Source organism: Tinamus guttatus, unplaced genomic scaffold (assembly GCF_059628265.1).
Source record: "Tinamus guttatus ecotype Peru unplaced genomic scaffold, ASM5962826v1 Tinamus_guttatus_pri_ptg000459l, whole genome shotgun sequence".
Classification (NCBI taxonomy): Eukaryota; Metazoa; Chordata; class Aves; order Tinamiformes; family Tinamidae; genus Tinamus; species Tinamus guttatus.
The window spans coordinates 9969206-10230705 of record NW_028288993.1 but is presented as its reverse complement, the minus strand read 5'-3'; the positions used below and the strand labels follow the sequence as shown (position 1 = coordinate 10230705).

At 41.8% G+C, this 261500-nt stretch overlaps 16 protein-coding genes across 27 annotated transcripts; 9 read left to right on the top strand and 7 right to left on the bottom strand.

The window, feature by feature from the left end:
* Positions 1-15874: 15874 nt before the first annotated feature.
* On the bottom strand, positions 15875-39090 carry MPHOSPH9 (M-phase phosphoprotein 9). Of its 4 annotated transcripts, none has more exons than XM_088532530.1 (23): positions 38873-39090; positions 38132-38285; positions 37798-37887; positions 34170-34690; positions 32286-32409; positions 31148-31238; positions 30620-30726; positions 30073-30198; positions 28851-29278; positions 28048-28206; positions 27186-27273; positions 26296-26511; positions 25148-25195; positions 24543-24607; positions 23047-23148; positions 22092-22229; positions 21178-21380; positions 20288-20452; positions 19849-19969; positions 18925-19028; positions 17817-18022; positions 17186-17254; positions 15875-16587 (listed from the first exon to the last, which is right to left on the bottom strand). In XM_088532530.1, exons 1-23 carry the CDS (start codon positions 38977-38979, stop codon positions 16486-16488), a joined length of 3534 nt encoding a protein of 1177 aa, XP_088388656.1. In that variant the 5' UTR covers positions 38980-39090; the 3' UTR covers positions 15875-16485. The 4 variants fall into 4 exon arrangements, with proteins under 4 accessions (XP_088388656.1, XP_088388657.1, XP_010220457.2 ...); XM_088532531.1 differs by having other exon boundaries at positions 38132-38282; XM_010222155.2 differs by having other exon boundaries at positions 21205-21380; positions 38873-39089.
* Positions 39091-41854: 2764 nt separating this feature from the next.
* MTRFR (mitochondrial translation release factor in rescue) lies at positions 41855-44971 on the top strand. The gene is made up of 4 exons (XM_088532529.1): positions 41855-41917; positions 42687-42994; positions 43667-43909; positions 44800-44971. The coding sequence occupies exons 2-3, from the start codon at positions 42719-42721 to the stop codon at positions 43877-43879; spliced, it is 489 nt and encodes a 162-aa protein (XP_088388655.1). The 5' UTR covers positions 41855-41917; positions 42687-42718; the 3' UTR covers positions 43880-43909; positions 44800-44971.
* Positions 44972-45192: 221 nt separating this feature from the next.
* On the bottom strand, positions 45193-59492 carry CDK2AP1 (cyclin dependent kinase 2 associated protein 1). 3 transcript variants are annotated; one of them, XM_010222156.2, is made up of 4 exons: positions 59220-59492; positions 49989-50095; positions 48749-48875; positions 45193-45930 (listed from the first exon to the last, which is right to left on the bottom strand). In XM_010222156.2, the coding sequence occupies exons 1-4, from the start codon at positions 59284-59286 to the stop codon at positions 45863-45865; spliced, it is 369 nt and encodes a 122-aa protein (XP_010220458.1). In that variant the 5' UTR covers positions 59287-59492; the 3' UTR covers positions 45193-45862. The 3 variants fall into 3 exon arrangements, with proteins under 3 accessions (XP_010220458.1, XP_088388653.1, XP_088388654.1); XM_088532527.1 differs by lacking the exon at positions 59220-59492 and adding an exon at positions 56734-56935; XM_088532528.1 differs by lacking the exon at positions 59220-59492 and adding an exon at positions 55938-55960.
* Positions 59493-68143: 8651 nt separating this feature from the next.
* SBNO1 (strawberry notch homolog 1) lies at positions 68144-98199 on the bottom strand. 3 transcript variants are annotated; one of them, XM_088532538.1, is made up of 33 exons: positions 98074-98199; positions 92072-92205; positions 91342-91446; positions 90153-90462; positions 88393-88437; positions 87914-88014; positions 87339-87435; positions 86052-86212; positions 84866-84999; positions 84658-84748; positions 83762-83923; positions 83447-83582; positions 83262-83367; positions 82035-82188; positions 80718-80900; positions 80398-80495; positions 79518-79669; positions 78671-78868; positions 78225-78395; positions 77970-78139; positions 76942-77073; positions 75407-75542; positions 74911-75023; positions 74739-74810; positions 74204-74303; positions 73482-73556; positions 73045-73191; positions 72872-72966; positions 72587-72679; positions 71996-72133; positions 71390-71466; positions 70430-70623; positions 68144-69561 (listed from the first exon to the last, which is right to left on the bottom strand). In XM_088532538.1, the coding sequence occupies exons 2-33, from the start codon at positions 92201-92203 to the stop codon at positions 69419-69421; spliced, it is 4221 nt and encodes a 1406-aa protein (XP_088388664.1). In that variant the 5' UTR covers positions 92204-92205; positions 98074-98199; the 3' UTR covers positions 68144-69418. The 3 variants fall into 3 exon arrangements, with proteins under 3 accessions (XP_088388664.1, XP_088388662.1, XP_088388663.1); XM_088532536.1 differs by lacking the exon at positions 98074-98199 and adding an exon at positions 97343-97360; XM_088532537.1 differs by lacking the exons at positions 88393-88437; positions 98074-98199 and adding an exon at positions 97343-97360.
* Positions 98200-102617: 4418 nt separating this feature from the next.
* Positions 102618-111363, top strand: KMT5A (lysine methyltransferase 5A). Of its 2 annotated transcripts, XM_088532526.1 has the most exons (8): positions 102618-102642; positions 102947-103032; positions 104919-105075; positions 106131-106347; positions 107145-107229; positions 107580-107639; positions 108739-108929; positions 109672-111363. In XM_088532526.1, exons 1-8 carry the CDS (start codon positions 102633-102635, stop codon positions 109880-109882), a joined length of 1017 nt encoding a protein of 338 aa, XP_088388652.1. In that variant the 5' UTR covers positions 102618-102632; the 3' UTR covers positions 109883-111363. The 2 variants fall into 2 exon arrangements, with proteins under 2 accessions (XP_088388652.1, XP_088388651.1); XM_088532525.1 differs by lacking the exons at positions 102618-102642; positions 102947-103032 and adding an exon at positions 104592-104716.
* A 2432-nt stretch (positions 111364-113795) lies between these two features.
* On the bottom strand, positions 113796-118066 carry RILPL2 (Rab interacting lysosomal protein like 2). The gene is made up of 4 exons (XM_088532272.1): positions 117630-118066; positions 116958-117149; positions 114506-114616; positions 113796-113996 (listed from the first exon to the last, which is right to left on the bottom strand). The coding sequence occupies exons 1-4, from the start codon at positions 118010-118012 to the stop codon at positions 113972-113974; spliced, it is 711 nt and encodes a 236-aa protein (XP_088388398.1). The 5' UTR covers positions 118013-118066; the 3' UTR covers positions 113796-113971.
* A 427-nt stretch (positions 118067-118493) lies between these two features.
* SNRNP35 (small nuclear ribonucleoprotein U11/U12 subunit 35) lies at positions 118494-119314 on the top strand. The gene has a single exon (XM_010222150.2). The coding sequence runs from the start codon at positions 118522-118524 to the stop codon at positions 119311-119313; it is 792 nt and encodes a 263-aa protein (XP_010220452.2). The 5' UTR covers positions 118494-118521; the 3' UTR covers position 119314.
* A 3300-nt stretch (positions 119315-122614) lies between these two features.
* Positions 122615-141657, bottom strand: RILPL1 (Rab interacting lysosomal protein like 1). Of its 3 annotated transcripts, XM_010222152.2 has the most exons (8): positions 141324-141657; positions 138126-138276; positions 134377-134495; positions 133489-133707; positions 129241-129419; positions 128621-128713; positions 125589-125676; positions 122947-123163 (listed from the first exon to the last, which is right to left on the bottom strand). In XM_010222152.2, the coding sequence occupies exons 1-8, from the start codon at positions 141618-141620 to the stop codon at positions 123158-123160; spliced, it is 1152 nt and encodes a 383-aa protein (XP_010220454.1). In that variant the 5' UTR covers positions 141621-141657; the 3' UTR covers positions 122947-123157. The 3 variants fall into 3 exon arrangements, with proteins under 3 accessions (XP_010220453.2, XP_010220454.1, XP_088388649.1); XM_010222151.2 differs by lacking the exon at positions 125589-125676 and having other exon boundaries at positions 122615-123163; XM_088532523.1 differs by lacking the exon at positions 122947-123163 and having other exon boundaries at positions 125302-125676.
* Positions 141658-143803: 2146 nt separating this feature from the next.
* Positions 143804-149351, top strand: TMED2 (transmembrane p24 trafficking protein 2). Of its 2 annotated transcripts, XM_088532522.1 has the most exons (5): positions 143804-144029; positions 145313-145505; positions 145880-145900; positions 147708-147815; positions 148612-149351. In XM_088532522.1, the coding sequence occupies exons 1-5, from the start codon at positions 143850-143852 to the stop codon at positions 148734-148736; spliced, it is 627 nt and encodes a 208-aa protein (XP_088388648.1). In that variant the 5' UTR covers positions 143804-143849; the 3' UTR covers positions 148737-149351. The 2 variants fall into 2 exon arrangements, with proteins under 2 accessions (XP_088388648.1, XP_088388647.1); XM_088532521.1 differs by lacking the exon at positions 145880-145900 and having other exon boundaries at positions 143814-144029.
* A 1148-nt stretch (positions 149352-150499) lies between these two features.
* Positions 150500-157132, top strand: DDX55 (DEAD-box helicase 55). Its single transcript, XM_010222146.2, has 14 exons — positions 150500-150607; positions 150731-150781; positions 150869-150955; positions 151109-151200; positions 151305-151367; positions 151632-151781; positions 151953-152142; positions 152379-152461; positions 152885-153016; positions 153628-153720; positions 154400-154514; positions 154806-154974; positions 155584-155876; positions 156792-157132. The coding sequence occupies exons 1-14, from the start codon at positions 150500-150502 to the stop codon at positions 156957-156959; spliced, it is 1794 nt and encodes a 597-aa protein (XP_010220448.2). The 3' UTR covers positions 156960-157132.
* A 131-nt stretch (positions 157133-157263) lies between these two features.
* Positions 157264-161056, bottom strand: EIF2B1 (eukaryotic translation initiation factor 2B subunit alpha). Its single transcript, XM_088532520.1, has 9 exons — positions 161022-161056; positions 160840-160941; positions 160611-160747; positions 160410-160526; positions 159840-159952; positions 159440-159508; positions 158451-158526; positions 158135-158260; positions 157264-157708 (listed from the first exon to the last, which is right to left on the bottom strand). Exons 1-9 carry the CDS (start codon positions 161032-161034, stop codon positions 157553-157555), a joined length of 909 nt encoding a protein of 302 aa, XP_088388646.1. The 5' UTR covers positions 161035-161056; the 3' UTR covers positions 157264-157552.
* A 56-nt stretch (positions 161057-161112) lies between these two features.
* GTF2H3 (general transcription factor IIH subunit 3) lies at positions 161113-165252 on the top strand. Its single transcript, XM_088532519.1, has 13 exons — positions 161113-161141; positions 161246-161325; positions 161467-161573; positions 162140-162303; positions 162564-162626; positions 162935-162964; positions 163308-163336; positions 163425-163499; positions 163987-164040; positions 164202-164270; positions 164388-164523; positions 164607-164643; positions 164725-165252. The coding sequence occupies exons 1-13, from the start codon at positions 161132-161134 to the stop codon at positions 164792-164794; spliced, it is 924 nt and encodes a 307-aa protein (XP_088388645.1). The 5' UTR covers positions 161113-161131; the 3' UTR covers positions 164795-165252.
* Positions 165253-166184: 932 nt separating this feature from the next.
* On the top strand, positions 166185-174976 carry TCTN2 (tectonic family member 2). The gene is made up of 18 exons (XM_088532518.1): positions 166185-166313; positions 166553-166666; positions 166978-167051; positions 167623-167818; positions 168060-168160; positions 168419-168615; positions 168816-168939; positions 169566-169701; positions 170313-170378; positions 170809-170937; positions 171212-171289; positions 171571-171651; positions 172277-172388; positions 172744-172847; positions 173209-173365; positions 174022-174144; positions 174638-174726; positions 174842-174976. Exons 1-18 carry the CDS (start codon positions 166235-166237, stop codon positions 174955-174957), a joined length of 2076 nt encoding a protein of 691 aa, XP_088388644.1. The 5' UTR covers positions 166185-166234; the 3' UTR covers positions 174958-174976.
* A 284-nt stretch (positions 174977-175260) lies between these two features.
* ATP6V0A2 (ATPase H+ transporting V0 subunit a2) lies at positions 175261-189037 on the top strand. Its single transcript, XM_010222145.2, has 20 exons — positions 175261-175411; positions 176462-176540; positions 177324-177421; positions 178226-178363; positions 178879-178979; positions 179517-179643; positions 180076-180158; positions 180516-180609; positions 180931-181143; positions 181724-181874; positions 182544-182683; positions 183213-183370; positions 184815-184905; positions 185196-185314; positions 185748-185958; positions 186054-186173; positions 186734-186853; positions 187604-187721; positions 187835-188006; positions 188600-189037. The coding sequence occupies exons 1-20, from the start codon at positions 175295-175297 to the stop codon at positions 188700-188702; spliced, it is 2553 nt and encodes an 850-aa protein (XP_010220447.2). The 5' UTR covers positions 175261-175294; the 3' UTR covers positions 188703-189037.
* An 891-nt stretch (positions 189038-189928) lies between these two features.
* DNAH10 (dynein axonemal heavy chain 10) lies at positions 189929-243045 on the top strand. The gene is made up of 79 exons (XM_088532271.1): positions 189929-190169; positions 190501-190614; positions 191206-191351; positions 191823-191928; positions 192475-192590; positions 193076-193271; positions 193843-194000; positions 194427-194657; positions 195222-195412; positions 195888-196086; positions 196840-197034; positions 197669-197839; positions 198120-198296; positions 198646-198822; positions 199478-199647; positions 200367-200518; positions 200926-201090; positions 201719-201926; positions 202713-202869; positions 203839-204315; positions 204763-204921; positions 205236-205352; positions 205421-205523; positions 205745-205923; positions 206517-206728; positions 207036-207192; positions 207595-207828; positions 207929-208051; positions 208810-209043; positions 209548-209771; positions 210172-210441; positions 210531-210714; positions 211012-211146; positions 211377-211529; positions 212078-212266; positions 212376-212522; positions 213115-213306; positions 213486-213604; positions 213769-213927; positions 214252-214387; positions 214520-214642; positions 215174-215308; positions 215603-215819; positions 216271-216390; positions 217259-217404; positions 217833-217985; positions 218524-218784; positions 219443-219615; positions 219939-220032; positions 221103-221270; positions 221574-221762; positions 222390-222561; positions 223035-223238; positions 223984-224064; positions 224368-224565; positions 225223-225384; positions 225933-226107; positions 226820-227001; positions 227775-227911; positions 228800-229017; positions 229373-229594; positions 230231-230378; positions 230893-231172; positions 231519-231748; positions 232692-232965; positions 233271-233375; positions 233881-234035; positions 235075-235229; positions 235452-235635; positions 236429-236629; positions 237750-237959; positions 238302-238397; positions 239078-239249; positions 239760-239891; positions 240325-240536; positions 240637-240804; positions 241120-241300; positions 242316-242461; positions 242899-243045. Exons 1-79 carry the CDS (start codon positions 189929-189931, stop codon positions 243043-243045), a joined length of 13899 nt encoding a protein of 4632 aa, XP_088388397.1.
* A 1298-nt stretch (positions 243046-244343) lies between these two features.
* CCDC92 (coiled-coil domain containing 92) lies at positions 244344-260836 on the bottom strand. Its single transcript, XM_088532524.1, has 4 exons — positions 260703-260836; positions 248164-248310; positions 247460-247501; positions 244344-246075 (listed from the first exon to the last, which is right to left on the bottom strand). The coding sequence occupies exons 2-4, from the start codon at positions 248291-248293 to the stop codon at positions 245303-245305; spliced, it is 945 nt and encodes a 314-aa protein (XP_088388650.1). The 5' UTR covers positions 248294-248310; positions 260703-260836; the 3' UTR covers positions 244344-245302.
* Between the last annotated feature and the right edge of the window lie 664 nt (positions 260837-261500).

Sequence of the window (261500 nt, the reverse complement as noted above, 5' to 3'; positions counted from 1 at the left end):
CCACCTCTCAGCAAAAACAACTTTATCGTCCTACTCATTTGGTTCTTTCTCTCTTTGGTTTCAAGGCTCGTTCTTTTTGTTTGTTTTTTTCTCTCCTTTTTTTTGTAGGGTGGGAAAGGATGATGAGTCTTCCTGTTTTCAGCAAGGAGTCTGAAACAATTACTTCAGACAGAAAAAAATAAGTGTTCTCTATACACTTGCTAACCATACTGAAACCAAAAGTGATTAAAAGCAAAAGCATTTCTGAATAACAGAAACTAAAAGTATGACCTTTGGAAAAAATGTAAACATCAGCTTTTTTTCCACAGTAAACAGTGAAACTAAGATAATAATGTAGTGAAAAGCACACTAACATTGATAAAGCCTCAGCCCATCCAGCACAATTCACCTTGATTCTCTGCACAATTTAGTACAGCACTTAAGAACAAAACAAACCTCTCATTGCTATTTGTATAGGCCTCATTGATACTCTTCCTAAATTCAGTTTTGAATTTGTAATCTGTTCTGAGATCTAAAAATGAATAGCCAGTTTTAAACCCCTTTTAGATAAATACCAAGGAATTCACATTGTCTCCATTTTAGCTACATCTCTGGGTAAGTGGTACTAGCTCACACGGATAAAACCACTGCTGCCCCTTACAGCTATGTGGCTGGACCTAAGAGACTGCAGCATTGTTAAATACAGGGTGCATTTGTCCAAAGCAAACTTTATCAGGAGAAAAAAAAAAAGAGCAAAACAAAAACATTTAGAAATTCAAGCGCTCCCAAAAGGTTTCCAGACATTTTCATTCTCCGTACCACTTGCAAAAATCATCATCGCCAACTTTCTCCCTTCCTCCAAGGGCCCTCGGGCAGATTCCCGTGCTCGGGAGCGGAGCACGGCACGGGAGGCAGGTGCAAGCGGGCAGGACGGATCCATGGGCATGGATTCTGCAGGGAGGACGAGGTGCAGCCGAGCAGGCGGCGAGGGGCTCATTTTTAGCCCAACTGTTGCAGATGCCACGTTACACTAATAGAACTGGCATTTATCCTTCCACGGAGGCAGATTAATTATGAAATGTTGTCGGTTGGCTTCTGTCTGCCTAACCAAGGCGCTGCGCTTGGGTTATCGGTCCTTCCCCCAAGGAGGTGGCGTCCCTGTCACTACAAAGATGCTCTGCATGGGCCACAGGTCTCACCTGAACATATGATGCTCGGTGACGACTGCAGGCCAGAACACCACGTGGTGCCCCAAATTCCAGCCCTCAATGCTACAGATTCATGCGAGGAAACTCCTGCCCCGGCAAACGTCCTGGCCCAACATCCAAGGCAGAGGATGGGTGGAAGAGCAGGAAGAACTGCAGGGAGGGAAGCCTCTTCACCGAGCTTAAGCAGGATGAAGAGGACTTGTGCCCCTCTGCAGCCCCATCCGCAGCAGCTCCCAGCCTTCAAAGAGGCCTTCAGATGTGTAGCTGAGCTTGAACCTTAGCCTTCTCCCTCGTACAAACCTCTCTCTTGCAGAGATCTCCGAGCTCCCAACACAGTTATCAGCCCAGGCAGGGATGTCACCTTCCCCAAGGCATCAGACCTGCGGTGGCAGCGACCTCTGGGGTGTCCCCCGATGCCACCCCAGGGCAGGGCACAGCGGGGTCTGTCCTGTCCCGTGCCAAGCCCAGGCAAAGGCAGGAGGACACGATGTTCTCGTGCTGCTTCTGCAGAGTCACAGACACCGACAGCGCAATCTTGCAGGGATAAATGAAGCAGCGAAATTGTTCCTAGCAAACACCACAGTTGTTTCGGCTCTGTGTACTGATCTGGTGCAATCTGCACCAATAAATACTAAGCCCTAACAAATGTCAGCTGTGGTAGAACACGGCATGCCCAGGGTCTGCGTGCTTCAGTTTCAGACCACGGATATTCCCAGAAATCCTCCACCCTGAAGTGATGATATTCTCCATTCCCTCAACAGTTACCCTAAAGCAACAAGATGAGTGAACACCTGAAAACAGGAAAGAAAAATAAATCTAAAATCCCAAAGAACTCAGTAATCAGCAGAACAGGCACCAGTATGTGCCAGGAAGCAGAGGGAATTAATCAGCAAGCAAGATAAATGCAGCAGTTAACTAGGAAATACAAGCAGCGCTGAAGGGCACCTCGGCAGATTTTTCCCATCTGATGTTTGCAGCGTTTGGACCCTCCGTGGTTTTATTCCCCGAGGAGCACAGGCTCCTGGCCTTACCGTAACAGCCCGATCCAAAGGGACGGGGGAGAAAGCAAACAAGCAGCTTCCAGAAAGCTGCCACGGGGAAAGGATGCAAAACCTACACAAAATTTAGGGGAAAACAGAAGCTGCCAGGTTAGCACCAGTGAGACAGAGCAAGTCGAGGAGGGGAAGGGACTCACAGAACTCAGTGCTGGCCCTTCTCTCAGCCTGCTGAAATAAACCTCTGCACGCAGCAAGAGCTGAGTCTGAGGGAACTGCCTATTTCATCCATTTTACATAATTCGGAAAAAGAACGAGGCCCTGGACACCTGGTGTCCCCTCACTGGGTGACAGGCGTAAACAGAAGGACATCAACCACTGTCCTTACACAAACTTGTCACCTTATTTAAGTAAAGCAGCTGCTCTTCCACTTTCCACTTCCAGAACGGAGAGCCCTTCCAGGACCAGCCCTGGACTTGGCTACACCCAACAAGAGCTTTTCCTTTGCAAAACCAGCCCTCTTCTGCCCGAGGAGTCGCTGCTTCAGGAAATCAGAGAGAAGGGTTTGAAGCCTTGCAAGCTGCTGCTCTGACGAGCTGCAAGAAAACTCATCAAAAAGACGAAGCCCAAACCCCCCAAAAGATCAACCACCCCACAGGCACCCCGGCAAGGCTCTGCGAGTCCCACGTGGCCCTCACTGGACCCGTTCACACTCACCGTGCGGGACAGGGGCACCCGCTTGCGCCCGGCCGCGAGGCCACCCCCTCGTCCCGCAGCAGGGGACGAGCTCCCGCCTCGGCGGTGACATCCCCGGAGCTGCGGCCGAGAGCAGCTGCTCCCGCTGCCGTGGGAGGCTGCCCGTGGGCGGATGCGGATTCAGACCCGGGAAAGGAGCCTCTACAGGCGTCTATTTAAAGTCAGCTCCCAAGGTACCTCCTGCGCGAGGTGGAGCCCAGGAGGCCGTGCAGGAGGGAAAGCACCAGCGGGGAGGACGCAAGGGGGAGGCTGGGGTGGAAATGCCTCTCCATGGGCTCAGCTCTCCTGCTTGCTGGAGGAACTTCTTATTTTATGTATGAGAACAGTTCCCTGGGAGGACTTGTGAGAGAAGCAGAGAGGATCTCTGCAGCCTGCTTTATATTTTTTTCCATAAAAAAATCCATTGCAGTGCCACCGTTTGATTGGTATCGCTTCCCTGTCATTTCTGGCTAGGTGTATTTCAAGCAATGCTACATTAGCTTCCACCTTCCTTCCAGTATAAACGTGGCAATTAAAATAGAAAAATTAGTCAGCTGGGCCGTATTTCATCTTAAATAAAACAGCTTAAAAAAAGAAAAAAAAAAGAAAAAAGGAAAAAGAAGAAAAAAAGCAATACGCCATTTAATCTGCATTTGACAGCTAGGGAAGAAATACTGTTTGTGGCTGAGCCACATGCTTAAATACGGCTTGAAAGCCATTTCCAGAGCTCGATGGAAGGCCGTCCTTGGCAGCAAGCGCCACCACCCACCCTGGTGCTCAGCACTGCGCTTTTATCCCCGGGTTTATCAGGGCTCATCTGCTGATCAATGAGGAGCCCATTGGAAGAGCACTTTGGATTTCAGTGTCAACACAGCAGTACCCTGGTAATGACTGAAAATATTTACATATTGCCTCATTGATCGCGGGGTGTTCTTTTCCAACCATCTGGCTACTGGGCACTAACTTTTTTTCTCCTTTTTAAAGGGTTTTTAATAGTTGCAAAGCAGGTTATTGGAACATCTTTACAGCAACATCCAGCACTCCACCTGGATCAGACACTCCTGTTATTTTTAACCCAGAACATAAGGGGTAACATTAATCACTTTCATTCTATTTCAAGGTAGGAAAATAACAATAATAATCATTTTCTTAGCAAGGACAAAAGAAGCAGCAGCAACAGCTGCCCCGCACTCACCAGCCCCACGCGCCAATTCAGCTGCAAGGCCTCATTTTTAACGTGACTCAAGGATGTCACCGTTCCGACAGCAGATGAGTCAAATGGAAATATGTCACTCATGTCCCGCGCTCCTTGCCAGCCTCGAGATAAGGCAGCCCCGCGCGGCTGCCGCTGCCACCTCCAGATGGAAAAGCTTCTGATAAGGGCAGCGCGCGGCTGCGTTTGCGCTGCTTTGGCGACGGCTCCGGCCATCGCGGCCGGCGCGCGGGGACGGAGCTTCAGCGAGCGCCGGGCTCTGCTCCTGCATCCCCAGGCTCCAGCCTCCTCTCCCAGGGGACGGGACTGCCCAGCCTGCCGTGGCGGTCGCCTCCATAGAGCAATAATGCGAGAATAAACAAAGAAAATTGTAAAAGTCTGCAAAAAAACTGCGAAATCAGGGCGCAACACGAGTGAGCTCCACGTGCACAGAGAGCTGAGAGGTCACTTCCAACACAAGCAGCTTGTTGGGGCATCAGCTTCTTTCCCTGCCCCATATATGTTTAATGGGGTCTCTCCAACCTTTAATTGCACAGTGCAGAAACACAAGTTTCCTGCCTTTTCGAGCAAGATAAACCTGGGGATCAGATGCATTTCCCCTCTCTAAGACATGCCACATCTCACATTCATAATTTAGAAGCCTGTCCTGTTGATCCTTATTAGAGGAGTATCATGCCTCTAGGGAATCTGCTTTACAACGGTCCCTAATGGCAATCTCTAGAAGGATTTACCTTAGTTTTAATCACATAAGAAAGCAGTTTTCCTTGTTGACGCATCTGCTAGAAATACTTCATCTACTACCTTGCTCTGTCACTAGCTGCGAGAGAGCAATGTTCAAGCAACACCTTTGTGTTACATGTTGTAAGAGACAGCAACCAAATTTACACAAACAATATGAATTCTGAATCTCTTATCAAAGAATAATAGTAATAACGATTTTTGTTGTTTAAGCATCACTTCCACAAATAAGATATTACGGCATAAACCTGGGCTTGGATAGAAATAACACCGTGGCAGAAATATCTTCCCACTAAACACAGAAATGAAAAAAAGAAAGAAAAAGAAGAAAACCCAGCGAGTTGGCTGAACTGTGCAGGAAAGTCTGACATGCACAAATTCACTGCAAGGGACCTCTACAGAGCTCTTAGTATGAATAATAGAAGTGCAATTCTCAGGAATAGCTGTAAAAACAACACTGTGGGTCTCCAAGGCTATTTTGTGGTGGCTCCAAGCCTGTTTGCACCCAGAAGGTGGCTTTCCTCGTGGTGGGTGCTGCAGGCTCCGTTCAGGAAGGAGGGCAGGTCAAGCTATACTGAGCCTGTAAAGCACCAGGAATAAGAGCAGTCTCTCAGTGCAGTTTAGCTGATGATTTTTGGTGATGATACTTAAGATGCGAAAATTTTAATCCAACTTTTCAGTTCTACTTTGCTGGCAAGGAGTAAAAACACAACTTTCAGCAACAAAAAGGCATATAAGCTAAATTAAAAAAAAAGCTGGGAGGGCTTTAATATATCTACTTTTAACGACACAGATGCTCCAGTAGACAAGGAAACCTCTTTAGCTCTTTTCCTGCTTGGGACTGTCACTCAGGAGAGCAGCAGAAGGCTTCCCTCTACCCTTTCTCTTCTTACATGGCCCAGGAGATTTAACTAGGATGCACCAAGCCTGAGCCGTGTCCTGAGAAGCTCCACCACCGATCAGGCACACACAGAAAGCTCCCTACAAAATTCAGATTTCCTTAGAGGTTTTTCTTCTTTCATGCAAATCTTGATGGTAAAACTTTTCTTCTTTCATGCCAGTTTTATTCTCAGGATTTCTCTTGATGCTGAATTTCCAGTTCTGCCGTTTGCCAGAGCAGACTCAGCAGAGGCATCAGTGTGTGCATCCTCAGCGGGCAAGTCAGACCATCCCTCGCTCCTCTAAATAAAATGATAGATGGAAACTGCGAAGCTGCAGCAACACACGCCAGCTGTACTAAAAAGGTTACAGCCTCAAGCAGCCTTGCCCAAACATGCGCTTTCCTCTGACAGAAATGGTGCATTAGATAGATGTGACTTGCTTCAAAAAAAAAAAAAAAAAAAAAAAAAAAAAGCTATAGGAATTAAAAGTAAGCTATAGGCAGTATTAAAAACTATACTGTAGTCCCCAAATCTCCAGAGGACACATTGCATCCACACTAAATGCATTTTTGAGGAAGTTCATTGAAAGACATTTACCATCTGTAAAAGTTAAGTTTTCAACAGTGCTTCACCCTCACATACAAGTTTAGACAAATAACCGATCCCGAGAGCCTGCATGAACAACGTTTAGGACGAGGGAGAGAAGAAAAGCAAACAAGCTGTCTGCTATTGGCACGTTCACCTGCTAGACCTGCACACCAGGCAGGATCGGCCTGAAAGCACCATGCCCAGAAAGCAGCAACCCCCGTGGAGACACCATCTCCTACAAGGAGAGCACCCAGCAGAGCCCAGCAGGCCGGGTTTGGGCACCACGTCAGAAAAGCGGAGGCAGAAAGCTCTGGTTCTTCTCCTAATCTGCAACCTGCAACATTTCACCTGTTGCTACTGGTTTATCTTGCACAAAACAGAAGTGATCTTCACCTTTGGGGAGAGCACTGAGCATCAGCCAGGGAGAGCGCTAGAGAAGGGACGAGGATGCGGGGGAAATCAAAAGCAAACAAGGGCTTTTCCCCCTTCCCTTCAGCCCTTTCCCAAGCTCTCCCTGTGTTATTTACACCCTATGTGAACTCCCCCTCCACTCTCACAGCTGGCAGCCAACTCCGAGCCGTGCGGGAGGTAGCGCCGTGTTTAGGCTACAGCTCCCTCCCAACGCAAGGACGGGTCAAGCAGCCCCCGAGGGAAGCGCTCCCGGCTGCGGAGACTCGCGGGCGGGAAGGGACGGGAAACAGGAGGCTCCATCTCCCCACCACCACCCAAGGCAAAATCAACCTACTCGGCGAAGGAGACAGCTAAACAGCTTGGGAACGCCTACAACTGGTTCTCAACCTCAGCTCCAGCAAGAACATGTAAATATTTAGATTTCAATTTCATCTGATATGATAAATATAAAATGTCTATTTCCTTCTTCAAAAAAAAAAAAAAAGAAAAAAAAAGGAAAAAGAAAGAAAAGTAGCAGCATTAAAGTAGGTGAACCACCCACATAGAGAAAAGTGATTCTTTGGTGTTTCTGCCTCTAGAAGGTTACCTAAATTACGGTATTGATTTTAAAACAAATTATAATCACAAGTGCATCTGTATCCATTGTACTGCCTTCTGACGCACATAAAACACAACTACGCCACATGTCTATATATACGGATAGGTTTATAAAAATCGTTTCTTTGCTCATTCCAAACATCTAACAACTGAGGGCAGCACAGCATTATTATTATCTTTTTATTATTATTATTATTATTTTTAACCTCCTAGGAGATGTCCACAACTCTGCAGGGTTCCCCACAACAGCACAACTCTCCAACTTCAGCTCAAACCACCTAAAAACAGTCCCAGCATGATTCACTGTGTCCTGAATGAGATTCCTTGTGACTAACCCATACAAGACAGGCGGCAGCAGCTCAACTCGAGCCTACCACAACTGTACTATAAAAGTCTTGAATCCTCCCATCACCTTTCAAAGCACTTAATGGAATTAAGGCCTCACTACGTATCTGAAGTTAACAGTCATGCAAATATCCAACTTCCTTAGCAGCGGAGGCAACGCGGCCGCGCCGCGAGATAGGACGGAGCGCCGCGTGCTCACGGTATGACACATTCCCACCTCCCCAGTCGGTTATCGCCCTGTTGAAAGAGAAACGCCTCAGGAGGTCATCGCTCCACAGGTTAGGTCTGCTAATTTGCTTGAACTGGTGTCCCGGAGCTAAGTGATAGTTATGTAAGCACCGGCAAATCCAAACAAATCACAGGCGACTTCCCTATCCGGGACATGGATCACAGCCACGGCGTGAATTACGAAGCTGCTCGCTCCCTGTTACCTTCCCTACGTCCTCCTGCGGGTACTGCGGTGCTCGGAGGTCCCTTTCCAGCCAGGTACAACCTGTCACACTCCAGGGCTGTCTGCGCCACAGCAGACGAGATGAACTGATAAAGAGCAAAGAAAAACACAAGCAGAAGTGTCGCTCTGTGGTCCCCAACAGGAAACGGAGCCGTCTAAGCAAACAGAAAGGTTTGGGGGAGAGCTTGTTCCTCACCACATTGCAGGAGTCTCTCCAAGCCACCACAGCTCAATCCCTTTCCTGCGAGGCGGTTTGGAGCTTCCTGCTTGTAACATCAAGGTACTCACTGAGCGCAGCCGCCCAACGCGGACGAGCCCCGACTGCCCCTCCGGGCAGACCCAAAAACTCTCAGGGAGAACCTTGAGGCCCACAAGGACTCCATTTTCTGGAGGCTGTAGCTCTTCTGCTCTGCCCCAGCAAGGTTTTCTGGAGGCTCTCTAAAAGCCAGCAGAAAAAGCCAAACTGGAGACCACAAGCACCACGTAAGGAGAAGCTGAGGAAAGAGAAGTGTTTGCTGCTCCTTGTTGTGAGCAGCCCCCACGGCTGCTCTGGTTGCCTGTATTCCTCCTCAGGCAGCCATGTTCTGCCCAGCCTATTTCTTAGTCAGTGGAAGCCAGGCCCTCCTCCTCACAGGGGTCTCCTCGGACAATCCCAGGATCTCCACAGCACATTTGACCCTACAGTCACTGGATTTCTTCCTGCCCTTCCACGCTAAGCCCCACAGCTCCCTGCACCCCTTACGTTCAATAACCATTTATCTCCATTTCCACACGCAGCCTCCGATTTCCTCCCCTCGCTGAAGTCTGACCCATTTGTGAAGAACGAACCTGAGAGGGTCACAGGCTGCTGAGCAAAGCTCTGTCTCCAGACACTGCCACCTCTCAGGAAACCCCCCCGGACCCTCACAGCCATCTGTGCAAAAGGAAGAGACATTTCCCCCAGTCACAAGTCACCTTCCCTGCAGGAAACACAGAAGTAAAACTCTAGAGCCTTGGGCACTGACCAAGCACTCCAGTGATTTAAACTCCCCTGGAGGGGCAGAATCCCAGTTAGACCAATGCTAATTTGTTTTCTTAGTCTAACATTGTTAAGAACATCTAAATATCATTTGTTATACTCGTTGCTCACTTCAAGTTTCATAAGGCTCTTGGCTTTGGACACTTCAGAGGAGTTGGACTCCCTTTCAGCCCTTGGATAAGTTCACACTCATTTTTTTTCTACCCCAGCACAACGCTCTGGCGGCTGGATTTCCTCCAATACCCAGGAAACAAAGCTAAAAATAAAAATGTTTTATTTATTTCCCCCTCCTCTACATTAATTACTTCACTCTCATTCACTGTAGGAACTACTGAACATTTTTGTTTATAAGATGCTCTCAGGCTCAGAATTAAATTTCAACATAGCTTACTAACTTGGACATACATAAATATTAATTGCATCATACCCTATATGAGCAAGCTTTAAAATTGCACCAGAATAAATCTTCACAATTTGGAGAAATTCGCTATTAAGAGTGCGTTTTTTATCAGGTTGCTTTTCCTCACTAAGAAAATAAAGGAATAAATTGTTTGTTCCTTCCCCACCTCAGTCCAAATCACACATGTCCTTCATTTAAAGGGAAGCCTAAAAGGAAAATATCATGTCAAAAAAAAAAAAATAAAAAGTGTTTCTCAATGGTCCATGGTGGTCCTGGTCATTTCTGGGAATGTGGAGGAATGGCAGGAGATGAGCAGCGTTTGGGAACAAGTCCCTGCTTCCTTCAGCACCTCCAGGCGCTTCCCAGCCAGGCTGCCAACACAACCACTGGGCTGCGGGATTTGGGGAAAATTAATGCTGTTCTGGACTAATCAGAGGATCCTCCTTAAATCTAGTTTGCTCAGAGGCAGGAATGCTCCATTTTGCCAAATGGCAGAAGAAGCAATGGATTCTTTATAAAAAGAGACGACTTGATTCTCAAAAGTTGCAACTGGAAATGTTGGGGGGGCGAATTAAAAAAATAAAAAATAAAGACAAAATCAGGACACGGTCTTTCCAAACTGGTTGCTGTCAAGTAAAATGAGAAGTTAGATAAAACTCCCACGTGCCAGATGGCAAATCACACATATCACAATAAACGCTCTGGCTGTTAGATGCACAGCAAGCGACAAACGCACTGAAACACACCGTCAGCGGCGACGCCAAAATAGAAAGGACATCTTGGAAGAAATTATCATTTGGAAGAAAAGACCTTGTGAAATCCACCATAACCAGAAGTCAGGCCTCGAGGCCTCCTTGCTCTCCTCACCACCTCACGAACAACCGAAGAACAAGTGAGGATTTTAGCAGTTATGTCAGGCCACAGCAGCAGGAAGAGTCTCTGAGTGCACTGCTCAGACACCACTTAGGTCCCTTTTTGCCATGTTGCTTAAAAATTATTGTTAAAGGATACCAGGGAACTGTTTATCCGAACCATTGCCGTTTCCTGAACACAGAGGGGAAAAAAAAGTTGTAAGAAGATAAACAGCTGCTACTGTTTATGCTGTTTAAATGGTAACAAAAGCATCTAAGGGCCATAAAGGGAATAGTAAGGGAATTAAAAAGCATTTTTATGCATGAAGATGGCTTAACATCCGTACATTCATTAAAGTGGTATCAACCATGCTTTTAATTAAAAGTTAATGACAGAAACTTAAATATGATTAATGAAAACTAGCAGCCTACCAGAAGTCTCCTCTATCAAAAGCGAGCAGTGCCACGAGCTGCGCTCCCGGCCCCGACAACTCGGCTGCTCCGTCGCCTCTCCGGGATCCCGTCGCGCTCAGCGGGTGCTGCGGGCAGCAGAGCCGCCTCTGATGCTCCCTGCTTCATATACCCCGGGGAAGCTTCTCAGTTCCTGGGCAATGCGGGGCCAAGCCACCCCATGAACTGGTTCTTTGATGGAATAACCAGAGCAGCGCAGCCGCCGTCCGACACACGGCCGACACCAACCCCACGGTGGAAAAAGTCGCTCACGAGCCAGCGGCGAGGCTGGCGAGGCCGCCGGGCTGCTTGTGTTACTCAGAAGCACAACACAGTCACGGCAAAAATAAACTACGAGATAAAAATACAGCACGAGTGAGAAGCTGGGGCATGGAACGGGAGCCGGCGTGCAGGAGGGGAAGGAGAGCTACAAACCACAGCGATCTCAGCGTGAAGTCAAACCACCTCCTCCGTCCCGGAGGCCGGAGACCTGCGGAAGGTGTATCCGTCACCCTCTCCCGCGGAGCTGCTCGCTTGTACGGCACTGAGCACAGGCAGGGTGTATCTTTATAGACTGAGGATGTTTTTTAGCATCGTATTGTCCTTTTAGCTGCATCCAGCTGCCAAGAGCCAAGGACAGGAGCAAAAGCCTCAGAGCAAGAATTAACCAAGCAAGAGGCTTTTGTTTTTCCGAATGCATGACTTAAACTTTGTCTCGGTCACAACATCTGATATGAAACGCGGAGGAACGGAGCGGACTGCACAACCCCTGAGCAGGGGCCGCCGTCGGTCATTCCCAGCTCCGTTAACGATGCTGGAGCCTTGGAGGGATTGGGAAAGAGGGACCAGGGAGGCGGCAGGCGGTGCCGTTAGCCCTCCCGTGGCTCCAAGGCAGCTGGACCTGCTCTTCACACAGGTGCGGGGAGAGCACAGGAACCAAACAGCAGTTTTACTGTGGCACCGACGTTGAGCCCTTTCCCTCAAGAAAAGGGAGGCAAGAGGGATCCTGAGGCTGCCCAAGGAGCAGGGCAGAGCCTGGGGCATCCCCTGGCCGTGTCCCCGTCCTCCCTGAGCGCCAGGCCCCTCGATCCTCCCCATCGCGGGGAGCTGCGGATGCCCCAGCCGCGCTCAGCCCAGACCCCAGCGGGGTCTCCTTCCTCCCCACGGTTCCAGCTCGTCACGGCTGCAGCTCCCCGGGGCCTGGAGCGCGGGGAGCCTCGGGCTGCGCCGCCGCTGCCCGCGCCCAGACCGGCCCAAACCCTCGAGCGGTTACGAAACGGGCGAGGAAGCGCCGACCGCCGCGGCGGGTTCCAAGGCGGCGGAGGGGCCCCGGCGCTAGCGCGGGTTAAGGGCACAAACCGGGAGGAGGCTCCGCAGCGAGCCCCGCAGCGCGCGGGAGGCTGCTCGGAAGGCAGCGGCGCCGACACCTCCCTGCCGGGCAGCCCTCAACGCGGCGGCGGCGCCCGGAGCCTCCGCGTCGCAGCGCGGACCCTTCCCTCCCGCCGCGGCCAAACTCGGCCCGCGGGAGCCGAGCCCGCTGCCCCAGCGCGGCCCCGCGGGGCAGGTGCCCCCCGCCCGGCCCGGCCCGGCCCGCTCGCTCCACGCACCGGCTGCTCCCGCCGCCGCGGGCCCCTTCCTGCCGCCGCCGCCTGCGAGGCGCTGCCCGCCGCTCCGCGGGCATAATCCGCGCCCGGGCCGAGCGGCGGCTCCTCCTCGCTCGGCGCAAGGGCAGGCGCGGGGCCGGGGCCGCCGCTTTATCGCCCGCCCGCGCCGTGCCCAGCGCCGCCGCCGCCGCCGCTTCCTTCCCGCGCCGGCCGGCGCCTCGCGCGCCCCGGCGGCGCCGCCTGCCGGGCCGGGCCGGACCGGAGCGGAGCGGAGCGGAGCGGCCCGCGCCGCGGCCTCGCGGCGGCAGCAGCACCAGGGCAGCCCTGCGTTAAATATTTGTCACCCTCTTTTAACACCGTGTGTTTTTGCTTTTAAATACGTCGCTTCTGGAGGCGGGAGGGTGAAAAGGGCATCGGTGCCCAAGCTCCGGCCTCTGCAAGGGCCTCCTGCCTGGCAGCCGCAGCGGCGCCCGGCCGCGCAGAGCCCCTGTCCCCTCGCAGGGTGGTCGCGCTGTCCCCCCGAGCCCTGCACCACGTTTTGGGAGAAGCACCCGCACGGCAATGGGGATTTCAGCTGGTGCTGCAGCTCCCCTGGGGAACAGGCTGCCCCGAGGAGACAAGAACCCTTCAGCGGGACCCGTGAATAAAGTCTCTTTTTAATTTTTCAATAGAGATAAATAAAGACTTTGTATGCCCAGCGTTAAGCCCCAGAGATGAAGCAGCTGGGAGGTTTGGGGTTAAGAGAGAAACTGAGGGCAAGGGCTGGGGCCGGCAGCCAAGACCGGAGCAAATCCTGGGAGCTCGGCAAAGGTGACAGATGCCTACGCGGCCAAGGGACCGGGAACGGCACCGCCGTCCCTCTCCGAAGAGGCACGAGCAGCAGCTGATCAGGCAGCTCTTACTAGTCCCCAGATACCAGGCGAGTGGATAGGCCCGTGTTAAAGGAAATGATTGTAAAAGGGTGCACTAGAGAGGAAAAAAAAAAAAAAAAAAAACCACTGTCCCCAGGGCGCAGCAGCCGCCGTCACGTTTCCACAGTAAACAGTGCGAGTGGCCCAGTTTCGTGAGGCTGCCGCGCGGGTTTGCAGCAGCACCGGCCGCTCGGGCCTCCCACTGCTTTAATGTGGAAGTGCAGAGTCGAGTCCCGCGAGGAAGGAGGCCAGAGGCACCACAAAACACCCGGCCCCGAGCGCAGCCCTGGAGTGGGGCTGCTGGAGAAGTTCACCAAGAGCAACACTCACTGAGCACTGCCTTTATTTTTTTAACTTATTTTCTCCTCACTCTTACGATAGAGCAGAAATAGCCTGATAGGCTGAGGAGCTCCAGCAGATGGAAGAAGGCTTTTGATTAAAAAAGAAGTTCTGACTCACACATCATTTTTTTGTATGTAATAAAAAAAAGAAGTGCATGAAGAAGAATTGTCACAAAGAATAAAGGGAAGCAATAAGGAAAGGCAGTGAAATATCTGAACTGATTTACCTACCTTCTGCTGCTTATGCATGTCAGGAATTTTTCTGCTTTTGCTGTAAGGCTGATTAAAGAAATCACGGCCATTAACAGGTGAGAATATTAAGACATCTGGAGCCATGTTACGTTTTCTGATGCTGGATTCCTTGGAACAATCCTGCTGGCTGAATGGAAGTATTAAATTGTGCCTGGTGCTGGTGGGAAAGCCTCTTCACCCCATGAGAGCTGCACAGGGGAGCCAAGAGTGAGGAAAAAACAACTCATTGTGTATTAATACTACACCTACTAATATGAAGTGCAATTAAATTTGAATATGTAGTGGTGTAGCCTGCAAGTATATTTGAGTAATGCCTGGAAAAAGAGTAACCAGCAGCCCTGACAGCTCCCCAGCTCTCCCCAGCTTGGACTGGAAGAAGCTCTGGCACAGACAAGACGCTGGGTAGGGGCAGCACAGATCTTCACCAAATATCTTAAAACACAGGACTCTAATTTTAGAGCTCAACCTTCAGCAGCTTCCTTTGTGACAGCAATTCTGGCCTTTCCACTGCAAAATAATCACATCATTGGTGGCTAAACATCTTGAACAAGGACAGAATTTGAAACACAATATGATTAAAACCTACATTATCGCTGATGTAATATCCCAGAACCTATTATGGTTCTTGGGCAGCAGGAAAGAATCTAATTAAATGTTTATTTAATATTATAATACAAACTAAAATATCAGTGATGAACAGTAATTCAGCAGCGTGCCAACCAGCAAATATACATCATTCAGCAAGGAAAACACCTATGTGCACGAACACAGCTGGGTTTGAAGTGTGCACTCATAATTGCAATGGGAACACTGACAGGTCACTAAAATGAACAAGTAAAGTTACTCTCTTAAAGTTTAAGTAGTTACAGCCTTGGGGCATCAAGTGGAGTCAAAGAGCTCACCAGGAGATGGGGTGGCTGCAATCCATCTCAGGAATCCCGGTACTCCCTGTACCAAAACATCACTCCCTTCAGCTGTTGAGAGACACCAAATAATTTGGAGCACGATTTTACTAACAACCCAACAAGCATATGCCAACTTGCAGCCAGCCAGCCATTATGAAAGTATCACTCCTAGTTACTAAAAATGGTAAAGAGAAGCACTCCTTACAAATCAGAGTCCTCTGAATTTGCTGAAACAAAAGCACAAAGCATAAAAACTGCAAAAAGGCTTGGTAAATTCCCCAAAGCCTCGGAGAAGCGGCGCTCGGTCATCCCTCCCTTCCACCCCACCTGCAGCACCTCCAAGCCCAGGGTGCTGCCAGGTTATTATGTTCCTGGTCACTCACTGGGCTGCTTTTCCTGCATGCCCATCTCCTCCGTGTACTTGTGAAGGAGATAATTGAAGAAATTTATCAAAGTTAGAGCAGAAAAATTAAACTGCATTTATCACAGTGAAATGATTCCCCAAGGGAAAACAGGGCCAGGGGGGATTTATTTTCTGAAGAGTGATTATAAAGATAATTATTTTTTAATTACTCCAAATGGAATTTTAAAAGGCAAACAACAAATGAGAGGCAATGGAGAAGAGACCCAACAGAACCACAGGGGTGAAATAAAGAAACTTTAGAACTTAGGTAAAAGCTTAGTTAAGGCTGCAGGTTAGCCGTGGTGAAAACAAAAGGAAAACTTGCCTGTTGCAAGTCTGCCATTTTTCAGTATCATGCAGCAAAAAAAGCAACATCTCCCCCAAAACACTGAAGAGTTATTTTCAAGTCAGAGGTGCTGAATATGTTCCCCGTGGTTGATAAACTGAGACTACTTATTGAAACTGAGGTCCTGAAGGAAAATAAGACACAAAACAGAACAACATTTTAGTTAATTAATACATTGTAACTTTAAGAGATTGCCTTGGAATTAATTTGTCTCTGTTCTAATCTCACCTTACAGTACAGGGAAAAACACCATTTTGTAAAAAAGACAACATTTATTTTCTTCAGTCCAATGATACATTTATACAGAAAATTACTTAAATAGCATCCAGTTTGCAGATACAAATGTAAAGTGTCACAAGGAAAAATATTCATGGTACGTAGTTTAAATTAAAAGCATTTAGCACACACTGGTATGTTATCTTTAACACAGATGATTCATGTTGCCTTCTGCGTAATAGAAAAGTTCCAAATTTTCTATTAACTACTATTTACAGCATACCTTGATATCTATAAAATGGTGAGGAAACCAAGTGCAAAAGGGTAACATGATCATTTCATTTTCTGAAAACAAGCTGCCTTTAAGTTGCTTATTGTTATTATAAATTGAATATCACTATTTAAAAATAATATTTCTTTAAAAATATTAAAATACAGGATAAACAGATCCATTCCTCAAGTGTAACAAAAATATGCTTAAAATATAGGTGGCTGTTTGAAGTACAAAATATTGCTGCGTGTAAAGGGTAACATGGTTGTAAAACTACTATTCAGGGTTTATAAAAATACAAAACAATTTGCATTTACTGAGTGCATAAGTATACGTTAGTGCAAACAAAAGCATATTTAAGTTCAAGAGAGGATTCTCAAAGATTTGCAGAGGTATGTAAAACATGAAATCTTTTCAGAGTCATGCGTATTGATCCCAAATCTCTATTAATCCTTTCCAAGCGATCTTCCAGGGCTTCCTAAAGGAAATAATTGAAGAGGGGGAAGAAAAAAGAAAAAAAAGACAGACTTAATCACATACACAAAACCAGAATCATTTCTATTATTGCTATTTTTAACCAGCATCCTTTCAATATATTATCAGCATGCCACTGGCGCCCATAAAGCAGAGCCAGTCCTGCAGGTTTCTCATTATTTTTATGTATGTGTGTGTATATTCATGTTTTTTGATTCCCCCCCAAACCAAGAGTCAGCCCCGAAACAAAAAAACAAAAAAATCCCACCCTGATTTTCTGCCTGGGGGAGGGAGCACAAATGTTGGCAGGGCTACTTATTCCGTTCCTTTCTAAATTGCAATTATATAGAGTATCCCAAGTTACAAATCAGAATCCCGATGCATGATGGTATAAGTAATTTGCAGCAACTTCCCCACTGTCTTTTAACAAAGTCTGGAGATCACCTTACATATGGATCCAACATTCAGCATGTTTCAGGGACACTGCTCAATAGTGCAGGAAAAATCTCACAGTAATCGCACCTCATTTTATACTAAAACTGTCATCTAAACTATATATTCTCAAACAGCAACTGAAGAGTCAAATACATTAGTTTTTTCACCTGATTTAATCTTGCTTGCAATGTCATCCTTCCCCCAGAACAAGGAATTCGACTCAATGCAGCCTCAATCTAATAACAGAAAATACTTCAGCTGTAAATTATGGTTTCAAGAGCCAATGAAAGCCTTTCTGATCTTTAATCCTGCATGGGGAGAGGCACGTATATCACATATACATTACAGATACCCATCCAGCACTGTTCTCACACAAGAACTTTTCTTGCCATAACACTATATAATACAAAATTGATACAAAAATAGATATATAGAGGCTGCCCTGCCGAAGGATCATTTTGAAGAAGACAGCACTCATACTCAGTTGCCAGAATAGTTTAGTGCATGGACTTCTTGTTTGAAAGGTTGATTTAAAATACTGGTAAAGAAAGGAATTCCCCTCCTACCCTTCCATTCCCACTGTGATTATGTTAAGTGATTCTCCTTTAGCAAAGCTAGAGGAAAGAGAGCACTGGAGCATCAGAAGCAGAGCAGGGAAAGGGAGGGAGCTTTCCCAGGGCGGCACTGGAAACTACGCACGAGCCCCAGCTGCGCGTCGGGTACGTACGCCGCTGCGTCCCTGGCTTCTCATGCAAGCACTATACTTAGCCACAACTTTAAAATCAAAGCAATGGTTGCCTGTTGCTTTTCCTGAGTGAGCTCATCAAAAAGTTTCTCTGTTTCGGCCAGAGTCTTAATCCTCGCTGCGTATTGGAAGTCTCTCTCGCAAGGCGCCAGCGCTGGCTCGTGCGCTGCGCTCCTCTCATCCCAAGCTGTCGTCTTCTTCGTTCCGCTACTGAAGGATTCAGCACAAGAGTTCTGTCTGAAACCTGATTGATGCCTTCCTATCAACAAAATAGTCCTTTTTTATTTATTTTGTCATTCTCTATAAACTTGTTGCCTAGACAGAAAAAGAAACTATCAACAAGTGATGTGATCTTGGAGGTATGTAAATGTAAACTGCAGAGTGAGTAACAAAGCCTCATTAGCTTGCCTTAGGCACATTCCATGCAAGAATGGAAAACATTTGCATGGGTCATCTTTTGAGTGATCTTTATAAAACAACATATTTTTTGGTTAACAAACAGACTACTGTAATGTACAAATTAATAACTACTTTTACTCGTTCAAGATTTTGAAATATTCCCATGTACATCAGTTGTCATAAAAACACTGGTCTAAACAAATGCATTAATATAAAACAAAAACAGAATATTGTGACAAAAATTTAAAAAGTGATAAAAGATTTGGTTCAATCAATCATTAAAAATCTGAAACAACTAGCTTTATTCTATTTACTCCTTGTATTTGTAACACAATGCTTAGTAATAGAATTCTATTAGTATGGCTGAGCACGTACATCTTGATACAGATCCTAGTAAAATATGCATTATAACCGAGTTAAGCATCAGAAAACATATTGCCCTTCTGTCTCAATTGAATTACTTTTGTTGTTCGATTGTGTTTGCGCACACACACAGATACATAAAAATAAAATACTGTACAAGTGGGACTTCTCTATCTCCAGTATTATAAGAGATAAATAGTATAATAGAACAAAGCCTATACAATATTTAGGGGATTTTTTTAAAAAGTTCATAGAATAAAGTGTTAGCTTTTTATTTGAACAACTTATCAACTGGGAAGAAATTACGGTAAAAGAAAATGCTTCTGTTGGGGGATTAAAGTATGTTTTCTAAACTCCAAAAAGGACAGACAAGCAGTTTCCCCCACTTTGACAGATTACCTTCTGCATCATCTAATGACAGAAACTGCAGCCTTTTTCTTGGATTGCTGTGCTGTAAAGTAGATGTCGGAACAGCTTCCAGGTCATCCAAAAGGATATCAAATCTACAAAGAGGTAGGAAGAAAACAACAACAAAAAATATACCAATAAAAATACTATTCCGGGTGATAAATTAGCTTTTCATCTTTACGGTTAAATAAACAATTTTTTGTTTAACAATTTATATCCCACAGAGATCAAGTCTTCTATAGACCATTAAAAGTACCTTAACCTTATATCCTCTTATTTGAAAACACCAAATTCATGACACCTCCTTCTAGAAGGATGCCAAGCCCTCAGTCCCAAACACACTGCACTCCCACCTAGGCACCAACAAGAACTCTGAGACCAATGTGAAACATTTCTTCCTCCTCACGTGTGTCCCATACTTTAATCGAGGACAATCACTCAAACTCTACCAGCCTTGCCAAAGATACCAAATAGAAACTATAGTAACTAGTTCTGTTGGTGGAAAATTAAATTCAAGTTTCTTACACTTTTCTCTTGTTTAAAATATAAATGTTTACATATGCTTATAAATTACATGCTAGGTAGATCCTTCCTTCAATTTTTATTTCCAGGTTTATTTCCTGATTTTCCTGTATTTCCTGATAGGCTGCACATGGGTCTGCAGAAGAATTCTCTCTCAACTACTTCTTTGTCACTCATCAATATTGTTCGTGAACGCTAAAGAAGGAAAATTGTTCTAGATTTTTCTTGCCATATTTCAGAAAATAAACTCAGCTTTATATATAGAAATCATTGCATGACTCATTTTCTATAATTTTTTTAAATGAATAAGATCCAGCAGTAACACTATTAAGCCCGTATAAACACACTGTTGTTATAATTACCAGAACACAATTGTATTCACAAAATACATACCTTGTCACTGTGTTTTCATTTTTGCTAAGCAAATGACTAAACCCAGGAGAGAGGTTCTCTTTTGGAGATCGTTTGGGGCTGTATGTCACAGACACCGGGGCCAACATTATCTCTCTTGTGGCTGTGAAAGTCAAAGGACATTTGAATATCTAGGACTTCTCCAACTCAGGAGCTCAGGTGTTTAGGTCTTAAAATGATACTTTCAAAGCTGTCTATGGGTTTATTTAAATTATATGAAAAAGTGCATCACAACACATAAAAATGAAGACAAACACAGCTTTCACATCTTCTATGATGTATAGGTCTTTCTTTTTTCAGATTATCTACTAGAATAACGCAGAATCCTATTTTTACTTTTATTTCTCCTAGCACAGATTTTCACTAATTACCTTTGCTATTTTTTGAGTAACACATCAAAAACCATCAGAAAAGCACTTACTTGGAGTATTTGATTTCCTGTTTGCAGGAGGAAGCGAGGACGACCTCTGGCCGCAAGGGGAGCTGTATCGTTTCGGTCTTTGCTGTTCTTTAGATTTCTCTGGGGACCGATTGGCAACAAAAGAAGTTTCATCAAACCCAACAGTCTGACGTCGATTGGATGTTTCTAATTAAAAAAAAAAAAAAAAAAGTATATTTTGCTACAAAAACTCAAATATTCTTATCTACTTAGCTTTTACTGTACAGAGACTGCACTTAGTCTACCTCATGTCAATATATTTGTGCTATTTAGCTTAAAATCTAACTTCCTGTTCATTATATTCACAGTATTAACCACCCTGTGAAAAGGGAAGCTTTGTAGCATGTATGAGAAGTGATGTTAAATGAGACCAATTTGATAAACAGCGGAAACCAGAACTATTTTTTGGAAAAGATGGTTGGACCTGCCTGAACCAAAACCATAAGTGTTCAGGGAAGACTCCAGGTTTTCTGCTTAGAAGCCTTCCTAATCCCCTGCAGCAGAACAGCCCTGTGCAGTCCCACAGTATAGATGGTAGCTCCCATAATAAACATTCTGGTAGTACACTATGAGAACAAAACTGAAGTGGAATTACAGCCAGACAAAACTCTGTTAGTTATTCCATTAGTGTTTATAAATACTAAAATATTCTCAGAGAAACGACTGACTATCTTGAGATCTAACAGGAACCTTTGCATTCCTTCTACTTTAAACAAGTCACTGAGCTGTATCATCTCAAATTTGCTTAGGAAACCTCCAGAAATTTACATGCTAGAAGCTATTTTTATCTCATTGCTTGAGTTTAATCAACTTTTATCCTGGGGATAAAAAAAACCTAAAAGACATGCAAATGAAAAGCCACTAATGACAACCTTCAGAATACAAAAAATAAAATTTACTGGCTGATATGTCTTCTTTTTCTGTCTGTGTACCCCAATCTTTAAACGCTTTTCCTTCTTTAAGTTCTTTAAAGGCTTTAATTATTGGTGTTTCTCGCATCTCGTTTTCCTTTTTCTCTATCGTGTCTGTTGAAGAATCTTCTTGTGCAGAGTCCTTTTCAGGAGGAGAATGGTGCCTTAAATAACAAAGGAAAAGGAAAAAAAAAGATCAAGCTTTTTAATTCTATTTTAGCTATCCAAATGCAGGCTGAATGGACAAAACCCAGAGAAATTTACTCTGAGCTTAGAGTTTGTTGCCAAAGTAGGAACTTTACAGTAATTTTTAATTTAATCCAAGACCCACAAAGGACTGTGTTATAGGCAAATACATGAATCTAAAGTTGAACAGTGATAGTTAAAATTGGTGATTTGTCATTTAAGTATTTAACGTAACATCCTGACAGAGGCTCAAAAACTTCAGAAAGTCTGAGAAATGACACCTGAAAGAACTGAAGCTTCAGATCAGCCAAAAGCTGCAGCCAACCACAATAGTTCAATACAACAGAACATTTCCATGTCCAAACTGGGAGGAGAAATGAACACAAACAAGCCAGAGAATATGAAGACAATGGTGCAAGATGCAACTTGAGCTTTCCAATATTCCAGGAAAGGTACTGAAGGCTGCAGCACCTGCTGCTTGCTTTATATTTTGTTAAAGAAATAAAATTGTTTGGTTTTTAGAGAATTGTATAGGACCTACAAAAAAATGAGAAACTTTTCAGAATTCTGTTTAAAAAAATAAATAATAATAACACAAAAATATCTAAAAATATGAATCTAGTCAATTTTGGACATTTTTAAGCCCTATTTCCTTTAATCATAGCAGAAACTGATGGAAACCAGCTCACCGAGAAGGAACATAGGATTCTTCTAGTCTGTTGTCTTTGGGGCTTTCCTGCATTTCCAAAGGCTGCCCAGTGAAGATGGAATACTCTGCTCCTGGTATCAACCACTTCCGCCTGCTGACATCAGGAGTTGCCAGCTTGCTACAGGAATGAAAAATTCCAGAACTATAAAATGCTTTGTTTTTTTTTTTAATTACGAAAAAGCAGTCACTTATTTAAGTTAAGCAGAAACAGTAACAAATATATAAAACTGCAAAAATCTATTAAAAAATATCTGCTTTTAAAAACAAGTCTGTAAAGAAAAAAAAAAGAGTATTCAATGTTGGGGTTTCAGACTTAATTCAGCAGTACTGTCAGAAAGCAGAATGCCACACAAATCTTCTTATAAATTACAATTATTTACTTCGACCCAGACTTGTGTATCATCCCTTTCCCAACTAACAAAATAATGGTGTTGACACCACTAAAACATAAAGGAGCAAAATGGAATACAGGCCAACTTCTGATTAACATAAATTCACAAACCAAATGAGTATACATTTTAATGCAACTTCTACACTCCTCTCAAGATATCTGTACAAACTGTATTTAGAAACAACAACAAAAAAAAAACAATAATTAGCCTCTAAAAATCAAAGACATAAGGACATGAAGAAAACCTCTGAAGTCTAATTGGACTACCAGATTTTATTCCCAAGATCTTTGATCTGCGTGGAAATCCCTATACAGCCAATACTTAATAAATGCTCAAATTGAAAGCTGCATCATTTGCCAGATCACTCATACAGTATTTGATGTTTTAATAATTTATTGGCATGTCAAGTGTCCACATTATATTATGCATCTCTAACCCGGATTAGCCTATGGTTTCCTTTTTTTTTTTTTTTTTTTAATTGAAACACATAAGTGTCCTAAAAATCCACACAACTTGTTTCACACGGTTGGAATATTCACTTACTTGGCACAAGAGGTTCCTAAACGATTTTCAGCAATATGACGAAGCTTCAACGTGTTTTCATGTTCTACCTGCTTAAGCTGGGCTTCGAGTTTTGAAATTGTTCTAACATAAAAGTAATAATGAGACATTACAAGATGGTTTAAAAGACATTTAAGAAACATAAGATTATTCTTATTAAAATATGGTTTGCTCATATTTATTGCTCATATTTATTTGGATATCCTGGCAGGGAAAGAACAAGCGAAGAAGAACCATTACAGTTTGAGCTAACAGCATATAAATGCATGTATAAATAATTTGAGTTCCTGGTTTAGTTTAGGTAACCTAATGAGAAAGAAAGATCAGGAGTTACTGCTGCAGAATAAGGCAGTCAATGCAGAGGAACTGGAAAAGAAAGGAAAAAAAAAATCTGTTTTTTTCCTTGAAATGATGCATTTGTCTCCCATTCTGATTTTAATGGGTGACGTTCTCCTGTGTGTCACTTAGGTAACGCCACCGATCCGCTGCTCAGGCGCTTCACGTGATTCCTCCTTCTTCCATATACTGCAGTACACTCCTTCAGCCCTTGGGAAGGCAACACCATGTTAGGCATTTCCTGCTTGGAGGATCCCTGAGCAGAAATACAGATTTGGGAAGCAGGAATTACTGTCCCCCTAATCTGGAAAGGCCCTTACCTAGCAGAATCCACAAACAGGTGGGAACAGTAAAAGAAAAATTCGAGATTGATTGAACTGTTCTTCACAGTATCTTAATTTCCTCAACAGTACGAACAAGGGTTGTAGGCAGTGTTGGCTTTTGGCTTCCTTCTATGAATTCTTTGAATTATTTCTGTTCTTTTCCTTTAAAAATTAGATGGCCCAAGCAGCAAAGAAAAAATCTGTTACTCTTACAAATGTTACATCACATTTGTTTTCTTCTGGTTTTGGCTAAAGATTACCACCAAGCATTAGCTTGTGCATAATGACACTCAAATGGATTCTAATGTGAAACTAGTAAGCACATTTCTAGAAAAATCATGTAAAAATTTACATTAGGAAAAAATATCTCTTGGTCTTTCCCATTTTGGATATCTGGGCCCCAGTTGCACATATAAACACAGAAGAAATTATGTACATAACTACAAAAGAAACAAAAACTCCTGGCAGTTTCCTCACTCCTGAAAACTAGGAGAGAGACTAGTTAGCTGAAGATAGGGGCTCCTGAGGAGACAACTGTAGCATTGGACTGGTTGGACTAGCTGAGTGACAACACGCAGGAGGAAAGCAGTTAATTACAACCCATTGGAAGAGGCTGTAATCAAGGAAGTAAAAAACATACTTTCTGGGATTCTTACAATGTCTGCAAAGTAACACAAAGCAACATAAAATGCTTAAAAAAATTAATCAAAATTGCAAGATCTACTACCATTATGACCTAGGAGTACATTCCCTATGCCATAGCCTGTAATTCATAATTTAAAATCATTGAAATAACACTGAAGACCATTTTGGAATTACCTTTTCAAATCAGAGATCTGGGTGTTTGCATCAAGCAATTTGTTTTCAGTTGCATTTAATGTATCCTACAGAGTACAGGAAGAAGAAAGTAACAAGTTGAGAAACTACATAAACATATAAAAATCCATAACTCTACATCAGTTTTGTAAATAATGCATTAACTACACCCTCCTGTTTGAAAGGAAATTCCGTTACAGTTCTTTGACTTTGCAGTACTTTTGCTGTCCATGACTGGAATATCATTTAAAAAAAAAAAAAAAAAAAAACCTCTTCTGATGCACTAAACTTCCTCTTTTCACCATCTGAGGGCTCTGATGATACAGTAAGAAGTCATCAGTTAAAATAAATATGGATCTTTCCATCTGAGCTTTTCCCAAATACATAAGTTTATTCAGTTAAGTCTATGGCACATATTAGCTCAGAGATATTTGCATGAAACACGTTGGCCTTAAAAAAAAAAAAAAAAAAAAAAAAAAACCTATAAAGAACAGTTTGTTCTGTCTCCTCACTTATAGTTGGAGAGCTGTATATTCTTATATAAGTTATGTATAAGACTTTATTTTTTAAAAAAGTTTACATATAATATTAACTCTTTTATTACCTACCTTAACTCTTTCATGTTCCTTTCCAAGGGTGTCATATTCTCCTAAAAGCTAAAAAAAAAAAAAAAAAAAAAAAAAAAGTACAATTGAAGTTTTTGTTGACTTTTGTGAGTAAATCTATCTTAATTGCTTGTCTAATCTATGCATTAGCACTATGAGGATACAGAGGGTATTTGATTTTTCTAGAAAAAAAAAATCAACATTATTTCTTAAGCTCTAGTGGTTCTAGTAAGAAAAAATATTAGAGGGAGAAAAAATAGAATTATTTGCACATTATATTTCTAACTTCAAAAGATTTATCTCTAAAAGAACTAAAGGAGTTGAATGAACTAGTCTAATTCCTCACTGACTTTACAGATGACTTTTTCTATTTTAACTGTTATTTCAGTACTTTTGAAATTTTATTGTTAACATAAAACGAAAAAAAAAGTTAAAGTATCTAATAATTTTTCCAGCTAACATCTATTTCACCAAGACAAGTCCATTTCAATATATTGCAAAGCTATTACTGAAGAATCAGAAGGCACAATTCCTTTGATTCAGCCTTAAATAATACATATAATTTTCACAGTTATGCCAAATTGTAATGAGTTATAAAAGATAAATTCAGCCTATTCCCATTAAGCTCAAAAGAGGGCGGGCGGGGCGGGGGGGGAAGAAAAAACTTGTTTTAAGTTCCAGACTTCTATTAAGATACCACAAAGATGAAACTGTTGGAAACAGCAGAAACTAAGTGACATAGATTTGCCCCTTTGTGGTTGCAAACCACCTCCTAACCTGCCATCTGGACTTGAAAGCTATAAACAAATTATTCTCCATAATACCTATAAAAGGAAAATGAGCTAACAGCTTAAAGAGTAATAAAATACCTGAAATGAGCTACCACAAGCATTATCATATGTAGCTGTAACAAGACGAAATGAGTTCTCTAGTAGTGACCAAACGACATCCTTGCTGCTTTAAACAACTTTTAAAATATCCATTAGGTTTGTAGTACCACCTAATGCCTAAATTACTAAAGCCAAATGGAGGTTTCTATTCTCAGCTGTGCATTACTATTTTGCCATAGCAAACTAAGCAGTTCACGAAAACATTGAACACTTCATGTTCATAATGTGCAGCGATAAACAGCATGGCCCATTCTCACTTACATTCTGAAACATTTTATTTTCTTCCTTTAACCTTGAATCTTTATTATCAGACAATTTATAAGCTTTTTCAAGTGTTTCCTCTAGATCTTTAAGCCTTGATTTTAGTCGACTGATAGTGTTATCTTTCTCCTTGTTGCTCACGCGCATTTCTTCGGTTCGTTCTTGCAGAACTTTGGAAGTGTTGCTGACGGCGTAAAAGCGTTCTCGCCAGTCCGCCTGCACAAGAAAGGCAGCATTCAGTATATTTACCCAGCAGATCTTTTATTCTGGTACAAGGCATAATCTGAAACCCCCTAAGCAGAAAACAGGTGTACATCTGTATGTAAACCAGAAAAGAGGAAAGACAGGTTTGTTCATTTCTATAAAATAGAAAGTATTAAAATGAAGGCTAAAGACCCACAAGATGATACCCATAGCTCTGTATTCATGAAAGAACTGGCCAGCAAGACTATATAAATGCATGTAGAAAGATAATATTTTTGTGTGTGCATGAGATGTGCTATTATCACATAGATGCAATATGAACCCAAAAAAGAAGTAGCAAAGATTTTTTTTTTCCTTTACGTTCCTTTGCCCACTACATGGTTTACTCATTTAATTTTGTTTTAGACGAAGACACCAGAAACACATTACAAACATTCTGCCATTGAACTTTGGTCTCTGACAACCTGGAAAGGTGGAAAACTGATGATTCTCATCTGAAACTCAAGGAAGGAATCCAAGAAACACAGCTGGGAAAGTCACCTGTGTAACATCTTGGCTGATATCTTGCATTAAGAAGAGAAGTTGAAAATAAAATAATGGAAACAAAGAGCTAACAATTAACAGGTGCATTCTCCTAGCACTATAGCTAGCTTTGAACTAACGCGTCACCAACAACATATACTTACCATTTGCTTTTCTAGCATATTATTCTTATTTTCAAGGACTCTCATGCGAGCACTTGCTTCATTCAGAGCTGCATCCAACTGGTCACACCTATTTAAGAGACAAAAATTACAAAAATCTCGTGAAGTTTTCAAATAATAAATCTACATTTTCTCTATCTCACACACACACACAAGCAAGCAAACAGACAAATAATAGCAATGTGTGGAAGTCAATAGGCAGTTCCAATTATTCTGAAGGGCATGAATTCAGACAGATGAAGTACCCAACAAAATTTGTAACAGACGCTTTGCTTGGGGGGGGAAAAAAAAAAAAAGATTAAATATATATTGCTATGTATCACAATGAGCTTCTACACAATGTCAACCACTGACATTATGCCAAGCAGAACAGAGGTGAGGCACACAGCCTCCAGGGGCGATATCTGGACAAAGAGAATTGACTGGCAAAAGCACCAAAGAAGTCAGTTTGACAGAGCTACCAATAAATCCAACACGGTTCCTGCATTACCTGCAGTTTTGACAGGAACAATAAAGAAGGATGATGTTCACCACGACAGGCAAACACAGTCTTACAAGGTAGGCACTTCCATGACAAATTGCTTTGCTCTGCCTCAGCCTGCCAACTGAAGTTTCTTGAGCAAAACTTCTACTGTTCTCTGCAGTACTAAACTTATACAAGGTGCACATGCTTTGGTCTGAACATCACACCTGATACCTAAAAATAATCTTAAACTAATCCTCAACAGGTGCAAGAAATCTTCAGAATTATAGAGTAAAATAAACTAAAAGATAAACATATGCAGTTTTTAAAATGGGGAAAAAAATGCAACAGAGAGAGAGGACAAACAAGGACAAATAGTACCTGTCAACAAGATTTTGATTGATTTTCTTCAGCTCTTCAGAGGAGGCAGTTTTATGGCTTTCCTCTAGCTGTTGTTTTAAGCTGTGTATCTCAGCATCATAGTAAGCTCGCAGATCAGCTATGTGTCGAGCGTGTTTCTCCCTCAAGTTCTGCCTAATCCTGTTTTTGAAATGAAGAAGGAAGAAAACATCAGCTATCCACATGACCCTGCATTGCCAGCTGTAATCATTACACATATGAACTCAACATTTGTGTACATCTTAGCTGTGGTGCCATTCAAATTAAAGCAAGGAAAGCTCTGACATTTAAGGCAGCAGTGTCAGCCCTTTAAGGTTTGCGTATAGGTATTTACATTAAGAACACAAAGCTTTATTCTTTCCCCACTCTTTTCTCCCCTTGCAATGCATTGGAAAATACTCCTCTAAAACTAAAAGAGGAAAACTTACTGATAGAACTAGGTTGAAACCATGGCCCCTACATAAGTCACCCCATATGGATTACATACCATGTCTGCATGTTCCTGTGCAAGTCAGCAGAGCTATAGCAGACACTGAGAAATATATGCTTTTCCTAAGTAAAGTAATTCTTTGTTTCTTTTATCATGTGGCCCTAAGTAGGAAAATGTACATGCACTATAGTACTTTGAAATTCACTTTGTAGACCCTACAAAATAAGCATACAGTTTTATTGTAATGTATAAATGTAAATATCCAATTCATATGACTAGTATTTTTAAGTTCAATTCTTTCATGAACGGACCCATGTCACTGTTTAAAAAAAAAAAAAAAAAAAAAGCATCTTACTTGGAGAGCATCACAGGATCTTCAAAAGATGTTGCTGAAGGACTGTATCCCGGTAAACTGTTGTCAGCACAATGAGTAACAGAAGATGGAGCTAAGGTCAGTGTTTCTTCTTCCTCAGCGTTGACTAAAATATCATTATTAGCATCGGCATAAGCCATTGGAAAAGGACAACTGGTCTTGCCTTCATTTTGAAAAGACTGATTTTTCCACGAGTCCAAATACACAGGTCTATTGCTGCCAGGAGAACCACCTAGCTGAGACGAATTACTCGTCTGTGAGAAAGAGTCTGTGTCACAATGACTTGATAATCTGGGCTCTGCCATGGAGTCTGGAGAAAAAGGAACTGTCTCTTCAGGAATATTGAGAAAATAATGTCCTGGAGTTGGCTGACCTGGTTTCATATGCAGGGTTGGGTCCAACGTCAAGATCTAAGAAATAAGTTAGATTGCTATAAAAAGTGATTGAAACTTTTGATTTTGTAAATGGAGTTATATAATAAAAATATTGCAGGAATTAACACTGGATATTACTGGAGTTACTTAGTAGCAACCAAGAGCACAGCTGAAGGAGAACTGCAACAGCTCAAAGGATAATACAATGTCTGCAATAATCTCAACGTCTGCAACTTGGGTTTCATCAATAATAAAGACCTACCTAAAAACTGTAGCTGCCCAGAAAACCTTAGAAATTCCAGCCACAGCCTGAACGATGACGTTTGCAAGCAGCTTGAAACAATAACTTTGTACATTCATTGATCACCTCACAAGTAACACACATAAGTAATGATGGCTATTTGACTGCCTTATTTTTATACAGGAAAAAGTTGATGGATGTATTGCAAAAATGGTATAATGAAGAAACAGATACCACAACGAATATCTCCACTACTGCAGACTCTTCTGTTGCAAGGTGGAAGGAATCTGTCTTGTGGGAAGAAGTGAGAGAAAACCCCCTTATCTTGATTTGCAGTCCCACGCGCAGTTGATGAGCTGCAGCCTCAGCACGTTTGTCCCTGCATCATCCCCAAGGTTGTGCTGCAAAGGTGCTCGTTTTCCCAGGGCATCTTATGGCTTCTTTGCAGCTGGATCATTTCCCAGCCCAGTGCACCACACGGCTGCACTAAGTGTTGTTCCAGCCTAACACTCGAGGTGGCAGCAGGGGCTGATTAATGGGAAAATGGCCTGTGTCCCCTGACACCTTCAGCCCGAGATATTGATCTTACCTCTGGTGGGTGACTTGACTGGGAAGACGACATAAAATTCCAGTCTGGCAGTTGCTTGCTTTCCTTTTGCCTCTTATGATAAATATCCTTCAATGACGATGGCTTTAATTCATCAGCAGAAGACAACTTGAACAAATAAAAAGACTAAATTATTTTTTCTAAATACAATTCTCCTTACCCAAGACAGACAAACAACTTTTACCTAATAAAACAGTTAAGAACAGAAAAAAAGGTTTTATTCAATGCATACAATCTTAGAAGGGATCTTTAAGGAGGCATATATACCTTCAGCACATTAGTCTCCCTCCTTCTCTTACACATGCACACACATGTACTTTCTTTTAAAGGACAAAAGAAGGCCAATGAATTCCAAATAAATTTAGCTGAGGTAAAAGGCTAATGAAGGAACAGAATATGAGAGACTAAGCTAACAAAGGAAAACTTCCACAGGAAGTTCACTTCTAAATGACTGATTCTTCCCAAGGTAGAAAAGAGCAAAAATGACAGGGGATTGTAAGTCCATGTTAAAAACACACAGAAGGTTTACCTGATCTGGTGATACTTTTGTGGAGAAAATATCAGTGAACTCATTTCTGAAGTTCTCGGGTAAAGAGTGATACATCTCCTTTTCATCGAGTTTCCAGTATGAAAGTCCTAATAAGAAGAAACATTGAAAAAATATTACAAGTCTCAAGCTTACAGCTAATTACCCCAAATCAATTACTAAGATATTGTTCTGGCAGCCTCATACTGCATCATTAAAGAAGGTAGTATTCACTATTTGCATGTATTGCGAACAGATCTTACTAAAGTAAGTGCTAACAGAAGTTAAAAATCTTGATGAAAAGCAATAGGAATATAAATTAGCATTGTACCACACAGCATCAGTAAGCAAAGAGCAACATGACCAGAATTACACTGTGTAAAGTTTAACAACTTGCCAGTGCTCAAAACAAGCTCTCTAGAGCCCTTTCTAACCTCCTCAAAATTACTGCAGGTGTATTATAGTAGAGAGTTATTAAAACAGAATTCAAAAGAAAAGGTAATGTAAGTAAATGCAGGTAATCAAGTATACCTGAAGCTTCAGACACTACAGAATTCGGACTTTCGTTTGGTTGATTGAGGTAAAAGGTGTAAGATGGCAAAGCAGCAGCATTAAGATTTGTCTAAAATAACAAAGGAAAAAGGATTTTAAAGGCAAATTGCAATACAAGGGTACAATTAAAAAAAAATCACATGTAAATGTTATTAGCTTTCTTAAACAGAGATTAAATTTAATTATACAACATGATCCAGACATATACAACCCATATTCAGGGCAATTGCTGCCAAAAGCAGAACCCAGCTAACCCACATAATTAGAAAATAACAATATTTTCTAGTTTATGTGCCAGTTCTTAAGAAGCATTTTCAGATGAAATGTTACAAAAACCTACACTTTTCCTGGGACAGTCATCTAAAATTTCTCGCTCCTTAAAAGATATAAGCATATACAGAGATGACATAAGAATCAAGTGTTCCCCTACTTCCTCATCCTTATACGAATGATGATGAAGTTGTAACTTCAGCAGTTACAACTCCACCTACCACAGGTCAGGAGACAAACAACGGGCACCATCTCAACTTTGAAAGATGCTGCATGTCACCATTCTCACCACTCCAATAATCATTTTTGGATTTTAGCATTGGAGACTGCCAAAAAACACTAAAAAAGCCCAAACTAAACCAGAGCAACAAAAACTCTTCTACTTAAAGAAAAAAAGCAAGAATACAGTTTGTCTTGCACAAGTGGCTAGTGCTTCAATTCACAAAAAGTTTAGCACCTTCCATTAAACTTTGTGTAGCAAAAGAGAGATTACCAGCTGAAGAGGAAGACAAACATTTGGAAAACATAAGATCCTTCAAAAAATAATGTGGTACAATGAATTTTTGTGAGTTGAAGCTTCAGTTGAGGATGTGACTAGTACCTCTAAGGAAAGGATCTGAACCATTGATGAAAGTTCAGGCAAAAACTAGGCAAGGAATAAAACAAACCAAAATAGCTATGTGAACAAATACAGAATGATCCAAGAAGTAAATTCTGCCCATTTGAAAGTTTAACTTTAACCTGTACTAATTTGTATATTTAAAGTTAAGCATGAAAGCATATGCTAAATGAGAACATAAATATATCTCTGGAAAAATACCAATGGCAAGAATAGAAGATGACTTACATTCTCAAGCGTTAATTTCTTTGCTTGCTCATTTCCTTGCATAGAGTTCACATGTACTTCTTCTGTATTTATTCTTTTTGGATGGTTTTGTTTCAACTTCTGTGCCCATGATGTTAAAGATTTACTATATGGTAAGAAGCATAGACATGATCATTCTATATATACATGTACTCCCCTTTACAACAGAAAAATAATCGCTACTGAAATCACTTCAGTCTTCAACATTAAATATACACAGTGAAATTCACTGCCCTTGTGCTTTTTTTTTTGGAGAAACAGTGAGAAATGATAGATATCAAACTGATTTTAGGGGCTAGGATTTTCAACGACAACAAAAAACACTTAAAGGAAAGTTGCTGATCATTTGCACCCATAATCAAAATAGTTTTCCTATTGTAACAAATCACAACAAAAAAATCACATTTTTAGCCAGACACCTTCTTTTTCAGCAACTCAAGCAAACTGCGATCAGAAACAATATCAAGTGAGAAAGCTTTTCTTGGTTTTGTTTTGTTTTTGTTACTACTTTGTTATCAGTCTGGCCTTAAAGAAGATAATACAAGCTAGGGCACACTAAGCTAACCCTCCAGCCTCACAGACACTTCCTCTTTAAGGATAAGAAAGACAAAGGAAAAAAAAAAAAACAATTTTCCCACTTTGCTAAAGGGTCCGGGTCCTGGCTTGAGACAAAACATCGAAACAATGAAAAATGTTAAAACTAAAAATCGAAAAACACATCCCAATTTGGGTTAAATGAACCATTGCATCTTGATATGAACCCTCTCTTCCTTCCAACTGAGTTCATTTTTTGAAATAGAAGGCAATTTCAAATAAAGCAAACACTTGCATTTTTAAATAGAAAAAATAAAATGTCATGATTTCAAAGAGTTTTTAAAAAGCTGGGGGGTTTCTGTTTGTTTTAATGAAAAACACACCGGAATTGAGCTTCTACAGCTCTCAGTTTTCCCGGTAGTAACGCAGACCCCACCTAGCAAGTTCTCCATGAATTGCAGCTACCGAACTCCTGGAAGGGTGCAACATGAATCGAATACTGGAATAGATCCCAACGGAAAGGAGGGAGAGAACACGCATACCGATGGGGTCACGGGCTGCCCTGTGCTCTGAGATGACATTTCCAAATCCATTCCTCTAAAGGAGCTGCTTCTGTGTTTTACTACATACTAGCAAAACGCAAGTTCATTGTCAGAATCCTCTGTTTGTCCATGAAGAGGAGGTTCTTTTTCTCTGCAAACTGCTATCAGGATCTCACAGGCAACATGCTGCACACATGACCTCTGATATAGCTCATGGTCAAATGAAAACACTGCCTTTACTAGCCAGTCTGACAAGGAGAGCAAAACACAATTTTAAATTCTGTGCAACCAGAAAGTACTTGGTCCATGTTATTGCCCACAGGCCAGACAAATTAGCTGGCCAATCTCAAGTTCCAGTAGTTCCACCGGACAGGACAGGGGCCAGGAAAAGGGGAGCACTTTTTCTGTCTGTCTGTTGTTTGATACAATTTATTACCGTAATGCATGCATATAAGTTTGCAAAATATCAGTCATTTAAATATGATAATCAGCACCTCAAATTCTGTTGCTCAGATACAACACTATACAAACTGCATCTTAGCTCACATTTACAGTAAAAAGCCATTGTATTTTTTCAAATGTACCTACAAGACAAACACATGCCTGATGTAAAATATGCATCATGCAGAAATGACAAGCTTATCAAATACATGCATCTACCAAGCAGTTTAAGGTAATTTTTACATTTTAGAAGTTCCATTCAATTCTTATGCAAGAGTAATAATATGTAAATACAAATGCTTACTGAATGTGGACTGTCATATATTTATATATAAAGTTTACCACTTACCCATTTATTTTTCCACACTGAGCTTCATTAACCTTATGTTCAAATTCAGCAGGAAAAACTAAAACATCATTCCTCCCTGATGGACGATTTTCCTCTGTTTTTTTCAGTAAAAGTTCTCTCTTATTTTGAATACTGGCTATGACTGCATCTCTCTGCAATACTGCTGCATCACCCTGTCCTTGTGAAGTTTTCTCCATGTAGTCCGTGCACTTGCTAATGCTGGTAGCTTTGCTCGGGTTCAGCTCGGAAGCAGGCAGAGTACCATACCCACTACTCACTGAAACATCATTTGCAAAACATTCCTGATGCAAAGCAGATGCATTTGGCTGACTTTCTGCTTCATTAGATTTAAGCTGATTGACAATGCACTCATTTTCTTCAAAGATTTCAGCACGCAACCCCATTTGACTTTCTAATGAAGAAAAAGTGTCTGTAAGTTTGGCAGGCAAACTTCGGCTCTTGCCGGCACCCCAGTTGCTGGTCTGCAGTTTCACTAACTCCCTTATCTCATTCTGAATCAGCTGAAGAGAAGGAAAAAAAAATCGTATGAGATCATGCCACAAATCATATTTATTCTTTGATCCCTCTTCAATTTGTGTTATTAGTGACAGAAATAGAATACTTATTTCAAACAACACCTATGCAGTTCTTCATTACATAGACATCTCATGCATAAAGTAAATATATGCATACTGTGCTTAACAGTAAAATGTGCGTGGTAACAACTCTTAATTCCAAGCAGTGAATTACTGGTCTCAGTAGTCATTTATTAATGTAAAAACATGCATGTGTATATTAGCTACATGCCTTCAAAGCTATAGCATTTTACCAACCCACTGCTGAAATATAAATTATCTAAGCACACAGTTAAAAATGGGCAAAGGTCCTTTGCTAAATTTAGGTCCAAAAGAATTAAAACTATGGAGATGAATTTCCTAAGATTAGAAGGATGCTTTAATGGAAATATAACTATTACTCTATTACACAAATAGGAATAATGTACCTCTGTAAGATTATTTGCATATAATTTGCATTTAAAATATCTGATTTTGATAATTTATTAGGTAGTTCATATGATACAAAGGTTTACGTTTTGATTGTTTTGATATCTAATAGCGCAGAGCAAATCTGTAGCTAGATAACATGAAGAGATTTAACAGGTTATTTCAGTGCATTAGGTAAACAATATTTTTAAATGGTTTATAGTTGTATGGTTGTATGTAAATGGTTTATAGTTGTATACTGAAGCAGCTCCAAGAAACAACTGATGCCTCTGTCAAGGGCTATGACAAGATTTCACGTTAATGTCCATGGCCACATTCTTTGGCCACGGATCAGGCTTTGGTGACGTTGCAGGTTACTGAACTCTGCATTTGCACCCGCTTTGTGTTACACACTGCAAGACCAAAGCATCTAGCTATTTTCAAGAACACATTAAAAACTAATTCCTCCTCAAATCTCAAAGTTAGATAATGTTAAGAGCATTGGACTCTACTAATGTTTTTCCATAGAACTACAATACCTTACCTACATATGAATACCAAGTGGAAGAAAAAATTAAAAATAAATATATATATGTGTGTATGTACACACATGTATATATATATGTATATACACATATATCATTTTTTCCTCTGTAAATGTATATTTAAAAAAAAAGGCTTCCTTTCAGAAGAAACTAAACGCAACACTCAATCAAGTTTTCTATGTTTTACCATCTTACAATAAAAGTAAAAACTGACTTTCATCTCAGTTTTCTATGCACAAAGATTTAAGGATGAAGTTTCTGCCATAGTTTCAAGATCGCTAGTGTGCTAATGATTTCAAACACGGCTGCAATAATTACTGTGATTTAATTCTATGATTCAACTGAATCTGAACTGCCAAGGAAACCAGGGAACATAGAACAAAAGGAAAGAAACAGTACTGAGGGAAACACACCGATCAGATTCTCTGCTGACACTTAATCTTTGCCATTAATACTTTGTGTGAGAAAGGGGAAAGGTTAGCATTCCAGTTAAGGAGTATTTTTATGTCTCCTTGCATAGCCACCAACAACTTCCACAGAAGAAAAAAAAAGGAAAAACGACACCCAATATGAGGATTTGTATAAAGTTTGGGAGCTATCGGTGGCTATTTTTATTTTGTTCTTGTCTTAAATAAGATTTTGACTTGGGGAGAATCCATAGCTGGTTCATCATTAGCACTTCTATTTTCTTTTAGTGTATAGTTCACATAAGCTAAGGACTGTGATTCCAACACAAACTCAAAATCTTTTAATCCCTGATCCGATAAGAATGAACATGTGTTTTCTTAAGCACAGCTGGTCTTGAAACACAGCACAGAGCAAATCTTATCTCAGGGTCATGTCAATACTAAAAGAGCATCTGGCTTTTCTACCCCAAATAGTAGGTCCTTCATTTTGTCTTTTTAGTTTCGAAGCGTGTTGAGTTCCCTGTATGTCAACGTTCCCGCCAGTTCACTGACACACCAGTTTTAGATTAAACAGCTCCATCTATTTTATCTAATGCATTCATACAACCTGGAAGTAAGTTAAGGCCATTGATTTTATATTTAGCCTGGCAATTCATGCAGTTAGCAAATCCCTTCTTACACCACAAACTCAGCTCTTCCAGAGGTAGCCTTTCCTATCAATAAAGACAAAACTAGCAAAATCAACACAATGGATTAGTCAGGCTATCATTAGCAACAAGTAAATCAAACCACTACAGTATGAGACAGGAAATACGAGGGTAAGGAAATACTGGTGGGACAAAAATAACAAGACAGGAAGGGAAAAAAGGAGGAGGGGGAAGAGGAAGAGACAGGAGATAGGATAAAAGAAAAGGACAGTACCTCTTGTTAATTCAGTTCAGGAACTGTTGATTACTACTAGTGTGGAGGGCATCAGGACAGGGAAGGGAAAAACAGCAACCAAAATGATGAAGATATTAAGTATTATATATTTAGAGAATTACCATCTTGCATACACACATATACATTCCCTTTGTTCCATTGTTTGTATCCATTCTTTTAATGGATAAACATGGTTTTGACAGAAATGTGAATCTTCACATTTGAGTCTTATTTTTAGAAATTAAGATTATTCAACTAAAGGGTGAAATAGATGATCAACTACTAACATTAATGTTTTCCTACACTACATACTAGCTACATAAGGGGATTGTATGTTACATAATGTTTTCTGATGAAGAGAAGACTACAATGTTTGGAAGTTAGAACTGACACATTCTAGCAGTTAATACAAAACAGCCTGTACTTAAAATCCAAGTACTGTGTGGGCATTCTGAATGAAACATTTGTTAAAACAGAACTGAACTGAAATCAAATACTCCAAGAACCATCACTTCTGAAGTGCTTCCTATCAGTTACTTCATAAATTAACCAAGGCCACATGAAATACGCATCCCACGAGTCAGCGGTCCGATCATCCACTCCCTTAACTAGGTGCCCACTGGAAGAATTATCAGCCCCAATATACTCACAGAAAAATACAGCACTGTCAGGGACCAGACTTTATTTTTTAGTCAAGGTGAAGGGAAAAAAAGAGAAGAAAATAAAAAACACACTCAGTCAAACCTACTTACATGAACAAATAATTACTTACTTGAATTTGATGGTGGAACTGCTCTTGTTGGGCAGCTATTTGTTCTTGACATTGTTTTTCTACAAGTCTGAATAACTGTAACCACCTTGTCTATTAAAACATAAAATAAAATAATTAAGGCACAATCATACAGCATCTCTTAACTTTTCTCCAGCCATATCATTATTCAATCTTATCTTTAGATGCCAATGTAATATAAATCTTAATAATGGCACTCTAGTTATCCACCCTACAACACACGCAAAGCCCAACCATATCACTGAAAGGAAACTGAGAGAAAAATAGTAACAGAAGTATATTAAAAAACAAACAAAAAAGCCTTAACATGAATTACCTCAAAGTTCTTCACAGTTTCTGAGTCAACACTTCCTAAGTTCTGGATATCTTGCATGAAGGAGGCAAGTACTTCATCAGAACCAGGCATTAATGAGGACCTGGCATTCCCTGAGTAACCAGAAACTACACTGGGATTGGGTGAGGGACTTCTCCTGAAACATGAGGAAAAACATTTCAATTATTTATTGCGCCAGATGTCCAACATGGTAGCCAAAACAAGAAATATATGCTTAGCTTACACTGTGACGCTCATCATGCTGAAAAAACATAGCTAGTACATTGAAAATAATATTTTCCATCTGAGAAGTTACATGTATATAAGTGACGTATAATTATTATCTTAACAGATCAGTTGGAAACTTCTCCTGAGCTGCAGCTTAGGCCATTAGTGCACATTTTCCTTTCTTGCTCATTGAGAAAAACAATCCAGTTTTTGAGTTACCCTTTTCTACAAATTACGTAACAAAGTATATGAGCTTTCCAAAGAACAGCCCCTTATTATCTTTCCAAGTAAGTATTTCTTTTTCCATTTCAAGAGATAATGGATGCTTTTAAGGAAGATAAGACACTTATTTCAGTAAAACTTTTAACTTATTATTATGTTAAGTTGTACCTGCAACCATAAAGAAAACTAAAATATACTACTGATGATTTCATCTCAGTAATAATGTTACTGTAAAAGTGTGCTATATATGCAAAACAAAATGAATACAAATATTTTTAGGAATTCCTTCAGCACCTGGTGGAATTAAAGTTCAAGACAGAGTTGTGGGTGTTTCTGACATCAGCGTCTGCAGAAGCCGAAGGAATTTCTTGTACAGTATTCACCAAGTCACAGTTTTCCATATCTTATGTCCAAGTATGATGTTATCCTGCAAATATAAAGAAATATCACACTTCTAATTCAACAAGCGATTTGGATTTGCTGTTTGCAGAAACCAGACCTGATTAAAGAGATAGTTATTTCAGACAAGCCACCCTGAAAACACTAGCACTCCAAAACCAGCCTATTTTTCTTGTCTGTGCTATGCTTGCAAACACTTACTTAGGCAGCGTCGTACTTCCTGGGACGCCTACACATCAAAACGAGATTCCAGGCTGCCCATGACAGTTTGTCTGGCCTAAAATGTGTGTCTGAATCCAAAACATACCAGGCAGAGCAGTGGTTCTTTATCTGGGGCTCCACAGGCTGTTTTATATGACTTCCACGAAACACAACTAAAAAAAGGGGCATTGGTGATATATTCAAATTTGCTGGGTCTTTTTAATTGTGCTTTTGTTTTGGTTTGGTTTTTTTTTTTTGAGAAATACCAAGTTAGATTGCTGCCAACTAATTCTTCCAATATAGTTACTTGCTTGTATGATATTTCTTTTTTTTTTTTTTTTTCCCCACAGAATACTTATTATTGCTGTTTAGCATTAATTCAAAAAGCATTAAATTTGTTTCAGGACAGATTCCTCATTAAATAACATTAAAATTTAGTCAAACTAAAATCCCACCATAGTTAAAACACAGGAGCTGGTTAATTACAAAAAGCCTAAATATATATATATATATATATATATATATATATATACACAAGAACTGCAGTAAGTTCTTCAAGTCATCAAAACACCAGTTTATAAAAATAAATGCTGTAGGAGACTAAAATATGCTTGCAGTTTCCATACTTTCATTAAGGTAAACAGCAAAATATATCGATTAATCAAGTTTTCTGTACTGCTTATTTCAGCAAATCCCATGGCCTAGTTAATTTATCCTACCCTAATACTAAAGTAAAACCTTATGATCATTTAAAGGACAGAGAACAAAGAGACATCAGGTAGAGCTATCCTAGTGATCTGTGATGAGCATAAATCCCTGCTACCTTACAGCAAGCCAATAGCTTTGCTGCATGACCATCCCTCTTTACAGGGCATCCCTCTTTACAAGGACATGCCACTGATTCACACTTTCATTATTTGCAGTTAGACAGCTCTTCGATATATATTTTGTACAGACAGTCTTGGAAGAATGAAAACTGATTTCCACTGGAAGCGAACTAATAGAGAAAGGCTTATTTTACCATTGAACTCAAATAAGATCCTGTAAAAGGCAAAATGTTTTCCAGATAGTCACTCAGGCTGTCTCCTTTGAGTAGGACTAATAAGACAAGAACTGGAAGGCATTTAGTGTAGACAAACATCATTTTGACAGACTTTTTGGGGGTAAATTGAAAGAAGAAAGTGTTTCTTCCTTTTCTCATGGCCAGCGGTGTGGAAAATTTTAAGGTTATGATGCCCCTAACCTGGCGGATAAGCAGAAGCATCAAGTGCCTTGAAGGGGCTGGGGGGAACTGGTGGGGTGACATGAGTCCCCCCCAACACCCAGGATGAAATCACGGGCCTATCTCAGCAGCAGAGCAGCGGGTGGGACGTAGCTGTGACACGCACTCGTTTCGTAACCTCATTAGAAGCCTGCTTGCAGCAAAAGGATATATTAAGAGAGCTGCAGCAGCCCCGGGGAAGAGCTGCGCTGTCATGTGTTGTCTCCACGGCACAGCACAAGCTTTTATAACTCTGCATCCTTACAGAAAGAGGCGAGTTAAACCCCGAGCCGCGGGGAGCTGCACTCCTAAGCACCAGCGAGGCTTTCAAACACCAGCCCCGGGGCAGGGAAGACCTGGCCACTGCGGCGAGCTCCCCTGGGGGCCCCTCTTCACCCCTCGCACCCTGGCAGGGACGCAGGGCCCTGACACCAGGGGCCGTCCCCGCTCACCGGGGCCCTCCTCTCCCACTCAGGTCTCCCCCGCCACCTCCTCCCTGCAACCTCCTCCCTTCTCCCCATAACATTCCCCCCATACACAGCTCTGTCGCGCCCCTCCCCATAACTGGCCCCCTCCCCAGCTCTGTTCCCTTTGAGGGCCCCTCTCCCCATAACTACCCTCCTCCTCAGCTTCCTCCCCCACACCTGACCCCCTCCCCAGTTCTGCCCCCCATATTTTAACCCCTTCTCGGCTCTGCCCCCCATCCGGACCCCTCTCCCCACAACCAACCTCCCCCCGCCCCGTCTCCCCTCAGGGCCTCTCTCCCCCTGCCCCCCACCCATTGGCTCCTCCCACACCCGTGTCTCCGCCCCCTCACGCTCCGCCCCCGCACCCCATTGGCCAGCTCGCCCTCGCGCCGGGGCATGTTGACAGCTCCTCGGCGCCCGGTTGGCCGGCGGGCCCGCCACTCCGCGGGAGTCGGGCGGGATCAAGGGGGCGGCCCCGCGGCGCCGGGTCACGGCCACGCGCCCGCCCCGCCCCGCCGCGTCGCGGCCCTCGCGCGCTCCCTACCCGCATCTCCGGGCGCGCGCGCGGCGGGACGGGGCCGCGAGGCCGTAAACAAGCGCGGCGCCCGCCTCCCGCGCCGCGATTGGCAGCCGCGCTGCGAGCGTGCTGGGCGACAGGGCGCCCGAGCCCGGGCGCCGCTCGCTGATTGGCCCTCTTGGCCGCGCGCCTGGCCGCGCCTTTCGCTCTCATTGGCTGCGCGGAGAGGTACGCGCGTCGCCGCGACGGGATTGGCCGCTGCGGCTCCGCGCCGAACGGGCTTCCCCGGGCCTGATTGGGGGCGCCGGCGACGCGTGCGTAAACCCACCCTTGAGGCAGCGATTGGCTTCTCGGGGACCAATTAGCGGAACCCGCCGCATGGCGGCAGCCCCCTCATTGGCCGCGCATGCTCCGCAGCGCGGCTGGGTGGGGGCGGTCGCGCATGCGCAGGAGGGCGGTGATGCCTGCGCCGCGCCTGCCCGGAGCCGCCTGAGGTAAGAGGCGGCGCGGGGGGTGCGCGGGCCGCCCCGGTGCCCGCCCGGCCCGGCCCGGGCCGCTGCCCCGCCGCGTTATCACCGCGGGGCGAGCGGGGCCCGCGGCCGCCTCCACCCACGTCCTCCCACCTCTCCCGACGTTTATTTATTTTAAGCATTTTTGTTCTCTTCTATTGCCACCAAGCGGCTGTCGTGACTTTAAATAAAAGCTTTCTTAAAATCACGTTGATTTCATCACTTAGAATTAACCTGTATGGCAGTTTGTAGCTGTGTGCCACTTGCTCACACGCTTCAGTATTTTCTTCTGAAATAACACAAAATACTTCCCAGAAGCATCCATTGTGTTGTTTACCTAATTTACTTTACCTGACTTATTTAAAAAGTGCTATTCCACAGGACTAAAACCTGACATTGCTTTTAGCCATGAAGTGCTAAAGTGCAATGTGTGTTGCCTTGCTCAGGATACCATTAAAAACTTGACCTTAAAAAAAAGTCACCCTATGAAGCAGCAGTTGGAAACAACTTGGGCGCTGCTTTCTTACTGCAATAAAGTTACAGGAGTGGAGAAGCATGGTCAAAATTTCGGATAGGATCAAGATCAGAAATGAAACTCCATTTGGACTGGTAAATATTTCAAGGCAAAGGTCTATGAAACCAGTTCTCATACCTCTGAGAATAATCTGAATATTGAAGTATCATACAAGGCTGGGCTAAAATAGATCATCATAAAACAGGGATTTTGATGATATATTCTATTCCTCCATTTCAGCTTTCCAGAGGAAGCTGTATCCTCACTTCTGTATGAATGCTTCAAGTTTATTTCCTTTTACATTCTTACTGAAAGAAGCAAGTGCAGCATTTTGGAGACCATGGATGCTGAGGAAACAGCAATTTTCCCTGACCAGGCTGCCCCTGTTCCAGGCAGCAGGAAAGAAGAACTCTTCCAATCTCCTTGCACTAAATGAGGCAGAACTAAAAGAACAGTTTGTAAGAGGTGATGGCCCAGGAGGTCAGGCCACTAATAAGACAAGCAACTGTGTTGTCTTGAAGCATATTCCGACAGGGATTGTCATTAAGGTAATTCTATTTTATTTCATCAAGTTGTAAAGTACATTAAGTCTGCCAAACTACCTTTTAAAGTTAATATTCTCAGTGCAAGAGTCAGGGAGGACGAGTATATTGATATGCACTATAAAGAACCTCAGAAAGGAACAGGGTTGGTTAATATTACTTTAATAAATTTGGGGCTAAGCAGATCTTGGGGTTAGGCTTTGGCAAATGCTACTGTTCTGTAGTTTTCTTTGTATCCTCTTACCCTCTCAGTGATAAGAGGTCTTAAAAGGTCTTCACTTAACAAGGTGATCACAGTCATTTTTCATATTCTTCTTAAATATAACTCTTCCCTGTGTACCATGCACTAAAACTTACTTTTGAAATTAATCTTTACCTCCTTCCCTTCTTATTCCCTTCTTACAATAAGGGGAAGACACAGTTAAGCTCAGAAGCAACTTTCTGAGGTAACATAGAAACAATTGTGTTTGCTGACAGAATTAAAGATTCATGTGAAAGCCAGCTTGCCAAATTGCAGTAACAATTGATTATTAGGCAGCCTGTCCAGAATACATCATTTCTAATTAGCATCTGGTTTTACAATCCTTGTTCAGGTGAAATATACAGAGTAAAGGGGAAAACAGAAGAATAAATGGGTTCAAGTCACAATACAAATGTTCTACTGTGTTTTTTCCCCAGTGTCATCAAACAAGATCAGTGGAACAGAATCGAAAGATAGCCCGAGAAATCCTGCAGGAAAAGGTTGACCTCTTCTATAAAGGTGAAAATAGTGATGTTTTTAAAGAGAAGAAAGCAGCAGAGAGGAAGAAGCAAGAGAAGAAAAGAAGAGCAAGGGAAAACCTAGAAAGAAAAAGGCATTTTAAAGAGATGCAACAACTAGATGGGAAATAAACATTTTAAATACTGACCTGACATAAATGGGTAAGGAAAACAGTATATGACTACATCAAAATGTAGTTTCCTAACTGTCCAGATGTGGTAGGGCTTCATAAACACAACTAAAAGTATTGAGTAGTGACCTGCTATTACTGTAAAATGGAAATATTAAAAGCAGATATGTATTTCTTTTTCTGCCTGCCATCATCTCATTGCTCATGTTCAGCAATCAGTTTTTCTGCCAAGTTTATCATCCCTTTTCAAAATGATTGGATTTGAACTTTCCAATACTGTTAACGGAGACAAAAAGAAAACTCAACCCCTTGGGAGTTTCGATACACAAGAACACCACCAAAAAGTTAGAACTCCACCACTGCCTCTCTGATATCAGAATTCTGCATGAACAGTGATGTGGTTTAGATGAGACACAAAGAAGGCTGCTTTGTGATACTGGTAGAGGAGGTGTAACCAGTTCCAATCACTGGCTGCCCCCTTCAGATCTGGCAGCTGAATTGCCAGGATATTCTTGTTCCACTCCAGCTCTGAAAGCTATGGCTTAAACTTCAGTGAGAACTACCTAGAGCAGTTGAGAACATGGGGGAAGGGGGAGTGTTGTTCCTGCAAGTGACAGTTGCCAGGTATTTTCTTCCAGCTCAAATGTAGAGTTAGATCATTACAGATTAAAAAAAAAATCTAGAAAAACACGTTGAAAGATACCTGACAATGCAACAGAATCCTATTAATTCAAACTATGATGGAAATAAAATATCAAGAGGAAAAAATGTTATCTTCAAGTATCTGTACTTCCATATGTAACAGATATCCTAGGTTATCAGACACTTTTATTGCTGTTAGTAGTACTAAAAAGGAAAAGCATACTGACTCGAAACTAAGAAATCCAGTTGCCAAATGGGAAGTTTGTCTTTAATTTCTAGACAGGAACATCACAGGCTACCGTTGAATTCTGACCTTCAACAAGGAAGGGGAGATCTTTCACAACCAGAGCTGTAGTGTGTATTTTAAAAGCAATGGAGACTACCTAGCAGCTGTACCTCCTTCCTGCAGAGATGACTGCATCAGGACTGTGCCATGGATGGAAAGTCTCCAGCACTCTGCAGTCCCATCCTCTGGGCTCCTCTTGAACTTGAGCCTCCTGCGTGAAGGTTAAACCTTTATCTATTGAGAGTTCTCTTGCACACACAGTATGAATTTGATTAAAGTGACTGTACATAGTTTTAATACAAACTGTTAATGAAAATAAGCTTTATTACATCAAGTAATAAATACATACAAAGATGCAAATAACAGTTTTAGTAATTTATCCAGAATTTTCTTTCTTTTTGGCAAACTTAAAACTGAAATCTCCAGCCATAATGTAGAAATTAGCTTTCTGGGATCTTGTTATTATTCAATAGGTTTCCTTATTTTCCATGTAACTCATGCACTTTAAATGGACTTCAAAGCACTAACAGTCATGCAAATGTTTATGCAAAACAAAAAAAGGAGAAGAGGAAGGGAAGGTTATTGCTAAGCAGGGTCTATGCTGCATGATAAATTGTGACATAGCAGACTACTAGGTACCACATGCTATTCTGCATTTATTAAAAAAAAAATCCTTAGAGTTTATGTCAAAGATTGACAGTTGGGGTTAAGTGAAAAGTGAATATAGTCAAAAGAAAAACAGAATGAGATTGTGGCTGGATAGGAAGAGAACTGAAATAAAGCCTGGAAGAGAGAGAGAGCATTCCTCTGCATGCAATTCAGTTTTCATGTTTTAGAAATATTTTGGGGAGTTTTAATGTCTTTACAAAATGCAAACGCTCAGTAAGTTGAAAAATCCTTGTTTTTTCATTCTTAACTATACACATTTGTAAGGGCAAAAGAAAGGTAAAACATTCAAAATAAAGGAATTCATCTGAATGTTTCAAGAGTCAAAGGAATAAGTATTACTTTTTCTTCATTAAGAGATCTTGGAAATCTTGCAAGTGAATTAGTGGGCTAGGATCTTGCATTTCGTTCAGTCTCAGCCAAGCATTCCCGAACTAGTCCTCTAGCATGAATAATGCCTGCAAAAGAATAGACATTTTGTCAGTCATCTCTTTCAGGTGACTCTTGCAGTGACAATCCACAAAAAGGTTTGTTTATTTCTGTTCTGAGGTACCAAAGCTATCCCAGTATACCTCAGGAAAATGGAGACTTTTTCCCTCCTCTGTATCCCTTGCAAACATTAACCTAAGCTAGAAGTTTGCTTTTCCAGACTGTCATTATAAATTGAAAAGGGACTAAAGCAGGAATCAGAGCATTATAAAATTTGTATATCTGCAGCGACAGGTACACCTTAATTAGGAGTGCAGGTCTATTTAAAAGCAGGGGGTTTAACTAGAGAGGAAAAAAAATCATGTTGCCTGCCTGTCAGTTACTTTGCTACAGTGAGGTGAGAGAAGACGTGAAGTAATTTGGGGAGTCATTTTCACACGTTCTAAAAGCCTAAATTAATACCTTGGAGAAATTCTCCTCTGAGAGGATGCATCAAAATCTGAGTTTTTGTAATACTGCCTCAGCCCAGGTTCTGCCTTTTGTAAGAACAGGAGGAAGTTTTTAGCGGTGCGGGCAAAAAAGTTACCTCCCGACACTGGATCAGCTCCCAGTATCATTGATCACCACTTTACATGCTGCCATATCTGTTCTTATTTGATAGATATAAGCTGGAATTTTCCACTAAGAGTCCTGTTGCACAGAGGTCCAACAAACTGTACCTTGATTCTTAATCCTGGAATGGAAACTCTATTCATATGCTCAGAGCTACTAGAAGAAGAAGTGCTTAAGTAAAATCTTAAAATATGAGACATTCTGGGCTGATTTTCCAGTGACAAACAAGGCTATATTCTATTGACAGGACCAGATAGAGACTCAAATGATTTCTCTGGTCCATCATGCTCCTTAACAAGGTGGGGAAATCACAGTAAGGCAACGGAGCAACGTTAATCTCTATTTAGAGACAACAGACTCTGTCTCTCGAAGGCTGCCTGCCCAAATCTCAACAACAGCCTTTACACCCAAGGAACAGTGACCTGGGATCTGTGTCCAAGGCTTTGCAGAGGTTAAACTGACACGTAGCAGGCAAAGCCTGCAGCGACGGGATGCAGAGCTGCATACTCGAAGCAGCACCATTAGACCAGGATATGGTGGCAGGACGCCCAGTTTATGCAGCAGAGCTACTGTGAATTATGTAGAACACTGGGAATTTGGCCAGTTTTAGAGGTCAGTAGCCTCTGTCCTGAGGAGCAGGTGGAGCTGGGGACAAAGACCTTATTCAGGAAGAACCTCCACACGGCCACGGAGGCTGCAGACATGTGGGTACCCTCATTCAGTCCTTAGCTCGCACCTGCATAAGCTCTTTCAGCCATAAGGCTCCCAAAATGGATAGAAGGATATGTCTGTGACCAAAAGATGGCAGCAAAAGGTATTTATTTTTGATTTTCTTGCAACACTGGCATGCCAGTCACAGTATTGAATCTTAAACCTATGTTAGCAAACAACCTCAATACTGCAGGAAATAGCAAGACAACTTTCCCTCACCCAACTGACCTGTTCAGAGGGAACGTCTGCCTCTCTCCCAGTGTCTCTCAAGTTGTCCCCATTAGCCTATTGCCATTCATGATCTATTAATACTGACTCAGGCAATGCAATAAAGAGAGACTCCAGTAACATTGATTTTAGCTGGGCCAGATTCCACTTACCACTCATCAGCAGACTTTATTGCATCCTTTTCCCAGAACAGCTACTAGTCATTTTATTGCATGTCATGGCAGATATATTACTCTCCCATAATGGCTGAGCCTTAAACACAACTCTGAAGTCTTGGGTAAATGTAAAGGGGATTTGCCAGGCGGTGAAGTTAGTCTGTTACAGTAAGATTCCCATTCAAGACTGAATGCACGAGCCAAACGTGGGACAAGGACCAAGCAAAGGGAGGAAAAGGTAACTATGTCATGCTGGCTGAGGACAGGACAGCCAGCACAACTGTTGGCAGTGGCCTTTCACGGTCATTTCTGGAGCTAGAGCGGTGGAATGTCCCACTGCTCCTTCAGAAATAACCCTCACATGGCCCCTGCGGAGGACAATGTCAGACTGATGTCAGTGGTAGGGCATGCAGGGGTTTCTTTTACACTGCAAGGAAAGGGCAATTACGTGACCCTTCTTAGCCAACTAAGCAAAGCTGAAAATCCGCCTCAGCTCGACCTAGGAGACCGTTAGACCCCGACAAGGGGACTCCTAAGGATGTGCACTTGACAACAGGTAACAGAGCCTAAGGAGCCAGATGCTCCAGAGAGAGGAGGAATGTGTGTGCTTCAAGTCTCTGTCTCTGTGCAGCTTTCACTAACTACGTCTCTCCTTTTTATTCCAGCTCCTCTCACCACTGGCCTCTGTGATTTAGTACAACATAGAATTTCTTTAAGCAAAATACACTTCAGCAGAGACTCTTGGGTCAAGTAGAAAGGGGATGTTTATGAGGCGAGGTAAACAATGCTTGACTGGATATTTTAGAATCTAAGCAGAAAAGGGAATTGAAGGGGTGAGTCAGTCTCCAGGACTCTGACAGAATGTGTCCAACCAACACCTTAAGGGATCCAAATAAGGTTTGAATTATTAACGGAAACTCTCTTTGTTCACATGAAATACATTCATTCACTGGTTTATGTATCAACACTGCATGGATGCAGTACTCCCAAAGATTCAGTTGCTTGTTAATACACCTAGCTTAATAGGCAGCTCAAGACAGCGTTTGCCTTTCAAAGGTAGCAGTTGTCATGAAACAGTATTTAAGCAGTTTGTGCAAAAAAAAAGTACAGACACTTTTAAAAAAACTATTTTAAACATTACCTCGTTTTAGCCTCTCCATCGCACTTTTACTCCCAGCATACGTGGGTCTAATCTCTTTTCCTAATTCTTCTATGATAGCTAGAAGTTCTGCATATTTGCTCTGTGGTACTTGACTGCTGCTGGTGCCCTGTAGTAGGAAGTAGAATCATCTCGATTAAATACTGCTAAAAACAACAAAAAAAGAATTAAACAGTAATCTGAAATTCATGAAATACCAGAAACTGCCATGGAATACACTTTATTAAAAAAAAAAAAAAAAGATTTAATTTCTGTTATATAAACATAATATTCTTTTTGCATTTTCTCCTACCATTGGACATGATGCTATGCACCCTTGGAAAATAGGGATTAACTGGGAGGATGTGGCTGCAGGACTGGGACTTATGTGCAACAAAAGTTAAATCAGCCCTGCAAAAACAGCAATGTGAAAACAGCTTATTTATCTCTCCTCCTGCTTTTATCAATGTGCAGTGGGCACAAACTGAAACACGGGAAGTTCCATCTGAACATAAGGAAAAAGTTTTTCCTGTGTGGGTAACTGAGCACTGGAACATGTTGTCCAGAGAGGCTGTGGAATCTCCATCCTTGGAAAAACTCAAAAGCCGCCTGGACACAGTCCTGGGGGTGACCCTGCTTGAGCAGGGGGCGGGTTGGACAAGATGATTTCCAAAGGTCCCTTCCAACCTCAACTGTTCTGTGATTCTGTAATTTTTGGATGCATATTTTGTGGAGGAGTTAGGCGGAGAGAGTGAGAAGCAGATACAAGAAAGCTGCCCATATGACATGGGAATCCTGTTAAAATGTTCAAAAAGTTTCACAGAAAGTTTACCAGTTGGATTCCTGAAAGCAGTCCATAGGAATCTCTGTAACACGTTTCATGAGGCTGTACATTTAAAGAATACATTTACCCTAGGAAAACAGTTAAAGATGTAGGGATATTACTTTTAAATCAAATAATTTAAAACATGATACAACCCTTATTCACAAAACGTAAGTGAAGACATGGTTCACTATTAGTCAGAAGGGAAGGGACTAACAGTTAATTAGTAACTAATCTCACTCAGCACTCTGCTTAGCCTAATTCGATCCCAAGACATGTGCAATGAATCAGTCTGCCATTTGGGTTTGATTTCAAAGCTAGGTGGGAGGGGGGAACACCTCAGATTACAGGCCACAATTCACAGCACTATGCAAACCAGTGACCTGATTGAAGAAAAACAGCTAGCGAGCCCGACTGTACCTGCATCCCTTGCGTATAGCCTAGGGAAGGGGGTCCATAGTCATTTAGAAGCTGTCTGTACTGTGCAGATGTTGCCATACTTGTGGAGGGGGAATGGACACTCCCAGCTGTAGAAAGAAAAGGGAAAAAAAATCTGTTATTATCTACAGATGGGTCAGCTGTTACTCTGGGACACATGCTGGAGAGCTCTTCTCTTTTCTAAAGCCATAACCTCTCACCTCTTTCAGAGCACACTAGCACCATTTCAGAGTCACACTGCTTGCTAGGAAGAGAACAGTTAAATTAACACTTCTCTCACATTTGCTGTACATTTGAAAATAGCACAGCCTGCAACATTATCAGTGCAAATTGTTTGCCTGAAAGTGAAACAGAGTAACATGACAGGTTGTTCTGCCTAGACAAACTGTAAATATTAAGGAGCCCTATTTTTGCATATATACATTCCACATAGATGAGTCTAATGTGCTGTGCTATTTTTACCTTTTCAGTGCAAGTTATCTGAAAGCAATTTTGCAACTTAAAGTGTCATCACACGGTCAACGCAAGTTACCCTCACCACCATTTCCAGCTGATACCAAAACTATTCATAGGGGACAGTCAGATGAGGTATATCAGATCTGCTGCTCACTGTGGAACTTCAGAGTGGAAGAGTTGTTACCATTTATTCCTCTTTGTGTGATGTCAAACATGTTTAGCTAGACAGACTGCACTGCACTATTAAGCTAAAAGAAAAACAGCATGGTTTTTGGTTAAGGTTGCATGTTCTAACATTATAAAAGTTCATACCTGCATTACATTCAGATCAACGGGGTTTCAAGTCAACTAAAAGTTGTACAAACAGACTCTAATATGATCTCCTAAAAAACGGCTCAGAAATCGAGGATTCAAAAAAACTTCCCCCTCCCCACAAACACACAGTTTTTCAACATAGAAAATTGGGGCTGGGAAACTTCAAAACAGCCTTTTTTTTTTTCGGAGAGGGTCTGATTATGCTGCCCACTTTTCAACAGTGTTGCAAGACCTGCTGGTTATGGATTGCACACTCAGGGCTTAGGGATCATTACACCACTCAACTTAGCAGCTCTGTTCCCCTCTTGCAGTTGCAGTGCCCCTGCATCCACTGCTGCTGCTGCTGCCTTTGCCTGAAGGCAGCAGACACAGCCTGGCTGCTGTCTGAAAAACCCTTTCCCTTACAAACTCCTTTGCTGAAATTCCCCACTGTCTTCCCACACGCAAAACAGATTTTACCAGACTTCAAATTTAAATTAAACTGATGCTAAAAGTCACGGGCTCTCAAAACTCTGTAAATCATTGTTTTGTTTTAAAGTTGCATGTGATTTCATTCAGATTTTCCAACATGACAAAAAGAGAGAAACAAAAAGCCAGCAGTTACACCATAAAAGCACTGCTAAACACAGCGGGACAGCAACTCCCCAGGCTCCTCAGTTGGGAAATTTCTTTCCACTTTAGGATTAATCACAGGGTATATCATCATGGTGTCATCTTCACTGCAGAAGACAGCATGTTTTTAATTCTAACTATTTCACTGGTGAAAACTTAGTGGTGGTTACATGGGATGATCAGTAAGCCACCTAAAAAAGCAGAGTTTCTCCTTCATCTTTAATTAACCTGCTACATTTTACGCTACTACAAGATGCATTTCCATTACTCAGGTTTCACACGGAGTTAATTATCACACTTTGCTAAAGTATAGTAAAAACAAAAAACAAAACCAAACAAAAAAGCACAGAAAACACCCACAGAGCACAGTTTATATGCTGTAAAGGAACAACGGAGTTGTCAGCTATATTTTCAATTAGTTCATTACATTATGAACATTCAATTAGTTCATTATCAGCTCTAAATATGTGAACAACAGCAAGATTGCTGTATGTACAGCTCAATCAATATTTCCGGTCTAGACGACTGAATTTCAACAGTTATCAAACATGACACAACAGCGAACTGCATCTTCCTCCAAGGAATTCAAAATGCTTTAAAAACACTGAGTCCCTTGCACTGCAAGGTAGGAAGGTTTAATTACCTCAATTAAACAAAAGAAGACTTGAGCAACTTTTCCTCGTGTATATTAAAACAAAAGACCTGTCCTGTAAAGACTTGTTCCTAAACAGTTACTGCAGGCAGTACCCATACGTACATACAAGACCTGGGAGCTCCCAAGCGTTCCAGCATCAAGGCAAGGACTTGGACAAGATTCCTGCTCTACTCACTGACAAACCTGAGCTGCAGCCCATGCTAAACAGGAAAAAAAAAGATCAATCGCCACCACTTTATCATTTAATGATAATACAGAACAGATACTCTATTGATTGCTGCAGATTATGCAGATTGAAACAACGACACATTCTTGTAGGAAGATAAGCCAAGGAATGTCTAGATAAGAACAAAAACTTCCAGGCACGTGATGTGTGGCAAGACAAAGCAGCGAAGCTAGTGGCTGGCCAGGAAAGTTTCACAGACAGGAGAGCCAGTACCACTGCAGTGGACACGAGTCGGTCTCAGCATGGGCGCTGGATCCCAGCAGTGATCGAATTAACACCGAATTACACAAACAAACAAGAAGAACTTTCAGCAGACACCTATCCAGGAGGGCCTGCCGCTGCAGTTTTTGCTCTGATGCTGATTTAAATTAGCAATGAGATCAATAGCCTTGTCGCTTCAGCGGCCAGGGGTGCTGCATTGTCTACTTTACCCACAATATATGCAGAGCTGTGATGCAGACACTAGAGGCCATTGCTGAGTACGGAATGCCCTGCCAAATGACAGATCGTGGTAACCATGGTGAGTTTACCCGTTTCTTTGCAGTCTGCATCAAAAATGTAATAAGACATAATGCCATGCGCCGACCACTTTATCAGCAGCAGCAGGCCTGGAGAACAAAGAAAAGGATTTGACTTGGCCGTGGCACCAGCCTCCACACACCCGGGTCAGAAGTTGTGCCAGTCAAACTCAGCTGGAGGGAGGGAGAAAAAAAAAAAAAGAGAAATCCTTGATTTCACCTCAATTTAGGATGATGCAATCATGAAAATGAAATTAATCGCAGGGATATTAGTATCTCAGAGGGTAATGGACCTTGAGCTTTTTGACCTGTCACTTTGTGCATTTATCTCTGGGAGAGTCCACGGGTCTTGGATGACTATTACTCAATTAACCCAAAATTACATCTGCATGTCTGAGCATCCTGTGTATTTTGGATATAAGAGAAAGCAGAGAGAGGGGAGGTGGAGGAAGGAAAAAAAAAAAAAAAGAAAGAAAGAAAGAACACCAGCTGCTACTATTATAGTTTCTAAGAAAAATTAGGCCACCAAGTCTCACAGTCGAGACCCAGTCAGAAAATCAGTTTGATGACTAGGTATTCAGTAGAAAGAAAAAAAAAGGCAGGAGAGAGATCTGAGCGGAGACTTGCTTTCTCATGCTAAAATAACAATGGAGACAAGACAGTTAAGAATCAACAGAACCGAAAAAGGAGTGTGTTTGGTAGTTAACTTCAGTGAGACTCTGTATTACATCCTAAATTGTCTTAGTGCTTGCTGTTATTTAAAACCTGAATTAATACACACACTTTCCTCCCTCTACTTTCCCAATTAAATGTATACAAAGCCTTTTATTAACCATTTATTCCTGTGCCAACAATATCGTTATTTCTGTATTCAAGCAGACTCTCAAAAGCATTTTTCCCCACAGAAATGAAGTGATTTTTAAATAATATTATGCTTTATTAATCATGGGGATCTAGCAATGCAACAAAAAGAAATAAGATTTTTGCATCAAAACCTCCTCCTTCCAGTGGTCTCCCTGAGCCCCAATTAAGACCCTGGCAGACAAAGGAACTAAAAATCCAGCTTTATATCCCTAAACTCCCACTGACCACAAATCTCCCCATTAATTTCTGATAGGAGCTGAATGGATCAGTACAAACCTCCTCTACTGTCTCGAAGCCTGAGCAGCGATATCAATTTGCTGGTCTGAGTTTTAATTCCTAAATCTGTTGCCGTTGCCTGCTGGAAAAAAAAAATGAAAAGGCAGCTCACTAGAGTCCTGTGCACCCCACAAGGAAGTGGTGGGAGCAGGAACACTGCGGGATTCCTACTGGATTTGCTTTGGGTGGATGTCATAAGATCCATGCAGCTCAATTTTCACCCCATTTTACTCTCACGAGCAGCAAAATTATATCAGTAATGGTTACTAAGCTCACTGAGGTATATATGCAGAAGTGACTTAGGTGAGTAAAGAAACAACCCCACTGGATATGTGTTTCTCTACTATTCTGTACTTGGTAAGATGCTGTAAAACTTGGGTATGTAAATTCCTGCCATTTTACCAACCCTTTGTATACATGAACATGACCTTACATAAGGCAAGGTCCCTGCAGCCAGGATCTTCTCCAAGGTACACAGCATAGTCCACGGAATTTTGCACTCACTTCAAGCTGAAGCTGCTTGCAACGGGAAAGCTGTTCCCATTTTGCTGGGTAGCACTCATCAGCTCTTTATATAGAGGAGGTTGCTGCCTCTGCCATCCAACTTGAACACATTCCTCAGCTGCTTCAGACAATTGCCATTTGATTCCTGGGAGGATCCAGGAGTAGGAGACAACCAGGCTGGAATATTTTAAGTGGGAGAATGTAATTTCTTCTGTCCTAAACTGGGCAACTTTGTAATGAGACATATGAGAAACATTCATATAAGCTGCTCTGCCAGCTGTGTTATGGGGCAAATATCCCCCAGCAAAGAAGGAGGTAACAAACATCCCAGACTGGCACAGCCATTTGCGGTATTTGAACACAGCCTGAATCATAGGTGTACTACTCCGGCTCACTAAGAGAATACTTGATTCCTTAGTCCTCTACACACTTTGGCTTAATTTCAGCAAGAACTCCCCACAATCCATGGGACACTCCATGCATGTCTACACAAGCTGATCCACACCACCAAGCAACATGCTGAGCTGCTCAGGAGCTGCCAACCCAGAGCTCACACACCAGCAGCCCCAATTCTCCCCAACCCTCCCATAAACTTCCATTTAAAATAATACACCCAGCTCTCGTTTTGCACAAAACATTCCTTTTAGCACTGGCTGTGAAAGTCAAACTTTCACCCAACTTTATTTCCCCCCCCACCCCCAAACAGCCCTTACGGTAGAAACAGACCTTTCTTTGAATAAAACTATTTCCTCTCCAAAAGAAAAAAAAAAAAAAGGAAGAAGAAGAAAAAGAAAACCTAGTGCGTGCACACACAGATACTTTCTCAAGAACTAGGGCATTCTTTACCATAACAGCCAGGGGCCTTACTCTTTTGATCTGTAGTACTCTGGACCTTTCCTCTAGAAGTGTTCTTCCATTTAAACCATCCATGTGGATAACAGTCATGTTTTATGTCTCCTCTTCCCCCCTCCTCCACCTTTTTATTAATCAAAAAAAAAAAAAAAAAAGACGGTTGCTGGATTCCTCACCATTCTTCTCTTCCTGCTTATGACACAAGCTATTTCTATATTCTAACTTACTTGGCACAACTGAAATGGATCAGAAAACCACAGTATTTGGCATGAGAGGATAAGAAGAATCCATAAGGTAAAATCTCAGTTTACGCTGACTGGAAAAGGGGGGAAGCATGAGCTGTACTGCCTGGAAGTCATCCACCCTGCTAACGTACAGAAACACCTTGCTCTGTGTGTGGCATTGAAACAGTATTCTCAACACTGCTCCCACTCCAAAAAGAGAACCCCTCAGAAAGGACAATACCAAAAATGCTGTCTCGAGAGAGGGCAACAAGGAAGCCATTTGCACATGCAAGCCTGCACTACTGTGTTGGTAACATAATAAGGCCGGGAGCATCCTCATGTGCCGACTATCATCTCCCAGGACCAAAGGGAAACTGGTCTCTCCAGTTACAAGCTACAAACTCAGTTAGCAAAACTCTCTGAGTTTACCTCTCAGCAAGGACCTGCTCTTTTCACCATGAAAATCCTAGTCTCTGCAAAATGTGGCAGGTGCACCGACAGTCCTACTGGTCCCCAGCTGTTGTACAGATCACCACTTGCTAATGCGGAGCCAAGATGCAGCTCCCTCCTTGTCACGGTCTGCTGACATTTGTTTCTCCAGATCCTATATACAAAAGACTAAAAACTTTATTACAGGAACAGTGTTTTGTCTTTAAAGCTGACATTTCTGTGGGAATCAGAATGAAACCAAAGTAAAAACTCCCAAGCTGTTTCCACTGCTGTCCACACCTCACAACTATTACTCTCAGATCCTGGGTCTGCTCTGAACAAAATAGGAATAGTGAACACCCACAACGGAGCCAGAATGTGCCTAAAAAAGTGGGAAAAGACAAATTACAGTCTCCTTAGGGAGACCCTGGACAAAACACTGCAGGTCCCTGTGCTGAGAATCCCCACTGACCTGGGCACGGGCGAAGGGGCGCAGGCACCAGCCGCTGCTGCGACGAGTTCCCCTTCCTCCAGACTGGTGCGAGGCAGAGGAGCAGCACCAGGCGCCTCCAGCCTCCTGAGTCACTTGTGGAATAGCTGCATTTTCCTCACCCAGAGTCATCCTCAGATCTGCTGACAGCCCCACGGAGGCTATTACTTACTTCCTCCCCTCCAGGCATCCCCCCCTTTCCCAGGATTTTGGCCCAGGTCTTTTGAGTGCTGCTCTCGCATGGGAGCGTGTCCGGAGCGCTGTCGCCCACCAACCCCAACTGATTCACCCCTCCGAGCCACTCACTGAGGGCAGAGGAAACGTGACTTTGCAGAGTGGCCACTCTCAGCCTGAACTTGCAGGGAGTTTGCTCTGCAGCAAGGACAGGATTTCCTTCAGGAGGAGCTGGGCTGCCACTGCCTTCCCAAATTCTCCTGCACCAGAAGCCCTGCAGCGCAGGGAAGCTGCATAATCTCCCAGAGGAAAATCCCTGCGGGATCCACAGCTGGCCAGAGCCCTTCTGTCAGCTGAGCCCAAAATACTCTGCATTCACACGGAGAGGCTTCTGCAGGGCTGATCTCAGGCCAAAAGGGACAGATTTCCTGTTTTCCTCTCCTCTGCAGGACGGGGGAGTGGGGGTGGGGTTCCTTCACCCCAGGTTTGGAAGCAAACCTCGGATTTCTCCTTTTGGCCAGTGGCATTTAATTTAGACACAATAGAGAAGCGACCTCCTTCAACTCAGATTTAAGCTCCAGCGAGGAGGGGGCCATTTGCAGGCATATCGCTGCGAATGAGATATGTGCAACTGCAAGGACTGCTTTGTCTAACTCCCTTGGCCTTAGGCCACGGTGCTGGCAATACCACGAGCTAGAGGAAGAGCTGGTGCGTGAGGATAATGGCAGAAGACAGGGAGGGAAGAGAGAGCCCATTTTGGATTCTGAGGAGGACGGTCTTTCACTAAGAAGATCCCGGGGGTTTTTAGGGTGATCTGAACTCAGAAGACAGGACAAGTTAGGCAGTCCCAGCATGACGGCAAACTGCTGCTAACTTGCCAATAAGGGGGAGAGAAATAAAACATTAAAAAAAAAGGAAAAAAAAAAAAGGAAGGAAGGAAAGGTGAAACTGCATGAAAGAATCTAAAACCTCGATCGCAGCCGGAGCATTAGAGCCCGCAGACGCGGCAGCAGGAGCTGCGGAGAGGGAAGTTCAGCCCTCGCTGCTTTGTGACGGCGCCGGAGCGGGATCCCGCAGTCCTCCCTCGCGGCAGCCACACTCGGATCCCCCCGGCACCGCCGGATCCCCACCCCCACGCGGCACCACAAAATGCCACCTTTGTTTCCCCTGCAAATTTACGGCTGTTCCAGAGAGCGACACGCAGGTTCTCTTAGAAGAAACATTTCCCCTACCGGGCATTCTGTGATGGCTCTTTTTTTTTTTTTTGGTGACATTTCTGCTTTTTGTCACAATTCCTGGCGCATCCTCTGCTTCCCACTCCCCGGGAAGCAGCGCTGGGGCCCAGGGCTCTCCCTACACGTGCCGAGTTTCCCCCCGCGCGCAGTCCCAGTGGGCTCAGCTCCCCGCAGGATCAAAGCTCCCTGCATGTCCGAGTCGGAGGCACCTCCGCTCCGTCGCCGGCTGCTCCCAGCTCCGTACAGCAAAAGGCGATTGCAGCCCTCTGGGCAGCGAGAGCAGGGCTGCATCTCCTTAACCCCCTTCGTCCATCCGTTTCCCGGGATTACACCCCAAACGGTGCTGTAAAACCCCCGAGGCAGATTTAACCTCTCCCTCCTGAACCAAACAGCAAAACTTTCCCTTCTCCCACCATCAGTCCTGTTTCTGCCTGCAAACCTTCTAGTGCCAGCCCTGCAGGCTGGACATGAGGGAAAAGAATCCTATGATCTTTTTTTTTTTTTTTTTCTCTCCTTTTCCCCAGGTCAGAACCAACTTCTCCATTTTGGTTCTGTTTTAATACCAGCCAGGGCGCACCAGGTAGTGAGATCTGCCCCGAACATCCCACAGCGAATTCCCCGCCGCGGCTTTGTTCGGACTGCTCCGCTCCGAACCCCGAGACAGGGACCCACTTTCACAGCCAACACCTCCCCACAAGCCAGAACGCCCGCTGGCTGTTACCTCGGGAGAGGAAATAAATCAAGGAGAAGGAGGATTTCTTTTTGGAAATAAAACAAATAAAAAGTTAATCCCATCAAGGAAACTTTTTTAGAGAGAGAAGATGGCACTTCTGCACCGATCCGGTGAGGAAGAAAAAATAGTAAGAGGGGGGTTGCGGAGAAATAAAAGGAAATTCGTGCCCTCCTCGATCCAAAAAAAAAAAAAAGCGCCGGGGGAGCGGGTCGCCCCGAAGGGGACGCGGGCCGGGCCGGGCCGGGCGGCGCGGGGGCCCCGGGCGCCGCTGCCCCTGAGAGCGGCGGGCGGCGCGAGCGGCACTTGCGGCGTCCCGCCAGCAGCGGTCCTCGCTGAGGCGCCGGCGGAATATTCCTGATCCAGATCAATCAGGCGCCCCGGGGAGCCGAGCATGGAGGAAAGCCGGCGGCCGGAGCCCCGGAGCGGCGGCGGCGGCGGCAGCGCGGGGCCGGCGCGGCGGGCGCGGCGGCGGGGGCGGCGCGGAGGCGGCTCCGGGCTGGCGGCGGCGGCGGCGTGCGGGTAATGGCGGCGCGGAGCCGGCGCGGAGCCGCTGCCCCGCCATAGCGGGCTGGACAAAAACTCGCCGCGGCGGCTCGCCCCAGGTGCCGCCGCCTCCCAAACTTGCCGCGCCGCTGCCGCCGCGGACTTACCCGGGGTGAGGGGAGTCGCGGGGATGTGGGCGTTCAAGTTGGGCTTGTAAGACATTCCCAGCGACATGGCCAGCGCGGCGAGGAGGGCGGAGGAGAAGCGTCCTGAGATCCAGCGAAGCGTCTCCGCGTCTCCCAGACACTTTGGGTTGTTTACAGCAGGAGCAGCACCGGCAAATATGGCCGTCAGTTATATTGACACCCACAATGCAATATATCATCCATACATCATGAGGAGACGCGGATCCAAAAACTTTGGGGCAGGCGAGGCAGCCGGCGGCGCGGCGCCCCGCGCCCCTCGGCGCAGCAGCGGCGGCGGCGGCGGCAGCAGCGGGGGGTGCCGCGGCGGCGGGGGGTGCCGCGACCATCCCCTCACACACAATGGCGCGGGCTCCCCTCAGGGACGGCGCGGCGCGAGGGGCCGCCGAGGCGGGAAGGGAGGCGGCAGCGGCGCGGGGCGGGCGGCGCGCGCTCTCCGTGAGGGGAAAGCGGGGGAGGCCGCGCGGGGAGGGGGGCGGCTGATCCACTTGGCAAAGTTTTGGCTCAACTTCTCGGGGAAACGGGAGCGGCGGCGGCGCGAGAGGCGGGAGGCGCCGGGAAACGCTCCGCGCCCCTCGGGGCGCCCCTTTCCTCCCCCTCCCGCAGCCGCATTTGCCTCAGGTTTATTCCCCTCGCCGCCCAGCTGGGATGGGAAATACCTGTTGATCGCTCCCCCCTGCCGCCCACCTCAGATTTTTAATGAAATTTTCTCAAGACACGAAGGAAAAAAAAATCTACCTTATTTATTTATTTATTTATTTTAAGCCACTCATTCGGCTTGCTGGAAGGCTGAAGGTTGGTAGGAGATTGCAGCAATGGCGGGACTGGAAAAATAAATGGAAACCGAGCTGATGAGTGACTCGTTTTCTCTTTGTGGACAGCAGTGAAATGTACCCCCTCTCCTCACAGCCACCCCCAAAATAATTATTTCTAAATTTAACTCTCTCTCCAAAATTTATCCTTGTTGCTGTAAGACCCTCGAGTGTACTTGCTCCCTAAATATACCCGCGTTCATTTGCATGGTTTTTGCTCTCTTTCTCTGGATTTATGCCCACGTGTGGTCACCCCAACACACATTTTGCTGGGAAGTCCCACTGAGATCAGGGAAGCACTGGGATACGTTCCCATATGTTCCCACAAACCATCCTTGCAACAACTGGTTGCCGTCACCTCTGGCACAGGGTTGTCTCCTCAACACTGGTACACGAAGCTTTAACTGTATAATTCCCCTTAGCATCCTGAAAGATTGCGCTGCTAAAAAACAGCGCCCTGCAACCACCAAACTTTGCATCCAAAGACTTCCCAGTGGGATCTGTCGCTCTGCCGCACGGAGTTTCCCATTGCTCCAACGTTGTTCACAGTAACACAGAGCTGGGGCCATGGGAGTGCTCAGAGCTGGCCCCATTTCTCGTGGCTTTACACCAGCTCCACAAAACTGCTCTCGGGGCAGCGCTATAGGGAACAAGATCCCCGGTGTTTTGCTTCAGTTTTATAATGACGGCTTCAAAGAGGCGCTATGGAGTTTCTCTGTAGGAGTTTCTTGAGGTGGGGGATTAAGGGAATGGTCTGGCAAGGCTATCCCGGCCAGCAAACCATGGGAGCTTGGCAATACCCAGGTTTTTGTGTCTGCTCTGCTGGGTGACAATGCATAATCCCCCCTGCTGGTTTGGTTTTCTCACCTCTGGTGCCCTCAAAAGCTTGGAGACTGGCACCTGGAGAGTGCACACTTGTCATGTTCCTTCTCGTCTTGGGTTAAATTAATGAAAAGAAGGAAAGATGGGACATCAAGACCCCTGCTTTTCCTGGTACAGCTCTGACGTATGCAAGACATTAAGCTTGTGGATTAATTTCAGAGTCATTAATCATTGTCATGTTTAATAAATTGAGTTGTGGGTGTCCTAACTGTCCCCTGCCTGTCGCAGAGATGAAAGGGACGGGCAGTTCATCCCTCTCCCTCGAAACAGTTTATGTTTAAATAACCAGAAACACGCAGTCCTGAGCAGCAACCTCTTTGGGTGCAGCTTCTACCTGTTCCAGGCAGCCTCTCCCCTTCTCCCAGACAAACTTTTTCCCAGCCCAGCCCAGCTCCCCAGTTCCATCAGGTTCTTCCCAGGCCAGACGCCATGTTATTTTTGGGAGCGCCTTTCCCTGCCGGCCCTGCTTTCCTCCTCTTCCTCCTGCTGCTCCTCCTCCTCTTCCTCCTCCTCTGGAGCCCTTTATGCTGCTACCAGCGCTGGTGCTGCCCATGGACTGCCAGGATGTTTCCCAGCTTCTTCCACCTCAGAGGGGGATGTGCAGCTTTGGCCACGGCCTGTCCAAGAATGGGCTGGGAAAATCAGCACCTTTGAAGGTGCCGGAGGAGACGTGGGGTGTTTAGGGCAGGGAGCCACATGCCGTTCGCCTTTGCAGCCCCGACTGGGGGTCTTGTGCACCCCAGAGAAGGGGGGTTTCCAAGCTCCCAAGCTTCCAAGCAGAGCTTTTCCCTCTGGAGAGCTTTCCTCTTTGCATCTTGGCCCTGGCACCAGTGCCAAAACCAACCCGATTCCAATGGAGAGCGGCACGGGGAGGATGCAGTCCTGCTCTCTGTGTTATGAGGTGAATGAAGCTGCAGAACCCTCTGAGCATGGAGGGAGCCAGGAGGGAACTAGTGGGGCTGGATCCCAACCATACCCCCATCCTCCCTGCTCCTGGAGCCACACTTCCCAACAAGCACACACATCCAGTCCCATCCTGTCGGTTTTCCCGCAGGACTCTCCACTTGCGTGGGGCCCTCCCGTTGTCCTCCCACTGCCATGTCCTTGATGGTGGTGGAAGGTGCCCAGGAGGGCGCCCAGGGCCGGGGCAGGCGGTGCTCTGTGGGGCCTGGAGCTGCGTTTTCATCCCGGCCCCATTTGGGAAAGCTCCTGAACCTGTTCTATGGCCTGGAGCGGAGGACCAGGCCGCCGAGGCCGGCGCCATCCTACTGCTGTGCATCCCGGCGGGCGCTGCCGCCAGCCGCCCTCTGCCATCGCCGGCTCGGAGGAGGGTCCGGCGCTCGCCAGGATCGCCCACCCTGGGAGGGCTTCCCATATCCGCAGGCAGCTCCAGGCAGATGGTCTGGGCTGCAGCCTCCTCCGCGCCTTGGGCCTCATTGCAACACCCTGGAAAGCCGGTGGGAGCAAAGCCCTAATCCCGTTGGTGGTCATCGGGCCAAAGAAATGTGGAAGAGAAGCCCAGGGATGGAAAACGGGAGGGAAGGATTGAAGACCTTCCAAGGGAGCAGAGCCGAGAGAAAGGGGAAGGGAGAAATCCCAGGGAGGGCAAACACCCAGGTAGCTGAGCCAGGCACAGCCTTTCTCCAGGACAAGTTTCACCAATCCACCAAGTCCTGGTTCCGGCCCCATGGGATGCGGGGAGGCCCCGCAGCGACGGGCAACATCCTGCTGCAGCCTCCCGTCTTCTCCATTGCCTCGCGGCTTCACCTAGGCTCTTACTCCCTCCAAACACCTCGGGGCAGGTCTCACCTCGGAGTAACATGATCGGCTGCACCCTGGTGTGTGACCTGACGGAAGAAACAGCCGCTCTGCTCACCCAGTAAAGCTCTTTCTGTTTCGTGCCCTGAGATTCACTGTAAATGTAGCAGACGCAGTCAGTTCTGGCAGCTGTAAACATGTGACGGGACATGGAGGACGGAACCTGGAAACAAGGCCTGGATTTGCAAGGGTAGAGGCCGTCAGCTCGCTAGCTACCCCTCTGGCATCTTTAAGGTGTAGCAAATACATGTTTTAAAATAACCGCTCTGTTAAAATATTTCTCCCTTGCTTACAGAGCACAGTAAGAGATTTCTGTTCTAGGAAAACGAAAAATTAAAATTCTGAGGTTTGGGCGTCTTAATTTATTGCTGAGAACTTGGCATCCCCACTTCTCCAGATTTGGGGAAAATGGGAATAACAGTACCAAGTGAATCACAAGAATGGATTAGATTAGTCTGTTTGTTGCAGACTAGCTTTTTGGACAATTCTCTTTACAAATAAGATACTTTCCAATCTTTATACACCTTTATAAACTGTGCTTTCTTTTGGATTCCTACAGTTAGCATTCAAAGGATGCCATTAATCCGCCAGTAACTACCAATAAGGCCAGTTTAACTCACCAGCAAAATACCCTGCATCCCTTAAGAGGTTAAAACTCCAGATTTTGTAATTGATTTAAATCATAGTAATAATAAGAAAAAGATGCTTGCGTTATTGCAACATGACTTCTAATAGTCTAAAGGATCCTGGAGACGCAGTGACAATGAGGGAGCTCCGCATGGCCAGAAACGCCGCTGAAAGGCACTGCAGATACAAACAACATATGTGGCTAAATTCCACAATAGCAAATGAAAGGGGACGGGGGGAAGCCGTAGTAGTAGGCAGTTTAATTTATTTAACATTTTTACAACAAAAAAAAAAAGGAAAAAAAGAATAAAAAGAACTTGATACTGAATTCCTCGTGTTCCACAGCTTGTTGTTGCTGGAGCAGAAGTCCTTTCGAGCTCTGCAGCCCCTGTTGCTTTGCTGGGTGCCCAGAGCTCGGTGCTGCCGGCGTTTCCAAATCTCTAGACCCGGCAAACGCTTCCAGCCGGGATTAGCAACACGGGAGAACAGACACGATCCAACTGCTCCAGTGTTTCACATCTTTGGGTTTCTGTCCTGTTGGACTATTGGGTGGGGGGGTGTTGTTGTATGAATAACTTAGAGCAAATCAAATGACTTGGCAAATAAAAATGCCATCACGTGCCTGCAATGAATCTGGCATTTCACCAAAGTTACCCTCTTCACCTCAGAAAGAAGATGCATAAATATACATGTAATCAAAAGTGAGTAGAAACATCTCTTTATTCTTCCCAGTGCCAATCAGGAGTAGGCAAACTGCTGCTCTGCACGTAATGTGTCTCATTAAAGTCATGCCCCCAGCACAACCCTATTCAGAAACACTCATCAAAATACGTGACTACAAAATGAAGCTTAAAGCAAGTTGATTCAGGACTGCGGCTCTTTTTGAAGTAGAGGGCTGTGGTTACATCTCGATGTATTTCCAGATGTTTTGTTTCTCTCGTGGAGTGAAAGGGCAGCATCCTGCACACGCACGGCACTGGGAGGCCTTGCTGCTTCACTTCATGATGAAGATCAATAACTGATCATACTGACCTGGCCCCAGCTCAAACCTGGCCACTTCTTGCTCTGGAAGCTTATTGGAGCCTCCAAATTTGGAAAAGATTCTTCAGAAACAGCTAAGCCAATTAGACCAAAAAAGTTCTCACTAGGTTTTTATTCATCCACCTGTTTAGCACAGGCTTTGAGAAGGAACCTGCCCTCAGCTATTGCAATTGCAGTTGAAAAACACCAGGATTGCTGTTATTTTCTTCCCCGGCTCCTGTTTTTCTCTGCCGAGTTGTCCCTTTTGCTACTCAATACACAAACAAGCAGCAAATGAGGCCCGCGCTGCTCTCACCTCCAGCATGTCCTCCCCTGCTCTCCTCCTGCGCTGGTGCCTGCTGAACTTTACTATTTGCGCCAACTCGGAGCGTCTCCACGCTGGGATTTTGGGAGAGGCCGCGGGCTGCAGCGTGACCTGCGCTCCGGGACCTCCCCACCTGCCTTGTGCCGCTTCCACGGACCAGGGCGCGCGGCTGCCGCGTGTCCTGCTGCTCCGGCCAGAGGAATCGCAGAGCGCAAACGCCAGGAACAGCCGCAGGGAACGGCCAGACCCCCGGGACAGGCCCGCGGGTTATTTTCAAGTGCTAAATGGGAGACGGACAATTCAGGGCATTTCCCATCCAACCCTTTGATCGAAATATTGGTGTTTTCATCTGACACTTGAACAAAATGCCCCCTTTCCTCAAAGGTACGGAAATTCCAACCTCCCTTCTGCAGGTTTGCACGAGGAGGTCTCAGTTTTCCCAGGACACCTTCTGCACCAGCAGCAGCTTCTCTACCACCAAAGAGCAGCCTCTCCGCAGTACTTTTAAGACCGTTAATATTTAAGCTGGATAGAGCTGGACGTCTTTACCTCCCAGAATGGGCAAGTGCTGCTGTCAATGTATTCAGTTTTAGAACTCTTGCTCTCTATGCCAAAACCTTGCTGCAGGGCCTTATTAAACACACTGCTGGATATATTACTAAATTGGATTTTTTCGAGGGTTAATCTTAAGATCTAAAATGCATTGAAAAGACAAAAGAAAAACATTATGACCATTTAAATGTGTTTCTCTCCGATACAAGCACTAAGAAGTGAATAGTACCAGTCACTGAAATGCATCAGGAATCAATTTCTCTCTACAAAAAGCATTATACATTAAAAATGCAGAATGAAAACACAGGGCATCAAAATAACCATGGAAGATGGACAACGGATGATTTTGAAATAAAATGACAACAACGTATAGCATCTGCAAGGTATGCAGACATCCCTTGGAAGTTTTATATTTGCTATGTATATTTCAAAGTACACACAAACTGCCAGTTTAGAAACTTGAGAAAATAGGATTACATCTTGGGAAGGTCATGAACAAAAAAAAGAATAAAAGAAAAAAAAACAAACACACACACAAAAAACAAGTTATTTACATTCAATAATTCAGTAGCCTTTAACATCTCTATATACATACATATTCTTTCTATATATGTACAGATGATGATGGGATCTGAACAAAACTTATTCCAGATGCAAAAGAAAAATACAAAACTATTGATAATTGACAAACGTTTACAGGTTGCAGATTTTTTTTTCATTTACAAAGAAAATGTTTTCACACACTGACACAACAGGTATCTCTGGGGAATTATCAGTCCTTAGGAAAGGTGTGTTGCTAAGATCGCATTAAGAAAAAAAAAATCTGAAACTGCTGTGCAGAGTGGGTTTTTAGATGAGCTACAATTGCATTTGCTCATCTGGTGCACCTGAAGTACGGAATTGAAACTAGTCGACAGGTCGAACTGAATTCAGACTGTTGAACAGCTTAAGAAAGCCCTTTCTGCTCAATTCCCAAGTCAACTCAATATATATATATTTAGCATCTTTCCCTTCCATAGCAAGCTTTCACAGCTCCCTCAGCACAGAAATTACCACTATTTCACATTTAGCTCTGGCCATGATACGAGACCTCTCTGTTTAACTTTTGCATCTACTCCACGTGGCAATTTGTCTGAAGGAGCCCAGTGTCCCCCAAGTGACAAAAACAGGGACTGAACATTCCTGCTTAGGCTGATAAGTTAGGACTATTGGCCTTGCTTTTACCCTCAGTGCAAGCATATCTGAACTGGGCAAAGCCATCATGCCCCAAGAGCATCCCAAGGCAGGGTCCCTATCCCTACTTTTAGTTGTAGTCCTTAGTTCTGGTCTCCCCCAGCTTTTAATCGGTTGTCGCTTTCAGCAGCTAATGCAGAAACAAACTACTACCAAAACAAAATTGCATTTGCAATGCTTGCATGCAAAGCGCCCAGCACTAATGCCTTCCAGCAGCCAAAGGCTGTAACCTCAGGGTTTAAAGCAGAAATAATAATAGTAAAAAGCAACAAAACAGGAAGTTTTTTGTTTGTTTTTTCCAGATGAAGGCCTTTAAAAAATTAGAGACATGATACAGTTTTGTTAGTAAATGAATGACCAAGCCAAGACATTGACAACAGCAAGAGGCAGGAAACACGTAAAGGGAGCAAGTTGGGGGAGTCCTTCCCAGCACAGGAATCATTTCTACAGTTCTTTCCTCTAATGAGGATTCCCTCCTCCTCCCAGGAAAAACAACAGTCCGGGGCGGGGGATAAAAGGATTTGAATTAACCAGAAGCCCCAGGAAAGAGAGATTGGTTTGGTTACCATTGCAGAGAATATTCAATATTTGCTCAAAGCAAAGTCAGCACAACAGGCTGAGAAGAGCACCTTGGAACTGAACTGTATGGAAGTAGCCAGTAGCTACAGAATTACTCTTTGAGTCTACTACTTCTAGAACCAATTTACTGAAGATTAAGGTTCAGTATACTATGGTACAGTTTGAGGGATTAGGAAAAAAAATAATAAAAAAGCTCATACGTAGAGTTCACTGTTGTGAGAGACAGAGCCTGTTGCAACAGTAACCTGTCAAGGTATTTCTCAAGTTTTCCTTACTTTTCCTGGACTGGATGCCAAATAATCCCTGCTGGGGGCACAACACATGAGCATCCTCACCCAAGGGCTGCTTTGGGGCTACACTGCTGCATGGGTCACACAGCATCGAGGTGAGCTTCCCTTCACTGCCAGAGGATTATTAAAAGAAAAAGGAGAAAGCAGAGGAAGACGAAGAGCAGAGACACCTAGCACCTGCCTCACAAGTACCAGACAGGAATAGAGCAGCTGCTACAGCAAGAGCAAGCATGCCAACTTATTCTGGAACGCTGTTTCCCTGTAGTTGTAAGTGTGTGCGTGGAAATCGTCCCCTGGACCCTTTCACCGCTGCGCTGAGGAAAGGGCCACTTCCCCGCAGCCCCGAGCTCTGTCACTGCACTAGGGTGCTGGCACAGGCAGCGTTAACCAAACAACAGGCAGAGTCACCCATGCAGCGGGGTTTACTCCAGCCTGAAGTCATGGAACTTTTGGCCCCGGTTACTCATGGAAAAACTCTGTGACACTTGAATCTGGCTAACTAAAATGTTTACAGAAGCAACACGTGCTGCAATGGATTACTGCACTGAGGCTGCCAGGTGAACCTTACTTAACATATGCATCAAGGTTTAACACAGTTTATTCCTTGCCTCATTAATTGGTTGAAGCATTTGGCCTGCAAGACAGAAGCCTGGTTAACTCAGACTGGAACATGCCAAGTCCTGTTGAATTCCAATTGTACAAACGTGTTAGTGCTTTTGGAATACGGTGATTGCCTAAACAAGACTCCACTTCTTGTTAGTACAATAACTTTTATTTGACATCTACAAGATCATTATCTTGTAGTTTTTTGGACAGGTTTATACAATCTCAATTTTTCAATAGTGCAACCTGTGCAAGCAAGAAATGACAAACATTGTCCTTCACTTTCTTATAAACATCTACTATTATAGGCAAAACAAAACTTACCCATATTATAGATAAGTGACTATTCACATTTGTACATTACAATTTCTTTTAAACAGCTCCAGATAAACTCTACAATGTCTTACAACATATTAAACAGTATTCAAGTTACTGGGTAACAGAAACAGCACATACAGCGGAACCCTCAAGTGTTTCCCATTCTCTAATTTACAGCTCAAGTAAGGTTTCATCTTACAAGTGACAAATTAAATTACATTAATGAAGTAAAAAATATAAGATTGTATGCGAGATGGAAGTGAATTTGCACTTAAGTTTCCGTAACCACCTCGGATTAAGGAAATGCTTCAATTTAAGGAAAACAGGCATCCAGCCGTCTTTGCAGTACACATTAGGAATACCATTAATACATTAAAAATGAACTAATTTTAATTTAAGATGTTTATCACAAAAAGAACATGTTGTAGACTCAAATATATAACCCCCAGGAGAGAACCAGAAAAAAATGCAACACCTGGGTATAAACACTATAAAAATGCAATAACCAATGCTGTACAACTAAGATTGTGTTTCTCTCTGAATTCCTGGTGTGTGTTTATCCTGTCCATGCCCGTTTCCAAAGACATGCACTGTCAAACAGAAACTGGGAAGGAACCTGAATGCATGATGTGCAACCTCTAGGTTTCATGCTTTTATAAACTTATAAATCGAAGAGAAAAACCCAATATATATTTTTCTATATATATACTCAATACATGCATTCAAGGATATCTCCCACAGCAATGGCATTGATGCACTGCGTTAAACCCTGAGCACTGTATGACAAGATAAAAATAAAGCCTGCTTGGGGATTTTCAAGCATTTTCAAACAAATTGTGGTTTGTAGCTTAAAAGGCCAAAAGTAAAAGCAAACAGGAAGCACTACAGAGAGCATAAGGAAAGACAGATGCACCACCATAAACAACTGCTGGCTTTCAGTTCTACCAACCTTTTTAGATCTCTTTATTCCCATAGTATTTGAGAGCACACAACCGAACTGAAAAAGTTATATTTCTTTGGAATCTGTCCCTGATTTTTATGCAAGTGATATGCTTTTACAGCCTTTTCCTCAAACACCAAAGTCAACACCTGTGGTATGTCCTCTTATGCATTGTTGAAATTGGTGATACTTTGTGGGTGATGCTGCTGCCATATCTGCTGCTGCTGCACTGCAAGCTGTTGAGACTGGTCTGACGTGGACAGGAGGTTTACGAGGGGTGATACACAATTTGCAGGAATGATCAAACCTGAGAACAGCAACAAATCATTTATGTTTCATAAGCATGCAACAGTTTGTTCATTGAAATTTCACACTGACGACTCCACCATTTAATTTATGCAATAGCCAGTAATGACAACTTCCATGACAAGTCTAATCAGACAAAACTACAAATTCCACTTCTAAGAGATTTATCTCCACAAATCAGATTTTTTGTCATGAAGTAGCAGAAAGTAATAGTTATTTTTCCCTAAGACTGCCTTATTCTTGCATTTCCTGATGCAAGATTAAGACCAGATCATAGCTATTTTTTAATTTTCTAATCTGACAAGAATCTCATGAGAACACAGAAGTTTACAGACAGGGAACAAGAGACCCTGAAACACCTTGTTTCAGCACCTTGATGTCACTGGAATAGTCATGACCCTACATATGACAAGACTACCTGTTTTTTTTTTTTTTCCCTCTCCCAGAAGAAAAACAGCAAGGAAGGATGCAATTATCTAAATTATTCTGGCTAGTGGCTACATGTGACTTAAACATTACAGCAAGTGTTTCCAGGGCTTATTATTCTTTGCCAAAGTGAGAAACAGTGGAAGACCTTCCGGTTTCAAAGGTACATTGTATTTGAGTCATTTTTAGTCTATTCCAGACAAGTCAAACAAAAGCAGAGAGAACAGGCATTCTTCTGATTTAACCTGACTCTAAAGAAGTACCTTCACTAAAACTAGAGATCAACATTTGTATTCCTGCCCTCCCCCTGAAGCATACAGACACACACACACACCCCTTTTCTCTTGTAAGCAGTCTCCTACCCAAGACTCAACATGGAGTGACTTGCAAGTTGCAAAACCCTTCCACCCCTGCTGCAATTAAGGAGCAGACCAGCCACCTACCTACGATCCTCTGCCCATCTTCTGTTCTTAGACGAACTATCTGCATTTTCACATTTGTACCACTGACAGAGGCTAGAACGCCTTCTACTTTTGTCCAGACGCTCAATACTGAACCACACAAGACATAGTAAGTTCGACAGCGCAGTCCCACTTCACAAACCAACCCCAAGCCTGCCTTCTTACAGTTGCCTCTCCTGGAAGAGGAGAGAAAAGAAGAGTAAGAAGAATGCTACAGACAGAATATATTCATTTTAATATGAGACAAGGTTATTTTACATGTATTCAATGGAGTTCAGACTAAGTGCTCTGAGTACACAATAAGATGAAGGTAACTTTATCCACAGTAACAAAACACTTCTAAATTGAAAGCTTTAGGAAAGTGCTAGCCTATGTAGGATCACATCTCCAAAATGAGAGACAGCTCTGAGCCAAAGTTACCCCTGGTTCATATCATCTGAAAACCTCAGTCTGTTGCATAACAAACTGGTATCCGATCAGTAGATCTCACCCTGGCAACAATTTGACACTTCAACCAGTTGGGCTGAACCAGCTGCTGAGTTCTGAAAGACCCTTAGGAGAGGTGTAAGCACAGCTCTTTCTGAATATCTGATCTGCAGAAAGCTTAACTATTTCTTCCTCAAAAAACAAACAATCCCCCCTGAACACCCCCCAAAAAAAGCCCACATCAGATCAAGGCATGTACCAAAGAATGCAATACTTCCAGTCATTATATTTCTAATGGAGTGCAATTTAGCATCAGAACTCTTAATATATTGAGCTTTATGAGCAAGCACATAACGTAATGTTTCCACTCAAAGGATGGAGCTTACTCATTTATCATGGGACTTCATTTTCCTTAAGCAAGAAACAAGATTTCACAGGGCTTATAGAAAACAGAAGCAATAAAAACACCATTTACCTAAATGATTTTAAGGCATTTATGTGGATACAAATACTAACCAATAAGCATGGGTGCAGGTATCTGCAGAAGAATTGTACTGCTCTAACCAGTGTGGCAGAGCATCTTCAGAAGGTACCTAGAAATTTAGGGGGTTGAGGAAGAATAAGAGGTGAGGGGGGAAGAGGGGAAGAGAAATAGGAGGGAGATGACAAAAAGTGATCGTATTAAGATTTGCATAGTAAACAAAACATCCCTCCCACCTATGCAGTCATTATAGTAAGACACAGTTTTAGACTGTCCAAATGAAACAGAATCTCACATAAGGATGAACAGAATGCTGGAAGAGAGCAGAACCCCCTCACCAGCAGTATCGGAATCCCAGAACTTCTCCAGTAATCAACCTAATCTCAGAGTTATTTGTCAAATTCTTATAAAACATTTTAATGCTGTTGAATTTAACAGAAGTGTCAGGCCAGTTACCAGTCTCTAAACAAAATAATTCACTTCATTATTCCAGAAAACAGAAGCAGCAAGCAGCTAAGCCTTCAGAATAATTGACTGCTTTAAGAGCCTTTTGGCAGATATGCTCTTGCTAGATCCTTAAAGTTGATACATTTAACTTTACTTTCTTCTAAATTTAAAGGTAGTATAATTTTAAAGGTTACCTTCTTATATTTCTTTTTCAGGTCTGCACATGTTTCTAGTTTGAGCTGTTTCCCTGTATTTGGTCTGTACACTAAAAAAAGTTTCTTTTTAGGATTCACTTCTTTTACTAGAATAGCTGTTTTCTTGTTATTTCTTATCTGGAAAAGAAAAAATTCAAGAATTCTAAGTTTAAACATGCTAACAGTATCTCCCTTAACTGATTCTATACTGTTTTCTTTGTAGGTTAATGGTGCATATGTATTAAAAATAAAAATAATTATAATAAAGACAGCTTTAGAAGACAGTACCCACTAATCACCACCAGTATCTCAAGTTTCCCTTATAACAGGGGCATCTGCTTTCTTGATGCATGTTTAAGTAAAAGGTATTCATTTAGGCTCACAATCCCATCAGTTTAACTGTTCAAAACATAACTTCATAGAGTTGGAAACAAAATCAACATTAAACCTAAAATAAGATCGTTTGGCTTTGTAAAATGCTTTTTAATGTTTTAACTTCTATGTTACATTTTTTGTAAAAAAAAGATTCTTCTTATTTGGATAATCCTTAAACAAGGTAGCTGAACATACACCAAGACGCAAAAATGTTACCTGTAGGGATAGGTAAAAACCATCATCTGGTCCTGTCTGTTCTGCCCAGATCTTAGTTGCTTCCTCCCAGGACATTCCTCTCTCCACACTGATCTAGAGGAGAAGCACATGGGGATGTTCACATAAGAGCATGCTGTGGAACAGTTATTGAAATAGAAGCAGAACAGTATTGCCCAGTGAAAGGCATCCCTTGCTCAATAAAATATTTAAGCTCAGCTCACTGCAATACTCTGTACTAATAAACTTCGGGTTGCTGTTAAGTTCTTAAAGACAAAATTTACTTACTGTGTATAGCTCTACATGTCCAGAGGTAGAATATCCTGGAGTCAGAAACTTCTTAACATCTGCCTTCCTTACTTTCTCATCCCCAGAGCCCAAATCTTAAAAAGAAAGGATAGAGTTATTCTGCTCTTTTCTCTTACGCAAGTACAAGAACACTGGGAAACTGGTTCACTCACCTAAGATGCCCATATCATATCTTCCATTCTTTTTTGCATTTTGAATAACTGCATTTAGCGTATCAGAAAAATACTGGAATAAAGCATTCTGCTGATGTACTTCCATACCAAGAATTCTGTTCAGAAATTTTCCTATATTGTTATAATCTTAAAGAAAAAAAAAATATATATCAAGTTAAAGAGATCAAGTTTAATGAAAACAAGCTTTCAATCAGTTCTTAAAAAGTAATTCAAGTCCATTCTCTCAGAAGCAGGGAAAACATTCCAAGTTCTCAAAAGGTGTTTTTTTTTTTTTTTTTTTTTTAAAAGATAGTTAAAGCTTCAATTCTCAAAGCTTCATTCTCATGCTTAGGATCCACTACCATGATTTACAAGACAAGTGATTTTTCTTAATGACATTCTGAAGATCCAGAAAAACAAACAAAAAACCCAAATACCTTTATCAAGAGTTAGAATTCCAGATCTGTCTTCTACATTTATCAGGCCTACACCAATCAATCCCTGGCGAACATCTAAGAAAAGACAAAAAAAAACAAATAGTACAGCTGCTTCACCATTTAAAAACAAATAAATAAAACAGCAGCCAGTTCTTGAAACAGGATTTCTGAACAAACTGCAAAACTTCTGACCAACCCCCAAACACTTGTGATTCTTACCTAACACTGATAAGCAAAGTAGAACTTTGCCTTCTGTCCTTCTAAAAAACAAACACGCACAAAACCCCACACAACCACACCAAAGGTAAGAAAAGCTACTAATGGCACCATACATGAATACATAATGTGACCTTCCCCTGATAAGGATGGGAATTAAAAAAAATTTATATAATACTCTGACTAAAGACAGAAGAAATTCCGACAACTGTCTTCAGTGGAGTAGAATATAAAAGTGACTCATCTAGACTTACCACCGCTCCAAACCACTTAAAATAGTGAAACATGCAGGACTTGCCCTAAATGGAGAAATTTCATATAACTTGTGTCATACCTGAATTTCAACATCCAGTGCAGTGCACAGGAACTACACCTGGTGAATACTGACCTGAGCCAGCTAATCAGTTTAAAAAGGTAGCAATACTTTCCACCACCAGAGTTATTTGCATTTTGCAGGTGGAAGAATGATCACAAGATACTGATTGCATCCAGTGAATTACACTTACCTTTAAAAAAGTCTCCAGGAAAATCAGGAGGTGGATTCACCATCGGGGAGTCTAAGTTCACAATGGATTTCATAACAATCTCTAAAGCATTTCTTCCATACTGCACAAGACAGAGAAAGTTCCTCTAAAAGTGTGTTCTGTGTTTGTGCCTCAGCTCCCAGCTCGCGTGGGTCAACAAGCACTTTTAGTTCATAGTACTTTTTTCTACTATTTAACAGTAAAATGGTGGGGATTGCTTACTAGTTTTCAGTTATGAGTTACATCACAAATGAACAGCATAGCTTTAACTTCTAATTATAATCACCAAATTAGTTTTTTAGTTGCAACTGAAAAGACACATATCCTATGCTTAGGACTTAGATTTACATACTAAACTGCTTTCATTGGTTTGACAAACCAAAGTAGGATTGTTTTCTTGCTAACTCAAAAAAGTAAAACAGTTCACTGGAGACGGGGAAAACATGTCTTCCGTGGACCATTTGTGAAATTTAAACATTATATAGCATGAGCTTTCATTCAGAACTTCAGCCCTCACCTTGTTGTCAAAATTGAATCTGCTGAGGTCTCGAGTTTCCGTAGCCCGTCTGTCACCATGAGTGAGGGCTCCCTGTTAAGACACACCTTTGTAATTAAATCCAATTACAAGAGAAGATTTTTAAAATTGTATTTTCTCAAGTGAAGGATCAGATTTCTTGAAACTGTCTTACCAAACTCTCCAGTCTTTTTGCAACTATAGATGCAAATCTTTGCTCTCCTGCCAACTCAGAAATGAGGAACACATACTCTGGAGCAGTCACTTGGTTAGATCTATGAGTTCTTCCTGGATAATTAAGTAGAAGCACATTTATTAAATCCCATTTCACTGCACATTTCTAATAAAACGTAACATCGCCAAGCTGTTGCCAGTTAAAAAGTAACTAGAACTTAATCCTGCTGGATATGCCACAACAAAAATGTGTACACAGATACTAAGTATTTGTGGCAACTTCCTACAGTGGCTTCAAACATAGAACTATTCAGTTAAGCCACAGTATAAAGTCTTTTTCATTAGGTTTCTTTCGAAACTATAGAAACTTGGGTAAAGGAGATTGGAATAGACCTTAAGGAGTTATTCAATCTTATTTCCCACAAATCAGCAGCAAGTTCAGTCTCACGGAATTTGCTGAAGATGTTTACAATATACATAAATATATATGTATTTACCAAACTGCTGTATTGCTCTATCCGCGCTCCATGGCAACTCCAGAGTCATATGAACTCTTCTTCTCTGATTCTTGGCTCTCCGATCTGCTTGCAGTGAGATGCCAGAACTGGCAGCCTCCGAGATTATGGCTATGTTCTTTTATTAAGAAAGAAATTGTCAGTTAGCACTAAATCCTAGATCAAGCTTCAGTTTTCATCGGGGAAAAAAACAAACAAAAACACAAACACACACACTAACCACCACACACCACACACAAATTCACAATTACTACTGATAGTGATACTATTCCCAACCAATATTACATGCTTTTACTATCTCAAGAAGGGTGTTGGAGGAGGATGAAGCAGTCCATCTCAGAAACACTAAAAAACAGCAAAAGGGGGGGCCTTCACTTTTCAACAACACCCTTCTGTGCAAACGGAAAAGGGCACTTTGCTGCCGTTTTGCCATTCCAAAGGGCAAATTTCTCCGATGTTCATGTTCTCTGAAGTAAAAAGGGGAGGGATAGAAGAGACCTGCTATGATAGCAAGTGACAGAGTATGAAAGTTACTGCTAAAGCTGTATATGAAAGAATATACAGCCATTCTTGGTGTGTGAATGCAGTTGCTTTTAAACAAGTGTTTGGACTGTACACGTCACTTATAGAAACATAATATGTTGCTGTACTTTATGGGGATACTTAAGGAAGTTCCATGCAACAGCTACATTTACTCAATTTGCCCTCTTGTGGTAACATATCCCAAATAAGCCACAGAGAAAGACAGTAAACAAGACTAGAAGGAAAAAAACCAAACAAACAAAAAAACCCCTCAAAAAGCATCCCAGAAAAAAAGAAACAAAAAAACCCAAAAAACAGAAAATATGCAAACAGCAATCACACGTACACACCAGCTTTTACCAGTTTCAATTCTACCATTATTCTATTTCATATTTTCCTTTCAGAGTATATTTCAGAGGATAAAAGCTACCAGGCTCGGCAGCACTACTTCTCTCAAGCTCTGAGAAGGTAAACATCTCACATTCTTTCCCTTCAGCCTTTCCCTTCACTGAGCCTTTCTCCCACTCATACCAGGCAGTGTTTTCCCCTTTCTCTCAATTCTCTCGCTTCACCTTGGTGGCAGAGGTACACGGTAATTCAGAGAAAGAAATCAAAGACACAGAGGATTTACCTGCCTTGCAACAAAACAGTGTATATTTAAAAGGCTGTTTTGAAGAATTCTGTTTGGTACACATGCACACCCACTTTGATAAGAAATGGGTCAAAACCTTAAAGCTGACTTCCTCATCCCCATGAGCTACAACCTGGCTTTTTAAAGCATGCTGCAAACGCATGCTAGACTGGGTTACTGAAAATACAAGCTTGAAGAACAAAATACCCAACAGTGAACAGCAAGTCCTCCTTCCTAGCCCTTGCTTCTTGTACTTAAGCCATTGTGAGATAATGGTGGAGCCAAAAACTGAATAACTTTGACTGACAGTCAATGTTATTATGTCACCTGGCAAGTTTTTCTAAATTGTGCCACTCGGAATTACCTTATCTCCATCCATGAACCTCTGCTTTTCTGTGATGTTAAGAATTTCAACGGGCACATCAAGTTCAGATCTTGATTCATATGATATGCTGCCATCATCATTGCTTACAACTCTCCCTTTGCGGCCTGTCATCTTTAAAATAGGAGGAGATACAAGGTCATATGGCAATGCCAAAGTTATTACACCAGCAAGACTGTCAAGCAAGAATCATACACCAACTTCAGAATATAGGTCAGTCAGTAATTTACTCCAAGTACAAAACTACCTCGATTACTTTTTGATTTATGCTATAGTCTGCTCCATGGAGACTTATTTAGAAGTAACTCAGTTAATCAAAACTGCAAAAAAAAAAGCCTATCTATGTAGAAGTGTCCATTGCAGAGATACTAGTAATTAAAGTTCCATACTGTACCACAGTAATCATGTCAAACAAAATTCTACAAAAAGGCTGTCTAGTAGCGACGGCTCCCTATTCCTGAGAACAGGAACATTCAAAAAAAATGAAAGGACACTAAGAGCACTAAGGAAACAAGCTAATGGCAGCCGTTTAGCACCAATTTTAACAGGCTTTTTAAAACAGTGACATTTGATTTACACAGGTAGCATGTAAGAGGTGTGTTTTTGTAACCAAGGAAAAATATCACTCATCAGGCTTTTCACAGATACATTTTTATTATACAAGCTAATTTTTTGCCACCTAGGAAGATGAAGCAACACTACTTTGTATACACCAGCTTTAAAAACCTGACCTAAACTAGTTGGAACAATATGTAGCAGACAAGGAAAGCCAGAAACAATCACTATTTACATAATTGAACTATCACTGGAGATTCCTGAATGTTTACTCACTCAGAACTTTATCTGCATTTCAATACAACCTACACATTTCTCTTTAAATTCAGAGGATTCAGTATATGAGCCCTATATTCATACTTGCAAGACTACCATTCCAAGTTGATAAACAAGCTCTTTTTAATACGCAATTTGGTCATACATAATCTTGAAAAGAAATGACAACATTGATTTACCTCTGCAACATTTTCAGGACCGCCAAGTTCATCTATAAGCTCATCCAATGTATTAGGTGGAAGATCTTCAGCCAGCTTTTCCAGTTTATCAAGCAGTTCTTTTTTCATTTGTTGGGCCCTTTCAACAGCATCCTGACTTGTTACAAAGCTGCTGTTTGTATTACTGTTTGCTGAAATTTAAAAGAAACTTAAATTTCAGAGTTCATTGTCTAATTGCAAAGAAAGTGAATTAACTCTAGAGAAACTTTTTCTTACCTGATGTGTTGGTAGTAGAAGTGGTTGTACCAACAGTGGAAGTAAAACAGCTAGGTCGTTTTGATCCAAGACCAGAAGCTAATAAGGCACTTTGAATAGAATCTGGGTCTATACTTTTCTTCTTTTTCTTTTCTTTGTTTTTCTTATGGTCTTTTCTAATTAGCCAGGGATCTGAAGTTAAATATTTTCAAAACATGTCAAACATTAATTAAATGAGGCATCCTTCCTTAAAAACTATGCTCATTTCAAAAGCTGACTAGTCATGACTTTAATGCATAAAATCTACTCAAGAAAGCTGCAAATCAACATTCTAGAAATAATCCCATCCCATTAGAATTAAACATCCAACTATCCAATTCATGATATACAGTCTCCTATTTTGGGCTCACCAAAAAGTCTTGAGAAAACTTTATGCCTAGTATTTGGAAGTATAGTTACATACTTACCATCTTCATCATCTTCACTGGATTCATCTCTAAATGGGTTGAAGTCATCATCATCTCCAGAACTCAGAAATTTGGAGCTCTCATTATCACTTTCCTCATTGTCTGAAGCATCTGACTCACTTTCACTCTCGTCAGAGCTGCTCCCTGCAAGGCCACCTGTTTTACGAGCTTTTTTTGCTTCTCTGGTTATCTCTTCACCTAATTCCGCCACCCCAGGAGAAAAAGAAAGAAAACAAACAAACTTGCTTGGACCTTCTAGGCTACTTTGAGAGTTGTTTTACTGCCACTGCATACTAAGTGAAAAAGCATTCGGTTTCTGAAAATAGATTAGATGTAAAAATAATAAAACGTGATAAACAGTTCTAACAGTTCAGTAAGACCTCTCTCAATATACCTAGTTTTTCTCCACTGCTTTTATAATCACTTTTTTTTTTTTTTTTTTGGGGCGGGGGGGTTACAAACAAACAAAAAGACAACAAGTGTGTGTAGGGGAAGAGGACAGTATTTAGGATTTCCTTTAATCAGCCTCTTAAAGAGAGCAGTGGGCTCCACTGTTTCCAGAGAGCAGGCTTACATGTGCAAGTTGCCTTTTGGATAAAGTGCTAAACTACCGTCAGCCCAACTTTTGTTCAAAATGTAGTTAATAGAATTTGAAGGTCATATTACCTCAGCAGATGATTTTTAAAACTAACAAGAGCTTGAAATAAGTCTCACATATGCAATATATGCTCTTTCATGAATGCTGGTATTGATATTTACACCTCCATATTTTTCTAGAGTTCTCTTTCAGGCAGTTCTAAAGTGAATATTTTCTTTATGGCATTAACGTAAATAACTTAAACATTACCTTTTCGTTTCTTTATTTTGTTTTCCTTGCAGGGACTGTCTCTAGGTGAATTGTTATTACTTTGAGCAGTCAAGTCAATTCCCAACAAGCTAAACAGCTTCTTCCTGTCAGGAGCTGGAAAGTGCTTTTCAATAAGAGACTGGAATACTCCTCTGTTTGTTTGAGGGGGGAAAAAAAAAAAAAAAAAAAAAAAAAAAGCATTCTTTAAATAAATGCAAATTGGACTAAAGTAGAAACTTGTAACATTTTAACACCTTGCTTAACTTCTCTGAAGAATTATTTCTTCTGAATGCCATTATAGAAGCACCCTGGATAATTATCACCTACATTGTGTTTCTCACCTTCTTAGAAATAGTAGGAAGAGACATTTACTTTACATTGTTAAAGCTCCTATTTAACTATTTTAAATGTTAAGTTTAGTATATAGTGCTACTGTAACTGACACTTTCTCATTGCTCAAGGCTTAACATTATTTTAACTTCATCTGTCACTTAAATTTTCAGCAAGATATTCTCAGGGCCAGATCCAGCTCATTGATTAAAATAACCAAAGTCAGGCTTGCAAGTGGATTTTGGTGCAAATGCAGCACACAAGTCTCTCCCCTACCTTGAGTTCTGGTAAAATAGTGCAAGCTCTTCACACTTGAGCACAACACATAACACAGCACAAGCAGAAGTAGCAACTAGCCAATGGATCACACAAGCAGTACTATCAGACTTTATGAACAAGAAGCTTAAGCAAAGAACACGGGTACCAAAAGAAACCCAGCTTTCTTAGCCTTGGTGCATCTTTTGCATGTGAAAACACAAACTATTGCATGCACTATGCTGGATTCAGAAGGTTATTTCTGAAAGGACAGTTCTGAAACTTTAAAACTTACTTTGCAGTAGAAACAAAGTCGTTCAGTTCACCACCACCTTCCTCCAAAGCTTCTAATGTTCTTGCTTCTCCTGTTGACTGCAGTCCAATAACAACACACTGAGGGATAAAACAAGATACTGTCACTGAGACTAACTTGTAAACTCATTTTTTCCCTATACTTCTGCTCATTATCTAGCTTCGATGCCAGAAAATACAAAAGCATGTTACTACCATACCTTTGAAAATATGTTATAAGCTAAAAGCCTAACAGCTCTATGTTTAAAAAAAAAAAAAAAAAAAAAAAAAAAAAACTTATTTAAAAGATCTTCAACAACTTACTTTTCCATTCTTGATTTCTTCTCGGGCTAGCTGTACTACCCTCTTCACTTTAGATGCTATGCAAAGGTATTTGAAAAACCTCTGATGGGCTGACCAAAACTGACCCCACATGGACTTCTTCATTCGTTGTTCTGCATCAATAAGGTCGGCTGCTTGTTGAAACCTCTCTCTGGCGCTAACCCACTGAAAAAAAAAAAAAAGTAGTTAATTTTACCTGTTTTATTTGAAGGCTTAGCAGGTTTATTCTTTAATGTCCAAAGTCAGATAGAAGTAAAGTCTAAAAGAGTTCTGTGGGACTGAGAGTGAAGGAAGTTCTCATACATCAAACAAAGCTCATGATAAAGAAAACAGCAGCTATGTCTCATTAAGTTGAAAATATAATTACTCATAATGAAAAGCAGATACAATTACATTACTACCAATGCAAACATACACAATATTTTCTAATTATCCAGTTTCTCCTCTAATAAACTTGGGTTTAGAAAGAGAACTGCCTATAATTAAGTATAAGCAAATACCAAAAAGAAAAAAAATAGTGTCTTTAGAGACTCTTTTTTGAGAAGAGTATTCTGCTACAGCTTTTAAACTTCCTTAAGGAAAGAATCATAAAGCCTGACTTCTGTGTGAGATTAGGTAAAGTAAGTTTTGGACATAAGTCTGACTCTTTTAGTAACATTCATAAAATGAAGTGTTTTAAAGTTGATGTCATACCAACTTGGAAGATATGTTTTCATTATTGCAGCTATGCAACAAATGCTGACTCATGCTTAAGCACCTGTTAAGTGGGTAAAGTTCCTTCTCATTTTAGTCTATTTCTGAAGAAATAAAGCTTTTTTTTTTTAGTTTTTATTATTAAAGATACCGCACCTTGTACTGTTTAATCAACAAGCACATACTCTACCTACTATTCTAATTAGGAAGCGTGTGCTAGAAGTCTGTCTAGTGCCAAGTTAAGCGTTAGAGTTTTCAGCTTGGTTCTCCCTAAAGCAGAATCAAAAGACCTTGAGGGGTCAAACAAGACTAACAGGTAAACAGTTTTCTCTTCAGCTACCACAGCCTAGGTCCCTGAAGAGCTCCTAGTAGCCAGAGGGTGTGGCAGACATTGGAAGATCCTCAAAACTAAGCAATTTATAGCCCAGGACAAAAACAAAAAGCTCTTGTGCGACTCTTCAGAGACAACTTTACACCAAGAGAAGTGCCATTTCTGTCTTCCACAGATCACAGCACTACATAGAACTTCAAGAGTGCAAGTTTAAACCAATAAATACAGCTTCTTACAATTCAAGAGAGAAAGTGAATTTTAAAAGGCATTCTTACCAGTTTCACAGATTTATTGTACATTTTAACGTAGTCCTGTGAAAGCAGAACTTCATCAATTTTGAAGGTTACACCTGAAAAACTCAGCTGTCTTGCTATGTACATTCCTCGCAGTTTCATATCCATAGCAACTATTTCCATGGCACCAACACCCCTAAGATAAAGGAACAAATTAAGTCAATATTAGCATTTTCAAAACCAAGAACTTGTTAGAAAAAAACTCAAGTGCTTTAGAAGTAAATGGTATGCTTATGGATGTGAAATAAATAAAGAATAAAACCATTAATACTGTTTGCTTAAACACACTGAATCAGATGGTCTTGAAGATTAGATTCCACATAGAACCACACTCTATCTCATGAGTATTAAGCTATTCAGATTTACACCCAGTGAAAAATAATTAAATTAGTAGGTAACTAAGTTCTCTTCAACAGCAATGAACCTTCAGCAAAGCCTTGAGAAGTCAACTGCAAAGCTATCCTAACCTACACACAAGCTTGGGCCTGTAATTTCATTATTGCTCATTTGATACATACTCAGTAATGAAGCAGATGCTACACTTGTACAGTCTAGAAAAAACATGCATCATGGAGATGGTATGTGAGGAGATGCATACTAAGCTCTCCTGCAGCATTCTGAAGCATTCAAAATCCTTCAAGACCACAAAACAAGATATATTAAAACACTCACCTACCATGGAATGCAGCAAGAGCTGCATTAGGTTTAGTTTTCTTTACTAGTTCTAAGATGAAGTATCTTTCTAACTTACAAGTCTGCACAGCACAAGCAACATAATAACATAATTTCTCCGAACTGGATTCTTATGACAGAAAGTGTAAGGGCATGACTTCTTCCTACTAAACTGCATAAGCTAAATGCATAAATGCATTAACAAGGTTTCTGCTTAGAGTGAAATGATGACTGAACATATACAGTGTTTTCATGACGCCCAGCAAAACATTATTAATTTTAGAACATCCACACTGTAAAAGGGCTAATTTTGCAGTCAACTTCTAAAAGTCACAACATTTTCTGTGAATGAGGGCAGTGTCCCAGCTCTCAGCACATAAGACAGATGACATTTTTGCTAGATATAGAAGCTAGAGGCAAAAAGTTTTTTTGTATGACGAGTTTGCAGAGAACTACGAGTGAGTAAAGACAAAGGAACTAGAAAGCAGAGCCAATCGCAACCATATGTGCTATTGCTAGAGCTCTTTAAAATATTACCTTCTTTCAACAGCTTGGATAAAGTCGCTGAATTCCCTAAACGGAGTTCCTTCACCCCATATTCCAAGGCGGTTCATGTATGCCATATTTCTTGGCTCAGATGCACCTAAGAGAATAACACAGTCTATACCAAGGCCACTAAACAGTATAAAGACTGCACTTAATGCTAACCAAGTAATGCATACCTGTGGCACTAGCATAAACAACCCGAGCTTTGGGAAGCTTATTCTGAAGTTCCAGCACAGCCAGACCTGTTTTTGTTGGTTTTGATGAACCAACAGGACACAAATTCTTAGCTTTATGACACTCGTCAAATACAATCTGAACCTTAATTAAGGAAAACCACTTTTTAAAGCTAATTGCTAGTGTCAGAACATGTGCACAATCCATTACTGCCATAAATGATGCATAAAAATAACACAAAAAAAAAGACTATCTTTCAAGATGTAAACTTAAATAACAATTCAATTACAACTAGATGAACTCAAGATAAAGGATACAACTCCATCGAAGTCTTCACCACACCAGTGAAGAAGCTGCTTTAATCTGGTTTTGTATTTACCACCAGATTGACTTTCACCAATAAGAGAAGAATAGGTGGCAAAAATGACACCCTTCTTCACACTTCCATTATGCTTTGAAGAAATCTTTCCATACTTGAACTGCAATAAAATGACAAGAAAGTCACAGAAGTTATTCAAAACAGACCCCTTCTCAGATCTACCTACCATGGATTAAGACATGCTGGTGATACCAGCCTTGAGGTTTGTATTCTTTAAACTCCCTGGATCCCCAGGTCATGACTATGGCATAGGTGGCATTGGAAATTCGGTTAAGAGTTTGTTGCTATATTGGTTGTGCTTCTTAAAGAAGACAGATAAGGCCTCTAAAGACTAACAGCCAAGTTCCTCAACTACATAGCCTGCTTAAATGCAACATTTAAGTTTCAATGCATCACTTAGCTGTCAATGTAAACGACAATTTTAAGACTAGTGAAATTTTATTTCCAAGAGAAAAATGACTAACCTAATGAACTTTAAGTTTGGAGAGTGAATTAAATTAGTATTCACTCTGGAAGCATTTTATATTATTGGGTAAGTGCACATAAAATGAGCTCTGTGGATAGTGGGATTAAATCTTGTAGATTTTGGCTTTTTAAAGGTGTATTTCAACTTCTGGAAAGTATTCTACACAGTAGTGTCAGTATTGACTTGAAGACCAGCACTAAAAAAAAAAAAAAGTTCTTCACAAGACTAAGGCCTGTCAAACAAGATTTAGACAGCAAATTTATTAAAATTAGATCAGTCTTAGTCTTAAAACAGTTAACATGCACAACTTGTCACACAAGCGTACCTAAAGTTTTGCCTCAACTGTACATAGTAAAAAGTTTCCACACCTTGTTTAGTGAATGAACCAAAATGTTTTTTGCTCCAATATCTCTCAAGTCTCTTTCAGCATCATATTTCAGATCGTTTGACACGCTAAACCTGAAGATACAGAACAAAAGCATATACATTTAAAACATTTGCCTGAAGACAGATTACATTGAATTTAAATACTATAGTCACTATACCATTTGCCGTAACAAACCCTGACACACTTACCAGACTGCTCTTTTTCTGCCTAACAAGTAATTTTCATAGATTATTCCAGCTATGGTCCGTCCTTTTCCTACACCAGCACCATCACCTATCAAGAATCCAGCTCTGTCACCATTAGGCAGGAATGTTTCATGTTGCTATAGGAGAAAGAACAAAAGTTTGTGTTTGTTCAAGAGAACACACTGCTATGGATTATCAAAATGAGCAAACATATGACATCTTACTAGATGAGACCAGTTGTTCACTTAGCCAAGTACTGTCTTTAACAGCAGACAGAAGATATAATTTAGGGTGATCACATGAACCACGTGACCCACTCCTCTCTTCAGTACTCAGAATTGATGTAGAAAATATATCCCCGACGAGTTCTTTTAGTGCCCATGAACAGACCTGCTGTCCATGAGTTTTTCCAACTGCTCCTTTGAACTCACTCATACCTGTCTCAATAGCCTTTTGTGGCAACAAGCTCTGCACATTAGCTACCTTATGTACAAAGAATTAATTCTTTTATTAGTTTTGAACCAAACTGCTACCAGTTCCATCCAGCTCCCATTTGCCTCTTTTTTTTGAGGGGGGGCAATTTGATGAACATTTCCATCTTCTGCCACCTTCTTCCTGAAGGTGTAAGCCTTTGATGCTATCCTCCTCTATTTTTTCTCATCTCCAACTCGATAAGGCAGAGGCTTTTTAGTCTCTCTTGCTGAGACAACTTCCTTCTATGAGGATTTTAGTTGACCTAGTTCCACTACCTTCCTCCCTGAAATGTGGGACTAGAATCACACACAAAATACCAGATGTAGAGCCACCAAGCATCCTATATAGCAGCAAAATAATACTGAGTTTTGTTCTCAATTTCCTTTCCTAGTGACACCCAGCAGCCTCAGCTTTTTTGGTGCTGCTAAAACAGCATCCTAAGTTATTTCAGAGAAATCAAGACAAGGACTCAGATTGCTTTCCTGAGTCTTATGATAATCTGAATTCACTATCATGTAAGTCACTTATACTACCCCTTCCCAAGATACATTAGCTCACATTTACCTACACCAAAACTCACTCGCCACCTTTTTACAAGATTCAAATTTTCCTTCTTTTATTTTTGTTCTCCATAAAATAGGCACGCACCTTCAGATAGCATTTTTTCCTCCTAAATTTTGCATTGCTTTTTAAGGTATACTATTGCCTTGTGTACCTGAGCTGCGTAAGTGATTGCTTCAAGTTGCAAAGCTGATAGCCAGCCGCTATCAATTGTTTCTTCTGATATTGATGTCTGGTACCACACATCAGGAGGAGTTACACTGGATAACGAGCTGGTTTCCACTACTGGATCAGGATGCCGAAGACCAATTTTTACTGTTTGGGAAGTAGGATGGGGGAAAAAAAGAGAAGATGAGACTAAAATAAAGAGGAGTTCTTATTGTTGCAACGCAGGTTAATATATTTACCAAAGCAAATTACAGTTGTCCATCACCAAGACTGAACTCAAGAACCACCACATTTCACAGTAACTATAAATCTTCAGAAATGGAGTGTCAAAGAAACTGCATCACATACAAAGAAACTCAGTCTGAATTTATACAATTGCACAACTTTGCTTCTCCTATTCTCCCGGCCCTTCCCCAGTTTCCTTCCATTTCATCGAAGTGCATAAAGATACACGTTTCTTATGTTTGAAAGAAACTGTTCTGAACCTTGTCTCCCCAAAGCACCACAAGCCTCAAGATTCCAGAATCACAAAAGCAGCGTTTTTTCCTCACTATTTATATAGTGTTGGTTTTGAGCAATATGAGAGGGGAAAAGATTTAGAACAGACATGCTTTAATTGCTGACAGATCTCATCTACAACAATAAAAATTAACCATTTAGCTACAAACAACACACAAAATCAAGTTCTTGCTTTGTCTTTACAGCAGTATCAGATATGTAACTATGAAATAAGACCTCCTAGCTTTTCTCGTCATTACGATAAGGAGACAGGAGATAAAGGGCAGATGGCAATTAACAGTTGGAAGATTCACCCAGTCAGACTCATTTTGCAAATCTAAACTTAGGAACAGTGTAGAAAGAATGTGCTTGGGGTAATTTCACACCAAAAGACTAAAAATGGATTCTTAAGTGTGGTAGTGACCACTTAATCCCTTTACACAATAATATCCTACTTACAAAATGTTTTAGCTTAGGTTAAAAAAAAAGCTGAATTTCTGTTCATCCCTTTTAGAATGTTTGTCTCCTCTCCACAGGTCTGTGCATCACTGGGCAAGGATTATTTAGGTGTGGCTTTCAAAACTGATTAAATGCTGTTTAAAGCATTCAAACAAAAAAAAAAAAAAACAAGACCACAGATTCAGGTCCTTTTTTATTTCCTTCAGATATTAAAGTTATAGTATTTTTGGCATGTATGTTCTTTACTCTTCTGTTACTATTCAGCTATCAAAGTATTTCAGTTTTGTGATATTTAAAAAAAACACTTATGTCATACATTTTATTGGCATATACTCAGCATAAGTTTCTGCATGGCCCATTTCTTCTTCATCTTCTTCCTCAGGTTCCTCTTCCTCTTTTATTGCTGGCACTTTCTGAAACACAAATACTTGCATTACTCAAACAGCACCTTGCTAATTCCACGTCCTGGAAACTAATTAGAGAAATAAAAGGAGCACCAACTTGAATATTTTAGTGCACACACTGGTTGAGCCAGTGAGCAGCAGGGAAAGACTACAAGAGCAAGCATAATTTTCTAGGCTCTGAATAACTTTTCAAAGACAGAATTCCACTCAACCACATGAGAATGACAAAAAGTCAAACTTCATCTGTTTTACAAGAATCCAATGACAGACGGTTAACACCTATAAGCCACCTCTCAAGTACACCCATGAAATCTCCTGCAGTTTCACATTCCTTAATTAGTAACTTCACAGCTTAGCAAAGTAGTTGGAATAGTCACTATAGTTATATGCCATATTTTCTGAAACCCAATAGTTGTGTACTTTGCTGTTGTCTTGGTTAATAAGAATTTAAAGCAATTCTAGCAAATTAACCACTTGTACTTCTTACCATAGTAGGTGAAAAACTTCTCATTTTAATGTCGTTTATCCATATTCTTGCTACCTCTTTTGTGGAAGCCTCCTTCTTCACCGCACCATTGCTTAGATCAGCTATAAAAAGAAAAACTGCATTTTACAGAAATTCCCTTGGAAAAAAATACTCAAATTAACAACCTTCTCCATTAATGGACTGGAAGAGGGCTTTTAAGACATTGAGTAGCACACTTGATGCTTCAAGAACACTATCAATATATTTATCCAAAAATAAAAGAAATCTGAGCAAGCATGGAGTTAAACATTGATATCTCTTCAATAAAACTTACTATCTATCTCCACTGCGTCCAACACACATGTATTATTTTCAAACAATCCAAAAAAAGAAAAAAGACACCACCACCAAGTCTATACATCCTTCTTAGAAATACTCCATCTTGTGAGCTTTTTAACAAAAAAACAGAAACTTTGGTGTTTCAAAAGAAATCAACTTACCTGGTCCGGTGGCATTTACCACCTTTGGAGAAACTACAATTACTTCTGTAAAAAAAATAAAATCATAATTTTGAATTCATTTGTATTTAGAAACTACATGGGGATTCCATATGAAGTTTAAGTTTCCTGTCCTCACCCAGATCTGGGAGCAAGAGGCCATAGGACTTGGTACAAAACTAAGCTACATCTGCCCTTGCAGAAATGTAAGACATTGAAAAGAGCTCTCAGGCTTCCCTTAGGTTGATAGTGTATTAAACAACAAGATTGATCCTAAAAACGATTAAGACCTGCACATTTTTTGCAGGTGCAGTCTTATCTGCACAAGTAAGACTGCTTAAAAGAGGTCGCATAATTTAATATTTTTAAAATCGTAATTGCTACTGTACAAGTTCTTAAAATCAAGCCATGTTTCCTTCCATGAGGTTTGCTGCCCTGAAATTTCTGCAAGTATTTGTCAAGTCCTTTAAAGATGACAAGAGATCCAGAAATACAAGTATACAAGTAAGATCAGAAATGCAGTTCTAGAAGCTGCATTTCCCCACACACACACACTTAATACAAACTATCATTCAACTAATTTCTGCAGTTGTGCCACTACACCAGTTATTAGGTCTTGGTGATTATCTCTATACTCATGAGCTTCTGCCAGTCTTCATTTAACACAAAAGCACAAGCTGGAAGTTCTGTAAGCTCCTCTACCAGGTCTCCCTCATTACTTTACTCCTCAGCTTTACTTGACATTTCAACTTCCATATTTGTCAACCACTGTAGAACAAAAAGCAATGAAACAAGGAGACTTTTGTTTTGTTTCAGTTCTTATAGACAGCTTCATTTCATGTACTTTACCTGCATATGACACAAACAGCTTATCTCCTACCCTACCTATAAAACTAATAAGCTTTATTTCAGCAACAGTGAAAAAGTTATAAGCAGCCTGTATGTCTTTCAGAAAAAAAACAATATAGAAATGTTTTCAAACAAACTCAGATAGTCTTGATTTTACCTCCCTGCTATGCCAGCATAGCAAAGAAGTAGCATTTGTTTTTATAAAGCTTTCTGAACAAATGCTAATTTAAAAAAAAAAGATACACATGCAGATTCTCTGACATTAAGCAATTGATACGCACATACACACACAAGTAAGAAAAAAATGTGAAAAGCATCACAAAAGAAAGATTTGAAGTGTGGTAACAAAATACTTGTGGGATTTAAATTAATACCACCTTTAAGCAATAACACGGAAGAAGCAAAGTTTTAGATCGCTAAGTGTAACAAAGCAGTTATGATTGCTGTCCATGAAACATACAGGGATTTCTAGTTTCTTTCCAAAGCAGAAAAAGTAAAAATAAATAAATAAATTTGAAAAAAAAAAAAAAAACACAAAACCACCTCACCACGATAAAATACAAACATGCACTCCCAAAAAGGCCGTTTGGCAGATTCTATGGAAGGTGAGGGGGGATTCTATGCAGTAGAATAGAATATAATGCAGATTTAAGTAAGATAATTTACATTTTTCTTCATTAATTTCACTGATTCAATTTTAGTAATTTGCCAGTTGCACACTAGCCATTCTCATTCCTTAAAGAAAGATCTAACCAAAACTAAACAAAGCAGCTTCATAAACCTTTTAAAAAGATGTTACATTGCATCACTTCACCATGAATTCTAACATTCAAGATCTGCAAAGAACTTCAGATGAAAATATCTCAGCCTTTCCCTGAAATATTGTATATTGCAAGGAATGTAAGAAAGCTCACTTGCTGCTGTTGCTACTGGCTGGGCAATATTAGGAGGTGGCTTCAATTTCATTAGTTCATTAAGACTATTATTCTTCAGCAGATCTTTTAGCTGAATCTGGTCCTTTGAAGGTGCAGTGGTCAAGGCATTGCGTACTGCTGGTGCTGCAACAGAGGGTCGAGTTGTTGTGCTGGTCTGGATGATTTTTGCTACAGTGATAGTCTGCCTTGTAGTTGTAACAGGTGTGGTTTTTGTCATCACTATAGTAGTCCCCAAAGTTGGAAGCTGATTTATTTGATTCAGCACAAAGGTTGTGGTAGATGGTGGTTGCTAGAAAACAAAACAAAACTTCATAAGAATTGGGATTTTTAGATCATACTAAAAAAACAGCTTTTATTTGCCATTCAACTAGGAGCCACCAGTTTAAGAGACCTGTAATAAGAATTGTCTTCACGTGTGATTGAAGGTGCTAAAAATAATTAGCTTGTAGTCCAACTACTGGACAAGAAGTGTCTTTCAAAGCTTGTAATGACATACTGCTACATGTATTTTTGCATGATCTTCTTCTAAAGTAAGAAGAAGGAAAAAAATAGGATGGAGGATTCATCACCTAAGCACAAAACTACTATTGTAGAGCAATCCTAAGCTGTACAGAATTTCATACACACAAAACAGCTGCAGAACTGTCAGGGAAAATAACTTCCATTACTTAAAGCATATATGCACTGCACCTTCTCCCTTTTTCAGGCACTCTTCATTACAACCGCCTTACTGCAGATCTACTCCTCATATTCTCATTTTGATTGTAACCATCACAAAACAGTTGAGGCTGGAAGGACTTTGGTTATACTCCAGTCCAACATCCCTGCTCGAACAGAGCCAGCTAGAGCACCACTGCAGTACTTAGAACTCTCTGCAGCTACAAAAGGTGGTACAAAGTTTGCACATAGGAGAAGTTCACATAACTTTCACATTCCCAGAATATGCCTGCAGGGAAAACAGAAGGCATGCTGGACCCCTCTGAACACTTTCTATGTGCTCCTTGCCCTCTGCCACACAAATCACATCTACTCATGGGTATGCTAAGCTTTCAGGGATCTAAATGCAAGTAGAGAGATGGTGGCAACAATCATCATTTTACCATCCTTTCTCCTCTGCTACATTTTGTTAATATGTACCCATATAAAGTCCCGCAGTGCCAGTTCTTACCCGAACATTTAATAAGGCTGGAGTTGACACAGTCTCTGGTTCTTGTTTCACACCAGCTGTGGCCTCAGTTTCCAAGCCTAGTTCTAATGCACTAAGTGGCACTGACTGCAGAAAAAGGATAAGCATCATCAGGTACTCATTTTAGTAGGACAAAAAGCCTAAATATCCATCTACAAAATGAGCATTGTCAGTGAAGTTAACTGTGCTCATTAACTGGAGTTTCACTGAAAACACATCATCAATTGACTGATCTCACATTCAAGGAAGTTTCACATACACCTTTTATCTGCTGTGAAAGGGTAACTAACTTCTGATGTCACTGTTTGACATTCTGTTTTTCCTGTCTAAAGTAGAAACAGTTTTGCATTCTTGCAGATTGAATGCTGTCTTGGAGATTAAACACCAAATGAAATCACTTTGCTTATTTTATAGGAAAGAGCTAGACTCCTATTAGAGTCTGTATGGATACATGACAGCGCATGCTGATATTAAGTTGTACATTTTGGGCTGTTTTTGCATAAAATGTTTAGGTTTAGTTAGTTTATAAAAAAGGGTTTGTTTGTTTTTTTTTTTTTTTCAAAGCAAAAAACCTACCAAATCATCTTCTAATCTCAGTGCTAGTAAGAATAGAGAATAAAATGCAACATTTTTGATACATTTACTCAGGACTTCCCCTCACATAAAAAGTCCCTAAGTTTTTAAGTAATAATAGTTATATTTATGTTTTAACCTGCTGAACAGGTGGAGCTGGTGCTGGAGTTGCAAGAACCACGTCTGGAGAATCAATATCAAATAGATCATTTGGACTGATTCCACTCTCACTCAAAGCAGCAAGCAACAAATCTTGTCCTGGCTCCACCATCTCTAAAAAAAGAAAGAAAAAAAAAAAAAGACCATAAATACAAGTTACATTGAGTTTTGGCTTATTTGGCACACACGCACTGACATTTGTGGTCCCCTTTCCTGAGTTTAATAGCATTACAAAGCAATCATTTGTATAGAGAGTTTCACTTTCTAGTTTGCCCTGTATCTTTTGTTGATTTGCAGTTTTTCTTATTTTTATATATATTTTTAAAATCTTTTAGTTACGTCTAGATTTAGAAGGAGGCAGAAAAAAACAAAATAGCTTACTATACATAAAATACTACCATAATCTATTTACAAAGGTAATACTATGTTTTAGGATGGAATAGGAAATATTGATTTCCTTGCAGGGAGAATGGAGCATATTTAACATATTACTAATGAAAAAAAATGGTTAAATGAGTCCACATCGCTTCAGCTGTTGCCCTTAAGAGTCTAAAAGTCACCTCTGTGAGAAAGTTTGCCTTCTTTTCCTGTTTACCAATCCCTCTATACAACCTACTGCTAACAAGAAATCTAGACTTAAAAATGAACATCTATTTCAATGCTGATACCTATTTTTTCCCCACATTAGATATACACCTATTCATCAACTCCAAAACAATGCTCAACTGCTTCTTTCTCTACTTTTACAGCTAAATAACATTCAGCTGCGTAGTAAAACATAATTACTTGGTTTGCCAAATCTAACATTATAATAAAGCACCTGGGACTTGATTCTTATTCCTCCTAGTTTTACCTGTCCAATAATGGAGAATTACTTTATTTTAGAAGATTAATATTGACATGGTACCACCACAACTGAAATAGCTGCGATAAGGTTATGGGACAAATTACATCTAAGTGTGAACAAAGACTGCGCACACACACAGAACACTGATGCAACAAACAGTAATGAAGGGAACTGCTGTGTCAGAACTAGCCGTGCTTAAAAATAAGTAAGAAGACACCCAAGGCGATCAGATCAACTACAAACCATTAGGGCCTTCAACCATTTCACCAGTACAGGAGTAATTAAGAAACATAAAGATGCCAACAGAATTAACATAGCTGCTGCTTCAAAGGCTATCATTTCCTATCAGTCTGCCTATTAGAATCCTGAATGGATCCTCAAAAATGGACACGAGAAGAGACTATTAGCTTTATCTTTCAGTGGGGTTAAGCCTCCATTCTCAAAAAAAGGGTGGGGGAAAGTACATAAACAAAAATCACAGACAATAAATATATATGCAGTTAACATAAATAATACATGAAATAAATTCATAATTTTCATCAGGTCATAATATCGACAGTGACCATCATAGGTAGTTTAGAAACTTACGCCATTGTTTAATAATTAGAAAAGGGTGAGAAGAAAAATTAAGTCTGTAGATAAACTTCAGTTTATAATTTTATTGTTAGGAATCTCAGAGCAACCATTGCAAGTGAAACTCTGTACTGACATTAGTTATCCCCTCAAACTGGGGGATCAAACACCTCTGCAATGCTAACTGTACAGTATTGATCTGGAAAAAATATGTAGACACTGTACAGAGGCTCAAACACCTCTGCTCAACATAGTGAAATAAAAATGTTTAAGTGTACAGAAAGTGTACAGAGGAAAAGAGAATGCCAGCTATGCCATTATTCAGTCATGCAGTTTTGGTCAAACCATCTCTAATAAGAGGTATGACTAGAACTCGAAAGATAAGTGGCTTTACTCAGAGGCGAGGAAAGTCAGAAGCTTGGGGCTGTTTATTTAAAAGAGAATTAGGACAAAAAAAGACAGAGATAGACTAGAAATTACCTTGGCTACTTCAGTAATGCAAGAAAGACTTTCTATGAAATTGAGACTCAAAGCAAAAAAATCGAGATTAGAAAAAATCCTTATCTTCCCCAAACATCACAAAACCATGCCAAAACCTATGAAGTCTGTTTGAAGTCAAGTTTAACATGTACAGGACTACCTTAAACTCCCTCTCTTCAACCTTTAAAAAACATGATGGCTTAGATGTCTTAAGCACAGACTCACCAACTTGAAAGCATTTCTGCTAGGATTTTTTTTAACTGCTTGAAGTTAAGATTTGATTTAAAGATAGAAACTAATATAGGAATTCCTACTCTTCCAGAATAAGCATATTCAATTTTAAAACATCCCTCTCTTAGCAGAGCTTTCTTTACATAACACTAGGGGGATGTAACTGGAGGTTCTAATCCCAACTTTTAAGAGTCTTAAAAATTAATGGTTGCTAACATACACACACACACAAAAAAAAAGATAAAAACAACTGTTCACTTGCCTGTCAGTCAGTCTGGACAATGAAAGTTAGATTAGTTTCCCTCATTTTGCTTCTATACACTAGCAACAAAGCTGCATTGTTTGAAAGGAGAACAAGGGGAATTCTGAAATTCTAGAAGTTCTACATTAAAATTAATAAACACTTAGCATCAATTTTGGGTTTTCATGAAGCTTCGAAAATAAAAAAAGTGCTTTTCTTTCCCTCCCTCCACCTTACCTAGCTCACTTGAATAAGGAAATTAAATATGAAATATTAGAAGAGAAGCTGCATCTTGAAAATTATTTTGTTTGTTTTTGGTTTGTGACATATGCTAGTCAAGTCTAAAATGTTATCAACCCTAAACAGTTCCATAATCTTACAAGGTAGGAGGCTTCTTAGTTAACATAAGCAAAAGCAACTTTATCAGGCTCTGCAGTGCAGCTTTGGCGATACTATATAAGGGCCTGTTTGCCACATCTTTAAAAACTCCAAAAAGAAATTATATATATATGTTGTGAATATTACAAGCTGTTCTCTGAGCATTTCACCAGTGGAAGAACTGTTTCAAGCATGCAGAATCTTGCAGACAAGGTTGCCTACCTTTAGTCAGGCTGTCCAATGTCACCCAGCAAGAAGCAACTTGTTTTATAAATACATATTTTTAGCTTATTTTAAGCTTTTTAGAAAAAAAATAATTTCAGCAGTAACTGTGCACCAATTATTTGTTTTAATAAAGGAAAACGGCACAACCTGCTGCCATCTTTAAAAGTGGCTATCAATACTAAGCATTTTTGTAAGGCAGTATACCGCTAAAGAAAATTGAGTTTGATAAAAGAGACAATTTCACACTTCCATTCATTAGTTAAGCAATTGTCAATTTAAAGAAACAAGACCAGAATGCCATGCTTAATATTATGACATGTATCCATGCCAACCTGGCTCATTCTCTTTTCCCCCCAATCTCCATTTCAGTTTTAGTGAAAAGGAGGAGGGGGTAAGAGGAAAAAAAAAAAAAAAAAGAAAAGAAAAAAGAAAACCACATGTTAAAGCAGCCTGCTCTCCATCCCACTTTGTCCTAAGAAAACTAACGCTGGGATCCTAAAACATAGGCAGGCTTTCAATTTCAGCATCTCTCAGCATCACATATAGCACTGTACACCTGAAGTACTTATTTATAAACATTGCAGCAAACCGATAGCGCAGCTTAGCCCAAACCAAGCACCACACTAAGCCTGGTACAGATACTGCCAAGACCCAGACAAGCAGCGTGTTTAGTGGCATCAATCTGCCAGCTTCAGTTCTAATGCCTGTCCTGAGAGAATAACGTAGTTAGGCAAATTTTGTTCTTCTTTTAGTAGAAGGGCTTTACCCGTTGGTTTTTGGAGGAACATAGATCACTTGGTCGTGCACTATTATCAAAATTAATATTTCACGATCCAGCGCACGGCCCCTCACAACAGAAATAAAAGGGCAGCGAGCTCCCAATCCCACAAGACAGAGATCTCTGAATATCCGGGTGGGTTCTCCTCATTTAAAAGCATTTGGCTGTGAAACGTAACCCCAGTAACAGCAAACAAAAACAAAACAAAACCCCAAGCCCCTCTGGTGCTTTCCAAACAAGGAGTAAGAGGCTAATTATTGAACTTGTCCATTCTTACATGCCTTAAGAGCAGAAGTAGCAGAAGTTAATATTCCATTTAAATGCACAAAGTTGGGGAGTGGGGGGCGGGGATTGACTTTTGTGAATAAATACTCCAATCCTGTAAAAAACATAACAGTTTTTTGGGCACTAATTATCTCTCTAAAGAGAGCTAGTAAAATCACACAAAGTACTGCCTAGGACAGTATGGGTTTCAACTGCAGCTTAAAGCTGCAGTATGACTGTTCTATGAAAGTTACAGTAGTCAGGATGCATGGTCTAGAAATGTGGCATTCACCAGTTTTAAAATGCTAACAGACAAGATGACGTGATGACTTAGCTTGAAATTAGTTTTTAGACTGCAGGGCTGGTGTTGCTAACTTGTTAACAAGTGTTTGCTACTAGCTAATAAATAAAGACTCAGAAGAGAGAATAGCAAGCAGTATCTCCCTCAAAATACATATATATATATATATATAAAAAAATCTTATATATGTATACACATTCCTCAATACCGGTCTCGGACCTAGTTCTGGTTACACCTCAGCACCAAAGAAATGCATCAACCACATGTCCTATCTACTGCAATAGCCTTTGAGTAGCTGCCAACCAGTTTTGACACCAAAGGACTTGTCTGAACATGGTAAATCCCCCAAATGTTATTTTTAAAGATCAAGATAGTGCAAATGTAGCAAAACAGGCCAGTAAATAAGATATAGAAAAGCAACTTGAATGTCATGCCGCCACACAACTTTTACCATAGCACATTATTTGCTTTGTACTGTAACTCAAGGTTTTCATTTGGGGGAAGGCTTGCAAGACAAACATGTAAGTTCATTTAAATCATTTTTAATCCAGATACAACCTATGTACTTTAAAGCCAAACAATCTATCACTGGGTTAATTCTTAACTACAGAGCCAGTGAAACAAAAGTGAAGTTATTAGCATGAACAAACGACCTAACACTAAATTACCCAGTCAATGAAACTTAAGGGGGAAAAAAAAGTGTTTAAATTATTACTCTCGTACCAGAAATATTTAAACATGTACCAGAAAGGGTGTTGCTACAAGTACCTTGAAACTAGGCTGCAAATACCTTTAGAAACACCACAGGAGTTGCAATTTACACACCCTCAAAGGGAGCGTGGGATACGGTCAGCTCCAAACAACAAGGAGGCAACTAAAATAACGCAGAGCCACCTCCCCACCGCCCCAGTCTCTCCCCACTCGGCCACTCACCGGAGCGGCCTCGGGCCGGGCGCGGGGCCGGAGGTGCCGGGGGCTCCGCGCGGCCGCTCGGGCCTCGCCGCGGTGCCCCCCGCAGCACGTGCTGCGCACATAAACTTCCGGGTTGGGGCTGCATCGGCTGCGTAACCGTGTGTCCCATGCGCGACTTTTGTTTTCGGCCCCCCGCGGATTTAGGGGGCCCTTGAAGAGCATTCGGGGCCGCGGGAGGGCCAAGGGCCGCGGCTCCGGGCAAGGCGCCGAGCCGCCCGCGGCACAAAGGCGAGCGGCGGGGACGGCGCTACAGCCCCGGTGCCATTTTGCCGGGGAGGAGGACGGGTGGTCGCCGGGCCGCCCCCCCCCGCCGCGGCGCCGCCGGTTTCGTCAGCCGTTAGCGGCGCTTCCCCGCGGCGCGGGCGCGGGGGGAAGGGTTCGCCCGGCGGCCCCACCGCCCCCGCAGCGCCGCGGGCGCAAAGTTTGCGCGAGCGGCGGGGTAGCGGCGGCAGCACCGCCGAGACAGCGGCGCCCTCCCCCGCGCGCACCCCTGCCGGCCCAGCGGAGACCCGCGCCCGGTAGTCACGCTCTGCCGGAAGCCCCGCGCCGGCCGCCCCGCCGCTCCCACCCCCAGCGCGAGGCGGCCGCCGCCCGGTGCGCAGCACTGAAGGAAGGGACCCCCCGGGGGCGCCGCGGCCGCACAGCGCCCGCCCCGCGGCGGCGGCGAGGCCCGCAGGCGGAGCAGGACTCACTCTCTCTGGCGCTCGATCCCGCCGCGGCCGCTCCGGGAAGTCTCCGCCGCCAGCCCCGCCGCCCGCCGCTTTCTAACTCACCGCCGCCATCTTTGCCCTCCCTCCCCTCTCACAGGGGAGGGGGGAGGGGAGAACGGCGGGGGGGAGGGGGCCGGGCCCAGCCGCCGCGCTGCGCCACGTGACCGCGCGCGCCCCCACGTGACGCCAACCACCGCCCGCCGCTGGCGCGCGCCTCGCGGCACGTGACCGCGCGCGCCCACCCCCCCCCCCGCGCGCGCGCCCGCCGCGGGTCACGTGCCCCGCCGCTCTCGCGCCCCTCCCCCCCCCTCCGCCGCCGGTGCCCGTTACCGGGCGCTCCCCCCCACCCGCGCTCTTGCGCCACGTGACTTGCCACTCCGCTGCCCCCCTCCCGCCCCCGCGGCAGGGCAAAGGGAGGGAGCTCCGCAGGAACCCGCAGGGGACGGCTCCCAAGCGTCCTCGCGCCGCGCCGTGCCCGCGCGCCAGGGGCGCCCCGCGGCCACGGCCGCAGCCCAGCATGGCGGTCCGAGCCCGGTTCCCGGTGGGCGGGTGGGTGGGGGAGGGGAGCACGGAGGCGAACCGCTGCAAGCGGTCACGTGATCCCGGCTCCCCTAAGATGGCGGCTGCCGCGAGGGCGCGGCGCGGCACTCTCGCGAGACCTGTCTGCCGCGGGGCATTATGGGGGGGGGGGCGGGGGAGCTGATGCGGCGGTGAAGGGCCGTGCGGGTGCATGCGCGCTCCCGGGGCCGGGGGGACGCTGCGCATGCGCGCTCCCGGGGCGGGGGAGGGAGGGCTGCGCATGCGCGCTGCGGGCGCCCTGTCATCGCGGAGCGGCGCCGGCGGCCGTTGGGCGCGGGCGGCCTCCTGAGGCCTGAGGAGAAATGTCGCGAACTCTGCCTTGCGCTGCTTGTGCTGCTGTCGGGCAACGTGTTTCCCTTCAGGCGGCTGCGTGGGGCACATCCCGCCCGTGCCCGCCTGGGTCCTGGGCACAGCCCTATGGAAGAACGTTCAGTGGGGGCCTTGTGCTTCGCTCCTCCGTGAGCAGCAGGTGCCGAGCACCATCATGGGGCCGCTGTTGCCTCAGTGCCGCGGCTCTAGTCGGTGTTTCTCTCACGGGAGCTTCCCAGAGTCTCCGAGGAGAAGGAAGCACGACACAGGAGCTGTGCAGAGAGCCATCCCTGCTGCCTAGGCCGGCGCTGTCTCACCCTTGAGGATGCGCTGGCACATCGGTTTTCCCTTGAAATATTTTACAAGCTGCTTCTGTGAAATGTTTTGCTGCAGAGAACTAACTGAGCTTGAAAATCTGATGGCTGCTTATGCCAGTCTTACGTGTGCAGAGGGATCGTGATCGCTCAGGCCTTTAAACTGAAAATAGCCTTACACTAAAAGAGTTTCCTGATTGTGTAAGAATACATTTTTTAACGTCTTTAATAGATGTTTGAAGCAGCCAGAACAAATAATGCTATGTGGACAGTCATGTCAAATGCATTTAAAATGTTCAGAGACGCTATATTTCAAAATAAAAATTCAATGAGGATTAAAATAATCCGTAAAGAATCAGTCAAGCATAGACTAACCTATTTAAAGATGGAGCGATGTTGATTAGATCAATTTAGGTAATCTCAGATTCATCAGTGGTGCTTCAGACCTTAAACATATAGGAAAAAAATGATAACAGTTTAGTCACAAATGAGAGATGAGAACAGTTTCAATGGCATCTGCAATCTGACTATTGACTTCTAAGTACTTAAAAGCCTGGTGAAGTACAATTCCTGTGCAACATATCAGACATGAAATGCATCTATGTAGATACATACAGTCATTACAGGAAAATGACATTTCTAATGTCTGGAGTTGAAAAGGCAAGTTACCTGTCAGGCCTACAAACATAAGTCATGGTTGTCTTCGACTGGAGAGGTGAGTTTTCCCATTGATGGCAAAGATGCTCCCTACTCACATAAAATTAATAAATGCCAAATTATTTGCAGGACAGTCTTTTACAGGGATTTTGCATCTCTATCTCACTGAACACTGTGTTTGATTAGAGAGGCTGCTTTTGCCCTTTCTAGATATTCTGATTGTAATCATATCTGTATATTATAATCTAGTAAACCTAGGTATACATGCTATTTTATTTCTATATAATTTTGTAAGATAATGCTTAAGAAACATTTTAGATTTAGATTCAAAAGTTACCTGAGCGGTATTATTTTTACTTGCTGTCTAGCAGAGAGTTATAGTGGTGGAAACAAACTGATTATCAGCATTTATTTTTTAAGGAAATATTTTTATAGGATTTGTGATTTTTTCACTGAAAATATGGCAGGTGCTATAAATTGTGAAGAAATTGAACTTTTGAATCCAAATGCAACTAGTCTTTAAAAATCAGATTTGTTTTTTAGCTGGGCCAAGAGAGCAAAGATTTAGAACCAAAGACATTTACTCTGAAAATTGCCTTTCCTTTCCGTGCAAATCCGGTGCCTAGTTCTTTATTTTTCCCTCCCCTTCCCCCACAAGCCACTTTCCAGTTTCAGTGCTCGAGTGCTCGGAGGGACAGAGCTTTTGCAGCGCTCCGAGAGCTGATATTTAGGTCACTGGGTTTTGTGGCTGGCGCTGGCGGGAGTCACGTTGTTCCCTTGGAGCCCAGCAGCTTCCGCGGCCTGAGCCCGGCCTGAGTCACGGTGATGGGCGGCTGCTGCGGGCGCCTCCCCGTTTACTCTGGGCTCGTGTGTGGGAACGGTCCAACATCTCCCAGCTCTGGCTGTTTGGGCACAGCTCCCTCCAAGAGCTTGTGCTGGGAGACCCAGCACGTTTTGTTAATTCATGGTGTGACTGCAGCGTACTGGTAGCTGAGACTGGTTAAAGATGACACTGTTCTCTTTGTTGCTCTAGTGATGACAATTATTTAGTGAGCTTTGCCCTCTAGTGGCTCCCTGTTCATCTACATGGGCTTTGTGCTTTTGCTTGTTTGTTTGTTTGTTTTACACACGCTCATTCTGACTCCCTCCAAGCAAAAAAGCTGAGCAAAATCCCAGTAGAGGTGTTCCCAGAGCATTCCCAGTACATTGGAAGAGTCGCCCTCAATTGCTTCAGGGAGGAAATGATCATTCGTGAAGATTTTCTTTCCCAGTGTGCATCGTGTGGCATCCTAACCATGTTAAAAGAACAGTATGAATCTGGGTCAGATAGCAAGAGCAGCCCTGCCACGTGCCGTGGGCTCTGGCGCTGGTCTGGAGGGCTCGATTCACCCTCCCTAATAGAGGACTTCTCGGACTTAGTGCCGGCTGATGTCAGCTGGCTGCGTGCTCATGTTGTACTCTAAACCCCAGTGGACGCTAAATGCATTTGGGTTGTTTTTCTGTGAAAAGCACATGCCTTCCTAATGAAGACACAGACTTTAGAAATCATGGTGAGGACGTAGAGTTTGTTCATTTGTTTGTTTTTAATCTTTTCTCAGGGAACATGTTGGCACTACTGTGCTGCATTCCCGATCACACTGGGAACGCGCTGCCTGTGTCCTTGCTGCTGGAGGGGCAGTGAGTGGGAAATCAGGCTGTCCTTCGTGATATTTCTCTTAGTCCTGATGTTGACCGTGTTTTTGTTCTGCCCCGGTGTTCTAAAGGGGGTTGTTTGCAGTTGTGAGTTCCCTGAACTGGCTGATCATGCAGCTGTGTGAATGCACGGGAGACAACAGCAGCTTGTGCTTCCAGATGAGCCTCTCTGGAGAGGCCGTCCTTGCTCGGGATACCCGTTAGGGCACTTAACTTGCATGTGAAACCGTAGCCTTGGCTACAGTTAAGTGTTAGTTAAGACTTCAATGTGCTAACATAGATAATTGCAAAGAATGATTATATGTTGTGACCCAATATAAGTTTTACTTGATAGGAAGCACCAAAGAGGTGATCCAGGATAATTCCCTAATTCTCATAACAACCTCAGCTAACACGTGTATCCCATTGTTCCGTGTGCCATCCTAACTCCTTGCTTCCTGTGTCTTGGGAAGACTATTTCCTGAGTTTGAAGCATGTGTGCTGGCCCCATGGCGATGTGCAAGGAGGGCATTGATGCTGAGGCCGTTCCGAGCTTTCCTGGTGCCAGGGAGAGCTCTGTGTTTCATTACCGCGACCTGACGTGTCCTGGACGCGGCCGCAACTCCCGCCGCGCCCGCGGGCCGGGAGCGCGCGCCGACCCCTACCCACGTGGCGAGCCCTGCCGAGCCAGGGCGTGCCCTCCCGCCCCGCCAATCAGCGCGCCCGTTGCCCTTTGCACGGACCAATCAGCGGCCGGCGAACGCACATTTTAAACACCGTTCCCGGGAGCCGCGACGCCCTCTCCGTGTGTCAAGGAGAGGGCGGGAGTGTTTGCCCGCGCGCCAATCAGCGGCGCGGGAGGCGTTACAGGCACCGCGTTAAGCCAATGGGAGGCGGCGGCAGCGGCTAGCGCGCTGCCTCTCGGTGGAGCAGTTGGTTGCGGCGGGGGAGCGCGGCGGGGAGGCGACCGGGGGGGCTCCGGGCCTCAGGCGGCTCCTTCGCGCCGCCACCATGGCGAAAGGTGTGCGGGGAGGCGGCGCGGAGCGGGGGCAGCACGGCCCGGGGGAGGGGGCGCACGTGGGGGCGGGCGGCGCGGCGCTGCCCGCGGGCGCGGAGGCTCCTCCCGGGCGGCGCGGGGCGCCGGGGCCGGCGGGACTCCTCCCCCGCGCGGTGTGCGCAGCTCGCCGGGAAGGGGCTGGGCCGCGGCGGCTCGCCCTGCCGCATCGAGCCCTTTAAACATGGCGCAGGCCGCGGCGGGCGGGCCATGAGCGCGGCCACCCGCGCGGGACATGGCTCAGGAGCCGCCCTTCTCTCCTTGCTCCTAGGCAAGAACATGCCCAAGGCCGGCGCGGAGCACGCGAGCCCCGAGAGCGCCGACAGGAAGGGCCCAGGTCGCCCCCGGGCCGGCGGGGTAAGCGCCGCACCGGGCGGGCCAGAGCGGGGCGAGCGGGCGGCTCCCCGGGGCCCGCGCTTGCTCCTGCCGTTGGCGCGGGGCGCCCACCCGGGAGGCTCCAGAGGTCCCGGGTGCCCCGGGAAGGTCCCGCCCTCGCGCGGGATCCCGCTCGGGACCTGGCAGCGCCGCGCGGGGCGAACCCCGGGGGGAAGAGCTTGTCCCGGAGCCGGGCATAGACAAAGACGTGGCGGCCGCGGGGCGCCGGGCAGGAGGGAGCGGGAAGGACGCGCTGGGAGCGGCCGCGAGCTGCGGGGCGCGCGGTGCTCCCTGCCAGGGAGCTCGCTGGGAGCGTCCTGCTGCTCTTCCTGCTCCTGCACCCCTTGTCCCCTGGAAATGCCAGTGTTGAAACCGCTGACTCAGTCCCCAGCACTCTGCAGTGCACAGTTAACACAGAGTTAACTGCTTCCGCTTAAATAAAATTACTAAAATAGGGCATCCCCCTCCTCCTCCATCTACTTATTGTAATCAGGTATTGCCTGGCCTGTCAAATACTGCATGTACATGTGTCAAATTGACTAGCTTTTTCTGAGGGTGCTTTACTTTAATCTTTGCCGGAGTTTTCTCATACGCTAAAGCTTGAGCCTTTGCCTGCTATTATTTTGTGTGTTAATTACATAATGTTAAGTGTATTGCTCTCACGATTATGTTAATTATTAAAATTATGCTATGCATTCCATTGTTGCAGTTTGTTTGCTCTTTTAGTATCTGTGTGACTATATAGGCTCTTTGATTAGTGAAGTCCCTTTGCTGGGTCTGCTAGTTTTCTTAATCTCTAGGAACATTTGCATGCTCTTTTCTTTTTTCTTTTTTTTTCAAATCTTGCATGTTTTTGTTGTTTTAACTGGATTGTAATGTCTGAAGACTACATTTAGCTGACTCAAAACGTAGCCAAGAAAAACTCTTCCTGACGAAGTTGCATCTGTTTGTGCAGAGTCTGAGGCTGAACTGTTGAGAGCCCTGTGTGCCCTGCCAGGGTCTGAGAGGTGTCAGGGGACCGTGAAAGCAAAGGTGGCCCAATGCCCGATACTGCCCGCAAGCCCAGGGCTCTGCGGTTACTTGACCACGCCAGAGGGTTTTGCTGTTTTCCTGTCTGAGACTTTTTGCCTGGACTGTACTCTGTTTCTCTAGTCAAAAGCAACTTTTCCAGTTTTATTTGGGAGGTATAATGGGCAAAAATATAGCATTGTTTATCTCCTAGGCATCCCTCATTTGTGTTGCCAAAATGAAGTGCCACTCAAAGCAGGCCATGCACAGCTGATTTCTAGCCTGTGTGTTGCCCAATAAACCGTGTAATTATTTCATGGTAACATTTGACATCTTAAGAATGTATTTGGGTAAGCTCATGCCTTTTAGACTGAGAGGTATGGTTTCTGCTTGGGCAGTTTTGCTGCATTATTGGCTTTTTTTTTTGTATACATTCTTTATGACCTCCTTCTTCCTTAGGAACTTGGGTGTTTTTATTATTATTATTATTATTATTATTATTATTATTATTATTATTATTACTACTATTTTTTTCAGCACCAGAATTCATATTCTGAAGCACAAGATGAGCACAAGGCAAGAAAGCTGGAGTTAATTATCGTTATCCCATCCTGCCACATTTCACATGAAAATTCTTTTGGACTGAGAGCTTGCATTAGCAAGTTCTCTTTGAGCGGTTACCACAGTTATGTTTTCATTTAGCAGAAATAGCAACAGTAGCAAGGATGATGCATAAAAACACAATATTTTGTGTTGGAACAGTTAGCTCTAACCCCTGGCCTTTGAAGCATGCTGTGGATACCAGCCTGAAGTTCCTGGCATCTCTGCGAGGTTCTGATTCCTCTCTGTATCTGTTCTAGGAGAATGTGTTTATTGGTCAATCCAAAATCTACAACTACCTGAATTCTAACAAATCTTCTGGTGCTCGCCCCCCACTTCAAGAGGAGAACTCTGTCATGTATCACGAGGTGAAATGTCAGGGCAAAACACTAAACCAATCCTACAGGAAAGGAGATGGTAAGATTGATCTTTGCACTGTTTGCTTGTCTCATGAAATGTGCTTTGTTCCTCCAGTTTGCAAACTTGAGAAGGCAGCTAAAGAGGCCAGAGACCTCACCCCTGCCCACTTGCTTTCCACTCCCCCTGCTCTATTGGCAGACTGGGGCTCCAGAAAGACACAGGGTCTTCATCCTCTTCAAATTCATGTCACGGGTTTACCAGGCAATTTTCCTCCTTTTTATTTATTTATTTCTCATCTTGATGCAAATACTTCTAGTGTGCAGATATTTTAATTTCTCCTCAGCATTGCGAGTGCCAGATTTTGGGGTAATTTGGCAACTTTTACTCCTCCCATATTGACAGTAAAGTGAAGATGACTTTAGCCGGTTACACAGTGCAGCTGTGCTTTATCCCTTTAGCGATACTGAAGTATCTCTTTTGGGACATGGGACCGTTAAACCCAGTAACTTGCTCTAAATAGAAATTTTATTTAGCTTTAAGCCATGCTCATCTGCCTCTAAATCCCTCAGATGAGGAGGAGGATGTGGTGAGGTCAAGGTAGAATGTATCTATCTGAGCAAGTGTGGTGTGTAGGGTAGATGTCTTTTCTCTGTGTGATACTGGCTGCTCACAAAAAACATCTGCAGCTATTGACCATAGCAATGTAGGATCCAAACTGCCTTGCAGCCTCCTTCAGTGCTGCAGGTTGATTCATTTATGGCAACTGGATAATGTAATGTGCCAAGTGCACTTAGCAGCAGGATGTGGTCCGTGTTCAGATTCGGGACAAGTTAGTAGCAAGCCTAATTTAATAAAGGACTTGAGTTCTGTTGCAGTTTTTCCATTTCTTTGCTCACTCCTCTGTTAGCACTTTGTGTATTGTAGAAATAGCTAGTCAAAAGTCCAATAACAGCCTATTTGGGTTGTAGTAGAAAGAAACTGCATCATTCCCTTCCTCTTTCTCCTGTTTGACAGAACTAGAAACTTGGACTAGAAACCACTGGAATTCATTTAAAGCACTCTGATATAGATGATCGTAAGTTCAGAGCCTTACTTTATTTTCCTGTCACCAGAAAAAAAGAAAGGTGGCAATAAAATTGAAGGTGCTATGAAACCAGAAGACCAGAAAGATAAAGCAAGTGGGTGCAATTCTTCAGTGCCCTCTTCTCACCAAAAGCAAGAAACTGCAGAAACTCAAAACACGCCTCTGCCTTCAGAGTGTGCTGATGAGGCCAATGCAAAGCCGGCCCAGAAGAAGATGGTTAAAGCAAAACGTGGACCAAGGAGAAAGTAAGTGAATTCAGGAGCTATAAAAGTCTCTCTGCTTGTGCTCTCTTGTAGCAGGAGGCCTTGATCTGCAATTTGCCCTCATGGGCTATAGGAGTTAATGTAATTAATGTTAATCCTTGTTCTGTTGCCCTTTTTTAAACAAAGGGTGCTGATGGGAGCAATAGATTCTTGAAGACGTCTCTATTTTTTTTTTGCCAATACTAGTATGTATGAAAATACAAAATAATACCTGAAGTATGTACCTTGCAGAGGACTTTTTGTTTTTTTGTTGTTGTAAGCAAGATCAGCGTGTTTTTCCTCAAATAAAATACCTGCTGATTGCCTATGGAAAAGGAAATTAATGAGGTGCTAAAGTCTATTTTTATTTGGACAAATTGGAGTGTCTCCTCAGAAACAGGATATTAAATTAACTACAGCTGGTGGCTTCCTGGCTTTGAACTCATACTTTTTCTTATAAGATTAGAGTAACATAACATTAGAGAATTATTTGTTGAGCAGCTTTCATGATACAACTTTGAGAGCCTCCTGGCAAAGCACACAGGGCATCAGGCTCAGAATGCAGCCTTCAGTTATTGTTAAAGGATTAGTTGTGTAAGAATGGAAAGAGCACGTTGAGGAAAGGGGGTTATAGCTTTTGGCTTGGAATGTATCAGTATTCTTACTGATAAGATGCTGATTCATACTGGTCAACTTTAAACGTATTAAGCTGAAAGTTTCTTGCAGATATCTCAAGGATAGAGGTGTAATTTCAGAAATACCCTGAAATATGCATATTTCTTATTTTTCTTATCCCGTAGAACACAAGGAAGAACACAAAATCGAAAAGTGACAGATTATTACCCAGTTAGAAGAAGCTCCAGGAAGAGCAAATCTGAATTGCAGGTAGTGCTTCTTGTTAAAATTGCACAATGTACCATGTGGCCCATCAGTTGAACGCTTGAGGAAAGTGTGTTACTATCTATTAACCATTTGCACTGGCAAATAGCAAATAACAAATATGCACTAGAAGTATTGTTCAGATAATGTTCAAAACTAACATCCAGATCTGTCAGGTTGGAATCCAGCTATTTATACATCTCTAGGAAGAGATCTGTGTCTCTGCCATTCAGGTTTGCTAGAAATAAAGGGTGGTTTGGAAAAATGAGTGACAACAGATAATCAGCTAATAATCAGCTGTGAAATAACCCCCCCAGCGGTACTGTGGTTTTACTTTTGTCTTGTTTCCCCTGCAGACTGAGGAGAGGAGGAAAATAGATGAACTAATTACAAGTGGGAAAGAAGAAGGAATGAAGGTAACTGCAGTACTGACATAAGCAGCCTTATGATGTTTACACAATCTCTTGTTGTTAATCTGTTTAAACAGAAAGTAGAAGCATTCGGTCTTACAACTGCTTCAGTTCCTTGCTGCTAAGATGAAAGTGCAGCAAAATTGGAGCATGTTTTCTTTCCCTTTTGGATGGTGGATCTTCACTTTCTTTTTGCACTCTGACAAGCATGCATGCTCTAATAGATACTTCAGTCTTTATACCACAGAAAATGTGCTTGCTCCTTTTAGTATATATTGTCCTGGTTAGTCTCCAAAAATACTGATATGGAAGTCTTGTTTGACCTGTATATCTATGGCAACATGTATGGTACGTGTATATATATGGTGCATATGTACTATACCCAGTCACTCTGCATTGTAACTAATTCTACTAGCAGTGTTTACAGCCAGTCCCTATAGACTCCTTGTTAGTGTACTGCATAAATAGGGTGTGCTTATTCTCCCACTGTTAGTAAATGCTAGTTGTTGAGACCAACTACTTACTCTTTGGGAGCCTCTGACCACCCTGTTTAGAACTTAAACCAGAAATGGATCCTACAAAAGCCAAAGGCTGCAGTTTGTTAAAATGCGGCAACCTCTAGTTATAAAGTTACTCCTAGGACAGTGACAGGATCTCCAAGAGGAAGAGTGGCCCAGTTTACTGGGATGGGTCCAATACTGGAGCATGGTGGTGGGTGCCAAGTGTGGTTTATGAAATCAGTCCTTTGATTCCTCTGACTTTTTTCCTGAACATATTAATGGTGATGGTGCTGCTGAAATGAAAAAACTGACTTCCTCATCTAATGGCTGTCTGATAGCTTAAAAATATTTAATAACTCTTTTGCTTGTATGTTTTTGATCTAATTCTTTGATTAGAGAACTTTGTATCAAAAAACTTTGTATCAAGATACCTGATTTGCATTGTACTGCTACAGTTTCATCAGCAACACATTTAAATTACCATGCTGCAATGTGTTTTTGTTTAATGATGAATCCAACACATAGTAATTTCCCAGTAAAGGGCATATTTGCAATCATGTAAATACTTTTCGCTTTCCCAACTGATTTTCTTTTCACCTCAACAGATTGATTATATTGATGGCAAAGGGAGAGGGGTAATCGCTACTAAACATTTTAATCGAGGAGAATTTGTCGTTGAATATCATGGGGATCTCATAGAGATCACTGATGCTAAAAAGCGAGAAGCTGTGTATGCTCAAGACCCATCCACAGGCTGCTATATGTACTATTTTCAGTACCTCAGCAAAACATACTGGTAAGCCTTTCCAGCTTTAACTTTTAAAGCTTGTGATCCCTAAATGATTGAAGCTTTGAATGCTGCTGAGTCTTTGTTTTCTTGAAAAAAATTAACTTAATGGGGAATATACACTACAAATCTTAGTAGAGCACTCATTAATGCCCTGTATCTGTTTGAAAAGGGCATAAACAGGTACCCTGAAATGTAATAGTTACTCAACCTTACTTAGGCCATGTCTCCCTCCTCCAGTATCCATGTGCATGCTTTGACACTCTGCTTGTTGCTTAGTTTGCCAAAACTCTGGTTCTTTTTGGAGTTCTCCAGTTCTTTCTACTCAGCCTTGTGTGGGAGTAGAGGCTCTTCTGCTAGTTCTGTATCCTTTTGCTTACTTATGAACTGGATAGATGCAGTTTTTTGAGGGGAGGGTATTTAAGGTGTTGAGCCCTTCTGGTGTTATCCTGTATCTGGATTTGCTGATCCTCATGAAGAGTCAAGAGCTTCTTGGTTTCAAGTCCACAGTGCCAGGTTTCCTGTGTTTTGTGCTATAACCACTAAATCTCCAGAATTGTTTTAATTGTTACCATGATCGCCATCCTGCATGCTACCTATTTGGGCATATGAATAGTCTATAAAGTTCTCTTTCAAGCCTTGTATGAACTTTCATTTTTTTTTTTTTTACCCAATTCATGCTTTGTTTTTTGTCTGCAAATGACGTGTGTGTGGTATGTGGCAACCCTGCCTTCTGTTCCTGTTCTTTCAGTGTCGATGCTACAAAAGAAACTAATCGTCTGGGAAGACTGATTAATCACAGCAAATGTGGCAATTGTCAAACAAAGCTTCACGACATCGATGGTGTACCTCATCTCATACTGATAGCTTCTCGAGACATTAATGCAGGAGAAGAACTGTTGTACGATTATGGAGACAGGAGCAAAGCTTCCATTGAAGCTCATCCATGGCTGAAACACTAGTTCATCTTTTTTTGTTTTGACTTAATGCTCTACAGAGTCGATGGATTTATTTCTCCTGTCCTCACTTCCCTCAGCTTAGTGGACTGCTTATGGTGTTTTGAGCTCCTTAAAACTGTCTTTTTGCTTTGCAGTATTTAAGTACCTATTGCAGGTTTCCAGGCAGGCTTGCATAATTGATCTTAGATTGCCAAATTTTTTGTATTGTGAAAGGAAACTCTCCATAAAACCTGGACATTTTTTTTGCATAGAGTAACCAGTGCCACCTGGGCATGCAGCTGAAGACTTGCACAGATTGAAACTCAATCACTTGGATTGTACTTCTGCTTTTGCAGTGAAAACTCCTGCTCCACTTTGTGAGGAGATGAATTTGGCGTTAGCTTTATGACAGCAGATGTTCTTCTGTACTCATGTATCTTACATCCAATGGCTTGACTACTTGTCAGACTTATTTTTTGAAACCCAGTCTGACAGGCTTTTCCGAGATGGACGCTATTGTTTCTATCATTCTCAAATTTGCGGTTAGGGATCTAATTTTTCCAGAGTCATTATCTCATGTTGGCCACGGAGCTTCAAATGCACTGGCACTGGGGAAAATGGATGGTCAGACTGACTGCCTTCTTCAGAGAAATTGAATGTGGATGGATTTTGATAGACTGGGTTGATGCGGATTAGAAATGTGAAGATAAAATTTAGTCATTACAGCGAGAATCAATTTTTGACATTATTTTCTGAGGTTTGAGGATGGTACCATTTTATAGGTGATGGCTGATTCTTGGAGGTGCCTCCTAGAGGGTTTTAAAGAAGCAAAAGGAAAATCTCTCAAAAATTATTACCTCCCTGTGTTAATTAGCCACATCAGAAGCTATTTATTTACTGTGAATGCTTGAAGTAGAGCATAGTGGTTCCAAAACCAGGAGTCATCTTCATGTGCAGCTTCAACCTGTAATGATGGAGTTCATGCAATGAAGAAAGTCGATTCCTTATTGCCTGGTCCTGTAGGTCTGTCCAGCGTGATCTGGTCCCACTGTCTGAAATGGGAGCTGTGCTTAGCATCTGGCAGGAGATGTTTTTAACAGTGCTATGGGAGAACCAAGTCTGGGATATAGGCGGGCAATACAATGGAGGTCCTTTATGTTAAAGATGAATTCTTACCAGTTGGAATTTTTGCCAAGGCAGGCTTGGCACGCGTGTAGATGAAGATGGCTGTGAGCCATCAGCCACACTTGCTGCTGGAAAATGTCAGCACGGGTTCCGTGGCTCTGTAAATGTTTTCTGCTTCTCATGTGTTGAAGGCTGCTGTTGTCCCAGCAAATGCCCTGTAGGACAATCTTATAAGCTTGCCTATGTGATAGGCCAGATAGCAGCAACATCCTGGCTGTGTGCTCCAGCAGCAAGAGAGGCAGTTTAGTGATGTATTTTTAAAATGAAAAACTTGAAGACAATGTCTCTGTAAAATAAAGAATATATTTATTATCGATGAAGTGGCTGCTATAGTACGTGTTTCCATTGCAGATCATTAGCATTTTGAAAGCAAGCTGTGAAAATCATTAGGTTCTAAACACTTAGCATTATTTACCACTTAACCCAAGGCAGGCTTGGGGGAGAAACCCTGTGTATTTCCACTGTTTGAGGAGTAAACTTGGAGACCTTTTGTCTTACATGTACTGAGCTACAGGTAAGCTTTTTTTGGCTGACTTTTGAGCTGGCACTGATTTCCCTCTGGTCTCAGTAACAGACCCTGCAGCAGTATACAGTGTTCTGTTCTAGCAGAGTGCTTTCCTAAAGTCAAAATGGAACTCAAATGCTTCTTTCTTTGTTATTTATTTAAATATTTACTTGTTCCCTATCAGGTCAGATAGCTTAAAGTCTCTGTTCTTCATCATCCCTTTTGTAAACAAGAAACTGTGGGAGGTTTTCTCCTGATTTTTTTTTTTTTTTAAGCTTAACTGGTAATCAAGTGGCACTGCATCGGAAGGTGGCAATAAAGCTCATGTTTGCACTGAATTTGTATCTTTTACTTTTCTAGGAGTTTCTGTATATATAACAAATATCTTTCATATATACCTACAGTTTTGATTTTTATACCTGTCCTTTATAGGAAGGATTAATGTTCTAGCAAGGTGTAAAGCACCTAAGAGGGAAAGATGCCCTTAGATTGCAGGTCTCTGCCAGAGGCAGGAGGGTTGGCCTAAAAGGGCTGCAGTGTTGTTGTATTTGCTCTTTATTTATTTTTATATTTTTGAAGCTCAGTTAACACTAGAGTAGATGCAGCTTTGGTAGTTCTGTGCATGCTAATAATCCCAAAAGGTTGGGTGCTTTCCTACCCATTTTAAATCCTGAGAGTCAGGAGCCGATTTAAAAAAAAAAAAAAAAAAAAAAAAAAAAGTAATGGTAAACTTGAAAATAACTGCAGCATTCATCTCCCTCACTTATTTGCAAGGAGTGGCTTTGAGTTTTCTTTGTGCCTCTTGCCAAAATGGTTCTTTGACACAGCTCTGTTTTAGTTTTTGCAATTTGTTAGTTGAAGTTGTTCCATTAAGGTCTAATAGAGCAATTAGCATGTTTTGGGGGGGAAGTAGTTGTCATTTAAATTGTCATTTGGGGAAGCAATTGTCATTGTCTATTTAAAAGGGCTTGGAGAATATGTCTTTGCATAACTCCATCCTTTATTCTTCACCCTGCACTCCACACTACTTAGAGTGGTTTCAGAATGTGTGTGAAACTTCATTTTTCAGCTTGTAGATGTGTCCTGGCTGCTTCGTGATTGTTTTTGTATCTGAGATAATGTGTAAGCAAGTACCTTCCCGCTGCCCTTACTCAAAAATACACATGGCCAAGGCTTACTAATACTTTGAAGATGCTACACTTGTAGCAGTTCTGTGCATTGGCTGTGTCTGACTGTAAACTTACCTAGGTCAGATATATATTTTACATTATATATATAATCTTGCTCATGTGCAGCTGTTAGCAAATTCTGTCTGAAATGAGGCCACAGTTCTGCAAAGACACATTCACATTTTGCTGCTGAGCACAGATCTGTGTGAGGTGTCCTAGGTCCCTCATGCTGCTTGTATGAGGGAATTGGGAGGATTTCCAAGCTTGCTTTCATTTTTTGAGAATAAGATCATAGGGGTGATTCCTGACATTGCTTTTTATCTCTTCAAACTCTTGTGCTCTTGAAATGATTTTCTGCTTTTCTTCTGCTCCTGTCTGCACCATTTTCTTCCACTAGTGATAAAAATCTCATTGCCTAGGTTAGTACACAGCTTATATCACTTAAGAGACACAAATGGAATTTATGGAGAAGTGCTTATCCACCAAAGAGCTTTAGCTGTCAGAAAGGAAGGACCTGGTCCATGTGCTCCTGTTAGAGAGGGATTGAACAAGTGTGAGATGACCCTGGTCCTTGATGGGAGCCGCGTGCTGCTGCAGCTTCACCTTCCCCTGTGACCTCCTGCAAGGGGCCACCCTGTGTGTGCAAGTTCTGTTGTCATTCCCTTAACCCAAGCTGTGAGATGGTGACAAGTTCTGCTTCCTACTACCCAAGTGTTGCCCATCAAGAGTGAAGAAATGCATGGAAGAAAACCCATCCTGCAGCTTTCCTGACCTGCTGCTGTTAGTGTAAGGGAGACAATTACTTTCCCCATAAGATCACTGGGGTGTATGACTGCAATGGGCTCTTCTTTCTAGTGCCTCTCTTTATGGAGGGCATACATCCCTTAAAAATAAAACATCTTAATCTTGTGAAATCATTGGGGCTGAGTATTTTGACAGGTGGACAGGATTAAGGTAGTAGAAGATGCACTCTTTATACAACTTTTCTTTTTATTCTTATTTAAAAGATTTATTCTCTATGTGGGGAATGTCTGGCAGGAATCCAACAAATACAAAAAGTATGAATATCATAAAACAGTTTCTAAAAATGCAAAATAGAATCTATTCTGAAAGAATATTATACAAAAACGCTATTTAGGAGACTGCTTATTCTCTGCAGTGAGTGATGCCTCCAGTGCTTGACTTCTCTCAGTTCCTTTAATTGCTTTGAACAGTGCCATTTCTGAGCAGGAGTGGTTAAATTCTCGTTCATGTTCATTTTCCATGTTTAAAAGAGAACCTGGACGGGAAGAAAACAACAGAAAAAAAAACAGCGCTTACAAATGGTAGAGCAAGGATCATGCAGTGACATGGCCGCGTTGATGCGTTCTGCTATTCTGGGGAGCTCAGAGGACAGGGTCTGAGCTGGTGGCACTGCCTACTGCTGCTTGCACACAGTGTAAACAAACCTCCAGGGACAGCTGGCACGTTCCTGCACACAGAGCCCTAATGTGCTAACAGGAAAGGCAAGTCTCAAACGGGTTTGTTCCAAAATGCTGCTGCTTCCTGAGGGGAGGAAACGAAGCCCTGCTTGTCTGGGTAGGGGCTGCTCTCCTTAAGAGTGCCTTTTTTTTTTTTTTTTTCTCCTCTCCCTGGAATGGCGTTTTCCGCGAGTTTCTAATTGCACAGAGAAAAAAGGAGGGGAAAAAAGCATCTAGTCACCTAGGCCTGAGTTTAAATTTCATCCCTGCATTTGCTAACAGCAAAACGTCCCCTTTTCCCATATTCTGCTGAAACAGAGACACTTACAGTCGTTTGACGATGGTCTTGTCTTTGTGTTCCTTGCTGGTGCCAGGGCTGTTGCTGTTGGAGTCTGTTTCCAGTTGCTCAGTTTGGTCCCTTCTCTGTGAGATGATCCCACTAGTAAGAGGAGCAGAATGATTTATTTTTCATGGGTCTGGGCATAGCGTGGCATTGCTGTCTACATTAAACCCTTCATAAGGCAACTTGTCACACGGGTGAATTACAGAAGTCGGCTTTGCAGGTGTCCCCATCGGAAAGAAAGCCGGGCTACACAGGGACAGTTTAAAAAGGTTAGGAAGGAGGGCCCTTCAAAAGGAGAGCAATGCAGAGTGCAGTTAATGCTCTCTGAATTCCAGATGATCCCAAATGAAAGGATAATTATATGCTGGGTTTGTACAAGAGTCTAAAGAAATCTGCAAGGTGCAAATACAAATAGTGAAGTCCTGCTCTTGGGGATCCTCAGCACTGCCAGGAGGCTCACACGACACCGCTGGCAACAGATGGGACTTTGCAAGCCCCATGCAAAGTAGGTGGCTGTTCCTTTTTCCATCCTAAAGAAGAGAAAGAAAAAGCTTTGCCAGAGCTGTAGATTTTCTCGGGCTGCTTTGGTGCTGCTGTATTTTGTAGGGTTGCAACTGCTACTTTAGGCAAAGGTTTTGGTTTCACTGAGCGCTTCCTCTGCGTGGGATTGGGTTAGATTTCACCAGCTTGCATATTGCCCTGTGTTTTCACAGCATGCCAATTTACTGTCCTAAGCTGACCTCATTTATCTCAAGTGCTGAGCAGATCAAAGCTTGTAACTGCTGTAGCTGAGGGCTGGAAGTAGCTAAGCAACACTGTTCAGGACCTTGAAAGCAAAAATACGGGCAAATATCTGGAAATTGATGAGATATCTGGCATTATGAGATAATTTAGGGACAGATCCTCCAGATAAACAAAACTGAATCGTTTGGCTGACATTGCAGATTTCTAATATTTGCATCTTATTTTTACTCAAAAAATCATGAAAAATAAAAAGGTAAACCACAAGCACCATTTTCACTAATCTATTATGTGTGAGAATACCAGATATCTTATTGCTACTTATCTTTTATTTTGGATACACACAAGACATTTTCATGTACAGTGTTTGTATTCTTCTCTCACTGGCATGACTGCTCTTCCTGTCTGTACAGCATTGCTGGGGTTCTGTGCACGTTTAAAGGGAAGGGGGGTTGGTTTAACCCTCCAGATTATGTGTGACAAAACTACCACACAGCTCAAACAGAAAAACAGCCCTGACATGCTCTGTAGGCAAAGAGCACTGTGACTTAACTCATTCTCCCATAAATTGAAAAGTATTCATGTTAATTTTTAACTTGGTCTGTAATTAGCTGTGCACTGCTCCTGGAAAATCAAAGGCAAGAAGCCCTTCCAAGGACAGCGCAGCAAAAGCAGCGAACTGAGCTATGGAATTAGGTGCTTGCTCGGTTATGAGAAGTCCCGTTGAACAGGCGCTTTGTAAAGTGTCACCTTGGCTTCAACTTCAACTTTGTGGCTTAACCTGAATCTTACAGACAAGGCAAAAGGTCAGACTTGCTGCATGAAAGAGGCTGTTGCTGAGATATCTCTACTGAAATCTGATGTGCCTGGGAATGTTGTACCTAGGGTAAGTAGTAATTTCTTGCTGAAAGAGCTTATAGTATAACCAGATGGGGGGGGGGGGGGTGAGAACAGAATCTGGGAGATGAAGTAATTTGTAGCACCAGGAGTGTAAGACCCTGTGTGGATCCTGTCCATTGGATCAAACTGATTCTCCCAGGCTGCTCTCTTCTAGCAATGTCCTTTGCTGAAGGGTATTTTCTCCCTGTAATTCAAGCACCTTACCCAACCTTCAGCTTGCAGTCTTAAAAATAACTAAAACCACACAGCTCGTGCTGAATGATGGTGAAAGAGTTTAATATTCTCTTCACATCACTGCCATGTGCACTCTGGAGGCAAAAGACCAGTAGATTAAACTACTGTACACCCACCTATGCAGAGTGAGAGGGAGGAGGAAGTTCCTCGACTCTAAAGCTGAGCTGGAAACCCCCAGGCCCCTGGTTCACCCTGGGTTTCTCCCCAGAGCAGGAAATACGTGCGTGGCTCTGGTGAGTGCGCAGGGAAGAGCCGTGCATGAGAACCCGGCCTGCGCAGGTGCTGCGGTGAGCATAGGCTTCCCCTGGTACTGCTGTGGGAACAGGCTCTTTACTGTACAGAATGAGGTAGTTGTTTTAAAACTACTCTTTAAAACTGATCCTTCATCATCCCCCCCTTTTTCTTTGCTCCTTCGTATGCTTTTGGGAGCACAGATACGTTTCCTCCCAAGTCCAAAGCCCAGTCCAATCTAGGTGCTCAGTCATGCAGTAACCTCACCTGATACAGTGACCAGACAAGGAATAAACGCTATAAATAGTTCTTTGCTGACTTCATGCTCTACCTCTTGTAGCACTGCAGCTCCTCTTGCAGCACGAGCAGCTGCGCTTTCAGCTGGTTGCGCTCCTGCAGCACTTCTCGCAGCTCCTGTAAGGTGAACCGGGGGCGGTCTGGGTCTGTGAGGTCTATCACCATTTTATCAGGTCCAAGCTGTAAAATAAAACTGTGGTTGTGATCTTGTGACTTGAGGCCATTCCTAGAGTAAAAACCGTCAAGATTATAACAACATAACAACTGTTATGACTTTTTTTTCCCCCCCAGCAGTTAATTATAGGTTCCCTCTATTTTTCATCAGAGAAAGGGCTGGGGTTTGTGTTTATTGGGGGGTGTCTTATTTGCAGAGTCTCCTTCTCTGGAGATCTTCAAAGGCCTCCTGGATGCCACCCTGTGCTCCGGGTGTCCCTGCTGGAGCAGGAGTTGCCCTAGGTGCTCTCCGGAGGTCCCTTCCCGCCTCAGCCCCTTGGTGACTCTGTGCGGGCGCTTCCCAGCCCCTCTCCAATCCTCTCAAGAAGCAGTGTCTGCCCAAGCAGTGCAGCGCGGCTCTGCGAGGACACTGCTGCTCCCGGCCTTTCCGGGGGTGACAGCGGTGCCAAGTAACTTCCTTAACAACAGCGGGCTCCTGCAAGGGCGAAGGCGACGCGCTAACGGCAGAACGTGAGCGGCTGCTCCCGCGCGCCTCGCTCCACAACGCGCGGCACAACGGCCGCTCTGCAAACGGGCCGGGGCGCCGCTCTCCTCCCTGCCCGCGCTGAAAGCGGGACCCACCTGCTGCGCGCTGCCCCGCGCCTCCGGCCCCGGCCCCGGCCCGGTCCCACCGGGGCTGCCGCGGCTCACGAGCGCCTCGAGCATCTCGAGCACCCGCACGATGCGGAACTGCAGCCGCGGGAGCGCGGCGGGCGCGTCGGGGCCGCCGAGCTGCAGCAGGTCCCGGCCCACCACGTGCGAGATGTCGTAGACGTCGGCGGCCGTCAGCTGGAAGGGGCTCTTGGCCAGGGCGCGCTCCGGGCCGTCTTCCTCCTCCTCCTCCTCCTCCTCCTCCTCCTCCTCCCGGCGCTGCATGCCCGAGGCCCGGCGCCCGCTCCCTTCCTGCGGCGCCCCCGCCCTCTCCGTGGGGAAATGGCGGCATGTCCGGCCCTGCCCGCTGCCGGGAGGGGGGGGGGGGGAACGGCCCGTCCACGCGGGGGGAGGGGGCGCTGCCGGTAACGGCCGCTCCCGCCACCGGGCGGGGCGGGGCCGCGCCGCGAGGGGGTGAAGGGGAGGAAAACGCGACTGCGTTTGCGCAGCGGCACTTTCGGCCCCGCGCGGGAGGACTCGCGTGGCTGCGGCGCGTCGGTCTGCGCCGGAGCGAGGGGGAGACGAGAGGCGGCGAGGGGAGACGAGAGGCAGGTGGAGCGAGTGACTGGAGTTCCGCCGTCCCGCCGGGCCCTTGACGAATCGTCCGCCGCCAACGCGGAGCCAGGTGGTGGCGGCGCCGCGCGCGGCCCTGCGCGGGGAGGGGGCGCCCGGGGGCCGCCCTGAGGCGCCGGGGCGGGCGGCGGAGCGGCCCGTGCCCCCCCCCCCCCCAGAGCATGGCCGACTGGGCCCCCATAGCCAAGGAGTACGACCCCCTCAAAGCCGGGAGCATCGATGGCACCGACGAGGAGCCCCACGACCGAGCCATATGGAGGGCCATGCTGGCGCGGTACGTCCCCAACAAGGGGGTGACAGGGGACCCTCACCTCACCCTCTTCGTAGCCAGGCTCAATCTGCAGACCACGGAAGAGAAGCTGAAGGAGGTTTTTTCCCGGTACGGAGATATCAGAAAGATCCGGCTGGTGAGAGACTTGGTTACGGGCTTTTCCAAGGGTTACGCGTTTATTGAGTACAAGGAGGAGCGAGCGCTGCTGAAGGCCCACAGGGATGCCAACAGGCTGGTTATTGACCAGCATGAGATCTTCGTGGACTTCGAGTTGGAAAGAACCCTCAAAGGGTGGATCCCTCGGAGGCTTGGAGGGGGTTTTGGAGGCAAGAAAGAATCTGGGCAGCTACGATTTGGAGGACGGGACAGACCTTTCCGGAAGCCCATCAATTTGCCAGCCATGAAAAGTGATCTGTATGGAGAGGGATCAGCCGAGAAAAGAAACTGGTCTCGCGAAGGAGCAAGGGACTGGAGAACAAGAGATCGAGAGCATGAGAGGAGCAGAGACAAGAGATGGCCGGAACGGGAGCGTTCATGGGCGTGGGGGGAGAGTGAGAGGGACTCCAAAGAGGACAGGAGCAGAGGGAGAGACAGGAGGGACAGGGACAGGAAAGACAGGGATAGAGAACGGAGCAGGGAAAGAGACACTAAGAAACCGAGAGATGAGGATAAGCATCGATAGGTGAAGGGGTGTTTGGGTTTGGCGTCTGCTGTCGTCTGTCTTCCAGCAGGAACCAAGTCCTGCTGCCGCTGAAGGGACCTTTCCTCTGTGTAAGGACTGCTGTCCTGTTTGTTCAGGGGGTTGGTTGGTAGTTTTTTTTTCCTATGAAAAGATTATCTGGGCCTAGAGAGGAGATACAGGAATGTCCTGGTCATGCTGTTGCTCTTCCCTGATTAAGGATTTTTTGAGTAGTGAAAGCCTACAGGGAGATGAACATCTCTTCCATTGAAGGCACTGAACTGTGTAACTCAGGCTCTTTGTAAATGGTTAGATACAACAACAAAGTTGACTTGTGAATCTTCTTTTAGGCATCTTTGTGTGTGTATGTGTTTTACATGGAGTTTTTCCATCCTAAACGTTGCTCAGCATGAAGCCTTATCTCCATGCAGAGCTGTGTGAGCTGTTCTCAGCAGGGGAGAAGACAGTGCCTAAACCACATCCCCAAGAGCAGACAGCACTGGGAGACGCTGCAAAGGACACAAAGGACACAAGTCTTTCAGAAATACCTTCAGAAATATTTATTAAACCGTTAAAATGATTTACTGCCCGATCAAAAAAACAACAACAACAACAAAAAAACCTTAAGTGAACCTGCAGTCTACCTGCAGGAATGTTATGCCCTTTACCTGACAACATCCTGTCCCCATTAAAAAAAAAAAAAAAAAAAAAAAGGTTTTACTTGAATATTAAGAAACTATATATGGCAGATCTTCAATTCTTTATTCTTCCCTATGTGGCATCCTTTATAACAAAACAAAAAAGAGTGAAGTGGTTATGTTAGCAGGTCAGGGGTAATTAATTAGGTTTTTGAGGTAATGGGGTACATGTTGGGGGGGGAAGGCTGTACTGCTTAGTGCCATTGTCTGTACTTGGCTGTAAATTTGACCTAGCAACTGTGCATTGGATTCTAGCCCATGGGACTAGCTTTTCATGTACTAACTAGGTCTGGAGACTTCCTTTTTAATACATGAGCTTAGGGAAAAGGGGGAAAAATGTTCAGTCTGTGTATTTCTATTATCCCAGTCCATGGCTCCTAGCTGATGAGCCTGTGTTCAGGCTGTCAATGTGCTCATTCCTGCATTGTTTCCTGTCGCTGTGTCCCTGTGAATGTGCCCAACGGCTGTAAATGATGCTAGGGAGAGACTCAGCAGGCACCGTTCCATCAACTCCAGTGTAAGATCATGATTTTTAAACAGCAACAATGATCCATTTCTGCTTTCTAGCCCCTACTCCAACGTTATGTCCATACAAGAACACTTCAAGATATCTCCTTGTTACACCTTTCTCATCGTTAAGGAACAAAAGTGTTTAAGACTAGTACATGCTCCAGAACCATGCAACTTTAACTTAGATTCTGTCTGCCTGATACAAATGTAGTGGACTTTCTTTTTTTTTTTTTCTCCCAATCTGTAAAAGAAAGTGGGATCTCAGCAACTTGGGTATCATTAAATTAAGACTCTCTAAGAATTGCCTTTCACATAAAAGGAAGAATGCTGTGGTTCTGTGAATACAGCTTGCTGTAAGCATAAAACAACACATGTTAACAGAACTTAACCAGGCAAAAGCATCTTTACTAGTGTCATACAGTAGTGTCAGATGTTTTTGTCAGTATCTCAAATATAGATGCCTTTCATATAAGGCTACCTTCCTCCCTCCCTTCCCCTCTTCCTTGAACTGCAGGGACAACCTGGAGGGCCTGCAATTTCTTTCTCTTAACAGTGGAGTTGCAGGTTAGTTCAGCAGCATGGGTCCCTCGGGGAAGGTATAGTGCTAAGGTGTATGTGCTAAGATATATTCCCAACACTGCTGGGAATGGGCTGCTGACCGGAGCCTGTACGGAAACCGGTACTTAAAAAATTGTAATTTGTTGGAGAGGGAGAGAAGATACTCAAAGTACCCAGAGCACACTGAAGTTCAAGGTTCAAAATCTAGCACAATTACAGTCAGGAACAGACCAGCCTTTGCCCCACTACTGCAAAAATGCTTTGTTTCCTAGCAGTGTGCCGTGACCATTCCCTGCCCACACGTTAGGTAACCCATGCTGGGACATAAAAACCGTAATCTTTACCAAGCAAAACTAAAAACAGAAAATAAACATCGTGTACGAAAGCCTTTGGCTTGCTCTCCTCTAGGAGCCCTTGCAATGAGCCTCAGGCAATTAGCACCTGGAGTAGCAGAGCTTTTGCCTGAGCACTGGCTCCTGTTTCGTGCTGCTCCTGAGAGCCGGCTCCTTTCAGAGCCCCTCTGGCTGCCGGGGTTGGAGCCATCAGCAGCCCGCGGCTGTGGCACTGGGTTCCATGAGCAGAAGTTATCTAGGACCCCGTTGCAACTAGAGTTGCTGCTCCCCAGCAACGCTGGGCTCCAGTGCAGAACCCGCATGCAGGACCACGTTCCTTAGTGAGGGACCCCATGCCCTGTCCTGCCCAAGCAGTGCTTGCCGAGCCCGCTTTCGTGGAGGGGATGGGGCAGGGTGCATCTGTGTTGCACAGGGCTTTGGTGAGGGGTTTTTCATAAGCATGACCTGAACCCAGCCCAGGGGCTTCACATGCTTAATGTGAAGTGGGTCTGAACCCACCTTCTGACAGCTCAGCTGTGTTCATGCACTGGCACTGCTGGCACATCAGGTTACCCAAACCCCAGCTGACAGCAGTAGAGCAGCTTGTGCTTGTAGAATCCATCCCTTCTACAACCCCAGGTAGTGTTTAGACTAGTCAGCAAGAAAGTGTGGGTTGGGGTCATCTCTAAGTCAGTTAAAGCAGTTCATGTCAGCTAGCTGAGGAGGACTCCTATTGCTGAAGTTAGGCAGTCTTCATCGAGAAAGAAAAATGGAGTGTGACTCTACCCAAAACGTGTCTGTGGGAAGGGAAGCTAACTCCCTTAGAGTGGCTGTCTGCTGCTCTAGGGGGAAGACCTTGGTAAGAAGGAAAAAAGAAATCAAGTGTTAGAATTCCTCTTTGCGAGCAGTTCATTTTCCATTAATACTGCAGAACTCTTGGCAAAATGCAAGGCACGCTCACCTCGTACTTTGACTTCCTCATGCGTTAGGCACTATGCACAACGAGGGAAATGTACCCTTCCTGTCCCGCTCAAGGCTATTCCAGCTTCTCAGCTTGCATCAGGTTGTTTCCAAGTGGTCAGCTTGGTGCAGATGCCACCTAACTTGACAAAATACAGCAGTGCTAAGACCTGCCATGGAGCTGTGGTATCCCTCTCAGAAAAAAATAAAAATAAAAATCTTACAGAATTAAGAAAAAGCAAACAACCAAAAAGTCTAACAAAACAGAATAAAAGAGTCTTTGCCAGTAGATATTGTACACTGCAAACAATCTTCTAATAATGGCACAGCTCTCTTTTTTGGTTTAAAGAAGCTTGTGTTACTGTAGTTAATGCATGAGCAAGACCACAGACTTGTTATTCAGCACAAAACAAGTCATCTAGAAGCTTCGATGTCCCAATATCAGTGACTTATTGCACAGCTTGGATCCTGTTTCTGGCAAACAGTCACCAAGTAAGCAGTGAGGGATCCCTTTTGAAGAGTGCATCTGAGATGCAGCCACTGAGGTGTGCAAGGCAAACAGCAGTGAGGAGCTGATGGATTTGTTCACAGAAGCTTCTTGTTACTAGACTGTGAGACCTACTGTGGCAAGCTGAACCTCAAGGTTTTAGTCACAGATGCTGCAGGGCTTCTTGTCCTTGTTCCATGTAGGAGTCATCTTTATTTGAGTTTGCCCATTCGCCAAAAGTATCCTGGAAGTGGACGCTTCTCTGTGATGCCTGCATACGTCTCTTATCACGAGAGAAGAAACTAAACCTTCCAAGGAGGGAGGAGGAGTAAGGAAGGAGAAGGAAAAAAAAAAAAAAGAGAGAGAGAGAGATTGTTTACTGGCTTGAAAACACTTCAAACACCCGACACGATACACAGCACAACAAAACAGAGCAAAAAAAAAAAAAACTGTTTGCATCTGCAAAAAATCAAGGCAGTGAAGCCTGATGGGAGTGCATGTCAAAATGTTATTAGAGATGAAGTCATTGCAATCTCAAGCAGTTCTGCTCTGGAAGCTTCCAATAAGCTCTAAGTGCTGCTGACTCTACAAGGTGCAGACATCATTTTAGATGCTGCATATTCCCCCTCCCTCAACCCCGAGATAAAGAAGCAACAAAATACGGGTTAGTTTCTTGGCATAAGTAAAGTGGTATCTTTAGCAATAAATCTGTATAATTTGCCCTACAGCAGGAAGAGAGAATATTCTTAAGGGTGCCAGCAGGGAAATTCATAAGAAAGTAGGTCTTCAGTTTTTTTCCAAGGGTACAAATTTTGATACATAGGCCCTATTCCTGCAAAAATAAATGAATAAATGCACACAAGTGCTCAAGAGTTTGCAGGATGAAGGCTCTAAACGAATGCACACAAATGTGCACGTCATTTCCCGTCGCACAGCTTGGGTGTGCTAAGTTAATGACGTACATGAACCAACAGCCATTTAAAACAACAACAAATTGCCAGCTGACAACACAGCTAAAATACACAGTTGGAAGAAATCCTTACTATCATTTTTGTGTACTGTGAAGTTACTTGATTAAGCAAAATCATCTTTTCGATGTTTGTAATGAGTTCAGTACAAAAGGTTTTAGTACAGTTTGAGTGTGCTGAGAAATGCAAAAGTTTTAGTTCCAGCTACCCAAATTGGCTGCTTCTCCTTCTGGTTTTAACGATGTATTTTAGGAGGTAAACACCGATTTGCTTGCACAGTACTGAGCATAACGCAGTCCTGATCTAGGACTGGAATTGCTAAATGTTTCTCAGGAAAAGATTGTCCGCCCATGAACCCAGCCCCACCAGGAGCTGGAATATTTGTCCTGGCATAAACATGGCCCTGTGCCCACTGCCCCTCACTCAGCATCCTGCCTCCACTCGCACTCCCTTCCTTTCCCCTCAGTACCAGGATCCCAACCGTTCAAGCCGCCTTGTGCAGACCAGGGAGTTCTGCCTTCCACATCTCTAGTCACACAGGCTGTATTTGAATGTCAGATGAGGGTTAAGGCAGCTTTCCTGAAAAAACATCCTATCATATGTGCAGGTAAGCATGAAGATTATTAATAATAAGCTTGACTAGAAAGTGATACAAAAAGCTACACAAGTGCAATGCAAGACAGCTAACGTTGCTAGCAGGACCTGAACTTTTGCATTTCCTGGCTTGAAATGTGCAGTCTTAATAGTGAAATAAGTCTTTTGCACTTAATTAGTCTGGTAGCTTTCTACTGCCTTCATCATGGAAGTTTATAAATTCACACACATATGATCAGTCTTTGCAGGGACAGATCCAATTCCAAATTGAATGGGAAGCATCTAGTCACTGAGGTTTTCCCCTGGAGATGTTTGGTCTTGCATGTTTGTATGCTGAAGTCCACAGAGGACTCCTGTATTTATGCAGTAAGTTTCAAATATCAAAGTTCTTTTTTTTTTCCTCCCTCTCTTTCAGTAACAGAAGTTTTAACAAAATATTTTTCCATACCAAGTGGACGGGGTTGGCTTTTTTATTCTTTCTTATTAGATTGCTATTAGGCCTAGAAAAGTTTTATGGGCAATGTTTGAAAAAAAATACATCTGTTTGAAGAAGAGCAATTTAAACACTGTTTTGCTGCTGCAGATACAGTCATCAGTAAAGTCAGAGTTATAATGCAAAACCAGCCTGCATTAACAGTTACAATTTCCAGGGGTAACCAAGCATAGGGTGATAGAATTTATTCTTGAGAGTGTATACTCTGTTCATAAACAGAGACAAGATCTACAGTGCATAGCTTCTAAGACATGGAAACATCAGCCTAAAGTAAACACTGGAAATTAATGCAGATATCAGCCATTACATTCTGTAAATCTAAGTGGTTTGTAACTGATTTATTTTAAAAAAGCACTGGTGTGAATTGTGGATAGGCAGGCTTAATAGGCAAATTTAACAGATGCTGGTTAAAATTGCATATAGAAACACTTTTCTAAGGAGTAATGGTTGGTTTAGCATGGTAACATTAAGACAAAAGGCATTAAGATAAAATGTCAATAGTTGAGGATGAGCATGGAGGGCTACAATGAGTTGTGAACTGCCTGGTCATTCTGATTGGCACTTGGCACTTCTGTGATCCCACAAGTGGCCATGAGAATGCAACCAGCAGCACATGTTAACACGGGGTCATGCAGAAGGAAACCACAGTACCAAACATAAAAAAAAAAAAAATCCTACAAGGGACACAAGTCTTCGTATTGGCTGCAATGTGGGATCGTCTGGAATCATTCCAGCTGCTACCATGGGCATTATGGCTGTAAAGATCCTGGTCAGGAAAGTACAGACACAGAAGAGGTAAGACTGGAGCAAGGAAAAGAAACGGCATTCCATTAAAAGAAGAGAGGCAAACAAGATACACGAGGTTACTTTGAATTACCACACAGGACATGTTACAGAGTGAGGTGGTTCTGCATCACCCAAGACAGCTCCTCAGTGAAAAAAGTCTTCTTTAGCAAAAAATAGTCATTGAAACAGTTTGAATTGTTTTAGAATTTCTAAAAGATACCACTTTTGTGTTGTGAGGCAGCCTGCAATCTGGGTTGAATTTCATCAAGGTATTACCACCTCTAGCAATGCAGAGCAGGGTGCACATTCTTCTTCCCAAGAAACAGACACATACATAATGAAATGAAGGATGAAGGTGCATGTTAAGAAATACGAAACAGGGCTCTGCTGTAGCTGCTGGATTTTTGCACAGGAAATAGGGTTAGACATGACCAGCATTACAGTTAAAGATTGTCATCTGTGACACTTGCAAAATTTTAAGTTAAAAACCAATACCACAGTTGAAATAACCCACTCTGCAAGCTACTTAGTTAAAGGGCCTGGGTATCTCTTTCAAACAAACCTGCATTTCTTCACATGCAGAAATACGACAGCTGCAGGCAGCTAAATACTTGCTTGAAATCTTGCAACTGCTCTAGCAGCAACACTCTTTCTAGCTGGCTAGCAGCAAGGCTGTTTCTTCCTAAGAGTTCAGCACTTTTAACTGCACGCTGTACAACTCATGCAACTTAGGGGCTGAGAGAGCACGCTGGCTGGGTGCTGCCTGCACAGCCAGCCCCACACAAGCCTCCCAACGCACCTTCATCCGTACCTGGAACACCCTCTGTTTTCCTAAGGGTTCTCCTCAGAGGTTCTCCCTTGTGCCAAATATTTTTTTGAACTGTGGACTAATGTCAATCAAAGATTAAGTGGAAATCGTAACAGACATTTCACTCGTGACCAAATGCAGTTCTCCCCAGCATAGCTGCTCTTACTGATATTCTTAGATTCAAAGAAAAATAAACAAGCAAATACTGTTGTATCATTAGCAGTAGCGAAAATCTCTATTTTTATGCCTTGTGGCACATTCAGTTAGCTGCAGAAATCACACACATCAGCTTTTGTGGACTGCAAGAATAGGAGGAAAACTTATGGCCATTTCAGGCATTACATCAGTGACAAACAAGTATGTATCCTTAAAGAGAAAACCAAAGGATGTTTTCTGCTCAAAACAGAGGGAGCATTTTTAGTCCTGGTGCTTTTCCTCCTCAGTAAAGCTTCCTGGTTACATAATTCCATCGAAACTCTGGCATGTGATATAAATAAATCAGTACGTGATCAGAATCTGGAGAATTTGCCCCAGCCACAAACCTGCTTCATAAATTGAGCATGAAAGCTGCAATCACCACACTATGTAGACTGAAATTGGCCGCACAGAGGGATAAGCTTTAAGAAGCTCTAAAATAAATTCAGAAGAAAAGAGAAGAGAAGCTTCATAGTGGAGACCTTGTGAGACCAAGTATTATTAATACCATAGAATGAAAACCTAAAGACAAACTCAAGGAGTATTTTCTAGTCACTTGGGGGGAAATAGTCTTTCAGAAAAGGCAGCAGCACTAGCAAAAGACAGAGTTTACTGAACATAATTAAAAGTGTCCTCTCGACTTTACGGTGTTTTGGGTCAGCCCTGATGCTCCAACGGAACTTCCTCTCATGGGGCTGTTGCTATTAAAAACAAAGTCTGGAGGTTATGGTCATGGGGACAGGATGGGAGGGCTTTTTAGGCAAAAACAAGTAAGTGTGCCAAAGTCATTCATTCAGTTAAGAAGATAAGCTTTCAGTATCACAAAAATCCAAAGGCCGGCTATAACGTTAAGATATTTAATCTGCAATAAATAAATACAAAAGAGGGGAGTTTCAACAGACAAATAGATGCTGTGTTTTTATAACCAGCTCCCATAGGAGCAAATACACCTCTGATGACATGCTTGGGGTTTGCACAGCACCACTGAATAACCTCATCAGAGGAGGGTGGGGATTTTTATAGCCAGAAAAGCTGGCATCCTCTCTGGCATGGCAGTTGTTCAGCAAGCCAGAGGTCATTGTGCTGCACATATACACTGCAAGGCCAGTGAATTGAAAGCCAGGATACAGCCAGAGAGAGGTAAAAGGGAAAGCTTGTTCTCCACACCCAACTTGTAAAGATCTCCAGTTTGCTTTACTTGTGAAGGATACTCTTTGCAAAGTCCAAGCATGACTGTTGCCTGGCTGGGGACTGTGACATTCCACTGCTGCTCCAGTCCACCACCTGATGGCATTAAGGAACTGGAGCTCTGCAGAGGCAGGAGCATCTCTCCCCACAATCCTTGCACTGACCTCAGTTTTGGACATCTAGGACAGCTAGAGCAGTGCTCTAGATAAAACCACATTTGCTAGTTCCTCCCTTTGGAGCGTGACCGGATGGCCTGGACCAGAGCATCCTCTGGCTAAATCAGATGTCTGTGTTTAAGAGCTCGCCTGCTCGTAACAGCAGTACCGGACCATGTCAACACATTCTTTTGGTCAGCTTTAATATCATGCTTAGGAATGAAGAATTAGAATTAAGTGGACTTCTTGGGCTGATCACTGTGGTCCCATCAACAAAAACATGTGGACTGCTGTTTTTCTCCCTACTGCTGCCTGCACGCAGAGAATGGAAGGTATCATAGGAGATAAACCTAGACTGAAAAATGGCCAAAGTTTTGGCCAAAGCCAACTGCTGTTTCATAAAACCTAGCAAGTGCTCCTTTTCTAAAGAAAATATTTACAGACATTTAATATCTCTCCCATATACATAAAGGATGTAATCATCTTAACTTTTAAGTTCTTTAAAAAATGTCCCATCCATAAGAAATGTTTAGCATTTGCAGAATTTATCTAGCATCCTTACAGAATACACTACTTACAGCCGTTTGATTCCAGACTCTGGCTGAGTTGAGGTTTTTGCCTGAATTATGGGTGTAGGTTGAGGCGATCTAGTTTCTTCTTCTGTTTCCTCACTGGAGAGAAAGAAAGGATAGTTAATGTTGTCCTCTCAGGCCATGGAAGCACTTTCAATTCTAAACTCCAAGCTGAGGTAGTATTGCAGATGAAAAAAGGAAAAATATCTGCTCTGAGGTCACTGAAACCAGTGAGAAATCTTTCCATCAACTTTAGTCTCCTTTTAGTATTTCCCTCCCATTGTTACAAGGTGAGGAATGGATGAAGAAGATGAATGCAATGAATACAATGACTACAGTTTCAAATGTTGACCCATTTTAGTCCTTATTTTTTTAAGTCCGGGTGTATTAAATGCTTGTAATCTTTCTAAGATTCAGCGGGACATCAGGCAAGGACATCATCTTCCTTAGATTTTTAGGAACTAGATACAAACTGAAGCCTTTATGCTTACAAACTTTAAGCCTTTGCAGCAATATAACCTTGCCAGAGACTATCTAGTAACACATTCATTGTCTCTAGACCTGCCCTACAGCTGCTACGTGTATAGTATGCAACAGGAGAGGAGCATGTAGGAGATCTAACCTACCTTTTGTAATATAAAAGCTCCTCTTGAAGTAAAAACACTTTAGATTTCAATTCATTCCTCTCATGAAGGACATCCCGCAGCTCCTGCAAGGTGAATCTTGGACGATTTGGATCTTTTAAGTCCACTGCCATCTTTTCTGACTCTGATAAGTCAGAAAAGTCATCGTTGTTTGGTTCTGTCTAGGAAGTGAAATACCAGATTTAAATTCATCACATGAATGCAAGTCTGATGCATTTAAAGTTTAGGCATTTATCAGTTTAGTTCTCGACCCCTTTGGTACTAATAAACCCTCTCAAGAGAAACAAAGCATTTTTAGGAGGAAAAAAATGTAGGAGGAATTTGTTTCTCATGTTTAAGATTCTCAGTCTAACTTTTGATAAGACAGTTTACAGAATGTATACTTTTAACAAATGAGGTAAATTATACATCAGCCTTTTATATGTCAAAAAAAGAAGAGAGAGAGAGAACAATTGGATAGCAAATATCCTGATAGTTTCTCCCACAGAGAGGAAGCTCCTTTGGACATAACTATATTAAGTGGAGATTTGAGTTCATATCTCTATAATGCTTGTATTGAAAAATGCGTGATTCATGTCAGTACCAGGGATGTAAGTACAAAGTAGAAGTCATCTGCAGATGAGCACTCGATGACACGCTTATACAGCTTGCCCTCTAGGGACATGGTTGCATTCCCAGCCTCCGGGGCTGCTTCCTGTTGTCCAGGTAGACTCCAGCACTTGTGAAGAACTATCTGAGCTAAACTGCTCGTGGAAATATGGCTGGGGTGAGCACAGTGCTAAGGAAAGGGGCATCATTCAGGTCCTCCAGCCTTGTCCCACTGCACAGAGCTGAGGACCAGTTAGTGGGAAATCACAAGCTCCTGGAAAGGCTGCTCACAATCAAGGTGCTGCAAGCCAGCTACAAGCCTGAGGAGGTCTGCAAGGTTTCTAGCTGTAAAAATAAGCACAGGGCACCCTCTTCCAGCAAAGAACATTTGAAATGTGATGCTTTTCAGAGGCTGACTGGAGGCCAGCACTTGAAATGAGAGATGCTGTCAGTCATGCCAGCCCCTACCCACCTGCAGGAGGCAGAGTGGAGAGTCCTGCGGCGTTCCTGCGTGGCAGTGACACAGCAGGATGGGGATAATCCCACTGCCTTAAAGACTCTTAACTCTGCTTTTTCTAGCTAACTGGCAACCACCCAAATACATAGAACTCATTTGGTTTTCCAAGTGGAAAATGCACCAGTGGATGTAGATATCCTCTCCTAGACCAGCTTTTGAGAAACAGCTCCAGACATCTTTACATTAATATAAACATTTCTACACTTTTCAACACTTGAAGGTTCAGCTCCTATTGTCAAAATTAAACAAAAAACAGTCCCTCAAATAGCACAGAGATTGGTAGAGATACAGAGACAAGTGGCACAGAAAAGGAAGCAAAGAGCCTGACACTGGAGCTCAGTGGAAGAGGGAAGGCTTCAATTCAGTCTCAGAGCTGGGAAAAGGTTTTCGAATAAACAGTCCCAAAATCACCATGCAGTTTTAGGTGCCTCAAAACAGCTGGGAATTGTGATTTTTTCTGAACTGAGAGAAAAAAGCAAACCTCAAAGCACAAGGCTTCAAAACTACAAATGTGATGAGACTTCATTTGATTGGAAATGATTTTTTGCTAGTGGTAACAGAAAACAACAATCCAAGAGTTGTGGCCCTTTCTCATCTTCACTGCTGAGTGAGAACGATTAGGCAAAGGGAGAGGCCAGGAGCTGGTGTGTTCTGCTGCAGGCAGAGATTCTTCATGGGAGATGCACAGGTGAAATACAATAATTCTGACTTGCTCTGAGACCTCGAAGAAGTGCAGTGCTTTGAAGTAACAGTTTCTGGCTTTGCATCCCTGAGGAGCAGGATGAGATACCCTGCTCAGCTTCTTCAAAAGAGATCAAAACGGAACTCCATCAACTAGATGTGAAGAGCTAAGTACAGAGACTCATAGAGTCCATTTTTTGCAAGCTTGATTCTACCCTCTGCCAAGCTCACGCTTGTGAAACAGTTTTGATCTCCATTGATCTATTGTGGTTTCAGGTTAAACTTTGCTGGGCCGGAATTGCAGTCCTCTTCTTACAAAGACAAAACAGCACAGTAATGCTCACTTGTCCATTTCTGTCCAGTTCACCCCTGATGTCTGATTCATTAATCCATATGCATTTTTTTTTAAATACAGTTTAGCATTTTTTATGAAGTTAACAACAAATAAAGGCAGGTGCACCCTTACAAAACATTCAGAGGAATTGTACATCTTTCCTCCCCTCCATCCCACTGGGTTAGGTTCAGCATTGATGCCTTGCCTTTCGGTTTTACATCCACCCCACACCTTTCCCCAAAGAAGTCACCCTTTTGCCAGATTTTGCCCAAGCCAGAAAAGCCCAAGAAGCCAATTCAAATGTCCTCGGCCGAAACCAACAAGCAGTGTTTACTCCAGAGTGTGCAGCTATTCCAGTTTTCTGCTTGTCACTACAATTCCTGCCTAACCGTCATCCTGGCAGAGAGAATGGGGAACAACTCTAATTAGAAGAGGTGCCATTGCCATGAAACTGGTGAGCCTGGGGACAGATGGGGGAAGAAAGCAGCCTTTCTCTCCAGGCACTGAAGACACTTTCACTCTTGCTGGCTCCAGGCCTAGGCTCCAGAGCCCCGTTTACAAAGCAGGAGCTCCTGGCTGAATTAGCAGGAATGAAGTCATCCCTTTCATTATTAATACAGTGCGTGCCCAACTCTGCAGGGACACGTTTGCACTGACTGTCACATGCCCTGGGGGACAAGAATACCCCATCCGCCTTTGCCTCTGCTTTCTGATATATATTCCTGCCTCTTACAAACAAATTGGGTGTTTCACTCTCTGCTGTTACCAGCAGCTAGTAACACTACTTGCTTCTTAACTGGCTCATACTGGCGCTGTTGCTAGTACATCCAAACAGAACTGCATAACAGTGCTCCCTGGAGCTCCTTCACACCATGATGCTCCTTCTCCTATTTGTGCTGTTCTAAGAGCAGTATCAGGAGAGGAAATACAGCACGTTTGCTTGAATAAGGCAGAAGTACACACAAAGGAAAGAAATAAACACAAAGGAAAATAACAGCAGGAACCATAAAGAGAGAGATAAAGCTCTATCTTTTTTTCCTTGTGAAGCTCCCCTTGAATTTCCATCCTTACTGCTCTTGTCTCAGCACCAAGCCGTTTTGCAAATTGTCACTTTGCTGGTTGTCACTTTGCCTGTTCTTTCAGGTACCCAAGCCTGTGTACCTTTGCTTTCCATGCACATTTGTGCTAGTAACATTTAACTGCCAAAATTCTCTCAGGAAGTGAAAAGCAAAAAGAGGGTCTAGTCAGTCTCCTGTAAAACAGGCCTACAAATATTTCTATTTTGATTCGGTACCAACAGGCCAGCTTAGTCTGGGCAGTCAGATCACAAGTGCCATAACCATTGTGAGGGCCAAGAGCTCTCATTTTTGTAGCCTACAATCCCAGCCTCCCTGTCACTTGTGACTGTCATGTGACTGTTACCTGGATTAAGAAATTCCAGTTGTTCAGTTCTGAACAACTGCAGTGAGGCAATGGATGGAAACACCGTCAGAGAAAACAATGACGTGAGGGCAGAGAAGCACACAGAGACCTGTTAGCTCCGCAACTTCCGCAGCTGTTACCTTTTCACAAGGAACTAAGCCTCCTCCAGAAGATTAAAGACTCTTGCGTCGCTTACTTTCGCCAAAGGTAAGTTCCTGCACCAAATGCAGTGGTTTTAAAAAAGTTTCTAAAAATGCACTCTCCTCCGCAGAAACTATTTGTTCTGGTGTCTGGTGAATTCTGCAGTCTAGCACTTGATTCAAAGGTCAGGCTCCTCAGGACATGTGCTAAATAGCGAAGTGTGAGAGGAGAACAGACCAGGGTCTGCTGCTCTCTGACCCAGACATGACACTGCTGAGCTGCCCTGCACTTCCCTCTCCATGTGGCTGATTCTCCCCTCCAGGAAGGAGGGCTCTGTTCCCTGGGTCACCGTCCCCCTGGCAAGGGCTTTCCTGTTACAAAGTGCTGAAAGATGTTTATGTTTCCCTGTACACTACACAAGGACGTCCTTGCGTACCACGGTTGGCTCTAACATATACCAACCACTTTTATTTGAAGAAGGGATGCTTGATGTGACCTCTGAGGATCTTAGAAAGCCTGTTTAAAAGAGAATTACAGTGCCTCTTACCTTTATTTCTTCCCCATCTTGGCTGTCCTCGCCCTGCAGTTTTTCTCTGAGTTTCCCTAGCTCTGCTCGCAGGGTGCCCATCTCCTGCTCCTTGGTTTGCAAGTATGCTTCCAACTCCACCTTCTGCTCAATCAGCGCCTTCCCCTGCGCCTCCACAACGGTGATCCGGTGCCGCAGGTCATGGTTAATTTTCATGAGCCTGTTCTGTTGTTGTTGAAGCTACAGAACATTGACATAACAGGTAAACATCCACTCAGCCACCAGCCATGGAGGTTAAATTCCAAACATTATGTTAAAGAATGAGTAATGGGTTCCTGTTGAATTTAATAGGAAAAATCCTCATCTTTCTAATTACTTTTGTTATATCTAATTATCTGTTACAGTTGAAATCAAAACCTCTTCAGTTGTTTTCAGAGTAAAAAGAGGCACTTTTTCCCCAGCCTTGGAAATTCTCCAGCTAAAAGCAAACCTATCACTTCCATTACCATGTTCAAAAATCAGTGTTCAAGGGCAGGGGAGCTTAAGGAATTCAGAATCGAAACTTAACCCAGAGTGGAGGTGATAAGGACAACACAGATATAGACAGGACAGACAAATCTGAGAGTATCAGCCCCTTAAGAACCACCAACCAACCCATTTCTCACCCATCTTTCTTCCTTGTTACTCTGGTTTCCAGGCAGCCTCCAAGTGCCCCGAGTCCTTCCAGACACAGCAGAAGGTATGTGCCTGTACTAGCAACTGGTGATTATTTCACACACTCCACAGCTTTGCAGAACACTTCAGATGCTGGGCTGCTAATCTGGCATTGCTTACCAATTCTAAATTAACTTGAAAGAATGATGGAAGCATGGGTAAGAAAGAAGGAGAAGGAAGTACAGAAGCACTTACTGCCTCTACGTCCTCATTTTTAAGTCCAAGTTCCCGGTCTTTTGCCCTGATTTCATCCCTCTGTTTATCTACCACTTCCTTTAGCTTCTTCATGACTTGCCGCTCTCTTTCTGACATTCCTGGTTTAAAAAAAAAAAAAAAAAAAACTGAGGACAAGCAGGAGTTATTGAAAACAATAACAATGAAAAATATTTGGGTAAAGGCTCTGAAAGTTGCCTGCTGTGGAAATCAAAGAGATGGTTGACGGCTGATGTTTTGGACGAAAAGAAGGTTACTTTAGGGGTAACAGGGGACGTAGGTGATACAATCCACCCTGTAAAGCCAATGCAGTCCTTGAAAAATCTAACAGTCCTCAGAGGCATCTATAACAGTGGAGTGATATTGCTACGTCTTGCTACCTCAATGTTTTTACCTCTGCTGCGATGTTCACATTATGTGCCAGGGAGTTTGGTTATCTGTGTGATAACCTGTAGAATCGGGTAACTGTGAAAAATGTAGGAAATAGAGGCACATCTGACATCAGCAAGGTCTAAATATTTCACTATGGTGGACTGCCTTTAGGTCTAGACCAGCTGAGATGCCCTGATTTAGATTGATCTCATGCTGGGATGGGAATGGGCTCATAGCCCTTAGGCAGGACAGCTGCACCCTGACACACATTTCTTGTTCTTTTAAGAGATTCTTACTTTCCTACCACAGCATGGGTGTGGAGTGCTGGAATCTTACACCCAGCTCTGACCTCTCCCTGATCTTGGACATTTTTCCAACCTACAGGGACACAGGAAATACCAGCTGGATGGAGCCAAAACAACACAAGCAGACAGGGACCCTCACAATAACACAATAGAGCCCTGGTATCTTCCCATAGCTTTCCTATCACTAGGGTTGTTTATTTGTAGTTCCTCACAGACCACTGCTGTATCCACACACCGCTCTGCAGGCTCCTGGATCCACCGTTCTGCAGTCAGTCACAAGGCTGGGGCCTAAAACGTCAGCTATATTTAAAAAAAAAAAAATGCTTTGAGGTAAAGAGGGACTGCAGTGAGATTTTAGAGCAGCAGTTTCATCCCAGGAAGAGCCCAGAATGGTGAGTACAGCTATATTCATTAGTACTTGTGAGATGTTTTGAGATCTCTAGATAGCAGGTGCTATTTAAAGAATAAAGTACCATTTCAGTGCTGACTGCTTTTCCTCCCACTGTGCTCATTTCTCTGCCTAACATTTGGTGAGCACTTCAATTGTGTGCTCAGATAATTACATTATCCTTCTTATTTTACAAGGAGGGGAAAGGAAAGGTGGGAAGTGTTTGTGAAACAGTCACATCATCTCCTTCCATTTTTCCCAGGCATTGAGGAAGAGGGGAGGGAAGTCACTAAGTGCCCTAAATGTAAAGTAATTATCTTCAAAATGACTCAAAGTCTAATTATCTGCAAGATCTTAAATGGCACACCCAGCTGGCTTCCCCATGCACATCCTATCAGCAGTTTCCTGGGAATTGCTAGAGTAGGAAAGCAGTTAAAAAAAAAAAAGGAATAAGAAACATTAAAAATGAGCATCCTTCATGTTTACGCTTAGAGATCTGTTTACCACTGCACTTATACAGAACGTAACGCAACAAGCCAGGCTCTAGCACTGCCACTATGTAAATACTCAGAAGAAAAGCCTATCTAGACTTTTGCAGGGGAACAGACTGTGGATTCCTCAGCAACCAAGCACAAGAGGTTCACACAACTGTCTGCTGCCATCCTATTTCTTGTCCCTCCTACCACAGCTGCTGTGCCCGAGACAGCAGCTCTTCTTGCAGCCACCTGCTTGTCCCGTTTGCCTCACGTTGGCTCAAGTTTGCTCATGGCATTTTACCAGGATATTCTGGTCAGTCAGCACCATCAAACAAGCACTCAGTTTGAGCTAGGGAGGAGTAGCATTAATGAACATTGCAGATTCATCTCTAAACCCTCCTGTGTATTTTGTACTCTGCCATATGCCTCTTTCACATGAGCTTTGCTCTGCTCAGACTCTCAGAGAATGATGCTCTCTCTCCTGTTTAGATGGTGTTGCAGCTACTTCTCTCATAAACGCTTTCATTACAGCAAAGTGAGGCTCTCTGGACTCTGATGTGACTGTTAATTGGCAAGGATTGAATCTCTGTCCTTGCACACCCAAATCACTGGCCTCTGCTGGCTGTGCTAAAAATAACTCCCTCCAGTGTCTGGCGAGTAAGCAGCAAACTGTTAATCCCCGGGGTTAGCCGCTAAGGGGAGACATGATCACAATACTAAATCATGCTGAGATATCAAAACTGGAGTCTGGTCAAAGTGAGTCCAGCTAAAAAGGCATTTGGCTTGAAAAGTTGCATCTGTAAATGCATGTAAACTCTATATGCATCAGATTAAATGATGGAGTGAAAAGCAGTTTATATGCTTTTAGACATTTCTTATCCACAGAAACCGAGACAAACTTGCCTCCATTCATTAATAGAAAGTTATTCCAAAAGAAAAACAGTTGCAAGTTTAACATAGCAGGCCCCAAGCTGAGGTTGCTACAAATTAACGTGATACAAGTTAAACCAATGATTTTGGCTAATGAGTATTAATGGTCCCAGAATCTGATCTTTGGAACATGCATCTCCCCAGGGCAAGTGAGCAGTACTCCACTTCTGGGTTCAATTCAGCATGGAGCACGGAACCACAGTCCTGCCCATGTCCTAATAGTTCAGAAAGTCACCCATTTCCACATTGACTCACAATCACAGGCAGGTTTTGCTGCTGCAGTGAAGCTGTTACCATTCTCAGCCATCTGCCCCACCTCTCAGCTCAGGGTTGCTTCATCCCCAAAGCCGCACAGTGATTCCTTCAACTCCTCAGTTTATAACCCAGTACAGTATCATGAAATGAAACCAGTAGCCAGCAAATTCAAATAACACACTACAAACTGTAGAACGAATCTACATCTGCTCATCTGCCTCTGAGAAAGCTGCTTGCTGAGGTGTGGGTAAGAGATGAGGATAGTAACTGTTCCAGTTGCTGCAGTTAAATCTACTTGCAGTTACAAATCGGAATCATTTGTCCTGAACTTCATTCTGTCTCAAGAAAGAAGCTGCCCATTAATTAATCAGTGGTTTCAGTTCTTTAGGAATCACTTACTCCCTGGAGTATGAGTCCCCTCGCCTATTCTAAACTGTCTGGAAGTGTCTTAGTATGTGTGTAGAAACCCAAAAGCAGGTAAAACCGCTATAATCAGTCTCAAGATGTTCTCCCACAATATCACCATATGGCGGATTAATTAGTATGGTGGATTAATTAGTATAAAGCAGCCAAAAGAATCCCAAGTTGCTGCTTTACAAACAATTATCCTGAAAACAGCAACACCTGTACTTGTTTTTGTGCACATCACTGTGAAATAAACAATGCTGAATGGATTATTCTGTTTGCATTAGAAAACACAAGGAGAGTGTAAAAAATGTTTTTTTGCAAGATGCTAACTACAAAAACAAAACAATAGACCAAAAATGAAGCTAGACTTTACTTTTAAAGATGCTTCCTGAACAAAGAAAGAACTGCTCAGGCTTTTAATTCCCTCATGCCCCCACTTTTTACAACATCTCAGTTCAGAGCTTTTCTATTCAGGTAAACAGAAAAGTCCTGCATTAATCTCAAGCAAAAAAAGCTGGAATATCCAGTCAAAATATTTTTATAGAGTATTGCTTTTTGTGACAAAAGCAAGTACTGAATTTGAAACATCAAACTTGCCTTCATGTTTCTGAAACTCCTCTTCAGTGAAATTAATGTCTTTGTGAGACAAGTTTGTCATCAGTTGTTTATTCTCCTCCTGCAGCTGTGCAATTTGAGTAAGAAGATCCTGTGCTTCCCCTCTCCAGACATCCTCCACCAGTTCTAATTCCTAAAGGGTAGACCAGGACAACACATTTATATTTTTAAACATGTTAAGAGCCTTTGACCAGACTATTTACATATCAAATTAGTAACAATCCTAGGATTCCTACAGAAAATAATTAAATGATATATTCTAAGAAGTTCCAGTTACCCTCAATTTTTGTCATGCCAGCACCAAGAAAACCATTGAATATCAAAGTCTCCTTATGTTATTTGCTGAATGCAATTATGCAAGTTATCCTGAGAATGGCTTCTCATTCCCTTCTTTAACGTGGTGACCAGATTAAGGGGACTGCTGTTATAGAGAAGACAACCAAACATGATCAGGAGTTACCTCCCGCATCCTGGGCAGCAGCTGTTATAAATATCCCAGAAGTATCACAGCATGGGCTAGGAGGGTCAGGATTAGGCATGCTCATTTTGACAGAGTAGCTTGTCTAGTCTGGATTTGTGTTATGAAACACAAATGTAAAATAATGATGAGCACATGATACTGTGCAACAAACCCAGAACTCCTAGTCCAAATAGTGAATGCAAGACAAAATTGTGCTGCTTCTTACATAAATTGTTCTATAGGGAATGTTCCAAGTGACATCTCTGTTAGCGACAGTGAAACTGTTCAAAACAACAAGGCCCATTCGTCAGGACACTGTGTGTCAAGAGCAGCTGTCACCAATCCTCGTAAAGGTCAAATTAGGACAGAGAATATAAAGACCTCTCCTCAAGAAAAGCCAGTCATATTTAGAGCTTTACTTCTTCCTGGAGTCTTTGCTATCAATCATATTTCTGCAGTGCGTGTGGGGGGGCATTCTGCACCCCTTTTGCACTTAAAACAACAACAACAAAAAAGCTGCATGCAGATCACTGAAGCCAGGCTGAGTCATTCACCAACTTTTACCATTCATCCACCATGCCCCCTTCCTAACAACAAAACACATCCAGAAAACAACAGCCAAGCACAGCTCTAGGCTAAAATAAGCTCCACTGAGAGATAACAGGATAGTTTTCTGCTTTGAATGTATGCTCTGTTAATGGGAAGCTATATTCTTATTAATGCTTAAGTCTAAATGAAATACCATTTTATTCCAGCAATTCTTTTTGCATTGCTGTCCTTTTATAATGTTTCTAAGTGTGCTAAGAGATTTGCAGAAAAGACTATATAGATTTGCAATAATTTTATGTCATTTATAAGTATGCAAGCTTATTAAGAAGCATAGAAAGTTTCATGAATCACCATTATCTTCACTTGAAACACTTTAGAGAAATGTACGTGTCATGAAACTTTATTTCACCAGATATCTAGACTGTTTACAGTGATGTTGCAGCCTATACCTTGGTAGCTAGAATAACATGCTGACCTAGTTCAGAAAATAAAACCAGCACATTTGCTGCAGTTATAAACATATTGATTAGAAAAATAGGATACACATGCACAAACTTGAACTATCAAGCCTTGTATTTTTTAGGTATGGCTACACTGTAAATGCACAGTTACACTCAAGCTTGCCTTGGAAAATTTTCCTATTTACTGCTATTGAAGAACCAAGGAACTGGAGCACAAAATTCTGAACCTCCACTAGTGACAGTATCAGGCACAGAAGGCAGGGAATCTGGGGGCCAGTAGGTGCAAACAGCTCAGGAAATCCCAGCCAGAGCTAAACCAGGTGTATGTATAGAGCAGTCTTATGTTAGCAGGCTGAGAATTAAAGGGGAAGACTTAAAAAAGTGTTATATTTGTGCATACACATTAGTTGCCTTGTTAAAATATTTTTCCAGCATTCGTGTGGATTGTCTGAACAGTCCCTGACTCATTTTGTGACTATTAGGAAAGTTGGCAGAGTAAGTGGTTATTGGTGAAGTATGGATGAGTAACCGGCAAGGAATAAGCTGATACCTAACAAGTATGTTATGCAGTTGACATGTTTAGGAAGCCTTTTAATGCATGCATGGACTTCAGGAGTACAAACACAGAATATTGGCTTGTGCCAACATACTAGATATTGCTGCCATGGCCAGCAACTGTATCTGGTTCACCATGCAGCGCTTCTGAGCTCAGGAAGATCAAATTTGATGCTAGCAGGGGGTCCAGGCACAGTTCAAGAGCAGTACAACAGAACACCTGCTATCTAACCACTAAAATAGTTAGATATGAGGTTTACCAGAGGGATAAACACATGGATTTGGTACATGTTGTACTCTCCTTTGGGCCAGTAAAAGACTTCATCCTTTGGAGACTTACCAGGACTTTCTAGAGACTAAGTGTACTTCTGCAATATGTTGCAAGAATTGCTCTGTATTTTTCATATGCTACACAGAAGACGCTTAGCTGACTCAAAAAACAAATATATGAGACTTTCCTAAATAAACCCAAACTAACTCTTGAAGTTTAAGGCCTCTCTTCCACAAGTTCCCTGTCTCTTCTCCATCTGTGCGTGCAAGCACAGAAGGAAGGAGGCAGCAGCAATGACTTAGCACAGTCACATGCCAGGAGGACCATTTCTTTAAACTTCAGATCAGCTGCCTGGGCAAGTCTGAAGAGCCAGGTCTGCCACTCACACTGCAGTAAGTGGAAAGGCTCTTGCTATCCCGTCATGCTGAAGTAACAGGACACAGGAAACGATCTCCAGCTTAGGGATTTAGGGAAGCAGCCACCACGACTGCCCCAGGGACGAGGTCTTACCGCCAGAGGATGCAGCAGGAACACAGGGACACGCTCTTGCCTGCTCTTCAGTTCTAACACTGACCTGAACTCACTCGGTCCTCCCACGACTTGCCTACGCGACAGAAGCCCAGGCTGACTGCTAAGTCACACGCGGCTCTGGAGGGAAAAGCGCGTTACCAGCAGTGGTGTTTTCTGGCCTAGCGGGAAGCAACGTTACCCCCCCAGGAGAGGAGAGGCCGGAGCCGGTACGTGGGCGGGGGGAGAAGGAAACGCGGAGGCCGGGGAAGGGGTGGAGAAAGGGAAGGAGAAAGGAAACTTCCAGGAGGAAAGAAGCCAACGGAGCAAAGGAGCCAGCACCAAGCCCGGGGCAGGCCGAGGCGGCCCCCGCGCACCTTCTGGTGCTTGCGCTCCTTCTCGATGCGGTCCATCCTCTCGAGGCGGAGGCGGTCGAGCTCCAGGCGCAGCTCCTCCATCTCGGGGTTGATGTGGTTGCGGCTCACGAGCACCTCGAGGATCTCCAGGACCCGCACCACCTTGGGCATGAGCCGGGCGATGGCCTCGCAGCCGTGCTGGTCGATGACGCGCTCGAACTCCTGCCCCACGGCCGAGGCGATGTCGTAGACGTCCATGACGGTCAGCTCCGCCGCGTTCTTCTCCAGCGCGGGCGGCGCCCCCCCGCCGCCCTCCATGGCTCCCTCATAGGCGGCGGCAACGGGGCGACGCGGCCGCCCGCGGGGCGCTGCCCTCCCGCGGCGGCGGGGGCGCGCGGCACCGCCCTGGCCGCGACTCCCGCACCAACTCCGGGCACCTCGGCCCGGCCTCGCGGCGCCGCCTCAGCTCGGCGCGACCGGGCGGCGGGAGCGCAGGGAGGGGAGCGGGTGTGGCCGCCCCGCCCCATCCCCGCCCCGCCTCGCCATTGGCCCGCCCCCCGCCCGCCCCGCCTCGCCATTGGCCCGCCCCCCGCCCGCCCCGCCTCGCCATTGGCCCGCCCTCAGCCCGCCATGGGCAGGCGCCGCGCACGCGCGTTATTATAGTCGCCGCCGCCGCCAGGCCTGAAGGCGCTTGTGGGGGCTCCGCAGCGGGAGCCGGTGCCGGGCGCGGCGCTTCGCGCTCGGTTCCTTCTCCTTCCCCTTTCCCTTCCCCCGGTGCCTCTGCGGGTTCCCCGGGAATCGCAGCCGAGCTCGGTTGGCTCTCAGCACCTCTAGGTGCTTCCAGGGCTCGTGTGCTCCTGGCCTGCGGCAATGCATCTGTAGTAGCTTAATCTGAAGGGAAATCAGCCTTCTCCTCAGCTTCCAGGTTGTTGCACATGCAGAAGGCACAGAGCGTATTTCAGCCCTTAGGGTTGAAATAAAGGCGCCATGAAGTCATTCTAGGTCCCAGTCCTGTCACAGGCTCTATGTGGTGTGTTCATACAAGATACTGCAAAGTCAGGGGAAAACAAGCTGCAGCCATGGAAGAAGTTTGGAGTGACTGATCCATGCAGTGTGTTCAAGCAAATGGGAAGTTTGAACATCATGAAATACGATGACACTACGATGAACTCAGTGATGCTGGCAGTGTTGGTGTGACTTTGTAATGAGGGGCAAAACTGAACTTCCCCCAGTGCTGGCAGCAGGCATTCATCAGCCAGGGTGGCTGAGAAGGCAGCACGTCCCCCCAAATCTGGGTTTGACATTTAATTCCCTTCCTTAATAAAAATATTCAACATTTTCCTGTAAAAATGCATCTGTTTGTTACTCTTACTAAATAAATAAAGCACCACAGTATAATACCTGAATTTCCAGAGAGACGCAGATGAGAAGTGAGTATACACGGCCAGAGTCAGTATTAAGTCATTTCCTGGTGTTATGCACAAAGGCATGCAGAGGAAAAGAAAAAAGTAGTAATTAAGAGAATGTGCTATTAGCCATACTAACTAAAACCACCTTGAGACAGATAAAGAAAAAAACAACAAGTAGTACTATATTGGTTTATACTCATGGTGTACTCAAGCTAGGGCCTGATCCAACTTGCTGCAGACAAGGCAAGTTTCTAGCGACTCAGTAGGGTAGGTCTTTACTCAGAATTACACAAGGGACCTACTGCGCTCCTCAGTTTCAGCACCTGGGTATTACCAGAAGTAGAACAAGAGGCGCTTACTTGGCAAACTGGGTTGTATAAATATTTCATTGGAAATCCAGATTGTGTTTCAGTCTTTAAGCCCTCTGACGACCATCAAAGTAACTAGTCATGAAAACAGACCTCCCTAAACTCAGGTATAGCCTTCAGCATTTCTGTTCTTGATAATTAGCACTAAAGTACGACCATTAACGGCTTTTTAAGGGCAATTTTCTTATGTACAGCTTAAAAAACTCTGTTTAAGCGCTATCGCTCTTGGGTGATCCACAAGCCTATCGTGACGGTCTGGCGGTGCTGGGGGCAGCTGCGGCCCGCCCGCGCGGCCTGACCGTTCCTGTCGCCGCTGCTGCCGCTTCTCGTCCCGCGGGCGGCAGCGACCGCCATCCCCATCGCCTCAGGAGGCGCGCGCCCCTGCGCGGTTGCCAGGCAACGTCCCCATCCACTCCGCGCGAATCGCCGCGCGCGCCCCTTCTCCCTTCCCATTGGGCCGCTCTTTCTACCCCTGCTCTGATTGGTCCCTTGCCACGGCGGCTCGGCCCTCCCTCCTTTCCCATTGGCCTGTCTCTCTGCAAAACCCCGCCTCCCGCAGCGCGGGAGCGCGCCCTTCTCCGCCTTACAAACCGGGTACCTCCCTCTCCGAGCGGATCCTTCGTGGCCACCGTAGTTCAGCGGGACGTGGCAGCGGGGGTAGCGGCGGCCTATGAGCGGCGGCCCCGTGCCCCGGAAGGGGCGCGGCGCGAGGCGGAAGCGCCCCCTCCCGCCCCCCGCCGCTCGGCGCCGCCGTCCCGCTGGGCTCCGCCATGTCGCCGCTGCGGGCGGTGCTGGCGCTGCTGGCCGCGCTGGCCGCCCCGGCCGCCGCCTATTTCGTGAGCATCGACGCGCACGCCGAGGAGTGCTTCCTGGAGCGCGTGCCGTCCGGCACCAAGATGGGGCTCATCTTCGAGGTGGCCGAGGGGGGCTTCCTCGACATCGATGTGGAGGTGAGGCGGGGCGGCCGCCATCACCTTGCGCCCGGCCCGTCCGGGAGGCGCGAGGCTGCCCCGGGCCCTGCGCGGTCCCTGCCCCCCGGGAGGCCCCGGTAGTTTGGACAGGGGCGGTGGGGGCGGCACGCTGCCCTACTGGGATGCGGGGCAAGGAGCCACTCGAGCGCGGCCCCAGCGGTCACTGGATTTCGGGGGCTCCTGCCTTGGGCCTTCTCGAAGCGCTCAGGCTGCGTCCGGGAGAGTGCCCGTCACTGCCGCTATTCCTACCAGAGGTGCCGGCGCAGGGAAGTGCCTTCCTGCTTCTCTTGTCCTCAGAGCCCTTCTCAGGGTGTTTTGCTCCTTGTTCCGTTAAACGGTCCCATTAAACCCATCATTGACAGGGGGAACCAGTAGGTTGATGCTTAGTGAGTGGTGGTGCTTGTTCTGGAGTGAGGCTCTTTCTTTTGAGTCAAAAAGCATTATCTTGTTCAGTTAGCTTGATGGTTGTCCTACAGTTCATAGATAAGCCTTTTCCTTAAAAAGCACCAAATCAGTAAGAGAATGATAAAAATTTCCTTTGTCTTGATGCAGACCAGGTAGTTGCTTGACTAATATAGCTTAGCCATCTGTCAATTGCCTCTGAGATTAGATTCAAATGTTTAAAACTCTGCACTGTTTTGGAAGTGGACATACAGGAATCTGTGAAACCCCATTTCAGTGTCAGCCCCTGGATTTGGTAGCTCTTAGGGAGGAAACCCCAAGATATAATGACCCTGAGCACTTAGTACTGCAGCCCCAACTCCGCCTGAGGTGGTAGCTGCAGCAGTGTGCCTGAAGCAGCACTGAGATGCTGGAGAAACTTTTTTTTTAATCTCTCTTTTTTTTTTTTTTGGCTTTCCTTCAGACATCAGAGATAAGCTTCCCCTGCAGTTATTAATTTGGCTAATGGCCAGGGCTGTAGGTAGATTGCGGTTCCCTTGTTCTTGAATGCTTCTTATCTTGACTATGGAAGCAATGTAGACCTTGGCTGGTAAGAGAGGCTTTCATATAACTTTCTTTACCAGGAGATAGATAGAGATTTATATACGTATACATCTATATATATATAGAGAGAGAGATTACTGGGCAGAAATCTAGGATTTCTTTTGGGCTACGGGAGAGAGGAAAGGAAGGTGATCAGATTACAAGTGCTATTGATAAGTCTGACTGGAGGACCTCAGCGTATGCATGCAGTGCTGTAATGATGCATTGAAAAACATTGCTTTAAATAAAATATATGATATTTTATTCTCCTCATCCAGATTACAGGGCCTGATAATAAGGGGATTTATAAAGGCGACCGAGAGTCCAGTGGAAAATACACATTTGCTGCCCACATGGATGGAACTTACAAGTTTTGCTTTAGCAACAGGATGTCCACCATGACTCCCAAGATAGTGATGTTCACTATTGATATTGGGGAAGCTCCAAAGGGGCAAGACATGGAGACAGAAGGTGAGGAAAACCCCTGGGAAGAACTTAACTCTGCCTTGGGAGCTTTTCCCTACATGCATGACTTTGGAACTTGACTAGAATTCTCAAAATTCCTGTTTTTACAGTCTGTCTAGCTAGCTGTTTTCTTGCACAGCAAAAATTAATGTGGATGTTTTTAGACCTCATTACACAACTTAATGCAAAAGCACCAGGGGATCACTCGTCTATCGGCAGAAACTAATGCTCTCATCTTAGTTTTTTTCTCTTGTAGTAGATTACTGCGTACACTAGTTGAGCTCTTTGATAATATATAAATTTTCTTAGCCATGTAAATTACTGTTTTATCTGCAGCCTTTTGTCCTGTACTTGTGTTCATCTCTTACACTTTTCTCTAGGTGGTGGAGATACCTGGGATGGTATGTGTACTGCTTTTTGAAAGCTCCTTAGCATCTTGTCTTGTGCATATGTTTATTCACTAACACCTAACGTCTGCTTTTTCTCTTTAACATCTGTTTGTAGCATGAGAATGTCTTTTTAATAAACTACATGTAAGGTCTGATTCTGAGTGATGCTGAGCACCTGCAAGCTTCCACTGAGAGGTTTGGATACTTGGCAGCTCTTGGGATCAGGTCCTTCATCTGTTCATGACAGTTTGCCTTCAGGCGATTGTGTATGGCTAACAGAAGACATGATCAGGAGGCTTAGGTGGAATTGAACTAAAGCACTGAACATCCAGAAATGTTAGATATTCTAGGTGGTGGTTGCTTTCTATTGCTAAAATAGGTGTTGTGTAATAAAGGACTTTTGGAGGCAACAACTGCTGCTTTTAGGTTCTGAATTCACAGTAGTGTTACAAGGGAAAATGTTGAAACATGTCATTTGCTGTAAAATAAATGATTATATTGGTTAACAAGCTGTAAAGTTTTATTTAGAAATCATAACTGTAGCTAGAAAGATAAGTTCTTATTTCCTATTTTAGCAAGTTTGTAACTGCGTGTGAAGTGAGTGCTTGATATCTCTTGAAATATTTAACAAATATCTAACTTTTAAGTTTTTTAAAGACTTGGCTAAGTCTTTTAGTAAGTCTGAACATGATATTTGAATAAGAATATTATTGTGGTTTCAGATTATTAAGACAAATGCTTAACATTTATTAAAGGTTTTTTCCAGCGGTCTCAATTCATACAACTGTAATCTTCTGTCTTATTAATAAACTGCACATACTGCAGTAGCCATGAAATTTATATTAGCAAAGTGAGTAAACTATTAATAACTATTAGTTAATCTATTCACATTATAGTAGCTTTTATCAGCTTTATTCTTTGGTCCTCTTTCTGACCATTCCACAAAAGGTAGATGTTTTGAATAGTTTTATTTTCAGCTTGTGATACCAGGTAGCTTTAGAGTCAAGTATGTCCTTTCAACATATGTGTTGTTTTTTACATCTTCATGCTAGAAAACTTCAAAAATACTTGAATATTTTATAATTTTTGTATGTGGACTTTTTTTGAACATGAAGGTGTTAAAAAGATCCTGTGACTGACAGATCTTTGGTCCTTCCATTTGCGGAGGTATCTCAAGCTTTCTGCTGTCACTGGTTTGTTATTTTCCTCCTCCTCTGTTTTTGTGACAATACCAGCACCTGAGGCCAGTTCTTGCCTTCCTCCAGGCCCCTTTGGCAATGTTTCTGCTGAGTGCTATCCTTGACTAAACAGAACATCTCAGCATGTTGTATATTGCTTCAGAAAGTCACCTTGGTTTGCCAACATCATGGTCATAAGCTAAATTCTCAGTCTTTCTATTTTGGCAAGCTTAACAACTAGTAAAAGCTGTAATGTTAAATTGTTAAAACATACTGGAGATATTAGCTAAGCAGGTACTAGTGAGGTACTGATGTGTGTTTTTTATATTCCGTTTTATTGAGGCATATGCCCATATTGGAAGTAGTCAGCACAGACCACTTAACTTGGGCATTCACTGTTTTGTAGCTGATGTGGAAAAAGATGTTTGCCTGATCATTATATACCACAGAGACCTGTATAGAAAAATACTACTATGACAACAAAACTTAATTTTGCTGCAGGGCTAGTTTTCAGCTGTACAGACTGCGTCTTTCAGAACTTCCTATGTGACAGGAAATTTAGTGTAACTGATTGTCCATTCTGTGAAACTGTCTTTTTGAGTCAATAACAGACTTCTTATGCTTCTGAAATTATTCTGCAGCTCATCAGAACAAGCTAGAAGAAATGATTAATGAGTTAGCAGTGGCCATGACAGCTGTAAAGCATGAACAAGAATACATGGAAGTTCGTGAGAGAATACATAGAGCAAGTATGTGTCTTTATTTAAGGGACTTTTTCCATCTCCCAGATGTGCTTTAAATGTTAATTTTCAAGTTCAAGGTTAGCATTTGCAATCTTTAAACTGGTTTACCTCTTGCATTATGAAGATTGCTACCCAAAATAATCTTTGCTTTATTGCTGTAAATTTCTATAATTATTTATAAATGGCATATTTGTGAGGATAACCAGTAGTAATATGATTTTCAGTGGTAGACTTCAGCAGAACTGTTGTTTCATTCTTGACCTGGCTTAACTGAGACAAAGTCTTTTGTAGATGGTTTGTTGCAATAGACTAAAACTACTGTAACTTCTGAGTAGAGAGTAGAGATTACCTCACATTCCTTCAATCTTTACTTTTTAAAATTCAGCCTTTTTTGTTTTTAATGCAATTGTGACAGCTAGGGTAAGGAGGGTATTTGTGGAGGCCCAGCAGGAATAAAGGCCAAATATCTTTTTAAAATAAGAAAATGCCCTCTGAATTGATGAATCTGCAACTAATGACTGGGGTTTTTTCTTGCTAGCTGTCTAATTTAAACTGCTGAATCTTTAAAACCAAAGATGAACCTTTAGAAAGTTGAATTTTCCCAGTTGCCTTTGAGGCCTGAAAAGATGGTCGTTACTTTGAAGAGGAAGTGGCTTCTAAAACATCTGTGCTGAGGTGGTATAGAAATTATCAGTGATCTAACTGTGAGGCTGAGGTGCAGTACTTCCAATGACACATGCTTCTAAACGTTTTAGATTTTTTAAATACTCTTCACTTACTTGGATTTTTTTTTCCTCTACAGTTAATGACAACACAAACAGCAGAGTGGTCCTTTGGTCATTCTTTGAAGCTCTTGTACTAGTTGCCATGACACTGGGACAAATCTACTATCTGAAGAGGTTTTTTGAAGTCCGAAGAGTTGTTTAAGAATGCTTTCCCTGATCCTGGATTTCAGTTCACTGTCTACCAAACAACTTGGTCACAAAAGAAGTCATTTAGTTTCTAAACCCTCTTTACTGAACTTTAAAACTTATTTGCTTATGTTTCTTCCTAGTTAAAATGAAATGTTTTTATATATCTTCTGTAGCAAAAGCTGTGCTAAAATCTCATCACTTAATTGGCCTAATTTTTTCACGGAAATCTGCCTAGTCTGTATGCTAAGCGAGGTCCAAGCAGGCTGCAAATGCTGTAATTCAACTGTAGTAGTAAGCAATGTTGGTGTCTTTTCTCTCTTTTTTTTTTCTGTTTCCATCAGTTCTTGCAGTTCTATCTAGGGAAACGGTACATGGCCCTAATGTGACTGTTGGCGTTTTTGACATCTTTAACCCTGCAGTAGATGTTATGAAATCTAAAGAATCTTTTTTTGCCTATACAAACTGCCAAGGAGAAACAATTGGGACTCTGTTCTGAAAGTGAATAGAAGACAGCTGACTACTTCCAATCTAGTATGTGTACCTAGTTACTGATTAAAACTTCTTCAGTAACTATCTTAATTATATCAACTTGTTTCCTAAGTTCTTTTTAAATTAAATACTTGATATCACAATGCATTCTCTCCTCTCATTACCAAATGTTCATCATGTGGTTTTCAGTTTTTCACGGGTTTATATCGAAGCCAATTGTGTGCAGTGTTCTGGCAAACAGTAGTGAACCCCTTGGTTTCTGCAGGTCCAAAGCTCAGAGTGTTGGCACTATCACACAGTGCTTTAGTGTTCGGAAAAACTGGATTCCTGATGCCAAAGGGTTAATGGTTCTGGGGGTTTATTACAATGCTATGCAGCCCTTGTATTTAAGTGGCAGTCTCTGCCATTTTCTGGTCATAATTAGCATAAAGCTGAATACTGGTGTGTTTTCTTTTTCAGGCACATGTAGATTTTTGTTTTTGTATAAAGTTACTTTTCTTGGTATCTGATGATGGGTTTAAAAATTAAAGAAGTGTCTGGTGTGGGTGCTGAGCCAGGATTATGTTGTGACTGATGTATATTAGTTGTAATCATTTTTGGGGCGGGGTGGGGTTTTTTTCCAGGGGTAGCCTCTACAAGTAACACACAACAGTTTTGTACAATTAATTTAAAATTTGTTACAGGTTTTCATGTTCCAGGTAAAGTTTTTTCAACCTTGGGCAAACACTTGCAGCAGTTCATCAGAAAGGTGGCAATCACACCTTATTGTGACTGTTGTGTGCCAATATTTTTGTGTAAAAAGAAGAACCACTCAAATTGAATTCAAGGATGTACATTTAAAATTGCTTGTGAATCTAAATATGACCCAGGTTCGATAAATAAACAAAATTCTTTAAGAAAAGTAAATTTGTGGTTTCTTTTTCCTTGATGCTTTTAAGAACCTACTGTTTAACGCTCGCAGTTGTTGGTTGAGTATCTTAGAGTGGCCATGAGAAGTTTGTTCACATACGGTCCTGCCTGGAGATGCAGGAGGAAACTGGAGGTAATTCTGAATCTAGAGCTCGGCTGTTGTTTCCGTCCCTGCTCTCTGGCGTCTGGTCCTATACAGGGTCTGTATAGGAGCTGCTGCAGGTCCTATGTTTTCTTACGTATTTTTTTTTTGGTCACCAAAGGTGGCGGCGGGGCGGAACGCGCGAGCGGCGGCGCCTGTTTCCGCGCGGAGCTGCCGCGGCCGCGCCGGGGTGGAGCCGGGCGGGAAGGCGGGCGCGGCTGAGGCGGCCGCGCAAGATGGAGGCGGTGGGGGAGGACGCCTGGGCCTCGCTGCCCGTGGCCCTGAGCGCGGGCGTCCTGCGCGCGCTGCGCGGCCTCGGCTTCGCCGCCATGACCCCCGTGCAGGTGAGCGAGCGGCTCCCCGGGCAGCGCCGGTAGCTCGGGGCCGGCACTTGCCCTCCGTGAGATTTAGCCAACGCATCGGGTCAAATTCAGCTCTTCACATGGTATTTCTGTGCTTCTTTGTAGTCTGCCACCATTCCCCTCTTCATGAGTAATAAAGATGTTGCGGCAGAAGCGGTGAGTGTGCTTTTGCTCTACTTGGTTTCCTCCTTTTTCTCGTTTCTGGAACTGGGGAAGGGCTGACTCTTGTTTTGCTTCTCACAGGTCACAGGCAGTGGCAAGACCTTGGCGTTTGTAATTCCCATCCTAGAAATTCTTCTTAGGCGGGAGGAAAAATTAAAGAAAATGCAGGTAATATTAAGCTCTTCGTTTCTAAATATCCATATATGTTTTTAGAATATGTAGATGAGATTAAGGATTTAAGTAAAAGTATGTATAAGGACTGTTTTACCTAAACCTTTATAATTTTCTATAATTTCTTTTTTATTTTTTTTTGTTTTGCAGGTTGGTGCTCTGATTATCACCCCAACAAGAGAACTAGCTATTCAGATTGATGAGGTGCTGTCGCATTTCACAAAACACTTCCCGCAGTTTAGGTGGGTGGACTTTAGACTTGTGACAACCAACTCTCTTCTATGATTCATAACCTCACAAAAAACAAAAATAACCCAAATGATTCTGTATTTTTTCTTTATTTTAGCCAGATTCTTTTAATTGGTGGTAGGAATCCCATGGAAGATGTAGAAAAGTTTAAAGAACATGGGTAAGTTGACTTTGAATATTTTCAACTGATGTCTGTCAGTCGTGGTTTTCTCCTAGTCCTTAGAGTTTTAGTTAGAATTAGGGCATTCTAAAATTTGATGGTGCTACTTAAGTACTTGAGTTAGTAGCAAACTGAAATTTTTGTGTTATTTGCTAAAATCCAGTCAATTTGAGCACAATATATAGTGTAATAATTGTTAGCCACCTTCTTCTAATCCTTAGCTTACACAATTGCAAAATTTCTGTATGTTCTTATCACAAACAGCGGGAACATCATTGTAGCTACCCCGGGCCGCTTGGAAGATCTCTTCAGAAGAAAAGCGGATGGGCTGGATCTAGCGAGCTGTGTGAAGTCCCTTGATGTATTAGTATTAGACGAAGCAGACAGACTGCTAGATATGGGCTTTGAAGCAAGGTAATTAACAAATTCTGGAAATGGTTCTGAAGTTTTTAATTAGCTTGTGGAAGATTCATGTGAATGAGCCCGGCCTACAACTGGCTTGTAAAATTAGTTTCGTTCCCAAGGTTAAACTTCTTCCTGAGGAAAGTGTCAGGGCATTTATGTGTTATGTGTGTTTACTTGCAGTTTAAATACCATTCTGGACTTTTTGCCCAAGCAGAGACGGACAGGGCTGTTCTCAGCGACTCAGACTCAAGAAGTGGAGAACTTGGTGAGAGCAGGTCTCCGGAATCCTGTCCGCATCTCAGTGAAGGAGAAGGGGGTAGCAGCAAGCAACACCCAGAAAACTCCAACACGCCTGGAGAACTATTACATGGTGCGAGCTTCTGTACTTCATGGTAGTCTGTCATTCCCCATCAATAACATGTTTAAATTTTGGCTAATTTTGGTGTCACTAACAGAGGACAGAGAAATCTGAAAGATACAAAGCTCTCTCAGGTTCTGTTAAAATTGGTAATAAATGGGTCCCAGTGAATGAAGGGAATGGGAAAATTATTTGTATCACATCAATTTTTTCTTTAAGAAAACCTTTTTCTCTTTTTAATCGTGTAGATATGCAAAGCAGATGAAAAATTTAATCAGCTGGTGCATTTTCTTCGGCAACACAAACAGGAAAAACATCTGGTCTTTTTCAGGTAATTCTCCTTGAATTTTGTTGTAGAAACAGTGTTGCATTTTATTGCTTAAATTCCAACAATGTGTTCAATGTTGAAAATGACATAGCTAGTTCTTGGCTCAGAGTGCTTGTATTTTATAAGGTGGTTGATTTTAACAGCTGTGTTGTAGAATATGGTGTTTAAGAAGCGAGGGAAGATTGCTTTGAGTGAGGTTTACAGTATACTTTAAAGAGCAGGCTATATGAATTTTATATGCATTTTTAAAATTGGGTATTGTTGACAATTACATATTATTTTTAAAATTATGTATTTTGGATAAAAATAGGCCATAAAGTTTATTTTGGAAAGAACCCAGACTGCTTTAGTATAATTCAGATTAATCAGATTTAACAATATCGCATAAGCTTTTGCTTTTATGCCTCTTTTTTTTAATTACAACAGTACGTGTGCCTGTGTGGAATACTATGGGAAGGCTTTGGAATCCTTAATTAAACAAGTGAAAATAATGTGCATTCATGGGAAGATGAAACACAAACGTAACAAGATTTTTACTGAATTTCGGAAGCTCCCAGGGTAAGAATATATGAATAGACTTCAGTTAGCTAAAAGTAGAAATAGTAAGGAGTGTATAATTGTACCTGACAATATACTTGTGCTAAAATAGTATTTTATTAGCATGTGACCAAGAATGTGGCAAGGCAATGCTCTATTTTACCTGCATAAAAGTATTCCTCGTAGTTTTGCAGGATGCTCAGCTACAAGAGGCTTGTCCTGTTTTATTGCATAGGAACTGAGTTTAAGCTTTTTATATTTAAAAAGAAAGAATTACCAAGAGAGTGGAAGAGTAGCTATTTAAATAATGTGCCCAAACTTTTAACTTTCTAGGTCTTTTAATACAACATAGCATTTGTATCAGCCGTGGCGAATGCAAACGGTGAATTAAAAATAGAACTTGTAATAGGGAAGTCATTTTTCTTAATGATATGTTGGCACTTTCATAAACCAGATTACTGTTTGTAACGTTGCATAGAATTTTTCTCATGAAAGCTGTAACTAGCTTATACCACGTGTTTCTTTTCAGAACATATTTTGTTCCTCCTTGTTCAGTGTAGCTGCAGGATACACAATTGTGGGGAGTTCACTAATCTCCAGTTTAATACGAGCCTGCTTTTTCTTCTTCCTAGTGGCATTTTAGTATGTACTGATGTGATGGCCCGTGGCATAGACATTCCAGAAGTACATTGGGTTTTACAGTATGATCCACCTAGCAGTGCAAGGTACAATTCCACATGTTAAGAACCTATATTCTGCTCTGCTCATGTTACTGTACTGTTGAAATACAAATTGGGAAGTTACTGCTGTGGGAAACACATTTAGTCTATGCCTGAAAGTTGGTCTGAATAAACACACGGTGCTCGTTCAAGGGAGGCTGGAACATGACAGTTTTCTTGCAAATGTCATGACTTTACAAGACACATAAGTGACATTATGTATGTAAGTCGTGGGTGTATAGTATAATTCCATTAAAATGCCTGTTGCCACTTAGAGACTCTCTGGTGTAAGGGATAGTACATAAGAGTTAATGGGAGGTGAGATGTTAGGGTGAATGAGAGCAGAGAAGACCAGAGAAGCAAGCACAGAGTTGTTCAAGGATGATGCATTAAAAGCTCAAATGAAATGAGCCTTTCCTTGCATTTTAACTTGCTAGAACTCACTTAACTTCCCCCTCTCAAAGAGATGCACCTTTGCACATTCCTGAGAATTGAGAGTGAGACTGTATGTCTGTTGTATCATACTTCAGTGGTTCCTATGGGTTGTTAAAATTACTAGTTTAAGTCAAAAGTACGCAGCACTCTAGATTTGTCGTTCCATAGGACATTCCCTTTCACTTTCTTTCTAATACTTTCCATAGCAAACTGAGCGTCTCCCGATAACCAGCTCTATGTCATGTTTCAGTGCCTTTGTGCATCGCTGTGGGCGAACGGCACGGATTGGCAATGTAGGCAGCGCACTGGTATTTTTGCTTCCCATGGAAGAATCGTATGTTAACTTTCTCTCAATCAACCAAAAGGTTAGTAGACTTTTCTTTCTCCCCTGCAAATGAGCATGTAGCTTGATGGAGCATTAGATTAAGGCCTTGCCTTTTAGGGACTGTGCTGTGGGAGCCCTTCTGGGTGAGAACAACTGTTTGTGAGGCTTAATGGGCAGGTTCAACCAAATAAAAAATGGTGTAAGGGGAAAGGAAGGTAGCTATACTCTGCTGTCAAAGCTCACTTAAGATTAATTAGAGAAGAATTCTTAGTTTGAAGCTTTTTAATTCAGTTTTAATCATTCGCTGAACTTTTATACTTTTGGTTTTCAGTGTCCCATGCAGGAAATGAAACCACAGAGAAATGTGTTAGATCTTCTTCCAAAACTGAAGTCTATGGCCCTGGCTGACAGAGCTGTCTTTGAGAAAGGAATGAAAGCCTTTGTGTCCTATATCCAGGCTTATGCCAAACATGAATGTAATCTGATCTTCCGAATAAAAGGTAATTCTCAGCAGGGGTTGTTAACTCTTTACTATTCTGCAGAATTTGGTTTAGCAAAAAAAAAAAAAAAAACTGTGTTATTGTCCAGAAGATAAAACTTTTGATTCCTGTTCTAAGAGCTACTTTCTGCAGTGTCATATGCTGACAGTATTTGACATCATCGGTTTGATGTTATCTGATTGTGACCGATTTGTGTAGCTTCTCTTTAAATAAGGTGAATATCCCATTTTACAACAAAAGGGGATGCTAAAACTTCATGTTTCTTTGTCCTGGCTGTTTCTTCTTTATTTTTGAAACACGCTGTTGGAAATCAAATTCAGAGAGAGCAATTAATTGCGAATTAAACGAGATGAACTCATCTCAAGTCATTCTAAAAGCCTGAAAAAGCCCCTGAGAAATACAGAATTCTGAAAGTCATGGATCACAGTTTGCTACAGAAGGTGCTGCTGAAACCAAAACTGGCAGTAGAAATAAATAGAAGTGACTTTGTTTTGTTACTGGTATTAAGCTTAGAAGCAAGCAATATAGTAAGACTTCTTTCTGTGATTTGCTAAATCAGGTTAACTTTTCATCTTGCAAGAAACTGACTTTATAATCTTATTTTAACAGATCTGGATTTTGCTAGTCTTGCCAAAGGTTTTGCCTTGCTGAAGATGCCAAAGATGCCTGAACTAAGAGGAAAATGTTTTTCAGACTTTATTCCAGTCACTATAAATACAGACTCCATTCCATTTAAGGATAAAAATAGGGAAAAGCAGAGACAAAAACAATTAGAACAACAAAGAAAGGAAAGACAGGAAAATGGAGGGAAGAAGAAATTCATAAAGAACAAAGCCTGGTCAAAGCAGAAAGCCAAAAGGGAAAAGAAAAAGAAAGTATCAGCTAAAAGAAAGCGTGAAGAGGTAAACTGTGTCCATTCTATTAAACTGCATACCGTTAAAACTGCATGTGTTCAGATGGGAAAAAGAAATGGGATTTTATTTTGACAGGAGTTTTTGACTATTGACTTTCTAGGAACTCTATAGGCAAAACCTAAAAAGTTTTAAAGATGTGTTTTTTTTTTTTTTAAAAGCTAAATCCTAAAGGGGAGTACTTGGCATTTTGATGGTAGTGAATGCTGTGAGCACAGGCATATGTTTCACTTCTCAGAGGTCCAGGAGCCTGGGATGATGGTGGAGAGGAAGGATGGTACTTGAGTTTTCAAATTTTCTTAATTTACAGCAAGTATAGCAGAATTAAAGTCTCTCACATGGCAGTATCCTGCTTGGATACTCCTGGCAAAATACATGTTGTAAATATCCTTTTGGGGTAGGAGGAAGCACAATGTCTATTGTAAGAATTCAAACTCCGTGGCTTGTAGAATTCAGCACAGGCAAAGAACAACAATAGAGCACTTTACCTTTTAACTGAAGAAAGGGATATATATAGATATATTTATATACATATTTTTAGAAGAACACACACTTCTGATTCCTTTTACTTTAAGCCCAGACTTTCCTTGGGAACATCTTATTATGTAGGAATAAAGGTTAGGAAAAGCCTACTATCCAAGTATCTAATGAACACTTTTGTTACTATCCTTTCACTCATTCTGCTGTTTACAAAGCACTTTGAAACTTTCACACAGTGTCATGTTTGCTATTTGCTTTACAGTAGTATTAACTAATTCTCAAGTCACAGTGCAAGATTATTAATGAATATCACATAGCAACAGATGACAACTAATGGAAAGACTAGTACTGATCAAATAGGAAGGGCATTCCTTGGCTACTCAGCTCCACTGTTATGCTTAACTGCTGTTTTTCTGCTGTCCACAGGGTTCTGATATTGAAGATGAAGATATGGAGGAGCTGCTGAATGACACCAGACTCTTGAAAAGATTAAAAAAGGGCAAAATTAGTGAAGAAGAATTTGAGAAGAGACTGACAGGCAGTCAAAGTAGACTCAAAGCAGAAACTGTGTCTGACTTGGAGTCCAAAGACTGACAGGCTTTTTCTGAAGAGCCTCTTTAAAATACTGCCTATTTCAATAAAACTGTATTTTTATAACAAGATAGTGATGCAGAGAACAAAACTGATCTAATTTCTTCCTAGAAAAGACCTGGCTTCCACAAATACTTATGTAGAAGTATAAACAAGCCTGCATTTAGGAACAAACCTCAACTGCTGATCTTGCACAGCGTGTCAGGAGCAGATTTGTGATAGCAGGAGTTTTGTGCACTCTTATTTTGTTCTGTTCAGGTAGGTATCACATCTGTCCCAGATCAGTAAGTGACAGCATACTTTGGAATGAGTTTGAAAACACCATAAGGCATTTTATTTTACAATATCAAAACATTCTTCCCATCTTTAAATAACTTATTTTAGGCCTTTAGAAGCTGTAGCAACTCCTCTTTTGACAGTGGTCCACTCTTATATAAATGTTTTGCTTTAAAATTTCACGAAAGCTGGTAGTTGTATCAGTCAACTGTCTTCTCCTTACCATGGCCATGCACCTTGCAGAATCTTCCGAGTTCTTACAGTTGTGATGGTCATTGAAGAAGGTAATAATTCACCTTGTCTGGATGACTGAGTCTCTGTTACAGATAGAGTTTAATAAGTTCATCACTGACAGCTGATGGAGTCAATACACCTAGGTCTGTAAACAGTAAGGTGATTAGCGACGGTGATGTATAGTCAATCCAGGGATGCTCCTCTGTTAGATTCTGAGTTGATTTCAGAGTGTCTGCTTTGTACTAGAAGGAAAGAGAAAGCATTTGTTACCACACAAGTCCAAGCTAAAAAGCTCCTTGGGGCAAGGACAGTGCTAGCCTTGAGCAGATACTTGGTATCACTGAAGAAAGATGGTTGTTATAAAAAGAGGCATAGGCTGTTGCCATCTTGCTCTCAACTGTTATCTGCTGCATGGAGTAAAATTTGAAGTGCCAAATGGTTTGATTCAGCTGTTTCTTCCCTTTGCTGCTCCCGTGGCCCAAAAGAGTGTTTTAGGGACTAGATGTTAGTGTTAAGACTCATTATGAGATGTTTAAATGGAGTAACTGCATATTATGTTTACTAGAGAGATACAGATAAATGAAGACATTCTTAGGAAAGAAAAAATCATTCATAGATATGAACGTGTGCGTCTTAACTGGGTAATAAGTAATTGGAATTTATCTTACCTTAAACTTATCTGGGACATCTTGCTGATTTAGAGGGAAAAGTCTTACAAACTTGAAACTTTCTGCTACAACATAAAAGGGCTTGTTCTGAGCTTTGGCACAAACAGCAATTTGATTAGTGCCGATCTGCAGAGAGAGATGAACATGCAGACTCAGTGGTAGTGTGACAAAATGTTGACATGTCATTTCCAAGAAGAAAGTAATTTTTCTTGGATAATGTTCAAATAGAATTAAAAAAAAAAAGCATGCTTCAAAGAAATCAGACTCTGAAGGTTTAGAGTTTACAGAATAATGTAACAAACTTCCTACCCATTACCTTGTTAATAATTCCTCCGCTTTCAACTACACCTTCAGCTCCAACTAAGACCAGGTCCACTTTCTCCATAATGTAGCTGTTTGAGGGATGGAAAAAAAGCCATGATTCATTGAACATAGCAGGAACTGGTAACACAAACAATCATTCATTTTTCTGAAGTGCTCCTAGCTACCTATGCAAATACACATGCTGTTACATATCCAGCTTTCTTCTGCTTTCCAAGCAGGAATATTAAATAACTATGTTTTCTCCAGTCCTACCTGACATTGGAAATCGTGCAAAGGCTTAGAGATGCTGAACCTAAATTGGGGTAATACTCAGCTGCAGGAATTTGCTGAGTATCTTGATGAAAATACTAACTGCACAGCAAAACTTAAAACTGTGTTGTAATAGCCCTTGGTCAGAAACTTCTCCACCTCTTTTCACGTCCCTCTGACCGGTTTTGTTCATTGAAGCTACAGATCTAGAAAACAAACTACCATGTTCTGAAGAAGAGAGATTTATTGTATTACACAACACTTGCAGGCTACTGCATTTGCTGGATTACTGCCTTGGTAAGCAGACTGACATGTATTTTGCACTAATGTTAAGAACTACGATTTGGATTTATGGTAGTTCTTTCTCATACTTTGTATTGACTACTAGGCAGTAGTAATTCAGCAATTAAAAAACAAGTGTTTATTGCAAATTAGAAAAAATGCAGCCTTTTCGTGTAGCACCATAGGTTTTTTTCCATGCAACTCCAAATTCCATGCTCAGGCCTGACTTCCTTCTAATATACAATTATTCCAGAGGTATACATACATTTTTAAGCAGGTATGTTCTCCTAATTGTGTTCCAAAAGGTCTAACTTGTTTAGCGTGTTTGGTGACTATTACAGAAATGAGTAACAATCTCTGTGCTTTGAACAAGCTTCTAGGAAGCTCATCTGTAATACTGTCAAAGTCAAATTGTGATGAGGAATGTTAGAATATAATGGTCAGACTTACCCAACTGCAGCATCTAGAATCACAGTCACGGGAATGTTCAGCTTCCTCAGGGCTTGTGCCATTTTTTGTCTATGAAAATAGCATGTTTGAGGCTTAAAAGCCTGTCTTTAAAGACAATGCTAGAAAAATAGTGTCTGAAGGACATGAGACCATGACTGCCCACGTTCCCTTGCCACTACTTTTGGTTTTTGATGCTCCCCCTAAGGGTAAATAAATTCTTATGTAGAAATGGAAATGAATGATAATTGCTGCTATTGTATATTTGCTTGTCTGGAATTATGTGACATTTCTAATGATACAGTCACACATTAGGAGCATGCAAACAAGCTTCGCAGATTTCCTTAAGATATGATAGATTTGATGCTGGATGACACAAAGCACAGAATTGACATGTACTTGCCCTGCTTGATCTGGCTGTGATTCGGTAACATAAATGCTGAATCGCTTCTTTGACTCAACAGCTGCTTCTAACACTCTGAGGACCACCCGCGAGTAGGCATGTGTCAAAATTCGCTGTCAAAAATAACAGATGTTACTTTTTTTTTCTTGAGCTTTGCAGAATCTATGTTATCGCGGTGTCATGGGTTTTACTTCACACAACTGTATATCGATTTTAAATAATACTGTACATCATTTGTGTTATACAGATTATGGGAGGGCAAATTACTCTGAGCTGGACTTTTATGTTGCAGGTTTTTACACTGCCCTGATGCTGGCAAGGGGTGGGAACGTAATTTGCAATGGAAATTTCACATGACACATCAACTGCTCCTAGAAGCAGGCTCCCAGTTAGTGCTGGTTTGCCTACAAATGGATGTAGAGAGAAGAGTTTTAAGAAAACAAAGCGTTGGGTGAGGTGATGCCTGCGCATTTGCGAAAGCCACCATGGGACACCACTGTCATAAATGGATGCTAATAAATGTCATTCCCCTCCAGTTTGTCCAGGGGTGCCACCCCCTCGGCTACTTACAGCGCCGTCCCTGATGAAGGGATGGCAGAGCTTGGCGATCTTGTTCCGCGACAGCGAGACCTTCCTCAGGAAGATCTCCCCGCGCTCGATCATGATTTCTTTGCACTTGGAGTAGTCCTGGAAAAGGGGAGTGAAGCTGAGGGTGAGGCTGAGGTGCGGACAGCCGTCCGGGCAGGCGGGTGATGGCAGGGCCACCCTTACCGAGTACTCCAGCGAGGTGAGGCTGATGAAGCGCAGGAAGAGCTCCCCGCCGGACGACACGGCCACCGAGGAGTCCACGCGGGACAGCGTGTCGATGGCGCTCCGCAGGCTCTTCCGCAGGCCCTGGATGGTCTCGCCTACAGGGCGAGGGGGAGAAGAGGCAACGGCTCAGGGCCTCCAGCGCCCGGGGCCTCGCCGGGGCCGGGCGAGCGCGGGGGGCGGCGCCCACCTCGGTCCTGCTTGAGGAAGCCGAGCAGCACGCGGATGGCGGCCACGGCCGACGCCACGTCGGGGTCGTCCCTCAGCTGCGCGCGGAAGGCCTCGATGAGCGCTGCAAGGCAAGGGCGGAGGCGTCAGCGCGGCCGCGGCGCCCGCCACGCCGCCCCCCGTCCCCGCAGCCGCCGCCGTTACCCTCCATGCTCATGGCGGCCGCTGCGCTCCGCTCCCCGCCGCGCCCGGTGACGTCACGCGGCGCGCTGCGGCGTCATCGCGGCGGCGCGGGGGAGGCGGCGCGCGGCACCATGAGCGCGGGTGAGGCGGCCGCCCCGGCGGCCCCGGCCCCGGCCCCGGGATGGCGGCGGCAGCGGCGGTCCGCCGGGCCCCGCCGTGACGCAGCCCTGCGCTCTGTGTTTCAGACGACGAGCTGAGCCTGCTGGTCATCATCGTGGACACCAACCCCATCTGGTGGGGGAAGAGGGCGCAGGGAGAGGCCGAGGTAGCGCATCCCGCGGGCCCTGTGGCGGCGGCGCCCGCTCTTCACGGGTGCTTCATCCTCCAATCCTCCTTCGAACACTCTAGTCCGCTTTCCTTTTTTCCCTTCCCCCCCCCCCCCCCTTAATTTTTCTTTTTCCACCAGTTCACCTTGTCAAAATGCCTCGATGCGACGATGGTGATGGGGAATTCGCACTTGTTCATGAGCCGGAACAACAGGCTGGCTGTCATCGCGAGTCACACGCAGGAGAGGTGCAGTTGCTGCCGGCCGGGATGCGAGTCTAAAGTGCCCCCTCCTGCAGCCCCAAATCCTTGTTGGGCTGTAGTGTAGTATTGAAACCAAGCTTAGAATGTGTGGCTTATTGTTCCCTTAGAAACAGAGATTAACTGAAGTGGGATGGGAAAGAAATGAAATGTTTTTTATTGGGTTTTTATTTAAGTAGAAAATAAAATATACGTATGTTGAAGGTGGAGGGGGGGGAATGTGCAGTGAGCAGGATACAAGAAGTGGGGAAACTTTCCTAATTCGAGGGTTCCTCTTCCCCAGTTACTCATGAATCTCAGAACCAAGTGATTTACCCTTCAGGCAAGGGGCTGTTTGTCACCACGAACATTGTTATAAACTGGGCCTTGAAAGGAAGGGAGTGAATGTGGGCATTACGCCATTTTGCTTTTGAATATCAGCTGGCTTGCATAGCCTCCTTAAGGTATTAGAATTATTGGAAGCTGTGATTTTGAGTGTTGTTGCCTATGGCTGGTCAGTTATTTATTTTTTCTTCATATGCATATTGACAGAATAGTATTTTTTTTTCTTTCAGTCGTTTCTTGTACCCAGGGAAGCGTTGGACTCGTGCGGATCTGCTTGGAGATGGCACTAGTTTTGTGGAATCCAATTGCTCTGGTAGCAAAGATGGGAAATACGAATTGTTAACGGCAATAAATGATGCAATCACAGAGGAGATTAAAGACCTCATGACAAAAAGTAAGGAAAAGATGATTCTGTGTTTAATTGCAAAATATTGAGGCTTTCAAGGAGCTTCTAGAATTTCCTCTGTGTAGTCCCTAGTTTGATCTTCTGAATTTTAATAACTTTAAAATAAATAGGAATGTTCTTAACAGTTCTGGAGTCTCTGCACTAGTACCATGCATCAAAGATAGAACTCAAGCACAGTAATTAGTGTGGTCAGCTTCAACAACTGATTTTATGCATAAAATAACTTTATATTTTTTCTTATATTGCAGCTGAAATGAAGGGCCAGCAAACTGAAACCCTGTTAGCAGGATCACTTGCTAAAGCACTTTGTTGTATCCTTTCAGTGATTGAAATTTCAAAGCTTCTATCTCTCTTTTTTAAAGACTATTTCTTACAATATTGATTTTGTTTCGCTATGAGCCTTACTGTTACTGTTCTGTAATAATATTCAAAGAGATAATTTTCCCTCTAAAATTACGATTTGGCTAATAACTGAAGTACACTGCCTAAAATGTTTCTTAGCTATGATGATGAACACATACAGATACTGTTTTTAATTCTGCTAATTTTTGAAAATGTTATGTCTGCTTCTTGGGCATCTGAGAAGAGAGCAACAGTTCCTTAACGCTGGCTAATGTAGATATTAACAAGATGAGCAAAGAGGTAAAAGGTAATACTTTTTTTTTTTTTTTTCCATTGTTCTGGGTAATTGCATAAATACTTGAATTGGAAGATCAGGAAAAAAATGGATGCATATGTATATGTACAAATAAACACTTGTATATTTTGATACCTCCTTTCCCACATTAACAATAATAGGTAAAGACTTGTCTGGGTCGTTTTAAGTTGCCCGATTTGAGCTATTCTGTTTCTGCCACTCTTAATGCTACTGGAAATAAAAAAACAGTCTCATACATCTATTTTAACTGAGGTATCAGATCTTGTTACCTGATTACAAGGGCAGGCTACAAGGGGTAGAAACAATGTGCTTATGCATTTCTTTTTATGTTTAGGTAATCAAGAAATTAGATCAAGAATTCTGGTAAGAGGGATTTTTTTCATCAGTTTTCTTTGAGTTTTGAACTATAGCAATACTATGTGGACTAACAAGTTCGAATTGCTTTACTTAGGTCATAAAAGCTGCAGAAGACAGTGCACTGCAATATATGAATTTTATGAATGTGATCTTTGCAGCACAGAAACAGGTGAAGTGGCATTTTGTGTGCCATATGTGCAATATGATATATACTTTTTTATTAATGTGTAACAAAATTGCTTATGCCTCTTATGACTTCTGGAAGGTTATGAAATGGCCAGGGTGAAAGGCAGGAATTAAAAAAGCAAGCAAACAAACAAACAAACACTTATGTTTGAATATAAAAGCCTAGTAGGCCTCTTAAAGATTTCTTTGGAAGTACAGATAGTAACCTTTCCATCCTCATAGATAATATGTAAGCTAACTTTCCCAATAGATACTTTATTGCCATGTGTTAGAAAGTGGAGACTGGAAATTTGGATTTGTGTGCTGCTCAAGGAATAGAACTTTTCTATGACAGATGTACAGCCTTAAAAATTTGGACATGGAAAGGTGGAGTGTATTTGTAGTTGCAACAAATCAAGATGATAATGCTGGGGTTACACTGACTTTGGTTGAATTTCTATTTTTCATGAGTTTCACTTTTTTGGTTACAGAGTATTTTGATTGATGCTTGTGTCTTGGACTCTGATTCAGGTCTTCTGCAGCAGGTACGGACTTCCTATTTGCTATTTACAGTAGTTTTTAGATATTTGATGGCAGATGGTTGAACATGTTTAAAGTTCTTTTTGTGGTGTAGTCTTGAAAGGGACGCTCTTTCTTGCACCATTTTAAAGGACAGTTTCTAAGTGTTCTTCTCTCTGCTTTCCAGGCTTGTGACATTACAGGCGGCATATACTTGAAAGTGCTCCACATGCCATCCCTTCTGCAATATTTGCTGGTAAGTTATTGGATAAGAACTTTGCTATTTTTCTTGTGGTAGACAGGAAATCATATTGATGACATTTCAGGGCAATACTCTACCAATGTGTAAAAGACTTTTTATTTGTTCATATAGTGGGTATTTCTTCCCGATCAAGAGCAAAGAGCGCAGCTTGTCCTTCCACCTCCAATACATGTTGACTACAGAGCTGCATGTTTCTGTCATCGAAATCTCATTGAAATTGGATATGTCTGCTCTGTGTGCTTGTCTAGTAAGTTTATGAATATTTAAAATTTTTTAAATATTTCAAAGGAACTACTAGTGAAAGCAACCACTTTTTTTATTTTTTTTCAGTATTCTGCAACTTCAGTCCTATTTGTAGTACATGCGAGTAAGTGTTTCTTCTTCTTTAAGAGGTGGTTTTGGAAATATGTTGAGCGTATCTAACAGTTGTCTTTTAATGTTATTTCAGGACTGCTTTCAAAATATCATTGCCACCTGTCATGAAAGCTAAGAAGAAGAAATTAAAGTTAGCTGCATAACATCATTATGTAAATACATGATTACCTCCTCCAGTAATTCCGTGAAATGGAATATACCTAACAAATTGCTGACACTTTCTGTTGAATATGAGAGAGAACTGTACACAGTGTTATAGTTTGTTTCTTAGGGACAAATATTTAAATCATGTGTTTCCTACACAGCCCTCTAAGTAACAAATCACTGTATTAGCATGTAAACCGTGCTTAGTTGTAAATAGGAAACAGAAGATGCAGCTTGTTTAAGATACAGAACCTTGTGTAGTAAAAGGTCACTGCAAATTTTCATGTTTCTGGGTAGATTTCAGAGACTGGGAAACTCTGACTCCAATCTTGTTTTTATATAAAGGTAAGCATGACCATTCCTGGAGTATAGGATTAGAGCCTTCACGTTATATTCAGGGACTTCAGCTTTCTGTTGGATTTTACTGCCAGTTTTGAGGACTGAAATAGGATCATTTTCAGAATAAATGAGCCAGAAATTTCAAGATGATTTAGAACCCACTTCCTTTTGAAAGATGTTAATTTAGTTCTTTTATATGCACTTGTTCATGTATTTTCACATTCAGTTATCCTCTTTATAGTAATTTCTTTGTGATGCCGCCCCTTTTTGCTAATTTGATATCTTTCCTTCCGAATATAGATATTCATTAGAATAATATTACCTAATGAAGTTCAGCAACAGAAAACTTTTTTTCATTCGTGAAAAAAGACCTTTTCTTAGAGTAGCTTCAACAAATTCAAACCAGGTGTTTAGTCTTTATGATTTTAATTTGGAACTCGAAAACAGGAAAATATTGTATTATGACAGCAGACTTCTCTTAAGATTTATAACTATCCCATGTCTTTACCTCTGGCATTTGACAGGCTAATAGGAAGACTTATTATTTCTTTTGGATTGGTGCTCTTTATATGCCAAAACATAAAGGTATGCTGCCTGTTTTTTCCATTGCTTTAGTTATTAAAAAAATCAACTCTTTAGTAACAGCATAATTTCATAATTTCATTTTTTCATAATTTCATTTAGTCAGTAACTAATAATTGAAGTTCTCCTGAAAGGTATAAGGGGAAGAATTGTTTCCTACATAGGAAAAGGTTATATGTAATTTTTCAAGGTGTACACAGGAATTTATATAAACGTCTTGCTCCTTGCATCAGGTTTTTGTATAAGTGCAAATCCTTTATTAGTGTGTTTAACTGCCGAATGCTGCTTTGAGGATTGTATTTATAATTTGCTTTGTATAAAACATTTGTAATAAAAGATTTTTTTTCAAATACACTCGATCGTGCTTAGTCGCGTCGGCCACGCCCCCTTCCATCCTAGCCCAGCCCCTTTACCAACAGGTCACGCCCCCTCTCCCTTGGCCACGCCCTCCCCCAGTGGCGCCCGCCCCGCCGCCGTTTCCATGGCGCAAGATGGCGGCGGGCGCGGCCTGAGGCGCCATGGGGGCCGCCCTCCTCGGGGTGCTGCTGCTGCAGCTGGCGGCGGCTCCGTGCCCCGGGCAGCGGGATCGGCGGCCCGGTGGGTGGCGGAGGGGGGATGTCCCACGCAGCCTTCTCCTGCTGCTGCTCCCACGCATCCGCCGCGAGATCCGAACCCTCGTGTCCCTCGCTGAGGGGAGGTGGGGGCGCGTCCCGGGGCACCAGTGGAAGGGCAGGGCCTTAGACCGGGCGTGAGACCCGAGGACATCGCAGGGACGTCACCCTGCTCAGTTACTGTGTGCTCTAAAACTCTTTTTCTCCTTTTTCCTTTATCCACAGCCTTCCAGCCTTCCTTTATCCACATGTCCGGGCCCAGCGTGAATGCACTCTTTCTTGGAAATGCTGCAGGAGTTAATTTTTCGTTAGTTTTAAGCCCTATCAATGAAGAAACAGGTAAGAACACTTCTTTTTTTTCCTGATAGCATATAAATAAATACTTTTGATTTTTTTTTATCTCGCAAACACTGCTAGAAGAACAGCAGCACATTAAATAGTTGCATTTGTGCCATGCTTCCTTGGTTGCTGGAGTAGGAACCCCAAAGGATACGGGCAGATGAAGCCCTCAGCCCTCCCGTGACACAAGTGGGGTCGGATGGGCAGAAGGATTTGCCTAAAGGAAGCCAGAAGATGATTTTAAGCTTCCGTCCCCTCTTTTCTTCTCTCCTCAGTGCTACTGAAACTGTTATTATTTTCTTTTGCTATAGGAAAACTGCACCGTTCAAATTGCAGTGGAAGCAGAAGAGCTGGTGATTGGAATTTGAATGTAATGCCTGGTGGGGTATGTAAGATACAGCTTCTTCCCTAATATGGGAGGAATTGGACTCTTACGTCTTAAGGGCTAATACAATGCTAGCAACATTTAAGTGATTTAGCCACCCAGTTTGTGTTCTACCTATGCCTCTTTTTCTGTAAATGTTCATTTTTGTATTATCAATATGTATGTATCAATATGTATTAACACCCTAACTATTCTATGCCTAAGTCTTTGAGGCTTTTATCAACTCTCTCGTCATTCCAGTTGTCAGTTGAAAGTACTAAATGAAAATGGAAATTCGCTTTTTTAATGTTATTTTCTTTAGTACCGTGCATTTGATTTCTGAGGTAACATGATTTTTGTGTATGTCTTAAAAAGTTACAGATATAGATGATTTCTTCACTTTATTTACATATTTCAGGGCAGACCTTTTTCATTCCAATCTCAGCAAATATCCCCTTTTATATATGCTGCATTGTAACACTGACACTACACAGTGGCGCTGAAACTTCTCTTTCAGAAATTTGTGTGGTATAAGCAAGTGTAATTTAAAACAAACTGTCAAAATTGTTAGGCTTTATCTGATGTTTTTCAGGATGTTTCCAAAGTGACCATAAGCCTGACTAGAAACCTCCAGTTGTGTTTGCCCAATGCCACTGACTGCTGCACAACTCCTCTCTGCGTGGTTGAAACTCTCCAGGTTTTAGCTTGTCGTGGTTCGGTGATGTTGGCACATCTCCTAATTCAAGCTGAAATATATGCAAACTCTTCTGTTAAAGGAAACGTGTCAGGTAAGTAGTTGAATGTGTTAAAGGAAAAAAGTGTACACTAGCTGTTTTTTCCCCTTTACATATGAAAAGTTAAAAATTGATATCTGTGCAGCAAATATGAAGACCGAATAGTTGGTGACATAATTTAACAAAAAATATGCATACAGTAAGAATAACCTATAATGCATGTGATCTGTTTACTGGTATTCCAATGTGCGCAGTTTGACTTTTTCCTGTTCTTTTTTTGTATTTTTTTTAATAGAAAATGCAACTATCATCCCTAACCAGGTGTTTCAGCCCTTAGGTCCTTGTCCTTGTGATTTGACAGCTGGAGCTTGCGATGTTCGTTGTTGCTGTGATCAGGTACTAATTTCATATTAAACTTTGAGGAATTATTTCTCCCTCCTTATTACTGGGAGGAAGATGAGGGGAGGGGGAAGAAGTAAGAGAGAGGTACCAAATATTTCATACTTAATAGGGCGGTTGTCTGAGTTTTCCAGTTTTCCTATTAAGAAATACTATCTTTCTCTATAAAATCGCTTTGATTACCTATAGCTGTGGCTTTTGTGGTTATGTTAATGCAATAACTGTGTTAAAGGTTGCCTTTCTTTTCCATTTTAGGAATGTACAACAGACTTGAAGCAATTATTCACTGGATCATGTTTCACTGGAGTGTTTGGTGGGGATGTAAACCCACCTTTTGATCAGTTGTGCTCTGCTAAGTCAATGGAGTATACTCCTGATTGGTTTCCTTTCCTTTGTGTACAGTCTTCTCTTGACAATACGCCATTTCTTGGTTACTTTTATCATGGCTCTATGTAAGTCCTGGAAAAAGATTTTTTGAACACATGTAGTAGTTATGCTAATGAAACTATTGCTTATAACAAGTTATTTTGAAATCAGAATTTTAAGATATGAACTTTAAATACACATGGAGTGATACTGTATGAGAAAAGACTTGACATTTACAATTTGTGATGTAGGGAGTGAAGTATTGTTTTCTTTTTAAATTATGCAGTTCTACACCCAGAGATGCTTCATTTAAGATCCCTTTGCAAATGTCTCCTGGGAGACTTTTTACTGGTTACAGACAAGGAGATCCAGTTATGACAGAAGAAAATGACTATTTTACCATCCCCCAGGTAATCATTTTATGTTTAGGAGCATTTGGTTCCTCATAGTTTATTGGGCATTATTCACGTATCATACTCTTCACATTTTTGTAACCAAATTTGCAGCTTGTCGTTCTGAACTAATAGAATATATTTTTAATTTTGCACAAAACCCTTATTAAAAGCAAATTCTTTCCTTCCTTATTCACCTGCCCCTCCAAAAAAAGGTAGGAGTTGTAATTGTTTCAATAGATTAAAGCAAGCTTGACACCCCAGCTAGTAGTTTATGGCCTATTGTATTATTTTTACTTCACTTGCTGCATTACTGAGTGCTGCAGTCTGCTTTCTCTTTGGCCCTTCATCCTCTGGCCATACTCTTTCAGTTTCCTTTTGCATTTTAAAAAGAGTCATTGGTTACAGTTAGTGGACAAGTAAGCCTGAAGCCATACTGTATACTGCATTTTTTGAAAGCTGTGCTTTTAAAATCTGAATTTCTCTTTTACTGCAGAAGAAAGTATTTTGATAATAGATTGCTCATTTTGTTAGTATCATACATTGCTGGAGTATATACTCTGAGCATTTCTCTGACAAATAATCTTAAAGTGAAACCCAAAGAGCTAGGAAAAGGTGCATCATATTTGTTCACCTGCCTGCAGCAATCCATGGCTGGACAATGTGTCGGGAATGCTCCAGTTGCGTTTCTGCAGGACTTTGATGTGAGATGTCTTACCCACCTAGCATCTTACAGGGAAGGACTGCTGCATGATGTGAGGGTCAACAGTGGCACTGGAGGTAGGTTGCAGAAACCTGAGCAGAAATGTGTCAATGTTTCTCAAAGCTGATAGAAAAGAAACAAAAAAAGAAGGCTGTTGATGTGGCAGTTACATAATATCTCTCTGTTGGCTGTCGTTCAGTATTTGGTAATGCTCTAGTCCAAGAGATTCCAAGACCCTCTTTGAAGTCTCCAACTGCTGTTAACCAGCATTTAGTTTATAAGAAACAGTGGGATAGGTGACAGAATAGAGCATCTATTTTTGAACTGTTGCAGTGCTCTTTTTCAGTCAAGAGCATGTGAGATCATCATTTTAGATTTAGTGGGAATTTTAGTGAGAAGAAGTTATTTTCTGCATTACAAAAATCACATACTTGAAGAGTGTAATTTCTGAGTTTGAGATAATGTAATTACCAGCATGAAAAGTGCCTATTTAAGTTAGCTAATTTTGTTCATCTATACTACTTTTGTATCTGGAGGACACAGCTGTAATTAGAGCATAACTAAGTACAGTTTCCTAATGTACTATTTTCTAATCCATTTTCATAACAACAGCAATATATGTGAAAATAGTATGTGTCTGTCTCTTTTGTTAGCCAGAATTACTGCTACGTTTGTGTTTTGTTCTCAGACTTCATCCAACAGAATGTGATCTTTGGGACCATCACTGACACAGACAAGTTCATTACTAGAAGTGGTATGTGCCTTCCATTTGATAAATGTGTTCTTTCTACCATGAAAAATGTAAGAAATAGATGATTTTGATGCCTAAGATGTTTACCAGCTGTAATTCTTTGGAGGGATCTCCTGTGTTAGCAGATGCTCAAGGAGTAAATTGTTTGGCCTACTGAGAAGCAGAAAGTATTTAATTCAACTCAACTTCTATTAAAGCTGATTAACAAATCAGATCCCTTAGCTTGCATCAAAAGCGTATTTTTTTCAGGAGAAAATATAAATAATATTGATGGCAACAGTGAAATTACTGATGGGCAGACCTTGTGTAAGTAGGTGACGTTTTGCACTAGAGGATTGAGCTGTTTCCAGAATTTTGTTATATTTTTAAAAATTGTTTTTCAGCTTTCTAAATACATTTTTTTATTGTGGCCTTTTCCTTTTTCCCCTGACAGAAAGTCCTCCTACCACTGAAGTTGCATGTAAAAATGTGACCTTTGCAGAACATTATAAGTTCATTTGGAAAGGCAAGAACATAAAGGAAATAAATGTCACTGTCTTCCTTGGAAGTTTATGTGATGGAGGTATTGTGACACTTCTTTCACAGATTTTTGACTTATTTCTGTTTTTGTCCATTTTGGAAATTTTGTGATAGAGTATCTTATTCAGCAATATTTCTTACAATATAATTTTCCGTGGACTCTGCAAAGTAAATTTATTGGGCAGTTTTCCATTATTTTTTACTAATTAACTCCTGTTACTAATAAAGGCTGGAAGTTTTATGCTATATGTAGTTAAACAGCATCTTTTTGCTAATTTACTGAATAAGGTCATCTTTTTTTTTTTTTCTTTTGCCAGAAATACTGACACAGAGATTCACAGTCAAATTTGTAAGCTTGAATAATACTAATGAAACAGAGTCATTTGGGAATCCAGGTATTGCTATTTATTTTGCTTTGGAAAAGTGAAAAGGAAAAAAAAAAGCTATTGCATTGATATTTGTTTTATACCTCTTTCATACTTCTTCATGTTGCCAGCCCTGATTTTCATGTCTTAGTGAGCTGCTGCTTTTAATAGTGATGATTGATTCTTAAGTTTTTATTGTGTAGATACTAATTATTTAAAATGAACGCATTCCTGCTGTAATGAAAACATCTGTATGTTAACCTTGAGACATAATTATTATTAAAAATTATGTTCATGCTTTCTATGTTCAGGTTATCAAGTTGGAAAGCCATTGAGAGCTGCAAATCTGAATGCTTCTGATGCTTTCGGCAGCCTAAAACTTTGGCGGCCAGGTAGTGACTTCTGACATGACATCAACAACAGTTTATGCTAAAATGCTCTTTTCTTTAAATGAAATTTTACTTCAAAATCTCTCTTGCCTTTCTAGACTAGTTTTTATTCAAGTTTCAGTTAGTAAGTGAGATGTAGCTACGTGAATAAATATAAAGTTTTTTAAATCTCCAAACGTATGGCAAAAAGGAACTGATAATGCCTCTGCTCTGGAGTTGAGAATCCTTGGTGGGGAAGAAAAGTGACTTAGACTGTGAAACAGAGTTAGAGCTTGGAAGACAACTAAGTTCTCTTGACTTTCACTCTCATTTTAATTTCATTAGGCTGTATTTACTCTTAGGGGTACCAAAACTTTGGATTAATTCACCCATTTTAGTGTTAAATAAACACACTGGCTTTGGGCAAAACCTTCCAAGCTGAGAACAGAAGGGAATTGTGTCTCCAAGTGGAAAAAAAAAAAAAAGTAACTGGAAAGATTTGATTTCAGTGTCATTTAGCTCACTTCTCGCAGATTAACGTAACTATTTTATTCAGGTTTGTGATATACGTTTTAATTAATAGCTCTGTGGTAGAACATAGAACAAAGGCTGATACAAGAAATCTCAAATACATGTTTTCTATTCATAGCTCTCGGAGGTTTATGTATATCATCAGCTTATACACCAGTTTTGTTTGGATTAGATTCCCTTTCTGGGTGCATGCTAGAAGTTGGTGTTAATGAAGATTGCAACCTTTTAAGGTGAGCTACACATGCTGATTTTTTTTTTCCTCTGTATTCTTTTTTTTTTTCATTAAGGGATTCTCTAGAAGTTGTGGCTATCAACACTTATATTCTTTTCAAATATGCATTTTGGCTTTCTGTGGTTCCCACTTTGTTTGTTTGTTTTTAATTGTAATAGTGCTTGCACTCAGATCTGCCTGTACTGGATATGGATTATGTTGGAGTGCAAAGCTTTGCTATTGAGCTATGCAGCTCAATAGTTAAAGTTTATATATGCTGAGTGTAAGAACATCTTTCATGGGAAAAGACCTTAAAATGCAATAATATTGTAACCCAGAGTGGTAGCTACAGCTTTATTTTTCTTACTTTGCAGAGGAAATGTAACTGATAAATTGAATTCATTAGTACAAGCTACTCATGTTGGAAAGAGGAGCAACTCAAGTTACGGTAACCTAAATGACTGGGTGGAAATAATACGTAAGTGAGGTTTGTTTTGTAATTTATAGTCTAAATTATATGTCTTTATCGTAGTACGATTGGAGTATCTCAGCATAAAACCAGACACTTATTTTTAAGTACTTAAAGGTCCTGAATTATGTGTATGGATCCATGCATCCATACAGGTACACATCCATGGATACATTTCTCTTAATATGTACAGATAGTACAGTAAGATGTATTCCACTTCTAGTCCGTATACATGACTTGGTATTTTAGTTTTCTATTGAAAAAGTATTGGTTTTCTTTACGGGTACTTTATACAGATGAATGTGTTCGCTTGTGACATGTATCAGTATTTCCATAATATTTCCACCTGAGTACCTCTCTTTCTCCACAGGTCTAGATCCATATAATTCTGATACCAATGTGAGTGCTGGAAACTTGAAAGGCATTTGCTCAGATATTCCTGCAAATCTAAATATTCGCATAATCTTTGCTACTGTGGGTGCAGTACAAGGGATTCCCCAGCAAGAGATACTTGCTGTGCAAATCAGGTATAAGTTATGTCTTGGCTCTATCTGATAGATGAATGCTTAATTTTGAAACTTGCTTACCTAACAAATGCAGTTTTACAAGCGAAAAATGTTATTTCTGTTTTATTATGCCTTTTTTGTTTGCAACCCAAATTATTCTGAATACAGTTAGAAGTTTAAAATTATATTTGCTTATCTGAACTGTAAATTTAAAGACTATTAATGGTGGCCAGCAGATAGTTTTTCCATTTCAATAAATTATTAAAAAAAAAAAATCTTTTTGATTGATGCTACAGGTAACAGGCATTTCATCAGAAGTATGCTTTAACTTTTTGTCACATGATAGTCCTGTGTTCTCTTACCGCAGTGCAGGGCTTCCTTTTTAGTGCTGTGATAAATGCTTTATTCTTTTTTGAATCAGATGAATCAGGGAAGTTTCATATTGCAAACACTGCTTTTTTGTTGTGTTTTTTTTTTCCTTCAGTCAATTCCAGACAAATTTGTGACATTTTATTCTCTATACCTCACTTTCAGCCTTTACATGTTCTCTGAATGGTGTTGTAAATCGAAAAACATCAGCAGCCTCCCTAAATTCTGTATCTGATTTAGTACATGACATGTACATGACCTTGAGGTTACGTTCAGGCCTCTGGTAATAGTTGTGTATGTTCTGACAGTTATTCAACAGTCATATGGCAATTCCAGTGTGGACTCACTTGTGAAAACGTGGACTTTCTTCCCATCACTGCTTCTGTTCAGTTTATTAAAGTGCCAGCTCAGCCACCCATTCCACTAACAAGGTAATTTTGATAAATAAATTGATAGCTCATGTAGATGCAATGCAAATAGCTGTGATCAAAGGGCAGGTTTGGTTTGTGGAGTGCAGAGCAAGAAGGCCTCATTCTAGAATGTCTTGAACAACAGTTCTTCTTTCAGGAACAGTCTCTCCCAAGGGTATACATACCATAAAGACTGTAAATTACCTTGGAAATTTGTCATTTGTCTTTTGGCAGAAAAGATTCTGTGCTGTTTAGTCAAGTGGATAAAGGGTGTTGGGTGAGGTCCCCAAAATATCCACTGCCTGAAAATGTCTTGATCATAAAAAGAAACATTTGGCTAAAAATGATAGAAATAGAGTGAAGGATCCCCTTGTTTCAGATAAAAAGTCAGAATAGCCAGGAGGTTGTAGTTCTTTTTGTAACTTGGCCCCTTTTCCACACTGTGTTGTACCTGTGTTGGTGTTCTGGTAGTACTGAAGTTGTAAATAGCTTCGACCCCTCTCCTGTTTTTCAGATTTCAGATTAATTATACAGAATTCGACTGCGATCGAAATGATGTTTGCTGGCCGCAACTTTTCTATCCATTGACACGGTTTTACACAGGTAAAAATAGCAGGCAGTGTGGAATGCCATCTACTGACCCATATTTATTCGAAGCCTGAAAGAATGCTTTGGACTTAGGGAACTGAAATTTCTACTTTCTTTTATTTTCCCCCAGGAGAACCATATCCACAGTGTCTCGCCAAGACCCTGGCAGTGGCATTTGTCGTCTTACTTGTGGCGGTTACGAGTAGCCCTTGGTTCCAGAAAGTGTGGGAGAACAGCTTGCTTTAAAACCACTGCCGCAAAGCCGACCAGTGCTCTTATTTGTATTTTAATACACAATTTTGTGGGCGGGAGGGAGTGAAATTGATGGATGAATCTTCCTGGATTTTTACAGGCGTTTTATATAAAATATTTAAAAATACACAAAGTGAACACTCCACGTACAGAGTTATATTATTCCGATGACTGTTCCCAATGGGAACGCCGGGCCCTTCCGCGCCACCGCCCCGGGGCGGGCCGAGCGCGCGCGGCCTCTGCCCGCCCCTTCCCGCCGCCGCGTCGCTCGGCGCCGCCGGAAGCGGCCGCCCGCTCCGCGCCGGGCTCGCCGCGGCCCCGGGGCGCCGCCATGGGCGCGCTGTTCCGCGGCGAGGCCATGTGCCTGGCGCAGCTCTTCCTGCAGAGCGGCTCGGCCTACGAGTGCCTCAGCGAGGTGGGCGAGCGCGGCCTGGCCGAGTTCCGCGACGTGAGTACCGGGCGGCCGAGGGGGCGCGGGGAGGCCGCGGCGGGGCGAAGTTTACCCTCCACCCCGGACCACAGATTGGGGGCCGAATTTGTGCCTTTTTACAGCGGGATCCGGTGGAGAAGACACCCATTTCCCAGGGCCCACTTTGATCCCCTGTACCCGGCTAGTAGGTCAACCCACCCCGGGGTTACATCTCCCCACTCCGCAGCCCCGTCTCTGCTGTAGCTCGTACTGCCCATTTATAAAACCTGTCTCCTCCTGGAGGATGCCATTCACCTCCGAGGATACCGAGCGTGTGACTAATGTGAAAGGGGCTGGGTAGCAATTAAGTTTGTTTCTGCTTCCCCTTGTCCTAATTACATGATCCCTGCTTGCCAAGTGAAGCATTGGTATTTCTTCCAGGTGTTCTTCAGAAACGTAGGTTGCAAAAGCTTTGAGAGCAAAGATGGAGAAAGTGAGCATTATGTTTAAAGGCAGCTGATGCCATTCAAGGTATCTGACATGCCTTTTTATCACAAAATCCATGCCTTACTGATTCTGATCGTAGATGTGTAGTCAGAGGCATTACACACCCATAAAAGGAGAAAAGCGTGCTTAAAAAGAAAAAAAAAAGGACCTTGGACCTTTTACAGATAACGTTTCAAATAGATGCTCTGGAAATCAGTAAAATAAGTTTGTATTTATTATTTCGAAGTCTGAAGAAGCCTTCCAAAGCTATAGAAATAGATCTGGAGTGATTTCAGGAGTAGACCTGGTTATTTTGTTATTTGAATAAAATGGTAAAAGGCTTTAGTAAAACCCTGCTCTTCAAAGATTTTTTTTTCTTTTTTTTTAATAACTCCTAGCTTGAAAAGCACAGACACACATCTGTTTGAAACAGACAAATACTCTAAGTTTTCAAACTCTTTAGTGTAGAGGTGGTTTGGTTTGTCAAGTGTTGCTGTGTATGATATGTGAAAAATTAGCACCATGAAGGCACCAAAACAGCTACCTTCCATAGAGTTGTCTGCTGTTTTGAACACCCAATAAACATTTTGTGCTTTCCTACAGCTCAACCCAAATGTAAGTGTATTTCAGAGAAAATTTGTGAACGAAGTAAAGAAATGTGAAGAGATGGAAAGAATACTTGGTGAGTTTTATTTACATGGACAACTTTTACTCTGAGTGTTCCTTTAGTTATAGGAGCGGGATCATTGTTGTTGTGTAATTCAGCAAGTTATTCATGATTGTATTCACACAGTAGTTGTGACATTATATAGAGCATTAAAACCAAGATGCAGAATAGTTCTGTGTGACCTCAGGAAAAGCTACCACTGAAGGAAACTCATTATTGAAATCTCTTGTGGTGAGCGTGTGCTGGTCATGCCACATCACCCCAAGAGCTATCTTGGCAATCTCATTGCTCAGCGTGAGTTGCATTTGTTGTCAGGGTTGCTTAAGCCTCCTTGTTTGACCACTTTTTATTTCAGGCATGGGTCAATGAACAGAATGGCAGTTTTTGCCAGATAGCATGATTTGCAGAAAGTGGCATCTTGCTGCAACAAAGAGACGCTATTAGATGTTAAAAGCTTCTTAAAGTACTTGTGGTTGGAAAATTTCAGTCAGGGAACTTGGAAGGTGTCTTACTTCTCCCCGCTTCCAAGAGAAAAATGCTCTTTGCATTGTATTCCTAGCACGCTATAAGCCCCTCTTTTTTTTTTTTTTTTTTTTCCTCTCTTTTTGTCTGGAGGACTGTCTTTCCCCCTACTCCTTTATTCTTTTTGAACATTCAGGATGTGTTGTTGTCTAAATAAATAAATATCCAGGTCTGATGCTGTAGCCTTCATCATACCTGGAGATCAAATACACAGCATTTGAGGAAGTATAATGCAATGCAGTTTCCTTTCTAAATCTATTTTTCTTCTTACTCCAGGATATCTAGTACAAGAAATTAAGAAGGCAGATATTCCTCTTCCTGAAGGAGATGTTGCCCCTCCTGCCCCCTTACTGAAACACATTTTAGAAATCCAGGTAACTTTTTGACACCACTGATGCCAAAAATGTAGCACTAGCCTTTAAAAATGTATTTCAAACTTAACAACTTGTCATTTGTGACTTGACTTACATGGGGTTTGAAGAAAGAGGAGGGAAAAAAAAAAGCCTCTGCTTTCCTTTCGTCTGCTTCTTTTCTTTCTGCCCAATGTTATTTCAAAGACTACAGTGAACATTTAGTATTGACTTACAATTCCCATGAAGGGTAAAAGCTAACTCATGTGGTTTGTAGTCATCTTTTTTTTTTCCGGCTTTTTTTTTTACTTTTTCCAGACATAAAGGCATTTTCAGCCTTGTTGGTTGCTTTGGAATTTACTTAAGACCATTTTTCTACATCCAGTATTTTCCTGCTTGATGGCAGTTCTACATGCCCAAGGCTATGCAGGTTCCAATGCTGGTTGCATAGCAAAGCATAGTGTTATTTTGTTAAGATTTCCCTAAATATAATTTTGAAACACACTTCACGTTGCTGTAATTCTCTCAATAGTGATTGTTTTGCAGCCTGTATTATTCCAAGCTCTATTTCCAAGTTTGTTTTACTTAGCTCAGATGCAAATTAGGATCAGGCTAGCGGATTTGGTGCATGCCAGTGGAGGATCAAGTTTACTAAATACAAAGCGGTCTTTGGCAGGCCGAGGAATCCAACCAGTGGTGCTTAAGTTAATTAAAATGTGGGAAATTTTTCCATTGCTGAGGCAAATTAACTTGTGCTTAAATTTTGTTCTCCCACAATTTCCAGAGCAGTGTAACTGATTCTGTGCCTTTTATTTTTCCATATCCTAGGAACAGTTGCATAAACTGGAGACAGAATTGAGAGAAGTAAATAAAAACAAAGAAAAGTTGAGGAAAAACCTTCTGGAACTGACAGAATACACATGTATGTTGGAGGTCACGCAAACGTTTGTCAGGAGAACATCTGAGGTACTGCAGATGTCATACGACTAGGATTATGTTCCTACGTCATATTCTTGTTGTATTCTGTTAATGTTCTACTTAAGTGCATGGGCTAGTGTAGGGCTTTACCTTACCTTTCATTATTATTTGTACTCAATGCTGAGAGATCCCAGTGCTGAGATGACAATCTCTTGTGCTAGGCTGTACGTGTGTGTGTGTGTATGTGCATACATATCAAAACATAGCCTTGAACTAAGGAATTTTAATTTCTGTTGAATCATTTAATGAGGAATGATTTGTGTTTTCATGCATCAATTATGCTGAGAAATTTATCACGTCTTTTGCAATAGTTTGTATAATTGCTGAGGGTGGTACACTTGAGTTTTCAAATTCCCCCTATTTCCCGAATTGCACACAGGACATGGTTCCGTATTTTTATTTCGATAATCTAATTAATTTTTAGAAAAAAATGATTTTTTTAGTGAAATTGTTATCCTAAAGAAGAAAACCTAATTAAGATGATCTTTCTTTTCATTTGCTAGTATGAATCCTGTTTGCATGCTAATTACGAAGAATTCCCATCTGTGGAAAATGAGCCTTTAGTGGATTACAACTGTATGCACAGACTGGGTGCCAAGCTGGGGTAGGTTCAGTCTGGGCAGGGCAGGGTGACTTGATGCACTGTTTCAAAACTGCTTGTGAGTTGTCTTGGATAACGGACAACTCCATTCAAGTGATACGATATGGTGAAATTCCAGTGATTTCAGATGAGCCAAAGCATTTTATACTGGCTGAGAATCCGGCCCAAAGGTATCTGTGACAAAACGGCATTTTTTGTAAACGTTAAGGAAATGAGTAGAATTGCACCAAAACCTCCTGTAACTACAATTTCATGAAACAAAGCATGTATGTGAGACAAAATGTGCCAAAGTACTAATGACCTTACTAACACAAGAAGGATTATTGTCAGATGTAATTCTAGTTGTGTGCTCTGGCTAACAAGAAACTGTTGTGTTTATTTTATATACCAATAAGTTCCAGCTTAGAGAGATGTTTCTTTCTCCGGAGATGCAGATGTTAAATTGATGTGACTAAGGGATCATTAGTGATGATGTACTATTAGATTCTAACTTTTCTTGTAGATTTTTGACTTATTTTTCAAATCTGTCTTTTTCCCTAGGTTCATATCTGGGTTAGTTCACCGAGCAAAAATTGAAGCATTTGAAAAAATGTTGTGGAGAGTCTGTAAAGGATATACTATTCTTACATGTGCAGAGCTGGATGAATGTCTGGAAGATCCAGATACAGTGAGTAAACGTTGTAACTTTCAGTTTATCAGTAGTACTAATACTAAGACTCCTTGTACAACCTGGAAAAATGTCTGGTCATGTTTGCAAGGAATTCTTAAAGGGAAGTGTGAAGCCTTTAAAAAATGGTAGTTCTTCCCCTTACTTGCTATGCCTATAGTCATTAATTTTTTATGGCTCATGTTTGTGAGTGCTAAACTTTATTGTGGGCTAGTAATAACTTTATGACTAGCAATCTTGATCAAAATAGGTATCATAAATGGCTGTTTGGATGTTTATTAACTAGGTCTGTATAGCGGCATACATTTTAATAGTCATTTTGTTTGCTCATTCAGTAGTTAAGGAAAAATGTCTGTAATGGAGTGAGTTTTCCGTGAAGATTTTTCTGTGAACTTATAAATTTGACCTTTTTTTAAAAATTTTTTTTTTTAGGGTGAAACCACAAAATGGTTTGTTTTTTTAGTGTCCTATTGGGGTGAACAAATTGGCCAGAAAGTTAAGAAGATATGTGATTGGTAAGAAGTAACACTAATGTACTAATTTCTTTGTACCTGTGCTTTATTCTTATTTGATTATTTCCATCCTACTCCTCTTCCCTGGAAATGTTGACTTTAAAGGAAGTTTTTCAAGTTAATTTGTGTGTCTCTCTCCCCACCCGCCCCCCCCGCCCCGCTTGCACCGAGTCTTATGATTATGTAATGTACAAATACAAATGCATGAGTCATTTTATCTGCAGTCCTTATAGGCAGAACAGCAACTCTCTCAATTGAATCTATTCCATGGTTATTAGATGATGTGTTGCAAATTTGACCATGGGTGTCTTGTTGTTTTGGTAATTTGGTTGTTTAATACAAACTTCTATATTTTTGTAGCTATCACTGTCATGTCTATCCCTATCCAAATACCACAGAGGAGCGCACTGCAGTTGTTGAAGGACTAAATGTTCGTATTCAGGATCTTCATACTGTGAGTAAATTACAATATTATCCCTTTAGCTGCTGTTACTGCACTGCAGAAAATTGCTCAAGATATCACAATATTAAACACATTAATATGCTTTTAAAATACTTAGGGCTTTAGAGCTGAACTTGACTATGTACATGTCCCTGTTCTTAGATTGCATCTGTTTATGATACTTGAGTGCACTTGTTGCCTTCTCTTTTAGGCAGCTATTAGTGTGGCCTCCTTATATATGTGACTCACCACAGGATGAATGCTAATTGCTTTTCTTGTGTTTAACATGTAGTATGCTACATTTTCAATTCTTTTTTTTCTCCTTGCACAAAGGTGCTGCATAAAACTGAGGATTACTTACGCCAAGTATTATGTAAAGCATCTGAATCCATCTATACTTGGGTTATCCAAGTGAAGAAGATGAAAGCCATTTATCATGTACTCAACCTGTGCAGTTTTGATGTCACAAATAAATGCTTAATTGCTGAGGTTTGGTGTCCCGTGGCTGATCTGCAAAACTTGCGCCATGCGCTGGAGGAAGGATCAGTAAGTCAGTTGGACGCTCGCTGATGTTAAAATTTTTTTTTTGTCTTGAACAAGCAATAGAAATAAGGAAAAAAACAGTTATTTAAAATAGAGTAAAAGCAAGCATGAACAGGTCTGGGTCTCTGTGTACTAGTATTTCCTTATAAACAGAACCTTTAGTTTTGATCAGGGGTTTTCTTGAATAGGAACTCCTGTGTTGGATGCAAGTCTCATGGGACTGACAGTGCTGTTTGCAGTCAAGTAAAAGGTGCTTATTTCCTTGTATTTCTTGCATTGAATGCCACTCAGTCTTTTTACTTTTTAAGAGGAAATTTTTAGTAGGGAATCTTTGTTTTTATGGTTCTTGTCTAATGTTTCATATAATGTAAGGATTATTGTACGCAGCCTTTTTAGAGGAAAAGTGTAAGTTAGTATTATTCTCTAAAGAACAGACAGAGTGATAAATGTTAAACTTGACATTTATTATGGGGAAGTTTCAAGGTCAGTGAAAATGATAATAAAGGGAAATATTTTCATATTCATCAGATTAAACATCAACTGGATTTTCATGTTAATGTCTACTCCTTTTCTGTCTAACTAGAGGAAGAGTGGAGCTGCGATTTCTTCATTCATGAACACGATCCCTACGACACAAACTCCTCCGACTTTGATACGTACCAACAAATTCACCTCAGGGTTCCAAAACATTGTTGATGCATATGGAGTTGGAAACTATGGGGAAGTTAATCCAGGTTGGTCCTCTGACAGCTGAACTATGAGCTGTACTGCCATTGCTGCTTGACTTAATAGAAGGTTTTATATTTAAATACCTTGCTGAACTGGATTGTGGCCAGAGGAAAATGTTGATACCCCCACGTGCTTATGAGTAACTAAGTTTTTAAATATCAGTAGCTCATCAACAGTACAAACAATGCTCTGAGCAGTAAGATGGGAGTTTTTTTTTGGAGTTATTTCAAGATTTAAAAATATCGCTAGTAGTTGTGTAAAGTTCCTTTATATGATGTTTTTCTTTGGAAAGGTGTTTCCACAAAAACAAAACCTCTGGTAATTGTTACTGTTCTTACTTAAATGAGGAGCTCATCACTTGAAAAAAATCCAGCTTGTTGTGTAGGCCAAATAGTTTAATGCCCTTATTTATAGTTTATAGCTACCTTGACTATGACAGTATCGTGTCATTCTATATGATTCTATCTTCAGAGTTCACAACTAATGCTCACCTGTGGCAGTGTCATTATTAGTGGATGTACATAAGCAAGATTTAAAGCAAGTGCAATTTACAGCACTCTTGTTAGTGGGGCATGTCTGATTTCAGGCTTTTCAGACCAACTGAAAGACCGAATGGTAAAACTGAGCAAATGGCTGAGCTGAATTTCCTGAAATCTGTTTTGTTGCCATTGCAGCTCTCTATACCATCATCACTTTTCCCTTCCTGTTTGCTGTTATGTTTGGAGACTTTGGGCATGGTCTACTAATGTTCATCTTTGCACTCCTGACAATACTCTATGAAAACCACCCTCGATTACAAAGATCACAAGACGAGGTAAAAGGAGTTACAAGTAACTCGGTTCCCGTCCAGCAAGATAACTTCAGCTGAATGGTTGCTATGTTTCTGGAAACTGTTGTTCTATTTATATCTATTGGACTTCTTTGTCTCAGAATTCCTGTGCTTTAAATTGACATACGCTGTTTCAAGACTAATGCAGTATCTTTAACAAATAATGCATATTTTTATTCAAAGGCATTAAAATATCAAACTGGAATGAAAGACAGGCAAAAATTAATTAATATTGGTAGGCTTGCCTTCTGCTAGGCATACTTGATTTGTGTGTTTTATGGAATGTGGTTACAGTGACTGACTTGAGGACAAAATGTTTTTTCAAATTGTATTTCCTTTTATTGTTTTCCGAAAAGGAGTTGTAGTTTGAAATTAATTTAACTTAACTTTTTATTATGGTATGGACTTGAATGCAGGGAGACCTGCATCCATCACTAAAAATATATTTAGTTAAGCATAGCTGCAAATGATCACTGACACAGTAGATGATACTTTCTTTTTTTAAAATTTGCAGATATTGAAAACATTTTTTGAAGGACGATACGTTATTTTATTGATGGGTCTGTTTTCCGTATACACCGGCTTGATCTACAATGACTGTTTTTCAAAGTCATTAAATATATTTGGTTCTGGATGGAATGTTTCAGCAATGTTTGAACAAAAGGTTTGGCGGTGAGTTGTATACCGATGTTTGCTGTATCACTGAAACAAATGTACTTCCCGGAATGGTTTTAACCCTTCACCTACCCAGTCTAGCTGTCCTTCTATTGACAGCAGTTAGTAAATGCAGTTAAATCTACTGAGTCTTATTCTTAAACTAGTAGATACTAGTGGGATGGGGGCTAATTGATGCATCTACAGTTAAAGAAGGCAGTAACAGACTATTTAGAAACAAAATTAAATTGCTTATTATCCTAAATTAGAAAGTCTACAGAAAAGACAATTTCACTCAACATTATTAGAATTTGATTAGATTTAATTGTCAGCCAAGCTAATAATTTATTTATCAGTGTTGCTTACGAGGAAAGGACTCTGTTTTATGGAGTATCCTTTTTGCTCTAGAGAGTACACTGCCTCCTTTGTTAATGCTTGTCTTTATGCTAATGGTCCTAGTTTGTCTCCAATTACTGTATCTCCCAAGAGAAGTTTCTGAAGATACATTGCAGTCCAGTCTCCTCAATGTAACCAAGTTTCAGCCCAACATTATTAGCTCAGGATGTTTATTGTCAGCTTGCATTTTTCTTTTAAAATAGCATTACCGTCATCTTGTATTTTTTTAAAGCACTTTTTAAAGTGCTTTTTACAATTGTACTGCAGTAAATATTGAATGTCAAAGATTTTGAGAGAATTAAAAACACAAGACTAGTCTTGGAGAAATTAGTCCTAGTTAATGCTTTTGGAACTTGCAGCCCAAAAGCATGATCCTCTGCTGTAAAATTCTTATCAATTAATTAATTAATTACCTAGCAAGCATTAATCTATACCCAGCTTTTTTTTTTGGGCAAAACAAAACCAAAAAAAAATCCTTTTTATGTTAAGGTTTCATAGCTCTTTGGTATTTAAATATTTACAGCTTGTGTTTCATTTTACCTCAAAAACAGGAAGTGGTTTGAAACAGTAAGATGAAAAATTCTGACATGGGTTCAAATGTGAAAAGTTTGAGAGATGTGCTAATGAAAAACTATTTGAAGTTTTAGTGGAAGCTCATCCAAATGGGGAAAAAAATCCTTTGGGTAGTAGAAATTTATATAAAAGCAGATTGTGAGCTTTTTAAGTGGAACCTTATGCTCAAGGGGAATAGTAAATAAAATCTAAAAGCTTTCCTTTTACTAGTCACTAGTGCAAAGCCTGGTACCTCTGTGGTACTTAGAAGTCCTTTTGATCTCTTCCCTTAGATATGCTAGTTATTTTAATCCTTCTGATAAAGGAAAGCAGGAGTAGCATCCTGCAGAACTGAAATTATATATTGTCACCTTGTCAAAGTACTTTCAGATTTGATTTGAGATACATATATATACTATATGATATATAACTATATTACATATTACATATACTATAATATATAATATAATATATATACGTATAAATAAATAAATTTATTTTCTTTCCCCTGCAGCCTTGAAGATCTGAAGTCTAATCAGTTTTTAACATTGGATCCAAATGTTACTGGTGTGTACAATGGAGCTTATCCCTTTGGTATTGATCCGGTTAGTTTCATTTTTTAAGTTATCTTTTTCTGTTGATCAGTTATCCATAATTCAGATTTTTTTTTAGTATATGTGTTATGAAGACATGCATGCTATGACAAATACATCTGCTGCTTCTTTATTCATTCAAAAAGAGCTTATTCTTTAATGAGTCAAAGAAAAATTAAACTAATTTCTTGAGAGTCATTTTTTTGAGAAGAATTATGGCCTCCTAATAGAGGAAGAGTAGTGTTTTAATTCTTGTACTATGCTCTTCTGAGTTGCTTGTTTTGTCTTTATTTCTTCTTCAGATCTGGAATTTGGCAAGCAACCGTCTCAGTTTTCTAAACTCTTTCAAAATGAAAATGTCTGTGATTTTTGGAGTGACACATATGACATTTGGAGTTGTACTGGGGGTCTTTAACCACTTGTAAGTACGAGAAGCTAAGAGAATAACATAATTTGTGTCAATTCTTTCTAAATAAAAGTTCATCTGCATAAAAAACTGGATGCTGTTCTTCAAAATGACAGTAATGGAGAGCCCTGCCTTCCTGTAAATAGGAACAATAGTCAGTGTTAGGCCAAATAATCTGAAGCCATTGATTAATAACAGATTTTATTTCACTGTGGTCTTGATTTCCACTGAAATATCTGATTTAAAATTTCTTCGAATATGAAGGAATCTGTTCTGGTTCTGGATTCTAACTTCAATCTTGCTCTTTAAAAGTGTCAGGCACTCTTATATTTTACTGAAATGACTTAAGCACCTTCAATACTTGGGCCCTGTATTTACATTGATGATGCTTTGTAAAGCTTTTATGTCATTCTCTCTCTCTTTTTTTTTTTTCTTTTTTATCTTTTAGGCATTTTAAGAAGAAATATAATATTTACTTGGTTTTTCTTCCTGAACTAGTCTTCATGATGTGCATCTTCGGCTACCTTGTGTTTATGATCTTCTTTAAGTGGCTAGCTTACACTGCACAGGACTCTACATCTGCTCCGAGCATTTTGATTCAGTTTATTAACATGTTCCTATTTCCTGGGAGTGAAACAGAGGTCTTTTATACTGGACAGGTTAGTAGTGTTGTAACAAGTTACAAAAAAAGTCTTTTTTAAACTGTTGATTTGATCGTTTGATCCAATTTTCTTTCTTTCCCATTCACAAACAGGTTGTTTTACAGAAGTTTTTACTTAGTCTTGCTTTACTTTCTGTTCCTGTAATGCTTTTTGGAAAACCACTTTACTTATATTGGTTGCACAATGGACGCCAGGGCATCAGAAGGTACAGGGTAAGTACGGAATGGCATTTATTTAAACATCTCCTTTTTAGATGACAGTGGTGTTTTATTGGCCAACTTACATGTTTGACTAGTTATGGGAATTTTTACAATATTGTGCACTTTTCAGGCTGTCATTACTGGAAATGCTAGTGAAGCCTAGGAATAATGTGGAAATATTTTTGAGAAAATTAGCATGTAGAGTCCTCATAGTGGCTCAATAGGCCGTTTATTTGATTGCTTATAGATGAGTTAATGTTAATTTCTGTTCTTGAAAGTGAAGCCTTGGAAGCAAATGTAACTGACTATGCTGGGTAGCAATGTTGTGTCTCAAACAATCTAGAAGAATTCAGCAGTGCCTTGCATGCAGAACAATGCCCCTAACCAAATATTTCTGCTTAACTTGAAGGTTTTTAACCATAAATCCTAATAGTGCATTGTTCCTCTATCTGTCTGTCCTTTTGTCCTTGAAAGTGTTACTTCCTGTGACCGCTTCAATTTTTATACCCTGTAGCTCTGAAGTTGTAAAGTCCACTTGGCAAACAGGCGTGATATATTTCCATTTTGTGTAGGGTGGCTACAAGCTAATTCGAAAAGAAAGTGAAGAAGAACTTTCTCTGCTGACATCTGCTGATATGGAAGAGGGAAGCAGCCCTTCAGACAGTGGGCACAGAGAGGGGGATGGAGAAGAGGTATTTTTTTTTTTTTACTTAGTCTCTAATTAGTATATGTTTAGAAGCCAATTATAGGTGAAAAATAAAGAAGGTAATCTATGTATTGAGTCTCTGGGACTGAACAGGAATGTCAGCTGAGCTGTTATGAGGACTTTGAAGACTGAATGCAATTTATGGGTTTTTTAAATTATTTAATGTTTTAACATTATTTCTTATAGTCAGTGTATTAGTTCAGATTGTTACAGTAAACCATAGTGTATCTGTAGTGGAGAACAGGAAGATGCTTTATTTGGATCAGACTATAATTTTTCTTAAAGAAGTAGGGTATTTCTCTTTTTGTGTTTGTGGTTTTACCGATTCTTGAAACTAGGGCAAAACTGAACAGCTTCCTGTTCTTGAATCTTGTTTTTTTTCACCTAGAGAAAAAAGTCACATATCTGAAAGTTGCATCTTGTGAGAAGGCATTTTGCCAGAGGGAATTGGGAGATACGAGCTGCATTCCTAGTCCTAGCTATTGCTTCCATATAATTTCAGTATAAATCTTTGCAGAGGACTAATGCCACTGATTTTATGTTAATTGAAGAACAAACAAAAATGAGTTGCCCCATGCTCGGTGTATGTCCAGTACTTGCTTCATTGGGATAATTTTTAGTTGTTGTGAAATGGATGTATTAACATGATTTTTTTTCTTGAATGTATAATATTTGCAGATAAATGTTTTTATTCTTTCATATTATATCATGATACAAGTGTATTTTTGTATTTTAGTTTAATTTTGCAGATGTTTTTATGAATCAAGCAATTCATACCATTGAGTACTGTCTAGGATGCATTTCCAATACAGCCTCATATCTGAGACTCTGGGCACTAAGTCTGGCTCATGCACGTAAGTTTTTTATATCTAATTGTTAATGCCAATTAAAATTACACTACTATTAAACCATCCTTTTATTACTTTAGCATTAATACTAAACTAGCTATGAAAACTTTTTTTTATAGAGTTATCAGAAGTTCTCTGGCAAATGGTGATGAGAGTGGGTCTTCGTGTGGATGCAACCTATGGCGTTTTACTGCTAGTCCCCGTTCTAGCGTTTTTTGCTGTGCTAACCATTTTTATTCTTTTGGTCATGGAGGGGCTTTCTGCTTTTCTCCATGCTGTACGACTCCACTGGTAAGTTTTAACTCTTCAGTTTTAAGGTCTTTTTTTTTTTTTAGAATAGAAGTGTAAATTAACAACCTCATACTATGGTATGATTTATAACATCTTGCATTTCCATAATGCAGAATATTAGTAGCTCAGGTAAATCTTCAAAATTAGTGTTTGGTTGTACCATTGAAAGACTCCAGTCCATTTTATTCATTTAATTCAATCAAACATTTGTATTAATGAACAAATAAGTTACACAAGAAAGGGCAGCCACATTTTATTTTAATCCCCTCATGATCTTAATATCGTGCGTGTTTTGCTTGTGAGTTGATTCAGTGAGTATTCAGTTTGAAACCTGATTGAATTTATATTATTAGGAAAGGCAAACGTGTATTCATAATGGTAGATCTGAATACCTTATAGAGTATTAGGATCATTATGCTGTAAATTTGCAAAACAGCTGCAGCTAATTTAAAAACTAATATATCACATAGCTGCACAGGAAATGTAAAGGACAAGGTTAGGAGTGGTCTTGTTTAGCTTCTTGTGTTGTACAGTTCTGTCCCTTGATAGTTGTTTTGGATTAATATGTAGGTTCTGTTTTTGTCTCATTTCAGGGTGGAATTTCAGAACAAATTTTACACTGGTGGAGGATACAAGTTTACACCCTTCTCTTTTAAGCACATTTCTTTACATTTTAATAAAGATGATATGGCGTAGTTTGGTTGCTCTCAGATAGGCTTGGAATTGTCTGGAAGTAATCATGCAACTGGTTCTCATCTATGAATGGTTTCTTGTAGGACAGTGTTTTTCACTGATTGCCTTATAATGCAGCCAAATAATTGTGTAATATATACCTCCCATACAAGTGCATAGCAGATCTGGAGCATCTTGTAAAATATATAGGTATAAAATGTACAATTTTTTCTTGATAAACTAATGTTGTAAATTAATTTTATTCAAAAAAAGTTACTGCTTGTTCTAAAACCAGTGTAGGAATTTTCTTGTTGAGAGGATGTTCATTTTCTTGAATTATTATATTTTAAGTTACCTGAGAGACTTGTCATTATGCTAAATACTCATATCTTAATGAGTAAATGTCATCATGCTAAATATTCATATACTTATTAAGCAAGCTACCCTCTGATGCAGTTTGGCAGTAGTTGACCAATGCAACACAAGCAATGTATGTTCTCAGTATTTATGCCAGGCGGATTACCAAGTACAGTATAAACTTGTACATAGCAATACAAAATGTGCTTTCTTTTGGCCATACTTAAAACTGCACCAACAATGTAATGTGAACTTTTTTTAAATGTATGTGGCCTGGAATTCTTAACATTTTACAAGCCAACATGCCCTTCAGTTTTATGGAAGGAGGCGAAACTCTGCGTGGGGAGGTGGGATGTTATCCCTCTTTTTCAGCCTGCTGGCGAAGCGTTTTCCGGAGCGCCCTGTCCTGCGGAGCAAGCCCTGTGCGCCCGGCGCTGCCTCCATGCCTGCGGGATCGCCTTGGGAGCACATCCGTAGCACCCGCACGCTGGGAGCCATCGTCCTGACTCCTGCTTTACAGTGTGGCTGTAGCCCAAGCTGTCCCTTCAGAGTTAACATTTGCATGAGAAATTGGCCTTATTTATGTGTGGCTTAAGGCTGTACGGTAATTTCTGATGTTGTTGAACCAAAGGCCTTTTTACTGAGGGGGATGGGAGGGGGAATGGGGCCTTTTGTATGTTTTTATACGTCGAAACGTTGCACAGCTGTGAGGGGGCCGCAGCGGCGGTTCCCTCCGCACCTGTTTCCTAACGGTTCCCAATAAAAACCTGGCGCTCTCAGAGCGGCCGCTGCCGCCTCGTGGTGACTGCGCGCGCGGCGCCGAGGGCCGGCCGGGCCGCGGGCGCCTCCCTGCGCCGTTGCCGTGGCCACCGGGCAGCGTGGCCGCCGCCGCGATGAGCCTGGACGACGTGCGGGTGCAGTGGCTGCGGGACCGGGTGCTCGGCGTCTTGGGCCTCAGCGACCCGGCGCCTTTCGAGGAGCTGCTGAGCCGCGGCGACGGCGAGGAGGCGCGCACGGTGCTGCGCTTCCTCAACCGCGGCGGTGACGATGACGACGACGACGAGGACGATGCGGCCACCGCGGTCCTGCTGCTGCGGACCGAGCTGCGCCCCCCTGACAGCGAAGAGGCGGCGGGTGAGGGAGGCCCCCGCCGCGCGCCCAGGGCCGACCCCCCCCCCCCCCGCCATTTTGCCCCCCGCGCCATTTTGTGCCCCACCACTTTGCCCCCTGCTATTTCCCCCTCCACCACTTTGCCCCCTGCTGTTTCCCTCCATATCCTTCCTTCTGCTGCCTCCAGCTCCCTTTCCCCACCCAGGGGCTCCGTCTCCAAGTCCTAAGCGTGATCCCTGCCTCATCCTGCCTTTGGGCTGTGCCTATTCCCCCAGCACCACCTGTGTGCTCCTTGTCTCCCGCAGCTGCGGGGTGGCCGTGTCGCCCTTCCCTTCCATGTTGTGTGTGCGCGCAGATGCGGCTGACCAGAATGAGTTTGAAGAAGAGGAGGAGGAGGAGGAGGAAGGCCTGGATGACTTCTTTCCTGAATTGCTGTCTGAAACTGCTTCCCCAATGACCTTGGAAGGAAGTAGGTGGCTTGGGTGGCCAAACCCTGCTCGTCACAGGCCGTGCTGCTGCAGTGGCTTGACTGGCCTTGCTGGCAGTGTGCTAGGACAGAGCTGTTCCCGCAGGACCCATAACATCAAAAGCTTGTTCCCAGGAATACAGATGGGATTGGGAGGATGGGGCCTGAGGCAGCAAAAATGGCAAATCAGTGGTTTATCCAGAGCTTCTCTGGGTATTCCTTTGACAGATGCTTTTCTCAGCTTGACTTTTCCACCTGTTCCAAACTGACAGCGACTGACTGGGATGAACAGCTATTCTCTTTCTGTATTTTAATGTAGTTTAATGATAAGAAAAAAAGGGTAAAGAGTTAAGCTCGATCAAATACTTTAGCCCTTTAGTGGCACAGCAACCTTTAATATAAAGTGGAAAAGTGATAAAAAGGTGTCAGAAGAGGATGATGATTCTCTGAGGCTCGGAGTTTCAATTCTCTGCTGTTGGCATCCATGCAGCTCTCTTAAGCTTCTGAGTTATTTGTAGAAGCAAGATACCTAGTCATTTATTTTGAGAAGATAATTGGAAGGATCTGTGCAGAATACGTATTTATTTATTTAAGGGATGACTCTGAAAAGCAAGATGACCCTTCTAGAACTTTCAGATGAAGCAAGTGTGCAAGGTCAGATGTCAGGTCTCTCTGTTGGGTCTGCATTGAGTGATCTGGAGCAAAGATTTGTGACTGAAAGTGTGGAACACGTACCCCAGGTAAGACTGTTGCACTTCACTCTCGTTTTTTGGGAGTATCAAAATGCTGGATTTTGGCTGTGACTGTTTCAGTAAAATTGATGGGGAAGTTAAAGGGGTACAATGAAGAGCAGGAACAGAACATTTTACAAGAATAGGAATTTCATTCTGAAACAGATATTTCCTGGTGTCTGCAACAGCCTTTGATATTGGCTAACTTGAGCATACAAAGGAAATTTACTTGATAAAATGCTACATTTTCAGTGAGGAAATGCAGTAGTTACTTGGATAACACATTAGCTATTCCCAGAGTTGTTTGTAACGGGAAAGCTGTAGTTAGAGTAATTGCTAGATAAAAATGTAATGCGAAGAGCATGTAAGGGACACTGAGCAAAGGTTTTTGTAGTTCTATTATTTTACCTAATTAGAAACGGCCTAATTAATTTGGTGGGAAGTAATGATAGTCATATTCTTTTTGATTTTCTGTTCTAGTTAACAAAACAGAAGGCTGACCGTCTGTATTTCTATGTGGCTCTTGATGAAATTCCTGAAGAATTTATATCCGGTGATATTGTATACTTTCTGAGAGACACCAAAGGTATTTGCCCTAAATAACCACTGGCTGTGCACTTTCAGTATTTGTATTAAAAGTCACTTCAGACTGGGAAAATAGGAAGGTGAAGATTCAGGAAGGTGCAAGTCCATGTAGTTAGCCAGGAATCCTCTCAGAGTTAAACCAGGAAACTAGGAATACTTTTTATTTCAAATTTATGGAAAGTTGGTTGTCTTGCGTGTTTTACCAAGATAGATGAAACTTCAATGTTGCTACCAGAGGAATTAAGAAATTTTTGTTACTATAGCTGTGTAAATTGTGTTGTGGATGAAGAGCTGTATCTCAAAGGCCGTAAGATGATGAGCACAACTGAAGGATCTGTCCTCCTGACTTGATTCAAAGTTAGATGCGCAATAGAAACACATGGAATAAAGATTTTATTCTGATAGTTCATATATTGTCATAAAAGCAAGAACACTATTTCTACTATTTCTTTATTAGGGAGAAAATAAAACTTTTGTGGTATTGTTTTAGTGATTGCTTTTTGTATCAAATAATTAGGTTTATACTAATTCTTTATATACTGTTTAGAAACAATTACTGAACCTAATGACCTGGCTGAAGCTAATGAGATTCTTCCTAAAATGATAGAGTTTGGCACACTGACTGGTCACACTCTTTTGATGTTGAAGAATGTCTTTGCACAGGTAACAGTTTTTATGCACAAAGTCTTGAGTGATTTACCTATTTAGTATTCTTCTAAAGGCACAGATTGTTCATAAGAAATATTAATATTTACTGAGCGAATGTCATTTGCCAAAATGGAGTTTGTGTCAGCAATTGGTTTCTATTTCTGTTTCCTAAATTTCTGTGAAGATGTAGGGACAGGGATTGTTCATTGAATTGCCTAGCCCTGCCTGAGACGCATTTAAAAATGTGACAACAGATACACTTATTTTTGTACTGATGGACTTCTGTGAAAGTATGTTGAAGCTGTTCCCCTGTAGAGTTTGATGCAGAGAGAATGATGATAAAAAGGTGATGTGGAGAGAGATGCGTTTAAGTTTAGAACAAGCTTAAGTGAATTACAAGTAAGGTAACTGGATTTTTTTTTTTTTAATGTCAATCCTCTAATTTATGCTACCTGTTTGAATTGTAGGTATTTTTGCCTATTCTCTCCTATAATCAGCAGCAGGCTGAGGAAGCTTTGTTTCATCCAGATAGTGAGAAAAGAGATTCTGAAAAAAAGAGTTTAACTGAGGCTGAGGCTGCAAAAAGGAAAGAACAGACTGTGGAATACTGTAATATTAAAATAATGAGGAATGAGTTTCTAATGAACATGCAAAAATTCTTAAGCCATATTCAACGGACAATACAACAAATTGAAGGCAAGTATTTTGTATCATCTGGCACTTTGCTGTTTCAAAAGACGACAGGAGAAAGAGATTCACCAAGAAATGACTTTGCTTAGAAGAGAAAATACATACCGTTTTTGGGGAAGCTCCAGTTCTTGCAGACAGCATAGAATAAGAAAGGAGCGAGGATAAACATGCCTCATTGCTTGCCAGTATCCACAGGACTTAGACCATAGCAGGACATAGGAAATGAAAACCAAATCAAATTGTCCATTCTCTAGCAGGGGCTACTGGCATAACATTGGGGAGGGTGTAATGGCCCACAGTAGGCAGACTGATAATGTTAATTCAAGTACTAACCTTGATTCTTAATAATTTGAGAATTGGTTGAGGAGTCAAAACTTAGAGGTTTTCAGTTATTTCCAGTGACATCTTTGTTTGCACCGGGTTAACTTTGAAGCACTGGACATGTTTTGCCATATTCTCCAATGGCAGAGCAACTGCTCTATTATTGGGACAGAAGATGTAAACTGTTTCTGATATTTTACTTAAACGATGCTGATGGAACAAGATAGTTAATATTAGGTGCATTTTCTTCCAATAGGAAAGGTTAAACTGGAAATGCCAGATGTAAATCTAGATGAAGAAGTGACTGTTCTTGCTAAAGCTCCAGAAGTGGTTGAAACCCTCGAAGGTTATGCAGTTACCTGGCAAAAATTATTATCCACAGCTGTAGGGGAACAGCTGAAAAAGGTCCCGCAGGTAATCTTGCCCCTAACACCATTGTGTTAAAACTTTACCCCCAGTGATATTTCTTCATTTTGCACAGGTATCTTTGGCAAGGACTTGTGCTGATTTTTAATCCGTATTCACATCTACAAGTGCATAAGCATTTCCAAGCTAAGAGTTTTCAGCTCCAAATCTGGGATGTGCTCCGTATAAGCAGTTCCTCAGCCTGTATAAAGAGCCTTTTTGATTTCAAGGATCATCTTCTGTATGGTATTTTTTTCATGATTGGTTCACATCTGTCTCCCTCAGTATACAGCATATTGAAAAGAAAGAACAAGTACAGTCTTTTCATAACGACTGTGTGCTCAGTCTTTATGAAAAACTCATAATTTACATAATTTGCAATGAAAAGACTCATAATTTACTTTGTTGTTGTTTTTTATTCCTTGTTACTTGTAGGGTAATGGTCCACTGGCAGAAATTGATTTCTGGCGGGAAAGAAATGCTACTTTAAGTGCTCTTTCTGAACAGATTAAGCTTCCAGAAGTGAAAAAAATCTTGGCAGTACTGCAAGAAGCTGAATCTGAGCATTTTGAAAGTTTACAGAATGTCTTAACTGATCTCCGAAAACAACATGTGGAAGCTCTAGATAATGTTAGGTTTCTTTCAACTCTTGAGCGCCATTTGAAGGTATGTATCTAGATTTTTATATGTAGTTACAATAAGGTGTGCTTATTTTGTTTGAGATACAGTTGTTCTAGTACTTGAAAGGAGAAATAAGCACAGAGCTGTGAATGGTTTGGTTTATTAAATCACAGCCTCGAGGGGGTTAGATAGGATAGCTGAGTTAATGAAAACAAGGATTTCGCTGCTCTATTTTTGAGCTAGCTTCTGTTGCTAGTTACAGCAGATGTCCCTTGTTAAGAGCTGTTGAAGATCATTCCAACATCCACATGGAGAGCTGTTCCAAAAACACCCCAAAAAATTTGTGGCGTCTTATACAGAAAACAGAAAATGAAGTTAAGACAGCACCTAATAAGTATGCAGAACAATAGATGCAGATCTGTACACCCTTAACCATCTAGTTAATTTATATTCACCAGAGTGTGCTATATACTGGTTGACTGGTTATCTTTTTACTAATGTCATGGATTTTCTTAACTCTCAAGTATTTATAGAATAAATGTTGTTTGATAGGGTATACATATGTTTATTGTCATGACGGATTATTCACAATGTTTATAATATGCTTAGAATTTGACACATGGCACTGGGTTTAATGTTGTGCTGGATACAATTCCTTCACTGATGAATGCCCTGCGAATGGTGTGGATTATCTCACGGCACTACAACAAGGATGAGAGGATGGTGCCACTCATGGAACGAATTGCATGGGAAATTTCAACAAGAGTGTGCAAAGTTGTGGATTTACGTACCCTGTTTAAGTAAGTACTGGATTCTTCTTTAGTTAGGCTGCACTTATTAAAAACTTCGTTTTACAGGAAGTATTTTAAATAGTTTCATCAAATAGGTTGCAATGATTTTTTAGTATCTGAAATTGTATTAGAACAACTTCAGTGTCCATTTATTTTATAGCTTGCATACATTATTGAATCATCCCTGAAGAAGTGAATGTTTGTCCTCTTTTGTCTTGAAAGGGCATAAATTAATATCAATAAATCCACTAAAATTATAGTAGCACAAAAGTGGCATAAATGTCATTCCATTCTGAAATAATATCTCCTTTTAAAATCAGCCCTGCTGAAAATGAAGACCTCACAATTATTTTTAAAGTTTTGCTTAGGTCTGTTATTTAAAAGCTGCTAAACCAGGGTATGTAAATCCAGACGAGAAATCATTTTCTAGCCATAGTGTTTTGTTCTATCTATGGTCTGTTAACTATTCTGATTTGGTTAATAGAGAGGATAGAACTGCTGCAAAAAATAAAGTAACAGAAGCTAAAAGCACTCTTGAAGAATGGAAGAAATCTTATTTTACTGTTCGTGCCCAAATTGAAGCATCAGGAAGAGAGCAGCGTTGGGAATTTGACCGAAAACGTTTATTTGAAAAAACAGATTATATGGCTTCAATCTGTCAAGATCTGTATGATACTTTGCAGGTAGTAATATATACAGTAATAAAGAGAAGGACTGTGTATTCAGTTTTTTCTTTTGTAGAGGGGGTTCTTGTGCATTATGCTTGTTGAAGTATTAATGGCCTTTATTTTTTTTTTTAGTGTGTGTTTAACCTTTGATTTCAATAAAGCTGCATTTATGCTTCAGATTAAATAAGTGCTTGCAATTTCTGAGGATACTTGTTGAGGAAATGCGTTGCTGTGTACACTGCTGTTATCAACATACAGATTTGCACCAAGTGTTTCACTTATCTGCCATTTTTTTAGTTTGCTAGGTTAATGATATATCACTTTAAGTAAATTAATAAGTGTAGTATTATATAATTATATATACATTATATATAAAATTTGACAGTATATGATTCAGCATATTAATTGCAGATTAATTTATACAAATGGATAGATGGTATATTTAGGCCCAAGAAAGGATAATTAAAAATATTAATGATCCATCAGTTGTTCATCATATGCTATAAACTGTCTTTGTAAAAACGCTGTAGTGGAAATATTATACAAAGAAGTAAGATTGAAGTGTTGGAGTGTTAGATCTTAAGTGTTGGATCTGTAGGATTTTTTTTTAATCTACTTAGAATGTAAATCACAGCAAGAATTGATGGTTTGCTAGGAAAGGAAATAATAGGAATAATAAAGGAAATAATAATAGAAAGATAACAGTTATATGTCAGGAAAAAAAAATAGAAAAAAAAGACTTTCTGGTATCTTCTTCCAAACAAACAGGTCATTGAAGAGTTCTATAATATATTTGGTCCTGAACTTAAAGCTGTCACGGGTGATCCAAAGCGTATTGATGATGTATTGAGAAGAGTAGATGGACTAACTGGTCCTATGGAGCAGCTGACTTTTGACCCTTTTAGCATCAAATGTGCATCTCAGTGGAGATTTGTTAAGGAAGAATTTAAAGAAGGAGTTTTAGTGAGTGTCCCGTATTGTGATTTTCTTGTATTGCTTTGTATATAGAAATTCCTTTTAGAATGTCAGCATTTTCACGTAAAGAAAATAAAATTTTGCAAAATAAAAGAATAAATAAATATATAAATGAAAATGTGAAGAATTTGACCAAAATTTTTAAACAAGTATTTTGTTTTCAAGTTATTTTTGCTTATAATTCCGCTTTATTTTCTGAACTGGTGAAACATACTCTTTGATCATTGGCTGAATTGCTACAGTGTAAACAGAGGCTACATATGACCTCTCTGTACTCATGGACTGACAAATCTCAATCACATCCTTCATAGAAGTAAAACTTTCTTTTCTGGATTCATTTAGCCCTTCATTCCTCAGGTAGCATACCCAAAATGCACGAATTGTTATGATGCTTTTTTCAACTTGCATTCCGGCCCTGTAGTGTCTGTGTTAACACTCATTTTCTGTGACTTGCTGGAAATCCATCAGTTTGTTAATGATTCATTGTACAAAGGCTAGTAAAAACATACTTGACCACTATTAAAGAAAGGTTGTTTTCGTTTTTGTCTTCCCTTGGTTTTGCAAGGTAAACCTTTAAGTGATAGTATTTTTTTTCTGGCCCTCTTCCTTTGTCTTTGCTTAGGTTATTGAAGAAGAGGCCAAAAACTTCGTTGACGAATCTTTTAAGACCCTTCGGTCAGCAGAAGCTGCGTTTGACATGCTGTTAAACTTTAAACACATCCGCTCTCGTGAAGCCATTAATAAGCAGATGATGATGAAGTTCAATGATATTTTGGACCAATATTGTAAAGAGGTATTTCATTTTAAGAATTTCTGAAGAACTACACAAAGCTCTTTACCTGGAGAAGATCATAAGTCTGTGTATCCAAACACATGTCATTTGGCATCCGAAGGACTCAGTTAAGCATAACAATTGCTTTCTGTTATTTTCAGCTTGTTTAAAAAAAAAAAAAAGGGAATTGTTTTCATCCTGCCACTGGAATTCACTTCAGAGCTTTGCTTTATATCTGCTTAGATTTTGATCATGGAAGAGCAAGTGAAGTGATTCTTTGCAATATTTCATTCTCTTTTAGGTTGGAAATGTTAAGCAGATCTTCATTCAGAACTTCAAAAATCCTCCTCTGTGCAAGAACCATCCTCCAGTGGCTGGAGCCATATACTGGTCCCGATCTCTTTTCTATCGGATCAAACACACTATTATTCGATTTCAGGAAGCGGAGGAGTTGCTTGCTAGTGAACGTGGAAAGGAAGTATGTTGCCTCTGTTGCTTTTTGATATATATATTTGAGAAATACTCTCCTCATACCTTTATTCTCAGGATATGAAAGTGCCCTTATGTGAGCTGAAGTTCCAAAAAGGTCTTTGCAGATGGTGATATGTTATATATGGGAGCTGATTTGGAACTTCTCACGGACTTGTGGACAGGCAGCAACAGAATTAGTGCTAGAACTCAAGAGCCTAAATCCTCTATCCACCTGCATTAACTACAAGACTTTGGTTGCCCTCATCTAATAAAATATTTTTAAAAATGTACTAAGATAGGGTAGTGAAATTCTTATTTCTCTTGATCTTTAAAATGATTTTTACTTAATTTTTGAGGTAAAACAGATATATCTTCAAGTGGCCAAGAAGATGAAAGAATATGAAGATCAGAAGTATAGTCAGTGGAGAGATGGGACAGAACAGATACTTCCACAACTCTTGAAAAAAACTCTGCTGACTAAAGTCATTTCTACTGGGCCTATAACACGCACTAACCCAGAGGGTTCTGAGCAGGTGAGAGATGGGAAGGTAAAACACCAGACTTACCTGTCAGAAAGGACTGAAATTCATTTGATGGTCAGTGAGAGTTTTCTTTAAGTGATATTTTAAGGAGGGACAGAGTTTTTAGAAGGAAGATTTCAGTAGTTTGGAACTCAGTTTGCAGCCCTCCATAGGGCATTTGTTGCAGTTGCTTAATGACCTGGCAGACTGATGAATATTTTTTCTCTGTGCGTTCTTATGTGCTTTGATTCCTATTAATCCACAGTATTTTCTGCAACATCTTTGGGACGTTATAACAAAATATGGGATTGAAGTTAGGTAGAGGTTGGTTCCCAGTAAAGATCCTGTAGAACACCATTTAGATTCATAATTTGCTTGGCTGTAAACTTTCTCTGAGCTTTCTGTTACAGCAGTTTCTGAAGGGTTTGCAGCAGTATTGGTGGTTTGGTTGGTTTCTTGTAATCATCTTTCATTGAAGAGGTAGTTGTGTGTTAATTTCTGAAATTAGAAGTTTGGTATCTTAATTTTAAAGGTATCTGCACAAGCTCTGGATATCAGCCATTCTGTTCAGTTTCTACCAACTACCCTATCAAATGTCTCTGAGAGCTAAATTTTTCCTTGCTTTGTAACAATTAGATGTTCCCCTCATTTCTACTTTGTGTTGTAGAATTCTCTAGCAGATGAGCCTATCGCCATGGAGAAATTTGTCCATTTCAGTGTGAATTTTTCTCCCAGACTCTATGAGATTATCAGTGAAACAAAGTACATGGAACAAATGGGGTTTCCAATCCCAGAAATGGCAAGAAATGTAGCATTACAAGAAGACAAATATCTCAAGTAAGCCTATAACTGAATACCTCCTACCATGTAGGTTTTTGCTAGTGTTTCCAGTTGTTCAACTCCAAAGCAGCATGGCCCTGAGTCATCAAAGTTCATACGAGATCTCTTAATTATTTTTTTTCACAAATAGAATTACTAATGGTCACTTTGTATTAGTAATCTTTCCTCTGGTGATGTCTGCATCTTTCACTCTCCATATGTTCACTCTCCAGTCTATCAAAACTTGCAAGAAAAAGAAGGATTTTTTTTTTTTTTTTGCAATGAAGTGTTAGTTCCCTTCAGATTATAGGTCATATTCAAGATGTCTTTCTTATGCTGCCATGGACAGTCACTTTGTTCTGCTGAAGCACGTAAAAATGCAGATAACAATTCCACCTGAATTTTAAAGATCACCAATTAGGTTCATTTATGTGCTTCAAACTGAGGCTGATTTTAAAACTTTTTCTGAGTTGAGTCTAGAAGAGTTGGTCTAACTACTGTTGGAGCCATTTGAAATCTTTTGTTCGTTTTCAGTGGGAAATGAACTGGATTTATAATCAATATTCATTGGTGATTTTCTTCATATTTTGGTTTATATAGGAGTCTGAGTAGGATGCTGAAAGTGATTGCACTTTGATCTGTGTTTAGACCTTTATTTCCACACAATCCTGATTTTTATGAATATGATCAGGCAATTCCTGATTTTTTTGTTCTGACATGCTTTTCACACGCATTAGGTACATAGATGGACTGAAAAACATGCTGGATCACTATGACCGATTAATGGGAGCATTAGATGAAGCAGAAACCAAGCTTCTTGATGATCATATTCAAGAGCTGTGGAGAGTATTCAGATCAGGACACAGGAGACTCAATTGGAATTCCTTAGGTATCTGAGATGCTATTTTAAAATGTGCTTATATGCTGATTTTCGTTTTAAAAAAATCCTTAATTCATTTTATTTTTTGCATCAGATCAGATGTATCTGATGTCCTCAGAATGATGTATCCCTAAATAGTATATCCTATTGCTACTAGCAGGGATAAAATACTGGGCTAGATAGGGTCTGATTCAGGAGGGTGTATCTTATGTTTTTATTATATTTAAAGCTCAGTGCAAAAATCATTAGAGAAGTTTAAATAACAGAACTGGAAGGAAGCTCTCCTGTGAGAAATGATCTAACCCGTCTTTCTAGAGAGTGTCATTTCAGTTTCAGAGACTTAACACATTTGGTTATGAGTGTTCAGATGTGCTGGTGAGAATTTTACTAAGAGAAAGTTTGTGATTTTTTTCAAGGTATTAGTGACTTCATCGTCCGCTGTACACAAGCCATTGGGAAATTTGAATCACTTATCCATCAGATTCATAAGAATTCTGAAGACATAAATAACAAACTTCTGCTAATAGAATCAACAAATCTCTTTAAGTCTCCACCTTCAAAAAATGGTGATGAACTCCCCAGTAAGTCTTTATATATATATTTTTTCAGTTCTGAGCTTCATGACAGTTTGTTTTGCTCATTGCCTGCTACTTTGCAATTCTAGTTGCTAAGATCAACCCTTATTAAGGTTTCCAAACCTAACTGCAAAACTATTTTATGATGTAACACATGATGTAACAAGCAGAGCTTCGGTGCCTTAAAGCTTTCAAAGAGAGAGAGAGGTGGATGGATAAGTAGATCATCTCTGTCTAGCTATGTAGACCTGTGTCTGTCTTGCCGAGTTTTCTCTTGCTTTCTTTTTCCTTCTTGTGTGTGTTATTTGGTACTTTAGGCTGCAATCTTCACTCTTTTGGGGTATCTGAACTGCAGTGGTTTTCTCAGGGGGAAACTGCAGTAAGGTGACTGGCATCTCCCAGATCTCCTGGTCACTTGAGTCATGACCACATTTCTTACAAAGCTTTCTGAGATGTCTGATTACATATAAAATCAGAGAAAATACTGAAATATTAATGACTCAAGCGTTAATAAATGAAGATTTTTTTAAATCTTAAGATCAATTTCATGTTCACAGATAAAGTCTAGCTAATTATTCAGTTTTTTAGATCCGTTAGATCTTTTGCAGTTAATACTATTTTTTATCTTTTGCAGAAGTGAAAGAATATTTTGAGCATGTTAAGTGTGAAAGAGTAAAAGACGTGGAACACATGGTCAGAAGATATATGGCTATTGGACCATTGCTAACAAAGGTGGAAGGGTTGGTTGCCAATACAAACAGTGGCAAATCTCCCAAATTATTTTCCTATTATGCATACTGGGAAAATAGGATTTATCAGGTGTTGATACAGTTAATTCTGAAGTAAGTTGATTGCTTTAAAGAGTGTTCTTTCATCTTTGCATTTTTCCAGATTTTTTTTTTATCTAAATTCATATATACTGATATTCTCTCTGAACACCTCAGCGATCTGGAGCTTGAGGCAGATCGTACTTGTATTGGCTTTATATGCAAACACAGGGAATTGATTAAAAAGGTAAAGGAGAAATCTTAATTCTGAGAGAATGAATATTTACAAGTCGTTGGCAGAAGAGAGATATAGAGTTGCTCTTCTGTAGTCTATATAGTTTGCATATGCCAGTTTTTTTCTTAAAATCAAAGCCTTGTTTTTACCAAAAGAGATGATTTTGAGAACTTGACATCTGGGTGCCATATGCACCATAATGCTGGGGCTGTCAGTACGAGGACAAACATTTGCTGTGTTATACTGTACCTGTTCAGTAGCAGCTGGGGCCAAACAGGTTCCTGTGGCAGGACGTTACAAAGACTCTGGTGCGCTTTCTGTGCAGGAGACTTGCCTTGGAGCTGACTATGGTCTCAGGGTCTTTTTGCACCAGGGTATCCCCTCTGTTTCTTCTTACGTCTTTTTCTGGCCGGTGAAGCTTTTGCATTAAATCAGTCTAGGGGGACAATTCTGCTCTTAGATACACTACTGGGTTTCCAGCTGAAGTTGGTGTTAACTGACTTCAAATGGATCTGCTTTCACATCTAAGTGCATAGCTGATAATTGCAATCCCTGCTGGGCATTTCCATGGTTGGCAGTACCTGATTATAACTGTAACTCTGATGTGATTTGTTTCTCTCTTCCAGGAATTTGCAGTCTTTTAATGCCTCCATTGTTGCAAATGTGCCACTGTTCCAAACAGAAACTATTTTGTCTGCTCCTGAGATAATCTTGCAACCTAATGCCAGTGAGATTGACAAAATGACTGTAGAGTGTATTCGAGACTGTGTTGAAGTCACTAAGGTGATTTTTGATTAACCTTTATTTGCTGCTAGAGTTTCCCTCTTGTCATGATGAGTTAATTCTGCTTTATATTTGTGCAAGTATAGAAGGTGAAAGATTTGTTTTAATTTATCTTGAAATTAAAATCCTCAGCACACTTCCCTAATTTTACAGACTGTTCTAATTTTTCAAAATGATGAGACAAGAAAAAAATCATACAATTTTTATTCAAGCAAAATGGTTTGTCATTCTTCAGCTGTCCATTCATAAGGATATGATTTGGTTCTATAAATCAGCATACATCACAAGGAAGTACCTTTCAGTTTGCACTGCAGAGATTCCCTTCTTAGAGATGAATAAGTTGGTAGGATAAGGAATGTCATAGTTTTCTTCTGTATTGAAGCTCTACTCATAAGCAACAAAACAATGGTTTGGAAAAAGTTAGGAGGGTGACATAACTGCTGTATTCATCTAGGACAGCGAGTTTGCAGCTGAAGAAATTACCTACCTTGTTGGCAGAGATGTAGCAATAGTTCTCTGAGTGAGAACAACTTCTTTCCAGAAACACAGCCAAAAGCTGAGGGAGCAGTCCTGGCCTGCACTGATGGAGGAATGATTCTGGATGCCACTTGAAATGCAAAAAAAAATAGGTCAAGTGTGTTTTCAACTCTCAGGTTTTCTGTTTCGCTCCACTGCAGCAACTAACCTGTTTAATCTGGTACTGGATTCTCTGTACTGGGCTATATTGTAGTACTGATTTTTGAAGCAGACTGAATAATGCATGGAAATGTTTTGTTAGAATAAAATTTAATTCCCATCTCAAGTGTATGGGAAAGTATGACCTCTTTTTTGCTGCCAGAAAAAAACAACTGATTTGAGAAATCGCTCACACTGTTTCCCACTTAGGCTCCTAAATACTAATGAACAATTTGATGGATATCATTCTCTTTACAAAGTAATTATTTCACACCTCTTTCTTGCAAATTCTAGCATTTTGTGCGATGGATGCATGGCACGTGTATTGAATGCCCTCCTCAGCGGGTTGAGGATGATGAAATTATCACCTTGAGTTTTTACAGCGACATCTCCCAGAACCCTCTGATAATTGAACAGGCTGTTCTCATCACTCAGAATGTCCACAAACTTCTGGCCTTTCTCAGCAATTATTTGAACCGATGGAAGAGATATCGTCTGCTGTGGAAATTAGACAAAGACATAGTCATGGAGAAATTTGCTGCCAGGAAACCTGCTTGTGTCATCTTTGATGAAAAGTTGCAGTTCTATACAAAGATAGCTCAAGATGTGACTCAGCAGACATTGGTTAAAGATGTGCGGTTTATCAGGCTTCAGCTGGGACCTTTAGCCTACACCTTGCAGGAAAATGCCAGAGGCTGGGTGATTTCACTTGGAAAGTTGCTTAATGAGTCTGCAAAGGAGGAACTTCTAAGTCTTCAGGAGCAGATTGAGGTAGATGCTTTCAGTTCTTTGTGTCTGATAGAACTAGCAACTGATCATTTGAACCATTGTCTCAGTTGATGGAAGCTAGCTGGTGTATGCTGATATGCCATTCAGCAATGAGCTGCACTCCCTGTAGCTGGGAAATGGGAGAAAGTAGTGACGTAAAAAAAAATGATTTTTTCTCTTTCCTATAGTGTTGAAAGTTTCATACTGGTAATTCTGGAGTTCTGTTTAAGCTACTGCTTACAACTTCTATCCTCTTGTAGCAAAAACATCTTTGCTTTATTGGTGTTTACTTTTAACTATTTTTTTTGATGTGTGATCTTTATCACACTGATTAAAAGCAAAAATGAATCTTCGTGTTCTCTACTTTTGCTTTTTGTTTGACTAATAAATATAATTCTGATGAATTGTTCTGTCGTTGTTGCTTCTAAAAATTGTCTTTGCTTTTTACAGAGATTATCACAGGATCTGAAGACACCTCCTGATTCACTGGAAGATCTCAAATTTGTCCTTGGCACAATTGCAGAGATCAAGGACATATCCTTCAAGGTGGAACTGAAATATCTGGACATCCAGGAGAGATACCGAACTCTTGCAATGTACAATATTCCAGTGAGTGTCTTCTCATAAAATATTTACAATTTGAGCTAGGGTACAATTGCCTTGCATGGCAATGTTTCCCTTCAAAGACGTTATACAGAATCACAGAATCACTGAGGTTTGAAGGGATGTCTGGATATCCTCTAGTCCAACTTCCTACTGCTCAGAGCAATATATCCTTTTTAAATGAACATATTGCATTTGTTTAAATCTGATTCAGGTCAGTTAAATGCTCTTTTTAAGTTTTGTGAATTTAATAGTGTGATCATGCCTTCACTTTCTTGAGTCATTTTTGCTTGTATGAGATGTTACTTGTTTTGTTTTAGGTACCTAAAGAAGAGCAAGAGATGTCTGACAAGATTAGGGAAAAGTGGGAGACTCTTTTAGATGAGGCATCGGAAGTTGATCACAGCCTTGGAAGCATAAAGAAGACATTTACAGAGGTAATATTTGTTACATTGTAAAAAAATAGAAAGGGAAAGGCAAACAATTTAAACATTGTTCTTTTTAGATTACACGGCAGCAAGTTGGGGACTACAGTAAAGAGATAGCAGATTTCTTCCATAGATTCACAACAGAGGGACCTGGCGCTGTTGGGGAAGATCTTGATAGAGGTAAATAGTTTGATGTTTGTGAAGACTTTGGACAATTCTTTAAATCTTATGCAAAATGAGGAAATTATGATCCCTTATTAAAATGCAAACTGATCAGCCAGGAATGTGACATTTTTAGTACTATAACTTCTATGCAGATAGACGATACACAAGTTCTGCCCTTACTTGTCTGTCAAGATCCATAGGAGTGCTCATCTAGAAAACATTATCTCCTTTCCTAGGATTGGAACTCATGGACATTTTCGAAAAAGAATTGGAAAATCTGGAAAAAAGTCATCAGGAACTGGGCAATGCTGAGAAACTTTTTGACTTGCCAATCACATTATACCCTGAGTTATTTAAAGCACAAAATGATATGAGAGGTCTAAAGCAGATCTATGAAATTTATAAATTACAAAGAGTAAGTATTGCACTGTGTGTATATAGATAGAAACACACACACACACACTTACGTGCATGCATATACACAGAAGAAGAGAGACTGTGCTGTCCTCTTGTTGCTATCATCTCTGCTTCTTAGTCTTTGCATGAAATCAGCTGTTACCTTTAATTGACTATCACCATGATGTAGATTTAGTGAAGATAGTAAAAGAGTAAAGCTGTACTATTATTGTCTGATAGGAATGGATTCTGATTGTATTGGGTGGTGTTTTAGTGCACAAGAAGCCCTCATGATTTCAGCCGGACCGTATGTTCTGGTCACAATAGGTATCTCAGGCCCTAAATGATCTTAAAAAACTATTTAGTAGGTTTTTTTTTTTTTTTTTTTTTTTTCAAAATTTAGATACCTTAACTTTAAGGGCCAGACTGTTCTCTTGTAATGTGTATTATGGATGTGCTTTATGTTCTGGTTGTATTTGACTATGAACCTGTCTTGGACACGAACCTGTCTCTGTAAAATGTTAAAATGTAAAATTTGCATCCAGACTGTGGTATCTAGATCTGAAAGAGAATGTGATTTTTCTTTTTTTCTCTTTATGACTTTGCTTCCAGGAAGCTAAAGAGGAATGGTCTCAGACACTCTGGATAAACCTCAATGTCCAGTTTCTTCAGGAAGGAATTGAAGGATTTCTTAAAAGCCTTCGAAAGCTGCCCAAACAAGTCCGCAGTATGCCAGTGGCCTTTCACTTGGAAGCAAAAATGAAGGCGTTTCGAGACTCCATTCCTTTATTGCTTGATTTAAAAAATGAAGCTTTAAGAGACAGGTTTGGTTTGATTTATTTAAATCCATTATTCTGTATACAAGGAGGTTTTGTTTGTTTTGTGAGAACTTTTAATTTCAGGTACTGGCATCTTGCTTCACTTTCTGTTTAATAAACTTGTGTGATAGCTTGTAAGGAAGGTCAGGATACCTGATGTATCCAAAATACCAATTCTTGTTAAGTAGTAGAATGTAAAAATATTGTTTCATGGTTATGTATTACACTACATCTTATATACTTATTATATTCTATCACCTTTACTGTGTCGTAATGCCAGGTATCATTTTTGATCTGCCCGTTTAACACACAGGCATTGGCAAGAGCTTATGGAAAGAACAGGAACAAGTTTTGAAATGACGACAGAAACATTCACTTTGGAGAATATGTTTGCTATGGAGCTTCACAGACATTCAGATGTTATCAGTGAAATAGTTGGAACTGCTGTTAAGGAGCTTAGCATCGAGAAGGTAATTTTAAAAGCCATATTAAAACTAAAAAGGCATAGGTGACAGCAGTCTTTGTCTTTATGTGAGGTGTTTATTGGCATGATAATGATGTCTGTCATCTTCAGGGATCTGCTGTGATGTAACTTGGTATCTAGATCACTAGCTTGGTTAATATGCTGTAACATGGCACATTAGCTGTTTTGACTTTGGCAGCATATTGGATTTCTGTCATTACAGTAAGTGCGTTTGGCGTACAAAAACAGATCTGAAGAAGAATCATGCTGTTTTGGCATAGGCACTTTATAAACCAGAGTTAGAAAATATGTGCAAAAATTATGCTGGACCAACTGACTCTCTATGCTCGGATTATAGTTCTCTACCTCTTGAAGATTGAAATGCTCATCTTTTTATGCTGTTGTGCAGGGTGTAAAGGAAATAGTAGAAACATGGGAACACATGAAATTCACTGTACAAAAATACTTCAAAGGCACTCAGGAACGAGGCTTTATTCTGGGATCTGTGGATGAGATTATACAGATTCTTGATGACAACACTGTCAATCTTCAGAGCATTTCAGGCAGTCGATTTGTGGGCCCTTTCCTGTCAACTGTTCATCACTGGGAAAAAACTCTGTCATTGATTGGTGAAATAATTGAGGTAGGGAAGAAAGTGCTCAACTAAATAATTAATGTTTATTATTTATAATTAGGGCTTTCCATTGTGTTTTTTCTTTGATGGTAACATGTGACTTTCTTAGGTCTGGATGGTGGTTCAGAGAAAATGGATGTATCTGGAGAGTATCTTTATAGGTGGGGATATAAGATCGCAACTTCCAGACGAAGCAAAAAAATTTGACAGCATAGATGCAATGTTTAGAAAGGCAAGTAACTGACTTGACTTATGACCAAAATAATGTTTTAGTGTATTCTGCATTATTATCTGTAGCCTTCTGCTCAGAAACGTTATTTGTAACACCACTGATGATGTGTTAAAATGAATTGGAGCTTAGGAATCCAGGAAGTCTGAAGTGTTACACTTCATTTCTGCCATACACAAAGACTTCCCCTAACTTAGCTAAGCTGAGCAAAGTCATGATCCTTAGCTGGCAGTATTGGGCAGCAGAATCCCCTTTACCTTTCATTAGATATACCTTTTTACCGTAGGAGGAAGCTTAAATGCATTTCTGTAGATTGAGGAGCTGTCTCTGCTAAAAAGGCTTTGCTGGTATGGAATCACTCTTTCTATACTGAACTCATGCTCCCAGTATGAATACAGCTTTTCTTTTTCTCAGCTACAAAATTGAAATAATGCTGTGATTCTGAAATGCTATGTGTGTTTTTCACTTGAATACCACTGTATACAGAAGCGAAATTAAGTATGTGCTTATGTTTGCTGTCTAGGTACACAGACTTGTCTCTCTTGCCCTTGTGTTATAGCAGTATCTCCTATTCATGCTGGTGACATATCATATCTATATGTTCCTGTAGTATAGCAAAAATAGGCAATGATATTTCAACTACCTCAAATTCACTTCTGTGAGAACTTAGATTGCTCCTGTATTTTGTAACTTGCTAAATATAATTTCCGTGTAATCCATTGCTCTTCAGTATTTTCTAAACTTCCTTTTCTCCTCTATAGATAATGGATGAAACTGTAAAAGAACCAATAATAAAAAAAACCTGCGAAGCCCCAAATCGGCTGTCAGACCTCCATCATATAAATGATGGGCTAGAAAAATGTCAGAAAAGCTTGAATGATTATTTGGATTCAAAGCGAAATGCATTTCCAAGATTTTTCTTTATATCTGATGAGGAGTTGCTTAGTATCCTTGGTAGCAGTGACCCACTCTGTGTCCAGGAACACATGATAAAGGTAGTATGTTCAACTTGCCATAGTACCCTGTGCTTTTAGATGTTTTATAGTTTAGCAGACAATACTGTATATTGTGTTGAGGGTATGCTAATATTTTTTGGATGTAAAGAATATCTTCTGAATAACCAAATCAGTTCCAGTCCATAGTCTGTCTTGTGTCTTGAGCAGGCTGGTATCAGTCATAGTAGAAGGTTCAAGATGCCCTCCCATGATTAGTCATGATATAACCTTCTTGTAGTTCTTGATAGATTTTTATTGTCTGGGGTAAAAAAAAAAAAAAAAAAAAAAAAAAAAGTAATTTGAGTCAGATTATCTGCCTGTTTATTCTGCAGTTTGGTTTATGAGCATTCATCAGTATTTGTATTTGATTACTTAAAATTGGATCTATTTCTCTTTAGAGTCCATGGAAATTTCCTTTCAACTTTAAATGGGGGTTAGCTACACTTAAATTTTAGAAGCTCTGATTCTCAGATGCCAGTTAGTTTCTTTCTTGACGCATTTCAGATGTATGATAACATAGCTTCCCTGAGGTTTCGGGATGGTGATAGCGGGGAGAAGATTGCAACAGCCATGATTTCAGCAGAGGGAGAGGTGATGGAGTTCCGCAAGGCTGTAGCTGCAGAAGGCAGAGTGGAGAACTGGATGACAGCAGTGCTGGTAGAAATGAGACGGACTAACAGGCTCCTTACTAAAGAAGCCATTTTTAGATACTGTGAAGACAGAAGCAGGTGAAAAAATCAGTGTCAAGGATAACATAAATAGCCTTATATGTTGTTATAAGCCTGGAGCAGTTTAGAAATATAGAGACTTCATTTTTTCATTTATACACAGTTTAGCCTGTATTTCTGTGGGTGGGGAAGTATGGATACATGCGTATGTAACTCTATATATCATTCCCTAAGTCTTGAATATTCAGTTTTAGTGATGTGTGCACAGTTTGTTTTTCTCATTATCAATTGCACTTTGACTTCACATATGGAATAGGTAACTTTTCCATGAGAGATTTTTTATGATCTTACCTTGACAGAATTCTATGCATTCTGCCTATACTGTCGTTGCTGCAGAAATAAAACGATGGCTTCTTGTAAACAGTAACTCAGGCTCCCTCACTGTATTTATTCCTCATAGGGTTGAATGGATGTTACTGTACCAAGGCATGATGGTGCTGGCTGCTAACCAGGTGTGGTGGACCTGGGAGGTGGAAGATGTCTTTCGAAAAGTGAAAAAGGGAGAAAAACAGGCAATGAAACATTATGCTAAAAAAATGCATCAGCAAATTGATGACCTGGTTACCTGCATTACAAAGCCCCTGAGTAAAAATGACAGGAAAAAATACAACACTGTTCTTATTATTGATGTGCATGCTAGAGATATTGTCGATACATTCGTAAGAGACAGGTAAACCCTCCAACCTATTTTGAAAATACCAGATCTATAATTTGTATTCCCATCCGTTTACTTAATGTGAGCAAGCCTCTCTCGTGTAGCATTCTGCAGGCTCAGGAGTTTGAGTGGGAAAGCCAGCTACGTTTTTACTGGGATCGAGAGCCGGATGAACTGAATGTGCGGCAGTGCACGGGCACGTTTTCCTATGGCTATGAGTATATGGGTTTGAATGGACGACTCGTCATCACCCCACTTACAGATCGCATTTATCTTACGCTCACACAGGTATGTATGTTCAAGGAGATTTTTCTAGCATGCCCTTTAAAACAGACTTCTGTGCAGTCAGATAATTATTTCATTTGCTGCCTTGCTTCCCCTTAGGAGACAATCTGAACATTATTATATTTGGAATAAATTGCAATATCCTTCTAAAGATCAGTTGCAGTATTCTCAAAGATAATATAAAGTGCATTTACAATCAAAATACAGCTTTTATACCCAAAGCTGTGTTACCGATGTTTGTTAACAGCCTAGTATAAGTATAATCCAAGCCTTGCTTTATTTTTTGGTTTGTCTCCAAAGGCTTTATCCATGTTTTTGGGAGGAGCACCAGCAGGGCCAGCAGGTACAGGGAAAACAGAAACAACCAAAGATCTGGCCAAAGCCCTGGGCTTGCTGTGTGTAGTGACAAACTGTGGCGAAGGCATGGATTTCAAAGTAAGAGTTAAAACATTATTTACTCTGATAATAGAATCTGCAATCTGCATTTGATAGAAGTAGTTTTTGGAAGAGTCTGAGACAGGTTGCTAGCTCCTTTATAAAAGCTCGCTGTCTATAAATATCCAGTGGCTCTACCCACTTGTTAACAGTTTTAGGGTACTCCAATGTTTGCTGATGCTGAGCGTTTTATATATGAGTTGTTGAGACTTTTCTCCTGTTTTTTTTAGGCTGTTGGTAAAATTTTCTCTGGTCTTGCCCAGTGTGGAGCATGGGGATGTTTTGATGAATTCAATCGTATTGATGCTTCTGTACTTTCAGTCATTTCTTCTCAGATTCAGACTATTCGAAATGCTTTAATGAATCACCTGAAAACATTTCAGGTAAACATTAACAATCAAGAGTAAGTGTGAAAGCTGGTCTTTTGCTTGAGGCTAAGGTTCAGAGATAAATTCTCTCATTAGGTCAAAGAATTGTTTCTTCTGTAATACATTTGTGCTGAACATTTCAAACCGCAGAATATGTGGTCTCTGTTTCAGAAATATTAAATCCTATTTGTTTTTTTAGTTCCTTGCTATCCCTTTCTTTGTAAAGAAGGATATTAGTAATCTTATAACAGTAAAAGGGATAATAGTAGTTAGGAATAAAAATAAGTTAACTTTGATATAGGCCATGAGGCAGCCTTACAGATGTTTATAAGATTTGGGATTCTCAAACAGAAAATTTGACTGTGAAGTGTGAAATGTCTTGATGATTATATCTAGGGTGCAGATAGTCAGGTGAATGTATCCAGGTGGATATCTAAAGCTAATATTTTTGAATATTTTAGCCTAAGTACCATAATAATACTGTTTTTTGTTTGTTTTTGTGAATATTGCTATTTCTTTTGTTTCCAAATACACATTTTACTAACATTTCTTTATGATTTTAGTTTGAAGGACAGGAAATTACTCTTGATAACCGAATGGGCATTTTTATTACTATGAATCCTGGCTATGCTGGTCGAACTGAGCTCCCTGAGTCTGTAAAAGCTTTGTTCAGGCCTGTGGTTGTTATTGTACCAGATCTCCAGCAAATCTGTGAAATCATGCTCTTTTCTGAAGGATTCCTTATGGCAAAGGTAAGAAAATTGTGTTGCTCTCCTTATGAATATACACATATGTGTATACATGGTCAGTGTTTGATTGCGACTTACATACTTGTTATTCTCTGACTTAACTCTCAAATAGACCCTTGCCAAAAAGATGACAGTACTATACAAGCTGGCTAAAGAACAACTTTCTAAACAACATCATTATGATTTTGGACTGCGAGCCCTCAAGTCGGTGTTGGTGATGGCTGGAGAGCTGAAAAGGGGATCAGCCGACCTCAGTGAGGTAGACTGGTGACTTAATTGCTCTGGGCAGATCATCTTTTCCAGTAGGAAGAAGTTGTGGTTACAAATTTGCTATAGTTTGTATGCCTTAGAAATAGTGGCACTTGTGGCGCTTTTTTCATGCCATTTGAATATTATGGCTTTCTCTTACACCTATTTTTTTAGATTTCCACATTGGCAGTCATGATACTCAACTGCCTAGGGGAATTCTTACTCAAATTTTTGTTTAAAAATTGGAGAAAAATAGAAGAAACTCTCCTGTAAAGCCATATACAGATTTGTAGGTGGGAGTTTAGTTGGTTGTTTTAATATGAGATCAGGCAAGCAGTGGTGTAGACCACTCCAACCCTTCTCATTTGGCATTTTGGTCATTAGAATAGAAAAAATGCTGTATTTTTTTCTTTAGCTTCTGATCAGCTTAATCCTTATTAAAAAGTCTTTTTTTTTTCCCCCAGTAGTAACTGCCAAGAAAGCATTTCCAAAGCTGTGCTAATATAATTGGGCAATAACTTTTTAGAGATGTTTGAAACTACTACATGTTGGATAATTGGTTAGCTATTTGATAGAGACTGATTCTGCTATGTTTTGTTTAGGATGTCGTACTGATGAGAGCTCTACGAGATATGAATCTTCCTAAATTTGTGTTTGAAGATGTACCTCTCTTCCTTGGCCTAATTTCTGACCTGTTTCCTGGCCTGGATTGTCCCCGAGTCCGCTACCCTAACTTTAATGATGCTGTAGAACAAGTGCTGGAAGAAGAGGGTTATGTTGTTTTACCAGTCCAGGTAAAAAAAAAAAATGTTAATTGCTTGAGTTTTTGTCATAAACATTGGGTGGATTTGCATTGCTGCACTCTGGAATGACTCCTGCAAATCAAGAGAGCTTAGTTGGTAGAGCTTAATTGCTGATCTGGTCCATAGATGTTTTACAGCCAGCAGTCTATTGAACCAATATTTTTTTTTAGGTGGATAAAGTAGTTCAGATGTATGAGACAATGCTAACTCGTCACACTACAATGGTGGTTGGACCTACCGGAGGTGGCAAGACAGTTGTCATTAATGCTTTGTGCCACGCTCAAACCAAGTGAGTGCAGAATTTGATACAGGGAAATCTGGTTGTAAAATGGCACAGTCCATAGACTGCCATGTGTAGTCATGGTAGGATCTATAGCTGACTATAAGATTTGGGTTAACATGAGGTGGTGTGGAAAAGCAATCTTTATACTGCTTTTATTTCTGTGCCCATAGGCTGGGATTACTGACAAAGCTTTACACACTGAATCCTAAAGCTATGAGTGTGATTGAACTATATGGGATCCTTGACCCTACCACACGAGACTGGACAGATGGAGTCCTGTCAAACATCTTCCGGGACATCAACAAGCCTACTGACAAGAAAGAGCGAAGGTAGATAGCTAGGAATCATCATGGTAATTTTTAGATACTCTTCAGTTTTATGTTGATCTTTTACTGTTATTATAACGGATTTGATACTGCATTTTTTCAAAAACAAATGTAAAATGAACAGAAAGTCTGTAGGGGGTTGTCTCTCTTCCTTTGTGAGTTTCCAGCCTCAGTGAGATGAATGGGAACTATTCAAGTATCAAAAATGCATAGAAGGCTTCAAAATATGGGGACTGGCACAAACACTTTTGGAGGAGGATCTATATTCTGAAATAGTAAAAATGGAAGAGTGTCAGTCATTGTGTCCCTTGACTTCTCTATCCACAGATACATTCTTTTTGATGGAGATGTGGATGCTCTCTGGGTGGAAAATATGAATTCTGTGATGGATGACAACAAATTATTGACCTTAGCAAATGGGGAGCGGATTAGGCTCCAGGCACATTGTGCTCTTTTGTTCGAAGTAAGTGATGACTGTAAAATCTAATACACAGGAAAGGTTAGAGCCAGCTTGGTCTGCAAAGACTGAAAAGCAGTTGTTGTGGCTGGTTTTCATTGTTAAAGTGTATGATTATCCTATATGATTATTTCATAGGTTGGAGATCTACAGTATGCATCTCCTGCCACAGTATCCCGGTGTGGAATGGTCTTTGTAGATCCTAAAAATTTGAAATACAAGCCTTACTGGCAAAAGTGGACCCAAGAAAGAGGAAATGAGGTAGGAATTTTTGCGCTTGATCACAGTATCTGTATTAAATAATGGACTGTGGACAGGTGTTAGAAAATCTCTGTAAAGGCAGTCTGATTTTATGAATTCCCTTGTAATTCATTTGTTGTGAAGGCCTCTATTCACTGAGTTCCATTACATATGTAAATACAAACTAGCTCTGCTTTGATTTTTATAATGGAATCTGAGAAGTGAAGATCTAAGAAATTATCTAATCCATGAAGAGTTAACAGAGAAGATTACTTAGTCCTTGTTGCATACATTTAGATTTAAAACTAGTTCACAGAGAACCGAAGTAAGAAAATTTAGTTGTTATCAGTTGATGATTGTAGATCGACACCTCCTGAAATAACAGTCCATACAAGAGTCACATTTCTTCCTGTAACTATCCTCTCTTTGACAGAAGTGAGGTCTTCAAGAACAATCACAGTTGGTTAATGAGATAGTGATGAGAAACATTGCTGCCATAAAACAGCTTTCAATGTTTGTATGTGCTGAATTATTGTCTGTTTCTTCCCACAGCAAGAGAGAAATGAATTGAATCATCTTTTTCAAAAATATGTGCCCTACCTTATTGATATGATCATAGAGGGGATTGTGGATGGCAGACAAGGAGAAAGGCTGAAGACTATTGTTCCTCAAACAGATTTAAATATGGTGAGGAATGCAAAGTAATGGTTGAAAATGTGAAACTAAATCATGGATAGAGTAAAAGAATGCCAAAGAGGATGCAGTAGTAGAGCCTTTGCTGACTTGTCCATTTCCTAGTGATGAGCAGCAGGAGACAGTAGAGAGAATCGTTTCCTTATAGTGCTCTTCTGTGGTCATTAATACTCATATTAATAGATAGCATTTATAGGGACAAAAGATTATGAAACAGGCAGCTGAAAGATGTTAGAGTTTTGATGCTTTTAATTGTCATTTCTGTTTGCATGTCTTGTCTTACAACAGGTAGTGCAGTTGACTATGATGTTGGAAGCTCTAATCGTGACACAATATGATGAACCTGATATTCTGGAGTGCTTTTTCTTGGAAGCTTTATATTGCTCCCTAGGCGCTGCTCTTCTTGATGCTGGAAGAATTAAGTTTGATGAAACAGTTAAACGTATTTCCTCCATGTCTACTGTTCATGATGATAACATCCTAGCTAAGCCTGGGGAGTTGCCAGGTAGGATTTTCTCATAATTTACTCTGATTCCCTTTGATTAGACTAATAAAGGCTTTGTTTCCATGAAGGCAGAGCATTGTTCTTCCTTCCAGCTAGCTATCCTGGCTGCAAAAGATGTTTGATGATCTCTGTACAACTACCACTGAAAACCATGCAAAGACACAGGTGCTAGAGGACTCTTAATTGCTGGCCTATTCTTAAACAGTATTTTTCTGTGTAAAGCTAAGGAGAGAGAACCAGTACGAGGATGCTTCAAAGAGGGGTGGTATGATCCATGTACTGGACTAGGAAAATTGCGTTTGATTTCTTAACCTGTTAAATAACAAGTAAATGGAACACAGTTGTACCACTTGGTCCCAAACCTTACTTTTTATTTTCCTCTCTGTCAGACTATTTTCTCATGAAATATTTCAGTGCTCTAGAAAATCTCCAATTGCTAAATGCTTTGCAGGTCAGCTGCCAACTTTGTATGACTTCCATTTTGATGTCCTTAAAAAAAGGTGGATACCTTGGATGAAACTTGTTCCTGAATATATTCATAAGCCTCAAAAGAAATTTCTTGACATTTTAGGTAAGATATAATATAATGATGATGTGCTGCTACTGAGTGGTGGGACTTAGAATGGGACATCTTCTATTTGTGATGAAGGTCATTGGATCAGGTTCAGCTTCTTGTGACAACACAATTCAGTTTCTTCAATGATCTTGTCATGGTAGTTCAGAAGGAGTTGAGATTTGTAACATTGTGTAATAAATAAAGAAGTGAGGAAAGAATTAAAAACTTGAGTTGGTTATTAAAGCTTTTTTAGGAATGGACAATGCCTCAAGAAACTTGAGAAAAAGTCTCAAATCGCTGATTTAATATGCTTAGTAGATATATATAAAAAAAACCTAAAGATTGTCATCTGTTTTTACTTCAAGTACTCCCTAATGGTGACAAGTGCTTTTCATAGTTTATGACAAATTAATAGATGTTATTTTATAGTATTACTTCGTCAAGCACAGGTTAATTTCACTGACAGAGAGATATGATCTCTAAAGTTGTTCCTAAGTGCAGATTATTCATAAGAAACAAAATTCATTTCTGTAGAGTACCAGGAAAATGCTTATGATCCAAACAAATCCTGATTATATCTTTGAAATAGGACTTAAACAGAGCTTAACTGGTCCATGACCTTTCTACATGGAGGATAATTTCCTTTCTAGCATATATGTAGGAGAAAAGATCCCTATGCTAAAATCTCAAACAAGATGTGGCTGAGCAATTAAAATTTTCCTTCAACATTGTTAGTAAGTTGATATTTCTCACTATACATTTGTGCAACTGCACATTAATACCTTGTGTCTCTGATCCAGCACTGTTCTATAAATATAAATCCCTCAGTGCACTGCATTTTAATTTGACCTGCTATCATATCCATGTTTTTTTTTTTTTTCAGTGCCTACAGTGGATACCACACGCACTACTTGGTTGCTAGAACAGATGGTAAAAATAAAACGCCCAGTTGTTCTTGTTGGTGAATCGGGTACTTCAAAAACTGCGACTACACAAAACTTCCTAAACCATCTGAACAAAGACCTTAATGTACGTATGAGGCATTTCATGGTGTTTGTAAAGCTGCATTTTCATTCTTTGTCTTTTTGTTAAATTTGCATTTTGAAGCCTGAATCTGTGGGTAGAAGTACTGATTTTGATGGAGCCTCATATAGGTACAGAGATCGACTGCAAGCTCAGACCAAAACCTGTAAAAGATTTGAGAATCTTTCAGGATGGAATACATTTTGTTCTGTTCTACCGCATAGACATTCAATAATACATTTTGTTCTGTTCTACCGCATAGACATTCAATTTTATAAAGTAAATATATGTGCTTAGAAAAAGAATTTGACTCTTTTTTCATCCTCTGTAATGCAAGTTAATAACTAGACCAGAGCAATGTTTGCTCTACTAGGAAGAGAGAAAAAAAAAAAAAAGGTAAAAATCTATTCTTATTCATTTCTTGTCCTCCGCAGCTGCTGCTAGTAATTAACTTCTCTTCTCGCACCACATCAATGGACATTCAGAGAAACCTAGAGGCAAATGTAGAGAAACGGGCTAAAGACACTTACGGCCCCCCTATGGGAAAGCGTCTCCTCGTTTTCATGGACGATATGAATATGCCAAGGGTAAGCTGCCAGGGTATTTGCAAGTTAATATAGCTACGTGTGGGGTGGTGCTGGTGTGGTTCTTTCACAGAGATGCATCTAATAACAAGTCAGAGCGATTCGTGTCAAATGCAGAACTGCATTTTAGTTTAGGGTCTTCAGAAGAAATTGTTTGCAGTAGGGATTATTTCTGTCTATTACGATATTTATTCTGTGTATTAGACCTGTCTCCTTTTGGAGACTTCCTTTTGGATCATTTCTTTATGCCATTAAAATCATGTGTTTGTGGCCTGATACTGGCTGAAATTGGTCTCCTGTAGAAAACATCCTTTCCCCTTTATCAGCTGCACAGAAGAGTATTTATTTACCTTGGAGAAGAGGCCCTTATCCCATATGAGACATGGGCATGAATGCTCTCAATCAGCTAGAGCTTTCCAAACTGTCACTTAGAGCCTCTAAAGTTCTACCAAGTATGGAGCTCAATATTTCCACATATATAGCAGTCTTGTCAAACTGGTGCACAACTCTCTAAACATCTTGGCTCTTCTGCATTACAAAGGTTGATGAGTACGGCACACAGCAACCTATTGCCTTGTTGAAGCTGCTGCTAGAAAAAGGTTTCTTGTATGACCGCGGGAAGGAGATGACCTGTAAACTTCTTCGAGACCTGGGTTTTATTGCTGCCATGGGGAAAGCTGGAGGAGGTCGGAATGAGATTGACCCTCGATTCATCTCACTTTTCAGTGTTTTTAATGTACCTTTTCCTTCTGAGCAATCACTGAACTTGATCTATGCTTCCATCCTGAAAGGCCATACTGAGGTAATTTTTATTGTATTTAAAAGGCTGGTTTTGACTTACTATTTTTAAATAGACATTTATTTCCATCAAAAGACCTGAAGTCCTCTTTATCAGCTTTCCCTCTTCTTCTTTAGAACCTCATACCCTTCCTTTCCGCTTCCCTTCTGAAGAGATGTTTGCACAGAGCTGATAAATTCATCAATAGTATGTAAACTTTCAAGCTAGGAGATAATTTGTGAGACCAATGCTTTTCATAGGTTGAAATCTATGAACCATTTGGTTATGGTTCAATAACCAAATCCCCAAGTTCAGCAAATTCTTTCTTGAATGAGTGAAAAATTTAGTATAAAGCAGTCAAGTGCATAACTAACCAACTAAACTGCAATATTATACAAGAGAAGAGCAATTTATTTATTCCTTTATGGAAGAGCTATAGAAATTCCAGTCTCAGAGCATGGCCATATCATTTTCAGCACAGTACAAGCTCAGGACCTTGCCCAAAACATTTAGCTTTAGGGTGTCCGTGCTACACACTAATGTGAATTTCTAAAAATGTTTGCCCTCAGTTGTGTGAAGTATGTCACGCAGGGGTAGAAGTTGTAAAACAGAATATGTTTGAGAACACTCAGTTCTTTATGGGCAATCTCATGAAAACACCTCTTTTTTCTCATGTTTGCAGATGTTCAATGAATCTATAGCAGCCATCGCTGACAAGATGACAGTGTGTACTTTGGAGCTTTATAAAATGATTGTCCATGATCTACCCCCTACTCCTTCCAAATTCCATTACATTTTCAATCTGCGGGATCTTTCGAGGATCTATAATGGGCTTGTTCTTACAACTCCAGAGAGGTAAGAGTAGAAAAATTGTCTTTAGTGGCCCTATGCCCATTTACATTGGATGAATCCAGGTGAAGATGAGATGAAAAACAGTCACAGTTGGTCACTTTTTACAGAACCATCACCATGCAGAGGAGAAATGTTCTTTCTTAAATATGGTATCTAGAGGTAAAGATGCAAACAAATTAATTATTCTTCCTTATGAAGAAAAAAAAAAAACAAAAACAAAAAGATGGAAAAAGCCAATCCAGACTTTGATCAGTGTTATTAACAACACAGCCTTAGGGATCTTATTGACTCATCTGGTGCAGTCTGATATTTTGATGTTAATGCAGGTTCCAAACAGTTGCCCAGATGGTGAGAGTCTGGAGAAATGAGTGTCTGAGGGTTTTCCATGACAGGCTGATTAATGAAGCAGACAAGGCATTGGTGAGTAATTGCTTTCCTTTTTAGTAGTCACTGACTATATTACTAATTTACAACAGCAACATTACCAACTGGTGCACTTATGTCCTTGTAGTCAGACTACAGACTTTTCTGACCATTCTGTTGCTCCATTAATTTCAAATAATGGTCCATGGAAGTTTTTTATTTTTTATTTTTTTCCATAAAATAACTGTAGAAGAGTAAGTGAGCAGATCTGCAGAGGAACAAAAAGTCTCACTGGATTCACTGGTCCAGGAAATATTGGTTAGCAGTGCCACAGGTGACATATATGAATGTGAGAGCAGTGCAGGTGGAAACTGAGGAAATCGCCTCCTTCTCAAGTCAGTACCTTTCTTTGGGAAGAACTGTGTCAGGATGTGACTATATAGTGAAGTGTATTGTGGAGGAGGAAAGGGTAAGAGCTGGGCTCTTACACAGTGCATTCAGTTTTGGCAATTAATGCAGACTGGAAAATGATCCAAATTGCATCTTAGAAGAGAGAAGCAAGACAGTTTTATATCTTGAAAATTAGAGGAGGATTTGGACAAAGTCTACATTTATGTAAACATCTTGCTTTGATAGAAAGAGATTTCAGTGGTCTCCTGCTTAAAATGTTCTCCTCAAACATAAAAGACACATTTCCAGCTCAATTTTCCCTCAGAATAGCTCAGAATAATTATACTGCAACGTTTGTGTATTTGTACGTTCATTCATACCATCAAGATTTGGGGGAAGTTTTGGCAGCCAGACATACATATAAATGCCGAGAAGAAAGGTTGATTAATATTTATGCCAAAATACAATAATCTATTTTTTTAATAAGCCTATTATTTCTTGCATTAAACTTCTGCACTCCACTGTCTTGAATGGTTCCTGTATTGTTTATTAGGTCATTTTAGATTATATACAGAATATATTAGAACATTGTGAACTTTGGGCTTTTTAGTGACATCAATATGCCCTTGAAATCAGTTGATACTTGAGCAAGAATTTGCATCATCATCCCTCTAAATGTTCTTGTATTCAGAGTCACCTGCTCTGTTGGCTTGCCTGACTGTTTCATATACTTGAAGGTACAAGGCCATATAAAGCACCTGATTGAGGAGAATTTCCCAGACGATTTGGAGCAGGCCATGAGGGATCCTATTCTTTTTGGAGATTTCAGAACAGCGCTGAGTGAAGGAGAGCCTCGTATTTATGAAGATATTCAAGACTATGATGCAGCAAAAGCTCTCTTTCAGGTAATGTGCTTCAGCCTGGAACTTTGCCTGTTTCTGACTCTGTGCATGAGGAAGCAGCAGGAGCCTGCTTCAAACTATAAGGAAATCCATTCTTCTTTCGTGTGGACATAGAATTTTCATTGCTACTGTTTTGAGGTCTACAGTAATGAACACAGAGCATCAGCTACAGACTCCACGGTACTTTCCAGTGATTTATGTTCCCCAGAGTTCTTTTATGCAGTGTGCCTCTAAATAGATTGTTACTTTAGTAATGTTACTCCTTCCCTGGTCTCCTAGTAACTTTCTGTCCACCTTTCTCTGCAGGAGATTTTGGAAGAATATAATGAATTTAATATTAAAATGAATCTGGTTCTTTTTGATGATGCTCTGGAGCACTTAATCCGTGTACATCGCATCATACGGATGGACCACGGCCATGCCCTGCTCATAGGAGTAGGAGGCTCAGGCAAGCAGTCCCTTACGAGACTGGCTGCATATACAGCTGGATGTGAGGTTAGTGACCCTTCACAAAAAACAATATTGGTACCAAGATTAAACTGGAGTGGCAGAGGAAGGAGAAAGACGGTCAATGAAGGTACAGTCAGTGTGGCATCTCTTCCCTGTAGGGAGAAAAATACAGTGGGGTGGTTGCCAGGAGGGCTAAGAGGACCAAATTGTTGTCAGTACTCGGATCTGGGGATGGAAAAAAAAAGATCAATTTGGGAGTGAAAAATGAATAGTCCTTAACTATTGTTTGTGTTGCTTACCTGCATTACAGCAGCATTCCAATGCTTCTTGAGGAACCTTATTGTTATTGATACAGTTCTATATTCAGTTAGTAATTGTTCCTCCAAAGATACTTTCAGTTTCTTACAGAAGTTGGTGGGTTGGGAAGGAAGAAAAAGAAAAAGGAAAAAAAAAAAAAAAGAGGAGGAACACAAGATATTTTGGGGAGTAGATTCCTGCATGGTTGTACATATATAATTATTTAAAAAGAATGCAGTGCATATTTTTTTGATATTATATATTTATTGATGATAAAGGAATCAAACCAAAACCACTGATCAAAATCTAATGGATGCTGAGTTCCAAATTTACTATTGTATCTTGGGTCTTCTGAGTATATGTTTGCATCCTTAGGTATTTGAGATCATCTTGAGTCGAGGATATGGGGAGAATAACTTCCGAGAAGATTTGAAAAAATTGTATCTAAAGCTGGGCATTGAGAACAAGTCCATGATCTTCTTGTTTACGGATTCCCATGTAGCAGAAGAGAGTTTCCTGGAACTCATCAACAACATGTTAACTTCAGGTAAATGTAAACAGTATCCTTCCTGCCTCTGGATCTTTCCAACCCTCTCCCTCATTCTATTCCCATTCTGTTTATGTATATTAGATAACTTAAACAGTATTAGCGATGTGATTGAGAGAAGTAAGATATGAATTGATGATTTGTCGTCTTTAAAGATACTAAGGTTTTTTTTTGGAGAGTTGAAAGCACTTTGTGTTTTTGAGACATTTTATGTTGTTGAAGTCTGAACAAAAATTAAATAATTATTCCTTTAAATTCCCATACACTGTCCTAAGTACTTCCTGTCTGTTTTCCATGAAGGAGGAGGAGAAGCATAGAGGTTCAAAATTATCCAGAACCCAGAATAATTTTTGCTGACCCTAGGGTTAGAATTCCTGACTCTCTGCTTTCTGATTGGCCCTGTCCCCAGCCGTATGGTTTTCTATTACCCTCAGCATAGTTCTCACCAGCATTCTTCTGTTCTTATGTTGCAGGAATGGTGCCAGCCCTGTTTCCAGATGATGAAAAAGACACTATATTAAGTCAGATTGGAGATGAAGCTACTAAAGCTGGAATGAGTCCAGCTAAAGAGAGTGTCTGGCAATATTTTGTAAATAAATGTGCATGCAACCTCCATATTGTCCTGGGAATGTCCCCAGTTGGGGACACTCTGAGAATGTGGTGCAGGAATTTTCCAGGTATCAATCATAGACAATGCTTAGTCCTTTCCCTGTGTGATACAGGTTTGCAGGCAAAAGAAGGTCTCTGCTAGACACAGATGTTTGGCAACTAAGGCTAAGTAAAGTAGGTTTCATGATTAACATTTGCAGTGTGTGATTTTTCCTGCAATTAATTGCCACATATCAGTAGGAATTATTGATTAACATTTACCAGATTAGTTCATTTTCCAGTTGAACAGCAAGAAATCTATTGGTCATTTTCATTGAACCGGAAATGTACAGATGGCCTGTATCTACAGCCTCTCTTTTGTAGTTTACAGAGGAATGTGTGTTACTAAATTATTATAAAGCCAAGATGATGGTCAGAGAAACAATTTTTTTTTTGTATCCAAAAAGCACCTGATCCTTTGCTCTGAAACAGGCAGCTGGAAGTAGCTCTGGAGGAATCAACAGATTCCTGAAAGAGCAGTGCTGGTGGGAATCCCACCCTAAGAATGAAGATATCTTGTTACAGTTTTTTTTACTGCATCCTGTACAATAGTACATCCTAAAGAATGGTACTTTGGGGTTAGTTGAAAAGCTGATTATTTACTTTTAAAACTGAGGTATTGATTTTGTGGTAAATCTTGTTGCTAAGCAGGAATCAACAAAGACAAATCTTGTAAATCCTTGATGCAAATAAAGTTAAGCAAAGGCCTGTCTTCCAGGTTACATGCTGATGTTACAACAGAATTGTTCTGATAATATTATCCTTTATTTTAAGGTCTTGTCAACAACACTGGTATTGACTGGTTCTTGCGCTGGCCTCCCCAAGCCCTGTATGCAGTTGCAAAATCCTTTGTCGGTATGTAAAATGCCATCATCTTTAACCCCTTAATTCCTGGGATAGTCCAAGAAACACATTGTTTACTTTGAAGGCATTGTAGGTCTCATGATTTTCTTTCTCATTGGGGCTGTTACCTTAACTTTAAACTGGTGATCCAAAACCCAGCATACCTGGGTTCTCTTCTGAGTTCTGCCTTAAACTGCTTTTTGTCCTGAAAAGCAGACTTGCGCTTGGATGTACATAAAAGCTGGAAGATAATTGACAAACTCTTGGAAAACTTTGGATTTTTTAAAAACTATTATTTCTGCTGCCCAATTTTAGGAGCTAGCCCACGTGTCCCATCAGAGAGCTCGGAGCTGGTGATTCAGCACATAGTCATGGTACATGAATCTGTCGGACATTTCAGCAAGAAGTTTCTGCAGAAATTGAGACGGAGCAACTATGTCACACCGAAGAATTACCTTGATTTTATCCATACATATTCAAAATTGCTTGAGGAGAAAAATGAGTTCATTTTAGGTAAGCCAGTGTAGATGCTTTCTCCTTTTTTAATAAGATATTTAAATAATGTAAATAGAAAAACACTTTATGGTGAAAATCCCATGTATTAACCATATAATGCAAAAGTTTTTTTTTTTTTTTAATTCTATCTCCAGTGCTGTGCTGGATTATGGTTTTGACACTGGACCAATATCCTTGCCATATGTGAATGTTCTGGCTTTACATCAAATAGTGGGATTTTCCCAAATTCTTCTGTAGAACCTGCACCAGAATCTTCAGACTAAACCCTTTTCTGCTTGGGGAGAGCCTGATTAGATTTTAATAGACCAGCTCTATCCAACTCAATGTTTGATATTCTTCCTCAAGCAACAGTTCTCATTTATATGTCTGTGGGTAATGAAATATGTAAAGAGGATTAAAGAGGAACATTGCAAAATGAAAAGGAAGCCACGGTACAGGGCTCTAGAGTGGCTCAGATTGGCATTTATACCATCTTGGGTGGGAGAGTTAAGAAAAGAAAAATCTCTTCCACCCATTTTTTGTAAACTAGGATGTCTGCTGCAAAATACAACTATAAGCATATCTGCTTGCTGTGAGACTGTCTATTCCTGTGCGACAGTAACAATGAAACACTAATACTTTTCTCTTTTTTTTTTTTTTCTTTTTTTTACCTAGCGCAATGTAAGCGGCTGGAGGGGGGCTTAGATAAACTGAAAGAAGCCAGTATACAGCTGGTTGAACTGAACAAGAAACTGGCAGAGCAAAAGATTGTACTAGCAGAAAAGTCAGCGGCTTGTGAGGCTTTGTTACAAGAGATTTCAACAAACACAGCAGTAGGCAAGTACTTCAGAACTCCTGAGGTGTCCTGCAGGGTAAGCAAGGTGCACACAGTCTGTGTTGGGTTAAGAGATGCTCTTATAAGCTCCAGCTGCTCCAAGAGATGAACTTGTTCTGTCTCTGCTGATCCAGTGTCCTACTACAAGAACAGGTCTCATATCATACCCAGATTGCCTTTATTTGTAAGGCTAAATTGCCTATAGTGCATTATACTCATGATCCAACTCAGGATTGTGTTCTCCTGCCTTTCTCTTCTCTTCCATTACTAAGGCATTAGCAAGAAAAGGACTTTACTGATTCTGTAAGTAACTTAGAAGAAAGACACACGGGAAGAATAGGATAAAATGTAGCTACATGCACTTTTATGTGGAACACTAGCACTGTTCCTAACCAAAAAGTGATGGGAGGAGCCCTGTAAACATTAGCAAGTTATCAAGAAAAGGTTAATGAGTTGATAGTAGCTTCTGATTTTGAACCAGGAATAAATCTGTAAATTCTGGACATAAATGTGAACAATCTACTTATGGATCTGCCTTTACAATTCCTAGCTGAGGAGAAGAAAAAAATGGCTGAAGAAAAAGCTGTGGAAATTGAGGAGCAGAATAAGATTATTGGTGTGGAGAAGAAGGAGGCTGAGACAGCCTTGGCTGAGGCCTTGCCTATTTTAGAAGCTGCCAAACTGGAGCTGCAGAAGCTTGACAAATCTGATGTTACTGAGATCAGGTGATTCCTTCAGATCTGCGGTAGTGCAAAGTTGGAAATTTACTGTGGAACACTTGTTTGCAAGGGCTGAGCCTGAGTCTCTCCTTCCCCACCTGCATGGTGTGTGGGTAAAGGTCAGGGCATGTGTTGTCCAGGTGCAGAGACCACATTTGATGTACATTTGATGTCTTCCGTGAAATTCTCTATCCTGTGCCTGCTGTATTGGGAACTGCTGTGGGTTTTGTCTAAGCAGTGGCTGTTAAAATACCTCCATTCCTCCTCGTTTTCTATTCTGCGTGAATAGGAACACACAACACTTACTTTCAGGAATGCTTTGATAGCATAAAAATTTATTTATTTGCTGAATTAATTCCTGTGTTTTTATTATACATCTTGTATTTGGGGACAGATGTAAAGGTACATCTAGTCCTAAGCTGTCTGGGAAACAGCAACAGCTCTCCCTTCCCTGCCCCAATGGACACATGCCTCACTAGCTCAGGGTTTTAGGCCCACCGTAATTGAAATACTTTAGTCTCTTTTTGATCAAATTGTCCAAATAGAATAAATATTTTTATCCCTTGTCTAGTTAGTCGTTTCTTGTCTGTCCTGAATTGTCTCTTTCACTTTGTGTAGGGCAGTCTTGCTGTATTGCAGTGACTGTCTTAACAGGAAGCAACTATGTCTGGCATCTTGTGCTTTGTCTCCTCCATTGTCTCCTTCATCTATTTTCTAGATCATTTGCGAAACCCCCTAAGCAGGTGCAGACTGTCTGTGAATGTATTCTCATAATGAGAGGGTACAAAGAATTAAACTGGAAGACAGCCAAAGGAATGATGTCTGAGGCTAATTTCCTGCGATCCCTAATGGAGATAGATTTTGATGGAATTACTCAGGGCCAAGTGAAAGCTGTACGAGGTAAATTACTGACCTGTGTGTGTGGAAAGAATGTAGCATCTTCCTAATGTGACTGCCCATGTCATCAGGAGTCCTTGCAGCATTGCAGGGAATATGGGATTTACTTTTCGTGCAAAGGAACAGCTGCAGTCCACAGTGCTGCAGGTGTTGCACTTTTGGGGTGACTGTATTTTTCAGAACGCAAAGACCTTTTTGCCATTTGCTACATCCAGTTTACATCCTAGTCTTAACTAGGGTCACAGGCACTTCTGCTTAGAGAGATCAAGAAACAGAGAGAAGAGCAGAGCAGAACTGTTGTCTGCTTTTAGCCACTTAGAAAGAAGCATTACAACCTCTTCTCATGGTGGCAATTAAGATGTGGTATGTATATGGTAGAAAGAAGACAGGCTACATTTAAAGCTTATGGGCCGAACCTTGCTTATGCTCCCATGGGTGTAATCCAGAGTAATTCCATTAAGAGATCAATTTGGCCTTTTTAACAAAGCAGCATCACTGCTGCTTTTGGGACATGCTGAACAACTTGTGAATGCACTTGCTTCTTGGGCAAAGAATTTGAAATATCACTAGCAATGTTGTGCTTGTAGCCCACTAACTTCATTTTAAGATTAAAGTCTCTAATTTTCTGACAAATGTTTCATAGTGCCTATCACAGCATTGCTCTGTGGCTGCAGAACTAAAGTGGTACTTCAGACAATGTTGGTGGGGAAAGCTATTTCTCTGAAGACTTCTGCACTGCAATTCAACTCACTTGTGGTATTTTTGTGTTTCCTCAGCTCTGTTAAAGAATCTTAATACTACCTTTGAGGAGATGGAAGTTGTCAGCAGAGCAGGACTGGGAATGTTGAAGTTTGTGGAAGCAGTGATGAGTTACTGTGATGTGGCTAAAGAAGTCAGGCCAAAGAGAGAGAAGGTAGAGTGTGTGGATTTGAACTAAGAGGAGATGAAGCATGACCGATGAGAAAAATAACACCTGACAATTTCATTCATTGCCCCATTTCTTTTCTTCAAAGTGCTTAAAAAGAGGAGTTTACTAAAACCAGTGAGGTCAGGGGTGAGCAGGTACAAGGTTAACTGCTTGTTTGTCTCCTGGGGCTGTTAGAGGGGCTCCCATTTGGGCCAGGGTGTGAAGCAGGAGGCAGAGATCTGTTCAGGTGGAGTTTTGCAATCTCACATGATCAGAGCTCAGCTTGCATGTGTCTGCTTAAAGCAAACTAGCAAAATGCATGGCATTTGAGCAGAGGAGAGCTCAGTACTGCCCAGCATCCATAAGACCCTGTCTTACATACAGGTCTTTTATTAATAACCTTTTTAATAAAGACTAGGAACTTAGCTCTAATAGCCATGGAGATCTCACATCTAGCAGGTCATGGGAAACTCTCTATCAAGGAAAGATTCTTATATATATGTGACTACTAGGAAACTATGTTAAATGACAAGTCTAACAATTTTGAAAGGCCTTAATATCACTATTGCAGATGGACTAAGCTCCCATGTTATCATGGGATGACAACCCTGCTTATCTCTGATGTCAACTGGACTGCCCATTTATTTAATAGACCTGGTTGGTACAAACCCCTAGTTTAGGAGGTTTGTCTGCTTTGGAACTACTGGTTCTGACATATTGAATATATTTGGTATGGGGCAAGTTGGGTAAGAAACGGTGGTTATTTTGGCTGACACTGCTTATTACCAGGGTGCCTTAAAATACATGAAATAGCCAAAAGAAATCTAAGAATTTAAGATTCATCTCCAAAACCTTTTCTTCCCTGATTCTCTTAATGATTTCTTCATTATGTAGGTGGCTAGACTAGAACGGAACTATTTCTTAAGTAAACGGGAACTGGAAAAGATACAGGCAGAACTGGCTAAAATTCAGGATGAGTTGAAAGCTTTGGGTAGGAAATATGAAGAAGCAATAGCAGAAAAGCAACAGTTACAAGAAGAAGCAGAGATTATGCAGAGAAGATTAAATGCTGCTGACAAGCTCATCTCTGGCTTGGGGTCTGAAAATGAGAGGTAAGTCTAGATCCAGAGAGAAAGTTTTTGGGCCTTAGGAATTGGATCCTATGTCAGAGTTAAAGTCTACCAAACTGACACACTTTTGGAAACATCTCTTCCTGTGACATTTGTTTCTGCAAAGCTGCTAATATCCATTAGTGCTTGGAAAAAAGATGATTTTTAATGCAGAAGGAAAAAGTGAACTAAGATTAAAACAAAGAAGGTTCAGATGAATGCTGTCATAATGATGACAGCAACTAAGTTTGAAGATCTATCTTAACATGTAGCTGAAGTGGAAGCAGTTGGAAATTCTGCTTATAACCCACTCTTCTCAGATACAGACAGATCCAAGATTCCTGTATTTTTCTCTCAGGTGGACAAAAGATTTAGAGGAATTCAAAATACGAAAAGTGAAGTTGCTTGGAGACTGTCTGCTCTGTGCTGCCTTTCTGAGCTACGAAGGAGCATTCAACTGGGAGTTCCGTAATGAAATGGTCTATCAAGTGTGGCAAGAAGATATCCTTTCACGAGAGATTCCACTCAGTCAACCTTTTAGATTAGAAAGTCTCCTGACTAATGAGGTTGAAGTTAGCAGGTATGTCCAGTCAAGAAGTCCAGTGACTACTGTATGTGGAACTGTGAAGTGGGAGTTTGGTTCTAGATTTATAGGATAGAGTTGGTATTGTGCGTCGTGGTGCACAGCCATTTCAGAGACCATTTTACTTTCATCTTCCAAAGATGACAAGGAGACAAATCATTTTTCTTCCAGTTAACTGGGAATGTTTGTTATAATAAACCCTTGCTCTCCAAGGGTGTTTACTGAACCTAGACACACATAATGCCTTTTTAGAGTGTTTTTTTTTTTTTTTTCCCTCACTCCTATGGAGCTATCTACAGTATGTGTCCAACGCAGAGCACAGTGGGAGTCTTTGTAGACACACTGATTTTTGGAATTAAAGCTATTCTCAACTAGTCCATATTTCTGCTACTGCAGCATTACTCACCACAGTGGTGTTTTGGATAGTATAGTTATAAATGGTGTTTTGGATAGTATAGTTATAAATGACTCAAAAACAAGTCAGTCCCTGTTTCACAATCACGTGTGGCTTTTGCTTCCTTCTATTTCTATTAGAGTACTCAGTGGATTGCCTATTTTTACTGACAAATGAAATGTGTTGCTCTCCCACCAAGTTTTGTCTCCAGCCTACTCTTTGATCCATCCCCTTCCCAGGTGGGTTTCCCAAGGATTGCCTCCAGATGAGCTCTCCGTCCAAAATGGCATTCTGACAACATACGCAAGTCGTTTCCCGCTTTGTATTGACCCACAGCAGCAGGCATTAAATTGGATTAAGAAGAAAGAAGAAAAAAATAGCCTGAGGGTAAAGATGAAGGATCATTTTGTTTCTTTGCTGGTTGCTTTGAAAGCTGAATAAATATCTGTTACCTTGAACAGAGAGATAGTTACATATTGAAAAATGTGATGACTATAGGTAGTTAAGTATCACTGTCTACATGACTTTCAATTTTCTGAGAGTGGTATTTTGCATAAGAACATGGCTAGTTTCAGTATCAACAAAAATAGTGTAAGCAAAAGGCAGGTATTAAGCTTGTGTTTTTTCTCAGCTCCAGGATACAGTTTTCCTGTTGGACAATAACACAGAGGCATAGTTGGAAGTTTGAAGAATAGTTTGCTATATAGCAATTTTTCTCAACTCATTGAAAATATGTGCACCTTTGTTATTTTATACGAGGGCAGTTTATATCATCTGTAAGGGGAAAGGCAGATCTGCATCAACAAGCACCAACTTAGTGCTGGCAACTATTAAAAATTTATATCTTTCAGGAAGTTGCATATCAATTCTTTTTTCATATCTTTGCGTTATTCTCTTGCAGATGGCTTCCTTTAATGACCCAGATTTCCTTAAACAACTAGAATTGTCTATAAAGTACGGGAGCCCTTTCTTGTTCCATGATGTCGATGAATACATCGATCCAGTGATAGACAATGTCTTAGAGAAGAATATCAAAGTTGCACAGGGCCGAACATTCATCGTCCTGGGTGATAAAGAAGTTGACTATGATAGTAATTTTAGATTGTACTTGAACACCAAATTAGCTAACCCGAAGTATTCTCCCTCTGTGTTTGGCAAAGCTATGGTCATCAATTATACAGGTAAGCAAAAACGGGCTTTTAGTAACAAACTAGCAATTGTGCTGTAGTGCGAGCTTAGGGCCTTGGTGTTTATCTGAAACAATAATGAAACTGTAAAAAGTTCCTACTCTCCTTTTTAATTAGAATTTGATTTAATACAAAATTCTCACTTCCCTCTTTTTAACTGAAGTAGAGCCAAGTATCTCTTCTTGCACTGCTCACATTAGAAGGCATTGGTAGAACCAAAATGTAGTTATTAACCAAGTCACTCTGTTGCACAGCTGTAGTTTTGTAAGATGATCAAGTGTTGCCCAAAAGCTGTGCTTGTTTTTAAAAACTCTGTGCTGTCTACATATTCTATCTGTAGTTACACTAAAAGGCCTAGAGGATCAGTTGCTCAGTGTCATCATGGGTTTTGAGAGAAGAGAATTGGAAGAGCAGAGAGAATCTCTCATACAGGAGACAAGCGAGAACAGAAACTTGCTGAAAGACCTCGAAGACTCTCTCCTTCGGGAACTGGCAACTTCCACAGGAAACATGTTGGATAACGTGGACTTGGTGCAAACCCTGGAAGAGACAAAATCCAAAGCTACAGAGGTAATGGCTCTGGGATTTTAGGAAGGATAGCTGCTTGTAAAACCTCTTCTTTCATTTTCATTCTGCTTCATCTTATTAGGACCAAAGTAATATTTCTTTACACTTGTAAAACAAAAAGCAGGTGATATATTTCTTTCAGGTCTGAGACAGCAATTCTCCCATATATCAGATCTGAAATGAAAAATGAATATATCTGTTACTCAGTATATAGAATCTACATCCTTGGAATTCTTCTGCCCCTAGTTGGGCAGAGTCTCTGCTGACTGATCGTGTGTTGGTGATAGTCTGGCTTTGGGCAGAAAGTTGGACTTCAGATCTTCTGAAGGCCTTTACCACACTATTTCTGTGATTCTTTGTAAATTCCTCCCTTTTCATAAATACACAGGGTGGGATTTACTTACTGCAACTTTTGATGATTCTAATACAGACTTCTTCCTTTTGAGATGCCTGACCAGATGCCCTATATAGTCAACAGAGAGGGACATGCACTGTTAGAGCATGATTCTTCTGACTTAGTTCAGATATCTGCATTCCCACAAAATAAATTGTGCCTCAGGAGAGTGTCTTTCAGGCTCTCTGAGTGGATGTGTAGTATCCAGGACTAGCCTGGATCTCCACAGAGTCTGTTTCCTTTGCCTGTGAAATGTTTTTCTAATACAGCATTTAAAGATCATTTGCATTTTTACTCAATTGTGGTATTTTTTTTAGTAAATGTTCTTAAATGTGTGGACATTACTAGTCCTTAGTAACAGGCATCCTGATTTTCATAGAATTTTAATGCGTGTTGTTACTTGCAGTCATTTTAAAACCTAAATGTTCACAATTGTCGTTTCAATGTGCTTAGCAATAGAACAGCTCTGTTTATTGTTATGTAATATCTGTGCCATGGATCAGTGCAACAATTACCTGTGGATAAGAGCAATGACAGCCTGTGTCTGACTAGGTGACTGAAAAACTCAACCTGGCTGAGAAGACAGCGGTGGATATTGATCAGCTTCGGGATGGCTACAGACCAGCTGCCAAGAGGGGAGCCATTTTATTCTTCGTTTTGTCCGAAATGGCGCTTGTCAACATCATGTATCAGTACTCATTAGTCTCCTTCTTAGAGGTTTTTGGACTCTCTCTTCGGAAATCCATGCCTAGTTCTATTCTTCAGAAGAGGTTAAGAAACATCATGGATACATTAACTTTCAACATCTATAACTACGGCTGTACAGGTCGGTGTGGTTTGGTGATGGGCTGTGTTGGGCAAATGCTTGTTAAAGGCAACTGAGTATCAGTTTCAAGCAGCAAATCCTAGCAGTGGATCTCACATCCCTGGATATTGCTCTCAGATGCCACTTAGACTCCAGAGTTCTTGTTGACCCATCCTTCTGTAAGGCTTGATCCAAAACCCTGTCTTTGATCAACCTGATCTTTGTGGGGTGATCTAGATGCAGGTTTTGGGTCTGGTTTTAAAATCTAGTTCTAGTTCTGCATTTTATCAGCAGATTTTTTAAAAAATGTTGTCCTTTTAATGTAGGCTTGTTTGAGAAGCACAAGTTACTCTTCTCCTTTAATATGACTGTCAAGATAGAACAGGCTGATGGCAGAGTTCCCCAAGAAGAACTTGACTTCTTTTTAAAAGGTACCTTGAATATCTGTATATGAATTTATAGTTCTATTCAGATATAGCTGAAAGATCTTTTGAAGGTAGATTTAGATTAGATGTTGTCTAAGAGAAACCTGTAAGAAAAACCATTTAGAGAAACGTACTGAAGGTAGCTGAGTTGTATTGGCTTACAGAAATGGCAGATTTTGCTATTTGCATTTGTTCTCTCTTTGTTGAACCATGAAGCGACTAATCTTTCACTGCCTGTGTTGACAAATCTCCCATTAGCTGTGAACAATTAGGATGTTACCTCTGAAAATACTCCTTACTGATTTTCTGAATGGTTTTAGAAAAGGTTGTAAAAATACAATTTTGGCTTTTGCTGGCAGTGTCCTCTTTTCTTCAGCTAAAAACTTTACCTTACTGTGCTTCCAGGAACAAATTTCTGAGCGGTTCCTTCTGTGCAGTGGGCCTGTCTGTGTGGTCATGTAGTGGAAGTTTCATGACATGAACATTTACTCTGTTTTCTCAATGTGACTAGGCAATATTTCCCTGGAGAAGAGTGCACGAAAGAAACCATGTGCTTGGCTTCCAGATCAAGGCTGGGAAGACCTAATTCACCTGTCTGAACTATTTCCTGAGAAGTTTGAATCGCTTCCAGATGATGTGGAAAAAAATCCAGATGTGTGGAAAAATGTACGTGCTTTTTTTTTTTTTTTTTTTTTTTTTTCAGCCTCTTTTCAACTGTGGCCGGTGATAGGGCTATAGGAAACAGCCACAAACTGAGCACCAAAAGATCCCCAGGAACTTAAGGAAAAACTTATTAACAGTGAGGTTGACAGAGCACTGGAACAGGCTGCCCAGAGAGGTTGTGGAGTCTCCTTCTCTGGAGATCTTCAAAACCCGCTTGGACGCAGTCCTGTGCCACGTGCTCTAGGTGACCCTGCGTGTGCAGGGGGTTGGACTAGATGATCTCTAGAGGTCCCTTCCAACCTTAACGATTCTGTGGTTCTGCAATCCTGTTTTCTCCTCTTGTTTTTCTTCTGGAATTAAATGTTCAAGGATGATGCAATGCACCATAGCACGCCACAGAAGGCAGGTGATCACTGGCTTTTTCTGTCAAGGCCCTGCTTTTCTTCTTGGCCTCAGTTACTCAAGCTTAATCTGTCTTATTTAAAGAAGAACGAGGTCTCTTATTTAAAAAAACAACTGCCCCTGACCCCCAGTCTGTATTCTATTTTCCAAACAAATGCCTTAGGTTGTCCTGTTGAAGACAGTGGGATTTTTACTGCTGATTTCAACAGATTTCATTTTACTTTGTGCTAAATTGTCCTTTGATCTTATTGTGGCAGTGAATTGTGCAGTCTAGTTACAAAGCCCTTCCCTTGTTCTGCCTTCAGTTTCATTGCTTGTCTTCGTGCTTTAAAGAAATCTTTCTGGAAGCAATCTGTGAATGCTCTTCTGTTTGAAATGCTATTTTCTGTATCTTAAGAGAACAGCTTGTCACAAAATGAAAGTATGAATGTGTTTCTGGACTTTATTTTTTTATATACTGAAAAACTTTTGTCATTCCTTTATTACAATCTTTTAAAAAAATATTTATAGCTGATTTTCTTCCTCCTGTTTCTTGGTTTTAGCCCCCTGTTAATGAAATTGCTTTTCTCTACCTTTCCTAGTAATTTCACTGATAGATCCATGTGATTAATTTGCGTTGTCACCCATCTCTCTTTGCCAGTGGTATGATATCGATGCTCTGGAGCAGACGCCATTCCCCATGCACTACCAGAACAGTCTCACAAACTTCCAGAAGCTCCTGCTTCTGCGGTGCTTCCGAGTGGACCGGGTATATCGGGCAGTAACAGACTATGTTACTCTGACAATGAGTGAGAAGTAAGTTACTCCATCGTTACAAATCAGAATCCCTCTGTTCAGGTACTTCACACAAAACTGGAGTTGTAATCAGTTACATAATTATGCAATTTGTCTAAATAATAGAGCATAGAGAATGTGTTATTTCCATATACATTCTGCAGGGAACTTTGATGTGAGGTGGCTGCTTTTGTATAAACCAGCAAAGCAGTTTACTGTGCTTCCTTTTGCTTCTCTTTCCAGGTACGTGCAGCCCCCTGTGATCAGCTTTGAGGCCATCTTTGAGCAGAGCAGTCCTTACTCGCCCATCGTTTTTATCTTAAGTCCTGGCTCGGATCCTGCCAGTGACCTCATGAAGCTGGCCGAGAGGAGCGGCTTTGGTGGGAACAGGCTCAAATTCCTCGCCATGGGACAAGGCCAAGAAAAGGTAATTTCAGTGGGAGGGCAGGAACGTGCTGTTTGCAGGAAGATAGTGGGTGATTGCAAATCATAATCTTAACATTATGAGTCTGTCCAAATTTCCTTTCCAAAGACCTGCTCCATTCCAAATGGAATTACTTGGTTGTTTAGACCTGGCATACAATTTGCCAGCCTGAGAATAATGTTCTCTTGTAACTTGCAAGGGGCATTTGGCTGGTTCTGTGGTTTGGATAAGGATGGATTCAGAATGATTTTGTCGTCTTTGTTAAAAAAAGTTGAGCTGAAAGGATATTTCTCTGTAGTCTTTCAGAGTTTAATCAGTGACCCTGTCTTTCTGTCTATGGACATGGTTCATCTTGGGTGTCATGTGTCTACCAAAAAGACACGCTCTCTTTGCTGCCCACTTCCCTCTTTGTTACAGACACTAAGGCAGGGATCTGCAGAGCTCAGCAGCTGAGTGAGTGCTGTGATTTCAGTCGCTGCAGAACTGTTAGGTTCCTTTAGAGCATCTAAAGCTCTGATCACCACCTTCTTCCAGCCCATGAAATCACTGAATGCTTTGCATGACTTTCATTTCAGAAGGAATTAATGAAATAAAAAGACTATTTTGGAGCACCTTCTTGTAGTAATGCAACAGATCTGTTCTTAATGTGCAGTGTTCTGGTAAGTCTGCTATCAGTAATGGGAAAGCCAAGTGTGCTCGTTAGCAAGAAGAAATTCACAGCACTAACCCATCAGAGTCGTTCTGCTTCTGGGATAAAAGGAAGACTACTCACAGGCAATTTTTTCCCTCTCCTAAGGTTGCTCTGCAGATGCTGGAGAACGTGGTGGCTCGTGGCCTGTGGTTGATGTTGCAGAACTGTCACCTGCTGGTGCGGTGGCTTATTGACCTGGAGAAGGCCCTGGAGAAAATCACAAAGCCTCACCCAGACTTCCGCCTCTGGTTGACGACAGACCCCACCAAGGGCTTCCCCATCGGAATCCTGCAGAAGTCACTAAAGGTAGGGAGCAGGGGGAGGACGTGTCCTGCCTCTCTTATTCAGCAAAACAGACTGCTCTGGGGAGGAGCAGGACTTGAATGCTGCAGGCTTGGTCTCTAGGAGCTTTCTGCCTTTCCAAGTCAAATGCTCTTTTCATCAGCCTGTTTATAGGATGGTGATTTTTCTTTAGGTGAAAATCACTCAGTAGTGTTTCTCTGAAGCGTTTATTTCCGAGCAGAGGATTGTCAGCAAACCTGGAGATGAGACAAGTGCTCCTTAGCCCCAAATGGCACTGCTAATAGGGAGTAGCTGGAGAGACAGAAATAGCCCTGTCAGTCCTGATGCTGAAGTGCAGAGCCGAGGTCTGTGTCTGGCCTGGCAATAGTGTCACTAGAGCAGAGGCTGTAATAGGATGATGGTTTCCAGCTGCTACTTCAGGCTGCAGCATTTATCACAAGCAAGCTGAGCTGATTATTTTGAAAGCACAAGACAGGCTGCTGTCCTAATGCCCTTTCTGTGGTGGCTTTACTGGGATTGTGCTGAGCCACTCCTGTAAACGTAACCACTCTGTGCGACACGTTCAAAGGCAGCGGCATGACCCATCCACCCAGTACATCCCCAGGGCCTCGGCGACAGCTCTGCAGTGTGGGGAGCAGAAAGCATGAACAAAGCTTTGATTAAAGGCTGCAAATACCCTCTTTCATGAGCAGCGAGGACAAGGGGTTGCAGAGCAGTGAACGTGTTGCCAGGAAGTTGGCTGTGCCTTAAGAGCCACGCTAAAGACTTCAGCCGTCCTACCGTAATGATGTGTGTGACTTACCAAAATGGGCAGTCAGGCTACTGGTATATTTCAGTAAATTAGATCTTTAAGTATGATAAATGTTAATAGTATTTACCCGGTTGCATGACTCTTTCTAAATTGATACCAAATTTCTCTTTACACGTGTTTACCCTGATAAAATAAACAGGTCTGTGTCCTAACTTTACATAAGAGAAGTTCCCTTATGGGTCTGAATTTAGAAAGCTGATTAGGTTTTTAAAGCTTGCATTATATAACACACTGAGAAAGCACAGTCTATTTACAATATGTATTCTTGAGTCTATTCAGTAATTAATGGCTTCCCTGATTACTTTGATGTAGGTTGTGACAGAACCACCTAATGGTCTGAAACTGAATATGAGAGCTACCTACTTCAAAATCCCCCCAGAAGCCATAGAGCAGTGCCCACATCCTGCCTTTAAATCATTAGTCTATGTCTTGGCATTTTTCCATGCTGTGGTTCAGGAGAGAAGGAAGTTTGGCAAGATTGGCTGGAATGTGCCATATGATTTCAATGAATCTGATTTCCAGGTAAGAAGCTAATGCTAATGGCTCTTACGTTCTTGAGATGACAGATTACTTTTGAAAACGTACCATCTATCCAGCTTTAATTCTCTCTCACATTGGTATTTTTCCTTTTTTTTTTTTCTGCTGCTGTGATCACCATAAAAATCTCTAAAAATGAATCAGATTGCCAGGTCTTCCTGTTAATATTACTTTCCTCACATTTTTTTTTAAATGGATTTATACCAAACTTTTTAGTTATTTGAGAAGAAATGCTTGTTAGTTTTTAAATAACAACCTTTTTACTGATGGATACTTATAGCTAATTTGTGAATCCTCTGTTATGTCACGTTCTAACATATTTATTAGGTCTGCATGGAAATTCTCAACACATATTTGACAAAAGCTTTCCAGCAAAATGATGAGAAAATCCCCTGGAGTAGTCTCAAGTATCTTATTGGTGAGGTGAGTGCCCAGAATCTCATTAAGGAACATGGAGGATAAAATAATCTGGAATAATGCAGATTCCCTTCTGCATGGGCCGTAACAAGGAAAGCTGCCCCAGAATCTCTCCAGGGCTGTCTCGAAACCCCTGTGTAGTCCTGAGCAAGTCACTTAATCTCATTGTCTCGGGGAAATTGGGCCATTGTGTGTAACTGCACAACAGGGGAGTTGAGGTTCTTTATTAATTTTTGAGTGAGAGCGCTCAGGGGATCCCCTGATGAAAGGTACCAAATGGGAGAGCTGCAGCAAGCTGTTAGCACAGGGGGTTGTTGTACAAACAGATCTGAATACAAAGCTCTGGGGGATGGTGCTGTGTAGCAGCCACCAGTTCCACGTAGCTGCAGCAGCAGGAAATGGTTGTTTTGCAGTGCTTAATCATGGCTGTTTATGAGCTGGTCTCCTAAGGAAGTTGTTCTCACACACAGATCACCAAGGCTGGGTCTTAGGAGTGGCCCGGAGCAGCTCTGCACTCCCCAGGATCCCGCACAGTCCCCTTGGGAACTCGGCAGTTGTGGTTGGTCCCTTACAGGAGACTCCATCATGCCAAGCAGTTCTGCAACAGCAAAGCTGCCGCTTGGGCCTTAACTGCATTTGCTGCCCCAAAAAGCCAGTGGTTTAATATTGCTTTAACTCATTTCTAGGTCATGTATGGTGGGCGTGCAATCGATAGCTTTGATCGCCGCATTCTGACTGTCTACATGGATGAGTATCTGGGCGATTTCATATTTGACACATTCCAGATGTTTCATTTTTATAAAAATGATGAGGTTGATTATAAAATTCCGGAAGGGACTGTAAAAGATGACTTTGTTGGTAAGAAATGTTTTTTTCTGCCACATTATCTAGCACTTAGGCACTATACTGTCTATTTACAGTATAAATTTTCTCTTTATAAGCATGTATTGCTGAATATGAAGAATTGAAAGAAATAGAAATGTCAGCCTGTGTGTGTGTTGCAGTGTTATATAAGTGGTGATAACACTTTTCCTTTGCATGAGCAGCCCTTGGTAACAGCATGCGAGCTCAGCAGCCACCTCCTCATATTTCTTTAACTGACTAAACACCTATAATGTATGCTGTTTTTTTAAAAACATGATGTAAATAGGTGGTGTGTGTGTGTGTATATATATACGGACACACATATACATTTTTTTGTGTGTGTATGTATTTAATGCTAGAAGTGCCTATTCAATCCTTACAGAGTGTTCAGTATCAACACCTGGTCATTGAGGTAACAGGAGCAGCTGCTGTAGCTGCTGCAGCGCCCGGTCGCCCTGGGCTGTGTCTTGCTCGTGGCTGATGCTCTGTGTTTTTGTATCATAGAGGAGATTGAGTCGCTGCCCCTCGCTAATACCCCGGAGGTCTTTGGACTTCATTCAAACGCCGAGATTGGGTATTACACACAGGCAGCTCGCGACATGTGGGCTCATCTCCTGGAGCTGCAGCCTCAGACAGGTGCCATTCTGCGCCGTGGAGCTGTGTGCACGGGGGCAGCGCTGCGGTGCGGAGCTCCGCGCCCTGCGACGGGGACGGCAGCCAGGCCGGGGCCCCCAGCGTGTGGTGGATCCGGGCCTGGCTGGGGCTGCCGAGACTGCTGCCCGGAGCAGGGTTTGTGCGCGGTTGTGCCGGCTGCCTGGCCTGTGGCTCAAGGAGCTGGCAGCGCCGAGCCCGATGCCCAGCAGGGCCCAGGAGGCGGGAGGGCCGCCAGCGGCATCGCCCTGCCGGGAATGGGTGCAGAGTCCGCGCGGGATCCACTGGCAGCGCTGCAGGGGGTGGGCACAGGGCTTGGTGCCACAAGCTGAGTCAGCTCCCTTAGTTCTCCTACAGAATTAGGAATAGGAGGGATACATTATTTGACTTTAGTCTTACTAATCCATTTCTGCTTCAGGTGAATCCGGGACTGGAATTAGTAGAGATGAATATATTGGGAATGTTGCTAAGGATATACAAAACAAGATACCGCAAGTGTTTGATCTTGACCAGATCCGGAAGGTTTTTGGAATAGACATATCCCCTACTACGGTGGTGCTGCTGCAGGAACTGGAACGTTTTAATAAACTGATCATTCGGATGGCGAAGTCTCTGGCTGAGCTGCAGCGTGTGAGTAGCAGCTCTGCCGCAGCGGCCCACGGCTTCCGCGGGAAACGGGTCGGGCCTTGGCGGGCCCTGCTCGGCACTCGCGCTCTCCCTGCCTTTCCAGGCCTTGGCGGGGGAAGTTGGGATGAGCAGTGAACTGGACGACGTGGCTCGGGCTCTCTTTAATGGACAGATTCCCGGTATCTGGCGGCGGCTGGCCCCGGACACGCTGAAAACACTTGGGAACTGGATGATTTTCTTTAGAAATCGGTATCAGCAGTACAGCACCTGGGTAAGTGAGAACCTCTAGGCTGCTTTTTGCTTCATTAATCTGGGTTATGTGGCTACACAGATCAGTGCCGGGGTGCAGAAGTCAGTAAACGCTCTCTGCTTTAAATAAGTCTATAATAAGTTTATAATAAGTTTAAATAAGTTTGAACCAACTCTGGTCACCAGCTGGGATGACAGAGAATTCACATGATGGTGGAACTACCGGAGAAGAGCCAGTGGGCAGCCTTTGGCACCAAGGTCAAAGCCCTTGTTCTGGGTCTGGGCAGTTCTGGGTCTGGCGCAGAACGGAGCAGAAGCCGCTGTCTTGTGACTGCAGGTGAACGAGGGCGAGCCCAAGGTCATGTGGCTCTCGGGCCTGCACATCCCCGAGTCCTACCTCACCGCGCTCGTGCAGGCCACCTGCCGCAGGAACGGCTGGCCCCTCGACCGCTCCACGCTCTACACCGAGGTGACAGCGTACACCACGGCAGAAGACGTCACCGAGGGGTCTGGACAAGGTAGCTGGGTTTTTTTCTGATACTTTCCAAAAGAAAACAATTGGTCAAAGACAAAGCGAGTGAGAGCGCACGCTGCCTAACAGCCTGCTTGGCTTAACGGGTGCATTTATTTAGGTTGCATCTCCCCAGACAACACACTTGGTGGTGCATTTAACAGCCTGCATGGCCTAGAATTGGGAATCAGCTAGGTTTGGGTTCCTCTTTGCTGCCCATCTACTCTATTCACTAAATATGATTTTCTTTCTTATTATTTATTTTCTCTAATGTTGAGAACATTGCAGAGCCTAGTATATTTATAAGGATGTGGTTTTACAATAAATTATATGTTTAAGCAAAAAATAAATGGATAGTGATGGCTCACATTGTGTAAACAAACCTATATACTTCCTAGGCCCGGCAGTGCTCTTGTTATTGAGTGTAACAAACTCTAGGTAAAGGGCCAGCGGAGCAGCTCTGGTGTGCTAGATCTGATTGGAAATAGAAGAGGAAAAAAATCTCTGAATGTTTGTGCAAAATATAATTTCAATTTGGAGGGAAGAAAAAGAAGGTCACCTCAGGGCTTTCCTTGGCTATTTATTTACTAGCAAGCTAGCAAAAGATCATGGCATTGTGTGAGCTCTGTGCCCACCCTCCTGGTTCTGTCGTGCTACAAAAGGTGACGTTCGTACGGGCTTTAAAAAGCTCCCTGAGAGCTTAGCTGTTACTGGGGATGTCACACACTGTGGGGCGGAAACTGCAGGGAAAGCAGCATTTACTCCTAAAAATGTCTATCATGTAAATGGCAATTGAGCCAATTTTCATTTGAAAACAGACTTCCCCCCCAGTGCCAGACATCATCGCTGAATCAAAGAAAACAAAGTTCTACAGAAAAACAGACTGTTTGTATTTCCCGTTTGAGTTTTGCTGAGGTCCTACAGTATCCAGGTGTAGCTATTCAAGGACAGCAGTTGTCTGAAGGAACTGCTTTTTTTCAGTAGTTTGAGTTAAAGACGATGCTGCATTTCTGTTGTTACAGGATGTTTTGTTTCTGGGCTGTACCTGGAAGGAGCAGACTGGGACATGGAGAACAACTGCCTTACGAAGAGCAAGCCCAAAGTCCTTGTGGTGGAATTACCTATTCTGAAGATCATTCCCATTGAAGCACACAGGCTCAAACTCCAGGTACGTCTCCTTTAGGAACAATGGCAGATTATTTTTCTACCTCAGCAGCTGGTAGGCTTTACCTCCTTCAAGAAGTATACATTCTCTTGCAGGAAGTATTTTATTATTATTTGCTAATACATAAAGTGTGCAGCTTAACACCTTTACGTTAACTTTCTCTTTTCTTTCAGTGCTAGAGGTTGTCTTATTGATTACTCCTCTTCCATTTAATGTGAAATAACCATCTTGGGAAGCTCTTCTAAGCCCCTTACTCCTTCCTTTATTTCCTATTTCCAGTCTTATTTTTTTAAAAAAAGTTTTAAGAAATCCACATATTCCTTAAGAATTAAGAAATCCACATATTAATCATCTCTCTTTAAGAGCCCTAGCTGGGGAATTGGAGCTCTCAGGTTCAGGCTGCACTGACTCGGTGTCCCCTCTCCCTCCGCGCGTTCCAGAACACCTTCCGCACGCCGGTGTACACGACGGCCCTGCGCCGGAACGCCATGGGGGTCGGCCTGGTGTTCGAAGCTGATCTCTACACCACGAAGCACATTTCCCACTGGGTGCTTCAGGGTGTCTGCCTCACACTCAACGCGGACTGACAGGGCCACGTTGGGCATGGGGGGGTTCCCACATGGAAGCTGCTGCTTCAAAGGAGGATGGAGGGCAGCAGGGAGAAACAAAAGTCAAATAAGGCAGAGATTCAGCATGCGGGGCTGGGGAGTTTCTCTTATGAAGGAAAGAAATAGCACCTGACTTATTTTAGAGAAGGGTATGTTATGACCACGCTGTTCCACATTGTGATTAGTAGTAATAAACACATTTGAAAAGTATTTTTGATCATTTCCATTTTCTTTTAGAAACAGGCCTGCTGTAGGTACAGGAAGGAGGTGGTGAGTTAGTCTCACACACACACACACACACACACACACACACACACACACACACACACACACACACACACACACAGAGTGAGGTTTGCCTGTATGGTTGTAAGAAGTGTTTTTAATTGCCCAAAGCATCACTTCTGCTGTGCTGAGAAGAGATGCCTTCCATCATCCTTGAACAAGTGGCAGAGTAGTTTAGACATACAAGACATCACCATAAAAAATATGGCAACAAAAAAAGTCAAAACCACTGCTGGTTAATACAATACACTAAAAAAAATATGGAAAACCACAAGAACTGCAAACATTCTTTAACCAACCGTGTCCCAGAACGCAACCTTTCCCTCGCCCTCCTCACCACCACTGAAACGAGCCCTATCCCAGAAGCGGCAGGGAGCAAGACCAGAGCGTTCCGTGTTTCCTGGGCTTGGAAGCAGCACGAGGGGCAGGGGGGATCCCCTGGGCCGGGAGCAGCGCCCCAGCGAGCGTCACCGCGGCTCGTGCCGGGGCAGGCAGGGGCACCCAGAGCTGCGGAGCCGGTGCAAGAGGGGCAGCGAGCGGCAGCCTCGGGGGCTCCCGGCCTCTCCAGGCCCGCGGGCCGTGGAGCAGGCGTGGGCGCCGCACGCTCGCACCGCTCCTGCTCCGAGGCTGCACAGGGCGCAAAGCGGAGGGGAGATGCAGACCCTAATTCACCAAAAAATGGTGCTCCTTCTCCACAGCGTCAGGCTCGCAGCGCGCTCAATAAAGAGGCCTTTCCTCTTACGTGAGCACCATAACCAGGTGGTCTAACAGGCTTTGGGGCTGGCAGTTGTTTAGTGAAAAGGCCAACAGGAACAGGGCAAATAGAGGACATGTCCTGCCCAACACATAAGGACAAAAATTAAGGATGGCAGTTCTGTTCCTTTTTGAATTCGTTAAGTTGGTTAAATTTAAGTGTCTCCAAAATATACCTTATTTTTCAGGCACGCTATAAGTGTCTAAGCTGTTGGAAGCCGTCATTGTCTGATGAGGCCCAGGATGAGTCTTGGGTTTTCAGGAAACAAAAATGATTGCTTCACCAAAATATACTATGAATTAAAAACAAATTAAAAACAAACCAATAAAAAAACAAAACTGAAAATCCAGCAGATTATCTCATGAAGAACCATTTCTGTATTGGACAGCCAGTTACATGTTCTCTGGGAAAGGCACTCAAGCTAGTAGGAAGGTGCCACAAGTGCAATTTACTAATCAGTCTAAAATGCAAAATGGAGCCATTCCATTGCAAAACACACCAGTGTTCATATTCTTTCCATGAGGCTCATTAGCCATTAAAAACAGTGCTTCATAACCCATTCCCCCCCCCCGCCTCCTCTTTTCTTATCTTAAACAAAGCCACAACCCAAAGTATTTAGGATTACTCCAGTAACGCTTCCCAGCACTCAGGGGAACTGCGAACATTTTGCAAGAGAGCGCACAGGGAGGAGAACAAATCCTTAGTTCTCTGTAAAGTCTCTGTACATCTGCATTACTGTCAGTGCTACCATGAGAAAGGCTTTGTCACAAAAGTTGTGGTTATGTTTGACGTGCGTTACCAGTGAAGACAAAAGAACCACTGATATTTTAAATGGTAACAGCCACTACCTATTGCTGCAGGTTTCTAGTTATGCGTCTTTTCGCTAACATCGGTTAATAAAGCAAACTGCAGCCTGTGCCTTTGTCCACGTGTGAACTTACAGTAAGTGGAGCAGTGCTCAGAAGCAAGCAGTTAGGGACCCCAATTTGGCCACAGCACTGAGGAGTTAAATACCTTGCCATATGAACACAGTCATACTGGGGTTCATTAGAGGAGAATAATCTAGTAGTGATGGACCTGGAAGAAGTTTGGCATGCATAGGGCATCAAAAGAAACTTGACCGCAGGTGCTATATATCCTAGAGGATCACAGTGCATAAACAGCAACAGAATAGAGCATTTCAATCAGTGATTTTACTCAAACAGTTCTGTCCGTCCCTGAGTGCTTCCTCACCACTTTGCTGCCGTTGACCTGATCCACCGCGAGCGTCTCCACGTGGGGCGGCGGCGGCGGCGCCGCGTGGTGGATGCGATGGGCCACCCCGATGTGGGCCTTGTGCGGCTTCTCACGGGCCGGGCTGTGCGACTCGCCCGCCGCGCGGTCGGACGCGATCGGGGGGATGACCAGCGGCCTCTCCTTAACGAGCTGCACCTCCGCCGTCTCCCGGGCCAGCAGAAAGGGCGTGGGATCCGGCATGGCATCCACGTGCTCCCTGAGGAGCAGCTTCCGGCTCTCCGCCCCTATTCTGTAGGCCTCTTCGAACTCCGGGTTGAGCGGGGTCGACAGGCTCTTCTTCATCCTGCGGCGCGGCGTCTCGGGCAGTTTGTCCTTGGGAGGGGCGGGTTTGTAGCTGGACAGCACTGGGCTGCCTGAAGGGGTCCCCTCCGCAGCCCCGCCTGAGCTCATCAGCTTCTTCTTGGTGGCGTGGAGCTGAGACGTCAAATACGCAATGGTGCTCGCTCGCTGCTCTAGTTCACTCGACAGCATATTTAGCTTATGGCTTTTCATTTTTAACTCTTCTAAATACTTCTTTTCTCTTTCTTTAATAGTATTTTCCAGCACCATTATCATTGCATTTTTCTGTTCAAGTTCTTTCAATAACTCGTTATTTTCAGCCTCTTTGACTTTCAGCTGAGCTTCCAGTTCTTCACACTTTCTTTTAAGCTCATCACTTCTTGAGCTACCATTTCCTAGAGGAACAGCAAAAGCACAAGTGTTTCATATTAATTATAGCCACTAAGTAAAACAGTGCTATGGGGCTTCCTACTGACATCCTGAAGCCTTAAAGAAAAGCCCTACAGACTGTCATCCAGAAATACCCTAAATCACTTCATCTGCAGAAGTACCAGGACAGTTCTTAAGAGGGAAAGGTAAGCGCTAGCACCGCTCACTGCAGTTGAACACTGTTAATACCATGCAAAAGAAAAGAAAAGAAAACAAAACAAACAAAAAAACAAACTCAGAAGTGTTTCACATGCTTTGGCAAATGGGGGGAGGGTTACAGGAGTAACGCCTGCTGAACTTGCTCAGATTGGAGGCATTTTTCCGAGTCCTCTGGTCATGAGACGCTGTTGCAGACGTGCAGAGCTCTTCCGCAGGCGGTCACAGCCCTTGACGCGCCGTGTCCGTCTTCACTGGGGAGCTGCTGCTGTAGACGTCTCTCGTGGAGCGAGAGGGCTCAGCGCGGCTGCCTTCCCTTCCCAGTGAGGGCAGCCAACACCCCGTACAGCAGCAGTTCTTGCACCAACGAGTGCAGGCCGTTTGGCACAGGGACACCAACCTCTCTCAGCACCCCTGCCACCAAGCTGCAGGACACGCTGGTCATTTCTGTCACCTTCTCCTTGGGAAGCTGTTCAGCAGTAGCAACCCACTGCTGACTATTAGATGCTGGACACCCTCCTCTCCAGCCTGGGGAGTGTTCAAGTTTGGCACCACACAGCTCAGCACCCGTGACAGGCCTATGAGGAGACGCACTGAGCTGTGCTGCTGCATCAAGAACTAAGCCCCGTTCTGGCGCATGCCCAGGTTGCTTTGCTGAACTTGCCCACGCTCTTTTATCTGCAGTACAACATGTCCCACCCCAGGCCATTCCTGGGCCAGGTGGCTGCTCCCAGGGAGAGTTTCATTCCCATCCTTCACTTGTTGATACACCTGAAATAACTGGCAATTGACCAATTTTTTTTTTTAAAGTGTCTGTGGTATAATTACAGTATGAGCTGAATTTTAATAGGAGTGCCAGTCTGTCTCTAAAATTCATGTCCTCTGTTCCCATACGGCAAATAGGGAAGTGATGATCTGGTGGCTGAAGTAATGGAGAGGAGTCAGCAGTTCTACGCCCTGTTCCTGACTCCTGCAAAGATTTCCTATGTGACCTTGGTTTAAAAACTTGACATTTACTTCATAAATACTGATAAGGCTGGAAAGCAGAAAAACCAGTCTTAAACCTTTGGCATGTTTGTTAAAGTTGAATAATCCAAGCACAAAGTGCTTGTAATGGTAAAAGTACTAACAGTTTGAAACACGAGAAATGCACATGAACATTCAAAGAAAAATCACATATATTGTTTTCCTTACCTGTCAAGTCTGAACTTTTTACAGTCAGCTCATAAGTTAAATCTGAAAAAGGAAAAAAATGGTTACTTTTGTTAGAATAATATCATCTATCTTACCCGGAGCATATTTCCATTGACATGCTTTCATAAAATACAACCAGATTAGGAGATCCACTGCAGATTACCAAATCTGTAAAACAACCAGAACAGACAGGCAGAGCCCTTTTTTTTTTAAGAAAAATCCTTGCTATTGATTACAAAAAGTTGTGCTCTGAGCTATATTCTGTAAAAGTAACATCAGATCATCCTAAACATACTGTAGTAACGGACTTTGTTGTGGACGTTTGACTTCTGAAATAAGAAGCAGTTCCCAGTCTTGTCGGAAGAATTAAGTTCGGATATTGGTTCTTCTTCAGTAGGGCAACTCTGTGCACATACAATTCACCAAGTTACATTTCACTATATACAAGAATTGGTATTTAGAGGATTTCAGAGAGAGAGAATTCAGGCCTGCTTCCCAAGCCTCACTTTCTAGTTTGGGATGTGGTAAGATCTAGAGGTTGAGCACTGCTCTGCAGACATTCCCTCTACCTAAACCTAGTCCTCCACCTTCCTGTGCCTTGGCTTTCCCTACCCAGCTGTGGTGGTCAGGGTCCCTCTCGGGATGAAGCACCCGGATATTTAGCAGCAGAGCCCTGGCAGTGCTCTGGCCGCTCGCGGCGGTACCTGTGCAGTGCTGCTGCAGGCGACGGATCTCGGCGTGCAGACCTTTCAGTGTGTTCGCATGTTCGCGCTGCAGAAACAGCAGGTTCTTCTGGGCACTGTGCAACTGGTTCTCCAGGTTGGAAGCTGCCATCCTGACATGCAGGTTCTCTGTTAGTAAACAGATGTAGTCAGTTAGTTATTGTGCAGATATAAATATCTTGGTTCTACAGCCCAGATCAACAGTAACTAGTCTGCTATTAAAGAACTGAATATGCAACGACACAAATGCCCACAGAAGTAAAACGTTTTCCAGTTTCGTGACTACCTCAGTTATAAGGGCTCCAAGTTCATAGAAAACCTGATTACACTCTGGGCCAGAGCAGCCCAGGAACTCATTTGTTTGGAGTTAACACATTTAAAGGATTAGTTTCAGACAGGCTTTAGGTCACTAATCCTTTTAGAAGATAAAAGTGGAGTTCTCAGAAATGACTAGTATGTCCCTCGGTACTGTCGAGGGCTTCCCATTTACCTCTCAGGATAGAGGAATGAATAACTCCCTTAATTAACAACAAGGAAGAAAGCCTTAAAACGCACCATAAAAGAGACAGCAAAATAATCTGCCTTTAACAAAGAGCGGAGCCCGAGGCCGCTGCCCGTGCGAGGGTCTCTGTGCGGTTGCCACGGGCTGCCCCCGTCGAGATGTGCGTGCTAGAACCTGCAGCAGAGAGCTCTGCCTGGCGCGGCGGCGATTGTGTCCTCAGCTGCGCGGCACTACGGATCCTGGCACGGGATGGGCTTCCTGCAGCTCCCCCCAGCCCGGGGGAGGGATACACGCGCAGTAAGATGATGCTCAGGCAGACTGATTCTCTTAAAGAGAAAACTAATAGACTTCTTGCTCGGGTTTTGAGCGCAAGGGAAACTGTAACGCTGCTTGAAATTCTTTGCGCAGTAAGAGAAGGGCCTGGACTACACAGTGCTCAGCCAAACAAAGATGGAAATGGATAACCGGACATTGCTGGGAGGAATCTTCAATGCTCCGGGTGCTGCTTGCATTACTATGGTAACTCACAGCTCTGCAAAGGCAGACTAGTCCTCCTCCTCCTCGGGCAGCACACAGACATATGTGTGCAGAAGAAAACGTCTATGGAGACAAGTTAATGGGGACGCCAAAGGGTCAGTAGCTCACACTGACAGGAATCCCGCAAGACCTGACTGGGAGAAAACACAGCTCTTTGGGAAGCAGCACAGGACAGGTGCTACTCCGGGGAGGCACGAGGAAAGAACTGCCAAGTGCCTCTGGGTGTAAGGAGACAGCAGACCTAAAATGGTGATCACGGTGGGTTAAACAGAGCCGGAAAAACAATTAGAATATTTAGGCTACTTAACCAAGTAAAGAGAATCTCTGTTGCTGAGACAGCTGCCTGCACTGGCATTACAGCGGCAGGCTGCAGTGACAAGTCACAGGCTGTGCAGGAGTTAGACCTTAATTCTCTTCCTCGACTTCTCACTGGCACCCTTAACTGGCCAATCTTGCCATTTGCAGTATTTTTCACAGTTCTCTTACCAAAAAGAGAAAAGTGAAAAGTTTGATTCTACAACTTCAAAATTTCTAGGATGTCCGCTCAGTGCAAGTAACCCTTAGACTGTTTCTAAAGATAATACTTTAACTTCCCCTGAGCTATGGCTAGTTTTGCACACAAAGGCAAGAGATTCACACGAGAAACTTTCCATGGCTGCCACAACTGTACCTTCACACGGCCCACAGCATCAAAGGATTATTTTAAGATTGACTACTCAGGTCATAGCAGTTACTGTATAGCATCATTAATTTTAAGGCTTATTGATATTTTTGCTGCCTTACATTTTCAAAGTGACATAGTCTTGCTTGCAAAGCTGACTTCAGACAGACAAAAGCTTTACTGAATCATCCAATTTCCTAAGTGCTCATTATATTCTTATCGACAGAATATGACAGCAGAATAAAACCTGCACCAGCGTCCATCCCTCACCATAGCAGGAGCTCTCACTGCACTAAAACCAATGCCCAGAACAGATCTTTATTAATAATGAGAAATACCTTTTATTTAAAGAAACTTCTCCAAGCACTGACAGTGCTATGTGGAAGAACAGCAGGCATACAATATTCTGAAAGCTTTATTATCACAGTGGTTACTAATAGCAGCTTTATGCCTGCACCTGTAATTGGGATAGAAGAGACAATCACCAGCAACGAGCACACCAATAAGAAATATTTATATCTCAAGTCTTGTACAAAAAGCATGCTTTAAACTAGTTCTCTATGTTAGGAGAAAATAAAATGAGCTTGTAAATATTACTTCCTTATGGTTATTTATCCCCTATAAAAAAACACCTATAATGCTCCCTTGCATCTGAGAAATCACACTAGAATTACCTAGACTGAAGAAAAACAATCAGTTATAGAATTCTGGGAAGAAAATGAGTATTATCTGCACCAGAGCATCATCTCTCCTGCAGCACTGAAGTTAATCAGTGAAAGCAATTAAATCAACACACTCGGGTTTTAGGTGCAGCCCCTTTGGGGTAAGCAGTCCTCGCTCTCCCCTGAGGATAAGGGATCAGGAGGGCAGCTTTCCCACAAACCCTTCCTACCCTCTGCTGCCTTACTGGAACATATCGCAGGGCAGCCCATTGCTCAGCTGTCCTTTCTCCTTTCCTTCAAGGGAAACAGAAGACCATCATGAAAAAGCCAGTTTTTACAAAATTTATGGACAGCACCTTCAATTCTACCCTGCCCGTTGTAGACTCATAGGCAGCCTCAAGGACACTGCAACATGTGCACGTGTTCTAGGGCTAAGGCAAAACTACCCGCCATAAAAATGATGGGGAAGGTGTCTTGAAGACGGTCACAGCACAAAGAAGCTTTCTCTGAAATCTGCTTAAAACAGGCAACTTGGTATGAATACACTATATTTGTAGCTAGTAATAGCTTCCATTCACTGTAGTAATACCGTGAACCTGAAAACACAGAAACATAGCTAGGAATATTAAAGTTTGAGATCTGTATGAAACTCAGTCCAACTCACTGCGCATTATCTGTCAACCCAGGCTATTACTGCAATATTAAAAATATTTTGGACTGCTTTTGCAGTCTAATTTATGAGGAAATTTCTACAGCACAAAGGAGGGAAGAAAAAAAACTCATCTGCAGTCTGAACAGCCTCCTGGAGACCAATGCATCACATTGTGATTCACCCAGCTCAAAGTTCTGGAATATTTTCCCCCTGGAGACTTTCAGGTACTGCCTAACTAGAAAACTGGCTGAAAAACTACCTATGCAGAAGCCAATTAAAAAGAGTATCTTATTTTTTCTAGAATAACATCAAATTGTTTCATGCCATTTTAACAGTAATACAATGGAATTGGACACAAGAAGATTAAAAGAAAAGGATAAGATCTCCAGTACATAAGGGCAACCATATAGCCCCCCGCAACCAATTAACTTAATCTGTTGCCACGCGAGTTCTTTCTAAACAGACCATTTGTGAAGATCAGAAACAGAGCCAGGAGGAGGCAGAGAAAGCTCGAAGCCCAGCCCGGCAGCTGGACATCACCAGCGTGCCCCCCAGAAGGGAAACGGGACATTACCTGGCCTAACATGCCCGTGTGGGCTATTTAAAGAAGCCATTACCAAGGTTCGGATGCTTTTGTACCACCACACTATTTATACTGCTTGCACAGCTTGTTCCTATTCTTCTGCTATGGCAGTGGGCTTTATTCTTACTTTGCTGGTGATGGCTTGAGCTTTTGGAGTTGTTTACTAAAAAAAAAAAAAATGCTGAACAGAATAATTGCTTTTATTAGGGAGTTACTCAATAATCAATGTGAAGGACTTAGAAGCAGCATAATAGCCAAAGTTGTCTTTATATGGCAGTGCCAGGATTCTCTGCAGGAAACTCCTGAGTCAGATAGGAGAAATACCTACAAACACGGGATACAAACAGCTTGATAGAGATGACCTCAAAGACTTGGCAACTACACTTACTTGGTAAAGTAAGTGTCCAGACTATGGACACTTACTCTTTGATGGAAACACAGGGAAAAAGCAGGCACGGATATCCCACAGGCAAGCACAGGAAAACTTATTCCAGAGAGCATTACAAAATCCAGGGAATGTGTTCACTTCGCTTACCGGCACGCAGCCTGCACGCTTCCCTCCTGGATGCTGACACTGCCAATGCGTGACAGGGCAAGAGGGAACGTTGCTGACCTTCAGCAGATGCTTAATGCTCTTTCTTTGCCAAACTGTTACGATTTTTCTTTTGAGTGGCAGCCTGGAACTATGCTGATTTATGAGCGGAAAGTCATTTGAATCCAATCAATTTTCTAAATTGGTTACCTTTGAATAATCTGGATTATTAGAATTTTTCTATTCCGTCCCCACCACTTACTGTCAATGTGTATATTTTATGAAACTGTTAGCATCTTACACCTAATCGATTCTCCTTGCTTATGTACATCTTTTAAAGGTTAAAGGATTGAGAAACTATGCAAACATATAAGCTATTTTAAAGCCACAAATACTGACAATGGTCACAAAGACAAATCATGTATTTAAATTTTTAAAAGCTATTATAAATTAACAATATTCCCTTAGTTCTGCATTCTCAAGTATACTACTGCTAAAGGCTACTATCATTGCATTAGTTGTTTTTAAAAAGTCGAATTTCCTGCAAATAAAAAGAGTTGATGGAAGTGAGACCTACTGACCAACAAGTCAACAAACATTTTCTCACTAACGCAGCAACTATAAGAGCACTTTCATATGCAGATGTTTAACTTAGCTCCAAGGGAGGTTTTAGTCACAGTGGCATTTATTTCTACCCCACGCTCCTCAGCAATTCTTAACTCCACGTTTCTTGAAGCACAGCATAAATAACCAGAAATCAGATCCAACAACCGTTGTGAGAAAAACAGTCCTGAGAGAGGTTAATTTTAAAACGGATTCTCAGGTATGGCTGCCCCTGGAGTTTCAAAGAGGAAATCCTATAAAGCAGCTTTGGGATTGGGCTACAGTTATTCTATCTCCTGCTTCCCTAAAGAAGGAGGCATATGTCAACAATACTGTCAAGAAAATGTTAAAATTAAATAAATAAATAAATAAATTCCCCCCCACACACGCACAGAGGGCAAAAATGCAGCAATAGCTGAGCCCTTAATAGTCCAGGTGAACAGTCTTCCATCGCTCACCATGGGAATCAGTAGAACAGTATCTCTTAAGGCAACCCGACTCTGGCTGCATTTCATCAGATAAATTGAGCCAATGCAGGGAAGAAAATTCTAACTGCATACATCAGAGAACAGTTAAGTCACTGTATCTTTTCCCCTTGTCTCCAAAGCAAGGAAACAGGTTCTTATCCAAAAGGCATGGTGAAATGCCAAGCTTAGCAAACTCCAACTAGGAATGCCTATCTCCTTTCATTTGATAAGGATAATAAAAATTAGGAGATGCAGTAACAAGTCAGTGGTTACCATCCCATTCTACAACAGGAATAACACTTTTTGCTGGGCATGGGGGGCATCTTGTTTGGGCCTAGTTACTAATTTTTCCACAAAAGGGGAATTAAAAAAATATATTTAAAATCTAAAAATGAAACAGGAATTTCCAAAATGCAAATACATGGCATGCTTACAATAAACAGCTATTGACCTTTTTGACAGCCAGATCTCTTGCCTTGCAGATGATGCATCTCCAGGTCTTTTCTAATCTTACGTATTTGGATGGAGCTCAAAACAGGTCAGGGCATCATTTTTTGGCTGTGTATTAGGTGTCTGTGCACAAAACTCTATAGCCCTCTCTATAGCTTATTACAAGATAAGAAGAGGGAGATGCTAATCTATGAATTAAGATACAACCTAAAGAAAACTGCTGGAATGAAGTCTAACTAACCATGGTTATTTAACATTTTCATTCTCATTTGGCAGAAAACAGACAGATTATACAGACAGAATAATGTTTTAATGCAGAAGGGACTGCTATCATAGGAGAAGCTACTTTAGCTCTGCTGACATATATTCAAAGCTTCCACTGAAACATGTCTAGACAGGCAACTGTTTTCCTCTCAACCAGTATCCAGCCATTGCCTTCCCCTTAAAAAAAATAGGACAAAAGTTGCTTTTTGTATGGTGTATGAAACATGATTTCAAGAACTAATTAGGACCACAGGTATCCTCTTGTGAGAAGGAATCCTCAGAAGAACCTTGAGTTTTAGCCAGTCCCAGTTTTAAAGACTGTCACGGAACCGGCCCAACACTTCTAAATAATGCAGCTCTAGTGGTAAAAAATGCCAAACTGAGAGACACTCAGAGGTCCTTTGCTTAGATCAGCTCTTCCATCTCCAAAGACTCATGTCCTACCAAAAGTGTTGGTTCAGTTTATTCCTAAGGACATAATAAAAGAAATTCTATAGTCTCCACAGCAGCTTCAGGGCTTTGCTACCCTTACGCTTAGACATTTCCTTAAATCCTCTAACCTGACATTGTTACTGCTTCTACCAGCCGCTCCAGAGCCGGCAGTGACACCACCACCATATCACGGTAGCTCATCACAGAGTTTCAGATTTCTGGTTCCCCTCTTTCATCAGTTCATTAGACTAAACCACTTCACCTAGTTCAGTCCTTGCTTTAGCCGTGCCTTCCAGACTGGCCTACACAACTGCTTTCTGAACATCTCTCCCCTTCTTTGGTGTTCCCTTAGCAGCATACATATTATAGCAGCAATTCTGTCCCTCTCTTCCTCTGCTGTCTAGGTTAGAGCATAAGGAGATTTTACTACTTAACTATTACCTCAATAAATTGCTTTCCCACTCTTTTAGGCTGTGTCTTTAACCCAAAAAGAATTTTTTTTTTCCTAGAGACTACTGATACTGATGCACCTTTCTCCTACCTGACGAAGGATATTATTTTTCCTGAGGTCCTTTTCTAACACTTTTTCATACTATTTTACTGGGTGTTTTTTTTTTACCCTATTTCCTTTTCATCTTCTGATCAGAGATATCAGCCAACCTCTCAGCGTCCCCGAGGAAGTACAGGCTTCAGTATTACTGCAAAAAGGTTTTTTGTTACTATGACAGTGCCTAGTATGGGAGCAGGAAGAACAATTACGGGGGAAGGCATTTCTGGCAGCAGGGATTTAATATCTGCAGATGCCTTAAATGAACAAGTGGGTATTTTGGGCAGAAATCACTGACATCTTGCAAGCATGACTATCAAGCTTAAGTCATAAGGAGTGACAGGAATAATTCAGGTTGAGTTTTCTCTGTCCGTGAGACCAGACTGTCACTGGGAAAGCAGATGAAGAGTACCAGGGATACCAGAGGCATGTCTGAAATAGTTGTGGTCACTAGCATGTCAGAGACTACCAGGGAACCAAATTAAAAGCAAGTGGTTCTGCAGTGTTATTGTAATTACTGTGTGCATACCAGGCTATAGCGATGATAAGGCTGCACAGCTGTCAGGGAGAAAAGCCTTGCTTTTGGCAGAAAGCACCGAAAATGACTTAATTTTGGCATAATCCACTTCAAGGAGAGGGCGCTGTCACCCAAATAACACTGACTACTTAAAACCAAACAAGCAACAACAACAAAAAAAAACTCTTAGCAATGAAGTCCACACATTTTCTTTAATGTTTATTACAATAACCATCTAGCCCCTTATAAGTAAGGCTATGCTGTATTTTAATGGAATGTGTAGGTTTTCTTCTGCTTTCCTGTACAAAAGATGCTCCCTAGGAGCTTCTATTTCACTCCATTTTGAGTAAGAACTGGTTTATATTAACATAGCTTCCATCAGAATTTTAAAGAAGACAGAGAACAAAATAAATATTACCTCATACCTAATCACAGTCATTTACAGTATGGCAGAAATTTATGCTATTCCTTCTACTAAGGACAATTTCTATTGTCAGAAGGGAAAAAGAAAAAGAGAAATTAATACTCAGTTCAACCCCTGGACTAACTGACTCAGTGTTACACATTAGAATGAGCCTTTCTTTAAAGTCATTAAGAAAGTTCTCCAGCTTCAGTTAAAGCTGAATCAGGAATTAATCCATTAAGGCAGCAGCTGAAGGTTTTATTCTGCAAGGATATAGTATTACTTCAAGTTTATACTTAGGAATGATTATGGAAAGCCAATATTTTTATCAAATATCAATGATTCCCTCATGACCACCATTTCATGCTAGCTTTAAGTGTAGAGTTTGAGCAGTAATGCATGAATCACATGAGGAATCCCTACAATAGTATTTGTGTCATTAAAAAAAAAAAAAAAAAAAAAAAACACACTTCCAAATACTTAACAAAACACAAACTGAAAAGTTACCATGACAGTTTTAACATAAGAGACTCTGTTGGTCATTGTTTGCAAGAGCTTAGTGCCAGGTTTGTCAAATGCTTCAAATCACCTTCCTTTGCTGGTCTACTGATCATACTGTGAATCAGGTCAAGAAACTGGTCCAACTAAAAACTAACCCATTTTTCCCACTGGTGATTTTTCAGGTTTATTGTGCAGCAGAGCAAATGCTTTTGAAATGCTTGAGCACAGGCTGAAGGGGGACTTGGAAAATCAGTAACCAGGGTGGTGGGGGCGGCAGAGGCAGAACTGCTTCCATGGCAGCGGCACCCGCTCCAGGCACACGGCCAAACTCTAGCTCCTGCTGCAAGAACTGCACTGAAAACATGATTTGCAGAGTTTATCCAGAATATTTGTGAAACACGTCAAGAGGAACAGGCTGCAGACTTACAGCAGGCTAAACAAGTTGGTCCTTCTAGGAAAAAATCCACTCACTAAGAACAGATATTTGAGCGGTAAATCAACGAAACAACGCAACCATTTTCCAGGCTTGTTTAACATGCTGAGAAGTACGCATGTTCCCTAAAATTTTCTGTGATTTCAGGATAGCGACTGCAGTCAAGCATACAGAAATGTATGGCTGTGCTTTGCTCAAAATAAAGGTTTTGAGAGCTCCTGCTGAAGGAGATACAGTGGTAGTAATTACCCATGTGCATTGGATAAAAGCCATAAGTTTTTTAGCTTATGTCAAGCAATGTTTTTAATAACTGACCTTGAATCTTGGGTCTCAGCCCTCTAATTAAGACTGAAAAGCAGGAAGATATTTGAGTATTTTAAGTACAACCCAAAAAGGTCTTCTAGAACTTGCTGCGTAGTAAACAGGCTCCTCAAAAACGGGAAAGGTTTTCAGCAACACTTTGTTACATCTCTTTCTTTTAGCAGCAAATAAATGTATTGATTCTATTTCTAGCATGGTTCTTGTTAACATAAACAGAAATAATGAGCCAGTAGAGAACAGCACAATGCCCTTCGATAAAACTAATCACTGAGCCCCTAAGTTATGACCAACACACCTGGAAAGTCTCTTGCAGAGGAAAGACCAGTTGATAGCACTTCAAAACCAACACAGCAGAGCCTGCGATCAGCCCATGTGCACAGCCAGGTGTATAAGGAATGCCAGGTCACACCAAGTGCAGGAATCAGGGAGGAGACACAGCAAGTAACCATGTGAGCATCAGCATTTCAACTCAGCTGTTCTGGATTCACTACTTATCACCATTTGCTTCTTCAGACATGGTATTAGGTGAAAGCACAAGGAAGGAGGAGACTCTTTGTTCTGAGGCACTGCGGATGCGAAGGAACCAGAGCAACATGATGAGATCTCAGCTGAACAAAGAGCAACCTCCCTGCTCGGCTCCACCCCGGCCCTCAGCAGCTCTGCTGCTTCCAGGAGCCACAAGCACCACCAGAGGCTGGGTCTGGCAATATCGATAATCGCTATGTGGTATTAGCTTATTGCAAAATATTCCTATCTGTAACAGAAACATAGGACCTGCAACAAGGCAGCAAGTTTCTGTCTGTGCTTTTCTGCATTTCACAGCAGCTCTAAGCACGCCCAATGTTTTCTTGTGGACTGCAGTTAAGAGGACATGGAAAAGACTGCAAACATATATATCTTTTTTCTGACACCAGAATGATTTTAAAGTCCTTTCTTTGTCTGTGACTTTGATTTTTCAACCTTTTCAGTTTCAGGAGTAGCAGACAAGGAAAAGCTAGGGCCTTGCCTTGTCAGAACACACCTATCTTCCCTAAAGCATCTACAGTAAGACATCGGATTCAGTGATTTGTCCGTGAGTTACTACTCTTGAAAAAACAATGCTGTTACTGACAAACAAATACAGACAAATATATAAAGTGTTGCTCATTTCTTGTCAGAAAAAAAATACTGTAAACAGCTTCAGAAATATGAAGTTGTTAGCTCTCTGTGCAGCAACCCATAAACCATGAACAGTTTGCTACTTTTTAATTTTATTACAGAAAGATGAGGTGAAACGTAATTTTTATTTTTGCTCAAGTCCATTCACATTGCATTACTCATCTTATACAAATGAGCCTTGTAATACATTGTAAATCTTGAGGCTATAAAAGAAATCCTTCATTATTTTGCTATTTACATTTTTCTATAACTGAAGAAACTATTGAGGAAAATGTAGAAGAATCTAATATGCTATCAAAAGTAAACTTGAAAGCTACTTCTGGAGTATTTTATACACTATAGCAGAGCAAATATAGTTGTAACATTTTATTTTACATTCTGGTATAAGCACATGGAAGACTTTGCCAACTGCTGTTAAACATGATAAAAGATAATGAATTGCCCTTAGAACCCCTTGAATTAGGGCACACAGAAGAAATTGATTTCTGTAACTCTAATGATAAGATAGATTTTTTAAAATAATTTGAAAACCTATTCTTATGGGGCTGCAATTATATCTAAAATCTGAAATAAAGGAAACAAAGAAATGAAGTGAGATTACTGTTCACAACAATTCCTGGACTCAGAACTACATAGAACATTTGAGTTGGTCATGAGAGCTTTATCCCTCTCTTTCCCAAGAGGCTGGGGAAAGAAGAGTAAGCAGAAACATGCTAATCAGATGAAAACAATCATCAGATGAATAACTATGCATCCGTTTAGCCAATATGCTTGTTTTCTACTTAGGTATTAATACTTTGTTATGATCTCCCCATCTCTGCTGTTTCATTGACAATGCTTGCTGGCCTGTCAGCATAACCAAAGCCTTGAAAACAAAATCTAAGAAAACAAATAATCAGCATTATTACAGCATTTCAACAGCCATTTATATAGCACTTGCTTTAAAGGTTGAAACAAAAATGAACAGACCATTATGGTGCATAAATGTTTATATTCTGCCTAGCCTCAGAGGCTCAGCCATAGTACAGCTCCACAAAACTACATTTATTGACAAGGAAACTATATAGGAAAAGACACTGTACTAATGGCTACATTTAAAAAAAAAATTAAGGGGCACAGCTTATATTGCAAAAGCATCAGTAAAAAAGAGAAAGAAGAAAAGCAAGTAGCATGGGCATCTCACCACCTAGGCAAAGTCAACAAGCACCCTGGATGTTTCTTATGCACCTGCAATGCAGATCAAAACGGACAATTCCACCCCCAGGGCCGCCTGGGTTTCTGTGCCTCTATTTACCACCAGGCTCTGCTTTACACAGTGAAACACGGCGAACTCCAGCGCCCACCGTGCGCTGCTGACCGTGGTGGCAAGGGCCCCTCCTTCCTCCCTCCTGTCCCACCCCAGATGCTGTGCAGGAAACGGAGCCTCTGCGCAGCTACGAGATGCTCCATTTCGGAAGGGGAGCCGCGCTTTCCTTGCTGCCATGTCCACAGCAACCAGGCACCCCCAGACCGAGAAATCGTAACCAGGGGCTCCCTCGCAGCCCCAGACGGACGCGATGCATCCGCCTTCCCTCTCTGCTCTCGCCCCACAGCTTCAGTGTCACCCACCAAGACGCCACTGCCCCTTTCCCAAGTGAAAACACACTGAAGGAGGAGCGATGGAGGAGGATGCCGGGTGAAACCTGCCCCAAGGTGGGGGGGAAGGGACCCAGCAGCCCCGCTGAGGCACTTCTGAATTTTCCAGACACCGGCTCTGGCACCTTCACAGCTGGGAATGGGGGCAATGCCCTTGCCCTGAGCCACGCAGGGCTGCACCTGGGGAGCTGAGGGGTAGAACAACCTGCAAGGATAACTAACCTCCCAGTCTCCTCCTCTGCTCTAATGACCAGGAAAAAAATACAACCAAAAAATTAAAAAAAAAAAAAAAGGAAGGTTTACCGCTGCCCTTAAAAGAGCGACGGAGGCACCTTGCTCCTCACTGCCCTGCAGTAGTTCAACGCCCGCCTGCCCTCCCCGCGCCGCAGGAGCAAGAAAATTATTTTATTTTTGATTTTTTATTATTATTTTTGCCCGGGGGCACCACGCTGATTGTGGCGCAGCCGCCAGGCCGTGGATCCACCCCCTCGCCCCACCAAGGCGCGGCTGGACACCCCGCTCCGCGCCCGGCGCCCTCAGGCTCGGCCGCAGCCGCCGCCCGACGCCTCACGGCGGTGGCGGCGCCACCGTTACCCACCCCTCAACGGCCGTTACGCCCTCCCCAGCGGCCGTTACCCGCCATCAACGGCCCCCTCCTCACCTGGGTCGCCTCTCGGCGGCGCTGCCCAGGCGGCTCCCTCTGTCCCTGCGGCCGCGGGCTCCTCGCTGCCGCCTCAGGCGCCGCCTCAGCCGCGGCCGCCGCGCATCGCCCCGCGGCACCAGCCCGAGCGGGGCCGCCGCTCACCGGCCGCGCGGGAGGGGGGCGGGGGGGGGGGGGGGGCGGCGCACGCGCAGGTGCGGCTGCGGCAGCCCGGCCGGTCGCTATGGCAACGCGGGGCCGCGGCTGCCGCTCTGGCCCCGCCTACCGGGTGGGCGCGTGCGCCCTCCCCGCGCGTGCGCGCGCACCTGGCCGGGCGCGCGCGCGGGAACGACCGGGCGCGCGCGCGCACGCGGCTGGTGACAGCCAGGGCAGCGCGGGGCTCGTCTGCATCCTGCGAATAAAAACATGAGGAGAGAAGTCCGGGGGGTTGGGGTCGCACGTGGGATCTTTTCTGGGTTTGTGTAGGAGCGAAATGCGCTTTGTTACAGGAGACTTCAGAGTTAGGAGGCAGAAACTTGATTTTTTGCAAGCAGCCAGCAGCAAGAAAAACTGTTTAAAGGTTCTATGAGTTAGTGAGATTTACAAAAGGGAAAAAAAAAAGATATATACCCACCACAGTTTACACTTTGGGGCCTGGTTAATCAAAGGCAAACGTCACAGGGAGCCAGCGGGTCTATGGATCTTGGACACGATTCGGCCCTGCTCCAGAGGAAGGTGGCTTTAGGGTCATTCCTACTTGCGGCTGGGGAAAAGGAAGAATGGAAATGGAACTGCAAATACTGAAAGGAAAAAAAAATA

Coding starts and splice junctions, on each gene's coding strand:
- MPHOSPH9 (XM_088532530.1), bottom strand. CDS start 38,979: ATGGAAAACTGTGACTTGGTGAATACTGTACAAGAAATTCCTTCGGCT. Junction 37,888..38,131: donor AAACTGTGAAGAACTTTGAG/GTAATTCATGTT, acceptor ATGTTTTAATAG/ACAAGGTGGTTACAGTTATT. Junction 23,149..24,542: donor CAGATCTCTGATTTGAAAAG/GTAATTCCAAAA, acceptor CTTTTATGTTAG/AACAATTTCAAAACTCGAAG.
- MTRFR (XM_088532529.1), top strand. CDS start 42,719: ATGAATGCTTCAAGTTTATTTCCTTTTACATTCTTACTGAAAGAAGCA. Junction 42,995..43,666: donor CGACAGGGATTGTCATTAAG/GTAATTCTATTT, acceptor TTTTTTCCCCAG/TGTCATCAAACAAGATCAGT.
- CDK2AP1 (XM_010222156.2), bottom strand. CDS start 59,286: ATGTCGCTGGGAATGTCTTACAAGCCCAACTTGAACGCCCACATCCCC. Junction 50,096..59,219: donor CGCGACTCCCCTCACCCCGG/GTAAGTCCGCGG, acceptor TTCTTTCTACAG/CTGGGAGTGTCCATTCCCCC. Junction 45,931..48,748: donor GATGGAGAGGCTAAAACGAG/GTAATGTTTAAA, acceptor ATTCTTTTGCAG/GCATTATTCATGCTAGAGGA.
- SBNO1 (XM_088532538.1), bottom strand. CDS start 92,203: ATGGTGGAGCCAGGACAAGATTTGTTGCTTGCTGCTTTGAGTGAGAGT. Junction 75,543..76,941: donor GGTTCATGGATGGAGATAAG/GTAATTCCGAGT, acceptor TCTTAATAAAAG/AACATAGCCATAATCTCGGA. Junction 73,557..74,203: donor TCCTGGAGACTTTTTTAAAG/GTAAGTGTAATT, acceptor GTCTTTTCTTAG/ATGTTCGCCAGGGATTGATT.
- KMT5A (XM_088532526.1), top strand. Junction 103,033..104,918: donor GTCGCCCCCGGGCCGGCGGG/GTAAGCGCCGCA, acceptor TATCTGTTCTAG/GAGAATGTGTTTATTGGTCA. Junction 107,640..108,738: donor GGAAAGAAGAAGGAATGAAG/GTAACTGCAGTA, acceptor TCACCTCAACAG/ATTGATTATATTGATGGCAA.
- RILPL2 (XM_088532272.1), bottom strand. CDS start 118,012: ATGCAGCGCCGGGAGGAGGAGGAGGAGGAGGAGGAGGAGGAGGAGGAA. Junction 114,617..116,957: donor GAGCTGCAGTGCTACAAGAG/GTAGAGCATGAA, acceptor TCCTCTTACTAG/TGGGATCATCTCACAGAGAA. Junction 113,997..114,505: donor AAGACCATCGTCAAACGACT/GTAAGTGTCTCT, acceptor CTTCCCGTCCAG/GTTCTCTTTTAAACATGGAA.
- SNRNP35 (XM_010222150.2), top strand. CDS start 118,522: ATGGCCGACTGGGCCCCCATAGCCAAGGAGTACGACCCCCTCAAAGCC.
- RILPL1 (XM_010222151.2), bottom strand. CDS start 141,620: ATGGAGGGCGGCGGGGGGGCGCCGCCCGCGCTGGAGAAGAACGCGGCG. Junction 129,420..133,488: donor AAGATGGGGAAGAAATAAAG/GTAAGAGGCACT, acceptor TTCACTTCCTAG/ACAGAACCAAACAACGATGA. Junction 128,714..129,240: donor GAGCTTTTATATTACAAAAG/GTAGGTTAGATC, acceptor CTTTCTCTCCAG/TGAGGAAACAGAAGAAGAAA.
- TMED2 (XM_088532522.1), top strand. CDS start 143,850: ATGTCGCCGCTGCGGGCGGTGCTGGCGCTGCTGGCCGCGCTGGCCGCC. Junction 144,030..145,312: donor TCCTCGACATCGATGTGGAG/GTGAGGCGGGGC, acceptor CTCCTCATCCAG/ATTACAGGGCCTGATAATAA. Junction 145,506..145,879: donor GCAAGACATGGAGACAGAAG/GTGAGGAAAACC, acceptor ACTTTTCTCTAG/GTGGTGGAGATACCTGGGAT.
- DDX55 (XM_010222146.2), top strand. CDS start 150,500: ATGGAGGCGGTGGGGGAGGACGCCTGGGCCTCGCTGCCCGTGGCCCTG. Junction 153,721..154,399: donor GATCCACCTAGCAGTGCAAG/GTACAATTCCAC, acceptor GTCATGTTTCAG/TGCCTTTGTGCATCGCTGTG. Junction 154,975..155,583: donor TCTGATCTTCCGAATAAAAG/GTAATTCTCAGC, acceptor TTATTTTAACAG/ATCTGGATTTTGCTAGTCTT.
- EIF2B1 (XM_088532520.1), bottom strand. Junction 159,509..159,839: donor TCACAGCCAGATCAAGCAGG/GCAAGTACATGT, acceptor CTATTTTCATAG/ACAAAAAATGGCACAAGCCC. Junction 158,527..159,439: donor ATTCTAGATGCTGCAGTTGG/GTAAGTCTGACC, acceptor TCCCTCAAACAG/CTACATTATGGAGAAAGTGG.
- GTF2H3 (XM_088532519.1), top strand. Junction 161,326..161,466: donor GGGCGCAGGGAGAGGCCGAG/GTAGCGCATCCC, acceptor TTTTTCCACCAG/TTCACCTTGTCAAAATGCCT. Junction 161,574..162,139: donor GCGAGTCACACGCAGGAGAG/GTGCAGTTGCTG, acceptor TTTTTCTTTCAG/TCGTTTCTTGTACCCAGGGA.
- TCTN2 (XM_088532518.1), top strand. CDS start 166,235: ATGGGGGCCGCCCTCCTCGGGGTGCTGCTGCTGCAGCTGGCGGCGGCT. Junction 167,819..168,059: donor TGTTAAAGGAAACGTGTCAG/GTAAGTAGTTGA, acceptor TTTTTTTAATAG/AAAATGCAACTATCATCCCT. Junction 172,389..172,743: donor GAAGATTGCAACCTTTTAAG/GTGAGCTACACA, acceptor CTTACTTTGCAG/AGGAAATGTAACTGATAAAT.
- ATP6V0A2 (XM_010222145.2), top strand. CDS start 175,295: ATGGGCGCGCTGTTCCGCGGCGAGGCCATGTGCCTGGCGCAGCTCTTC. Junction 176,541..177,323: donor AGAGATGGAAAGAATACTTG/GTGAGTTTTATT, acceptor TTCTTACTCCAG/GATATCTAGTACAAGAAATT. Junction 185,959..186,053: donor AGGTCTTTTATACTGGACAG/GTTAGTAGTGTT, acceptor ATTCACAAACAG/GTTGTTTTACAGAAGTTTTT.
- DNAH10 (XM_088532271.1), top strand. CDS start 189,929: ATGAGCCTGGACGACGTGCGGGTGCAGTGGCTGCGGGACCGGGTGCTC. Junction 201,091..201,718: donor AAATGGTGATGAACTCCCCA/GTAAGTCTTTAT, acceptor TATCTTTTGCAG/AAGTGAAAGAATATTTTGAG. Junction 210,442..210,530: donor GATACATTCGTAAGAGACAG/GTAAACCCTCCA, acceptor TCTCTCGTGTAG/CATTCTGCAGGCTCAGGAGT.
- CCDC92 (XM_088532524.1), bottom strand. CDS start 248,293: ATGGCAGCTTCCAACCTGGAGAACCAGTTGCACAGTGCCCAGAAGAAC. Junction 247,502..248,163: donor CCTGCAGCAGCACTGCACAG/GTACCGCCGCGA, acceptor TTCCTTTTTCAG/ATTTAACTTATGAGCTGACT. Junction 246,076..247,459: donor AAAAAGTTCAGACTTGACAG/GTAAGGAAAACA, acceptor CTGTTCCTCTAG/GAAATGGTAGCTCAAGAAGT.